Source organism: Sciurus vulgaris (assembly GCF_902686455.1).
Source record: "Sciurus vulgaris genome assembly, chromosome: 14".
Taxonomy (NCBI): domain Eukaryota; kingdom Metazoa; phylum Chordata; class Mammalia; order Rodentia; family Sciuridae; genus Sciurus; species Sciurus vulgaris.
The window spans coordinates 92,044,835-92,314,385 of NC_136475.1; the positions used below are offsets into that span (position 1 = coordinate 92,044,835).

At 53.2% G+C, this 269,551-nt stretch overlaps 2 protein-coding genes across 3 annotated transcripts; one reads left to right on the plus strand and one right to left on the minus strand.

Annotated features, from left to right (window-relative positions):
* Window positions 1–82,279: 82,279 nt before the first annotated feature.
* Window positions 82,280–89,406, plus strand: ODC1 (ornithine decarboxylase 1). Its single transcript, XM_079110593.1, has 12 exons — window positions 82,280–82,334; window positions 84,539–84,627; window positions 84,716–84,849; window positions 85,108–85,281; window positions 85,464–85,636; window positions 85,782–85,916; window positions 86,029–86,110; window positions 86,198–86,281; window positions 87,660–87,822; window positions 87,910–88,022; window positions 88,106–88,320; window positions 88,921–89,406. Exons 3-12 carry the CDS (start codon window positions 84,748–84,750, stop codon window positions 89,063–89,065), a joined length of 1,386 nt encoding a protein of 461 aa, XP_078966719.1. The 5' UTR covers window positions 82,280–82,334; window positions 84,539–84,627; window positions 84,716–84,747; the 3' UTR covers window positions 89,066–89,406.
* A 7,999-nt stretch (window positions 89,407–97,405) lies between these two features.
* Window positions 97,406–190,607, minus strand: HPCAL1 (hippocalcin like 1). Of its 2 annotated transcripts, none has more exons than XM_079111582.1 (5): window positions 190,317–190,607; window positions 116,384–116,472; window positions 101,966–102,360; window positions 100,903–101,008; window positions 97,406–98,264 (listed from the first exon to the last, which is right to left on the minus strand). In XM_079111582.1, the coding sequence occupies exons 3-5, from the start codon at window positions 102,341–102,343 to the stop codon at window positions 98,167–98,169; spliced, it is 582 nt and encodes a 193-aa protein (XP_078967708.1). In that variant the 5' UTR covers window positions 102,344–102,360; window positions 116,384–116,472; window positions 190,317–190,607; the 3' UTR covers window positions 97,406–98,166. The 2 variants fall into 2 exon arrangements, with proteins under 2 accessions (XP_078967708.1, XP_078967709.1); XM_079111583.1 differs by lacking the exon at window positions 190,317–190,607 and adding an exon at window positions 188,736–189,432.
* Window positions 190,608–269,551: the final 78,944 nt, after the last annotated feature.

Consider the following 269,551-nt stretch of genomic DNA (forward strand, 5'->3'; position numbering starts at 1 on the left):
AGATGTTGGTTAAATCAGGAAGCTTCATCCTCTGGGACAGTCCCTGAGGAGGAGCGATGGTCAGGTCTGAACACCTGGAGATTGGAAGGATTGCAGCAGACAGGAGGGCAGGAGGTCCCAAGAGCTGGGGGAGCGGGACACTTCTGCCCTGGGCTGGACCAGGCATGAGAAGCAGGGAGCTCACCACGACACCACCATGGCAACAGTAGCAGGTTGCAGCTGCGCCTATAGGAACGAGGAGCCACACAAGAAGACGTGAGAGGTGTGGGGCGGCGGCTAATTACAGTGGGAGTTTACAGGAAGGAAATGGCCGGCTCCAGGCACCGTCAGAACAGCACGCTCTCCTTGAGAGTCCCTGGGCTAGTGCAGCTGAGAACCAGAGGGGCTGCTTCAACACTGCTGCATTCCCTGCCTCTGCTGGAAAAGACCGGGAACCCTGGCAATCCCACTGGGGGCCCATGGAGGACTTCAGGGCCTGTTCACCCTGACATCCTGCAGCCCTCAGAGCTTCCCTTGCACGTGAAAGCAGCCACTCCATCCTATCTGAGGGGGTTGTAGACCCCGCACACAGCACCCTGCACTGCTGCCTGGGGACCTCTCTCCCCAGCCATGAAGCAGGAGAGAAGGACATGCACTCTTCCAGGAAAAGAATGGTGTGTCCCTGCTCCACAAAAAGAAAAAAATAATAATAATAATAAAAAGAAAGAAAAAGAAAACGATAGTTTCCAATTTATCGGGTCAAAACTGAGACTATATGTGAGAGAATTTGAGAATATTAGGATGGCAAAATACATAATTTTAGATTGGGCTGATTTTATTAATTAGCAAAACTACAGCAAAATTAGTGCAATATACAGTGCAATTTCAGCAACATTCTGGGTCCAGATTTAGCAAAATTCTGGGCAGTTTTAGCTCTGGAAGCTGCCTGTTGTTCACTTGGCCTAGAGGTTGACTAACCCTGGACTCAGAGTTGGCCTGTGGCAAAGGAAGTTAAGCTTCCAGAGTTTACTTCTGCTGACGTAGAGCAAGGAATTCAGATGCTTGGGGAGAATGAAAGATGGGGTGGTCCCGAGGACACAGAGGAGCCTCTTCACCTCTGTTGCTTGGAGGAGAGCTGTGTGACCACCAGGTGTTGGCCAGGCCAGCCGTGGGTTACTTCCACTGAGATGGGCTGATTCCAAAAGGAAGTGCGGGCTGTGCCTGAGGCGGGTAGCGGGCCCCCTGGGGTGATCAGAGAGAGCTGGCCTGGGAGGGCCTTTGGCACTGGCTGATGTCAGGTGAAGACCTGACTGGAAATATCATGATGGAGTCACAGACTGTGGAGCCGTTGGAATTACGGGGAAGAAGTTCCCCTCGAAAACACAGTGAGTGAACGCTAACCTTCCCGGTTTCCCCAGGGCCTGCGGCCAGGACAGCAGCAGCTGTGGGGTGGGGCAAGAGCAAAGACTTTGGGGGGGTGGTTATTGCATGCTGCTTCCTTGTTCTGACGACTCAGGACAAGACAGTGGGGATGGGTGACTAGATCCACCAGTCAGAACCCTGGCTTACGAGGGGTCAAGTGACAACACATTTTGACGCATGCCATCAGGCGGAGCCTTTGGACCCAGGAGCTTTCTATGGCTAATTTTCTGATGTGCGGTTGGAGTGGATCAGCCAGGCAGAACTCCTACGCTAGCTTCCCAGCTCAGCCCAGAGGCTGGTGCAGAGGGAGGGGCCCAGTGGGCACCTCCGAAGCTCCTTTCCGAAGGTGCCAAAGAACACCCTCCGCTGGGGAGTCGGAGAGATGTTTTCATCATCCCAGACGCAACACGTGGAGGTGAGTTTGCTTCTGTCCGAAGAAGCCCTGGCACCTGGAGGGCCACGATGGACCCGCAGGCTCAGCGGTGTTCAGGCGCAGCCCCTGCCGTGCTCCTCCACCACGGCCTCCTCTGGAGTGACCTTCCCCAGTGGCTGGTTCTTCTGGGGGGCAGTGGCGGGCCTGGGAGAGGCACCGCCCCATTCCCAACATGGAGGCCTCGAGGCAGCTGCTTCAGCCCTGGGGGTCTGCAGCTTTCCTTCCCCTCACGGCTGCCCCCTGGCTCCTAGCCATGATTGAGTCCACAGGCTGTGAGCACCTCACTGCGGGCACCACACTGACCACAGACTGACCTGGGGGCAGGAAGTACCAGCAACATGCAGATGCTTTGAGGAAACATTAGAGACAGAGGATGTGATAGATCCCAGAAGACCTCTGGGCTGAGCCGGTTCTGGAGCTCGTTGGGAAATCCCATCCAAAATGAGAGCTAAGTCACAGGACTTTGCATCCTACCCCGAAAAGGAGAGATAGAATGAATTGAGTCCTAATGGGCTCTGGAGACAGCAAATGCCCTATTTCCTTGTGGCTGCTCTATCCTGCTTACCGAACAGCTGTGCCCATGGGCCGGAGCAAGAAAAGGCTTCCTCACTGGGACAGGCCTCTGTGCAGGGAGCCCAGCGGAGCCACAGGTTCTCCATCTGCCTGCACCAATCCTGAAAGTGATGGAGGGCCTGCGGCAAGGCCCAAGAAGCACTCACAGCACAGGTGCCCAGAGGGACGGGGGGAGTCATGCTTCCATCGACAGGTAACTAGTCTCCATTTCAGAAACAGATCCTAGGCTGCACACCAGATATGGGAAAGCCAGGTGACCAAGAACATGAGCCAGGCATCTCCTACTGAGCGTCCTGGGAGCCGGGGAGCTGAGTTGCTGTTGGGTGTGCCCAGCAGCAGTCAGTCATCCAGGGAGGTGGTCCTGGAGTCCTGCACAGGTGGGTAGAATGGCTGGTGGCTCACACTAGTGCTGTACTGACCCCTGCAGCAAGGCCATCTCTTTACTAGGTCCAGCCCCGTGATCCAGTGAGAGTCCCTGTGACTAGCTGCACTAGTTCTCTAGGGCTGCTGTAACAAAATGTCACAAACCCAGTGGCTTAAACAACAGAAATACATCATCACACAGTTCTGGAGGCTGGAAGTTCGAGATCAAGGTGTTGGCAGGGCCATGCTCCCTCTGAAACAGGTAGGGGAAACCTTCCTTCCCTCTCCCAGCCTCTGGGGGTTGCCCCGTGTTCCTTGGCTTATAGCTCATCCCTCCGCCTCTGCCTGTCTTCACATGCCTTCTCCCTCTGAGTCTGCTTCTCTTCCCCTCTTCTTCTAAGGACATTGGTCATGCTGGGTAGGAGGCCCAGCCTATTCTGTGATGACCCTCTTTATATTCTGATGCACAGGGGTTAGGACTTCAGCATGTCCCTTTGGCTGGACACAATCCAGTCCATAGCACCGGTGTAGTGACCTGCGGAAGGAAAGCCTGGGCTTGGAGGTCAGCACTGCATGGCCACTACCCTGGGCTGGCCTCCTGCTGCTTGCAGATCCCAGGTCCAGCCTTGAGGGATGCTGGGCAAGGGGTGTCTTTGCAGTGGGCCAGCCGGTGGCACACTTGAAGGCTCTCAACAGCAAGGTGAGAGGAACACTCAGATTTGGTCCTGGTTGGTCCAGAAACCAGGCAGGCAGGCCAACACCCTGGAATACTGTTTTGTTTAAAGCCTGCAAAGCACCTGTCTAGCAACCACGAAGCCGGCCTTTTGTAATTAGTAAAAGATATGCCAGCAAAAGCTTGGGGGGGGGGGGGGTAGGGCAGGCCAGAGGGGAGGGGCACCTCTGAGTCCCAGATGGAGGATGTAAGGAGGAAGGGCTACGGAGCAGATTTGTGGGCTGATTGACACATTGGCCTAAACCCCCTATTTGGGGTTGGGGGAGAAAAGGAGAGAGGAGAGGAGCAGAAAGCACAGGCTTAGACTGGGCTTGGTGTCTGGCCTCTCAGAGCCTCGGGGTCTTAGCTGGGACCTGGGACCCTGAAATTGAGCTGGAATGCCAGCCGGGAACCGGTTCCAGGCTCTGCTTCATGACAGCCACACAGTTGTAGGAGACATAGAAGGAGCAAATTCAGGTTTTCTGGGACCTGGGGCTTATTCAATTTGGGGATCCCCGTTTTAAAAAAGAACACTCAATTCTGAGCACCAAACTGCCGGCTCTTTAGGTTCCCAGAACACCGGCGGGGACGGGTCGGGAGCCATTCGGAAAGAGGGCGTGACGCCAGAAGCCAGGGAGACGTGGGGCGGCGGGGAGCAGCCGGGGACCTGGGAGCAGGGAGCCGGGAAGGGCTGGAGCCGGCAGCCGTCGTGGGGAGGCAGCGTGTGATTACAGGAGAAAATGATGCTGGCAGGAACGTTCAGTAAATTAGAGGGAGAGCGGGCGGCCTTCTGCCGCGGGCATGATGAAAGGCGCAGGCAGGTAAAGAGCCGCCAGTGCAGGCCTGCGGCGGGCGGGGCGCGGGCCGCGGAGAGGGGAAGGGGCTCCGCCCGAGGGGAGGCGGGACTGCCGGCCGGGCTCTGCAGGGGACCTGTCCCGGAGACGCCGATGGTGTGGGGTGCGGGGAAGTGGGGAGATGGGGCGGGAGCCCGGCCGGACCCGGGTCTAACCAGCGCATCAGCCACGGCGGTAAGGACGGGCCAGCTACCTCCGTACTGCCCGAGGATCCGGGATCCAGGATGGAGGATCGGGGATGGGGATGGAGGATGGGGAACGAGGATCGGCGCAGCCCAAGAGTGGCCGGTGCGCGGTGCAAGGCTGCGCCCAGGGTCGCCCTCCCCGCGTCTCAAAGCAGGCGTGACCTTACTGTCCCCTTTGCAAATCTAGCTCAGAGTGTCCCAGGAGAGCCAAGGAGCCGTTCCAGGGGCTGGGGACAGGGCTTTCGAACTGCTCCCACATGCGTTGAACCCTGAGGAGAGGAGTCACCAGTTCCCAGGGATAGTGACCCTGCCGGCTGGCACTCAGGGCAGTCCTGATCTGTCCCCAGCGTCTTGCCCACCCCCCCTCTTCTCCACTGTCCCTCCACTCCCCTGCTGGGCCATTGCTGCGCCTGGGGGGGGAGGTGAGGAGAGTTGGAGGGGACTTGGAGAGGTGAGGATTTGCTATGGTGGCCCTAAGAGGGTGGGAAGGTTAGGACGGCAGGGGTTAACGGGAGGCCAGCGGTTGCCCCAGCGGAACCAGGCACAGCTCATCTGTGTGCTGAGCACAGACACCTGAGCCTCTGCAGTCCTGGCCAAAAGAGCCCTGGAGACAGTCTCCAGTGCACAAGTGAGTCCGAGTCCCAGGCCTGACCAGAACCCAGCCTTCTGAATCCCTCGCTCTGGGCTCTGCCCAGAGGCCTGGTGGGAAGAACGCAGGCAAGCCCCCCACCTGGGGCAGGGGAGCAGAGGCCTCCCAGGGAAACAGCGGCGTTCACCTTCCCCATGGCTCATTTAGAATGGGGCTGGCTCAGCCCCATGCCTGGGGCACTCCAAGAACCTGGCGCCACGTGCTCTCCCTTCCGATCCTGGCCTCCTGTGACCCACAGCACAGCCGCTGTGCTCATTTTCCAACTGGCAGGAGGCACCGTTGGCTCCCCAGGGGTTTGTCCCTAACCTGAAAATTAGCGCGGGGCAAAGGAGAGCAGGTCTCCTCCTCCTGCCCCTGCCTCCCAGGCCTCACCTGGCTGCTGCTCCCGGAGCACTAGTATATGCTCATAATTTACATCACTTTCAAGATATGAAAGTCCGCCATGCTCATGAGAAATCTGGAAACTCAAAAAGAGTAGGAAGAAGACAAAACTCACACAGGACCACACAGGGAGCAGTCCCAGCAGGCGGACTTCCAGATTCTCTGCAGATGTAAACGCAGAGTCACACTGCCTACCGTTTTGTGTATCTGGGTGGGTTGGTTGGTTGGTTTAAACTGATTATACCATGTTCTGGATTTTCCTACATTCATGAACATTATCCAAAAACAATTATTCAGGATATGAAATCAACCTACAAAAACCAATGGCTTTCCTATATACCAATAATGAATCTGCTGGGAAAGAAATCAGGAAGGCAATTCCATCCACAATAGCCTCAAAAAAAAAAAAATGGAATTAATCTAAATATAACCAACGTGAAAGGCATTTACAATGAAAATTACAGAAGGTGAAGAAAAAACATTGAAGAAAATACTAGAAAATGGGAAAACCTCTCATGGTCATGGATAGAATGGCCATAATATCAAAAGTGACCTACAGTTTCAATGCAGTCCCCATCAGTTCTTCACAGAACTAGAGAAAAAAAAAGTCTTAAAATTCATTTTGAAGAATAAAAGACCCAGAAGGGTCAAAGTAATTCTAAGGGGGACAAATGCTAAAGGCATGATATCACCCAGCCTTAGATGATACCACAGAGCTGTAGTAACGAAAGCTGGCTGGTACTAGCATAAAGTGGTACAGAATAGTGACACAGAGACAGACCCACACAGATACAGCATCTGGTCTTAGACAAAAGTGTCAAAACATAGTTGGAGAAAAGACAGCCTTTTAAACTAGTGATGCTGGGAAAACTGGTTATTCATCCACAGAAGAATGAAACTAGACCCTTATCTCTCAGCATACATAAAAGTCAATATGAAAATCAAAGACCTAGGAATTAGGCCAGAAAGTATGGAACTCCTAGAAGAAAATGTAGGGTCAACACTCCAACATATAGGCACAGGCAGCAACTTTCTCAACAGGACCCCTGAAACTTAAGAAACGATGCCAAGAGTTAATAACTGGGATGGCATCAAATTAAAAAGAGCTTCTGCACAGCAAAGGAAACAAAGTGAAGAGAGAATCTATGGAAGGTGAGAAAATCTTTGTGAGCTACTCTTCTGATAGAGGGTTACTATCCAGAATATATAAAGAACTCAAAAAAACCACAAAGAAACCCCCCAATACAAAACATAACAAATCTAATCAATAAGTGGGCAAATGAACTCAACAAATGCTTCTCTAAAGAAGAAATACAAATGTCTAACAAATATATGAAAAAATGTTGGGTTAGCAGTCAGTGAAATGCAAATCAAAACTACACTGAAATTTCTTCTTCAGTTAGAATGACAGTCATCAAGAATATAAATAATGAATGCTGGAGAGAATGTGGAGAAAAAGAAACACTCTTATACTGTTCTTGGGATTGTAAACTAGTACAACCACTATGGAAATCAGTATGGAGGTTTCTCAAAAGACAAGGCAGGGAGCCACCGTATGACCCAGCCATGCCACTCCTTGGTATTTATCCTGAAGAAAAGTCATCATACTACAGTGATGCAGCCATGCCCATGTTTACAGCAACACAATTCACCATGGCCAAACTATGCAACCAGCCTTGGTGTCTGTCAACTGATGATGGATAAAGAAAATGTGGTATATATGCACAAGCCAAAAAGAACAAAATTACGTCATTTGCAGAAAAATACAATGCAAGATACGCCAGACTCAGAAAGTCAGGGGTCATATGGGCTTTCTCATATGTGGAAGCTAGAGAGGAAAAAGGGAAGAACGTGAGGGGATCTCATGAAAATAGAGGTGACACCAGTGGAGTGAAGGAAAGGGACCAGGGGGAGGGAGGAGGGAAGGGAAAGAGGGAATCAGGGGAATGATATTGAGCAGGCTGTATTGTTATATCCTGTGCATGCATGAGTATACAACAAAGAATCCCACTGGAACGGGCAAGAACAATGGATAAAAATATGGAAAACAAAACAATTATCAGTTCATTTTTTTAAGTTTGTTTCGTTTGCTTGTTTTGAGGGTTTTTTGTACTGGGAATTGATCCGGGGTGCTTTACCATTGAGCTCTATCATTTCTTTATTTCGAGACAGGGTCTTGCTAAGTTGCTGAGGGTGGCCTTGAACTTGCAATCCTCCTGCCTCAGCCCCGAGTCCCTGGGATTACAATCACATGCTGCCTCGTCAAGTCGGAATTTTTAAAGAGGATAAGACATCCATGGTGCCTGGCACCCAACAAATACCTCCTGCCAGATAGCACCTCAGCGAAAGCCCTTTGCTTCTGCAGTCTGCACCGTCTGCCTGTCCCTGATGACTTGGGCCAAGCAAGTCAAGCAAAAGACTCAGAAGCACGGGTGCCTCATGGGGAAAAGACCCTTCTAGAAGGGTTGAGTGTGGCTGAACCCTTCTGTAGAGCCGACTTGCTCTGCCAGGGATTGCATGTGCACCGTCCCATTAGCCCCCATGACACCTGTCAAACGGGACAAGGCGGGCTCTTTCCTCCAGAGCTGCCCCACTCCTTCCTTGGTAACAGGGCCACACCTTTATCTAGAGTCCTGGCTGCAGGAACAGAGCTACCTTCCTAGAGTTCCTCCCTGCAGGTAGGCCCTGAGGCAACTTCCGCCCAAGGGTCTGTAAGTCAGTTGTGGGACAAGGTATGTGTCCCTTGGAGAGCAGGGAGCCCACCGTGCTCCTTACTGCTTCCCACTGACCGGAAATAGGAGACACTGTGGCTGGAGTTGGCAGTCCTGCCAGGGCCCAGGGGCCAGGGGCCAGAAGGTAACAGCTGAGGGTGGCAGAGCAGCAAGAAGGAAGGGGTTTGGTCCCTGCCGACTGGGGGCAGCCCTGGACTGTGGGAGAATGCCACATGAGAGAGAAATCAGTTCATATACCTCTTCAACGAAATCTAAAGTAATCCAGCTTCACTCGGTTTCCCCAACGACCCTGGTTTTGGTATCATTCTCCCTCTCCCGCATGAAGGACCCGGCTCGGGCCGAGGAGCTCGCCGGCTTCCAGTGGGTGGCGGCCAGCCTGGCTCCCTGTTCCTTCTGCCCACCACCCCTGCTGCCAGCCACCTGCTGCTCTTGGTTTTGCTCCTGTTCCCGCCCGAGGAGCCCTCACCCCAGCGTCTTTGTCTTCTTGCCAGCCTCACGGTGGAGACGAAGTCCCAGAAACGGAACCGTTTTCCAGGGCTTTGAAGGAAGACTCGAGTCATATTTTAATATCAGTATATTATTTTCTTTCTTCACTTATGGAAAAAAGTCTCTTGTCAATAGATTAAGACTCAATAGATCGACTCAATTGCCCTTATTACGTTGATTAATCTTCTTGCCATGCTAATTGGCCTCGCAGGCGTTTCGAGAAGAACCCGGATCTTCAAAGGTCTACACCGGAGCTGGACTTCAGCTTTAGCAGCCAAGCTGGGAGCCTGGGCACCAGAGCCGCTGCCCCAGGAGGAAGGCAGCCCTGCACATGGAGCTGGCCCCTGTGCCCCGGGCAGTGCTGCAGTCCTGTCAGGACAAGGGGCCACTTCTCTGCACCGTGTTGGGACAGGCCCTCTGCTTGCCAGTCGGTGGCCTGGCCCTGGCCTGACCCAACCTGGCTCCTGCAGGGAAGCTGGCAGCTCACCCTGCCAGTGGTCCCAGCCGGTGCCCCACGCGTGCTGGCCGTGGGGTGAGACAGAAGGCGGACGAGAATCCGGAGGCCCGAGTTAGAGTCCTTGCCCTCCCTTGCTCTTGGGTAAGGCGCTGGACATGTCTGTGCCTGAGTGTCCCCATCTTGAATTGGAGGACAGGGGTCACGAGGCCCCATGTGCTCCATCCTGGAGCGCCGGCACAGGAGGGTGCTGCTCAAAGCGAGGTTCGGCCGCAGCTCCCCATCAGCAGGGTCTCGGACAGGCTGCTTCCAGGCCTGCAGAGACACAAGCTCCAGTCAGGCTGGCAGGCTTGTGGTTGTCAATCGCAAGCCACTGTGAGCGCAGCATGCTCCCCAGGTGCCCCGCTAGTGGGGGCTGAGTGGCCCCTGCAGGACAGGGGGCGGGGCCTTCTGCTTTGAATCCTGATGCTCTTGTGACTCGCGTCAGCGCTGTGGCTTCTCTGAGCCCGGCTTCAGTGCATGGAATGCAGTAGTCATGGCACGAGGTTCCAGTCACCTGGGGCTTTCAGCAGAGCCACCCGTTCCTATAGCAACGGGCGACCTTGCCAAACTCAGAGACACTGGTGAACAGGGGCGGTAGCTGTGCAGTTGTGCCAGCCCATGATGGTCCCCCTCAGGGGAGGCCCCAGAATGGCTCTCTGGATACGGTGCCTTGCTCGAGGATACCTGTTCCCACCTTTGCCACCCCACCTGCGGCCTCCCTGCTGATTATCCCCAACCAGCATCAGGCATTGTCACTCCACTGCTGGGGCTGGCCTGGCTTGACCCGCCACAGTGCAGGGGAGGAAGTGGGGTGGCTCCTGCAGACACTTGGAAGCGCTCCTTCCCTACCAAGAAGCCCGCTGGGAAGCTGGGGACAGGGACTTTCAGTCTCCTGCTCCGCTTTTCCCCGTACCCCAGGGGCCCCTCTGTCTGCCTCTCTGGTTCTGAGACACGGCTACAAGCAGACCGTCAGTGTGAGGCACCAAGCGGAACCAGCTCCACATCTGTGCTCATTGGTGGAGCCGCTCCCGGGCCTCTGTCCTTTCACCAGCTAAATGGGATGTGGATGCCATACAGGCAGGGTCGGGGTCTGGTCCACACGAGGCTGTGCATGCAGGAGGCTGTACCATGCCGAGCACACAATAGGTGTCATAACGGGGCAAAAGCAACAACTCTGGAGCGTCCACCGACCTTGGTGACCACCTGGCCAGCCCATTGTTTAGCAGACCTGAGGTCCACAGGCGAGTTCTGGACTCAGTTCATTGCCTCGTGGCCCCATGCTCTCTGGCCTCTGGTGTCTTCCGGTTGGGCCTGCTCTGTCTTCTCCCTTAGAGCCTCGTCCTTCTCCAGCCCCTTCGCTGCCCCTGCTCACTCAGTGCCTGGCTCCAGGACCCCGAACCCTCTGTGGCATGTTCTCTTTGGACTCCGTGGTGCGATCTGTCCACCTGTCAGTAGGCCACTTCCTGGAGACACCCTCACCTCAAGCTCACAAGGCCAGGACTGAGCTCCCATCCCACACCCTCACTCAACAGGTACCTTCCCCTGAATGGGATCTGGGGTTTTCCTTGCCCCTGTCTTACACATACAAGACCCAAACTGCCACCCATTCCTTCCGATTTAGCCTCCTAAATCTGGGGAGGATCTTTCTCCTCCTCGGTCTGGCCTGCAGCTCCTCCTCCCATCTCCTGCCTCGCTCTGCGTCCCACTGCCCAGTCCACATAAAAACTCCATCAGTCTTGACCCCTGCTCAGACGCCCCAGGTGCCAGCACCAACTGGACAAAGCCTCAGCTCCTTAGTGGGCTGTGTGTGGCTTCCTGCACTGGCCTCCGCTTCTCCGCCTCTCTCTTGCCTCAGCTGGCCTCCCTCCCTCCAGTGGTGAGGACCCGGCCTGGGCCACCCTCCCCTCTGCATGGAGTGTCACACCCCTCAGAGCAACCCCTCTGCCTGCTGGCTCTGCCTCCTCACCTGCCAGGACAAAATCTACTGAGCTGTCAGGACTGGGATAGGGAGCATCCTCTGCCAGGGCCTGCCGCCCAGTGCCCTGCCCTGGTGCGCCAAGGTGTGTCCTTGTCAGGAAGCAGAGCCCAAGAGAGCTGGCTCTCCTCGGTCCCATGCAGGATCTCCTCGACCAGGAAGCGCAGGGCTGGGGTTCAGAATGTGCTGGATCAGTCCTGTGATCCTGAGGCTCCCTACTGGTCCCTTCCTTCTCTAGCCCTCCTCCCTGGCTCCCAGAGGGATCCTTCCAAAGTCGTTGGCACCACCTGACTCTGCTGTCCCTCTGCTTGGTGTTCAGGCTCCTCATGACCCAGCTCTGTCCTTATTCCAATCTTGTGCCTTCCCTGCTCCTCACCTGGCGATGCCCACATTATTTCTGGTAACAGAAATGCCCTGCCTCCCCGTTGTCCACCTGTAGAACTCCTGCATCTGGCCCTGGGGTCAGCAATGGGACAGCATGGCCATGCTGAGCAGAGTGGCTCACACCAGGACTGGGGCGCCTGGAAACCAAGCTGGTCCTTCTCAGCCTATAGCACCAGACCACAGCCCCATCCAATCACACTGCGCCAGACCACACACCCCCATCCAATCACACCCCCATCCAATCACATCCCCATCCAATCACACTGCGCCAGACCACACCCCCGTCAAATCACACTGCGCCAGACCACACCCCCACATCCCAGCACACCGCACCAGACCAATCACACTGCACCAGACCACAACCCCGTCCAATCACACTGTGTCAGATCTCACTCCTGTCCAATCACACTCCTCCAGACCACGCCCCCCGTCCACTCACACCGTGCCAGACCACACCCCTCGTCCAATCACACTGCTCACAGCTGTCTGTTCTCCACTGGGTCAAAGATAATTTAGATGGTTTACCTAGGCTTTGGGCCCTCAGGTTCTGAAGGTTCTCATGTCATCAAAACCATGATCAAACGAACATGCTGTGCATCTCTCGTTAACCTGCTTTCTCACAGGGCGTCAGCCGGGAGCTGTGTGGTGGGACCGCCCCTTTCTGCCCCTCTAGTTCCCAATGACGCACACCTGCTGTAGGGAAATGAAAGCCCAGAGAGGCCTGGGGGCGCCCCCACGGGGAGGCCCAGGGTTCTGAGCCCTGGACAGCAACTGCTGGGTCAGCTGGGTCTCTGGTCCCAGGGCCAGTGACCTTCGGACACTCCCGCGCCCTTCGCTGTGACTGTCACGTGAGCATCTCCTCTGCCGTCTTCCCTGGCTGGATGCCCTGCCCAGGGCACCTCTGGGGAGGAGAAGCTGCTTCCCGAGTTTGCTCAGAGTCCTCCTGTGTTCTGTCCACTTCTGCCTGTAGGAGGGGTCGCATATCTTTTTTATTTTCAGAACAAAAAAGAATATCATAGAGAATTTGGAAATTATAGGAAATTATAAAATATCTCTTGTCACATGTGGCTCACGTTTCGTGGTGTTTCTGTCCATTGTCCTGCCAGGCTTCCCCTGCGGGCGTTTTCTGGGGTCGGATCAGCCGTCCATCCCGTGGCTCGGGCCCACCCACTCGGCTGTTCTACCCTTGCCCCTCGTGCATCTTCGGAGGCAGAGAACTTCCTCCGCTCGTGGATGGACGGGTTTCTCTCCTTCACTGGACACGTGTGTCCAGAGACTGTGGTGGATGTGCCAGGCACTAAGGAGGCAGCAGCACGGTTCCAGCTGTGAGCAGATGCCAGCCTGATGGGAAAGCTGAGGCACAAAGAAGGGGTTTGAAGGGCGACAGCAAGATGAAGGACCAGAGCAGGTGGTGTGGGTGCAAATAGCAGGAGGACCTGGTGGGGAGATTCTTCAGAGAACTTGACACCAGACAGACCTGGAAGAGGACGTGTGAGCGTCTAGGCCAGGTTGTGATGGGGTTAATGTTTAGGCAGAGTTGTGTCATGTGCAAAGGCCCTGTGTCTGGGGAGTGCACACAAGAGAAATGCAAGGAAAACCATGTGAAATGCAAGGAAAACCATGAAAGGCCCCTCCTTCCTTCCTGGAACAGCCTGCAGGGTGATTCCTGCTGTCCATCCCAAATCGCCCACCCGGGGAATCCCTGACTGTCATTCAGCAGCCACTGTCATCCACTGTGGCCGCTTTGCCTGTGGTGGAAACATGGAATTGATGCTGTTTTGCCATCGCCCTGTGGGCCCAGGCATGAACCCTGTAGAAGACAGGCCACGTTTCACCTACCCAGAAGGGTAAGACAGGCGGGATGCCTATCAGAACTCAAAGTACGGCAGGTGTGCCCTCCTGGACCCTCGCCCAATCTGATGCTCATGCTAAGAGAGATGCTGTGGGCGTGATTCGCCCAAGGGGTCACAATTAGGGAGGAAGCACCTCCGATTCCAGGCACCGCAGGAGGAAAGCCTGATGGGTTTCACCACCTAGAGGCCTGGCCGGCAGGTGCCGGCTTTCTCTTCCTTGATGGCATTTGGGGGCCGCCTTCTCCTGCACCCCAGCAGAACTTTTATTAAGGGCAGTCTTCCCTCCCAGGCGGGGTGTGTGTAGGGGGGCTCCGTGAGGCAGGTGCTCAGCTAAGTGGACTGATGCCACCTCACTGGAAAGCCAGCTGGGGGTGTGACCAGCCCAGGTGAGAAGGCCCTGGACTGCAACCCTTGGTCAGGCTCCTGGTCTTCCTTCAGGAACTTGCTTTCTCAGGTCCCTCATTGCTGGGACACGTATCCACATCTTGGACGATGAGACGTGTGGGTGGGTTTGCTGCTGGGGGTCTTCTGGAGAAGCCTTAGCCTTCCTGATATAGGAGACAGATGTGATTGATGAGATCTCCTTCCTGTTTGTCCTGCCTTAAACCTGGACTTGACGTCTAGGATGAGCAATGACCATTTTGTAAGGATGAGATGGAAAGTGGGAGGAAAGGTCAGCACACCAGAGGGAACGTTTAGACAGCCGGAACCTGCCCCCAGGACATGGCCGAACATCACAAAGTGTTTGCCTCTAGATTTCTTGTGATATAAGAAAAATAAAGACAAACGAGCTATTTGTCAAGTTTTTACTACTTGTAGTTGAAAGCATTCCTATCCGACTTATCTTGTGCATCTAAAATTTCTAAAATGCTCTAAATTTTATTTTGAAGTTTTTATAGTTCTAGGGTATTTAATCTGAGCAAATATCAACCATAGCTGATCTATCAGGAAGCGTGACATGTTTCATTTCAAGGAGCCCCATCTCCTTCTACAATTTCCCAAGATTTAGCACACTCACAGTCCCAGGTGGGATGAAGAAAGTGAACAGAATTCAAAGCCCAGAACCCCGAGTGTCTACTAGACAACCTTACCACCATGATGCTAGAATGCCAATGGGTTACACACCCAGGATTAGCATGGACCAGAAGTAAGTCTTCCCAGTCTTCTTGGCACTGGAAGCAAGAGAAAAGATCATCCCCAGACAGTCACTACCACACACTGACCCTCATGCAGAGTGGTACCCAAACAACTTTAAGAAGCAAGTTTAGATTGATGTGCTCCTGCAATGGCGTGTTCCTGGGTGCATGGCAGAAACGAGTGCAAATGTTTTCTGATAGAAGTTGCATTCATCACCTAAGGCCTCAAAGAAATTCTAACTAAATAATTTTTACAAAGCAGTAAGCAGCACTTAGCCAAAAAAAAAAAAAAAAAAAAAAAAAAAGTAGAAAAGAAAATAAGGCAACAAGAGTAAAAATAAACAGAAAAAAGAGTAGAGGAAGGAGAATGGGAGAGGGGAGGGAGGACAGGAGGGAAAAGGGTAAAGGAAAAAAGGGAGGATCATGAACTGAAATTGATTTCTATGCAAGTATGAGTTTGCTGGGATGAATCCAATTACTATGGATAACTCTAAAGCTCTAATTTTAAAAAAATAAGCAGAAAAAGCAGAAAAAAACTAAACTGACCCTATATGGAATCATAGGAAATAAATTATGAAATTGTTAAGCTAAAAGAATAAAATATAAGCTTAAAATGTCTGTAGGAAGCAGAAGTCTATAAAAATGAATCTGACAGACTTCTCAAAAGAATCAAATAGACATTTCTTATAGGAATGAAAAATATAATAAATGACAATTTAAATTCAGTAGATGGGTTTAATAGGAGATTAGATATAGACAAAGAGAGAATCAGTGACCTGGAAGGTAGAGCAGAAGAAATTATCCAAACAACAGCAGAGAGGCAAAAAGAAGGAAATCCCAAAAAAAGAGGATCAGGGATAGGAAGGATAGAATGAAATGGTTCAAATACATTTAATTGGTGTTTTGGAAGAAGAAGCAAGAGAGAATGGACCAAAACACCAAGTGAAGAGACAATGTATGCAAATCTTTCCAAACTGATGAAAGATGTCATTCTGTAGATATAAGAAGACCAACAAATGCCAAGGACAAAAAACTAAAAAAGTGAAAAGCTCAAACAGACTCGGACTGCCCATTGCAAACTTGACTAACCAGGTAGGTGGTCCAAGGATGTGACAAAGGGACTGGGGTTGTTTGGCCATCCTTGGGACGTAGCACTCCTGCCAGGGATGAGGAGAGCAAGTGCATGTGCAGTGGATGGCTCTGTGAAGCCCACTCTGGGTCTGGCCAGGCCAGTGAGTGATCAGGTTGACAGTAGAGGTGCCAGTGCATTTTTGTTCCTTCTAAGAAGACATAGACATCCTCTTATCCTTTGAGCATAAGGGGGATTGAAGAGGTAATAGAAATCCCATTCCCCCAGGTTAGATGAATCTACTTTTAAGAAGTCTAGCATAAATCTGTTATTTTCCCTGCAGTTCACCCTATAACTTGGTCTCCACGTCTACTTTTTAATTGCCATAAACTGCTGTTTTGATAGAATATACTCTGGAACTTCTCTCTCACAAACAAAAATACTCATTGAAAAAGAAGTTAAGAAATACTGTAAATTCTTTGAAAGCTGAAGTTTAGGTTTGATGTAGGCGATATCTCATTTAAGATGGAGGAACTGAGAAGGTAAGGGCCAGGAAGGGCAGCTGCGACCAGCCCAGGCCTGGAGAGGGTCTCCTGGTTCAAGACCAGAGCTTGATCTACCATCTGGCTGCCCACTTCTTAGAAAACAAGGAGACAAGGAGACAGGTGGTACAGTCTCAGTAAAGGTCTATCATAGCAGGCACCAGGATGTGCAGGATATATAATCTTTGAAGAAGATTCTCCAAAGCTCCCCAGGGGTGACATAGAAATATAGATAGAAGACACCCCAACAGATCAAAACAGTCTCAGTTACATAACCGCGACAGCAAACAGTGAATCATCGCCGTGTAATGGGAAGATTCAGATCGGTCACTAGGAAAAGTAAAAGGATCACTACAGTGAGTCACTGGGCCCACCCTCCTGGGGAGTCTCTGAAACGCAGACACCTACCGGTTGATTCAGAGCCTGGCCTTTGTCTTCCTTTCTTCCACGCTGGTGTTTCGATATTTCACAATGGAGCTTCGCAAGGGATGTAAATTTCCAAAGAGGGCCAGGCTGAAGCCCCACACTCCATCTCCGGACCGTTCTGACTGGCGGGCTCTGCGCTGCTCCCAAGAAAGATGGTGGCTTAACATGTGAGAGTAACGACTCTCACATGTTAAACAATATTTTCACCATATTCCAGGAAGGCACTTCCACTTGCAAGATTCATGATGGGGGTATGAATCCTCCTCGCAACTCGGTGAGGGGAGGATTAGAACACGTGCCGAGTCTCATAGTCACTGGGGAGGATGGGAGGACTCATCCCAGCAAACCCGCGCTGAGGCCACACTGTGCACAGGTGGGGTTGACACACAGAAGAGCGGTGAGCACATGGAGAGCCCTCTGCTCTGCGGAGGGACCAGCCTCACGGAGCTTGCAACGGCTCTAGAGGAGGGAGTGAGGGGGGCAGAAAACCAAGCACAGTTTGGGGGCTGTTTCCTTCGCGGAGAGCAAGGCTGACACCGAGCTGGTGCCAACGTGGTGGACTGTTTCTAACAACCCATGACCCTGCAGGCAGTTCTGGGAGGCAGCCTTTCCCTGGTCACTGCTGGGAGCCTCCAGGGACCTCCTGGCAAGCCCCTGCTCTGGCCTGGACTTCGTAGTGGAAACTCGCGAAACAATATTTTTCAAAGCAGTGCGCTCACGCGGTGGCCTGGGTGGGGAGGCGACCCCTTCCTCAGGAAGTTCCCGCCCAGCCGCATGACAACCCTGCCCTGATGCTCTGCAGAGCCACTCACGTGTCTGTACGTTCCTGGAGGACCCGCTTCCCTGGCCGTGTCTCCTTTTAGGGTTAAGCATTCAAATTAGCCAAGAGAACATGCACATGCCCAGCTGCCCTGGCGCCCGGGAGAGCCAGACCCCTGCCTGGAGGTACCTAGCTCACCGTCTCCTCCTGCAGGCCGCATCGCAGGCGTGGAGGACGCTCCCAGCCCAGGCGCCCACGTGGTCCGGTTCTTCTCCCAGGCTCTGTGGCAGTGGTGCCCAGGCCTGGCCGCGGTGCCTCAGGCTGCGGGCAAGGAGCAGGGACTCTTCTCGCAGCAACTCCAGTTCCCAGGTCCGTGCCCAGCAGAAAATGTGTGCCTACGTGCCCTGCAGCACGTGCAGGGTGTTCCCAGGAGTCAAAAGGAAGAGTGCCCAGTGTCTGCCAGCAGAACAGGCGAGCAGCTGAGGCTCCTCACACAATGGAAAAGAGAGCAGCCAGGCCGAGTGGACAAGCCACTGCGCCTCATGACAGCGCATGCGAGTCCCGTGTCACCACTTTGAGTAAGAGGCAGGCCCAAAAGAGACCTACTGCACGCATTTATGCACGGTAAGTTAGACATAATCAGGAGATATCTTTGGTACTGGGGACTGAACCCAGGGGTGCTTTATGACTGAGCCACATTTCCAGCCCTTTTTATTATTTTTTTTATTTTGAGGCAGAGTCTCACTAAGTTGCTTAGGGTCTCTAAATTGCTGAGGCTGGCCTTGAACTGTCAATCCTCCTGCCTCAGCCTCCAGAGCCGCTGGGATTATAGGCCTGCACCACCACACCCAATTTCAAAAGGGATCTTTGGTGTAAGAAGTTGGAGGAGAGGTAAACCTTGGGGGAGTTTGTGCCTCGGGGAGTCCTGAGGTGGCTTTTGGGATGTTCTGTTTCTTGACCGGGGTGCTGGTTTCCTTGGGGAAACCCCCTGGGATGATGTTTGGGGGCTTTAGCCGGCTGGTCCTATTGCTTTGGCCTGTGCTGAGGCAGCACATCGTGGTGGGACTGCGTGCTGGACAAAGCACATCCTTGCAGCCAGTAAGTAGAGAAGAACAGCAGACCTGCATCCACAGTCACTGAGGGCACGCCCTTGACCCCAGCCTCTCGTGGCCCCCACTTTTAAAGTGGCCCCCACTTTTAAAGTGTCCACACTATGGGGAGGGAGCTCCCCATAGTGTCAAGTTGGGAACTAAGCCTTGGACACATAGGCCTTTGGGGGACATTCCAAATCCAACTACAGCTGGTCTGAGACCCACAGGCCCACTGTAGACCACCCAGAAACCAGGACAGGAACAAAGGAGCAGCTAGAACTCACCCGTGATCCTATCACCGGAAGACATGGACGCTTCATTTTGGCATGTTTTCTTTCAGTCTTTTTTTTTTTTTTTTAACACGTATGAACACACTTAACAGTTTCATGAGGTATAATTTACATATAATAAAATCTTCCTGTTTTAAGTGTATAATTTAATGACTTTCAGTCAACTTATAGAGCTATGCAACCATCACCACAATCCAGTTCTAGAACATTTCCATTGCCACAGGAGAGCCCTCAGGTCCATTTGCAGCCCATCCACGGCCTCAGGACACCTCTGATCTCTTATGGCCCATGGTGGCCTCTGGACTTACCTCTGAAGGAGCCCCACAGCACAGGGCCTTTGTGTCTGGCTTATTTCTTCCGCCGTAATGTTTTCCGAGGTCTGTCCATTCTGCCGCATGCCAGAACTTGGATCTGAAGTGTCCCCCAGCAGTCTATGTGGCAAAGGCTTGGTTCCCAGTGTGGCTATTGGGGGGAGGTGGAAACCTCAGAGGTGGGCTTTGTGGGAGGTCTGTAGGACACTGGGGGACGGCCTCGAAGGGCCTAGCAGGACCACGGCCCTTCCTTTTTCTCTCCTTTGCTTCTGGGCCACGAGGTGGGCAGTCTCGCCTTCGGCTCCACACAACAGGACCGATCCATCGTGGACCAACATGTGAGCCAGAATAGATCCCTCATCTCTGTAAGCTGACTCTCTCGGGTAGTGGTTATAGTGATGGAAAACTGACTAATGCAGACTGTGTATCAATGGTTCGTTCCTTTTCTACTTTTAAATGACTATCCCAATGTCCAATGACATAATTTATTTATCCATTTATCAGTTGATAACCATCCGGATTTTTTTCCTTTTTTTTTGGCTGTTATAAATAATGCTGCCATGGAAATATATGTACAACTTTGTGTATGGCCATATCTTTTCACTTGTCTTGAATAGGTTTCCCTGGGGAAATTCCTATATGGTAAAATTGCCTTTAACTTTTTAAGAAATGAAAACTGTCTTTTCAAGGTGCTGTCCATTTTACCTCACCCCAGCAGCGGGGACATAGAGGGATGGACAGACGAGCTACTCTGCACATTACAAAGCTCGCAGCCAGCACTGCTGGAACGAGGCAGGTCAACGAGAGAAACGCAGGACGTGCTTATCTCACTGGGCATGCTCAGAATGAAGATCCAAAGACCCAGGGAAAACTGTCCGTGCGCATGCTTAGATTCAGTGGAAATGGACACTGTGTAGAAATCTGATTGGAAGAAAAATGTTATTGTAATTGACTGAGAGGCAAGGCCCAGCAGGGCCTGTCTGTGCAGATTCTTCCTCCTGGGGTCGGGGGTGGGGTGCAGACCCTTCTGGAATGAGGATCTTCTGATCCACTACAAGACAAGGTAGGCCAGAGAATGTCTGTGTGGCCAACTCCCACACAGCAAGGCAGGTAAGGTCAGAGTCATAGTTCTCTGTTTTCTGGATGGCTCTGGGGAGAAGGATGCTGGCTTCTATGACTCACCTCGGGGAAAAGGGAATTCTAGTGTCCAAGGCCTGCTTTAGGCTGGAATGAGGCAGGAGAAACAGGAGGGCAGGGAAGGTCAGACAGATCTTGGTCTGAGGCTGCTTCTGAGAACTTCAGTGCCTTTGGTTCCAAGGACTCAGCAAGCCAAAGCATCATACTTTGGGGTAAACACTGAGCCTCAAGGTAGTATTGCACATGTTTTTAATTAGAGTTATCATAGTGTGAAGAGGGATCTCATTGTGGTTTTAATTTGCTTTTACCTAATGATTAATGGTGTTGAGCTTCTATTATATGTGTATTATGCATTTGTTTGTGTATGGTTGTACGTGTGTGTCTGTGGGCATGCATGTATATGTGCACACATGTGTACATGCATGTGAATTTATATTCAAATATTGCCTATTTTTATATTGGATTGTTTGTCTTTCTATTAAATTGTAAGGGTTCTTTGCAAATCCTGAGTACAAGTGCTTTACAAATTTTCTACCAGTCTGTGGTTTACCTTTTTGCTTTCCTAACTGTGTTTTTCAAAGTGCAAAAGGTTTCTATTTTGATGGGGTTCAATTTATCACTTTTTTTCTGACCTAAGGTCACAACAATTTTATCCTATGATTTTCCTTTAAGTTTTGTAATTTAAGCCTTTACAAATAGGATCTATTCTGAGTTAATTTTTGTGTGAGGTGTGAGGTAAGGGTCCAACTTACCTTTTAGCAGATAAATAGACAATTATTTGGGTTCTGTTTTTTAAAAACAGTTCTTACCAAAATTGAATTGCCTCTATGTGCCTTTGTTGAAAATCAGTTAACTGTAGATGTAAAAGTTTATTTCTGAACTTTCAACCCTATTCCAATCACACACACGTGTGCACGCACACACACATACAACTCATTTATGCATAGATGATGCTTTCTTGATTACCCATAGCTGTATTAAATTTTTTAAAAATCAGAAAGTGTGAATCCTGCAACCTTTTTCAAAATTGCTTTAACTATCCTGGGAGTTTTTTGCATTTCCATACATTTAAGGATCAGCTTGTCAATTTCCACAAAAAAAATCTGCTGGGATTTCAATGAGCATTGTGTCTATATTTGCTTTGAGGAGAACTGCTATCTTAGCAATACTGGGTTTTCCAATCCATGAACATGGAATGTCCTCCCATTTATTTAAATCCTTAGTTTCACTCAAGGATGTTCTGTAGTTTTGGTGTATACATCTTGTGTTTTAGTAAATTTGTTCCTGAATAAATTAATTGCACTGTGAATGGAATTGCTTTCTTATTTCATAGTTGACTTGTCCGTAGACTTTTCAAATATTGATCTGTAACCTGTGACCTTGCTAAGCCTGTTTACTACTTAGTAGTTTGAGCACGCACAGCATCATGTTGTCTCTAATAAAGACAACTTTGCTTCTTTCTCTCCTACCAGATGACTTTTTCTTTTTCTTACCTCTTTGCAATGACTAGACCCTCCAGTGGATGCTGAATAGAAGTGGTAAAAGTGAATATGTGCATCTTCTTATCAATCTTAGGAAGAAAGTGTTAGTCTTCTGCCATGAAAAATTGTGTTAACTATGAGTTTCTAGTATACACTTTTTTTTTTGTATTGGAATTGAACCCAAGGGTGCTTAACCGCTGAGCCCATCCCCAGCCCTTTTTAATTTTTATTTTGTGACAGGGTCTCACTAAGTTTCTTAGGGCCTTGCTAAGTTGCTGAGGCTGGCCTTGCACTTGTGATCCTCCTGCCTCAGCCTCCCAAGCTGCTGGGATTACAGGTGTGTGCCACCACACCCGGCTTCTAGTATGCACTTTCAATTAAGTTGAGGAAGTTTCCTTCTATTATTAATTTGTGACAGCTTCATGAATGTGTATTCAATTTTGTCAATGCATTTCTCTGTGTCCACTGAGACAACTGTGTGTTTTTTGTTCTTTTTTACTCTCAATGTGGTGTATTACATTAATCATTTTTTCTTGCACTCCTGGGACAAATCCCAATGAGTCATAATGTATCATTCTTTTACCTGCTGTTGGATTCCATTTGCAAGTGTTGGGCTGAGAAGTTTTGTATTCATATTTATAAGAAATATCATTCTGTAGTTTTGCTTTCTTTTTAAAATTTTTTCTCCTTCCACACTTTTGATTGGTGCATTATTGTTACACATAATGATGGGATTTGTTGTCAAATCTTTGTATTTGCACACAGTACAATATAATATCTCGTCCCAGGACTTCTCCCTCCCTCACCATCTCCCGCCCCCTGGCCCTGTTCCTCTACTGATCTCCCTTCCATCCTCATGAGATCCCCAAGCCCACCTTCTTTTCTTTTTTCCTCTCTAGCTTCCACATATAAGAGGAAACATACAGACCCTTGACCTTCTGAGTTGGGTTTATTTCACTTAACAGAATGGTATCAAGTTCCATCCATTTTCCTGCAAACGACTTTTCATTTTTCTTTATGGATGAATAAAACTCCATTGTGTATTTATATATATATATATATATATCTCGCATTTTCTCTATCCATTCATCTGTTGAGGGACTCCTAGACTGGTTCCTGTAGTTTTGCTTTCTTGTGGTGTCCTTGCTTTGTGATAGAGTGCGTGAGAATTACCAGCCACCATGCATATTGAGCCAAACTGAAAGGGAAAAGGGTTTTTTAATGAGCACTCCAGGCAAGCGGAGGCTGGGAGCAGGCTAACGCCTCAAAGAACTCCCAGCCCCTGGTTTTGGAAGTACAGAGTTTATAAAGGCAAAATCCACAAAACCCACAAGGACAATTGGGGCACATGCAGGTCAGAAAGGACCTTTTTGAGACAGACATTTTGATTCCATGAGAGAATAGTTTTGCTTACACATCTCAGAGTCATTTTTGTCATATATCAGGGCCATCGTCAGGAACGTGGGAAGGTCATTGTACTGTCAGCACAGACACAGCTTCAGGAGGCTGAAAGGAAAACATTACAAGCAGGCACACGTGGAGTCAGGTCAGAACAAAATGGCGTTACTTTGGTTCTTTTCCATTTCAGTCTGGTTCGGCAGCAGGGAAGTACTGACTTCCTAGAATGAGTTGTAAGTGTTCCTGCCTCCTCCACTTTCTGGAAGAGTTTGTAAAGGACTCATTTTCTTTTCCTTCTTTCCTCCTTCCTTCCTCCCTTCCTTTCTCTCTCTTTATTGTTCATAGGACTTACCAATGAAGCCACCTGGGCCTTATGAGAAGCTTTATAATTACTAATGAAAGTTTCTTTTACATATGACAAGTCTATTTAAATTGTCCTTCTTCCTGAGTCCTTTTTGGTCATTCGTGTTTCTAGAAATTCATCTTTTTCATCTTGGTTGTCTAATGCTGGCATAAATTTTCGCATGGCATTCCCATGTAATCTTTAGTTTGTGGAGAGACAGTTGTGATGTCTCCTCTTGCTTTCCTGGTTTTGGTAATGGTGACTTCTCTTTTCCCTTGGTTGGTCTAGCTAAATATTGATCAGTGTTGCTAATCTTTTCAAATAGCAACTATTGGTTTCATTGACAGCCTCTTCCTTTTTCCATTTCTATTTCATTGATTTCCTCTTCAATCTTCATTTGATGTGTATATTTTCTTTATATCTAGTTTGGGTAGGTGTTTAATATTGCATTATATTGGGAATCTGATTTACTTAGCCATTGCCCTGTTAAACATTTGAATGGTTTCCTAGTTTCTCATTATCATAAACAATGCCTCCTTGGACAGCTTTATCCTCAAATCTAAATCTGTTTCCTTAGGGTCGTTTCTCAAAAGGAGGATCAAGGGTCAAAGCATGTGAAACTAACTCCTTCCTAGAGGGACTTACCAGTTTCAGCTCTCACTGGTTGGAATGAGAACATTTATTTGACTGCATTTCCTGGATGGATTTTGAAATAGGAGTCCTGTCCCAGGCTTTCTGGGAACCAGCGATAATGGGGCTGCTGTAGTGTGGTGAAGCTGGAGGACAGACCCCATGAATTGCCTCTGGTTGGGGCAGGGGGTGAAGGTGTCAGGTGCCCTCTCCCAGGCGATCTTGGAGATCATGCTTACTGGCCTTGGGTGTCACCATGTTGAGGCTTCTGCTCAGGCCCTGCTTGTGGGAACCTCAGGCTGGTTCCTGGTCCCCTGAGATCCAGATGGTTTCCTCAGGGTCAGCCTGTGTCACTCATTCCATTCAGCACAGGTTTGTTGAGCACCACATTTCTGTCCTCCAGAGAGATTTTTCTAATGTGCCAATGAGTCTGACTTACCCTGTACTCAGGGAACTTTCTATTGTCTGCCAGGAATGAATGAGTTCAACTCTTTAGCTTGGTCTTCTGTGATTTTTCCAGAACTTGGCCCTGACTTACCTTTCTAGCTTTGTTTGTGCTTCTGTTTGTTGCAACAAATAGAAGTAATTATTATGCACTGGGCACTGTTCTACATTCTGGTGATGCAGCAATGGTGGTAACAGAAATTCCTGCCTCAATGGGTATCCCTGGCACCCAACTGGCTGACACACGCCTCTCTCATGCACACCTTGGGCTGGAACCAAGTCAGACTCTTGCTAACAGAAAAGCAGGAAGCATCTCTCTTTCTCTCTCCAGTTCTGCCTTGCTTTTTCTAAAACATCCAGACTCCATTGGCTGTGAAATGCTGCCCGGTCAACACAGCCAGGTCCTTCACAGACTGCTTTTTTTTTTTTTTTGGGGGGGGGGGTGCTGGGGATTGAACCCAGGCCTTGTGCTTACAAGGCAAGCACTCTACCGACTGAGCTATCTCCCCAGCCCCCACAGACTGCTTCTTGAAGAGAAGAATTCCTCAGCTCGTTTGGCCATAGGACAGGCCCTTGGCTTACAGTAGGTCCTCGGTCAGTGATTGAGGGACTTGGCTGTGCCGATCACCCCCATGTGCCCTACTCTGCTCTATCAAACAAAGGGCTTAATTAGACTGGGTGTCCTCAGAAGCCAGTGATCCAAACAGTACTCAACCAGGGATTTTGTTACAGGTTCCTGTTGTAGACCCAAGATTCTGACTCAGGGGCTTGTGGTGAGGCCCAGGGTCTATAATTTTAGACTGTCCCTTTCCTGCTTGGAATGTCCTGGACCCCTAAGGGTCTCACAGCCCTCAGTTGACTTGAACTCTTTGATCTGAATTCCATGATTCCAAAACGAAGCTCTATAGAAATGTCCCCGAACTTCACTTGTGGAATGTCCCTGAACTCCCTGCTCCTTGGAAATTCTGCCCATTTTCCTGCCTTTTAAAATGGGACCCAACAGCAGAGGCGAAGGCGATCTCTCTATCTCTGAACAGCTTGCCAACTGGGGAAGCTTGTGGAGTTACTTGCAGGCTGGCCGGAAGCTATGCAGGGCCTCTCGCTTCTGTGAGACTCAGTGGCTGTGTGAGGCTGTGCCACAGAGTCTGGCAAGATCCAGGGGCCCAGCCTGGAAGTCCTGCTCAGCAGTGGCCTCCCCTGGCCTCCCAGGAGACCCACTAGTCACAGGCATCCTGTAGGGAGGGATGGATGAGGATCAGCCAGACCTGACAGTGGAGGAAGGGCAAGTGAAGCTGGGGTCCCATGCAGGGGGCCAGGCAGGAGGCTAGAACCCCAAACTGCCACCAAGTAAAGGGTCAAGTTGGAGCCAGTACTGAGCAGTGGGTTCATGGGAACAGGGCCAGGGACAGCTCCTGTGAGGAGCTCAGGGCCCCTCCCTGGCAGCCTCCCTGTGTGACAGTGGTTCCATCTCACTGTTGGGGGCACAGTGACTTTCTCCTTCCTCTGCAGTGGGACCACGTGGGACCACCAAGTGCAAGAAACACTCAGAAAACCAATCCTGGTTGGAAAGGGAGGTCCAGGCCAGCCCAGGCTCTGGCCATCTTTGCCTGAGCTGGAGTTTTGATCAGACTACCATGAGGTCAGTCGACTGCAGGAACCTGAGCAGCACCTGATCCAAAGCACCCATTTCACAGAGAAGCAAACTGAGGCACTGAGTCCTGAGTGGGCCAACTGAACGTGGGACCCAGGGTTTCCAGGTTCCAGAATCAGGTAACTATTTCCCCTTCACTGTGTGTGAGGCTGAGGAATTTTGACTCTGTGCTGGTTTCGGAGTCTCTTCCATCGCTTCTTAGATGGGTCAGTGACTGGATCCTCTGGTGTTTTAATGGCGGGGTGAGGAGCTGCAAAGGGGCTCTTGGAGTCCCTCAGAGCCCTCAGCTTAGCCCAGCTGAGAGGACCTTGGATGAGGGAGGAGACACGTTTATTTATCCAGCTCATCCACCTGGGGCTTCGCAGTCCTTTGGGGACAGCAGGGCTCAGCGGGTAACCTCATCTCCATTTTATAAGCAGAGGAGAGGCCTGTGAAGCTGGGATTTGAAGCCTGCCTGGACTCTGGAATGGAAAGAGAGGACCCAAAACGGTGTCCAAGACTGAGGGACAAGCAAACTGGCCAGCACAGAGTGGACAGTTTCCATGAGCTTCTGCGTCTCTTAGCCTCAATATTCTGTGAGGGGGACGTTAGTGTCCCCTAGGGGGAGCATGTGTCCCGTTTGGGGTCATCTCACCAGCAAGGACAGAGGCAGAGTTGGAGGCAGGCCTGTCCAACACCTCTTCCTCCCACCACCTTCTGCTGCCTCTGTTCAGAAGCTTCAGGCAAGTCACTGGGGCCGGAGCGATGTAAAACCCGGAGCTGCAGCTGTCCCTCGAGGTCACATGCAGGAAAATCAGGCCGGAGGGGAGGTGACACACTGCCAAGGCTGCAAGCAGCAGCCTTCCTGGACCCTGCTCCTCTGGACCCTCCCCCTGCTCTTCCAGACCCCCAGCTGACGACACAGCCCAGTCACCTCCCAATCTGCCAGCTGCCTGTCTCTCTATCCATCCACCTGCGGGAAAGGGACATCTGGCAGAGGCAGGTGAGGCACGAGGAAGCAGAGCAGCCTCCTGGAGCCCCCCACAAATGCAGCTTTTAGTGCTTTCAGCTTTTTGCAAATCCTGAAATATCACCATTTAATTGCTTAATTTTCTGCATTCGTTCATTTTATTTAGACTAGCCCGGGGCTCTGTAACCTGGCATATTAGAGAACTTCTTACTTTTTAATAATAATACTTAATGTTTATATAGTGTGTTTCATGTTCAAAGTACTTTACAGAGTTCACTAATTAATCGAAATGCTAACTGCTGCCCTGGGCAGGTTTGACCACGTTCTTAGGCTCCTAATTGTGAGAGGCAGAATTCTTTCTACGGCCCGATCCCTCGTTCCCTCTCCAGACCCCCTTTCCATCCACAGCTCAGTCTCTGGGTCCCTAGTCACAGCTTCCCCTGTGTGCCAGGTCCAGGCCCAGGGCTGGGGGACACAGAGCTGGGGCAGACATGCTGCCACCCCTGGAAGCCAGGTGCCTGGGGGGAAGGAACAGGGGACGAACGGGGGAGCCAGAGGGGCTGGTGCACACTGGCCTGCGGAGCGAGGCTTCTGGAGTGAGGAGGAGCTGTCCAGGTGGTAGGCGAGGCGGGAGGACCTGCTGGACAGGTGGCTGAGCCTGAGCACAGTGGTGGGTTGAATGGCAGAAGCTCACTGTTTGAAACAGGAGAGGAGAGGTGGCTCAGAGGAGGCTGGGGCTGTGGGAGGAACAGCGTATGCAGGGCTGGGTCTTCCTGTAGGCAAGGGGGCTCCCAGGTGCCCCTACATGGTCAAGGTCATCCTTCAAGGAGTGAGGGGCTGAATCAAGCACAGGCACCAAGTGAAGAGCCTGAACTAGGGTGGATAGAGAGAAGGCTGGATCCATGGATGCTGGATCCAGTGACAGGGCCCATCAGCCAAGCAGACAAGCAGAGCTGGGGTGGCGTGGGGGAGCCCCGGGTGGCCGGCCCTGAGGGGGCTGGGGAGGGTGGTGCTGGCAGCCTCCTGTCAGGTGAGTGGCAGGTGAGCTGAGAGGTGCCCGCTGCATTACCGGGCATGGGTGGGTGGTTGAGAGCTGGGGTGGGGTTTGGAGAGATCTGGAAAGATCAAGACTTGGAGCTGCTGTGGTCCAGGAGGCAACTGGGACCCCGGGAGGACCTGGGCTTCTCTCTGGCAACACCAATTTTTAAGGGGGTAGGTCAAGGCGTGGGGCTGGCACAAGTGGGTGAGTGAGGTGGGCCGTGTGCGGCAGGGTTGGGGCCAGGTTGGCTGCAGTCCAGGGAGGAGAATTCAGCACAGGGGTGGCCCAGTGAGGCCAGGAGGCGACGTCTGCAGCCCTGGGGAGGCCAGGGAACCTGGACTAAAACAATGTTGGAGGGGGTCCTTGGGTGTCAGATGGCCCTGGGTGGACGGCAAGGATCAACTGACGTGTGCTGCCCAGTGTGCAGGGAGGAGGTGCCAGGCAGCAGGACCCACCAGCTGGCACTGGATGCCCTAGCCCTGCCGCAGACCTGCCTGGTGCTTCTCCTGAGGGCTGGGAGCCAGGATCCATCAGGGAAGGAAGGCAGGTTTGGGGTCTGGAAGTGACACTCGTCTACATCTTGGAGACTGTGCCCGTAGGGGGCCACTGTTTTCCCACCCCTCCTGGGGGTTCCCACCCCCTGGTAGTCCCGCTGGGCTCCCTGTCCTACAGGCACCCAGCCTCTGGCAGGTTCCCACCAGGGCGAGGGCACAGCTGTGTTGCAGAGCCAGGGGGCCCACAGCTGTCCCCTCCAGGCAAGTCTTCCACTGGGGCGGAGAACAGGGGCCGAGGGCCTGCCCTGATTCCTGATTACTGATTCCCCTGCCAACCTCCAGCCAGAGTCAGACGCCTGGAAACCTAAGCTGGTGGGCCTGACGAGAGCCACAGGGCACTGGGTCTCCCTTGCCCACTGGCCAAGATATGCCCCAAGGCTGGGCAGGCGCGACCCAGAGCCTCTGTCCCAGAAGGCTAAGAGCGCTGCGGAGGAGCAGGGGTGGGAAGAGACCAGGCACCGCTGGCCAGAGGCCACTTCCCGAGCTGCTGGCTCCGCCCTGCCTCATCTTCCCCGACAGCGAGGAGCCTCCAGGACTCTTGTCTTCCCTGGATCTGTCATCTGCAGGGACAAGCAGAAACGGGGCAAGGGAAGGGTGGGACCACAGGGAGGGGTGGGGAGGGAAGGAGGGCTGGTGGAGAAGGGGTGAGGGCCAGCTCGGCGCCCCTCCCGTCTGGGTGATTGTCCCAGACACAGCAGCGCGAGCTGGGGAGGAAGGAGGCGGCAGGGCTGGGCTGGCGCTGGGCCCGGTGTGTGGGGCCCCTGGACGTTGTTGCCCTGGAGGGAGGGAAGAGCCGGCCGGCTGTGTCTCCACTCAGGGCTTCTGACTAATGGCGTGCTCACTGTTCAGGTCCTGCAGCCGGCTCGTGAGTCCCCGGGCTGGGAAGGAGAAGAAAGTTAATTGAACATCTAATAGGGAGCAGGCTGCGTGCCAAGTCGTAATAATTAACTTTTATTGAGCGCGGTGCCTGGCACTCCCCTGAGCTCCTCACACGAATCATCTCACGGAAGGGTCCCCAAGCCCTCTGAGAGGTGCCGCCACCCTCCAGACGGGGAAGCTGAGGCACACTCCAGTTTAGCGCTGGCCTTGAGGCCACAACAGCCAGATCTGAGCTTGGCAGCTGATCACTCCCTTGCTAGCCCTGAGCTGGGAAAGCTGTTGTCCACCTGTGCACAAGCGACACTGACCCCAGGACACTAGGGGCTATTCCCAAGGTCACACTGTCGGTAAATGGAACAGAGTGATCAAGTCCTTCCGGAACTGCACCTGTGTCCTCTGCATCAGCCTGGCCAGGCAGAGGCTGGGTGACAGAAAGCAGGCCAGACCATCTGCACAAACCCTGCGCATCTGCGCAATGGGCTCTTCAGACCCTGCCAGGGGTTTCCATCTACAGGGAGAGGCAGCTGACGGAAGAGGACTGCCCGCTGGCCTGGTCCGAGGGCCCCTCTCTGGCCGCGCCCACAGGATGGGAGACAGCAGCTCTGGCAGCTGGTGCAGAGAGCGTCCCTGTTGCAGGGACAGGGCAGCAGCTGCTGCTCTACTTCTGCTCTGACTCTGCAGCCCACCGCCTGGAGCCAGCAGGTGCGGATGTAGTGAGGGGCTGGGCCCAGCCTGGCTGAGCTGCTGGTGACAGGACAGGAGTGGCTCTGGGAATGGTGGCTTCCTGCGGGCCCTCAGGCCTCACACCAGGCTGCACTTCCTCCTTTCAGATCCACCTGGCTCAGGACTCTTGGCCTGGTCCTGAGGCTGAAGTGGCAATTCCCGTTTGCATGCGAAGGGATCCCGTGTGGTGGCTTCCCACAGTGATGCAAATGGACTTGCAAGCACAGCAGGCCCTGAGCACCACCCTGGGAAGTCCCTGTAAGTCATGCAGCACCAACTGACCTGAGCAGGTGGGCGGCAGCCCATGCTTGAATGCCTCCCCCAAGGGGACCCTTGCCACCTCTCATCGGCTCCCTCCATGGGGCCCCTACCTCCTCAGGGAAGTCCAGGGCAACACCATCCTTCCCAAAGGACTGTTTGGGGGCCAGAACTGTCGACTGGCCAAAGCAGGTGCTTCCACCCTGGAGGCTGGGCCAGCCCTCCCCCGGTGTGGCACAGAAGCCTGTCCTCCAGGCCCATCCATCCCGCTGGACCAGGCCCTTGGCCCCAGTCTACATTCTCTGTACCACAAGAGCCCTGCCAGTCTCCTTTTAAGACTAAGAACTTCTATTTTAGTTTGTAGCATTTACCAAAGAGCCCGAGAAGGTGACGTCACCCATGAGACCTTTGCAAGTACAGGAAATTGAAATTAAACAGGGAGAGTATGTGGCTAGGATCCCGAGGGCACGGCTTGTCCCATCTGCTGACTGTGGGGTCAGAGGAGCAGAGCTGCAGGTGCCTGACCAAGGACACCCCACTTGCCAGCCTCACTCCCTGGAGGGAGGCTATGTCCTCCCAGATGCTGAATCCTGCCTGTAGGCTTCTGTAAGGGCTGGGTCCTGCCTTGCTTAGCGGGGACAGTGTCCCTGAACTCAGCTGCCTTATCTGTAAGCAGAGGTAACAGCAGGAGCTGTACCAAGGAGGCACTCAGAGGATTTGAATCAATGAACCAATGATGCCCTCTTCTTGGGCAGCTGTGAGGACTTCATGAAATAATGTAGGTGCAGCTAGCACACCTGGCACCCAGCAGGGTCTCGATAATTGACCACTTCCTTACCTGGCCTCCTCCCCTTTCTCAGGTCAGAAGAAGAGAGTGCTGTGCTTCCTCAGGCACCAGGAGCCAGCTCTCTGGTCTGTCTCATTGCTTTCTCTTTCCACACCGTGCTCTGTGCCAGGACTGTCTGGGTCAGTCCACCTTGTTCACGGTCAAGGTGAATGGCTGCACATGATGGTGGAGGTGTGGCATGGGGACCTTCCCTGCCTGGCTGCTGTCTGGCCCAGGCCTGGGGGAGGGGCCGTGTTGCCCTACCTGCCTTCTCCCCCAGAGGTGGCATCAGAAGATGCTGACAGAGGAGGAAAGTTTGGGGGTAGCCCTGCTGCTCAGCAGCTGCAGCAGCACCCCGGGCTGCCTGTCACCCACCCAACAACGCCCCCGGCCCCAGCCCAGCTCTAGCCTGGCCCCAGCCTGTGATACATCATGACGTAGCTCAGCTGGCTGCTGGCTGTCGCATGGAGCGTAGGGTTGGGTTCTTTGTCTCATGAATTTGAAGAATAAAATCCATGGACACAAGGGCGAGAGCAAAGTAACAGAATTTACTAGAGTAATAGAAAGCAGAGCAGCCAAAGAGGGAGAGGTCCAAAGAGAGGGTACGGAGGAGTGGCCACTGCCTAGGGGTTTACACAGATGGGTAGGTGTAGGAAGTCAGCCCCCGCCCAGTCCTGAGCAAGGCACTGGGTGTCGCGAGGTATTCATGCAGCTTTTAGTCCAGTCGAAATACCAGTCAGGCGTTTTTCCATCCTTGGAGAGGCATAGACCTATCTAGTCACGAGGTCCTGATTTAAAAATGGTCTTTTTGTAAGTGTCTTAGCAAGTTCTGTGGGTACAGTTTGTGCTCTGCTGCCTAGGAAGTTACCCAGGGCTCATCTCCCTATCCTCCTGGCCTTTCCTCCTCCTCCTGATGTCATCTTCCAAACAGCTGGTGGGTCCCAGGCTGCCTTGGCACCCTCAGCTTCTGTTCTTACCAAGACCATTACGGGAGTGTGGCATGTTCAGCCTCCCTGTCTCCAGAGGAAAGGCGGCTTGGCGGCTTGGGGACTTCCTCAGACCTGCACTTCCCTCGCATCTGGCCTCTGCCAACCAGCTACCAGAGGCCCAGGGGGCAGTTTCAAGTTATCATTGGTTTAAATGATACCTACATGCAGGGGATAGGTGTCAGGGAGGTAGATTGGCCACTGACTCAAGACTTTGGGCACATTTTCTAGAACCCCTGAACCTCAGTTTTAGCATCAGTAAGATGGGGATAATAATCGAAACTATTTCTAATGATTTTAAATTAAATGAGCTAATGCTTATGAAGTCATTATATGTTCTTGGTGCAGAATAAGAACTTAACAATAAAATGTCTATCATCCATTAATAATGTTTGACTATTCATCTACTAGGGATCAAAGAGTCAAACGCAAATGCTCTTAGTGTGGGTGTGTGGCATGGGGATTGAACCGAGGGCCTCAAACATGCTTGGCAAGTGCTCCACAACTGAGTGACTGAGTGACACCTTAACCGCAGTCTTTATTGAGGACTTATTCTATGCCAGGTGGGGGAACTGAGGCAGGGAGAAAGGGGTCTTGCCCCCAAAGAGCTCCTGGTTCAGTATAAGAAAGACACATAAATAGATCACTTACTGTAGATGAGTTCCAAGAGGGGATTCCTGGAGGGGAAGATACTGCTCTAGTTCTAAAGCCAAGTTCAAAGCAGGCAAGCGTAGGAGGTGAAGGGCATTTCAGTCACAGAATGGCCTGAGCAAATTGCGTGGCCCTACCAGTGCTGGACGTGGGACTGGAGGGTCCAGGAGGCTGTAGTTAAGGTCGACCTGGAAATCCACGCATTCCTCTGAAGATTGAGGAGGAGTCCTGGGGCTCCCGGAGGCAAAAAAAAAGAGCTTGCAGTCAGACTTGTGTTTCGAGAATCCCCTTCCCAGCTGAGGGAGGAGGTCCGAGAGTCAGAGGCCAATTGGGAAGCTGCACCCAGGGGGTGAGTCCTGAGCCAGGCCTGGGCTGGCTGGCTGGGGTGGCCAGCTGAGATTTGGGGAATAAAGTCAACAGAACTGGGTTTGTTAAATGGAGGTGGGACTCCGGACCTCACCCTCCATTCCTGGCTGGGGGGATTTGCAGAATCCAAATGTGGGGAGGAAGAGAGGTAGGGGATCTTCAAGGCTGAACTTGGCTAAAAGGAACACTCCCAAGGAGCGACAGGGAAGATCTGAGGTTGTCCTGGGTACTTGCCAGGGGCTGATGCCCAACAGGCAGCACCATGGCTGGAAATGGAGATTGGGCTTCTGAGAGGGGAAGCGGCAGCCAGGGAGCAGGGGGGTCACCCAAGAGAAGTGAGTCAGGGCCATCTGGACCGAAAGGGTGAGGGGGGGCAGGAGGGTGCAGAGGAGGGGGCTGAGGTAGCAGGAACCCAGAGAAAACAGGGAAACCCAGGCAGCAGAAAGGTGGCAGGGAGCAGCTGTTGTGGAGGAGAAAGGCGGGAGGGCCTGGTGTTTGCTCATCAGATGTGGCGACACAGCCTTCACTGTGGGCTCAGCCAGGGCGGAGCAGGCACTGCAGATGAAGCACTTTGGGTCAAGAGGCAAATGGGAGGTTGGGTCACTGCCACCGAGATGGAATAAATGTGGCAGATCCTGCAAAGAAGGGAGGAAGGAGGAGGGGACTGAGCCGTGTGGCCACAGAAGGGTTTGCTCAGGTGGGTGAGTCTGCAGGTGGAGGGGAAAGAGCCAGTGAGGGTAAAGATGGAGACAGGGACACGAGAAGCTGCTGGGCAGAGCAGGCCTGGAAGAGCACAGGGGCCAAGGGAAGCCCAGGGTCCCTGGGTGCCGGCAAAGCTGGGGCTCAGAACTCTCAGCTGCCGTGTGGGGAAGGCGCTCCTTCAGCTCAGCATGTTTGGGGCACAATTACAGAGGAGTGAGCTGGAGTTAAAGTTCTAGAAATGCACTCTAAGCTTTGGTGACAAAAGCAGATCTGCAGGTGTCTGGGGCTGGGAGCAGAGCGAGGGAGGGGACAAAAGAAGAATGCGGGGATCTGCAAGGGTGGTGGAGCGCTCCGTGTCTTCAGCAGGTGGAGCTTTGGGGTGTGCCCGCTGTCGGGCTCAAGAGGTCCACGGTATGCCTCTGCAGTGCGCCGCGCACAAAGAGTCCTCCCTCCGTGACGCAGGGAAAAGGCAAGACCCAGAAGCAGAGGCCTGGCGCCCGGCTCAGCGAGCCTGAGAACCTGCCCCTGGACGCACCGGGGAGACTCCCCTTGTCTACTGAGCGAGAGGGCTGGACCTCACACTGGTCGGGACAACCCCGGGGGCAGAGCTTCTGCTCCGTGGTTCTGCGGACCCAGCTATCACTTTCAGCATTCCACCATTACAAGCCGACACCAGTCACCTCCAGGAGTCCTCGGTCCATGCCTGACCTCCTGAACCGGAGCAGAGGCCCGCAGGGGATCCTGCTGCTCTTGGACTCCAGCTCTTGACCAGCCAGCTGGCAGCAAATGTTCCTCCGACAGGGTTGCTGCTGGCAGGATGCCCTGCTGCTGTCTGATCTGGCGAGGAGGACTGGGCGGCTCCTCAGGTCTCAGTGGACTGACAGAGCTGGCCTGTGGCAGGCGTTGGGGACCCTTGCTGAAACGTAGCAGCAGATGAGATGCGCGTGAGGGCAGGGACCCCAAGTGCTGCTGCCCCCAGAGGCCATGGTATCTCCATGCACCTCCTCTTGTGGCCACCCTCACCTGACCACTGCCCTGCCCACCGACCTGCCTGCAAGCCTCCATGGCCCTGGGCCTCCTCCCCAGAAACTAAGTGGGTGCCATCCTGGCTGGTCCTTGTGCAGGACCACTGTCCCGTGAGAACTGCCATTCAGTCTGAGGGATGGGCTGGACCCCACTGTCCGCAGCCCTGGTTGACTGTGGTGGCAGGCTTGACTCAGGATTTAGATCCAGCAGCTGACTCTGCTCTCCATCCCACATGTGCTGGTTTAGTGCCTGTGGCAAGCCTCAGTTTTTTTTATCAGTGAAATGGACACAAACACATTAGGTCCTTACTGAGGTCACTTGCATGGAAGTTCTTGGTAGGTGCATTAAGGGAGGGGGATTCTTATTAGACAGCATTGGTCTCAATACTCTGCCGTGTTTCCTCCCTGCAGGGAAATCTCCATGTGCCAAGGGTCAGTCTCCACGACTCTGACCATGACAACCTGAAATTGGTGAAACCATCTTGTTAGGGTCTCTGCTTCTCTCCAACTCGAGGGCCTTGTTTGCGACAGGCTGTGTCCCAGAGGTTGCTCAAGTCCATGCACAGCCTGGCTCACGGTCTATAAAAGCAAACACGGCTCAGCCTTGCTGGTAACCTGGATGGTTTCTGGGTGAATCAATGGGACAGTTTGTAAATGCTGTTAAGTCATCATCTTCTCTCTTGGGGTTTTCCCTCGTTCCAGGGTGTGACACGTAGAAAGCTGCCACCTCTGAGGAGCCCGGTCCCAGCGTCGTTGCCTGGGTTGCACAATTGCCAGCTGGTGAGGAGTGCAGAGGGCTGGGCTCGGAGACAGGTGCTTCCGGGAGGTGACGCAGGGCCAGCACAGGGAGGATGGAGGCTCATGAAACTGTGGCAGGTAGTTCCCACCCAAGGCTGGGTATGGAAGTGTCCACCAGGAGGGAGGCAGGCTTGTCCCCTAACCCACAGAGTCATTGCTTCCCTTGAAGGCGGCACAAGGCCCAGGCCGAGGAGCATAATCCACGATAGCTGGAGCTGAAAGCTCTCGACTGAGCACTGCCCACTTCTACTGCTCCTGGGAGGGTCTCTGCCCCATCCCCAGATTAGAGCACTTTAGCTTCAAGTACTGTTCTAGCTACTTGGTCCAAAACCTTCTATTCCCCACCAGTGAAAAATCTCTATATCAATCCTACCGGGCAGTGGCTCAAATCTGCTCCAGTGGTCTGGAGCCACTGTCCTGGGAAGTGTCAGTGCTGTCTTGTAGCAGCTCTCCCTGGAAGATTCCCTCACCGGAGGCTTGATTACCATCTGCAGAGCCCAGGGGCCTGTGTCTACCTACCAGCCCTCCAGGCACAATCCCCAGGCCCGCCACTTCCTCCTCTCCCTCCCACATACCCTAAGGAGTTCCTTCCTGAGCACAGTTCAGTGGTGTTTAGGATATTCCCAGGGCCGTGCAGTCCTCTCTACTGTCTGACCCCCAATACTCATCACCCCCAAAGAAGCTCCGTAGCCATTAACTGTCACTCCTCACCGGCCAACCACAGACCTTCTCCAGGCTCGGAATTCGCCTGGTCTGCACTCCCCCAGCAGGTGGCCTGTGGGTCTGGCTTCTCTTATCCGGCATATCTGCAAGGCCTATCGATTGTGCAGCAAGCACAGCTCCTCATTCCTTCTTAGTGAGAAACAGTACTCAGTTGTGTGGACATTCCAGTTTTTAATTAATTCATCAGCAGGCGGACATTTGGGTTGTTTTTACTCTCCGGCTATTATGAATAATGCTGCATAGATCTTTGTGTACGAGTTTTTGAGTGAATATAGATTTTCAGTTCTCTTGGGTATATAGCTACCAATGAAATTGCTGGGTCGTATGGTAACTCTGTGTTTTTATTTATTTAGTTAGTTAGTTAGTTCCAGGGATTGAACCCAGGGGCACTTAACCTCTGAGCCACATCCCCAGCTCTTTTTATAATTTATTTTGAGACAGGGTTCTGCTGAGTTGCTTAGGGCCTTAAGTTACTGAGGCTGGCTTTGAACTCATGATCCTCAGACTCCCGAGCCACTGGAATTACAGGCATGCACTACTATGCCTGACTTCTATGTTTGAAATTTTGAGGAACTACCAAGCTGTTTTCTAAAGTAGCTGAACCCTCTGATCTCCTCATCAGCAGTGTATGAAGGTTTCAAATCCCCCACCAGACTTGTTATGGGCCTTTGCTATCACGGTGCTTGATTGTGACCTTTCTAGGGGTATCTCACTGTAGTTTTGATTTGCATTTCCCTGCTGACTAATAATATTGAACATCTTTTCATGTGTTTATTTGCCATTTATGTGACTTTTTTGAGACACGTCTACTCAAATCCTTTGCTGATTTTAAACTTAGGGTTTTAAAAAATTGTTGGGTTGTTAACAGTTCTACATATATTCTAGATATTAGATCCTTATAAAATATATGATTTACAAATATTCTCTCCCACATTCTATAGGTTGTCTTCTCACTTTTTTGATAGTGCCCTTTGATAAGCAAAACTTTTAAATTTGATGAAGTTTAATATATCTATTTTTTCCTGTCATCTCTTGGGCTTTTGGTGTTACATTTAAGAAGCCATTGCCTAATTCAAGATCATGAAGGCTTATACCTAAGCATTTTATCTTAAGAGTTTTATAGTTTAGCTCTTACATTTAAAAATCCATTCTGAGCTGTCTTTGTGTGTGGTGTGAGGTAGGGGTCCCGGCCTTCACATGTGGGTATGCTTGTGTCCCAGCGCCATTTGTTAAAGACTCTTCTCTCCCCCACTGACTTACCTTGGAACTCTTAAAAATCAATTTTATGGCCTTATTTCTGGATTCTTGACTCCATTCCATTGGTCTGTATGTCTAGTCTTATGTGGGTACCATCCTGTCTTTATTACAGTTGCCTTGTGATCAGTTTTGAAATTGGAATATGCAGCTCCTCCACCTTTGCTCTTTCTTACCAACATTGCATTGGACATTCAGGATTCCTTCAATTTCTTAAAATTCATGTGGAACTTTTTCACAACTTGTCCATTTAAATAAAAAAAAAACAAAAAAGCCATCCTGCCCCTGATAGAGATCACCCTGCATTTGCAGATCCACTTGGGAAGCACCTCCATGTCAACAGCATAGGCTCTTTCAATCCCAGAGGCAAGAGGTGTCTTTCTGTCCATCCAGGTCTGCTTCAGTTTCATCCGTTCTCTCCCTGGGGTCAATCCCAGCCTTTTTCCTCCAGACAAAATAACCGCAGCCCTTCAAGGGTCACGTTTAGGACATGGACACAGCCCCGAGCCTCCACTGCTTCTCTGAATGTGTCCTGTTGGTGCATGTCTCCCTTACAGTGTGGCGCCGCGGGCCCCAGGCAAGGACGGCCTGGCTGGCAGGGAGGACTGCCTCTCCAGGACGGACCCCCACCCCCGCCTTGGCTCTAGCCTGGCGACACCTCCTCCTTATCTGCATCCCCCAACACGCTGAGAACTCAACAGAGGCTGCAGCCGGGGCAGCCAGGGCTGGCCCCAGGGCTTCCTTTGGGGTGGCTTGTCCATGACCTAGACCCCCATTAATCCCACTCGTGGGGGCACTTGCAGCTGTCCTAGGGCACGGCAGATCCAGTGACAGGTCCTGTGAATTTAAACCCCCCTCTCTTTGGAAACCACGCCTTCAGCATGATTGGCTTTTCTGTCTCCTTCTCCTTTGTCCTCAGCCCACTTCCAACTGCGCTGACTGAGGGCATTGAGCAGGAGGGTGGGTGTTTAAATGGGGCATTGTTCGCTTTATGAATACCTGGAGCCTCGGAGCTGGAACCCTTCGAGTGGGGGAAATGGTAACAGTAATGCTCTCTTCTCCTGGGGCAGAGCTTTCCACAAATGTCCAGTTGTGGGGGGCATGGCTTCCAAGGCCTGCAGGCAACCTGCTGACTTTCAGGTAGAAGATGTCCCAGTGGGAACCCCGACTCAGCCACAGGAGACAGGACACCACCGCGGGTGCAGATTCTGTATCCCAGGAGATGGAAGTATTTAGGTTTCTCAGTTGGGCAGGAACAAGAAGAGTTAGAGAAATCTAATTAGAGATTTCTAGTTAGAGAAACGCTGGGTAAGAGAAATCCAGAGCCCTGATGAAGGGAAGCTGCACCCGGCAGAGAGCTGGCTTCCTCTGACTTCCTGCCCCTCGAGCTGAGTTGCTCCTGGAGGCCAGGAAGCTCCCTTGGCAGCCAGCACACCCACTGCCTGCAGCTCATGCGGACACCATGGTGGTGGGTGGGGGTACTTCCTGGTGAATTGATGCAGAAGCAGGGCTGGGTCCGCACCTGAGCATTACCAGGTGATTTCACTCACCCCAGGACTGCAAGGCAGGTGCAGTTGGCCACACCGTGCTGCCCCGTGTTCTGGGCCTCTTCGGTCTTAGAGCAGGCACCAGAGGAATCTGATTTTATAAAATTGATTATGTTCCATGTGAATTTGCTCTCAAATGTTTATTAAAGACATTTGTGGGCAAGTTCTAAAATGGAAGAAGTTAGTGAAAAAAGAAACAAGCAAACAAAAACTTTATACCAAGTTACCGTTTGGAATCCCACCAAACCAAAAATTAAGACCTAAAGATTTGAACCTGGTGGAGGGTTCTCCATTTAAAAGGGGCCAGGAACTTGGCCTATAACCTCGCTCAGGCACTCAGGACGTCCCATTGTCATTTTGCACCACAGTAAAGCAAGGAGCAGACAGCCAGGGATGCAGAGGCCCAGATGAGGCACAGGTGAGGCAGAGGGAAGGCATCGTCGTATCGAAATCCGGAAAGGAGCATCAATTCCACCCATGAAACAAGAAGCAGTTGGTATGGAAAAGGAACATGGAGAAAACAAACACAGTGCTCGAAAAGTAAAATGTGATAGCAGAAATGAAACTCTGGACGGGGGGCAGGAACACGAAGCTGAACAACTCTCCCTGGAGAGGAGGCCAAAGGGAAAGTGGGGGGGGGGGGGAAGAAACCATGGAAAGACAACCCTCCCCCAAGAAAAAGAACTTTCCAGAAGGAAGAGACACCCTGAAGAAAACTGTCAACAAAATAATTCAAGAAAAACTTCTCATACCAAAGGGCACATGTGTCCAGAACGAAAGGACTTCTGAGATCCAGCCCTGTTCTTTGACATGTAGGAGGAGAGGCCTCTGAGAGATTTCCTAGTTCTGAGGTAGGATTAGAAGAAAATTAGGCAGAAGAAATAGAAATTAGGTAGAAAGGAAACAAAGTATGGACAGGAAATACAATTCCAAAGTTCCGCATGCCTCTCCAGGCCTGTCCCTCCCCAAGCCAGCCTCTCTCCCAGCCCGTCACTCCTAAATCCTTTGGTTACGGTAAATTCACCCACTTAAGAAAATGGTGACTTGTGCACTATTAATTAGACCACCAATAAATAGATTAAGTAAAAAAGATATAGCATTTTAAGAAACCTGTTTTAAGAAACTTTTAAGCCAGTTTGAAGTCAGCCACAACAATTTAGTGAGACCCTAAGCATCTTAGTCACCAAATTTCCTTTAAAAGAAGAGCCAGGGCCAGGCATGGTGGCACACGCCTGTAATCCCAGCAGCTCTGGAGGCTGAGGCAGGAGAATCTTTAGCTCAACACCAGCCTCAGCAACTTAGTGAGGTCCTGAGCAACTTGGCAAGACCCTGTCTCAAAATGAAATATAAAAAGGGCTGGGGATGTGGCGCAGTGGTTCAGGGTCCCTGGGTTCAATCCCCAGCACCAAAAAAAAAAAAAAAAAAAAACCAGCCAGGAACCAGGAAAACACCTCTCACTCCCCATGGCCGCCTGCTCCCCCAGCGTGTTCACCCCTGAGTTCCTAAGTAAATCTCCTAAGTAAATCTCTACGGGCACATGCTGAAGTTCCTTTTGGTCACATATGTCAAGGATCCCACTTGTCCTGAGTCAAGTTCCCCGTGGTCTGGGAATTCCCTGGTACCCTCTTCCAGGACCATCTCTTCTCCTGTGACAGCTCCAGCGGGAGGCTCTGCGTCTGAGCTCGAGTGGCTCGGGGAAGGTCCTGCCTCCAAGGGCTGTCGCATCCCGTCCCTGAAACAAGAGCATGTGCTGTGCATCCCTTATCCAACTGGAGGAGGCTCGCTGAGGGCCCGGGTCCTGGGAGTGGGCTCAGCCTGGGAGCTGGGGGCCTGGGCCCCAGGTGAGGCTCCCTGGGGAGCAGGAGGAGGGAACTGATTCTGGGGGTGTTGGGGACAGGAGAAGAGATTGGCCTGAGGGGATGTGGCAGGGGGGCCTCTGGTGGCCTCAGGAGGAATCTGAGCTGGCTTGGGTGGGGCGCTTTACCTGAACAGGTGACTCCGCAGCCCCTTGGCCTTCCGCAGTCCCCACCTGATGGCACATCTGTGTGGGGTGTCACAGGGTGCTGTGCTTCAAGACTGAGCAAAGGGTTCACATTTACTCTGAGGTTGGATGCGAAGAGACCAAGGCCAGGGCAAGCTCCCGATGCTGGCTTCCTCCCGAGCCCAGGACTGTGCTGATCCCTGAGTCACACGGGAGCTGGCAAACGGCAGAGAATTTCCGCTGGGGCGTGGGAGGGGAGCTCCGCTCGGGCGATGTCAGAAGCATGGTGAGCTGTCTGAGGTGGTTGCCTCGCTCACTGACCTACTCAGATGAATTCCATTAAGAAAGAGTTATTTTGCAATCAGGTTGTTCAGAGATGGATGAGCTCTGAGTGGTAAAGTCCCTTGGGTTGGTACTGCATTGGGGGTTTCTCAAGCAGCCCCACCTATACGGAACTCTTTAGATTTGGATACATGAAGCCAAGTATACGAAGAAGACTGACATGATTTCCTCCATTTTATGAGTCAGGTGTTTGAGGCCTAGTGACCTGTAAAAGGTCACACAGTAGGTCCCAGTCACTGCAGACCACTGACCAGGTTTCAGAGAACTTGTCAGGTGGTACTGGCCTGGGTTGGAGGAGTAGCTGGTGCTGGATTTAACAAATGCCACAATGCTGGTCTCCGTAATAGGACCTCCCTGGGTGGTAGCAAGGCCTGGATCCTGGTTCAGCTTGTGTGAAACCTGTGTGGCTCAACCCTGCATGGAGCCCCAGCCAGGCCAAGCAGGGGGAGGCCTGCCACTGTTCGCCCCTGGAAGGAGACATGATGGCTGCCATTGACGTTTAGAAATCTAAGTGTGGCTTCCCTCCTGAATATACTGGCATGGCGATTTATCATAGAAACTTTGCACATACAAAGAACTGTGACGGATAGTGTGAAACTGGTGCACATCCCATCACCAGTGTGAATTTCCTGTCCGAGGGTTTTATTTTAATGTATAGATGCTAGAGGAGTATTTCTTTTGTAGTATAGTTGAAGGTCTGGTATTGAGATACCCCCTGCTTCACTCTTCCTGCTAAGGATTGCTTTAGCTATTCTGGGTTTCTTATTCTTCCAGGTGAATTTCATGATTGCTTGCTCTATTTCTGTAATGTACATCATTGGGATTTTAATTGGAATTGCATTGAATCTGTATAGCACTTTTGGTACTATGGCCATTTTGACAATATTAATTCTGCCTATCCAAGAACATGGGAGATCTTCCTCAATTTCTTTCTTCAATGTTTTGTAGTTTTCATTGTAGAGATCTTTTACCTCTTTGGTTAGATTGATTCCCAAGTATTTTATTTATTTATTTATTTATTTTGAGGCTATTGCAAATGGAGTTGTTTTCCTCATTTCCCTTTAAGCTGTTTCGTCGCTTGCATATAAAAATGCTTTAGATTTATGCGTGTTCATTTTATAGCCTGCTATTTTGCTGAAATCATTGATGAGGTCTAGAAGTTTTCTGGAGGAGGTTTTTGGATCCTCTAAATATAGAATCATGTCATCAGCAAATACTGACAGCTTAAGTTCCTCTTTTCCTATTCGTATCCCTTTAATTTCTTTGGTCTGCCTAATTGCTCTGGCTAGAGTTTCGAGGACAATGTTGAATAGAAGTGGTGAGTGGTGAGAAAGGACATCCCTGTCTTGTTCCCGTTTTTAAAGGGAATGGTTTCAGTTTTTCTCCATTAAGAATGATGTTGGCCATGGGCTTAGCATAAATAGCCTTTACAATGTTCAGGTATGTTCCTACTATCCCTATTTTTTCTAGTGTTTTGAGCATGAAGGGGTGTTGTATTTTGCTAAATGCTTTTTCTGTGTCAATTGAAATAACCATATGATTCTTATCCTTAAATCTATTGACATGATGGATTACGTTTATTGATTTACGGATGTTAAACCATCCTTGAATTCCAGGGATGAACCTCACTTGATCGTGGTGCACAATTTTCTTAATATGTTTTTGAATCCGGTTTGCCAATATTTTGTTAAGGATCTTCGCATCTATATTCATCAAGAATATTGGTCTAAAATTTTCTTTCCTTGATGTGTCTTTTCCTGGTTTGGGTATGAGGGTGATATTAGCTTCATAGAATGAGTTTGGTAGGATACCCTCCTTTTCTATTTCCTGGAATACTTTAAGAAATATTGGAATGAGTTCTTCTTTGAAGGTCTTGTAGAACTCGGCTGAGAATCCATCTGGTCCTGGGCTTTTCTTGGATGGTAGATTTTTAACGGCTTCTTCTATTTCATTGCTTGATATTGATCTGTTTAAATTGTATATGTCCTCCTGGTTCAGTTTGGGAGGAGCATATGTCTCTAGAAATTTGTCAGTGTCTTCGGTAGTTTCTATTTTGTTGGAATACAGATTTTCAAAGTAGTTTCTCATTATGTTCTGTATCTCAGTGGTGTCTGTCGTGATATTTCCTTTTTCATCATGAATTTCAGTAATTTGAGTTTTTTCTCTCCTTCTCTTTGTTAGTGTGGCTAAGGGTTTGTCTATTTTGTTTTTTTTCTCAAAGAACCAACGTTTTGTTTTGTCAATTTTTTAAATTGTTTCTTTTGTTTCAATTTCATTGATTTCAGCTCTGAATTTAATTATTTCCTGTCTTCTACTACTTTTGCTGTTATTCTGTTCTTCTTTTCCTAGGGCTTTGAGCTGTAATGTTAGGTCATTTAGTTGTTGACTTTTCATTCTTTTCTGGAATGTGCTCCATGCAATGAATTGTCCTCTTAGTACCGCTTTCATAGTGTCCCAGAGATTTTGATATGTTCTATCATCAATCTCATTGACCTCTAAGAATTTTTTTATCTCCTCCCTGATGTTTTTTGTTATCCATGTTTCATTCAATAGCATATTATTTAGTCTCCAGGTGTTGGAGTAATTTCTGTTTTTTATTTTGTCATTGATTTCTATTCTCAGTCCATTATGATCTGATAGAACACAAGGCAGTATCTCTATATTTTTGCATTTCCTAAGGGCTGCTTTGTGGCATAACATATGGTCTATTTTCGAGAAGGTTCCATGTGCTACTGAGAAGAAAGTGAATCCGTTCGTTGATGGATGGAATATTCTATGTATGTCTATTAAGTCTAGGTTATTGATAGTGTTATTGAGTTCTATGGTTTCTCTGGTTGGTTTTTGTTTGGAAGACCTATCTAGTGGTGACAGCGGTGCATTAAAGTCGCCCAGAATTATTGTGTTGTGGTCTATGTGATTCCTGAAATTGAGAAGGATTTGTTTGTTGTACAGGGATGCACCATTGTTTGGGGCATAAATATTTACTGTTGTTATGTCTTCCTGATTTATGGTTCCCTTAAGCAGTATGAAATGTCCTTCTTTATCCCTTCTGACTAACTTTGGCTTGAAGTCCACTTTATCTGATATAAGGATGGAAACCCCCGCTTTTTTACCGAGTCCATGTGCATGGTAGGTTTTTTCCCATCCTCTCGCCTTTAGTCAGTGGATGTCTTTTTCTATGAGATGAGTCTCTTGCAGGCAGCCTATTGTTGGGTCTTTCTTTTTAATCCATTCTGCCAGTCTATGTCTTTTGATTGATGAGTTTAGGCCGTTAATATTCAGGGTTATATTATTGAGATATGATTTGTATTCCCAGTCATTTGACTTATTTTTGGTTTTCAAGTTGGCTTGGTTTCTCCTTTGAGTGGTTTTTCTCTAAGGTAGTTCCTCCCTTTGCTGACCTCCATTGTTGTTTTTCATTTCCTCCTCATGGAATATTTTGTTGAGAACATTCTGTAGTGCTGGCTTTCTATTTGTAAATTCTTTTAACTTTTGTTTATCATGGAAGGATTTTATTTCATCTTCAAATCTGAAGGTAAGTTTTGCTGGGTATAGGATTCTTGGTTGGCAACCATGTTCTTTCAGAGCTTGAAATATGTTGTTCCAGGCCCTTCTAGCTTTTAGAGTCGGAGTATTTCTTTTGAAAGGACTAGTTCATGCTCTATTGGACTTTACATCCTGGTTTTCTCCCCCTACTTTAACTTATTTCATGATTCTTTTCCCATGATATATGAGTCTTTGATATCTTAAATGACAATGATGTTCTATCATTTGCAAACAATTTTGCTTAATTTTTGTCTTTGAGAAACCATAGAAATGAATTAAGGTCAGAAAGAGTAAGGGGTGAACTATATGCATTTGTACATTCCCAAGCATAAAAATCTCTTTTTGAAAATAAAGCAGAAGCAATTTAAAGAAAAGTTACACAACACACACACACCCCCAACTGAGTCTAAAAATTTTTTGACAAGAATTTTATATTCTTTCTTGATACATTGCGAGCAATGTAGAAACTATTTATAAATAGAAATCACTTATGAAGAACCAACAGACAATATTTTTTAATGGATGGTTCTCTGAAATCATGTTCATTTAAAATAGGAACTAAACAAGGATGATAATATAGCCATTTTTTTTACTAAATATTGTCTTAGCAGTACTAGCAAATGCAGTAAGTTTCTTTTAAAACTATTGAACAGCCTCGAACCTTGGAAAACGAAACATAACTAGTCTACTTTTGTTGATGTCTGACTCTACACTTAGAAAACTCAAATGATTAGTAAAAGTCACCAGAATTAATGAAATTTGATGACACTTCTAGATCTAAGATGATGATCTAAGATGTACATAGTTTCTCTGCTAGTCACAAGTCAAAATGGAAAGAAAACATGTCTACAATTGCAACCAAAACCGTGAAATATTTAGGAATAAAATGTAAAAAAAAAAAAAAAAAACCTATAAAACAAACAAATGAACAAAAACAAACAAAAAATGTCTGATTTAAAGGCATCAAGTTAAACCTAAATGAAGGAAAAGCTCTATCCTATTCTTAGATGGCAACATATATATTTTATTGATGTCACCCCTCCTAGAATTAATGTATAAATTTGATGCCCTTTCAAATAGAATCTTGACAAAGTAATTTTTTTAAGACACAGAGATTGGATAAAATAATTATAAGACTTATTTGGAAAAATGAATTCCTAAGACTGACAACTTTCTGAAAGAGCAGTTAGGGAAATTTGCATTTCCAGATCAGGATACATCAGAAAGCCATTCTATTCAAATAAATGCGTTGACACCAGAATAGAAAACTAGATCTAGAAGCAAACAGAAAACAGAAACAGATCTCAGTGAGGTTAAGAATTGAATATGTGGGGTTGGGGTTGTGGCTCAGTGGCAGACACGCGTGGGGTACTGGATTTGATCCTCAGCACCACATAAATAAACAAAATAGATATTGTGTCTGTCTACAACTAAAAAGACTTTTCAAAAAAGAATCAATTACATGAAAATTTGGCCTTTTATGAACACGGAAAAATAGATTATTTGGTCCTCAACCTTAAAATTTATGCAGTGACAAATTCCAGATAAAAACTTAAATATCAACAGCAAGACAGTAAAAACCTTACAGTAAAGAGTTTTTCTTGCACGGAGCAACCTCATGACCAAGAATGATCTGGCTCCAAATGTCAGCAGTGCTGCTGCTGGAAAGCTTACCCTCTCGCCAGCCACACCTGGGTACCTGCCTTCTGCAGAGTGCAGTCCCTTCTTCAGCTCGCCTGAGTCCCCAGCCCTCAGAGATAGCCACCGTTTAGAACTTTTTTTCTGTTTCTTTCCATGGTTATTTCACGAATATTTAAGTGTATGCAAGCATTTCTTGTGTAAATATTGTGTTTTGTAAACACCCAAATGGTGGTTCACTGTATGTACTTTCTGTACCTTGCTTTATTCACTTAGCAATATATATTACATAATTTTAGGAAGTTTTTTTCTTTCTTTTTAAAGAGATGACTTAATTTAGAAGTAGGGAAAACCCTTTGCCCAAGAATGGAAACTCAAGCTATTTTTTTAAACGTAGATACGTTTGTCAACATAGAGCCATTTAAAATTGTTTATAGCAAAAAGGCACCTTAAGCAAGGTACCAGGAAGAGGCTCCTGATGGGGGTAGCTCCCTGCTTTCCTGAAGCCCCACAGTTAGTCCTTCCACTGCCCTTCCTGGGCGACCATCACCAGAGCTGAACAGCATGCTCCTACCCCTGGGACTCCAGTGCATGTCATGTTGCCACAAGCTAAGAAAGACCTCATGTTCCCAGGTGTCTTACAGTCATTTTCTTTAATCTCTATCAGATGGTATGACGCACTTCCACTTTCCAGAATTTAAAGATTCCACTCTGCTTCCCGGTTACCAGGTCCTGAGCTCTTTTCCTCCGCCATGCCCTTCCACCATGATGTTCTGCCTCAACTCAGGCCCAGAGCTATGGAGTTGGCTGGCCATGGACTGAATCTCTGAAACCATGAGCCAAAATAAACTTTTCTTTCTCTAGGTTGTTCTTGTGGGGTCTTTTGGTCATAGCAACACAAAGTGGCCTAAGATAGAAATGGTATGGAGAGTGGGTTCGTTGATCTGATGAGGACCTTATGGAGAAATTATGATGAACACTGCCTTCTTCTCAATACCACACCTTACAATGTCTTAGGGAACACAGCGTTTGTTATAGTATTACGGTGTGTGAAGTGTGATCATCCTTCTGACACCAATCATTCCGAGTTGAAAGAAAAAGGAATTGAATACCTTGAATGTAAATATGATGAGATCTTTAAAAGCGAAAAGTTATTACAGATTTTCAGAATCAAAAAGAACGATGAAGTGTTCTGCAAATTTTTATTTCTAAACAAATAAATACCAGTCTCCATAACCCACTGAAGCACTGGAGTCCCTTCTTGTTCTTATTATGAAAGTGGAAAAGGTCCTGGAGGCCCCAAAGTGAGATGACCCTGGGATTGTGTGCAGGTGTGACTGGGCCATCGCTTGCTCTGACCTCACAAGAAACCGTTGTGAGGGAATTTCAGACAGCAGCTGGAGAAGGCCCTGGCTGTGGCTGGGTTTTTGTATAAGTACAGGGAGCTCTGGGTGGTGAGGGACTCCGTGAAAGTCCTGCCAAAGGTAGAGCAGCAGAACTTCTCCCATCGTAGCTGAACTGGATGTAATGGAGACCCTGGAACACACAAATGTGATCCAGCAGTTTCAAGTCATGGAAACCATTGACAATATTGACCACATGCGGGTTAGAGACAGCTATGGAGCCACATCCTGGAGGCTGGTGGCACGTAGGAGGAGGAGGCCCTGAGAGTGTTCAGGTAGATCACATGCACTCTGTGCTGTTGCCTTGAGAAGGACAATCTGCACAGAGACCTGAAACCAGAGAACTTCCTGCTGGATGCCAGAGGAATCAGTAAACTTAGCCACTTTGACTTGAGAAGTAGATGAACTGTTGGCAGAAGACGGACAGGTTCTGGGACATTCTCCCATACTGAGCCCCATCTTTCAGCGGGAAGAATGAGCTCTGCCCCCAGCCTGGCGGACATAAGGAGCCTGGGAGTCATTCTCTACTTCATGGTCATGGGGTGCCGCCATTTAAGGGGACCACTGTTTGCAGCTGAAGGGCAGTACCACGTTCCCTGTCATGTTTCCATTGAAGCATGAAGCCTCCTCAATCACGTACCACAGTGGACCCCTGCAGAGGCCCACAGTAGACCAAATCTTGCAGCACCCCCGTGGCTGAGCCAGGGTGAGGAACATTCACCCGGTCATTCTAGTGAGCCACTCCCCAACCATTCAGACCCTGCGATAATGACAATCATATTTGACATGGGTTATAACACACGGTGCCTGGGTGTCTCTGGTAAGCAGAAAATTTCATGAGGAGATGGCTACATACCTGATACTCTAGCACCAGTTAACCAGGGGCCAGGCTGCATGTTGTAGGTGCATCTGGAGCGTGGGTCTTGCCCACGCCCAGAAGATCCTTCCACTTCCACTCTCCACCCAGGGACGAGTGCCAGTGAGCCTGCCCTTCACACGGGCCCCTTCTTGCCCTGTGAGTGTCCACTGCCCGAGGAGGCTGGGCAGTCAGGCCTGAAGGGCAGCAGAAGAGCCAGCCCGTCTGCCTTCCATACACTGCCTGTATTCAGGGACCCCACTACCAGCAGAGTCCTCCAGCCTGTCCCTGTGTCCCCTACATTTGGCTCCTGGATGATCATCAATGTGTGGGACACAGACAGCAGCAAGTCCTCCCAGGGTACATGGTGAGAAGAGAACTCCCTCTCTACAGGGCAACCCCACGGTGTGTCCTGCACCCAGGACAACAGCAAGGGCCGGAAGCGGGTGTCTGGGAGGGCCGCTGCCTCATCCAGCAACTCCGCTGCTGTGTGCCATGGGTCTGTGGGCTGGCCCCCGAGACAGGCCCACATTCAGAAAACAAAGTGACCCCAGAGAAAACGCAGAGCTGAGGCAGAAGCAGTAGACAGCCAGAAGGCCTGTGCTCCGCGTGGGCTTGGTCAGGGTGGCTCCAATGGCTCAGGAGAGAGGTGTGCAAGCTGGTTTCCCTGTGTGGATTCCAGCCAGGCGCACACCTGGCGCCACCTGAAGACCAGGGTCCCCTCTGCCCCCACCTGCGAGAGGCATCAGACACCTGGCACTCCCCTGCCCTGCTCTTCTCTGTCCTTTCTCCCACACTTCTGGGACAGCAGAGATGGCTCTTAATAAATTTCTGTTCTTGTAAGAAAACAAAAATAAAGAAGAAAGAAAAGGAAAGGGAAAAAAAACTCCTATTGGGCTTTCTTTGTGGAAAATTAACTATGATTCTCTGTTGGGAGGTACACAGGAAATAAATAGAAATAGCATCTCTTTTGATGAAATTGCCCCCAAACTACAAGAAGTAGTTCATATGGAGGAAGGAGATCAGTGAATTTGTTTGGATATGGTGACTTTGAATGCAATAATTGATTGATTTTTATTTACAATGCAAAGTCCTGTTATGTAATACGATATCAAATTTTTGTTGATGTTTTTTAAAAATAATTTTAAAATATGGTGGTGTTAAAAAACAAGGTACAGACTGCATACATTTATAATTCAGAGTTCACAGAGTGACTTAGTATTGATTGTATACAAGGAGGTCTTCTAACTGATGAGACAATCACCTGGTTTTAAAAAGCACCAAGGACATAGGCAGTTCACACAGGAGGCTATCCAAGTGACTAATAAAACTTTATAAAGGTTCTCAAACACTCCTGCGGTAAAGGAAAGGCAACTGTAAATAGCCGGAAGATGACTCTTTACAACTATAAATCTAGCAAAGTTTAGAAACAGTGATGACATATTTTGCTCTTGGGGAAATGAGTGCCCAGATCCTGGTCACAGCTTATTGGGAGGGAATCTGGCAACATCTATTAAAATAACACATGATTTCTTTTAGCCCAGCAATAATTCCTCCCCTGGACGCTAAAGCATAGAAGTAAAGCATCAGGATGGAAGACCTGCACCTTTAAGAACTGTGGCCCTGGGAAATTGTGGGAAAATGCAAATGCCTGTCAATCAGAGGGTGGCTAAGGTGTAGGATTTCCTAGATGACTGTGTAGTCATCAATTAGAATAAATTAGAGGAGTGACTATTGACTTCTTCGAGAAAACTGGGGTGCAAAAAACTGTATGGTCTGATCTTATTTTGTAAACAATATTATTTATTAAAACCTCACGCATGCTTGAATGGCATTATGTGAGCAGGGAGGCCTGGGAGGAGGTGATTAGCATAGATGTTCTTGGGATGCAGCCTGGAGGCATGGCAGGAAAAAAATTACTACCTGCTAAAGAAAAATAAGCCAAAGAGAAGAGTGGATCTGGGGTGTGCCTGGCCCAGGCCCAGGGGAGCCCAGTGAGATTTGCCACATTTGGTAATAAAGACACGGCATGAGCTTTTCCTCTAATATTTGCCAAGTGGGAACCAGGAGACACAAACGGATAAGCTTGTGTTTAACATGATTCAAGCTAGTAAATAGAATTGCTCTGTTTTCACTGTGCTGGGGATGGAACCCAGGGCCTCACACATGCTAGGCCAGAGCTCTACCACTGATCCACCATGTATCCCAGAGAGAAGACAAAAGAATAACTGCCACCCCCAAAGACCTCCCAGCACCCAGCCCCAGTTCCGTAGACTGAAATTTGTTTCTGTGAGCTTGCCATGTGTACCAATCATCTATTGCTGTGTAACAAACATCCCCCAAACACAGTGGTTTAAGATGGTCCTGTGATGCAGCTCATGATTCTGTGTGTGAGTGATTTGAGCTTGTTTCAGCAAGATGAGCCCTCTGGGCTGAGCTGAGAGTGGCTATTCAGACTCAGGGTCACTCACAAGTCTGAGGTTCTTTGTCCTCCAACAGACTAGCTCAGACTCTCCTTATGGTGGCAGAAGGGTTCCCAGCTCCAGAGCAGAAGCTATGAAGCCTCCTAATGCCTAGATGTAGAACACACAGCATCACATTCTTCACACGTTAATAGCCAAAGCTATTGAGGATGTCAGCCCAGTTTCAAGGACGGGGGAAGAGACCTCTTCCATGGAAGGAGCTCCAATCATGGACGTTATTTTTTTTCCACCTGTAGCTTTTAAGTGACTACTTCACTCCATTATTTGAACAGAATTCTGTCCCTAATAGATGTCGAGTCCTTCCCTCCTTTCTCCATTCCACGTACCCTACCTACTCACGACAGCTCCTGGCCATCGCCACCTGCTGCATGACAAGCACAAATCTCATTTAGCATGCGCAACATGGGGTGGTCACATTCTGATGGAGACTGTGAAGTACTCTCCACGGCGAGACAGCTGGTAGTGGCAAGGAGACTGGTGAGCTGGGCTTCAAGCTCAACCACTCCAGAAACCTGGGGTCTGGCCTAGGACTTGGAGTAAGATGAAGGCCCTACCTCTGACACTCTCAGGCCAACTGGAGGGGCAGGGGCTATTCAGCCACCCGAGACGGTCGAAAGTGGTAAAGGTCACCATGTGCTGGGGAATTGGGAGGGAGCAAGTGGACCCTGAGGAGCTTTGTAGTGACAGATCAGGGCCTGGAAGGACAGGCAGGAGCTTACCAGCCCAGATGAGGGGTCAGAGGGAGCATGAAGACAATTGTGTCACCAAGGACCAACAAATGGACAATAGCACCTCCCCGCTATGGTCAGGAGGACCAAGTGGGAGGAAAGCCATGTGTCCCTTGTCCTTGCCCTTTCTCCTACCTGATTCTGGGGACCTGGGGGTCAAAGGCCCAGTGCACCCCGTATTGGGACAGATTTCTTTTGGTGCTAAAGAAAATAGTGATAATAAGACAGACACTTCCTCAGAGCTGCCAAGGCAACCATGTTAGTCAGCGATCTGTCAATGTAACAAAATACCTGAGATCATCAACTTATAAAGAGTAAAGGTGGCTGGATGTGGTGACTCATGCGTATAATCCCAGTGACTCGGGAGACTGAAGTAGGAGAATTCTAAGTTTAAGACCAGCTTCTGCAACTTAGTAAGACTCTCTCAAAATAAAAATAAAGAAGTAAGGTTTGTTTTTTGCGGTGCAGAGGATTGAACCCAGGGCCTAGTGCTTGCGAGGCGAGCACTCTACCCACTGAGCTCTCTCCCCAGCCCTCAAAATAAAAATAAAAAGGACTTGGGATATAGCGAGGTGGTAAAGTGCCCCGGGTTCAATCCCTAGTATTGTATGATACAGGGTGAATTTGTGGGTCACTTGGTCATCTTGAAACAAAAGGGAAGCTCACAAATGTTTTCAGATGAGATTACGTATTGGGGTTCAAGGCCCAGAACTCCTGAGTTATGGTCATTCCTATTCAAAATTCAGAGAGCAACTTGAATCAGAGGGGGAGAAACCCCACAAAGGCCAAAGGGTGGTTATTGCTGTTACCTCCAAATCCTGCTCTCCCATGACCAGAGGAATTTATTTCTACTGCTTCAAGGAGAATCTCCATTGCTGTGTTCATAAAGATTTCAGTTGCTATTTAGACTGAAACTCACAGGAGAACATTCCACCGGCACAAAGTTTATGACCTTTAAATAGAAGCAGCTAGTGTTTCTTTTGCAGAGGGAGAGCCCATACCTGTGCTGCGTAAACATCGCCCTCTCCCTCTCTGCGCTCCCACCTCTTCATTTTTCCACCATTACAAAGCTACAGGGTCAGCAGGGGGTCAGCAGCCATGAGGAGAAAGGAAGGCTGCGCCCTCCCGGTGGCTGGTTACAGGAAGACACAGGCATCATGGTTTGGTGGGGTTGATGGGCAGGGCACACGCCCACACACTGCTGTGCAGACTCGCTCCCACGAAATGAGTCTTCCACGGTGGGAAAGGAATATTCACTTATTTGATGGAATGCCTTCAGCATGGCCCTGCAAGGAAAGAACACGGAACTGCACCCGAGACAGCCATCACAAGGCCTCCGCTGGAGGGGCTCCCGCGTCCACCACGGCCTTTCTTCTCCATTCCTACCCACTGGCCTGGCGCTTTCTTCCCAGATTTCATCTCTCCCTCATTCTTTCATCCCATGTATATGAAATAACTTCTGTGCAATGGGGATGTGCAGACAAAGAGACCAGGGTCCCACCTGAAGGAGCTCACACTGAGCGTCACAGAAAGGAGCAAGAAAAGCAGGCGCAGGACTGGGCTCAGAACCCTGGCAGCTCAGAGGGCAGACAGGACACCCAGGTCAGCCTCAGGCCAGGGATGAGTTGACACTGCCATTGAGTCTGGAAGGATGAGCAGATCTCGCTGAAGAAGAAATGTGTGCATATGTTCAGAAGAAGGAAGAGGGCAGTGGGTTCAGGGCCCCTCCAGCAGTGGGCAGACCCAGGCATGCAGGGCTTGGCCATCACCCACCACTGGCCATGCTGCACCGTAATTGTTTGTTGAGTTGCGTGTCCCACCCACCAGGCCGTCAAGCCCTATAGGACCAAGATGGTCTCTGCATTACCTGGTCATCCCTAGTCCCTAACAATGGTCAGGTCACTCAGAGAATGGCGAGTGACTCAAACAATGGCCATAACACAGTGGACCTTGCCATGGGTGCCATTTTGTCCTGAACCCTAAGGGCCTCAGCATCCTCATTCCTTGGTGGAACCTGAGACTTGGGACTGTCTTGGAATGCCTCCTGGATGTCAGGCTTCCCTTGAAGCCCTGAAACACTTCTTACCTCTGTACCAAGTCAGAGAAGTAGTGGACCCAGAACAGCCATTCTGAAAATGTTAGAAATGCAGGCTTTTAAGTTTGACTCTGAAACGCCTCTGCCTTCTGCCTAACAGGATGTGCTTCCCCTTTCTGATCCATAAAGTAATGTCAAAGGAACACATTCGGGGAGAACATCACACCCTTTGCAAAAAAAAAAAAAAAAAAATCTTTGATCAAAGAAGAATGTTTGGTAAACTTGCCCAGAGTTAAACTAATTGGTTTGGAAGCAGATATAATCTCCCTAAGATGCTCTCTGCTAAATTAGTATTGGTCAAGATGTTTGAAGTTCAGAGGAGAGTGGATTCCCAGAGGAGAAGCCTATTTGAATAATTGGCATCACGTGGTGTTCCCAGCACCGACTACCAACATCCACCCTCCTGGAGAGATGAAAGAGACACTTCTGGAACTGGTCTGGCTCCCCTGCAATGGAGACACACCGGGAAACCTCAAGAACAGCCGGCTCTTGACCCTGCCTTGGAAACTACGTGTGCTGGGGGAGCCTGTTTAAAGGGCAGCAAGTGGCTGGAGGTTGGAGGGGCCTCCTCCACGGCCTCTAGGTTTCTCAGACTCGCCACTTTGGCACTGTGGACATTCGGAGGCTGATAATTCCTTACTGGGGGACTGTCTTCACACTGTGAGATGAGTGGCAGCCTAGCTGGCTTCTACTCACTAGATGCCAGTTGTGACAACGGTTATGACAACGGAAAATGTCTTCAGACATTGCCCAATTGTCCTCTGGGAAGCCACCAAGTTAGGCCAGCAACATCTCTTTGGTTTAAGCAGAATTTGCTGCTTGTATCTTCCTGCATCATTTAGAAGTGCCTTTGTCAGAGAATGTTCTCCTCTAGCCAGTGGCTGTCTTCCCACCTGACATCATTAAAATGGACACTCAAGTGACGATTCTTCATGACTCATTTGTGGTATTGCAGCCTAATCCTCAGCTATGTCTCCCAGGCTTTGACTCTCAGCTCTGTCACTCATGTGACCTCATGCAAGCCATTCCATCTTTCAGAGACGCAGGGTTCCCCTGGGAAGTATGGAGAATGCCTGTCCCTTCTGTGTGGTAGAGCATCGGAGAGACACAGGAACTAATGAGGCTGAGTCTGCACTTTGGGACCACCACTGCAGGGCACAGGAACCCAGCCTGCTGTGAAGTCCTTTTGCTATTGGTGGAAGTCATTCAAACCCATCTCATACACTTAGGAAGTACCAGAAAGCCATTCTCCCCAGGACAGGTCCCATGGGGTTGGGCATGGGGCTTGGGACCTGCTGGGCCAGCCACTCTCCAGCCCACCAAGGCCCAGGGGGCCCAGGGCTGATCACCCGGCATCCTTCTTCCCTTGGTCCCACCACACGAGGTTGGAACATTTCATAGGTCTACAACAGTATGAAATAATTAACCCTGGCACAGTCAGTGGGACAAGTGCAAGGTCCAGAGGCAGGGTCAGAAGAGGACACACTCTGACTTCAGGAGATTTGGTGAACAGCTTCCCCTCTGCTCTGATTTGTGACATACAAAGCCAGGCAAAGCGGGACTCATGGGCTCCCTGAGTCCACACCTGTTTCCAGAACTGTGACCTGTCAGCCCTGAAGGGATAGGAAATGACACCTTCTCCAGGTATTCCAGATATAGGGCTGTTTCCACCTGAGAAAATGACCTTCCAAGCCAAACCACCTCCAGCTGCAAGGCCATAAACGGGCAGCAGAGGCGAAGAGTTAAGGGGCCTTGGGGAGTCCAGGAGAGCTCCTCTGGGCCTCCCCGCCAGGACCTTGCAGCTCCCTGAGCAAGCACTTCCTTCCCAGTGTCAGGCTCCGTGCTCAGTCTGCTCCTTCCTCGGACCTGACCTCCCTTGGCACCCTGTGCACCTCACTCCACCAGTTTCACGCACAACTCTGTCCCTGGAGCAGCCCCACCAGCTGCCCAGCAGGGCTACAGCTCCACACAGCTCTTCGTCCTCAGGATGTGTGGGGCCTGCACTTGGTGTCCAGTCACTGCTGGAAAGTCAGTCTTTTCTGGTGCTTACCATGCCCGTTTGAGGTACAAACATTTATGTTTTTACTTTTTCAAATTGCCTTCTTGCTCTTTTCTTCTCTTTGCTTTTTAAATTATGCCAAATATGGGCCCGGTTCCACGAAGTCCCCGTCAGCCAGGCACCTTCAGAAAGTTCTGACGTCCGCGCTTCGTCCCCCTGCCCGCCCTCCCTCGTCCTGCAGGCAGCAATCTTGACATTAATGTTTGCTTTTCCCTTCCGTTGTTTCCTCGTGATAGATGAGCAAATTTATCTTCTGAGCATATTCATATATTAAATGCATGAATTAGACATTGTATATTTATTCTAAATCCTAAAAGTAAAAGGCTCCACATGCACTGTGCTTCCTTGGCTTCCTGGGCTTAGGAGGGCACCTCCCCAGGAGCAGAATACAGAGGACATCCTTCATTGTGAAATGGAGCCCTGGCAACCCTTTTGCTGTGACAGGGGCGAACGCTGAGGCTGAGTCTCAGCTTGCTCACTGCGCATAGCCCTGGGGTCTGGGAGGCCACAGGGCCTGCCCAGGCCACTTTCCACTGAGCTCAAAAGGACTCATGCCTCCAGGCCCACCGATAGAGGTGCCCCTGGCCTGCCTCGAGAGAATGCCGTGCACCCTCTCCTCAGCCCAGGCAGAGGGCCAGAGTCTCCTGAAGACCCCATCCAGAGCCACAGCCCCCACAGGCCCGAGGATGGGAGCTACAAATGGCGGAAGCAGCTAAGTGCAGCAGTGCTCATCACAGGCAAGGGTCTGGAGTTGCGATGCTTCCCTTAGTCACCTCCCCGGTAGACAGCCACCAAATCTCCAGGCTCTGCCTTTGGGGGTCAGAGGCAGGGTTCTTCCCAGAGGACTGCAGAGTGTGTGCGAGGGGCCAGGGGCGGGGGCGGGAGACATGAGCATGGAGCCAGAGACCATCGTCTTGCCGTGTGGCCTTAGGCAAGCTACCTGGTGACCCCGAACCTCGGGGTCTTCCTCTGTGAGCCGTGGTCCGCGTTCTGCAGATCTCCTTGCAGGGCTGGGGATTGCCTGGGAACTGGGCAGGAGTATTTCCTGACACACAGTGGTTCTGTGTGAATGGCACTCACATTTTATCCAACATGGCACATTTAGGATGTAGCCGCACAAAACTTGGACATGGCTCGGGCAAGGGCCAGTGTGTGCCATAGAACAGTGGAGGTGCTGGTGGAGGGTTGGCCTTGGAAACCCTGGCAGTATCCTCATCCCTGTTCAGGTCCTCTTTGGGTTGAGCTCGGGGCTGGGCGCTGACTAGCTGACTGAGCCCAGGGAATGAGCTGACAGCCTCCAGTGGCAGGTGAAAAGTGACAGGTCTCTCCAGGAATTGCCCAGCCTCGACAGCCCTACCTCAGACATCTTCTCCTGAAGGAGGCCCAGAAGCAAGGGCCCCGAGGCCTCGGCCTGGCCCCTCCAGACCTTCGGCTGCCACTGGGGCCCCTCCCTGTGGCTTCATGCTTTCTGTGGAGCCCCAGCCCAGATTCCTACTCCTACCTCTGCCTGTGCCTCTTCACGAACGGGTTTTGCAGATGAGAATCCCGGGCTCAAGGAGGCCTGCAAACTCAGAATTTGAGGGAAATGCAAGAAGGGAACTTCGGCCTTCTGTATCGGGAAGCAGGCGTTTCCCTCCCTTGGTGCGATCTCGGGAAAGCCCAGCCTGAGCCCCAGGTTCCCCTCTGTAAGATCTCACCTTCTCTGAGCCCTTCTAGCCCCCAGGCGCAGCTTTTGCAACTCCTCATCTTCCAGCCTGGATGTCCCTCCTCTCCCACGTCTGGGTCAGTTCCTTCTGAGGACAGGGGCAGGGCACACGCTGCCTCCTCTGAGCACCCAAGTTTGGTGGGGGTTGTGGCCCCCAGGACTGGTCTCCGGACATCTCTTCGAGTCCGTCACCTGCCCACTCGGGGCCGAAGCAGAGGCTCTCAGGGGCTCCTCCTGTCGCCAGGTTTCTTGAACTTGCTTTTCGCTCAGATCCCTGCCAGAAGGTTGCCTGGTGCATTTTCAATACTAAGGGAATCATTTCATCTGTGTGTCTGATTCTGTTATGGATTCTCTCTCTCTCTCTCTCTCTCTCTCTCTCCTCTCTCTCTCTCTCTCTCCTCTCTCTCTCTCTCTCTCTCTCTCTCTCTCTCTCTCTCTCTCTCTCTCTCTCTCTCTCTCTCTCTCTCTCCCACAAAAGGGAGTTTGGCCCACAAAAGGGAGTTTGGTGGGAAGTAATTTCCCAAAAGCAGGTAAAATCACGCTGCTAACATCTCACTTACAGCTCTCTCACGGCATCAATGAAAGGCCCTGAGAAAGCACACGGCAGGTGCCAGCCCTGGGGGCCAGGCATACAGGCCCCCCAGGGAGGAACTTCCACACCTGGTTAGCTGGCCATGTCCTGACCCACTGAGTCTCACGACACTCTATTGTGGGTCCCTGTTTTCCAGGTAAGAAAACACCCAGAGCAGTTAGGACACTACAGAAATCACAGAGAGCAAGTGGCAAAGGTGAGGTTTGAAGCGCAGTCTTCCATGTGCAGAAAGTGACCAGAGATGGCTGGCTCTTCATCCACTTGAGGCCGCACGAGGCAGCTGCAGCAGGCTGTGACCCCGCATACGCTTCGGTGGCCAACTCTCTGAGGACCCTGACTTCAGGTGCACAGGTAGCAGGAACACTCCAGACGCACAGGACTCTGGAGCGAGCAGGACAAATAGCGCCTTTTCTCTCCTGATGCTGCCCATTTGCTCTGTGTTACAGTTTTCAAGGCTAAATGTATTTTAAAATTTTTGTTAGGCGAGTCGTGAAATCACACGCTGGCTCTGCCCTCCTCGGATGCCCCATTTCTCTGTGCATCGATTATACCAAAGGACCATGAAAACCACACCCCTGTCCCATGCCAGGCACTTCTGCATCACTCAAGAGCTTGGCTAGTATCTGCCAAATCTCACAGCACACAGGGAGGCGCTGGGGCCCAGCAGGCCTCCTTCAGTACCAAGGCCACGGTCCCCTCTGCCTCTCTGATCCTGGTAAAGAACCATCCTAAACACAGGGTTCGCGGTGCCTCTTCTCCTTCCAGGGCCCCTCACCTGAGACTTAATTAAACACATGCTACAGCTTCCAGTGAGATGAAAGCGACCAGCAATACCAAGCTTGTCTATATATAGGACTTCCCACCTTTAAAGCTCTATCTATCTATTTATCATCTATTAATTGTTTTTAAAAGAAAGTAATTGACGCTCTCAGCACAGTTCAGAGGCAGGTGCAGACCGTCTCTCCTTTCTTCTTATGAAGAAAGAAGCCCAGAGATGTAGGCTGGGAGGGTTGGTTGGAGAGACAGACGGGTGTTTGAACCTGAACTAGAACACAGAGGCCAGCAATTCCTTCAAACAGCATGACCTGTGCCTTTCCCTCAGGTGTGCCTTCTAGTTACATCTCACAGCTGCTTAAGGACACCCGTCCAGGGGAATTCGAATGTCACTGAGCCCTCCTCAGAATGCAAGGACTCCCGGCCTTGGGACTGACCTCTGTCCTCTGCATGCAGCTGGGGTGACTATACTCACCTCAGCATGGAAGGAGGTAACTCGTAGAGAGTCCCTAACCAGGGCCCAACACACAGAGCCACTTCTTTGCTGGCCGATGACTGCAATCTGTAATTACCATGCTGCATTGATTATTGGTAGGGAGAAGACATGTTATAATTTTTAAAAATTATATAAATTATCTTCTAGACTTTTTTTTTTAAACTTTCTATGACTATATCTGCCTTTGTTTCTGCTTGTATAGAAATTAAATTTTTGCCTTTTCCTGCAAAATTATCTTTTATAGTCTACTGGATTATGATAATAATACTTTGTACTTTTGCAGGGCCTTTTATCCGGGAATCTCAAAGCACTTCATAAACTTTAATTAATTCTTGCAACAAGCCCCGTGAGGTAGGTAAGTATTATTATCCCCATTTTACAGATAAGGAGAGCGAGACATTGAGAAGTTAAGTAATTTGCCGAAGGCCCCAAAGCAGTTAGTAGCTAAGTCTGAACAAGACCGCAAAACGCCTGTCTCAGGCCTCACTCGGCCCACTGGGGCTGCCCTGTTGGCCTCCCCAGCCCCCCGGCGTGATTGACGGGGAGCCCTCGATCAATTGCAGCGCCCGTGTTAAGTACATGTTGCTCGGCTTGCAGGCGTTATGGGGCATTACTTACGTGACTCATGGATCTCGCCCCTGGGTACTGGACTGTCTTCAGGCGAGCTGAGCAAAGCCTGCAAGCCCACTGCTCAGCTCCAAATGCTCCTGCAACACAGCCGTCTCCCCCCCCCCCCCCCCCGACTCCTTTTCCCCTCACGTTTGGGTACAACCAAGCATGGGTGGTGCACTAAGCCCAGCGATGGCTTTTGGGCCTGTGCCATCTCCTGGAAATGAATTCTTACGGCGACTCTCTGAGGGACTATCGTTACCCACTGAGGCTCAGAAGGTGAAGTGGCACATCCAAGGTTACACAGCAGAACCAGGAAGCCAAGCACGTTCTGAGTGCTCCTGCCTCCCATCCAGCTGATGCCTGGACCCCACTGTGTAGCAGAAAGGGTTACTGACCCTATGGTGGTGTTTCCAAAGGACACTGCTAGGAGAAAAAGAGCGTTCGTTGTTCCTGTGAGCTGGGCTGGGTCAGCAGCCTCTGTTGGCAGATGCGCAGAATCCTCGCATCCTCTCCGAAGAGGTCAGGTGGTGTGCGAGGCTCAGAGAGGGCCTCCAGAGGGGGCCTCCAGAGGGGGCCTCCAGAGACCCCTTGCAGGCTGCCCAGCAGATGCTGTCCTTCCCTGTCCCTGCTCAGTGGCTCCCACAGGACACTCTTTCCCTTGGGCTTGAGGCCCGGCATGGCCACATTGCTGCACCTTTTCTCCCAGCATAGCTGTGAGTCAGACGAGCCTGGGTCTAAATTCTAGTCTGGGCTTGCTTGCGGTTAATCCTGGGCAGGTCCCGGCCTCTCCCTGCCTCAGTTTCCTCGTGAGGAGAAGGAGCGGTCACAGGATGGAATGAGTCCTCAGCACAGAGCAGCATGGTCAGGGCCCTGCTCTCCTGCCCCAGGCGACCCCCAGCCCTCGGCCCAGCTCCAGCCAATTCTCCCCTCGGTTGCCTCTGCCAGAACCCTGGCTCAGACCCTCTGAGACACTGCCGTTCCCCACTCAGGTCCTTAAACACCCAGGAGGGCCCATGACAGCAGCTCCCAGTCCCAGGGGCCGCTCTCAGGACTGGGTCACCCACTGTGGGATGTCACACTGTCTCTCAGATGCAGTGACTTGGCTCCCTCCTCCTTAGCAGAGGATTGGATTTAATGTGTGACAGGCCCAGGGCCTGCAGGATCCTGCACCTGACAGTGTGGATCTACCAGGCCAGCCCTGGGAACAGAGGAGCTCCCCTCCTCGTCCTGCTGGGTGAGGGACAAGTGCTTGGAGTCCGTCACATGACCTGAACGGTGGGCTGCTGGGCATGACAAATCTGAGAGACTTGGGGTTGGATTATCTCCCTTGAAGAGAAACAATGGCTACAGGGGTGGAAGGTTCCCAGAAGTGCCACGGCCAGCCCCTCACCCTCCTCCATTCAGACCAAGTTTTCATTTATCGTGAGAGCCCCTGCCCGGGACACTTGAGGTCTGGGTCAAGACATTAAAGATCCCCCCAAGGGAGAAGGCACATGCAGTCACCTCTTCTGCTCCTGGGATGGCCGTGGGTTTCCCAGCATCTCTGACAGGTGGACCCAGCCCCCGGGAGTGATGAGCTGGCTGCAGGCTTGGTGCTCTGTGGCCTCCTCTGGCCTTCAGCTCCTCCCGGCCTCGCCTGGAGTGCCCCAGCTGGTTTCTCGGGCTGTGGCCAGCTGGAGTTTCTGGGTCTGGTCATGGCTGCCTCCACCTGACCCTGGCTGGGTGTCCATCCACCCTATCCCCTGGGCTGGCTACCTTTCTTATTCAAGCAGCAGCAGAATTGCGGGCGTGTTGTCACATACATGTGCCTAGACAGCCGCAGGGACCCCCATATTCAGGTCTGGTAATCCTTCCACTGGAGGGAATTAGACGTCTTCACTGCCATGACGATCAGAGAGTGCAAAAGGACTCTGCACGTGTGGCCGGGTGTCCCACGTGAAGCCTGGAATGCAAGTCCCATTATACAACTGACGCTGATCACCAGAGCAATCTGAGGACCTGTCAGCTTCCCTTCCCGGTGCTGGTGGCTCCTCCTCCACTGGCTTAGAAGCCAGGTCTGGGGGAGGTGGTGCAGCTCAGTGGTACATGTTCGAGGCCCTGGGTTCCATCCCAAGCACTGGGGAAAAAGAAAAGAAAAAGTAGGCAGAAGTGCAGACCCCAAAGCAAAGCTCCCTCCTCTCATTTTTAAAAGTCACATTTATTATTTATGATTTTAAGAGTTGGAACTTGCTTATTACAGAGAATTTGGAAAATATAGAGAAATACACTGTGAAAATTTTAGATTATCTGAAATGCCACCATCTGGGGCAATTTTAAGGGATAAGTAACATTTGCTGAGCTCTTGGGGGTGACAGGCCACACCCTCCCTGCAGCCTGGGGCCATGGTCAGGAGGTCAGGGCCAGTACTTCCAACCTGAACTTCACGCCCCCGCAGGAGGGCGGCAGCGGTCCCCTCAGAACTGCCCAGGTTTATGCCTGCCTTTCCGATGCCACATTCTCTCTCCCCCACTTCCTTTTGCAACAAAATTGGGCCCAAGCTGCATCCTCCTGTGCTCGGCTTTCCGTATTAAACCTTGTGCGTAAACTTCTGCCTTAGTCCTGAGCATTCTTTGAAGGCCATGCGCAGTTCCAGGCTGTGGTGGTCCTGTAACCCATAGAATCATCCTCTGACTGTTGGATTTCTCGGGGGGCCAAGTGGAATACAGAGGGCTCGGTCGCTTCTGAAAAGCTGGCCCTGTGCAGGCCCCCCTCTCCAGAGCTTCTGCCAGGTGCTGCGGCTCAGTCGGTCAGGCAGAGTGGTGAGTGTGTTTAACCTGGAGGTTGGGACGCCCATGTTTCTTTTTGTCAAAGAGATCCCCATTATTAAAACTGCCAGGCTGCTTAATGTTCTGAGTTTCCTTTCGGGGTGATTAAAAAAAGGGATGGAAGTAGAAACCGGTGCTGGTCGAGGGACTGGATGTAATCAATGCCACTCAGCTGTGCACTTTAAACTGATGGGCTTTATGCCGCCTGTGCCCATGTACATTCGAAACTGTCAAACTGGGACGGTCACACACTGTCCACTCTGCCACTCATCACATGCTGAGGGGACGCAGTGCTGGGGAAGGGCTGCTCCTCCTTGCAAAGAGGGCTCCTTCTGGCAGGATGTGTGGTATTTCCCACGTACAGTGGTCACTCCAGTAATGCAGTAAATGGGGAGGGTACCTCCATGACCGCTGGCTTGACACTGGTTGGAGGGAGATGCGTCTGTCTCCCCTGCCCTCAGGGGACAGACAGCTGGGTGTGGCCGTGGTAGTCTGACTACTACATTATTCTCCCATGGAGCGACTGAACACCCCACTTCTGGAACTAAGAAGGGTGGGCCGTATTCTAAGGTTTGATTTGGAAGCTGGTCATCTGGAACGTGGGGTGTAGTCTACTATGGAAACACTGCTACTCTAAGGAACTAGTTGCTCCCAATAGCCCCCAAACTCACCCCAGCTCATGTATTTGAAAGAATAAACAATACAATGGTCCTCGGGCACCAGGGAGACCCTGGTTTCCCCTGCCTTCCCCAGCCTCTGGGCACAGATGAGTCCATAGTGGCAGGGTGATCCAAGACCTCGCAAGCTCTTTTCCCACCTGCTCCTGCCGGGGCTCCCACCCCTGGGAATAGCTGTCTCTCTCTAGGAGGCTCTCCCCACCGAGGCCCAGAGTTCTCACCGATAACCTGGTGTGGGAGTTGAAGCCACCTGGGATCTAGGGCTGGTGACGAGGCCAGAAGGATGCTTTTGGGGGCCCTTGCCAGCCTCCCCTGACATCTTGGGCCTCCTGGCCTCTCCGCCTACCAGGCCATTCTCATCTTGGCCTTCAGGGGTGGGGTGGGGACAAGAGGAGAGTACAATGAAGCCCCTGTCCACTGCCCACAGCTGATGAGTCAGATTTGAAAGTTGGCCAGCATACTTTGAAAGGAGCCGAGCTGGGTGTCACTGGAGGTAGAAAAATGCCTCAGTGCCTGGTCATTTCTGCTGATGCCATTGCAAGGACTGTCTAGAACTCAGGGGCTGTGGAACTGGAGAGCAGCCTCTGCTTGCTCTTTATTCCCTTATTCAGTCTGTAGATTTTTATTGCGATCACCTGGGTGCTTGCTGGGCCGACTGGGGTCTAAGGAAGTGTGTTTGTTGCTACTGTCTAGACTCAGGCCTGGATTCATGGCTGGCTGTTCCATTGGGAGGTAAGATGTCCCTGAGCTTCAGCCCTGTCATCTTTGGGATAGCTCTTGCTTCACCAGGATGTGACAAAGGAGAAAGAAGGTCCGGCCGTGAACGCATTCGGTAAGCTGGAAGGCTCTAGGTGGAAGTGAATGACCACAGAAAGGCGAGAAGCGGAGCCCGTGGCTTTGGGCACAGGTTCTTCCAGGCCTTATTGTTGTCTTCTCTGTGACAAAAGAAGTACTAGATTGGATAATGCGTAAACCCACTACCACCTCAGAATAACCCCCCCCCAAACACAGTGGCAAACTCTCCAGGAAGTGTGAATAAGTGGAAATAAGACAAGCTTCTCATCGAAATGTGACGAGCAGAAAAGTGGGAGTGAGAATAGACATTCATCCCTCCTCTGTGAATATGACACAGAAATGATATCACAGCTCAGGTGTATTTTATGATCATATTACTACTAAATTACAAAGAATAGGATACGGAGTGATACTACAACTTTTTTTTTTTCATGTGAATGATAGACGATATTTTAAAAATACCAACACTTATAGCTCTGGAGTGAGGGCTTCGCCCATCATGTGGGGGCTACTAGAGATGGAAAAGCTCTAAAGCCAGTCATGCGACATTAATCATCATCTTCCCCCGGGAGCCCCCGCCTCCCAAACAGCGGAATGCTGCTCCGGGACACCTCTCTGGGACCTGACGCTCTGTTTCCACCCCCATGACGCTGCTGGACCCAAGACCTGAATTTGAACAGTAGTAGCGTTCTTCTTTAAAACAGAAGTTGGGCTTGCCTTGGGGAATTTGAGCCCAGTACCTGGACACCGTCTCCAAATGAAGTTTCTGTCGGGATGGTCTGGGCTGGAGTCTGGGCACTAGCGAATTTTAAAAAAAGTGCCCCAGGTAATTCGAATGTTAACTAGGACTGTCCATTTCAGGGCAGCAAACTGCCCCGGGTCGATCAAACAAATGGCATTTTCATGTTCTCTTTTTTATTAAAATAAAACGTGGGAATTAAATGTGATTTGTGGGAAGCAAGGGCGACAGCATGTGTCTGGGACATGGCCTCTGTGTTGGCTTCCCTTTGCTGTGACAAGAGACCTCAGATAAATCAAGTTAAAAGAATGAAAGGTTTATTTTGACTCATGGTTTCAGAAGTCTCAGCCATGGTTAGTAGATCCTATGGCTTTGGGCCTGTGACAAGGCAGAACATCATGGTAGAAGCACATGGTAGAACAAACCTATCATCTTGTGGCAGCCAGAAAGCAGAGAGAGGAAGGTCCCACTATCCCCCAGGACACACCCTCAATGACCTACCTTCCTGCCACCAGGCCCCACCACCTAAAGTTTCCTCACTTTCCTACAGTGTCCTGCGTTCAACCTCTGAGGCGTTGAGGGACACTCAGATCCAAACCGTAGCACCAACTCAGTAAGTGTCGCCCTTACTGATACCAAGAGTGAAATTAAAAAGTTAATAAATGTGTAACCAAAAAGTGGGTGCTAATATACATTATGAACTTTAGTCAACAAACATGTACAGCATTGGTACTTCAATACAGTTCTGTTGATTCTAACAGAGGTGCTGCCCGGATGCAAGATGTTAATAGTAGGGGAAACGGGTAGGAATGCTGTATGTGAACTTTCCAGATCAATTTTTCTGAAAACCTAAAATTTTTCTAAAAAATAAAGCCAATTGGTTAAAAAAAAAAAAAAAAAAAAAAAAAAAAACACAGATATGACAGACACTGGCCAATTAGATGGATGCCGAGTCCCACAGGTGCCCTGAGAAGCAGCGGGGCCGGCTTTTAGTTACTGAGTTGGAAGGGAGAGTGAGGAAGGGTCCCCTGGGGCAGAGCAGGGCACAGCCAGAGAGCTCAGGAATGCAGGATTCTTTAAATATTTGAGGAATTGGCATGGGCCTCACACTTAAATATCGCCTCTGATGGCTACCGCTCTAATTTTAAAATCACTCTGTGTGCTTTGAAAGCGGAGATGAAGGAAGCAAATGACCCATTAAGACAGGTATTGTCATCCCATTTTACATGTCCAGAAGCTGAGGCTCCTAGCTGTGATTTGTCCAAGGTCACACACTGTTCAAAGGAGAAGCCAAGCCCATCTGCCTCAAAATCCAAGCTCTTTTCAGAGAAGAGCCCTCTGGCCAGCGTGGCTGGTAGCTGGAACCTGCTCCTGGCTGCCTTCAAGAAGGTGGGTCCTGAGGCGGCATTTGCAAAGTGCCCGACACACAGCTCTGCTTGGGAGCTAGAAGCCTGATCTCCTGCCCGCTCCACCGCCCCTCCCTGGGCAAATGTCCTCGTCTCCCTTTGCTGATTCTTTAGATCTGAAGAAAGTCAGGCTTGAAAGAGCCCGAAAACTTAGCCAATCACTTGACACACCTTCCATCTGATGGATGGGAAAAGTGGGGCTTGAAATAGAAAAGACTCTAGCTAAGGGCACATGAGCAGCATGACAGGGCCAGGGCTGGGCCCAATGTCCTGCTCCCAGCACACTGCCTGCCGGCTCCCGGGACAGTGCAGGCTCGCATGCAGGCTGCTCTGACCCGGGTGTGGGTCAGGGCATGGCACCTTCACTTCCTGGGTGCACGTGTGCATTAAGCAGCACGGAGCCGTCTGCACCTGCGGGTCAGTGGGCTACAAGGCAGCTCTGTGTGAGCGGTGCTCAGTGATGTCACTGGGAGTTGTCCTTGGGTGACTTCACAGAGGCGTGATAGTGTCACACGTACCTCCCATGTGCCTCAAATCTGAGGCTCAGCATCTTCCAGACCCTTCGTCAGGTCAGCGTGTGCTTTACAAAGGCTAATGGGTAGATGAAGAGTTGATTTAGTATAATGAGGGGTTTGGTTTTATGAGCAAGAAGAATCGCCTTTGTCCAGCAGCATGAAAAAGCGGTTTTAAAGTTAAAATTATGTCATTGGGTGGCTCTCAGACTCTAGCAATGAATGGCACCTAACTGGGGAGTCACAGGGGTGCTTTCTTCCAAAGGCAGGGCCAAACCGGGGACACTCAGCCTGTGGCCTGGGGAGACGTTCTCACTTGCTCCTGAAGTGCTGAGTTAACAGGCTTTCCAAGGAATTTCCGGCCCCAGAATCTTGCCCTGGGAACACAGTCCTTGAAAGCCCAGGTTGAAAGGGGACTGTAATCCTGGTTAGCTCAGGGGGTCCCCCGGCAAGTGCCACTGGGTGTGTTGTTCTGTACTTTTGCTGTCACTATTACAGTGTTGGCCAAAGCTACGGTCTCCAGTGTAGGCGGCAGCAGCCAGGCACGGTTGTGTGGGTTTGAACTAGCTAAAATGAAGTATGATTAAAAGTTCTGTTTCTCAGTCATTCTAGACGTGCTCTGAATGCTCAAAAGCCTCAGGTGTTCGTTGGCTGCCATCTTGGACACTGAAGAGGGATGACATGTTCATCATTACAGAATCTGGGGTGTTAGCCTAGAGTGAGTGCTGCTGGCAGGATGAGTGAAAGAGATGAAATACAGACCCAGGGGGGCCAGTCAGCAGAACTGACCCCTGGGAGCATGTAACTGAGGCTCTGAATGATGTGGATTGAATGGAACTGCGCATTCCTTCATCTCTCTCCAGGGACCACGAGAGCCTGAGGAATAGAGAAGCCGCAGGAGCAAACGCCTTCTCTAGTGAGGTCAGGACCAGCGGGAGACGATTCGTTCTTTCACCTTACCTCCACATCGAGGTGGTTCTCCCAGTACAGGTTCTGGGATAGCCCCTGGTGAGGACCTGGAGACACAAAGGAATTGTAGGTACTCACTGTTTTTGCACTTTGCATGCGTTTTTGTTTTTGGGATTCTGACAAACAGACAATAAATCCAGTCATATTCCCCCAGAAAGATGTTCCTGTTATTTCATTTATTTTTTAAAGAGACAGGATCTCATCATGTTGCCCAGGCTGGTCCTGAACTCCTGGGTTTGAGCAGCCTGACTCTCTCAGCCTCCTAAAGAGCTGAAGTCTCATGGCCACCGCACCTGGCTCCTGTTCATTCTTGGGGTCGAACTGACCTGATTAAGTAAAGAGAGATTTATTCTTAGGAGTTGGGGATCTGCATGAAGCTTAAGGAAGACAGTTCTGCCCTGAAGGGCTGAAGCGGATCCTGGAGAACCAGAGGAGGCCTCTTGCCTGTCCAGTGCGCCCCTGTCTCTGCGTGTGCGGGTGCTGGTGTCATTCTTCTCTGTGGAACCAGGTGTGTGTCACCCTGAGTAGTGACACCAGTGCCTGGCTTTGACCCCAGTCTCCTGACCTCACGGCTCCAAGCCCTGAGCACTGGTGAGGGCATCTGACAGGTCAAGGATCTGCCCCTCAGCCAATCCCCTGAGCCAAAGGGCAGAGATATTCAAGTCTGTGGAAGGCACAGGTGCTCAGAAGAGAAGGAGGAGAAGAGAATAGCTCTCGGCCCGTACAACCTGGCGTGAGACCAGAGCATCCTCAGAAGTACTGGTCAGAAAAGAGAAAATAGCATCCCTGTGGATCTCTGATCATTCACAATGATCAAATGTGACCGAAGCCGGGTATGGCGGCCATACCTGTAATCCCAGTGACTCAGGAGGCTGCAGCAGGAGGATCACAAGCTCAAGGCCAGCCTCAGCAATAGAACCTAAGCAATTTAGTGAGAGCAGGTCTCAATTTAAAAAAAAATTTTTTAAAGTGCTGGGGATATGGCTTAGTAGTTAGCAACCCTGGGTTCAATTCCTAGTACCAAAAAATGTGACTGGAAAGTCAAGTGTGAACCTGAACTTACAGTGTCCCTAGGGTCAAGAATAGAGCCTGCTGCAGAAAGTGCCAGATGATCATTTGTACAATGAATAAACGAGAGAAGAGGCACACAGAGCTTCCAAAGACTGAGGGAGTGCAGGAATTTTAGAGCAGACATTTGATCAAAAGCAAAAATCCTTTCTGTACCTAAAATGGACATTGAATTGCCAATATCACTTTTTATTTTTTGGCAGTAGCAGGGATTCACTTTGGGGGTGCCCTACCTCTAAGCTACACTCTAGCCCTTTCAATTTTATCTTGAGACAGGGTCTTCCTAGGTGGGCCAGGCTGCCTCAGCCCGAGCAGCTGGGGTCTGCCCCTCACCTCAGCCAATCACCACAGGCAGCTCTGAGATCACTCTTCATCAGACTTCCATGAAGACCTCCCCTTGGCCCACGGGACCAGGGAGGTAGACACCCTGAAGCTGAGCACGAGGGCAAGTCTTGGGGAAGGCAGAGGCCAGCTGAACAGGTAACCACATCGAGCACATGCAAACATCCAGAAGAAGGTGACGGAAATCTGAACCACACTTCCTCACTCTTGACAAGCTTCGTGGCAGCAATACAGCCCCCAAAGCCACCCCAAAGTATTGTGGGAGGTTAAAATGTAACAGCAAATCCCCCCCTTGTGTACAACTAAAAGCACCAATTAAAAAAATGTGGAGGGAAGAATAAAAGAGAGTTGGAGGAGGAGCTTCATGACGGAACTCTGAAGATAAAGGTGCAGCTCCTCCCCCAACAGCATTTTAAGTGCTTTAAATGAGCCAAGTGTCCAGTGGCGCCGCTCTGCTCTGCTCTCCCAGCTGCTTGGGAGGCTGAGGCGGGAGGAGGACTGAGCACAGAAGCTCCCACCAGTGTAGGTGACCTCATAAGACCCCCCACTTAAAAAACCAAGGCTTAAGTTAATTTGCATGTCAACTAATAGAAATACAGAACAGCATTTTAGGGGTAAAAAATTCCACCTATTCACATGTAAGGTTGTACTATTCTGTTAGAGTTAATAAAAAAAAATTCTGGAAATAGTATTGATGGCTACAGTCCACTGTAAGCTACTCAATGCCACTGACTTCTACACTTGAAAATGATTAGAATGGTTAATTTTATATTTTATATGTATATTTTATCAAAATTAAAGTGTTAAAAAACTCATACTGGATATGTAACTTCATATATCTTTTTCATTTTTTCGTTTTATAATATATCACAATTCTTTATGTCATTGGCAGCAGGCATAGGCATCTGTATTTTTGAGGCAGGCTCTCTTTATGTTGCCCATGTTGCCCAGGCTGGCCTCCAACTCAATTACCCTGCATCTCAAAGAGCTGGGGCTACAGGTGTGTGCTACTGTGCCCCATAAATATAATTTTAAGGACTAAATAATATTTCTTCTTATGACTATAGCATATTTTATTCTCATTTCATACATGTCGGGTATTTGGAGCATGTTCTAACTTTTGATGATTAAATAACATTTTCATGAACACCCTGGTACATAAGACTTCGTATGCTTTCCAGAATGAAGCCTCAGAACTGAGTCCTAAAAGTAGTCTCACTAGCTTGAGGGTGTTTTAGTCAGCTTTTTCACTCCTGTGACTGAAGGGCCCGATAAGAACAATTTTAGGGAGAAAAGTCTACTTGGGGGCTCACGGTTTCAAAGGTCTCAGTCCACACACAGCTGGCTCCATTCTGTGGGGCCTGAGTGAGGCAGGACATCATGGCGGAAGAGTGTGGCTGAGGGAAGCAGCTCAGACATGGCTACCATGAAGTAGAGGAGAGCTTCCACTCACCAGAGGTGAAATATAAACTCCAAAGGCAGCCCAGCTCCTACCTCCTCCAGCCACACCCACCTGTCTTCATGACCACTCGGTTACCCCACTAGGGGATGAACGCGTGCACTGGGTTAAGGCTCTTGAGACCCAACCATTTCACCTCTAAAGCCACTCGCATGGTCTCACACATGAGCTTTTGGGGGACACCTCACATCAAACCATAACAGAGGGCCTGGCATTCTTAGACCTCTGAGTGAGTGTGCATCAGCGTCTACCTTCCTAACCATGCACATGAGAGAGCCTTTGTCACGGCCCCATGACCAGCATAAATACATTGTGAAGGCCCCAACCGGTGGTTTCTCCCCTTCCCGCAGCTCCGAGTCTGGCCATCCCGTCCCTGCAGCTCTTGTTGGAAGCACCCTAAAGGGACCAGAGCTACTCACTCGGGCTCATCCCAAAGCACACTGCCAGCAGGCCTCCAAGAGCGCAGAGGTAGGTGTGCGGCACAGGCCTGTGGGCAGGTATGCAAATGAAATAGTGAGGACCCATAGCTGTAAGAGGCAAGTGTCATCTGGAGGGAGGGGACCAGGAGACTTGGCCACTGAACCAGGACACTTTGGGAGTGAAAGAGGGTCACCATCAATCATTATACCAGAAATGACTGTAGCAGGCAAATCTGGGACCCCTCATCTACTCTAAGTCAGGCCCAGGAGTGCATAGAATGGTTTGTGAACTAAATGAGGGTCTCACTGGAGACTGTGGGTGTGTGGCCTCTGTGTATCTCCCCAAGAATTTGATCCCTACTTGGGTAGAGGGAAGAGAAAGCACCATCATGCAAGAACTGCATGACCTCACAGTGACAAGGCAGCATACACACCGAAATACTAAATTTCCACGCTGTCAAAGAAGCAAAGACCAGGCAAGACTGGGCGTGGCCAAGTGAAGCAGAGCCCAGGGAGGCCAGGAACAGACCGGGCTGTGGGAACGTGGCACTGGGCTCCATTCATTCGAGATAAGGCAAATTTCATTTGGCAAAGATCTAAGCGCAAGGTGTTCTAGGTGAGAGCAGAGGCGCCCTGTGGATGCAGAAGCAGGTGGGAGGGGCAGGCACTGAGCCCCTACCCACGCTGAGGCCTGACCTCGGCACTTTATGGTCTAGCTAATAGGCTATAACTCCTGACCCCACAAAGTCCTACATCCAGCAACCCTGCAAAACGGCAGACCCCACCCCAGAGAGGTGAAAAGAGTTACCCATGACCCCCAGGCTAGCTGTAGAGGGAGCTAATGCTTGTGCTTCCCAGGAGCCAGCACCAGGCACATGTGGTGGCTTAGATGGGGCGGCACAGAGCTGCCTGCCCAAGCTCCAGGCTGTAAGGACATACATTGCCCGTGGATCATTTAAAACCGACACTAAAACTGAGTCAAAGTTGCTCTGCTTGTTATCCTCGCACGCCTGCCAATCCTAAACAATGTCACTTTTCCCTGAAAACATGCCTTCGTCCTAATCAATCGCTGTGGTCACTGTGGAGTTTCAATCATGAGCATCTGGACTTCTCGCTTTTATAATCTGCCCTTTCATAAAAATCTCTGCACCCTCAATAATTCAGAGGAGTCTCAGTTCTGCAGTTGCCCCTGATTCACAGACTTGCCTCCGTGCGCTCACCCCGAGAGGACCGTGCTTTTGGTTTCCAGTCCTTCACAGGCTGCCTAGCTTGTCCCGTGTCACTGGACTGCTCTGGTTTAATGCAGACAGTCTCAAACTGTTGGCCCCCCACCTTTGAGCCCAGCTTAGGAACAACCCATGACTTTAGCTGTCACGACATTTGCATTAAACAGCGAGATTACAGGAGCTGTGAAAACAAACGGTTTGAGTTATTTCAATTCTGTCATTGCACGTGGAGTTTGGGTGCTGGAAATCTAAACAAAGGAAAGTGCTAACTGCAAGAGGTAATATTTTTATGTGATACATGCCAGCAAAATTTATACGTTTTTAGTTTACACATGAAACGTTTAACTTAATTTTAATATCTTTGAAATTAGTTTCTTCTTTTGAAACTATTTTGTTTTAAATCTGAACAACAAATCTAGAAAATAATGATCACCACGGATTTTCTCATAAGTTATTACAGAAAACAAGTTTGGTGTATCAAGGAGTGGGCATTAGAAAATGAACTGGGTAGGTGCGATCCGTGGGTGTAACACTGGCACTGTGCATGAACATCTCATGTGATCCCCAGGGTCATCCTGGTCACGTCCATTATTTTCCCCATTTAGGAAACTGAGCTTTGGGGAGTCCATTAACTTCCCAGCAAGGGACTGGGACAAACCCACATTCTGTGCCTCCAGGTCTCACCTCCTGATTACTCTGTGGGTACGTATTTACCAGATTTACCCAACTCCAGAGCCTGGCCGTTCCAGAGAGGACTTCTCCCTGGGCTCTGACGGTCTGGGTTAAGAATTTGTTTTATAAGAACACAGCAGCTGCTTCTTTCAGGTGCTTAGCTGAATAATGAGTTACCACCAAACTTAGGGGGGTAAACAACCATGTATAACATGCAGGATTCTGAGCATGAGGAACCGTGGGCCAGGTTTGTCTCTGCCCCAGGATGTCGGTGATCTCAGTTGAGAAGACTTGATGGTTTGGGGCTGGAGTTACCTGGGTGTATCCTCACTCACGTGTCAGGCGGTTGGTGCTGGTTCTCAGCTGCGACCTCAGCTCTGCTGTGAGCGGGACACCTGCAAGCAGCTCCGCTGACATCTCCAAGCAGCTCCCAAGCCTGACATCTTAGGAGGTGTCCTGGGGCTTCCAAGGCCAGGGTCCCAGTTAGCAAGGGAGAAGCTGCTTTGCCTTTTGTAATGTGGACCCAGATGACCTTTGCCACGTGCTCTAAGTGTACAGCAAGTCAAAAGCCTATGCAGACAGGAGAGAGACTCACTTCTTAATAGGATGACCAGATGAGCTGCTGTCGCCATCTTTGTTAAACCCAATTCATCCACCATGTCTCGTCTCCTTTGTTATCCAGCTGCTCCTACCTCTTCCAGTCTCAGCAATCACCTGGGCTCTTCCTAGAACTTCCAGCCTGCTTCAGGCCCTGGTCTATCAGGGCCCGTCAGGCAGTTCCAACCCTGGCAGATTTCAGGGTGCAGTCCCTGGGGAGGCAGCAGATAAGAGGAGATCTTTGGTATGCAGGCCGTATGCAGAATTTTGAAGACATGAGAGATAACAGCAGTAGCCACCTCCCTGGACTGTCAGGGGAAGCATTTATTCAGATGCCAAATTTCAGGCCCTCACATTTTCCAAGTACACCCATCTATCCACCCAATCCACCATTCGGTCTCATCCCCAGTCATCCTTTCCCCTCTTCCAGGAAAGACTTGGCTTTTCTGCTCCTACTTCCAGAGCCCTGCGCTCTGGCACAAGGAAAGCAGATGGAATGGAGAGGCCACCTGCCCCATGGACACCTGTTCCACATGAGGAGAGCAGGAGGGACGTACAGGAAGCATCTGCAGAAATGGTGACTCAGTGGGGAAAGGCCATTTCGGAGGAGTGGGGATTATTGCTGTAGAAGGAAGACAGGCTCTGTGGAGGGAGTGAGCAGTTCCCCTGACAAGAGGCCAAGGAGAGGGTCTTCCATGACACACTGAGGACCCCTCCTTCAACGTCTGACCTGAGAAGGGAGTGAGGGAAGTCTGAGTTTCTTTCTCTCCCTTTCTTTCTTTCTTTCCTTTCTTTGATATTAGGGATTGAACTCAGGGCCACTCTACCACCTGGTCTTTTTTTTTTTTTTTTTTAATTTTGAGACAAGATCTTGCTGAGGCTGGCCTCACACTTGAATCCTCCTGTCTCAGCCTCCTGAGTTGCTGGGATTGCAGGCCTGCAGCACCGCGTGGTGGTGTGTGCTTCCAGCTTGGCTCTTTAATGCAATGCACTTGGGGACTGAGCTCTCGGGCTCGAGGCTTCATAAACCCTATGTGTTACATTGAGCTCCTGCCGAGGGCCTTGCAGCAACATGACCTGCCCTTCAGGCCATCTTGGGCGTGCTGGAGGAAGCTCAGGTCAGCCAAGGCAGGCATCCCGCAGCTTCTCTTCTGTCTTCTAGGAGCCAACCCCTTATTTTGTTCAGACAGCACCCGCGTTTCCTCAGGCTATCGTAACAGAAAACCACGGACGGCAGCTCAAGCAGTAGAAATTGTTCTCTCACAGTTCTGGAGGCCCCAAGTCCAAAAGTGAAGTGTCAGCAGAGTTGCTTCCTGGGCTGAGAGGAGACTGTGCGCCGTCTCCTGGCTTCTGCTGGGCTGCTGGCAGGGTGCTGCCTGGAGGCATCTCGCCCATGGCTGCCCTCATCAGCCTCCGCACCTCCTGTGTCTCCCTGGTGATGAGGCACCAGTCACACTGGATTTGGACCCACTCTACTGACTTCATTTTGATCTGATTATCTCTGCAAGGACCCTATCTCCCATGAAAGCCCCATTCTGAGGTGGGGTGAGGACCTCAGTGCATGGCGGTGGGGCGGTGTGTAACTTGGTCACGAAAGAAGGCGTCTCCAGGTAGCAGTTCTCTTCATGGGATGCCTGCCCCCGTTTCCAGTGCTGGACGGGGGACCCCAGCCAGTTTGAATCAACCGCCTAGGGACGCGGAAGGTAAGGAGGATGGGGTACATTTCTTCTGTATCCTGGCAAAAAGTGGCTTGTTAGGTAAAAGGAGATGGAAAGAAATGCCCTTTCTTCTTTTCTCCGAGCCTTCATTTTACCTATAGGTGATACCTGGAGGTGGGACAGCCACCTTGGAGCCGGGAAGGGAGCTGAGCCCACACCCGGGCATGGCTGTGCAGAAAGACAAAGGAATGCAGATCAGTGGTGGTGTTCTCAGGCCCCAAGTCCCTTCCCAAGACTTCGTATGTGAGATGATGAACTCTCCTCATTGCTTAAGCCGACATGAAATATCAGCGGTGCTTATTGGACTTCTCGTTGGGAGGTGTCCTGGAAGAGGGCGGAAAGGCGGCTTTGATGGGCCTTTGGGAAGGGGACACCCTGACCTTGGCCTGCATGCTCTCAGACCCCTCCCCACCCGCGGTGGCCCTGCTGTTTCTTAGGCACAGGGATGGGGACTGAGTTCTGGAAACCACACTGCGTAGGCTTTGCCAAGGGACTTCAGACTGGGAAGCTTGGCAGGAGCTTGGACAACCAGAGGAGGGGGTGCGGCCCTTCTGCCCACGTCCCCTCTCCCCCACCTCCTGCGCTTCCCCTGGGTGGTCTCAGCTCCCTCTGGTTAGTGGCTCTCCCGCCGGCCCAGGTCTCATTAGCCAGCCTGCAGGGGGCTTCGTCCCCTCCTAGGGCAGGAGGGCTCCTGCAGTTCTCCTCAGTTCTCTCAGCTGAGCCACCTGCTGGGGCCCGGAGCCAACAGGGCTCAGATGCCAAAGGAGAATGACTTTGTCCCTGCACTTGCTGGCTCATCTGCCTCCTAAAATCGCCCTGGCCCTGCTGTTGGCACAGATTTGGCCAAGCCAAGAGGAACTGCAGGCTGGAACCACAATGGAGGAGGCCGCCAGGGGTGGGACACTGCTCCCTGGAGGACATGGCTTCTCCCTGAGGAAATGGGCACATGTGCAGGCGCCTCGGTTAACCGCACACAGGTCTTGTTCTCGTCCCAGGTGCCTGCAGCCACCCTCAATGCACCCCAGCCCCGGACAAGCCTGTCCACGCACTGGTACCGTCTGAGTTTTTCCTAATGCCTTTGCCTTTGGGCCCCCATGGTGGTGGCCTGTGTGACTGCTGTCCTGGTGGGTGAATGTATCAGAGGACAGGCCCCGGAACGTGGGCTCCTTGAGGATGGGGACCTCTCGAGTTCATTTTCCTCTCTCTGGGCCGGCAGTGTGCTGCCACGGGAATAAACTCACACGGGGGGATGGAGATTGTGCTCAGACGCCCCCAGGGTCCACGTGATTCAGTCCCTTAGCAGCCCCTGCCAAAGGCCCCACGGATGGTCTTGACTCGGGTGTGGCAGGGAGGTGGCAGAGCGCACACCTCCCAAAGGCCTAGGTTGCGCAAGGGCATCCACACACTGCTCCCTACCTCGGAAGGAAGAAATCTGGCCAGCTCTGGGGCTTCCCAGAGGTGAGGCCCCACGAGGGTGGGGCTCTGGCAAAATCCAGTAAAGGTGCTGTGACTTGTTGGGTCAGAAGGAGTCGCCAGGCGCTTGGGAGAAAATAAAAGCAAAGAGACTGGGTTATTTTTATTTTTTAGCACAGAGCAGAAGGTTAGGCATCTCTTGGCTCTGGCCAGATTCCTGCTGGTCCCCTGGAACTCAGACCTGGCAGTAGCCAAGGAGGGCATTCCTTGCATATGGGAGGCCCCTCGACTGAATGCATAAAGGGACACCTGAGCAAAGGAGGAACGCTCAGAACCTCTGTCCCTCCAGCTGTGCACAGCTCAGGGAGGCGCCCCGTGCGCCTGCCGATCCTGCAGCAGGAAGCAGGCTCCCGTCTCAGCCTAACACGGTCAGGTGTGCCGGGGCGGGCCAGCACCCTGACTATGGAAAAGTAGATCATGGTCCCAATTCGAAGAGGAAGAGAGGAGGGAAGGGAGGAGGGAGGAGGGCAAGGGCTCCCGTCCTATGTGACCAAGCTGGGATGGCAGGGTAGGGCCTTACAACAGTGCCTAGGAGACAAGACTAGGAGGGCCACGGAGTGGATCTTGAAGGGTACTGCTGGCAGGGAGGGGCATCTGACTGGATTCTGTGGACCGAGGGCCAACAGAGAGGGGTTTTAAATCAACGAGCACAGGGTCAGCTCTCAAGCCTCCGGTCCCTCTGTTGGCCGGGTGTTAGGTGGCTTTTCTGAATGCTGACACAGCTGGCACCCACTGCCAAGCTGACTTTAGTCAACTGAGGAGGCAAGGCTGTGGGAAGCACCAATGTGCTGGCAAAATGATCCTTGGGACAGAGAGGACTTCTCTGCCATGTCCATGTGGCTACTGAGCTGCCCCAGGACCCTGCTGAGCTCCAAGAGATTCTGGCCCGATTCCTGACATTTGCTGCTGGCCCAGCGCCTTCCGAGTGAGCCACTCCAGGGCTGGGGCAAGGTGGGGCCGTGATGCAAGGACACTCTTCATAAAGCAAACATCCGCAACGTCCCTGCACGCACGCTCTGGAGGAGTGCCACTTCTCTGATGACGCCACTGTTGCTCAGAGCAAGGAGGGCCTCCCTGGAAGCTGCTTTCCTGCCTCAGGCACATCATTCGGATTATCAGCACAGTGTCCTAAGTTATGGCACCCTTGCCAGGCCAGATGTCACAGGCATCAATTCGTAGTCAACTCCTCCATGCTTCTGGAAGAAATCTGGCGAGGCAATGTGATCATGGATGTGTGAGCAGGACACAAACTCACCTTCCAGAAAGCTCCACGTGTCAAATATTCCAATACGCATAAATGAATACATACATGGCTGCTGACTATTCTCTTACGTTATTTAATTCTTTCCAGTAAGGGTGACTCCCTAAATTTGTAGTCACCATCTACCTTTATGAGTCCTTTCACGTAAATAACAACTAAGAAACAAATATCACCTCCACCAGACAAGCCCTCATTTTTGGTTCAGATAACGTGGTCAGTAGATTTATACAGAGCTCTATTTGTAGAAGTCAGAGAGTCTTAGAACAGCAGAATGTCCTGAGGGCCTAAGTTTTTATTTAGCTCAACTACCCCATTTCCAGAAACAGAGCCTGCAATCCTGGGAGGGTGGTAAGGTCTTGGGCTTTGTCATCAGCCAGGTGCTAAGCATCCCTGAGAAATGCAGAAATGGTCCCAGGACATGGGTGGGATGACCAAGGACATGGATCTAAGTAGCATGTTCAAAGTGATCCTTTTTCTCTTTTTGTTTCACTAAAAAAGTTTACAGGTTGAACAATCACTCAAAAGTAATGAGTGCTTAGTATAAATACTTAAAAATTTACAGCTATCCAATGTGGTTCTTGATGCTTTCGTTCATTTCTTTTACTGCTTCTGCACCAAGTACAAAAATTTCATGTCCATATAAGGGGACTTCTAGGATTTGGCATCACCCATTTTATAAAGTTCTGTTGCTTCTTTTTCTCCCAGTGCTGGGGATGAAATCCAAGGCCTCACATTAGATAAATGCTCTACCTCTGCGCTGCAGTCCCAGCCCTGTGTTTCTCTTGAGAATAGGAAGGAAGAGAGTGAAGTCCACTGAAAATACGTTGTAAGACAAGAAAGTCACGTGTTTTAACTAAGGTCAGGCTTAGCTACCACTGACTGATCTCCTCGAATCCATGACTCAGCCCTGCTGCCTCTGGATCTGCTGCAGGGCCTCTCCAAGCCACAGCCTGCTTGCAGGGGGTAGGGCCTGCATCCAGGAAGCCCTTAGGCTCCTTCCCTTGCTTCTGTTCCCCACCTGGGTCCGACCGGAAACTGGCAAAGCCTGGCCTCCCCAGAGGACGCTGCAGCATGTAGGCAGTTTGGGGGTCTGGGTGGCATGGCACCAGAGGCCAGGGGTGTGGGTAACAGAAGGGAGTGGTCAATATGTGTAGTGGACAGGCAGGCCACCTGGTTCCCCAACTGACAGCTTGCCTCTATGTTCCAATTAGTGCTTCTAAATCTAAAGTAGAATCTCCATCTCACCACCATCCTTCCATGCCAGGCTGCCAATGGGATTCCACATCAGAGACCCCCAGGACCCCCTCTGGAAGGAGGCCTGAACCTGAGTAGTGTTAGAATGATTGGCTGAAGGCAGGGCAGACAGGGAAATCGGTGCTTCCCAGTGCCAAGAAAACTGTGTCCCTAGAACAAATGTTTCTTCACAGAGAGGGGGACATGTACCTCCTCATCACAAACCAATGATGCCCCTGCGGACTTTGAGCTGCAGGGCTCTCTGATGGGTTCTGGTGGTTAATCTCACTGCTTGGGGAAGAATTCAGCCTGCCCGGGGTGGAGACAATTCCTCTCTCACAGGCTTAGGTTCACAGGACTTGGCACCCAGTGTTTGCTCAAGGACTGTGTAAAAATAAAGTTGACCAGGGTGCCCAAGAGAAAAGATGTACTGCCCATTTTATCTTTCACATACAAAGCCTCCTGCTTCCAGCTGTTTTCCCTGTTCTTGTTTTCATTGGCTCTTGTCTGCTCCAGGAAGCAGTGGATCATTCATTCCTTCACTCATTAAACAAGTATTGACTGACTATGCCCCAGGCCTGTCCCTGGGTACCAAAGGTTTTTCAAAACCTTAAAGGATTTTGTTTCTGTAAAGACCCTTGGATTATCTGCCCAGAGAAGAGAGGTGATTTGTTTAAGACCACACAGCAAGTTGGAGGCAGAAATGGGCTGGATCCCTGAGCTCCTCTAGGGTTCCCTTGCACTAAAGTCCTGAAAAACCTTTAACTCTTTACCCACACCCTAGGGTGGGGCACACCCTGTCTGCTGGATTTTTGTCTTCAAAGGAATGAAGAGCAAAAATGAAGGAAACTAAGTGCCCCAAATTCCATCAAGTTCAGTCCCTGCCCGAGGTAAGTAGATGAGGGTGGTTAGGATGAGAGGCAGCTGCCAGGCACGCTTGGGGACTCTGAATTTGCTACGTGGCTTCTGCCCTTACGTATGCAGTGCGTACATTTTTGGTGTTCATGCTTACATTTTTGGCTTTCGGACTCCCATAACTTTCTCAGAGGGCCAGCTGGAGGTGCCCCTAAAACATTATAGTTACTGACCAGCCCCAACCAATAGGGTGAGGCACTGGACCACTTGGTGGCTCAGGATCCCCCAAACCTCCTGCTTTACCCCTAACGCCCTTCTCCGGCCTAAGAAGTAGAGCGCGCCTTCGCCTGCCATCTGGTAGGGCCAAACCTCCAGTTCTTCCTGCAGGGTGGCCCACCAGCACCTGGGTACCGCTAACAAGCTGGTACCCTGGGCACACCCTCCCATCCCTCCTGGTGGGAGTGGGAACTGCACCAGAATCACCTGCAGGTCCCTTCCACAGGCGCGGAAGCGCCGCGCAGCAGAGGCCGGCATCCGCCGGGCTGGGTCTACGTGGCCCGTGAGCAGCTGGCGGCCGGCCGACGCACTCGATCTCAGCTCGAGCCCGCGATCCCCTTTCTGCCTTAGAGCACGAAACATTAAACGAAAGTGGAAAAACTGTTTTGCATGGAACGGATGCTGAAATTCAGGGAGGCTCAGCCTCAGACCCCGCAACTCAGCGGCATTCCGGCGCCCAAGCGGCCGTAGGGCACGAGCCTGCGCGTGGTGCGCGTGCGCGGGCCGGCTCCGCGCCCAGGCCGGAAGGGCCTGCGGCGTGCGCGCGTGCGCTGGCCTGCCGCAGGGTGGGGCGGGGCGCGAGGCCGGGAGGGGAGGGGCGGGGTGCGGGCGGGCGGAGCGCGGGGCCGCGGGCGCGGGCGGGCGAGCACGCGCGGGGCCGGCGGCACTTCGAGGCACTGACGTTTAACCGCCCGCGCCCCCCGCCCCCGGCGCCCGGGCCCCGGTTGGCCGTCGCCAAGCCCCCGCCCCTCCCTCGGAGGCCTCCCGGCCGGAACCGATCGGGGCTGGTTTGAGCTGGTGCGTCTCCATGACGACGCGCGCGGTATAAGTAGCGGCGCGGCGCGCAGCCGGCTTTGTCAGTCCCTGCAGCCGCCGCCGCCGGCCGCCCTCAGCCAGCAGCTCGGCGCCACCTCGGGCCGGCGTCTCGGGCGGGCGGGAGCGAGGCGGCTGACGGGCGCGGCGGGGGCGGCGGGCGGCCGAGCGCTCCTCCGGCTCCGGCTCGGGCTCGGCGGCGGCATCTCCATGGGTCCGGCCCGCGGCGCCCGGGCGCTCTGAGGTGAGCGGGCGGCGGGAGGGAGGCTCGGCCACGTGTCCGGCGGCCCGCGCTGCCTGCCGGGGACACGTGGTGGCGGAGCCGGCCGCGGGCCGTGACCTTGGCGAGCCACGTCCCCCGGGCGCAGGTGTCTGCGCGGTGCCGGCCCCAGGGGCCCTAGCGGCCGGTCTCCGAGCGGGGCGCCGGCCGGAAGCCCCTGGGGAGGCCTTTGGTCCTCCGGCCGCCGCGCCGCTGCGCCGTCGGCGCCCAGGTGCGGTCCGCGGCAGGTGCAGGAGCTCGGCGCCCCGTGTCGGCGGGCCCGCGCCCGGCTGCCCTGCGGGTTCCCCCTCTTCCTCCCTCCCCCGCTTCAGAGCTTTTATTTTTGCTGAGTGTACAGAGCAGGTGACAGCGATGTGGAGACCCGCGGGAGCTGCCTGGGAGTAGCTGATGAATACCGCCCGTCCGTGACTTAGGATCGTTTATTTGAGGACTCTGAATGATTTAGTATTTAAGTTGAGCCTGGCTCAGGACCAGTAAACTCCTAGGTTTTCAAAAAAGGCTGATTGTGGGGAGCAGAGCCTTTCAGGAATGTCTGCGGAAGACTTTAAGGATGTGTTGGCTTGCTTTATTCAAACCTAAAAAAGTTTGCTATTCGCACATCTCTCCCAGCATTGCTCTCTTATGCTAATGGGGTCATCATTTAAAATGTCTTAGCTCTGCAGATGCCAAAAGGTGTTCTCAAGTGAAAATTTTCGGATGAATAATTCAAGTAAATCTTTAAAAGATGCAGGAAAGCAAAATAGTAGTGTTAATTCAAAGAAATAAAGCTTTCCAAGTGTAAGCCTGAGTCTTGCCTCAAAAGTCTTATTGCTTGAGCCCATTTAGTCCGTTGAAAACGTTATGTATACCGGCAAAATGAGTTTGCTGGCATTAGTCTCCTGCTTTCCCCTAGGGGTTATTTAGGCAACTTAGGAGGTTGACAGTGCCAAAAAGTCATGTTAGATTGAGGTTTAAAAGCAAGTTCCACCATGCATGGGTTTGGATTTATGGCAGGCCCGTCCCCCTGGGCCTCTCATAGTGTTCCATGCCAGAGCAAACTGCGCCCCGAACCATTGCCTGGCCTCTGCCTGTAGGCTGCTGGCACTGAAGTGGGTGGCACAGTGGAGAATAGAAAGCCCTCCCTGGCAGAAAATTTTAAAGGTTAAATAATTTCAAGATAACACATTTGCTAATTTCACGTTTTGTGAAAGGACAGTGACTTTTATTACTAACCTGATGTTATTGCTTTTTTTTTTAATTAAAAATTAGCCAGAAACTACACCCATGTGGTTATCATTCATAGCTAAGCAAACATTAGAGGGCCTGTGAAGACAGTTGGAGTTACTAGAATTGCTATTCTGGTAGGCATCAGTGGTTCAAGAATATTGATTTTTTTTTTTTATTACATTACTGCAACTATAATATGCTGATTTGAAGGTTAGTTTAAAAATTATTTTTCCCAGCTAATGTGGCATGAAAATTTTCATAAACAAATTTGTTTATGAGTACCCTTAAGTTGAGCATCCTGGATATTTCCATGATGTTTCTTGGTCACTAAAAATTATTGTACATAACTTGGTTAAGCTGGATGAGATGGCACATTCCCTGACACCGGGGCAAGAGGGTCACCAAGGTTGAGGCCAGTCTGATAATTTAGCTAGACCCTGCCTTAAAATGAAAATACCACTGCTGGCACAGCAGGTCAGTGGTGAAGCGCCATTGGATTCAGTGCTCAATACCAGCACCAAAGAAAAACTTCGAGAAAATAGGAAATGGCAGGATGTTTACTGGCTCTTTTAAGTTTTTAAAGAGTTGAAACAACTCTGAAATAAAGCAGACTGACATAGAACTTTAATCTGTATCAGTAGTGCAGACAAACTTCTGAAACCTGCATTCTGCAGTTTTGTTTTTTGGCACAAATGTTTGAAATGCTGCTTCTGAGATGTGCCATTAATATGTGTGGAATCTTGGTGTGCTGCTTTAAAAAAAAAAACAGTTTTAAATCAGGTGTTTTTTAGATACTGCAGAAGTTTATGGGATCATGTCACACCTAGGAATAAGTAAGGTTTGCACACCATTGAGTGGTGTACTTAAACTGGGCGCTTGATTCTGTGTCTTTGTATGCTGTCACAATGCCTAGCCCTTCAACTTGAGGAGATCCTAAGGTAGATTGCATGTGTTTGTTTCAGACTGTTTCCACTGCTGATCCGAGGACACAGGATTTGGATTGTGAGAAGCTGGAAATAATTTCTTTAAATTTCATCTCTTAGTTTTCCATGTAAGTATTCAACTTGTAATTTTGTTACAGATTCATCTTAAGATCATGTTGCTGTGGCTTCTGAGTTGATTTTTCATCCTGTTTGCAGCTCGTTGCATCTCTGAGGCACATCGAGAAGCCATGAACAGCTTCAGTAATGAAGAGTTCGACTGCCACTTCCTCGATGAAGGCTTCACTGCCAAGGACATTCTGGACCAAAAAATCAATGAAGTGTCGTCTTCTGTAAGTGTGGGAGGCCCATGACAGCAGCAGCTGAGAGTGCTGGGCCAGCAGGGAAAGTTGGGGTCTTGGAAAGGAAAGTAGTAGAGCATACACATCTTGTTAGGGATTCAGAATTTAATTGACTGGATTGTGCAGTGACAATGATGGTAGCATGTCAGTGACTATCAGAATTTGTCCAATGCAGGGAAAGAGGAGACTGCATATTAGTTGGGATATTGCAAGGCTGCTAATGAGTTTCTGAACCCACTTTCATTTCAGGATGATAAGGATGCCTTTTATGTCGCAGACCTTGGAGACATTCTAAAGAAACATCTAAGATGGTTAAAAGCTCTTCCTCGTGTCACCCCCTTTTATGCAGTCAAATGCAATGACAGCAGAGCCATAGTGAAGACCTTAGCTACCATTGGGACAGGGTTTGATTGTGCTAGCAAGGTAAGCAAAGGTAGCAGGGTTCTGAAATCATTCTGTAAAATTGTCCTACTGTTCCCCAAGGGCAGTTTCTCTTGGACAGTAAATGCCAATGAAGGGGGCTCACAGGACAACTTCCCATGCTGTTGTGTTTATTGTACTTATTAGCTATATATGTATAGCACGGCACAAATCTTCTTTTTCAGACTGAAATACAGTTGGTGCAGAGTCTCGGAGTGCCTCCAGAGAGGATTATCTATGCAAATCCTTGTAAACAAGTGTCTCAAATTAAATATGCTGCCAGTATTGGAGTCCAAATGATGACTTTTGACAGTGAAGTCGAGTTGATGAAAGTTGCCAGAGCTCATCCAAAGGCAAAGTGAGTTACCCTCCATTGAGGCATTTGAGAAGGGCAGGCATTGTAGTATAAAAGTATCAGTCAATATTTAGGGCAGGATTTTCTATAATTTGACCATAGCTCTAAGTGATCTGTCTTGAGATTTGATGTACGTTCCTTGTTCTAGGTTGGTTTTGCGGATTGCCACTGATGATTCCAAAGCAGTCTGTCGCCTCAGTGTTAAATTTGGTGCCACACTCAAAACCAGCAGACTTCTTCTGGAACGAGCTAAAGAATTAAATATTGATGTCATTGGTGTTAGGTGAGATCTTGGTGTCAGTCAGAAGCTGGGACATTAAGTAGTGTCAGTTTTACAGCTTTTACCTACTGTTGTTTGAGAAGTAGAAAGAGCATGTCACTTCTTTTAATCACAGCTTTCATGTGGGGAGCGGCTGCACTGATCCTGAGACCTTCGTGCAGGCCATCTCTGATGCCCGCTGTGTCTTTGACATGGGAGTGAGTATGCAGAGTCCTTTAGTGAAATGTGGGCAGGGTTGGTTAACAGATCTGGCTGTTTGACTTCTTACATTTTCTTGGCTCTAGGCTGAGGTTGGTTTCAGCATGTATCTACTTGATATTGGTGGTGGCTTTCCTGGATCTGAGGATGTGAAGCTTAAATTCGAAGAGGTAATTTTAGTTGTCAGTGGACCTTTATTTATTTATGTGTTGCTGAGAATCGAACCCAGTGCCTCACACATGCTAAGCAAGTGCTGTACCACTGAGCCACAACCCCAGCCCCCAGCAAGCTCCCTTTTGAAATAATTCAAAGCCTTAATGTTTTAACCAGCACCATAGGGACTAAACAAACATGAAAATCAGTATTTTGATTGTTAATATTTTAAGCGACTTGTGTTATTTAAAATTATACTAAATACATTGTTTTTAAACTAGAATGAGTCAGTTTTCCAGTAATTTGGGGGTATTATTGATCACTAATTAAGAAATGCTGTAGTGGCACATGTCTGGAAGCTCAGGGACTCAAGGAGGCTGAGGCAGGAAGATCACAAATTTGAGGCCAGCCTCTGCAATTTAGGAAGACCATGTCTCAACACAAAATTATTGAAAAGGGCTGGGATGTAGAAAGTGTCCCTGGGTTTAATTTCCGATACTTGGGTAGGGTATGGGGGAGAAAGAAAGAAATGCTACCGCAGCTGGTCAGAGTGGCACTTGCCTGCAGTCCCAATGACTTAGGTATCTGAGGCAGGAGAATCGCAAAGTCAAGGCCAGCTTGGAAAACTTGGACCCTTTTTCAAGTAAAAAAGGACTGAGGGCACACCTTGGAGTAGAGCACCCTTTCGTCAGTCGCCATCACAGCAAAGGAGCAGAAGTGCTGCTGTGCGGAGAGCAGGGAGCAGACCAGTCTCATGGCTCGCTTCTTCCCATAACAACTCTAAATGTTCAGTCCATTGGAAAGTTAAGCCCTAATGGCGCTTCAGTTTAGAAAATAAGTGTGCATTGCTGTTTGTAGAAGTTGGGTGGGGTAGGCCAGATGGAAGGATTTTGACCTTAGGCACATGTTTACTAAATCTATTTTGGCACTTTCCACACCTCACTACATAGTAATTCGTTTTGTACTATTTGGTAAAGTCATACCCATGATTTTTTTGGTTAGGGTCATCTAACTCAGGCTGTGCCTGCTCGGCTAGTGTTGTACCACTGAGCTACATCCCCAGTCTTTTTGAAACTGGGCCTTGCTGTGTTGCCAGGCTAGCCTTGAACTAATTTGGTGATCTTCCTACCTTAGCCCCAAGTTACTGGAGTTCTAGGTATGCGCCACTGTGTTTGTCCCTTAATGTCTTAAAAAGGGTAGAGGTGGTACCAGAGGGGAATCAAAGTGAAACAACAGGGATACATGGACGGATTTTCAGGGAGATGTTTTATGTTATTTATTTTTGCTTCTGCTCGTGCGTGCTCTTGCCATGTCCTGTTACTCACAAGGCACTGTGATCTTTCTCTTCCATGTGAATCCTCCATGATAAATGACTGCTCTGTGCTATTCTCTCAGATCACCAGTGTGATCAACCCAGCACTGGACAAATACTTTCCATCAGACTCTGGAGTGAGGATCATAGCTGAGCCAGGCAGATACTATGTTGCCTCAGCTTTCACGCTTGCAGTTAATATCATTGCCAAAAAAATCGTTTTAAAGGAACAGACAGGCTCTGATGGTATGTACGATGGTCAGGATGAATTATTGCATATACAACCGAAAGCTAATAGAAAAAGTAGTAATTAAGGCTCATCTGTTTTTCTAGATGAAGATGAGTCAAGTGAACAGACCTTTATGTATTACGTGAATGATGGAGTGTACGGATCATTTAATTGCATCCTTTATGATCATGCACACGTGAAGCCCCTGCTGCAGAAGGTAACTTGTGAACATACTGTCTGAACAGTGAGGATGACTGGTCAATAAGTATAATTAAGTAGTTATTTATTTCTTTATCATAGAGACCTAAACCAGATGAGAAGTACTATTCATCCAGCATATGGGGACCAACATGTGATGGCCTTGATCGGATTGTTGAGCGCTGTGACCTGCCTGAAATGCACGTAGGCGATTGGATGCTTTTTGAAAACATGGGTGCATACACTGTTGCCGCTGCTTCTACTTTCAATGGATTCCAGAGGCCAACTATCTATTACGTGATGTCAGGACCAACATGGTGAGTGGAAATTGTGCATGTTCTTTGTTTAACAAGACTAGGCGCCTGGGCTGGGTGTGTATCTCTTGGTGGTAAGAGTAGCACCTTGGATGTGTGCTTGCTCAAATTGAATACAATGTTACTTTTCCTTGAATTAAAGACAGACGGATAAAAAGAAAATCTCTCCAATATCACTGTATTTCTTGAGGTTTTTAGATAATTTTGAAAAAATGCTTGCTTTAGAAATACACTGTCTTAGCATAGTGGCTTACACCCTTTGGGAGGCTAAGACAGAAGGATCACAAATTTGAGGCTAGTCTCAGCAACTCAAACCCTGTCTCAAAATTAGAAGGGCTGAGCTGTAACTCGGTGGTCGGGTGCCCCTGAGTTCAAACCACAGTCCAGGAGATGGGGGTAGAGGGTGGAGGGGTGCTTCCCTGGCATTTGCAAGGCCCTGGGTTCCATCCCTGGTACTGAAATCAGTGACAGAGAAGAAACATTGAATTCAATTTCCTGATGGTGTAAGAACCCAAGGAAATGTTCTCAGTATGCACTGTTCTCTTGGGACTGCCCAGTTAGAAGTGACTGGGGTTTTGAATATGCCACTTCTTTGTCTCTCAGGCAATGTATGCAGCAAATCCAGAACCATGGCTTCCCACCCGAAGTGGGGGAGCAGGACGTCGGCACTCTGCCTGTGTCTTGTGCTCAGGAAAGCAGCATGAAACGTCCCTCAGCAGCGTGTGCCTCCACTAGTATCAATGTGTAGATGCCACTCTTAGCTGTTCACTGCAAGTTTAGCTTAAGTTAAGGAATCTGGGGGGACCATTTAACTTAATTACTGCTAGTTTTGAATGTCTTTGTAAGAGTAGGGTTGGCACAGATGCAGCAATATGGAAGACTAGAAGATGGGGTCACACTTATCTGTGTTCCTATGGAAACTATTTGAATATTTGTTTTATATGGATTTTTATTCACTTTTCAAACAAGCTACTAAAGAGTGCCCCCTTAGCTGCCCAGCAAGCATTTGTAGCTTGTACAATGGCAGAATGGGCCAAAAGCTTAATGTTGTGACCTGTTTTGAAAATAAAGTATCTTGAAATAATTAGGTATTGGGGAATTTGTGCATTGTGGACTTGGGTGCCCAGAACCCTTTGAGGGATGCCATATGTCTGCCTGCCCTTTAGCCAGTGCCCAGGAGAGGGACATGCAGTCCTTCAAACCTTGCCTACAGAAATTACAGGTGTTTCCCCTGCCACCTTGATTTCACACTTAACTACACATGACTTAGTTACGAGGCCTAGCACTGGCAGTCAACTTACCACACTAACTTCAACAGTAGTTACTTGGTGTAGTAGATCTTTACCTTCTTGTCTGACCTTGCTCACCGGCCTTTTGTGTTCTCAACACCCTTGCTCTCACAAGAAGCGTGGCAGGCTCACACTTAACCTTCACAATGGAAGTTGGCACTCCCTGCTCTAGCTGCAGGAGGGAAGACCATGGAAGTTGTTTCCCTCAAGGCCAGCAGGCAATTTAAGGCTCATTGAGGAACAGGATAACTGCAGCTCCTGCTCTCCTGGGGCGTGAATTACTAGCTGCCTCTGTGCAGAAACTCTTCAGCTGGTGCAGTGTTTACCTGGGTGAGGAGAGGGACCTCCTGCCATTAATGAGCCACCTTCCCGAAGACCTGATCAGCTAAACTAAAGCTTGGTTTGTCAGTAGCCCTCACCTCCCTTCTTGGACCCTGGATAATGGTTTTAATCCACCAAAGTACAAACCTCCTTGGAAGCCAATGAAGACCAATTGTGACTTGAGTTGCTGGTGGCAGAAGAAATACCTTAGTTCTAGTCTATCCTGCCTGCTAAGTCTTGGAAATAGTGTTCAGGGGTATGAGAGTAACAGCTCCCGACAAGGGCAGGTGCTCAGGATTGAAACTCGCTACCTTTTAAAAGGTACCATACTCCAGGGAATTGGAGCTAGATACCAAGTCTTAAGTCTTTCCATTTTAAAAGTTCAGACCTATAGGTCACCCTGGCAGCACTGAGCTTGCATTTCAAAGAAGGGAGAGATACATGTTTCACTTTTTAAAAATTGCATACTAAGTGTTTGGAAAGTACATGCAGCCATTTAGGTGAAATATTGTCAGGAGGTAAGGAACCCCAGATAATCCACCCCCTCATTCTACAATCTCTTCAACCCTGGTTTTGACTGTGCAGTCTGGCGCAGCCACTGACCTGCATGTCTCAAACCATGCCAAGGCCAGCCTTGATGGGGTCAGTCCTTCCCTGGCCCTCGAACATGGAAGTAGGTAAATGAACTGGCAAGAGAAAACGGAGGCTGTGGTAGCCATCCTGTGGCCTAGCATGAACACCAGGCACTGTTGTCCATGAAGCCCTTAGGTTAGTAGTTCTCTACCAAAACTTCATTATTGAAGATGGCATTGTCTGCTCATGGACATACTGGGCATCATAGACCCGAGGTTTGAAGCAAGCATAGCTCCACCCAAAGCCACTGGAGACCATTTCTACCCAGGGGTGCTGGAGTCAGATACCATGGGAGGGGAGCCAGCACCATAAACTGAAGCAGGATACTTGTGTCTTAAAAAGAGATTGATGCTGGGTATGTTGGTGCATGCCTGTAATCCCAGCAATTTTGGGAGGCTGAGGTAGGATGATTGCCAAATTCAAGGCCAGCCTAAGCAATTTGTAAGATCCTGTGTCAAAATAAAAAAAGGAACTGGGATTGTTGCTCATTGGGAAAGCATTCCCTGGGTTCAATCCCAAGTAGTAGAAAGAAAAAGTGGCACCAGGCCCCAGACGCTTGGGGATGAGTAGTGTTGGGGGAACGGGATAATCATTTGGGAAAAATAAAGTATCCCCAACTCATTATACCAAAATTATTTTCACCTTTATTGGTACTGTCAGGGACACTCAACCATTGAGCTATATCCCCAGCCATTTGTGTATGTGTGCTTGAGACAAGGATCTTGTGATCCTCCTGTCTCAGCCTCCCAAATTTCTGGGATTACAAGTATATTCCAAGGCCTGGCCCTTAATTATTGATAGACGAAAGTTTCAAATGTAACAAACTATAGGACTACTGGAAACATTTGAAGTCAAAAGGTAAGGGACAGACAGGGAAAATGGCAACATACAGGAAAAGGTCTAATTTTTATACTAAAAGAACTCCCAATAAATGCATAAAGGAACAGTCCAATGGAAAGGGGGCAAGTCATGAATATGGTTCTCAATACAACTTTCTGAACATGTTCACATATGAACATTTCATATGTGAGAACGAAATGCATATTTTTCCACCTGTCAGACTGGCAAAAATCCGAGTTCCTGAGCACATGGTGTGGACAAGCATGCTAACACGCCATAGCTGGAAAATTAAACAGGTTCCGAGGGAATGTGTCGGTATTGGTCATTCACGTTATCCTCGACTTGGCCTCCTAAGAATCTTTGTGTTGAAATGCTCTTACAAGATGACTCATTGTGGCGTTGTAACACAAGAGGGTGCTGATGAAATCACCCACGGACTGGGACACAGTGCTGCAGAGGAGCAAGGCAGGTCTGCAGGTGCTGATGTGGAGCAGTCACCAAGCTAGACTCCTTGTGACAACCTGGCAAGGAACACTAGCATGCCACTGTCTATGTAAAAACAAAACCAGAGATCAGAACCCACTAAACTCGTGTGTGTGTGTGTGTGTGTGGCTTCTTGGCAAAGTTGGAGGCCTGGGAGAAGAAGAGGCCTGACTCCAAACTGTCCTTTTGACAGGCGAATGTGCTGCTGACATCGCAGAGATTGCAAATTGGCTTCTCAGAGGAAGGACGGGACACTAGCTTGTGTCCGACTCCACTCCAGCTTCCAGCCAGCATCCTCCCACCCCCAAGTGTGCTGCTGAATAGCTAGAAACGGCCTTAGGGTGGCAGCCTGGCTTGGGGACTGGGTGGAGTTGGCCAAGACCCTGTCCTCTCCTTTCTAGAGCCCAGGGGCTTCCAGATCATGAAGCCAACAGAAGCAGCAGACCCTTGGGGGTCAAGGACAAGATGCTCAGCACACTGGGAGGGCTGCAGATGGGCAGCCCCGAGAGAGGGCTGTCTGCCCGTCAGAGGGTCTCAGCCTTCAATGCAGGTGCTCCTGGCTGAGGCCCCACCCTGAGGCCAGCCTGCAACTGCCAAGGGGCAGGCCACAGAGCCACTGCCTTCAGCAGCCCTCTAGTTCCTGGCTGACCACGGCTTTGTGCCTCCTTTTGGGGGACACATGGGGCGTCCTCGGTGGCTAGGTACTCCTCTCACCCCACGCGGTTACCACCTCTTCAGAGTCCACCCTTACAGGTTCCCTGAAGTTACTCTAGGTGGCCAACTGGCCGCTTCCTCCTCTGGGGCTTTTCTGACCCTCACCCTATACCTTTTTTGGCAAGGGCCTCCACCCACGCCGGGTCTGGGCATTTCTATGAACCATCTCTGAACCCAATTGGAGAACTGCCCCCTAGAGGGGAGTCAGTCCTTTCCAAACCCAGCTCTGCCAACCACTGGGTTCTGAGCAGCCTCAGTGCCTGGGTGTGAGTGGGGAGGACAAGCCGTGGCCTTCTTCTGCCTCACCCAGCTTGGCACACTGGGCTTCAAGGCAGGCACCTTCTCTTTTATAGATGGCTGATACCCAGAAGGCCAGCGAGTTAAGAGAAGGACCTGAAAGCAGACGGGTCCCTGAGTCCCTGGCCAGATAGCTCTTTCTGGCTTCCAGCTGCATTCCACACCCAGGTGGGGGCGGGCAGAGCACCCAGGCCCTGGAGCTCCCGAGGTCGACACCTGGAGCCATTCCTGTTCTGGACTGAGCTGGATGCTGGGCAGACCCATGGAACCTGGTCCCCACCCCTCATGAGCCACAGGGCCGCCCCGTCCCCGTCTCTCCCCCTCCCCCCACACGCTGAAGCCCACTGTTACAAGGGAGGATCGGTGAGTCCAGAATTGAGTGCACTGAAGGCAAACGTCTGAGAAATCCCTGCTGTTGGAGTAGGAAGATGTTATCTGCCCTCACTGCTGCCTTTAGGATGGGGAGGGCTGATGGCCAGATGTGCTTGGCCTCGGGCCAAAGGGGTTACTGAGGGCCAGGCCGGAGAGAAGACACAGGGAGTCAGGACCAAGCTGAGGTCAGAATCTCTGGGTAGGAGGGTGACCACCCCAGAAGGCTCATATGCCTGGCCTGGGGCAGCCCGTGCCATGGTCGGGCTAGGAAGGCTCAGCTCTATGTCTTGACAAGCTGGGTGGCCAGTTCCAGCAGATCAACATGATATGTTGTATGGAACATACATAAACTGAAGAAATTGTTTGCTGTTTTACCTAAAATTCACATCTAACTGGGTACTTAGATTTCTTGTCCTATCAACAAGGACTCTGAGTCCTGGGCACCAGGAGCCTGGCTCCAGCTTGTGTGCCATGAAGCCCACTGCAAGTCAGGTGTTCCTGTGGGGCCTCAGTATCCTCATCTGTCAAATGGGACAGGGGACAGAATGTTTCTACCCATTGGCTCTGAGACACGGGGAGGCCTTCAGAAGTAGGCCTTCTAACCTGGAGTGCCATCCCAGTCATGACCACCAGAGGGCAGCAGCACCTCACGTTTAAGGAGTGTTCCATGTTGGCCACCAGCAGGTTGCCGAAGCCGACAGTGTGTACAGCCTCACCACAACAGGAGGTCCCTTGTAGACCTAGGGCTGTGGAACTGTAGTGTGGCTCCAACCCATGGATCCCAGCTCCCCCTTGGATGAAGGGGCTCTAGGCAAACATGTCCCCTGACCAGGCCCCTTACCCCCTCCCTCACCCCTGCCTCAAGCTGTAAGATTAGTTGGCAGGTCTTCTTTAGCCTCTGTGCTTCTGTTCCTCTGTTTGTCCCTGTTGTAGGTAATGTCCTTAGCCATGGCTTCCTGGGGGGGTCCTCAGACCCTTCCCTGTGCCCATGCAGCACCCAATGGCCCTGTCTGGCCTCCCCCTACCACCCTGGGTGCATGTTCCTGATTGGCACCCACAGACCTGATTTACCTGCCCCCACCCCACCCAGAAGGCTTGAGGATGGGGCCCGGCGCCAGGTGTCTTAGAGCATCTGTCCCTGGTACCTGTCATTGGCCAGAGGCAGAGTCCACCTAAGCCTGCCCATGTGGGCCCCTTCCCATCTTTGAATGGTCCCCAATCCATGCTCTTCCCACTCCACACCTGCTGCTCACCGGGGCCCCATGCCTGGCTCACAGGGATCCGGTGGAGCTAGGCCAATCGCCCACCTGCTAGCCCTCAGCCCTGAGCCAAAGAGCCCACTATTAGGTCCTGCCCCTCAGGATCCTTACCTCCCCAGGGTGCTGAGGCCCACCCTCTGGTAGCCAGGATATAGGGTCATGGTCAGCATCCCAGCTCCTAGGACACACAGCTCACAGGCAAGGACAGAGGACTTGTCCAGGGTCGTGTGGCTCATTCACAGCCAAGCGGGGACTTGCACCTGGGTCTCATGGGCTCGGGCCAAGGCCAGCTTTCAACAGATGGTGCAGGGAGCCAGGGTGGGGGAAGGTGGACTCACATGAAGGAAGAAGGTTAAGTCAGCCTCCTGGTCACAAGCAGATCTTGTTTCCAGAGAAGGACCACGGGGTTCCTGGGGAAGTTGGTGACGAGCAGGCTAGACCCAGAGCCACGTTCCTGAGGTTTGTTGAGTCTACACCCCCGAAGCCTCACTTAGGCATGTACAGGCTTCCCGTGTGCAGGCGGAGGGATGCGTGCAACCAACTTGAGGTGCCTGCACAGAACAGTGGGGTCCCAGGAGCAAGGAGGAAGCAGGAGAGAGGCCTGCAGGAGGACAGGCATGAGGACCAGGCACCAGCCCAGGGCCAGCGTTGCATGTCACCAGGAAGGGGCGGGAGGAGGGACTCTGTGGCAGCCACCTGGCAGAGCCTCCTGCTGACAAGAGGAGCCTGTGGAGGATTTCTGCTGGGGAGTCAGTATGGGTGACAGTTTGGGGTTCATTCTGGGTCATCTCCCCCTCTAATGAGCTGGGTTTTTTTTTGTTTTTTGTTTTTTTTTTTTTTTGATACTGGGAACTTCATCACTTTTGATAGTAGACACTTTACCACTGAGCTATGTCCCCAGTTCTTTTCTCATTTTTTAAATTTGAGCTGGCCCCAAACTTGGGACCCTCCTGCCTCAGCCTCCTGAGTTGCTGGGTTTATAGGCATGGGCCACCAGGCCAGCTGAGCTGGGCTTCCTGACCTACGGCCACCATCTCTGTGGCCCCCTTTCCCAGGCTGCAGTAGACTCCCTGCGGAGCCACACTGACTTCAGTGAGCTCCTGCTGGGGCAGGGTCCACTGGGGACCCCCAGATCCACGTCGTCCACATTTGGAAACAATCACCTGTGACAGTCAATTTCATTTGTTGACTGACCGTTACAGGTGCCAGACTTCTGGTCAAGCTTTATTCTGGGTGTGTCTGTGAGGGTATTTCTGGATAAGATTAAAATTGAAATCTGTAGACCAAACGAAGTAGAGTACCTTCCCTGGTGTGGGTGGGCCTCTTCCAATCCATTGAAGGCCCAGAGAAGAGGCTGAACTTGACCTTTGTACAATAATCTTGAGCTTGACACCGATCTCCTGCCTTCAGACCATTAACTCCCCTGGGCTGCCCATCTGGGGACCCTCCAGCTTTCATGATTGCTTTCCCTATATCCAATACCTTATGATCCATCCCTCCAACCATGTGCATCCCTCCTGTGTCCCTCTGAAGAAACCTGGTCCACATAGCACTCTTTCCTACTGACATCCACCACTGTTCCCATGGTAACAGCCCTCCCCACAACAAGCCCTTCGGATTTGACCTTTGCCAGTCCTAGTTATATTTTGTAAAACTTCAGGCCCTCACTCAATTGGCCTGCAGAGTTGCCAAAGGCACCGTCTTGCTCTTTATAGCGAGTTGACCCTACCCAGGTTCCCTGGCCATGCCCTCTGTACCCTACCAGGTCACTAAAAAGGCTCACAGTCTTGGGTGAGTGGGAAACTTTACCATGAAATAGTCTCACAATCCCACTGGCTCAGAAGGCAGCTGGCAGGTGGACACACCCTTTCTGTTGAGAGGCATGGAGTCTTAAGAGGGATTAAAATGACTAAAATCAACAAGCTGCTCATGGGAGGCCTGCTGGGAGGCGGCCCCACACACACCTGCACTCCACACACAGGACCCTGAGCTGTCCTGTGCAGAGGGAGCCACTGAGGCGCAGGGACGCCGGGGCCCTGGGCGTGGGTAACACTGCAGGTGCCCTTCTTTGCAACAGAACCTCAGTTCTGTCTTTGGAGCTCCTGCCTCTTGAGAGAGCTGGGCGGCCCCTCAGCCAAGGGCTCTCCTGACTGGCCTAAGCCAGGCAAGGCCACGTCTGGCCTGGCACTGGCCTGGCGTGGACAGGCATGATGGTTTCAGCCAAGGAGATATAAAGCTGCAGGGAGAGTTCTGGAATGACTTCCTCCTCGGATGAAGAGCAGAGGGCTTCTGGATGCTCCAGGCCACAGCAGTCCTGGGGACCTCAAGGAGTCGAAAAGCTGGCTCTGAGGCTGGAGGTGGGGGAGGGGAGCACCCGGTGTCTTCTTGAATCTGCCAAGCCTGTGGCATGTGGCCTTTGGACTTCTGGGCACGAGAGATGAACACCCCATGGCTGTAGCACCTTCATGAAGGTGTGGGGACCTGACATTTGGACAGTGACAGCGGAGGCAGGAGGACAAACCGGGTCTGCCCAGCTTGCAACCCTGCCAATGCCCCTGGGCCGTGCCTCGCTCTTGATCGTGGCTTTCCTACCACCTTACTGATTAAGCCCGGGAGGGGATGGGTGGGGGGTGGGCAGAGCATGTCAGCCAGACCTGCCAAGAACAATCATATTTTATTTCCACAAATCTCTCTTGGCATTAGGCAGATGTTGAGAAACAGGCTGCACAAAATTTATAGACATGGTGACAGCCAGAGGGTAGGAGAGGGGCCAAATTCACCAACAACGGCTGGACCCCAGGATCCGCCTTTCCTGCAGAGTGGGGACTGGCACACCGAGATGGGGCTCCCCCAACAAACAACGAAACGCAGACATCTTCGCTGATTTGATCAGTTTAATACTGGAAATGCCAGACCAATCAACAGGGAGGACGAACCACACGATGCCTGCATTCACAAGAACGGCAGGTCTCCAGAGCCCGGGGCCCGCGTGCATTTCCGTTCGGATGGTACAGATGGAGAGTGCATAAATACCACAAGACAACCAGGCTCGGAGGGTCACAGGCCGCGAGGGGACCATGCTTCAAAGGCAATTGGAGGCATTAAATACGGGAGCTACACGTTACATTTCACTTCACCATACACATAATTTATACATTAAAAGAAAGGAGACCACAGTATATATACGTGCAAGCGGCTTTGGTCAGAGAAAATGAACGAGGGACATGGAGCCATGCACGGGAAGGGCTTGCCTGTTGCTCTCCATCAGTCTCTGTCCCCACCTAGCCCACAAAGTCACCTGGGATCACAAAATAAGTCAGCTGGCCTCAGCACGGTCCTGGGAAGTCCTGCCTAGTATCCTTGGTGTTGGCCTCCAGGCTCTCTGCAGGCACAGAGGTGCCCGGAGTCGAGAACACTCGAACCCTCCATGGAATCACATCCCTGGGTGTTGCCTGGGAAGGGCCCAGGCTGGGCGGGAGGGGAGGGATGTTGCACTGGTCAGGCAGAGGAGGGAGGTGCAGCCGGCTGGCCAGGCAGGTGCGGGACACAGGCCTGGTTGTGGAGGTGTTCACTTTTGCAAGCAAAGCTGAAAACGGCAAGACAAGCCTGTGCTTCTCTGTGACTGTCCCGTGGCCCGTGCCTCAGAACTGACTGGCGCTGCTGGGGTCACACTGCAGCAGCCGCACGATGGAAGGGTCGCTCTTGGCGCCTTTGATGAACTCCTCCAGGGACAGTTTGCCTGTGGACAGAGGCGGAGAAACTGGGTCAGACGCCTTCTCTGTACTTCCAAGGGGTTGGAACAACACTAGGTCAGGGAGACCTCCTTTGTGCCAAGTCGGGAGCCTTCTGGAAACTGGACAACATCCAGTCTCCATTCACTCACTTTCTAGGGCATTTCTGGAAATAAACTAAAAGCAAAAACGTTTTGCTTTCACTACTCGCTGCAAAGCATTTGCAACTCCACATTTGTGCCAGGGAGGGCAGCATGCCCTGGAGGTGAGGGCGGCCGAGGATTTCAAATCCTTGGTGAAATGGCCCCACGCTTCACTTATTAAGAAATGCGTGCCTCGGCCAGAAATCAGCCTCTGTTCCTAACCCGTGGATAATTCAGGCCACGAAGGCCATCCCACTGTGTGCTCCTGAGGCAGCCCTGACAATCCACTGCGCAGGGTGGCCGTGCCTGTCAGCCCCCTGCCCGCCGGCAGCCCACCTTTCCCATAATCATACCTAGCGAACCCGACTGCATCGTGACCCCACCTGTTCTGTGACTCCATAAGCAAGATGTGTCCATTCAGAGCTGGTCACCAGGGGAAGGAGCTAGGGCTCTGGAGGACAGGGGAAGGACCCCAGCTTGCAGTGGTCTGTGCTTGGGGATCTGTGGCTGTGCAATGGGACCATGAGCACACTCCACTGGACAGTGGCACAGGTGACAGGTGCCAGCAGCCCAGGCCAAGTGCATGGTGGAAGTGCCCTGGGGTTCTTGGCTCCATGCCAAAGGCCGGCCTGGACCACTTCATGTTTCAGGGTTTCCTCTCCAACTGGGGGTGAAGGCAACACCATCCCAAGGGCTAAGAGAAGGTACATTTAAGAGGCCGGTCCAGCACTGGGAGACTCAGTCAGTGGCCACTGTTATGCAGCCAGTAAACAGGGACCTTCCTCCTACCCACTGCTGAGAGGACGCTCTGGCTTCTCCCAGGGTGTGATTTTATGACTGGTGGCAGGCAGCAGGTGCATCTCCTCAGCTGTGTGTAAGAGTCTCTCGGGGGGCAACCAGGCCTCACCTACGTCTCCCAGTCAGAGGCTGAGGAGTGACTGGGTCAGCCCAGCTTGGACTCCAAATGGGAGGGCCCTGAGGGCTGGCAGAGGCCGGGACATCCCTGAAAGTTCCAGTCCTCCTGGCAGAGAACGGGGTGGCACAGCACTGGGGATCCTGAGCACCATGTGCTCGCCCATGTGCAGCCAGAACAAGTTAGCAGGAGAGAGCGAGGACCCTGCCCCAGGGTAAGCCCTCAGCCCAGGCCAGAGGTCGGGGCCACTGGGGAGGTGGGACGAACTGTGGGTGTCGCCAGTTCCTGAGAAGACCACTGGGAAGCCCCAGGGATGGGCGCTGCCTTGCCAGCCCTGTGCCCTGGCTGCACCCAGACTCTCCAGTATCCCGCCCTCCCGAGCTCCAGGGACCGAGGGGCCGGCTGCGGGCTCAGGGGGAGGCACTCCGTCAGTGGGTACGGGGCGGCACAGAGCTTCTAAGTTCATAGAGAAGCTGGGAGGGGACCCAGCACGGCCCAGCTAGCCTTCCAAAGAGGAGGGGCAAGGCTGGCAAGCAGGGCAGGGCAGCTGGGCTTGGGACACTTGCTGTGAAATCAAGAACAACGACCATGATTGGCAAAGTGGCCAACCCCATGCTAAGAGCTTTACAGGCATCATCCTACTGAGGCCTGGCAACCATGTGAGACTGGATTTATCTTTCCCATTTTATAGAGGAGTAAACCAAGGCTCAGGAAAGCCAAGAGCAAGCACAGGTCTGTAGGAACCCAAGCCCTGTGCCTCTTGCACACCAGGAAGTAGAGAACACATTTTAAATCAGCCCAAAGACAATGCTAGGCATCTTATTTTACTGCCCCTTGCTGACTGGAATGCTTTCCGCTGCCTGCAGTTACACAGAGGCCCTGTCTCCCTGCTGGGCTCAGTGCTTAACTCACCTGCTCGGTGCACTTATGGCTTCTCAAAGCACTTTTTTGTGCATTAACTTATTTTTAATCTCAGCACAACCCAGGGTGCATTTTCTTTTCTTAATGTTGCTTCTCTTTGTGGTCCAAGAGCAAAGCAGACCTGGCTCTGGGGCCATGCTGGACAAAGCCAGCACACGGGCAGGATAGACGATCTCAAGGCTGGAGCTGTGGCATGACCCCAGGGCCCCAGGCTCAGTGGGTGTAGGCAGACGAGGCCACATGCACATCCTGACAGAGCTCCCTGAGGCCCAGGGCATCTGGGGAGCCTCAGGTCTCACGGTGATAGCAAGCCAGGCTGGCCAGCTTCCCAGGGTCCCGTGAACCGGAACTGTTGGGCTTAATACCTCAGGCCCAGGAGCCTGTCTTCCTTTCCCAAACACACCCATGGGAACATGGTCACCTCCATTTTACAAGTAAGACTGTGGCTCTGAGGGACCAGGGACATGCCCAGAGTCATGATACCAAAGGAGGGAGCCAGAGCAAAGAAGGGCATCCTGACTGGACCTGTGTGTCCCTCAGCACAACTGTACAGGTGGCGGGAGGCAGGGGGCTACAGAGGCTGAGAAGCCACGGAGAGGAGGGGAGTGTCTCAGACACATCTGTGGCCCCAAGGGCACCATGTGGACACAGGGTCCCAGGCTGCCCTACCGTCATTGTTGGTGTCCATCTGCCTGAAGATCTTGTCCGTTCGCTTCTCTGGAGTGGACTCATCTTCCGGCATCTTCATCACAGAAGACACCATCTTATAGATGGCCTGCAAGAGCGTACAGGGATGCTCAGGGGACATCTCTGGGCATCTGGGGCAAGATGACAGCTTCCCAGGGGCCCTCAGTCAGCCAGGCACAGACTGGGTGCTCCCTGGCAGCCAGGACCTTCCCTGATGAGAAGGGTCCCTGCCACCAGTACAACTTGGACGGACCTCACAGACTGGATGTGGAGAGAAGTCAGACCCATCAGAGCAAAGTTCAAGTGTCCACAGAATCACCTTGCTGTGATGGGGGAAGGGAGACAGCAGCTCTGGCTGAGGGTCGGGTCAGGATAGTGCCAGGAAGGTGCTTGTGGGACCTTCTGGGGCTGGAATGCTGAGTGGGGGTGGTGGTCACAGTGGGCCCTCCATATCTGCAGGACCTGAATTCGTGACTCGACCAATTGCAGACAGAAAATATTGACAAGACAGTTGCATCTTTCTTGCATCTTGACAAGAAAGACCCACAGACTCTTTTGCCATTATTCCCTAAGCAAAGCAGTGTGACAACTATTTACACAGCACTTACATTGTATTAGGTATGGTAAGTAATGTAGAGCTGATCGAAAGCACAGGGGAGGAACCATGCAGGCTCTGCAAAACTACACCATCGTATCTGCTACTGGCCGTTCTGTGGGTGTCCTGAGACTAACCCCCGACAGATGCCCAGGGATGAAAGTGATTCCTAGCTCTGTCAACTCTTATGAAATCGCCTCTCTGAATCTTGGAACTTGGGTCATGTTGAAAACGACCCATTTCATAGGTCTGGAGGTAAAAACTGATCCCAGGGTGTGCCACGGGGCCTGATGTGTACAGCAGATGAATAAATGTGGCTTTTATCACGGCTCTTTGTAAGGACCTGCCCCGTCAGTGACAGCTGATCACTTTCAAACGGGCCGGGGAGGGACCTGCCAGAGTGACCGGGCCTGGGGGCGGACCCGAGTTAGGTGGGCTGGCGGGCGGTACCTGCACGATCTCTAGCATCTCGCTGCGGCTGATGTAGCCGTTGCCGTCCAGGTCGTACATGCTGAAGGCCCACTTGAGCTTCTGCTCCAGCTTGCCCCGCGAGGTCACGCTCAGCGCGATGATGAACTCCCGGAAGTCGATGGTGCCGTCGCCGTTGGTGTCGAAGGTGCGGAAGACGTGCTCGGCGAACTTGGAGGCGTCGCCGTAGGGGAAGAAGTTGGCGTAGATCTTCTTGAACTCGTCCACGGTCAGGTGGCCGGTGGGGCAGTCCTTGAGGAAGCCCTTGTACCACTCCTGCAGCTCGTGGTCGGTGAACTCCGTGTTCTCCCGCAGGTCCTGCAGCACCTCGGGCCGCAGCTTGCTGTTCTGCTTGCCCATGGCGGCCGCCGCTGCACCTGAGGACAGGGTGGGCTGCGACACTGGGGACGGGGCAGCACCCCGCCTGCCCGCTCAGCTGGCTGAGCACGTCCTCTGCCTCCCGAGCCATGGGCTGAGGGACCCGCACGGGACCACCGTCCCGCGAGCACAAGGGGAGCACTTCCCAGCTCACAGGCGCTCCCGGCTCGGTGTCCCGCGGAGAAAGCCAGCACGCTGTCCTCACGGGCAAGGCAGAGTCTGACCTTGGGAATGTGGGACCGGGAGGGGAAAAGGCAACCTGCAACCCACGGAAGGAGCACTGTCCCATGCCCCCGGCACCGTCCGAGCAAGGGGACTAAAATAATTCCTCGCTCTCATCATCCCTCCCCGGTTCAGGGCGACGTGGCCATGCGGGCCCGGGCCTGGCCCTTGGTTCTGCGCTGTTATTTTCTTTTTTACTATGATTATGTTTTATCCTTAGAAGAGGCGTCCAGAAAACTTTAGGGAGCCCCCTCCTCCTTATTTTGCCTTTGGGAAACCGCCCTGGTGGGAGAGGTTCTAGAATTAGCAGGAAGCAGGAAGTGCTGTTCTGAATGGTAATTGCAAAAAATGAGGCACCCATGGGGACCTGGGACCGTGCTGATCTTAAGAGCGCAGCCCGCGGTGGCTCTGCGCGAGGCCCCTGCCATGTTTCCAGGAGACACTGGTGCAGCCCTCCACGTGCCCGCCCCGTTCACACGTGAGCCTGGCTCAGTCATTTCTGAAGCACACGGAAGAGTGGGGGGAGGGGAGGAAATGACTCCACCCAAGTCTCAGAGGAAAGCGCTCTGAGCTGCTTGCACTTCACGAGTTCCAAACAGCAGGCACTGGATCCCTGGTCCGAAAGATAAGAAAGGCACTTCGCACACATTGTCAACACTTCCTCTTTCCTCTCTGCCTCTTCCCCAGGTTTTACTAGTCGACACAGACATGCTTTTGCTTTCATCTTTATGACTTTAACTGTGACACTTGACTTGACGTTCCTTTTCTAGCCCCTCATAGGCAGTTTGACATTATCTTTCAAAACCACACATGTGCATTCTCTGACCCAGCCGTCCGGTGCCGCGGCCGTACCGCTGTCTGTAATGACAAAGAGCCCGGGTGCCCCATTATGTCCTGACAAGAAACGATCTTCAAGATGGCTCTTGGCATGTAAAGAGATGGTGCACCATGATGTACAGAGCTTGTTGCCATTTGGGAAAAAGAAAGAAATATCTGCGCTCATGTGTTCACATCCCTGGGAAGACTGACTAGGAATGGCACCTGGGCCAGGGAAGGAAAGCTGGCTTGAAGGACAGGGGCCTCGGGGCCGTGAGCCCTTTTGCAATTTTAAAATGTTGAACTCTGTGCCCATATTTCCTATTCAAAGAACAAAGATACAAAAACACCAGTAGCCACGCAGCCAGACAGTCTCTCGATTCCCTCCCCGAGAAGGAATCTCTCTCCTTCCACATCTGTGCAACCTCTCGTTCATCAAGGTTGCAAACTACCTTCTGCTTTGCCTTCAGGCTGATCCTAAGTGTGAAGCCAGTCCCCCCACATAGCCCCTCCTCTCATTTCCTGGTCAGGGCCGCGTGTGCTTGGGGGGCAGCCTGGGTCTTGGGAGCGGGCCGCCAGCCAGGCCCAGCTCCGAACACGTAGCCCAGGAGCAACCTCCCCAGGTGCACTAAGTCTGCCCTCAAATGACACGTGTGGCTCCTGACGCATGGAGTCGAGGAGTCACATCGAACCCACGACAACGTGTGGAGGGGGATCACCTCCCCACTGGCCCCACTGCCCAGCGCTCCGACCCACCCTGGGGCCTGGCTGGAAAGTGTCCTGGTTTGTGGCATGGATAATTCTCTCTGGAAGCATTGTTTAGTGACAAAATAAGCAACACGGCCGAAGCCACACTGGGAACATGGGCGCCGAGGCTGGGCCTGGGAGCGGCCAGTCTATGAAAACCCCAAACTGGTAGAGCAGACGAGCTGTCTTAAGAGGGCTGTCCAAGGAGCTCTTGAATGAGGGCCAGGCAAGGGCTGTGCCTGGGGACAGTGGAGGCGAGCTGGCTGCCGCTGAGCAAGGAGGCCCCGCTGTGGGGATGGGACACCTGTGAAACAAGACCCCACAGAGTAGCCGGTGCAGGAGAGGGAGTGCTGTGCGCAGGCCTTCACGCCTGACCTGCCGCTACGGCTTCCACACAAGGGGTCCCGGAAAGCTCGTGTGTGAGGCAATACAGGAGCACTCAGAGGAAAAAGCTACAACCTGATTGGTGGATCCCTGTTACTGGATTGGTCATTTGAAGGGACTACTGTACCGGGTGGTAACTGGGCAGGCAGGATGTGGCTGGAGAAAGCAGGTCACTGGGCCATGCATTGGGGGTTTCTATTTTGTCCCTGGCACCTCCCCAACCCCTCTCTCCCTCTCTCTCTCTCTCTCTCTCTCTCTCTCTCTGTCTGTCTCTCCCCCTCGGCTGCCATGAGCTGAGCAGCTTTCCTCCTCCTCGACCTTCCACCATGATATGATGTTCTGCCTCATCGCAGGCCCAGAGGAATGGAGTTAGCCAGCCATGAACTAAATCTCTGAAACCATAAGCCCCAAACAAACTTTTCCTCTGGTTGTTCTGGTTAGGTGTCTTGGTGACAGCGACGAACATCCCAGCTCTCAGAGGGGACAATCAGAAGCATCACCCTGGACAATGGCACCTACTTGCCAGTCACTTCACTTATTAGTCACACTTTGCCAACAAGCAAATGAATCCTTGGAGAGCCCTGGAGCTGCTCAGAGGCGAGGCCAGGACTTGGGCCCTGGTCTTCCTGGCTGCCTGTGGCCAGGGCGGAGGATGGCCAGGGAGGGCAAGGCAGTATGGCCAGGTGGCCGCCACGGGCTGCCCTAGTTGGCTAAGGCTCGTCTCATCCCCTGGTTAGCATTCCTGCTCTCTCATCTTCAGAACAAGCCCTTCCATGACACCCTTGGAGCCGAGGGTCGCTGCATCAGGATCCACTCGCCTCACTGAAAACCAAATCCCTCTAGACTGAGACGCGGGTTTGCCTCAGAACGTGCCTGTGATTTGTGTTCCCACATGTGCCACTGAAGTGGCAAACGTGTGGCTCCCCTCTGCCTGCAGTGCAGATGTTTGTGGACAGCAAGGCTCCAGGTCACAGGGCTGGCCCAGCCGTAAGCACTAGAGGCAGCGGGCAGGGGGCTTGGTCTGCTGGCAACACTGCCTGCTTCCCCAGCTCCTTCCATGTGTGTCGCAGAGGCGACCGCATGACCCCAGGACCCTGCCTCCTACACCACTTTCTTTCTCCTGGCTTCCAGCTGGGCCTAGCACTGAGCAGGTGTGGTTGAGGGCATCCCTGCAGTTTTGTGTGCGTGTGCATGCACACACACACGTGCACACACACACACACACCAAGGCCTTCAGATTCGTTCCCTCAGGGCTAACATTCCAGTAGAGCCTGGACAACCCTCTTTGGGATGCAAGGCAGAGGGCTCAAGTGTCAGAGAGAAGAGGGAGAGGGAGACTGCCTGGGGACCTTCAGACTGCGTCCAAGCGCCCGGTGGCGGGGGCAGAGGTGTGGTCCATGGATCTGGGAGAGGGGAGAAAGCCTTTGGGCCTTGGGCGTCTGGACCCATCCTGACCAGAGCAGCGGCTTAAGTCTGCTTCTGCATCTGATCTCGTGCAGAGAAAGGGTTCTGCTGGCGACAAGACTGAGACAAAGACCCAGCTGCTGAAGGCATGGGACCATGGACACCCTGGAGGAGCGTAGGGCTCTGGATGATGGACTGGTTTTGCCCCTTTTTATGAAACCTCCCCCAACAAGGAGAACAAGAAACAGAACAGCAGCCATGCTGATGGCCTTGGCCACGTCCACGAGGCGGTGCCCACGCCCTGGCGGAGGGGGGCAGGGAAAGGCGGAGGCCAAGCAGAGCCAAGGCCGGCCTGGGTACCTGCAGGGAGGGATGGGGAGGAGGTGAAGGAGGCCGAGGCTGCTTCCGGAAGGCGGAGACTGGAGGCCCTCAGAGCCGCAGGGAGCGCGGGGCTGCCGCTGGCAAGTAAGATGACAGACACATCCCAAACGCCAGGGTTGGAAAGTCACCCAGTACTCCTAACCTGCCCACTCACCGCTTGGCACAGGCACTGGGAATCTCCGTGGGGCTCCCCTGGCTACTGCAGGGTGACTGGGAGCTGGGGCTGCCACCACTGCCTGGCCCCCCAAAAGAGGATCGCACTGCAGGGCTAAGCCCAGAAAAGGTCAAGATCTAGCCTCTGAAGTCCGGTGCCTTCTGCTGAGTACATTTACAGTAAATGAAAAAGATCTGTGTTAAGTCAGGGCCATGTGCGTAGGAAAGAGCCGGAGCCCAGGCATCCGCTCCTCTCGCTCTGGTCCTTCCCCCGGCCAGCTGCCAGGCCACAGTTCCCAGCCTCCTCTGCAGCCAGGTGGGCCTCCTGTGACTGCGACTGGCCGAGGGAGTGTGCAGGGCTGACGGCCACCGTCTGCGTCTGGCCCTAGACCTCCAGTGCAGCCCGCTCTCCACTCTCTCCTGCCCTGTGCAGGATGCAGGGTATCCTGGGAAGCACTTGGAGGCTCCAGGAGGAGCAGACCCCACAGGCTTTCTCAGCCAGGCTACCTCCTCTGAGGTGCAGCCCACAGAACGACTGGGGTGCCATCTCCTCAGTCCTCCTTCAGAGGGTGCGTGAGTGCCACGCTTTGGTGCTTGGGTATCATGGGTGCCTCAGGGACGAGGACTAACTCTTCCCTAACGCCCCGGTGGAGGAGGAAGATTACTAAGAGGAAGATGCCTGAGTCCTCCAGGGAGTGCATGGACGAGAGTCCTCTCCTCTCCCCAGTCATACCTGCTGTCATCAGGAAATATACCTGTGCCCTGCTATGTGCTGAGATTCAGGGTTGCCTCAGCCCTGACCAGTACCCAGCCCCCATCTCCAAAAGGAGGAATACCTTCTCGAAACTCAGGACGGGAACAGGGCCAGAGGGAACAGACCGAAGAACCAAGAGAAAAGGGAGAAGTCGAGGGAAAGTCTCCAACAGAGAGCCCCCAGCCCCCTTCCCCCTGCCCAGCAAGCGCAGGAGGGCCAGCCAGAATCACCACCAGACAAGGCCGGAAGGGCACTCTCCAGAGAAACCCGCTACGTGGTCAGAGCCAGGAGCTCAGCATTTTCTAGTTACTGGGGCTCTGGGAGTGCCGGGTCCTGGGCTGCGGCTGAGGTGCAGGGCCCTGCTCTCTGGATCCCCAGGCTGCATATGGCATATGTACAGACAGGATGAACCCTAAAAAGTGACATGAAGTGGGGCTCCTGGGGGGTTTCGTTCAGTCCTGGGTAGGGTGGGGGACTAGGTAGTTTGGCTAGGAAGATGGCAACTGGAATCAAAACTGAAGGACAAAGAGGATTTTAAAGGCTGCTGAAGGCTCAGTTCCCACAGGCCACATCCGGGGCAGACCTGGCAGAGATTCCGGGACTGGGAAGTGGGTCTTGCTTTGCTCAGCTGGCAGGGGCCCTGTCATCTCCATAGGGCGAGGCTCGAGGCTCAGGGAGGCTGTGCTGGTCTGCAGCAGGCAGCTGTGGGCCCAGGGGTGTCCAAGGCGAGGACGGGCCTCCTCCCGTGTCCTGTCTTCTCCCAGGGTCGTTCTCTGCCAAGATCCTCAGCAGCGATGGAGGCCCCAGCTGCTCTCAGCTGGCGTCCACTGCTGCTTCTTCCCTGGTAAACTTGCTGTCGGGACAGCTTCATTTTTATGAAGCCATTAAACGGAGCCCAGGAATGTCAAATAAAGCTGGCGGCTACACACGCCTCAGTCACTCGCTGGGGTGGCTCGTGTGGGCTCAACAAAGGCCCAGATGAAATATTTAATACAAAGGACCTCAATTTAGTTCTCCTGGAGGCTCCGGGGCGAGGAAGAGGGGTGCAGAGCAGCCCTGTGTGGGGTGACCCCTTCGTTATTGATTAAGCAAATGAGCCGGGCTCCTTGATGCTTGGTTGTCTAGGAAATGGCAGACAAAAAGCGAGACAGAAAGCCGCTGCTCACGTTTCCCAGCAGAAATGGCCACCGGCTCTGGTCGTTGGGCAAATCCAGCGTCACTCATCAGAAAGTGTCGCTTTCATGTCCACGGAAGGCGGTGGCAAGGAATGGGAGTCCCGGGGGAGAGCAACCTATCTGAGGGCACAGCCTCCTCCTGCTCCGCTTACAACACTTTATATTCAAGCAGGACTCAGAGCAGACAGGCAGCAGCCTTCTGAGCGCAGCGCGACGTCTGAATTCTCGGTAACGGAGCTGGAGGAGGGAGTTAATGCAGCATTCACACCCATCTCTCTGCGTCTCAGTTACTCTGTTATTGCTCTTAATGTGCTAAATTGTAAAGAAAAAAAAAAGAGTAAACATGTAGCTGGGGAGCCCCGTGGAGATATCTAGCCCAGAGCTGGCACTGCTGGCAAATGAAAGCCGCTTCAATGGCGAAGTTCATCAGCAGCGCAGCGAGGCCCGGGACCCGGCGCTCTAAAGGCCCACGGACCACAGCTCAGCACCGGCCACGGCACGGGTGACCTTTCACCCCATCACTCAAAAATGCTCCCGTCACTCCAGACTCCAAAGCTTGCTGGGTCAGCCAGACTTAGACACTTGGAGGGAAGACGATGGGGAGGTGGGGACACCAGGTCCCCATGAAGGGCCAAGGGCTCAGGAGGAGGCTGGAGAAGTTCTCAGTGAATTTGAACTTCAAGGGATTCCAAGGGCTGGGTTTGAGATGAGAGCTGGTTCTGTCTGGGGTGGAACAGAAGGTGGGAGGCAGAAACGGCCCCACTCCAGCTCCACTGCCCTGTGACCCCTGGATAAAAACTCCTCCTGGGGCTGAGCCACAGTCCTGGGGTCGATTGCAGTTTCCAAAACAATTCTGGCCTGTGCCCTTCTTTCCTTCAAATAAGCAGGTGAGAATCAAACCACCTGCAGTGTTGGCTTCCAACACAGTTCCCTGAGGAGGGGACAGTCCTGTCCGGAAGATTGTGTTGGCCAGGGACGCGGAGCAGGTGCAGTGCAGCAGGGCAGACACTAGAGGGCGGAGTCGGGCAGCCTCCCCAGACCTCTGCTTGGAGGCTGGGCCCCTGCCACGCCCCAGCTCACTGCTGCCACCTGCTGGGTGCCTCCGTTTCTCCATCTATAACCTGGGGTTGCTTTGTCCAGCACGGTAACCACGAGTCACAGGTGGCTACGGAGCAAAATTGGCCAGCCCAAACTGTCCTCAATCTAAAACACACTGGGTTGAGCCTTTAACATGGAAAAAAATTTACATACATTTTTAAATTGAATTTCTAGGGTGCCAGAATAGAGGGCTGCCCTCCACGCTGTGTTCTTCTCCACCTCCCAGGGTGGGGGTCTCCCTGCTACTCTCCAGCGATCACTGAGCCCCATCACAGCCTTCCGTGAAGGACTCTGGGCTGCCGCCCTGCGGGGACGGGGGCAGGTTAGCGAAGCCCACGCTCAAGCCTCTGGGAATAACGAGGAGGGAAAGAGGAAGTGCCCACGAGGTCGAAGCTTCCCTCACAGAGCCTGCTCCTGGGGCAGGGAAGGAGACTCAACAGTGAAAGCCCACGAGAATCCACCACCTGCAGGCCCTCTGCTCCCACAGACGCCAGGCCAGGAGAGGGCTGCGATCCCCTGGGGGAGGGCCAGGCCTGGGGGAGCCAGGCGAAAATCCAAGTGCAGAGTCCTGGGCAGAGCCTTGCTTTGCAGGTGAGTTTCGGGCTTTTGTTGGCAGAGCCCAGGAACCCCCATCTGCCCCTCACACCCAGCTGGTGCCAGGTAGGTGCTGGGTGAAGATGACCCAGAGCTCTTCCTGTGCCTGCTGTGCCCCCTCACCCTGGCACACCCACCAGACGGAGGTGCTGTTCCTAAAGAGACATCCCAGGGCCCAGAGTCTGGGTGCCAAGTGGAGCCAGCCTCTGCCTCCCATGTGGTCTGTTGTGATGTGACAGGTGAAGTCCAGCCTGGAGTTCCCCAGGGGGTCAGGCACGGGGAAGGGAGGCAGGAAGCTGGGTGCCCTGCAGCCCTTGGCAGTGCAGTCAGGAGGGCAAAGGCCAGCCCCGTTCACAGGGGTAGAGAAGAATGCCCAGCATGGTCGGGAGCAAGTGGCCAGGGCCAGCTTGGAAGACACTGGAGGCCAGGCCTCCCGTCTCCCCCAGCCCCTGGCCTCCCCACCCAGGGGCCACACTCCACAGAAACACTCGGAGGGAATTAACTAGTTGAGGGCTCGGGACCTTATTGCCGTGGTAAATGCTCAAAGGTGGACGTGGATAAACCCCTGACTCAGTCAACCTCTAATTCTCAGGACCTAAGCATGGCACCTCGGCCACCCTGGAAGGACGAGTAAGAGGCCAAGCAAGCTGGAGACTGTGGCCTGAGGCCTCCGTTGCCTCACACCGTAGATGGACTCTTGTGCCATTAGTCCTGGAGGGACAGAGCCAGTATGGCTGCTGGTCCCTGTCAGGCCCCCGCCCTGGCTCAGCTGTGCGGGCTGCGTGTGAGTGGGCACACCGACCCGAGCATTCCTCGGGGCTGAGGAATGACTCACGTGCTCAACCATGGCTGGGTGGGAAGATCAGCAGGTCGGAGTTAGATCTTGACTCCATCGCCATGTTCTGGGCCAGGATGTGAACAATGGCCCCACCCAGGGGACAAATATTGCAACTGCCCCTCCAGGGCTGGTTCTGCTCATCAGTGACTCAGCTCGTCTGGCTGGTGGCCAGCACCCAACACGCCCGAAGGACACAGCAGCTCTGCAGGGTGCTGAGCGGGGCCTGGAGTCAGGCAGGGCTGTGCCTGAGCCTCAGTGCTCCAGACCGCACCTTGGTGTTCTCCTCTGTAAAATGGGCTTGCAGTCAGGTGCTGGCTCTCTAGGAGGGAGTGCAGCTGGCAGGCCCATGGTGCCAGCAGGGTCTCCTCCACCCTCCCCTTGTCTGGCTGTATGCTCCCAGCTCTCTCTCAACCTCTCTGGGCTCCAGTTTCCTTGACTGCAAAATGGGAATAAGGATCCCTACCTGTTGATCCACGGTGCAGCTGTGAGGATAAAGGCACACAAAGCTGTAAAAGGCTCCGACAGACTGAAAGCATCAAACACATGGAGGTATTATCACAGCTTTTATGATAAAAGGAACGCCAGGCGCACTTAATGAGCTTAATCACAATATGACGGGAGCAGGCGGGAGCTGCAGGCAGCAGGCTGGGCTCCCTGGAGTTCCCTGCACTTCCTGGCAGACCCTTTCTGCTTGGCACGCCCCACACAGTGGCTTAACCTGGTCCTCAAGGCCTGGGGAGGGAGAGAGCTGGGCTCACAGTGGCCAGACACGTCCAGCTGGGGCGGGTCAGTGCAACTGTAACGCCCGTGCTTCAAAGAGACATGAGGAGGAAGCACAGAAGCAACAGTCAGGGACAGCGGCACAGAGCCTGCAGCTGCTCACGCTGCCGAGGCACCTGCCTGGCAAAGTGGCCCCAGCATCTGGGCCACGGGCACTGCTCTGTGCTTGCTGGACCGGGGGCAGGGGGCCTCAGAAGGGCGAAGGTCTCTCCTCTTGTGGCAGGATGTGTCTTGGGGGGTCTTGGACCCCTTTCAAAGGGAACCCAAAGGTCAGGGGACCATTTTGCACTTGTCCAGAGAACACCCAGCATCCTGAGGAGGGACGGGAAATCAGCGCTGTGCCTGGACGGGCTGGGGTGGGCCGGGGACACGTGTGCACCACACACCTCCACTCCCTGCCCGGACACCTTCGCACCACACCCGGCACACGTGCCCACATCCCGGCCACACACGCACACAGACGTGCACACGCTCGGCCCAGCCCTGGGCTGGAGAGGGCTGCAGTCAGCGCGGAAGGCCTCCTGATGGCAGGTCTGCACCGGGACTCCCCTCGGAGTTTCCCAGTCTCAGAACAGCGTGGGCCAGGCTTCTGATGGCTCACTCCACTGCTGTGTCCTCGCTGGGTTCACGCAGCTCAGGCACCGGGCCTGGCGGGAGAAGGGCCAGCGGAGGCCGGGACTGCTGGGAGGGCTGGCGCCTGAGCTCGGTGGGCCGTGAAGCTCTCCCTGGTGAAGAAAGGATGGGACGCACGCTCCAGGAGGGATCCTAGTGCTCAGAGGCAAGAGCGTCCAAAGGAGACGGCCTGCGGCGGGCAGTGGCTGAGAAGGGCAGGCCACAGGCTGTGGCTGGGGAGGGGCGGGGCTCCAGGGACTTGGGCACAGGCCCTTAGGGAGACTACCACCAGCAAGTCCCTTGTTCCTGCTACACAGCTCTGGGCCTGTTACCTCCACAGGCACCTTCGTGGGCCATGAACAGACTCAGAATATAGTCTAATATTAAAAATTATGGAATAATAAAGAACAAAGTAGAATAGTCTAGAACAACACGGAACAAAAGAACAGATCAACAAAGGTCAAGTGTGGGGAGGAGGCGCAGTTGGGGAAAAGGAGAAAGACACCTCTGAACTCCAGGAATTCAGGCTAATTACTTGCAGAGCAACTCAAATTTATAAAGATCAACTTAAAAAAATTAATAAAGGTAAGGGCGGGGATGAATGGGCCTTGTGGTGAACAGATGAGAACCCTACTGTCCTCAGCTTCAGATGGGCTGGAGGCCTGGCTGATGGGATGATCACATGCCCTGACACTTTCTTTCCTCCTCTGTTAAATATGGGTTTGGAACACACAGTCCCTGAAGCACAGCCCAGCTCCAAAACATGTCTCTGAGTCTATCCCCAGCGGGGCCTTTGAAGAACCCGAGGGCTGTGCCGACTTCACTAGGAATTTGTGTCCCCGCTCCAGGATCTTGGTTGGCAGCCGCTGCTCAGCTCTTTCCCCAGGCGATGGCAGAAAGATTAATTTCTGCCCGGTCCCTGCTTGAGTGATCACTAAATTCTCAGCTGCTGGGCCCCAGAGGAACTCATTCCAAATTTCGAATTCACGTGCCCCAGATAAACAAGGTTTGGTCATAGCCTCACGTGTCTGTGAGCAGAAGTGTCACCAAGCCAAGATCCGAGTGGTGTCCTTGAGACCTGCACGGCCTCTGGAGGTTTTGCGTGTTCCGACAGATGGCTCTGTCCTCGGGACAGAGTAGGGGTCCCCGCACATGCCTCCTGCTGTCCGCTTAAGCTCTCAGGCACCCGTCCAAAAACTTTGTGTTGTTTGAAACTTGGAAGGAAACCTCCAGGGGATCATCTCATGTGCTACCTGACTCATGTCTACCGTCTTTGGGAAGAAATAAAAACCGTCATTCTCATTAAAATGGCATTGGCCTAGGGAAATGCGAGGCACAAGAATGGGGACAGGCCAGCTGCCCCTCATGGCCCCAGCGGCCACGGTCTGGAGTTCCACTAGAGAATGTGCTGACAGTCAGGGGTGGACACAGCTCAGAAAGGCTGCCCAGGCCACCCTTATTCTTTAACTCACACGCCCGGAAGCCACGGGTTCTTCATGGGCGTGGGGGTGACACAGAGCTATACAGAAAGTGTCCATGGACATGTTTAACGGAACACCTACTGTGTGAAAGCACAGAGCTGAGTCGGGGGTGCCTTTAAAGTGTTCAGGCTCTGGTGCGGAGAGTGAGGCCCAGTCTCCTCCCTCCTCCTGCCCAATTCATGTCCTTCTCTGCCAGGCACTGTCTGGGTGCCGGGTGGCAGGAGTGAGAGAGGGAGGCGCCATTCCCAGACGGACTCACAGACTCGTGGGCCTCGGCCCTTCCCGGACAGTTTTCCCCAAGGACCAAGAGCTAGTTTCCATTCACTCAGGGCACAGCTGGAAATGGCCTCATACCCACTGAGCACAGGCCCCGAAACACAGCAAGTGCACAGTGATTGTTTGGAGCGAGGAAGGAAGGAAGCCAGGGAGGCAGGGAGGCAGGCAGGCAGGGAGGCAGGGAGGGAGAAGCCCAGCTGCGGGCATTCCTTCCAGAACCTCCAAATCCCGCAGATGCACCCCTCCCACGGGCCCGGTGGCCCACGAGCACTGTCCTGGGTCCTCTGGGGGACCGCCTTCCTTGCCCCGCCCACCTCTGACGTTTCCAGCAGAGCCTTCTGGCCCAGAGTCTAGCTGCAGTCCAAGAGCCAGTTTCTTGGAGCCCCTCGAGATTAACAGGTCAAATATTTGTTAAGTATCTCCTGTGTTCTCAGAGATTACTTCTAGAGATTACTTCTAGGTTAAAAATTCACACACGAGGTCTGATAAGGCTATTCATGCGGTCACAGAGAGAGAAAAATGAGAACCCTGGACTGTCCCAGGAACTCTGGGCCATGTGCCCAGGGAGGCTGGGCTCCTCTAGAAGGGAAGGGAGGACTGGCATGGACTCCACCTGGAGAGGCTGGGAAGTGGGAGGGACAGCATGGGAGTGTCTGGGGAGCGTTCATCTGAGCCTCCTGCCCGGCCCTGCCCAGGGCACCGAGGACAGCCTGCTGAGGCTAACCGCCCTTCTTCTCTCTGCCCTTCTCCTCCTCCCCAGCTCACGGGCGTCTGCCACGGCACTTCTCACCAAGGGCGACACAGAGCCGGGGCTCAGAGCGGCGGGCGGGCGGTAGGCCCCATGCCAGTGCCTGTGGCCCGGCAGAGGGGCCAGCAGGACGGCTCCCGTCCCCACTGACCACAGTGCATAAAAACGCCTGCAGCAGGGTGTGCTTGTGCCTTGCCCACAGCACCTGCCGGGCAGGGCGGACCCGGTCGAGGGTGGAGGATGCCCACAGGAAGTGATGCTGCAAAGTCACCCAAGGCAACCTAAAAAGAAGCCTCCACTTCCAACAGAGGAAGGATTTCCCCTCCCTGGTGCCCTGCCTGTGACCACAAGCGTCCATGCAGGAGGCTGTTAGGAAAGCCAGTGTGGTCGGCTGTCCAGGATGCTGCCGGGACCTGTGGCCTGTCAGCACTGTGGAGGCCTCAGCCGGAGGCTAGAGGAGGTGGGCCTGAGTCAAGCTCCGGCAGAGACCCAAACCTGCAGCCGCTGCGAGTCTAGCCTCTTCTAGAAGGATGCTGGCTAAGCGAAGCCTCCACGTGCAACAGCGACCGTCGGAACTCTGAGCAGAGCTGCCTGCATGAAGGAGCACCCACGGCGGAGTGCTGGGTGGCACCGCGCTGCGGGCACCTGTCTTCCGCACTGTGCTGAGTTTGCACCCCTGTCTGACCCTCCTCTTGTCCCCCCCTTGCTGGTCCTCGGGTCGTGCTGACCTTTGGCTGTCCCTCCACACCACAGGCAGTGCTTCTGCCACAGGCCCTGTGCACGGCTGCTGCTCAGACGCGAAGGCGTCGCTCCCGAGCCTTCCTCGGGTCTTCGCTCGACTTTTCTCTGTGAGGCCTTCCTCGAGGACTCTACCCGAACAGGAGTCCCAGCAGCATCCCTGACGCCTGTTCCTACCCTCGCTGTTTCCTCTACCTATGTTGAGTCCAGTGTCGCCTTCCCCTGCTTCACACAAGGTCCTGGGCAGCTTTGTTGTGTTCTCCACCATTGGAAGCCCAGAGCCCGCAGGCTTGTCTGGCACTCAGTACGTGCTCAATAAATATGCCTGAGTGAAGGCCATGTGACTGTGGGGGAGGCTGGGCCCCGGGCCTTAGCACGCAGGTGTGTACGGGGGGTGGGCAGTGAATCACCTGCTGTCCCACTGAGCATCGTTTGACCCCCGCCTCCCATGGCTAAGAATGCTCGTGTCAGAAAGCACCGACTGACCACCAGGCAGGCGCTCCTCTCGGGTGGTGGTGGGAGTCACTGAGTACTAGCTGTGTGTGCACTGAGGTGCCCACTGAGGTGCCCGGGGCCTCGGGATGGCAGGGACCCCACAGGCCTTCGATCTCTTCGCCTGTTCCAGCTTCCTGATGCCCACTACCCTTCCCAGCAGGACCCCACTAGACCCCTATGCACCCCCACCTTTGGCCTTCCCTGGTCTTTATGCTGAGCTGGGTCAAGTCGCTGCACGTGGGCAGGACCCACAGTTGGCAGGAGCCACCCTTTCCATCCTGGGCCCTACCCAGCCCCAGGGCAGTGGGGCTACAGAGGTGACTTACCTAAGGCCAAGTGGAGGCTGAGACGGAGTGGGGGTCAGAACCTCCAGGGGCTGGATCCGCGGGCTTCACCGGGCTGCTAGACCATGCCCCTGGGAGAGAGAACCGTCGGGTCAGGTAAAGGCAGGTGCCCCCGCCCGAGCCCACCACCTCTCCTTCCAGTTGGTTCTGTGGGACCACAGCTCCCGTGAGCCCTGCACCGACAGAGTGGCAGTTATGGCTGCCACGCAGCCGGCATGGGTGCCAAGCATCTGACTCTCTTGCTCTGGCCGCGTGCACACCTCTCGTACACGTGAAGCACATTTTTAATGGACTTCATTTTTAGGGTAGCCATAGGTTCACAGCAACACTGAGAGGAAGCTGCGGAGATACCCACGTACCCTGTCCCCTCACACAGCCTCTGTGGCTGTGGACACCCCACACAGAGCGGGACGTTTGTTACAACAGAGGACATCACTGCCACCCAAGCCCACGGCCGCAGTGGGGTTCACTCCTGGTGCTGCACATTCTGTGGGCTTTCTGGGGTGAACCCTGACCTGTATCCTCCACGAGTGTCACCTGAGCCAGAGACCCTGCCCTGAACGTCCCCTGTGCCCTGCCTTGTCCTGTTTGCTCTTGGTACTTTCAAGCCATGGGTTCCCTGAGCCAGGCTTTGACACTCAGGGAAATCAAGGCCAGGTCGGGCTGGGTCTCTGTGCCGCCCCCGAGGAAACAGCAAGGGAGCAGCTGAAGGCACGGGTGCTGTGTCTGTCACCACCGCACCTGCCTCCCCGCCTTGCGGGCAGTCGTCCTCACCCTCCTCGGTGACAGGGACAGGTCCCGTCACACTCCACTAAGCAGGACGTGGGACACCCCAGATGTGTCCCCCACTCCAGGTCCCACTCTCAGCGATTCTTGTTAATTAAACTGCTACCACGGGGCCAACGGGAAGCAGTGAGGAGCACCCCCTTTCGGGTCGGGGTCGGGGGCTCTCCGATTCCTGAGCTGGAGCAGGTGGACACTGTCTGCCACACTGCACCATTAACGCCAAGTGGCTTTGCCTGGTTGCATTCCCTCAGCTGTCTAGGTAGAAGACTCCACCACCACCCACCTTTGGGGACAGTCCTGAATGACAATATGCTCAGGGTTGCTGACCTCAGGCAGCCACTGCTAATCCTCAGAGGCGCTTCCTAGCATAGTCGCCCTGGCCCTCAGAAAGGACCAGTGGCTTCAGGGGGAAGCTCTAGGGTGGGAAGGTGCAAGGGGACATTCCACTTCTACACCTGCTCTGTTGCCAAGTGACCTTGGGCATGTCCTGTGACCTCTGCCACTGTCAGAATCCCCATCTACGACCAGGTAGGTGGGGCGGATCCTAGAGGAGGAGGCCAGGGCCAGCTCCAACCCCGGGCTTCCCAGCCGGAGAGTCTTGGTTCCAGGGACCTTGGAGGCACTGGCTCCCGGCTGCCTGGGAACACTCCATGGACGTGAATCACAAATTTCCTCCTGGTTCTATTGCTAAGCCACAGGGCTCCCTAGCCACTAGCATTCCAGTGACAGATTAAAGATTATAGCTCTGGCTGGAGATGGCATCAAGGAACAGAAGTCATTATGCAGAAATCATTATGTGGAGTTATGTCTGGTTGCTCCTGATTTCTGTCTAGTGATTGTCTTACAAATTGCCAGGCCTCTTCCTCTCTAGAAGAGGGAAATGCAGAGGCCTGGGTGACTCATACAGTATAACTGAGCGCGGCCGTGTGGCTCCAGACTCCTTCTGCACACTGTGCATCCACTCCCGTGAGCAGGGGCTCTGTTCCGGTGCCCTCTGGCTGAGCACCTGGGAGACAGATGTGTAGAAGAAGCCCCTAGGAGTGGAGTTCATCAGATTCACCCACTGGGCCCTGCACTTTCCACACCTCACTTCCTCTGCACGGCACCCAGAGCCCCAGCCCTTAGTTCCTGTAGGCCGAAGGCTCCTTCCTTCCTTAGGTTTGGGTTCTCTGGGAAACTATGTAGCATGTGACCAGCCGCACACGCCGCACACGCTGTGCACTCCCAGCGCTAGGCACAGGCTGCACAGCTGCAGGAGAGCTGAGGGAGAGGGCCATGCGGCCCCTGCCCGGCTCTGGTCCCTGGTTCCTTCTGTGTGACCTTGACCTGTTACCTCACTTCTCCCTGCTTCCCTTCCACATCTGAAATGCTATGGAGCTCATCAAGTTTTTGTAAAGATTAAACAGGTTAATGCACAAAAAAATGCTTGGCACCTAGGAAGCACTCAATGACATCAACTATGGAAGGGCACAGAGAGGCTTGGAAGAATCTAAGTCAACTAGAAAGACACCAGCTACCAAAACTGACTCAAGAAATAGAAAATTGGAAGACAAGTTATTAGAAAACTACCCACAAAGAAAAGCCCAGACCCAGATGGTTGCACTGCTGAATACTCTGTAACATTTAAGGAATACTAATTCCTCACAAAGTCCTCCAAAAAATAGAAAAGACGGGTACAACTCGTTAGGAGAGGTCAGTATTACTGGGATATAAAACCATGAAAAGCTGTCACAAGAGGACAAACTTACTTTCTAATATCCTTTGTGAATATAGATGTAAAATCCTTCATAAAATAGTAGCACACCAAGGGCGTCAATATGTAAAAAGGATCCTATACCATCTCCAAGTAGGATTTATTGCAGGAATGCAAGGTTGGTTTGCCATCCGAAAATATACAAAGTCAATTAATTAAGAAAACAAATGTCACACACTCATTTCAATAGGAGAAAAAGTGTTGACAATATCCAACACCCTTGCATGATAAAAACACTGAAAAAACTAGCAGAATGGAACTTCCTCAATCTGACAAAGAGTATAGTTAAAATCATATTTAACAGTGAAATAACTGGCTACATTCCTCCTAAGATTAGGAATTAGACAAGGATGCTTACTCCTGCCACTTCTATTCAAAATTATACCATATTTCTAGGCAGAGTAATTAAGCAAAGAAAAAAAAAAAAAAAAAAAGAAAGAAAGAAATTCAGGCCAAAAAGGAAGAAGTAAAATTATTTCCATTTTCTGATGACATGATTTTATGCATAGCAAATGTTCAGAAATTCACTAAAGAACATTACAATAATAAAAAAAGTTCAGCAAAGTTGCTGGATATAAGACAATTATAGAAAAAAAATCAGTTGAACTGGGTGTAGTGACATGACCCTGTGGTCCTAGTCACGCAAGAGGCCCAGACAGAGGATGGCTTGAATACAGGAGTTTGCGGCCAGCCTGGGCGACATAGCAAGTCCCGATGCTGTCCTAAAAACCTGTATTCCCACACACTTGTAATTCAAAAGTGAAATTAAGAAAATGATTCCAAAACAATAGCATTAAAAAAAAAAAAAAAAAACCTAAATATTTGGAAACAAATTTAACAAAGTAAGCGCAAAACTCCTACTCTGGAAACTATAAAACATTGTTGAAAGGAATTAAAGATCTAAATAACTATAAAAACATTCCATGTTTATGAATCGGAAGACTTAATATCATCAAGATGGCAGTACCCAAATTGCTCTACAGATTCGATGCCACTCCCACCAAGATCCTAGCTTACTTCTCCGCAGAAATTGAAAAATTCACATGGGGGTGCAGTGCAGGGGAGTGTTATTGGCCAAATTGTATTGTTACATTGTGTACATATATGAATATGTAACAACAAATCCCATGATTATGCACAACTATAATGCACCGATTAAAAAAAAGTGGAAAAAATAAAATTCATGTGGAACTGGAAAGGACCCCACATTGCCAAAACAACTCTGAAAAAGAAGAACCAAGGACTCACCTCCTCGTTTCAAAACTTACTACAAGGCAGGAATAATCCAGACAGTGTGGTACTGGCACAAGGACAGGCGAAATGAAAAACAGAAGAGAACCAGGAGTCCAGAAATAAACCCCACATCCATGGCCAACTGACTTTCAGCAAAGGTTGAAAGACCATCAGGTGGAAAGGAATATCTTTTCAACAAATAGCACTGGGACAACTGAATAGCCATCTGCCCCAAGAGTGAAGCTGGATCTTTGCCCCACATCATATACAAAAGTTAACTCAAAATGAATCTAAACGTAAGAATTTAAACTACAGGACATGTAAAAGAAAACAGGGTCTTGGGCTTGACAAAGGATTCTTAGACCAAACACCAAAGCCCAAACCACAAAAGAGAAGATAGATTCAATTCTGAGACAGGGTCTAAGTTGCTTAGGGCCTTGCTAAAGTTGCTGAGGCTGGCCTCGAACTTGTGATCCTTCTGCCTCAGCTTCTTGAGCTGCTGGGATTACAGGTGTGCACCACCAAGCCTGGTTCTGGGAGAAGATAGTTTTAGATCATTTATCTATAAAGGACTTTTACCTAGAAGATATGAAGAACTCTTACATAAGGCTGGGGATGTTGCTGGATGATGGTGCACCTGCCTAGCTTGCACAAGGCCATGGGTTCAATTCCCAGCGCGGGGGCAGTGGGAACTCTCACAACTCAATAAAGAAAGACAAATGCCTGATTAGAAAAGGCAAAAGGTTTGCTAGACATTTTTCAAAAGATCCACAAGGGGACAATAAGCACATGAAAAGATGCTCAACACCTTTAGTTATTAGACAAAGCACAGTGAAATACCACTACACAACTACTAAAATTTCTTAGATTATAAAGTCCAATCAATGCATGTGCTGGCAAGGATCTGGAAAAACCAGAGCCCCCGTATACTGTTGGTGGAAATGTAAAATTATGCATCCATTTGGAAAACAGTTTGGTTAAACATACAGTTATTATATAATCCAGAAATTCTCCACATAGGTATACACCCAAGAGAAATGAAACTTCAAGCCAACCCCAAAACTCATAAATAAATGTTTTTAGCAATACAATACATAATAGCCAAAAAGTGTGGAAACAGCCCAAATGTCCATCTGTGGATAAACGGATAAATAAAATTTGGTATAGCCATATAATGGAATATTACTCACCTACAAAAAGTAGAAAAATACTGATAAATGCTGCAACAGAGATGCTAAGTTAAGTAACCAGACACCAAAGGACAAATTCATGTATATAAAATGTTCAGGATAGGAAATCTATAGTGACAAAAAGTAAATCTGTAGTGTTTTAGGGCTGCAAGAAGAGGGGAGAGGGAAAGAGGGCATAGTTAAAGGGTATGAGGTTTCCTTTTGGGATGATGAAAACATTCTGAAATTGATCGTGGTGATGTTTCCAAGTAGTTGTGAAATACATCAAAAAACTGAGTCATATACACGACACTGACTTCACATTGTGTTCACTAGATAGGTAAATTGTAGGTGTGTGAATTACATTTCCATAAAGCCATTAAAAAGAAGGAATCTAAGTCATTGTCCAGCCTCTCTACACCAGAGGACAGAGGGTGAAGAATCACAGGACTGGGCTTTCCAGCCCTGCACCAAGGCACACACAGGTCTTGGCAGATGGGAAGGGCAGGTGCCGGCTCAGCTTGGCCACCTCACAACCTGGCGTGGCCCCAAGGAAGGAGCCTGGGGCAGAGCTACGGAGCTGCCGCAGAGCACCTGGCCCCAGCTCTGCGCCGCGCTGAGGGCTGCCCGTGGGACAGATGCGGAAAACACAGTCCCCTTGAGAAGCGCAGGGCCCAGTGAGCTCCCGAGGACGTGCGCCAGCGCTCGGTCGGGCTGCCAGACACAAGCTTTCTGGGAGATCCAGGACCCTGGGGGTGGTGCAGGAGCCCGGATCTCAGGATGTCCAGGGTCAGAAGGAGGCTCCACCAGAGGAAATCTCAGCTCTGTTCCTGAAACAGCCCAGACTGCCACCCCAGGCTCTGTGAAATTATGGTCCTAGGGCTCTCTGGGCCAGGTCCCCGGAGTGGGCCGGGCCCAGAGGCCTATGGTGCCCATCTTCCTGGCTGGCCAGCCCTTGGGGAAGGCAGCTAGCAAACTTCCTCAAAAGAGGAAGACGCTGACACCACCTTGCACGTGAAGCCCGTGCCACCTCCGAGACCCAGGAGAGGGCCTCTCCTGCCCTCTGGCGCTGAGCTGGATGTGTGCTCTGGAGATGACAAATAATTTTAATATATCCTGAAATCCAACTTAATTAGGGAGCAAAGTCCCTTAGGGAGAAAAAAAATCTATATAATGGAGTCTGAAGCCAAAGATGGACGGTTTTTGGATCATGACTGTTTCTGAGGTGACTGTGGTTTTTAAGAGACTGATTCTCTGCAGCCCTGGGCAGACGTTGTGTGTGATCGACTCTCAGAGGCATTTTCTTCATCGCTCAATGCAAGAAACTGAATTATAGGAGACATGCCGTGTCCCACAGATGCTACCGCAGCGGCTCCCCCAGCATATGGTGAAATCAAGATACCCAGATGAGGCCACCCAGGCTGCCTGCCTCCCGAAACGGAGAGGCTGGGAAGATGACCGGTGCAAGTGAGTGGACCCTGAACCAGACCTGGCCATGACCAGCGCCCTGCACCAGGCCTCCGGCACCCGGTACCTGCCCACCGAGGTACTGACTTCCGGACACTGTGTAGCGTGTCACTGTGGCTCCTCTTTCCACTCCCCTGCCAGTGCAGGTGAGCTCTTGTCACAAGCTAAAAGGAACCTACTGTCTGTGGCCACTTTGAAAACTGTTAGGCATATGCACTCGATGGGACCCCGCCTGCCGTGAACCAGGGACTCAGCTCCTCGATGTATGCCCAGCAGAAAGATGGACTCACGCCACCCAAAGGCACAGCTGCACGACCTGGGCCAGCGCTGACCTGGAGACTGTCCAAACGTCCATCTGCATTGGATAGGTAAATACACTGTAGCACATTCACACTGGAATGTCACAGAGCTACCAGAGGATCTTTAACGACAACGACAACATACAGGAGTCTCACAAGGAAGCCAGACACCAAATGCCTTAGATTGGCCTTCTACCATGGCTGCCCAATGCTGCCCATCCTGGACCGGGGGCCATAACAAGCCTGCCCTGGTGTTCTTCTCAGGCAGTGTCTGAGGCTCCTCCTGTTCCAGAAGGAGGAGGATAGAATGAAGCTTTGCCAACACCAGGACAATGAGGAAGCCACAGGAAGCACCGACGGGCCTGGGGAGGAGGACCCTGTCACCCCCCGCCGAATGACAGCACTTTTATTCTGAGCATGCTCTGCTCAGAAGCAGGCCTGCTGTCAGTGGCCTGTCTAGGCCAGAGAATAAGCTGGTTCGAAAGGCCCTCTCTGAACATGAAATGAATGAATTAATGAGCAAGCTGCCATGCAAGACGACTGGGGAGGAAGGACCACGCCATCCAACCGGAGCTTTGAACACTGGTGTTCAGATTGCCTTCCCCAGTAGGCAGCCATGGTGGGCTCTTGAGCTATGGCCTTAGAGAAGGACCAGCTTGGCAGCCTGGACAGGAAAGATGGCAGTGCCCATGGCAGGGAACCCCCAAGGGGCTTTCAGGCCGCACGAGTGATCATCAGATCTTCAAGGTCGACTGTAACCACGGGTAGCTTTCAGCAGGTCACACACTGAAACCAGAAACGAGGCCCACCTGTACCATTGGTGCCAAGGTTCTACTTGAGGGGACTTGGATCCCCTCAAGTCCAGGGCCACTGGTGCCCAGGGGCCATGCTTCCTGAACAGGTGAAGTGGGAGGGAAGAACAGTTCCTCTCGAAGAGACAGACAGGAAGGAAAGCACCCACAGCAGAGAAACTCAGGAGCCCCTTAAACCCAGCCTGCAAACCAGCAGCCTGGGCACCCCGGAGAGCAGGGCATTAAGCCAAGCCCAAGTTCCTCTGCCGAAGTCACTTAATCAGGAGCCTGCAGAACCGCAGGAGCTCGACGCAGCGTCTGCCATGAAGGATAAGCCATGCGAAAACAGAAATAAATTATTCATCCCCCACAAATGAGCAGCCTCTGGGCTCCCAGAACAGCCGCCGCACCACACACGCCTGAAAGGCGCCGACACTCCTATTAGCGACAGGGCTCCACAGGCGGACACTGGATCCCGCCATCGACCGCGCAGGCTCCGCAGCTCCCACCCTGCACCTGGGAGATCAGCCCCGCACACCCCGCACAGCCTGGTCTCCAAGACACTGAGCTGGGACCACCGGCAGGAAGTCACCAGGGGCGCAGCCCCAGCTGGCCAGCCTCACGCGACTGGGCAGCCCCAGGGCTTCTCCTGACCCAGGGGCTCCAGTGGGTGTTGGGAAGATGACAAGAAGAAACTCAGGAGCCCCTTAAACCCAGCCTGCAAACCAGCAGCCTGGGCATCCCGGAGAGCGGGGCATTAAGCCAAGCCCAAGTTCCTCTGCCGAAGTCACTTAATCAGGAGCCTGCAGAACCGCAGGAGCTCGGCGTCCACTCACTGCAGGGTCTCCCATTGCCTGTTTCCCCATCCTCGATTCCCATCTGCTCAGCTCCTTTTCTCCAGCTAGTGCCCCCTAACCCCCAGCAGACCACTCCCCTCAGATCCTGCTCAGGGCCTGCCCAGGGATGCCCCTGGCCTGCGGGCACAGCTCCACTCCCCTCCACCGTGATCCACCACAAGATCATTTCTCAGCTTTTCCGGGACTGGCTGGTGAGCATCTGTAGCCCGGCAGGGAGGCACTGCCGGAGGGGCCAGCCCTGCCTGGCGCCCAGCAAGCAAACACGGGAGTTCGTGGAGTGAAGAGGCTGCGGGTGCGAGGACCCCCTGCAGGGGACTCAGGCACTTCACTTCGCCCTGGCTGGGTGCTGATGCCTTTCTCCCTGCACCCTGGTTCTGTGTGAGTGTCTCTCTATCCCCGAGCTTCCACAAGGGGTCCATGTGGCACACTTGCAGTGACCAGCCTCCTGCCCACTCCACAGGCAGGAAGTGGCTTATCTGACATGACTGCAGAAGGGGTCCTCTATTCCCCCGACCCCCGGCAAACAGAGCCCTGTGGTTGTTCTGACCATGACCACACTATGGGGAACGTAGGTGAGAGGGTGCAGCAGATTTCAGGCTGGTTCTGGCCTTAGGGAAAGCACCAACCCAGAGGCACCACACAAAGGAACGTGTAAGTATGTGTGCACACACATGCACATGCACACACGTGCACATGCACACATGCACATAAACACACACACACTTTAGGGGCTCTCAACAGGAACGATTTTGCACCCTGGGAGACATTTGGTATTGTCTGGAGAGGTTTTTGTCCTTACAGCCGGTGTGGGGGTGTCCAGCAGCAGCCAACCGGGAGAGGCAAGCATGCTGTGAGCCACGTCACAGGACACAGCCCGCTGCCACGGCTGCCACGGAGAAGGACACGGCCCAAAGCATCAACAGTGCCGAGGCTGCCGACACACACACGGCCCACAGTTGGCTGCCTCTTGAACCATTTGCAGACGTTCAAGGCCAGGGGCACGTGTCAGCTCTCCACACGGTGATGAAACACCCGAGGTAAACGACTTGGAGGGAGGAAGGTTTGTCTTGGCTCAGGTTTCAGTTCACAGTCGCTCGGCGGGTGGCAGCACAGCGCATGAAGGCAGGAGCACGTGGCAGAGCAGGTGTGTTCACCTCGTGTTGCCCAGGAAGCAGAGAGAGAGAGAGGCCAGGGTCCCCAAGCCCCCGGCAAGGGCATAACTTCCTTCCTATAGGTCCCTCCTCCTAAAGGTCCCACCTCCTCCACAGGCTGGCCTTCGGGGGATGGTCAGATCCAGCCAACGGCAGGAAGGAGCCATTCCTGAGGAAGGGACAAAGCTCTGTGGGGTGCGCAGCGCCCCTGCAGCACCGGTGCTGTCCAGAGTCCTGCACAGGAAAGCCCAGCACTCCCAGACTTCTTCTGAACAGGAAATGGCCCTAGGAAACTGGGCTTCAAGTGCTCGGGAAGAATGCTAAGTGCCCGGTGACGCGGCCTGGCAGAAACAGGAAGATGCGCAGCCTCTGCGGCTGCTTTGCTGTGCAGTCACACTTGGCAGCTACAGTCAGGCCCAGGATGGCCTACACCAGCCCCATGCGGACACGGAGGGGCTTCACGTGTGGCTTCCTGGCAGAACCACAAAGCAGTTCTACCCCAGCCTCACTCCAGGTGCATGCTGGGGTCTGGCCCTCAGTGCAGCATTTGCCAGTAACTTTCATTTTTTAAATTAATAAACTTCTTATTTTTTAGAGCAGTTTAGGTTCACAGCAAAACCAAACAGAAAGTGCAGAGTTCCTACATACCCCGCCCCCCAAGCATCAATACTCAGCATCAGAGGGGCATGTGGCGGCTGAAGAACCCACACTGTCACATCGTCACCCAAGGCCACCTGCACCTTGGCTCCCTCCTCGTGCTGCACATGCTATGGGTTTGGTCAGGTCCACCAGTGCGACAGCTCACAGAGTCGATCCAGGGCACTGAAAACCTGCAGCGCTGCACCTGTTCTTCCACCCTCCCCCAAGCCCCTGGCAACCAGCAATCACAGCTGGGCCTTTCCCAGGCGCTGCATGGATGGACGCTGCAGCAGGGGCACTGAGGGCCCTGTCCTGCTCACTGCGCCCACGAGGACTTGGGGCCTGCCTCCGCCCTGTACCAGCAGGGACCCAGGGCACCCAGGCCAACCAAACACTGTGCTCCCACATTTGAACTTCCAGCAGGGTGGGGGCTGCTGTCTGGGCTGGCCTCAGTCCGATGCCAGCACTCTTCCACGCAGTCCAGACAGATCTGATTGGGCCCCTACTACGTGCCCGGCACCACCCCAAGTTCTAGGGATGCAACAGGGAACAACAGCAATTCCAGACTCCAAGCACCTCCCTGTGTGACAAGTGACCCCAGGAGATTGTGGGGCCAGGTAATGCGTGCCACAGGCAGGTGAATGAGGACACTAGGGGAGCCCGTGGAGGGGGCTCTAGCTCCAGCTGGAATCAGGGAGGACTTCCTGGAAGAGCTGACATTTAAATGAAGACCTGAAGAATGAATAAGAGCCATGCAGAGAACGGGGAGAGGCAGGGGTTGTGGGGAGCAGCCTGCGGAGACTTTCTAACAGCGCCTCCCCTCAGGCAGCAGGCAGCTCGCCTCCCGGGAGGTGGGCACTGTCTGGACAGTCAGGAGGTCAGTGGACAGCTGTGGGCAGCGTCCCGGCTCCATGGCCTGAGGAGATCAAGCCTGAGGCCTTTGCCTGGTGCCCGCAGTGTGCCTCCGGGAGCGCTGGGCGGGCTGGCGAAGCCCAGGGCGGGAAAATGAGAAGACAGCACACGCCACCGGCCCACCCGGGCCCGGCCAGCCCCGGTAGGTTTCCTCCGGGCCTCACAGGCCAGGTGAGTCCCTGGGAGACACAGGCGGCTTTTCCACCGCCCTCCCCACATCGCTTCTCCCAAGCAGAGAGCATGGGCTCTGGTGTCTCCATCAAGCCAGCGGGTGCCGGTCGAGTGACGGCCGGATCCTTGAGCTGCAGTCCACAGGGCACAGGGCGGAACACTGACGCCCACGTACTGCCGATCGCAGCCCTTTGGGCTGTGGGCACCTGTGCGGTCACGGTGCCCAAACTCACCGAGGTGGTCATCACTCCTTTCTGGCCCTCAGGTGGACTCGGCCAGGGAGTCCACCTCCCTCGGGGATGCGTGGTCCGCCACGGTCAGCTACTTGAGTCTGGCCAGGGGCTGTGGCACGACCACATGGATGAGCCGCGGAGGAGTGTGCCGCGAGCCGTCCCGGCCTGAGGCTCTGCCAAGACCCACATGAGTGACCGGGCCGTGCCCAAGCCCCGGGCGAGGCCTGCCTTCAGCCCGCGGAAGCTCGTTTCCGGCTGGTCTTCCGACCCCAGAGCCTCTGGCATCTCGACAGCTCTTCAGTGTCGCACCCTCCGCCAGCAGATGCACAGGCCACATCTTCCCAAGTGGCAGGTGAAACTGCTGACGTGGTCAAGGCAAAGCCACGTGGCAGGACCAAGAGACATCCAGTGGAGATGGTCACCCCACTCCTCAAGGCCTTCGGGGGGCCACTGGGTACCTGGGGGCCATCTAACTGCACCACTGCTCAGCCTCCTCCTGGTTTTGAACTTGGTCGTGATTTGAAGTTCTTGGTCCACAGCTCAAGGAGGGAGCCAGCTCTGGTACCCACGAGTTTGGTGGCCCTTGTAACCCACTACCTGGCACCATGGACAGTGAGCGGCCAACACCTGCCCTTCAAAGCAACTTCCACAAGTCCTGCTTGGGTCATTCAGTGCTAACCCATAACAAGGGGAGGGGGAGCTATAGGAGTTCATCGCCACAAGCAGAAGGACATCTTACCAACAGAACGAGGGAGGCATGGGCCGCGCTTCCCATCTCGTCTTCAGAAGCACACGCTGGACCCAGAGGACAATGGGGGGGCTGCATGCTGCGGACTCCGTGACACTTCTGGCCAAGGGAGGCAGGGAGGACTCACAGGGAGGACATAGGCTGGACAGAGTCCCAGCTCCCCACTCTGCCCTGATGTCTACAGGGAGGGTGCAGGGGGTGTAAGGGATGATATTCCATGGAATTCCAAGGCTGAGCTGCATCATAACCAAGTCCAAGAACTTCTGTGACTTGCCATTCAAAGTTATGTTTATAAATAATTCTTAATGACATAGAACTGGAATGATATGCACTAAATGAAAAAATCCAGACCTGAAATGAGTGTGTCCTGTGCATCAACTACAACACGCTCCTCTTCACGCTGCTTACACAAGTATGGTCGGCAAAAAGAAACAAGCTATCCACCGAGAGTGTCTGGGTCACAGGGTTACGGATTATATTTGATGCTTTCTGAATTTTCCATATTTTCTGTGATGAGCATTTAACCATCTATAACCACCACAGGTACTCAGGGGACTTCCCCCTGCCCCTGGCCTAGACCAGGCTGCAGTGTTAGGGACCGGATGGCTGTGTCCCCACCACAAATTTATAGGCTGAAGCCCTAAAGCCTAACACAGTAGTATTGGGGGGGGAGTTCGGGGAGAGTTGAGTCTAGGTGAGGTTATGAGGGTGGAGCTCACGGATGAAGTCAGTATCCTAAGACGCGGGGGCCAGCGGGGACAGCTCTCCATTCCCTGTGAGGATGCGGCAGGAAGATAGCCATCGGCAAACCAGCAAGTGCCCTCACCGGGACCCGACCATGCTGAAACGCGTCTTGGACTTCCAGCCTCCAGAACCGTGAGGACCGATGCCGGCTGCTCAAGCGTCCGTTCCGCCGTGTTTCACGACAGCCCAAGCAGCCTAGGACAAGCACCCTCCTTCCGGATGGGAAACGAAGGCTGCAACCAAGTCTCTGCCCCACAAGCCCTGGAAACGTCAACTCTGCCTGCGAAGAAGTCCCACCTCCCCTCAGAGCGGCCGTGCAGACCCTCCGAGGAAGGGAAGGCTTTCTCCTCTTGCCTCGGGCAGGGCGGCCGCAGCTATCCACACCAGAAAAGGCCAGAGAATGCCAAGAGCTCGCCAGCCGCAGGACCCTGCCCTGGATCTAAACAAGTCACCCCAGAAAGGCCAGAGTCATCCTGCCCTCCAACACCTGGCTGTCACAGGCCATGGCCTGGTGATTACCACCCTGCCGAGACAAGGCGCCAGCTGGGAGCTGCCCCTGGCCCCGCATCTTTGGGCTGCCCTTCCTCACCCGGCTCCCATGTCCTCCCTCGGCCACCTTTGGCAGCTCGCGGAGTCGTTCACACGTGTTCATGGGTTTATTTTTTACCTAGGCTGACAGATCCTCAGACAGAACACCCCAATGACCACTTCTGTGTCCTTTACATACGTCCCGTGTGGCCCTGGGGGTGCTCGGCCAAGACCCGGGGATGGGACAGGAGAGGCAGTAATCAGCCAGGATCATTGTCCGCAGGCTGATGCTCTGCCAGGGCCACACTGGCGTGTGAGGCGCAGGTAGCGGGTGGAAGCCACACAGTTGGCAGGGAAGGAGGAGGCCTCCAGGAGAGAAGGACAGCGGCAGTCCTCCAAGGGTGAGGGGTCCTCCTGGCAGAGACAGAAGAGCGACACTAGGCGAACAGCACATGAAAGGACGGCCAAAGCCTTTGGAGTCGGTGCTGAGGATGACTTCAGTGAAACCGACATGCCTACTGGTACCTTGCTGTCAAGCCGATTACCACGAGCTGTGTGGAACAACCGCAGGGACCAGCAACCTCGAGCCGAGGCCACATGGCCTGGCCAGGCCTCCTGTGGGAGCGCTGGTTGCCCCGCCCACGCTTGGTAATCACTGCCCCTCAGGCCACAGGCCCCTGCACCTGGGCCACTCTGGGGGAGGGTCCCCATGCTTGGCTCTGACGTGGCCCTCTCATCTCAAACTGCAAGGTCCTCCTCTGACACCCCAGGTCCCCACGTGCTGTGCTGCCCCCGGCTTCCCCGGCACCTTTCACCCCGCCTGTGGTGACATGGGCTGGGCTGTTACATCTAGCATCGGGCGTCCCCGCTAAGGTGAGCGCCAGGAGGGCAGGGGGCTATTTCTTTGTTTTCAGGTGTGCCCCCAGAGCCTAAAACAGGGTCTGGCACACAGCAGGCACTCAATAAATACCTGTAGAAGGGACAAAGTCATGTGTGTGACTTTCAACAATAAGGAAAAAATTAATAAAATATTTAAATGTCATCTTGTTCTACATCTAGGTCAGGCACATTTCTCTTTGGTATTAGACCTATTTATTGCCATGTGTTTTGTTGGCATTACGGGCATTAAGTTTGCAAAATATATATATATATATATATTTTTTTTTTTTTTGGCAAAGTCATGTTTACTAACACAAAATGTATATACAATAAAATTCGCCCCTTCTAGGTGTACAGTTCAGGGAGTCTTGACAAATATACACAGTTGTGTAATCACCAAAACAACAATTTCAGCACAAGAATGAAGTGCTTTAAAATTACATGTTGGTAAAGCAGTCATGGCTAATAGGAATGCTTGTCTCTCCTACTACTCCCCTGAATTATTTTATTAATTGCTAGTTTTCTGATTGGTCCTTTGTATGTTTGCAGATACACTTAAGGGCAGGGTGGGAGCCAGGCCTCAGAGCCCCTGTGTGCGGAAGAGCTTCTGGGGCTCTGGGGTGTTGTATTTGGTCCTTTTCTCCTCAGACTCTCCGAGGGGGGTTCTCCCGGTCCCATCCTGTAGTGAGGACACTGAAGTCTGCAACTGTAACTTGTGCGCGATCACGCAGCCGCCAAGGGGGGAACCCGGGGCTTCCGTCCAGGTCCATGCCGACTTTGAAGTTCACGTTCGTCCCAACAGCGACACCACACATGACATCTTTGTTATGACTGGTGTCCCCGGCCAGCTGCTGCACCCTCAGCTTCCTAAAAGGAGCGATGGCCATACCCAGGCCCTCTGGTTGCCTCGATGCTCTGACATGCAAAGTCTGAGAAAAGCCACTGAGCCTCCCCACGCCCCAGCCCCAGCCTCAGAGGGGGACACGGGTGTCCAGGAAGGGAGGACCTGGCCGACTCCTGCCTGTGAAGTCTCGGGAAGAGTGGAGTGTTGCTGGGTGATGAAAACAGGTTTGAAAGAAAAGAGAAGAAAGGGTCTCATCCACAGGCCTGTCTTTTCTCCCCTCCCACCTCTTTTCTCTTGTTTAATTTTCTAGTATTTCTTCCCCAAGCACAGCTTAGGCCCCACCAGGCCAGCGTCCCCACAGTGACTGACCTTCTGTGGCCAGCCATGGAACGCATCCCCCCTATGGCCACGTGCTGGTCTCTGGCCCTCCCAGGGTCCGTTGGGCATCAGCAGGCTGTTCTGTGTGGAGAAGGCCCTGAAGTCCCCGGCTGGTGGAGCTGAGTCTGGTGGAGGAGAAGGACCCTTCACCAACAGCAGCGAACAGACACAAAGACAGGAATCGGCCCAGGAGGAAGCAGCTGGGGCCCTGCCTCTCAGCCAGGGCCCATGCCTGCCCACCTCCTCTCTACACCCTTCCTGCCCTGACAGCCCGCTCAGGCCCCTTCCAAGACCACGCTGGGTCCCTTCCCATCCAACACTCTGCTTCCCCAATTTAACCCTCGCCATGTTTTGTATTTGAACAAAACACCCCTGGGTGTCTCTGCGTTCAGAGGGCGCAGTCTGGTTCAGGCCACCTTCACCCCGCACAAGGTCCTGCTGTCAGGATGCCGTTCCCTTCCCGAAAACCCTGCCCAAGGACTGTGCACGCCCTGAGGCGGGCTCTGGCTGCATCCTGAGACGCCACTGTCCGCAGACACAGCAGCCCGTGCTGCAGCGAGAAAGACCAAGGGGGCCCAAAGGCCGCAGGCAGAACACACAGCTGGGTCAGCAAGTGAACCAGTGAACTTCTTCTGCCCCATGTTTTGCCAACTTTCTAATATGTCGTTATGTAACTCTCATAATTAAAGTAAGTGCTCTATGTAGCCTGTTGATCTGGGGCTCTGGCACTCTGCCCACTGACCTCAAGGACTCGCTCAGGATGCAGGGGGAGGCTCTAGAATACTCTAAAGGAAGGAAGGGGCTGTGGCGTTTGAAGCCCAGCAGGTGAGCAGAGGACTGTGGCTGTCCTGGGGAGCGAGCCCCAAGCCAGGCTGCTCTGAGCTCCTGGGACGCGGGGACTGAGGACTCGGCCAGACAGGGCTTCCCTGGAGCCCAAGGGGAGGAACAGACCTGTGGCCACAAGGCGTCCCAGGTCAAGCCTGCAGCAGCCTGGGGAGGGTGGGTCTGGAGTAGACGTTCCCGAGTCCCAAGGTCAACAATGGACACAGGAAAGACCCCTGGAGACCAACAGCAAGGCCCCAGGTGAAGAGCCTGGGTTTCCCACTGCGTGAGGGTGGCATAAATCCCTGGGGCTAGTGGTGCTGGTGGGCTCTGTGAGGCCCTGCGGGGAGGCCTATCTGGGTCTAGAGGCTGAGGGGCAGCTGAGAGGAGGCTGCTTCCCAGGACTCTGGGTGAGGCCTGAGTGCCCCAGCAGCCCAGAGACAAAGGACCCTGACACTGACACGCTAACGGGCCCCTCCCGGGATTCTGTGTCGGACACCTACACCAAGAGCCGCTCAGCACCCAATCTCCGGTTCCCGGGAACACTTCTGTCACTCGTCATTTCAGATCACTTTAAATTTTAATTTTTCTATTATCGAGTCAGACGATCATGATGGCACCGTGGGGCCCTCTGTCCCCTCATGTCTTATTCATGGAGCTGCGGTGCAGCATCACGCGCAGAAAGCCACGGGGTCCCGAACCCTGTTCTACCACCCCCTCCCCTCCAGGCCTCAGAGTCCCCATCAACCTCTCACGCCAGGTGGGTCTCCACCCTCCCACCTGCCCGCACGTGGCCCCAGGACTTCTCCTTCCTCTCCCTCCTCCCAGCCCATCTGCCACAGGCATGGACACGAGCTCAGCCTGCTTGCTGCTCCAGGAAGCTCTGGGCCAGGTCACAGCACTGCGGCCTGCCCCTCACCTGTCCATCACTCGCTGCGGCTCTGAGCCTCACAACGCCACACGATGCAGGCCAGCTTGGGCCCCTGTGAGGAGGCTCCTTCCTTCGGACCCCTGCAAAGCTGGGCTGCTCCTTCTGGGGCACTGACTGAGGGGTCAGGGAGTTATGACAACTGATACCTTCACAGACTCCCCGTTCTATCCTTACGGCAGGAATTCAGAGGTAGTGATCACTGTGTCCACAGGTGGCAGCTGTGTGGCGGGCAGCACGGGGTGCTTGGGCTGTGGCTAACAGCAGAGGGAGGGACGGGCAGGGAGGGAGGAAGACAGCTGGGTGTAGGGCATGACCTGCCTGTGCCCTGCCCTGCTGACAGCACATGCCCTGCTGTCCTAACCTTATGCTTGCCTGTCTGCTCCCCGCCAGGGAGCTCCAGGGAGCCTGAAGCCCTACTCTGCTGTACCCATGGCCCTGGACACGGCAGCCAGGACGTACAGGTGCCTGGTGATTGACAGGAGGCACGGAGTGCAGGGGACTCTGCTGGACCGGCTCCCCACCTCAGCCCGCAGGGCGCGAAGCACCGCACAGCTTCACTGCTGAGCTTGAGGTCACAGAAGTGTGATTTTTCTGATCTCTAGTCCCAGATGAAGAAAGGCCAGACACAGAGAAAAAACTAAAATCAGGCCAGCTGGAAAAAGATCAAATGGATGATGCCCCGCTACACATCCGCCACTAAGCAACGCAGTTCCCAGACTGTGCCAGGCCGCTCTGTGTACTCCTCACATACAAAATCACCAGGGCAGAGGGAACCAAGGATTAAACCGCCTTCTGAGAAGGGGAGAAATGTGCAAAGGGCCCACCCACCCAGAAAGGTGGCCAGCCTGCAACCCGAGTCTCCTGAAGTCACAGAACCAAACCTGGACCCAGAGCCAGCACAGAGCAGGGAAAGCCAGACCCCCGAAGGCCAGGCCCTGCCCTGCCCAAGGACGTGCTACCTGAGGGCCAGCCTGTGTGCGGGCCAGCCTGTGCGTCTGAGGAAGAGGAGGCCCGGAGAGAAACAGAGTGAAGGCTGAGGGGACGCGGCACTGCAAAGGGGCTGTGGCCTGGGGGAGCGGTGGCTTCTCCAAGCAGGGCTCTCCCCAACTGGCACCTCACTGCAACAAGCCACACAGCATTGCAGGACTCCTGTGCCCCTGGGGTATCCCCCACAGGGCTACCCAGCCCGGAGACCACCCTTTCGTCTGCACCAGACTGAGTAAGCTTCCTGGGGCCTCAGAGTCCGGGTGGAACTGCTGTCCGAGGATGCGGAGAACCTCAGAGTCAAGGTTGACGACTGGCTAAGAAAAGCTCTTCTCAGGAGAAACATGAGACAGGTCAAGGACATGAGGCAGATGTGCACATAGCTGGCCTGTCCAGTCGGCTCCAAGGCTAAGGCATATTTGGACTGGCTTCCCCTCTAACCCCAGGGCTGGCCAGACTCACAAACCATGCACAAACGGCAGGCCCACAGCAACCACGGGCCACTCCCTAAGCCACCGCCCGTTCCCGAAGCTTTGCCTCTGCCACTCAGGGCCCTTGGGAACACCCCGTCCAGCCAGTGTCCTTCCTTGTGCCTCTGCTTGCCAGTCCCAGCTTGGCCCTATAGCCTGAGGTGACAGCTCTGCCTTGGACCCCAGGAGCAACGGCAGAAGAGGAAACTGAGGCCAAAGATGAAGGCCAGCCAGAAGCTAGTTCCACTCAACCACTGAAGGCAGCCCTGGGTGTTTTCCAAGTGGAGGGGCTCAGAGCACCTTTTCAGGGTGTCCCTGAATGTGTCACCAGGCAGGTTCCTGTGTCCTGTGTCCTGTAAGAGGCCCTCCTAGTGGTCACCTGTCTGAAGTCCAGGCATCGTGGGGCAGCCTTGCCTGAGGCCCGCTCGCAGGTCCCATGTGCTGGGGGTGCAGCCCACCCCACGGCAGCCCCTCCGCTCTGCACAGTTCCTTCTCCTCCTGCATCCAACTAAGATTTCTTGCAGAGGCAGGCAGTTCTGACAAGGATCAAGGGCTCCTGTGGAGGGGAACAAATTCACGAAACAGACCTGGGTCAAGCCACACTGGACACCTAAGCCCAGAGTCTCTCGCCACCATGTTATGTGCACGCCCCTTTAGGCACCTGTAGGCACAGGTAAGTAAACACAGGAGGTGCTTCTCTGCCCTCAACCCCAAGAAATGCATGCCCACCAACTCCAGGACTGAGAGGAATCCAATCAGAAGACAATAAAGCCAGAGAGACTCGGGAGCAGGAAGCAGCTGCTCACCACTGAAGGGAAGTGGGGTTCAGGAATGGAAGCAGAAGAAGGGCTCCTGGACTAAGGTATCCCCAGTGGCCACATCTGAGCCCCCATCCAGGCCTAACCCCGTGCAGTCCTGGAAGGCGAGAGGACCAGGTAGGCGCCTGCATGCTGAGATAAGGCTGCGTACAAAAGGGAAGGCTGTGTTTCCAGGATGTCAAGAGGCACATTCCAAGGAGGGAGGAGGTTTCAAGGACGCACTGGCCTAATGAGGCCAGAGCTGTTTCCTTTTTCAAAATTATCAGTTGAACTTCTTGAAGGATAACCAGTTCTGGTCTGATCTACGCCTCCTTTTAGCTCACTTGCCGCTTCCTCTAGAGAATCCAAACAGCATATTCATTACCTCATTTGATTAATAGGGAATCGGCGACAGTTTCCAAAGGACAAAGGTGAATAGCTGAAGAAGGCCTCAGGGACCCCTCCCAGATCTCCCATGGCACCTGGGCCACCAGCCCGGGCAGGCAGAGCCCCCGTAGGCAGTGGTGTGCTGCTGCTCTTGGCAGGTGGGCCTGAGCTATGAGCAGCCAGGAAGCCAGGGCGCCTGCTCAGCAGTACCGGGGGTCTGATGCCTTGCCCTGCCTCCGGTCCCGACGACTACTCTGGGCTTCAGAGGCTGACGCCCTGCAGGACCTGAAGGAGCACCCGAGGCCCCTGCAGATTCGACAGAAACCATCAGGCCAGTGAAAATCCAGAGAGGTTTCCTCGAAGGCACAGCCACAAGGGCTGCCGAGGCTCTGCCGGATGTGCGAGTCCCAAGGTCCACAACCCCTCGAAAGCAAGCCGGGCACAGAAACCCGGCACAGGCCTGCGAGACTTCCAGGCAGAACCAACAGCTTCATCTGCCCCAGCACCCGGCGCTGGAGGGAGGAGCCCTGGACGGTTGCAGCCACTGCTGGCATAATGGCACTTCCAGACTGAGGAGTCCACATGCCATGGGCACCGGCAGGGCCATGCTGCGCCCGGCAGGAGGCAGTGCCAGTCTGGGCCCCGCCAGGAGCTGTGGAGAGCCCGGGGCTTCCCCCGTCCAGGAAGAGCACGGCTGCCACCAGCTTGGGAGATGGGCTGGGAAACAAGTCATTACGGCACTCCCCTGCTGTCTCCCCACTCGGCTTAGCTCTTGGCTGAGAAAACCTTGCCAGTTGTGGTGATGACTTCCAACGATATAATCAAATAATCTATTCCTGGATTCCGCAAGTCCTGAAATGTCGGTAATTCAATTCCTGAAATGTCATTTCGAAGCTGCCGGTACAGGCAGCGGAGAGCTCAGTAAACACACTCACCCGACTCGGCTCACACGCACGCACTGACCTTGAGCCCGGCCGGCTGCCCGTGGACGACCAGGGCAGGCAGGCCCCCAGCAACCAGTGGCCAGGAGGGAGACAGACAGGAGGGACCTCGGGAAGCATGCTGCTGGAACTCTGGGCAGACCTGAGCAAGGCCGGCAGGTTTGGGAGGCAGGGGCTTTGTCAAAGCTTGGCTTGCCGCTCCACTCAGAGCCACTGGGTGCGGGGGACACGTGGGAAGTGCCTGTCCTCAGGGAGCCCAGTCTGTGAACACCACCCCTGCCTGGAGAGCACACACACTCGTGCACAAGCATGCATGCACACGCACAGGAGTTATGCACCCCGGCACCAGGCACAGACAGGGAGGGTAAAGATCTCAGGAGGAATGGGGACACCATACCAGCCCTTCCCTGAGGCTTCACAGGCCCCTCCCATTCAGCCCAGGGCTTGCTGTGACATCAGTTCCAAGGTTTTCTTAGGAGCATGAGTCAGGGCACCATGGTATGGCAGAAGGGCATTTCCTGCACTTGTGATCAAGTTTTGTAGGAAGCCTAAAATTTACATCTAGTCCAACACACAGGATTATGGCCATTGTTACTATGATGTCACTTTACAGGTTACTTTCTTTGATAGTTATAAATTATGCATATGAATATTTAAATTTTAGTTTTAAAAATGTCAACAAAGCTGGACGCCATGGCACACACCTGTAATCCCAGCTACTTGGGAGGCGGAGGCAGGAGGATCACAAGTTTGAGGCCAGGCTCAGCAACTTAGCGAGAACTTGTCTCAAAATAAAGCGGGCTGGGGGTGTAGCTCCGAGGTAGGGCACTAGCATGCACAAAGCCCTGGGCTCCATCCCAGTACCACACACACACAAAATGTCAACAACTCCACCCTTAAAGATCACCACCATCTGCTCACCATCCACATATTAAACATCTGTCAGAAATACCAGCGTGTTCAGAGGCAGTTATCCTCAGATGACAACAAGCTGGAAAAACAATTGGAAATATCCTGTGAAAAGATCTTCAGACTCCACAGAGGGCCTCGGGGCCACGCCCAGGGTCCTCCTCGGGGTCCCTTCCGGCATGTCATCCTCATGGCGTCAGTTACTGCACAACTCCCAGGTGCCCTCCTGACCCACAGGATGTCCTTGTCCTCACATTCTGAGGGAGCTGCCACCCACCCGGCAGCTGGCTGTCCCCAAACCCCAGGCCTACGCAGCCCCCCAAGAAGGATGTGGTACGAGGCAACCTCGGGGCTGCCCAGCCCAACATCCCCAGCAGCCCAGTCATGAGAGTTTCCTCCTGGGCTTGTGGCTGGAGGCTCAGGGATGGACACGGCAGAAAGTCACCTCATTTCAGCCTGGTGGAGAGGCCAGGAGAGGGTGCTGCGGCTGCACAGCCCTAGGGTTGCAGGGGCCTGAGGGCAGCCCCTGAGGCTTCCAGGACAAGCCTGGGCTGCTGAGAGCAGGGCTGGGACACTCGATGCGCTGGGAGGGGGCGGGGTTGATCCCCAGGGTCAGGGGCTTTGAGCTCAGGTGGAGGGGGTTCTCCTGATGCAGGCAGAGGGCCACTCGGACGGCCCCCTGTGAGCCAGGTCCTGGGAAACCAGATCTTCCTTTCAAGTGACTTATGAGACTTTGCTCTTTCTGGGACCCCAGGAGTGAGTGTCTGTCACATGACACATTCAGCCCTGATCTACATGCAGATCTGGCTTGAGCTTGAAGGGAGGCCAGGAGGACACAAGGTGTAGCCGTGGTGCCCAGAGGTGAGGACACGCACAGGAAGATGGCCAGGGACCTGGCTCCAGGATGCCAGGCTGGACGGGGCTGATTGGCACTCACGGCCCGCCTTCCCCGCCTGTGTGAAGAGAGCCCAGCTGAGCACGGCGGAGCTGCTGCTGGCACCGTCAGCGGTCCTCAGGTTTCTGCTTTGCAGCAGCTGAGGCGGACGTGGCGAGCAGCGCGGGCGGGGCTGGGCGGGGCCTCCCGACGCAGAGGAGGGAGCCCTCCTGGGTCCCACGGAACAGCGGACGGCGCCTGGCTGCAACAGCCAGAAGGAGCCCCCACAAGCCCCACTGCCGGCTTCACTTTCACCTCCCAGGAAGACGCTGGGCAGACACCCTGCCCACCACCTGCCACACAGACCCCGGCCCACCACCTGCCACACAGACCCCGGCCCACCACCTGCCACACAGACCCCGGCCCACCACCTCTGCCACAGGGGGTGCATTCGTTTTCAAGAACTGCCCAGAGGAGGGGCTCAGTTCCCTGCAGGCACCCCTCTGCAGGCAGGTGCACGGGGGGCCCCGCTGAGATGACCGGGAGCCCCACCCAGAGGAGCAGATCAGGACCAGGGACCTAGATCTCACCATCTTCTCCCACAAACAAAGAGGGTGACAGAATTCCAGAACTCAGGGTGGGGGGGCAGGTGTGCAGGGCTGGGGTTCACCAGTCCCCCCACCCGGATTCTGGGTCATCTTCAGCCTGTGGGTAGAGGGATCAGGACCTGTGCATTGCACATCGGGTGTGCCACTACCTGGGTGTGTCACAAAGACAAAGGAGCCAGGGCAGGGCTTGGCGGGACAGCTGGTCCCTCAGAGGGAGAACAGGGTATGGAGGAAGAAGGGGACACAGGGGCAAGGCAGAAGTCAGGGAAGTGAGGGCAGGGGCCGGGGGCACCGTGGGACTTATCAGATGGGTCTCCTGGAGCAGCCCACACGCCCTGCAGCCGCTGTCCCCTGGCCACCGCATTCCAGGCCACTGGCCCACACTGGCTCCTCCCTTTCCCAGCACCTGGGGTTGCACCCAGGGAGCAGAAGGGTGTCACCCTTGTCCCCATGCTCCCCATGCTCAGGGCCCAGGGCCACTCCTTTCTACTCCTGTGGGGAGCCCCGCCTGGAGGGTGAGCCGTGGGCTTCAGGCCCACCTCCCACACCAGCGCCCCACGCGGGGCGCCCATTCTGGGGCCCTCGGGCCTCCTCCGATGGGAGCCTGTGCTACCCTACAGGGCAGGAGGTCACCATCTGGGGCCACCATGAGCTCCTCCCAAACAGAGGCCTGAGTTCCTAACAGCCTCATCCCCACTGCAGGGTCAACCCCTGCCCCAGGAAGCCTGCCCCGTGGTCCCAGCCAGGCTTCCTTTCCAGCAGGGCTGCCTACACCCCGGCACCTGAAAGGCCCCTGCGGGTCACGGGCAGGTCCAGAGACGACCCTGAGAACGCGCTGGAGCCAGGCCGAAGGCACCAGACAGCCCGCGGTCCCGTCACCCCGACTGCCTGCACACCAGAGGGCGGCAGCTCTGCCTGCAGACCAGGACTCGGGACAAGCTGAAGGGCCGGCGGAGGCCTGCGACACAGCCTTTCCCTTCCCCCCCGCCCGAGGGGCCCCAGCTGTGGCTGCGCAGAGCTGACCACGGAGCTGGTTCCAGTGGACCCCCAGCCCCTCCTTGGAGGCTTCACGCACTGGGTGTGGGGAGGCCCGGGAATCAGACCTGAGCCCACCAGCTCTCTGGAGGAGGCCATGGCCCGGTCCGTCAGGAGTCAGTCCAGCCCCACCTGCGGCCCTGCAATGCCACAGGGAGGGGCGGTAGGCGGAAAAGCGCTAGGCGCGTCCAGAGCGACTCACTCTAGAGGCTCCACAAACAGCCAATAGAGGCATCGGGGCGGCAGAAGCAGGGTGAGCTCCCCTCACCACCCAGCGACCCCGCCTGGCCTCTGCAGAGCTCTCTGGAGTCCCAGACACTTCCCTTGCCATGGTACCACAGTGACCTCAGAAGAAGGGTTCCAGGAGAACCGCTCCACGGCTCTATCCTCCGCTGTATTTACAGAAACAAAATGCTCCCATCTCAAAGCACTTTTCAGAAACAAAACAAAAAACTCAGACACAGTACGGATTAGAGCAAGGATATGTCATAAAACCGCCAGGGTACCTGTGTGACTCGGGGAAAACCACTTTCCCTCTCTGGGCCTGAGATGTCCCAGTCACACCAGCATGAAGTGTATTAGAGTCAATCTAGCCTCATTGACTCTGATAATACAGATGACAGTGTGCTGAAGGCCCACTCACACTATCAGCACCGCCATGATGCAGGCAGGTCCCTCCTCAAGAGTCCAGGCTACGGACGGGGCCAGGTGCGCTCCTCCGTACAGACTCAGGCCCTGGCCTCCCCGCCTCCCTTCTCTCCTGGGGTAGCAGGAAAGGGATCCCCTGTCTGGGACTGATAGGTCCCCAGAGGGGCTGCCAACAGGCAGAAGCGGACGTCGGAACACATGAGGCCTCCACAGCTCACCTTCCCCAGGTGTGAAAGAGGAAGATGCGTCTACATACAGACGCCCAGGGCAAGGCAGAGAACGCCCCCCTCTCCCCTCACGCGCAGGGCCCGTTCCCTGGCGCTCTCTGGGACGTGTGTCCACAGAAGCAGGATGCTGAGGAACTCGGGCTGGCCTCACTGGGACTGGAAGCACTCAGCGTCCTGCTTGCTGCCACATTCCAGTCCCTTCCACGGGGGCACTTGCCACCCGTCTCCCCAGGCTGACACTGGAGCACGGACTCTGGGAAGCCGTCACCTCCAGTCCCCAAACATGACTGGCTTCACCCCAGACAGCCCGGAGTCTTCCGATGCTTCACTGAGATTTCTCCCTCCCACTAACACGAAGGCAATTAGGACAACTGGTTGAAAAGAGAGACCGAGCCAAATGGGGCTTGTTCCTCCATTTTCCTCGTTAGAAGGTGTCCCAGTGAAAACCAGCATGTGCAGGGCCTGGGGTCCGCCTCCCCCCGACTCGCCCATGAGCGGCCTCCTGAGGAGCTGCCCTGGCACGAACAGCCATGCCACGCCACTGTGCAGGGCCTGGGGTAGCCACGCAGGCAGGGTCTCCAGGGCAGCTCACCAGTCCTGACTGGTTGACAGAAGTGAAGTGACGGCTAGATGAACTGTGAGAGCAGGGTCGGCCCGTGTCCTTCCCACACATCCCAACACCCACCAACGCATCCAGCAGGCGCCCAACAGGGATCTACTGACCGGATGCCCCTGATGGGAAAGCAAAAGGCAATGACTTAAGTCCAGGGTGTGTGGGGAAAGAGGGAGGGCGAGAGGAGGCCAGGAGGCCAGCCTTGGGCACCTTCCCCTGGAACAGCACATCTCGATTCAACTTCTCAAACTCTGCTTTGGAATCGCTCACCTGCAGGGACTACAGGGGCAAAGAGGTGTCAGGAATCAGGTGACCAGGAACCCTCTGACTCCTGCCGGCCTTGTATCCAGAGGACCTTGAGGCAGCTCCGCCTCTCCTGGCCCCCTTTCCTGGACACCTGCACACCGGCCTCTATCACGGTCACCAGGAATTTCTCAGGATTTCAAGGCAATGCTTCTGGGCCTGTTTCACTATTGATTATTCCTGCTTCCCTCGAGCGCTCTACCAAGTAACAGGCTTGGCCCGGGCACCTCAGCAACCTGACGGAAGTGCACCTGCCCTCGGTGTAGTACAGGTGACCTCACTCACAGGTAGCCAGGCCACGTTGTTAGCCATCAGCCAGGGCTGCACGTCCCCCTGCAGCCACTCAGGGGCACGAGGGAGGCTCCTCCCCCTCCTGCAGGTGACTTCCACGCCCTTCACCTGAGCGAGGAGGCGAGGAGGCGCCAGGCTCGGGCGGCCCTGGGGGAGGGCACCCCACAGCTCCCCAATACTCCTCCCTGTGGCGACACAGTCTTTTCTGCCTGAAGAAGGCACTGCTATTTCATAGCAAGAAGGCCGATCTGCGGCTGTCACTGCTGGGATAGGGCGAGGAGGCTGGGAAAAGTCCATCTCTATTCCCTGCCTCGGCCTGGATCTCAATTTAGGGTGATCTGACGAAGGCACGGGAAGCGCCCCTGCTCGAGACTCCTGGGGGGAGGCGGCAGGGCTTGGTCTGGCCTGAACCCCAGCAAGAGCAGGGTGGGATTCAGCCAGCCTAGTGCTCAGGGTGCACCCCCTCGGTCTCCGTCTGGGGGTTTATCTGCACCTGCCGGCTTCCCCGTCCAGGTGCGGGCTGCACGTCACAGCCCACACTGAGACAGTCAGGGAAACACGTGTGTGGGGAAAACAAACCCTGAAACAGCTGATGCCTAGGGGGGCCAGGGCGTGTGAACTCTGCCATGTAGCTGCCACCTGCAGCTGCCGGCCTGGCGGTGCGTGTCCTATACCCGTTCTGCCTCCGCTCTTGACCTTCAGCCATTCTCTAAACAAATGGAGGCTCTTGGTAGGGGCAGGGGCTCCTCAGCTGTACGTGGGGAGCAATGCTGTTGTAAAATGCTTTACAGATGCAGACATGCAGCCAGGGTGTGGGGGACCATGAAGGTTCCAACCTCCCATGGGGTCCAACAGGGAGGAGTCTGCCAGAGGTGGCCAGGAGTCCAGGACAGAGAGGTTGGAGGTCGGTGGGCAGCAGAGGCTGGGGGCAGAGGCCAGCAACACCAGGGGAGGCCACTCAGCACTCTGCCCCATGGCTTCGTCGCACTTAGGTGGTGTGGTGGCGTGTGTGGGGCAAGGGGTGTGGCTGGGCAGTCAGCCAGACCTGGTTCCCACCCTCTCTCCTGAGCTGGGTCCTCAGCTGCAATTCAGGGAAAGAGCAGCTCACAGAGTGGCTGTGAAAAGCAAGGGGACGGTGTGGCATCTGGCTCAGAGCAGCCCTCCCAGGGACACCTGGACCCACGCTGTCCCCCCTCAAGCTGTCCCTGTTGCTACTGCCTCAGCCTGGCCTTCAAGGTCCTGTTCAGAGCCATCTCTCTGTCCCTGAAGCACACAGGTCCTCCCCCAAGGACACCTTGGGCATCGAGACGCAGGTCTCCATGGGGCCTTGGCACTCCCACGTAGGGATCGTGAGTCACCATAGACAGGTCCTTTCTCCCCTTCCAGGTGTGCATAAGGTTTAGGAGCTGGGTCCTTAATGAAGTTAGTTGCTTAATCTTGCTGGGCATAAGTTTATGAATGAAACTGAAAACACCTGTTTTGGGGTTGGTGCTGGAATCAAAGAGCTAATGGATGAGTATGTGAATCGGGGAATGAATGAATGAATAGACGGGCCTGGCCCAGAGGGAGCGTTTTATAGGTGTCGGTCATCATTACCACTGAACCTGTTGCCAGCTGGTTGGCAGAGCACGGCCAGGTGCGCAGTGGGTGGGAGCTCAAGGAGTCTTTTCTCCCACAGAGGAAGGAGAGAGGGAAGCAGGGAAGGAACTACCTCTTCTCTGCCAGAGTCGAAGGGACCTTAATGAGGTCGTCCTTTACCTACGCAGGAGACAGGTCCGTGTCTGAGAAGGCCGATCTTCAAATGCCTGTGCGAGGCAGCTGCCCCACCTCCCTGAGTCCCGGCAGTTCCTGACCTTCCCAGCCATTCCTGAGCGTCACTGTGGTCAGCCTCACTGGGGTTCCTGAACCCCAGTTCCCTCATTTCTTTTTAATGATCTGTTAATTCTGTGGCTGACCGGCACACTCTCCTGCTCCCTTCCAAGCCTAGCCCCGATGTCCTCTTTCCTGCCCCAGCAAGCGCCCACCATTGTCCCTCAAGCCTCGAGGGGTGTAGGGCACATTCTGTGCTCTCCATCCTTGGCTGGCCCTCGAGCTCTGGGAGCAGGGCCCTGTCTTCCTGGTCTTAGCCTTCAGCCCCTCGTGCTCATGGGCTTGTTGAACTGAGTGTCCGTGAGGTGACCATTGGCTGCAAAGCAGAAGAGGCACCATAAGGTCCAACACGGGTTGGCCCAGGGGGTGCATATTTAGGATGAGGAGCTCTCGGAAAAACTGCAGCCCCTGAACTCCAAGTCCCCATCCGTACCCCCCAGCCTTGAAGCCTAGGAATAAACCCGGAAAGAAGCAAAAGTGGTTTTTGAGGAGCTAACACTCCCGTCCCTGTCCCAGAGTGTGGGACAAGAACTTGAAACTTGTAGCAAAGAGAACTGGCTTTGAGGCCTCAACTGTGCCAAGAGCTGGGAACCTCGTTTGCTGAGAGACCTCCAGGTCTCTCTGGCAAGTGAACTTGGAAGGTAGCTGACCCTGACCCTGGCCCTTGCGAGAAGTTGGCCAGGGTGGCCTCGGTGGCAGAATCTCCCAGAAGAGACAGGAAAGGCAACAGTGAAGTGTCTCCTTACAGACGGGAGAACCCAGGAGGCCTCTTAAACTGCCGGACACAGAGGAGCCCTCAGACAGTATCTGTGGGACGGAGAGGAGAGGAATGGGTGACCGTGGGGTGAAGGGCGGTGCTGGAGAAGGTCGGAAAGGAAGGTCTGCGAGTTGCAGCCTGAGAAGGGTAAGCTCCGAGGTTAGGCAACAGGACCACCCGGCGTCAGAATGCAGTGCGGCTGGAGGACTGCAGGCCCAGAGGAGGCCAGAGGCCACTTCACAAACTGCAGTAAAGGGATGGAGAGTGGGCACTTAGCATAAACACCCTCAGAAAGTCACTCTGCCTAGGGATTCAGCCTTTTGCTTTCTGGACCAGGAATCAGCAGAACTTCCAGAAAGGACAGGCAGTAAGCACCTTGAGCTTACGGCGGTAGGGTCTCTGTCCCAACAACTCAACTCTGCCTGTGCAAACAGCAGCCAGACAATGGTGTAAATAGTGAATGAGTACATCTGTGCCAATAAAACTTTATTTGCAAGAGTCAGCGGGAGGGGCCACGGAGATGGCGTGGGTGCACAGATTTGGCCCTGGAGCCTACAGTTCAGAGCTGTGGTCTGACTGGAGGGAAGCAGTGGGTCACCCGCTAGTCCACTGGGGTTTCCAGCAGCGCCTTCTCCTTCAGGCCTCGTTTCAACGGCCCCAGACAACCCCTTGGTTTCTTTCACTTCTTCCACCGTTGGTTTCACGGTTCCTGCTACATCTGTGTACATTTGAAACTTTTCTCAATTAACAGTTGAGAAAAGAAATCCCTGAATCTGGTCTGCTTGGAAAGGTGATAATTTCAGCCCTGGCTTCCCTAACAGGGCCTGAGCATCCTGGGGTTCCCAACTCAGGCTGCAGACGGTGCACTGGCCCTGGACCACAGCTAGAAGAGCAGATGAAGGACAGTGTGGGGGCTTTTCCACCAAGAAGCACCTCTTTGGAGGAGCGTCCTTCTGAGATGACACCGTCTCTTGTTACTGTTGGTGTTAAGATGTCCTAGATATCAGGAACACTGGTAGTAGGCCCCACATAACCCGCTTGCACAGACGCTTGGTTCTCTTTGAGGCCAGCAGGGCAGACATACTTCCCACTCGATAGATGAGGAAACCCAGGTGCAGAGGGTGAGGCAGCCTTCCCAAGTCCTCCCACCGACCGTAGTGAGATTCCTCACTGTTCACCTACCAGCCTGGGCCCTGGGGCCTAACTTGGCCCTCAGCTTCGCCTGGCCAACAAAAACTCCAAGCACCCTTTCCAGAAGAAATGTTAGCATGGAACGTTCCCAAAGTTCCTGGGTGAGTGCTGCCTGCCTGTGATCCCTAGCCACTCGTAAGTCCCAGGCAGGAGGATCGTAAATTTGAGGTCAGACTGGGAGACTTAGCAATACCCTATCTCAAAGTAAAAATACTAAAAGGGTTGGGATATAGCTCAGTGGTAGAGCATTTGCTTAGCATGTCTGTGGTCCTGGAATTCAGTCCTCAGTACTAAATCTTAAAAAAAAGAAAAAAAATTCCCAACTTGGTAGTTGCCCAGAAAGCCTTTTCATTCTACAGCAGAGGGTACAGAGGGTTGGACTGATCAGAACTCTGGGGCAAAACTGAGAGAGACCCCAAAGTTGCCCCTGCTGGGGGAGCAAGCTCTGATCTCCCTCCCTGCTCCCTGGAGGGCCTGAGCCGGGGCCAGGGCTCTCCTGACCCCCTGGAGTTAAGGCTCCACAGGGGCAGAGGTAAGTGCGGCCAACCAACGCGCAGATTATACCTTTACACTTCATTTGTTAGATTGATTCCTAAGCACCTTATTCTTTCTGATGTCAGCATAAATGGAATTGTTTCTTTCTAAAATCCTTTCAGATTATTCATGGCAATCCATTTTTCTATATTGGTTATATCTGACAACCTCACTGAATTCATTTATTACAGTGGGTGCACGCATTTCTTCTCTCTATATATACCTATATATGTATGTGTATATATATATATAGCTGTATGTATTTCATATTTATTACATATATAGTTATCACATTTATGTACATAGATAGAACAATAGAGATAGTTTTGCTAATAGATGCTGACACTTCCACCACCCAGTTTTCGTTTTTGTTTTTAACCACCACCCCGGCTTGGAGCACGTTCTTTCTTTTTCTCCAGCTAGAACCCCCAGAGCAATGTGGAACAGGCGTGGCCACAGTGGACATCCAGATCTCCTTCTGACCCTAGGGACAAAGCGTTCAGTCTTCAACCACTAAGTCTGGCATTAGCTTTTGTGTGTCTAAGTGGAAAAGCTTCAGCTGGGACAGGACTTCCTCAGGGAGTGGGGCGGGGCACAAGGAATGCTGTGCATAGAGAAACGGGTGGAGAGGAGAGAGGAAAGCACTCATGAACTGCCTCCTGGTCTGCCTCAGGACTCGGGGACACGGCTCACCCCTTCTGAGAGATCCAGAGCAGGTGGGGCCTTCAGGCTGGGGGCTCTCAAGACTCAGCTGGTTTTTTTTTTTTTTTATGAAACAGAATTGAAAGTTCATGGAGGATGGCTGTTGAATTAGACATAATAATAATATCAGAGGCGTATGAAAATCTACAAGTATTTGATGTTAGTTCCTACTTCACTTGATAGAAATAGACACTGAGGATCTCAGAAAATGCATTAAAGATAATGCTAAAACAACAGCATAGCACATCCAGTAGGCTGGGACCGAGAAAGGTCTGACCCTCAGTGAAGAGATGGGTGAAGGACGCATTTTACATCGAAGTGTTTCATGTTACAAATACTCATAACGTCTGCAGGACTTCAGTGACCCTGCTTAATAAGATGTTTCAACCACCAACTTTCTGCCAGGGTTCAGGTACCAGGAAAGGGGTGTTCCTCTGAACACTCAAATGTAACGGAGGCCCCTTGGGCAACTGTGACAAAATATCTTTGTGTTTCTGTCTCCTCCTTACCGTTTAGTATTTGGGAGACATTCTAATGAGCATGGATTATTTTTGTAGTAGAAAAAAATATAAAATTTCTTTTTTAAGAATTCACATTCCATTCCCGCCTAGTCATAATGGGAAGAAATTCAGAAATACTCCGCTGTCGCGGTCAGCAGTGGTAGTGCAGCCAGGATGGCGACCCAATGTGACAAATCTAAATCAGAAGGAAATGTGCAAGAAGACAAGAGGAAACAGAAAATGACCAGGAGTCCAGTGTGTGTCAGCCGGAGCTAATCAACACGGAAGCAGGGTTCTTTGATGGGGTGGAATTCGGACAGGCACCTCGAGGGCCTCTGTGGACCAGCGGCGGGTGCCACTAGCCATGCCCAGGAAGGGAAGCTGGCTGCTGGGCCGCAGGGTCCCTGCAACGCCAAGCTGTGCGTGTGCTGGGACGTGCTGGGAGCAGGCCACAGTCCAAGTGCTCAGAGAAGCTCGACGTTGCTGCCCTGAGTGTACAAAATCTGTGGATTCAGACCTGCCCTTCCTGTCCCCAGCCCAGGCCCGGCCTCCAGGAGGTGTCCACCCACTGAACACAAGCATGACTAGGAGCCAGCTTGTAACTGGCCTATCAGGACACTGGTCCTTCTTCTTCCTCTTTATTTTTTTCTTTTCTTCACAATACCTTTATTTTATTTGTTTCTTTCTATGTGGTGCTGAGGATCCAACCCAGTCCTCCGGTGGGCTAGACAAGCGCTCTGCCCGAGCCACAACCCCAGGCCAGCCCTGGTCCTTTACGCAGGGCTCTGAACTGGTCCTGCTGCCACACCCGCCCCGCCTCTTCTCAGGACCACTTCCTTTCAAGTGTGAAACACGGCTGGCCAATCCTGATCCCGTCTGAATCCACAGGGATAGAGATGAAGGACTGGGCAAGCCGAATGGCTCCATCGACTCGGCCCAGGCTCTGTGCCAGGCACCACTGGGAGCTTAGAGACCTAAAAGAGGACTCGGGAAATTCCCAGCCTCCCCAGGGAAAGTCAGAGTGTCAAGGAAGGGGATGGCAGTCGAGGTGCTCTGCACACCTTTGGAGGGGGGCCAAGCGGGTGGCGAACGCCTGTGACGCCAACAACCTGGGAGGCTGAGGCGCGAGGACTGCCAGATCAAGGACAGCCTCAGCCAGACTCTGACTCTAAATCAAACAGAATTGAAAAGGGGTGGGGTTGTGGCTCAGTGGTGGAGTGTCCCTGGATTTAACCCCCAGTACCACAAAAATGAACAAATACACATGGAGGGGACGGGCCGGTAGAAGACCCAGAGACCGTTAAGGGCCTGAAGGAAGAACAGCAGGCAGCCGCTGGACACCGACCCCAGGTCAGATCCTGGAGCCCCGAGGTGGCAGGAGGCACTTTCAACAAGGTGAGCAGGTGTAGCCATTTCAAACCTGCTTTCTTCCCACCCTTGGTCCACACCTGGGGCTGCAGCTTGGGGCTGATGACTGTCAATAGGCTTCGGAAGGCACATTTTGTACCCTAGTGACATCCCTGTGACCCACATCAGCCACCAGCTCCAGAGCAAGCTTCCCCACGCACCCCAACCTTGTGGTTCCCTGAGCGGGCTCTGCCCGGCCTGCGGAGGTGCTCAGAGGGGCGCAGGGTGGCCGGATGGCCGAGCCAGTGGACAGACAAGCAAAATGTTCCTAAGAGTGGCGTCCGTCACACTGATCCCCAGAGCCCAGGGAGCTGGACACATTACCTGAGGCTGACCCCACACCAGGCTGAAATCAAGTGACAGCATCAACCACCACCAGCACCTGGGGTGGGTGTGGTGTGTTCTGGAGACTTCTGGAATCCAGTAACACAACCCGGGCTTATCTGTGAGCACTCTGTTCCTCTGGGGGTGAAAACAGTGCGCACCACTCTGCAGGCAAAGATTCCTTCAGAAACCAGTCTGGGAGGGCTGGCAGAGGGAGGGAACAGATGTTTAAACTCTCGGGTCTCAAGGAGGGGAGCGAGGGAGGGAGATGGGGAAGGAGCGAGAAGCATCCTGCCTTCATTTCACGCTCTCAGGGGAGACAGTACGTGGGCCCGGAGCTCTAACAGAACACCCCCTACCCACAGAAATCAACGCCAGCCCAGGTCTGTGGGCCTCAGCCTGGTTGACCAGTGATCCCTGCTGGATGCTGGGTGATCACACTCTCCCTGAATCCCACTTCACCCGCCAGGAGCTTCCGTTTATCAGAAGGGCTGTTGAGTTAAATGGCCCAAGAAGTCAGGCCTGCCTCCACAAGGCGGGTGAGCTGGGGCCAGGCAAAGTTAACAAGCGAGCAGAGAGATGCCTCCCTGGGACTCCACGCCCAGCCCTGGACAAGCAGGTGGGCTCTGGGGACCAGGGGCAGGTTGATCTGTTCCCATCCATTCTTCTCATTTCTGGGACAGGGATTTCTCTCACCATATGCCCAGAGCCTCCTGGCCTGGTGTCTATGGTGGTCACTTTGTCTGGTGCACTGCTGAGAAACATCCCTCGGGAAGCTCCCGTGGCCCCCAGTGGCCCCAGCACTAGGCACTGCTCCAGTGTCCTCCCACTGACCACCTCCAGAGAAGGGCACGGACGCAGCCAGGCCAGTGCCGACCCAGGAAGCCGCTGGCTCTGCTCTGAACCAAGGGGCTCTGAGGACCTCAAGGCACCACACGAACACACATAGACACCCCCACCCAGCACGCACACATTCAGACATGCCCACGAGCCCAAACCGCCATCTATTTCCATGATTCTTCCTGGTGGTTTGGAGACGCAGACCATCTGTGCACTCGGGCTACTTAGGAAATCTTCCAAATGTGGCGAATGTTCTCAGTGGTAGCCCCTCTGGTGGAGGGGAAATGTTATGAATTATTCATTGGTTTTCCAGTTTCTTTGTAGTTTCTAAATACTCTGTGATGAACACACGCATGTAACATTTACATCCAGGAAAGCAAAAGTCACGATTTTTTTATTTTTTAAATTTATTTTTATTGTAAACAAATGGGATACGTGTTGTTTCTGTTTGTACATGGAGTAACAGCATGCCATTTGTGTGATCATACATTTACACAGGGTAATGATGTTTGATTCATTCTGTTATTTTTTCCTTCCCCCCCACCCCTCCCACCTCTCTTTCCCTCTATACAGCCCCTCCTTCCTCCATTCTTGCCCCCCTCCCACCCCCCATTATGTGTCATCATCCGCTTATCAGTGAGATCATTCTTCCTTTGAATTCTTGAGACTGGCTTATCTCACTTAGCATGATATTCTCCAATTTCATCCATTTGCCTGCAAATGCCATAATTTTATTATTCTTTATAGCTGAGTAATAGTCCATTGTGTGTGTGTGTGTATATATATATATATATATATATATATATATATATATATATATCACAGTTTCTTTATCCATTCATCAACTGAAGGACATCTAGGTTGGTTCCACAATCTGGCTATTGTGAATTGAGCAGCTATGAACATTGATGTGGCTGTACCTCTGTAGTATGCTGATTTTAAGTCCTTTGGGTATAGGCTGAGGAGTGGGATAGCTGGGTCAAATGGTGGGTCCATTCCAAGTTTTCTAAGGAATCTCCACACTGCTTTCCAGAGTGGCTGCACTAATTTGCAGCCCCACCAGCAATGTATGAGTGTACCTTTTCCCCCACATCCTCTCCAACACCTATTGTTGCTTGTATTCTTGATAATCGCCATTCTAATTGGGGTGAGATGGAATCTTGGTGTAGTTTTGATTTACATTTCTCTTATTACTAAAGATAGTGAACATTTTTTCATATGTTTGTTGATTGCTTGTAGATCTTCTTCTGTGAAGCGTCTGTTCATATCCTTAGCCCATTTGTTGATTGGGTTATTTGTATTCTTGGTGTAGAGTTTTTTTTGTTTTTTTTTTTTTTTTTGAGATCTTTATATATTCTGGAAATTAGTGCTCTATCTGAAGTATGAGTGACAAAGATATTCTCCCACTCTGTAGGCTCACTCAAAAGTCACAATTTTCAAGTCTTTCTAAGACAGATAATAAATGGTACCCCAGAGGACACAACTGGACGTTAGTCTCACTTGCGCCCACCCCCAGCAGCACAGCGAGGCAGCACCCCATCTCACAAGGAACCAACCAGCCCAGGCGGATCGAGAGAGCTGCCAAGGACTGAGAGGCTGATGTCTTCACCCCTGGGGAAAAGGCTTCCCTGGTGCCTCAGAGAAAGGGAGGGGAGGGGGGGCGGGTGTGTGGCGTGAGACGCTGTCTTACTCATTTGATTATAAAATATTTCTGAGCCACCAGATGGTATAATAGCAGCTGCAGAGCCCCGATCGCTTTTCTAATTTCTTTGCGTGGGGTTCCATTTCAGGACCCGGGGAGTGATATCCAAGCAGCCACTCTGCCACTCCATGAAGACAATGTACAGCTTCAGGAACTGCCTGCTGCATCGCTCGGCACATGTGGCTCTTCCCGCTTCCCGGATAAACAGGCCTCGTGCTAATCCCAAGGTACCTGGTGCACCGCAGGCTCCCCTTGCTGGCTCCCGGCCCAACCCGGCAAGGTCTGGGGTCTGGCTCAGTCACATAACGAATCCTTGGCTCAGGGCCAGCACGCACCCTCACAGACGGCTGGACGGGTCCCACGACAGCCAAGTGAGAGTGAACATCAAAGCCCGTGTCCCCTCGTCCTCGGAGCGGGAGATCAAAGCTGCAGGGTTGAGGAGTTTGCCGAGGCACTGCCCCTCTGAGGACCGGCCCTTCAGCGTTCTTGACCAGAGCAGTGAGGGTCTCTGAGTCACCGCCACAGAAGTAGCCCTGTTCTGGAATCGCTTGCCTGGGAAGAGCGCGCCCATCCTGTGATCGGCCCTGCAGACTGATCCCTCTTCTCTTCTGCTCCCATCTCCCCCCTCCTCCCCCAGGCCTCCCCCACCACAGAGAACAGCAGAAAGACTTTAGAGGCCACTGGCTGCCCTCCCAAAAGCCTCTTTGCTCACAGACAGATTTTTGTCTCTGGTCTGAAGCTCAGTTCCGACTGGTCCCAATGCACTCACTCTGACCAAATATCGGCCTGTGCAACTGGGCAGGTCAAAGGCAGCTCAAAAAGCCTCACACCAGAGGTCCCCCCTGAAGCCACGTCCATCCTGAAAATGCTTCAGACTTTGAGAAACCTTCAAGTTCAGGAAAACAAAGACCATGGGAACAGCAGCAGAGTTGTGCATGGAAGTTGGCCGGCAGATGCCTAGGCTTGCTCTGGGCCACCTGCTGTCCCACTACGTGAACACCCAGCTTCCACACAGGAGTCTGCAGCACAGACCCTCACACCCTGGCATGAATTGCCACCAGGCTGTCCTCACCTTGTCCTGGACGAGGGCCACTACAAGCAGGGGCCTTCTCAGCGGAGGGGCAGGAAATGTCGGGGGACAACTTGAATGTGGTTTGTGGCAGGGATGGGGCAGCCCCCTGTGGGTGCTGGGGGGGGTCTTAGGGGAAAACAAAGTACATGGCAGGATGGGCCATGGGTAGATGGACAAAGAATGGAAAGGGACAGGTGTTTACTTCTCTTAAAACTCTGCCACCCATAGCCAAGCCTTAATTGAGCGAAAGGAAACCCTCCCTACCCATTCCTCCCTCATCCAGCACAGTGGCTGCTCTGACAGGAGGCAGGCCTCACATAAGCAGTGCAGTGATGCGGACTGTCTGTGGTCCAGCGCCCCTGGAAGTCGGTCAGCTCCCCAGCTTCAACTGACTGTAGCCCAAGTCCCTGTTCTCACCTTCTGGAACCCGTTTATAAATTGGGGGCTCTCAACACGACCATATGAACCCGCAGCAGCCTGTCCACTCACAGATAGGCAAGACTCTGTAACCGCAGGGGAAAAAGCAGGAGTCCCTCTGTGCCTGTCCCAGTAGCACAGGGGGCGGTGCAGACACATGTGGCTGGGTGGGACATTGAACCCAGGACCGACAACCCACAGGCTCCTTCTGAATTACCTCAGTCACAGAGAGGTCTGGGGTCCCCAGGGAGGGAGCACGGGCAGCATGGCAGTTTATCAGCAACGTGGCAGTTATTTGGATATTGTGACAATGTAGCCATGCCCACCACACCAGCTAGACTTCAGTGCTGCCGGCCCTCCTTGGACATATGACCACAGAGGCCTCTACAGTGGAGAGGAGGGCTGATGGCCTGGAGCACAGGGAGGAAGCAGAGGTGAACACACAGGTCCACACAAGTCGGGAGCCATCCTGGTGACCGCAGGCCAGGCTGCAAACTCAGGACAGTCCATCTCCAAAGCCTATGGCACAGCCTATCCACAAGAGGGCAGGGGACCCCGGGAGAGAGGCACACAGCCACTCAGAGGCCACAGCTTTGGATTCCAGCCACCAGACAGACAGAGAATCCTCAGGCGGGAGGAACGTCTGGGCCAGCTTCTGGAGGGCAGCTGGCCCTGCCCAGGAACAGACTGTCCTTCCTGAACCGGAGTCAGGCAGAGGGCAAAAGGACCAGGACCAGAGAGGAGGTGCGCTGCCCAGGGCTCAGCGTGACACCCAGGAGTCCAGCGCGGGCGCCTACACACACGCTGCTCCTTACGCCTGGGATACACCCTTGCCCACCCTGCCCAGCCGGAGCTCTGGCATCCCAGAGGCCCAGCGCCAGCTCCCCTCCAGGGAGGCTCCTCCCAGCCTCCCGGCAGCGCCCCTCAGTCCTGGAGCTACGTACGCATCCTGCCCGCCCTCCCCTATTGGGCTGTGCTGCAGCCCAAGAACTGCGTCTTGTCATGGCTGTGTCCCAGAAGCCAGGGCAGCTGGCCCGGGCTGAGGCAGAGCTGGGCATTCCCAGGGCCCCCTCTTGTGTCCCTGAAGGTGTGTGGCGCAGGGCACCCATGCCACCCTTCAGCGTCACGTTGACAGTCATTCTTCAGGAGTGAAAAATCCGTCTTATTTTATAAACTCCCCACCCTCACGAAGCAGGCAGTGGAACTTGAAGGCCCCCTTCACTTCCAGACGTGCGGACCTTCTCCAAACACTAGAATTTGCCCAGGTAACCAGGAAGGTCCTGCCCCCATGCCGGTCACGTTCTTCAGGAAGCACTGGGCCAGCCCACGGCGGCCTCCCTGCTCTCTCCCCACCGTGGCGCAACCCAACCCAGCAGAGGTGGAATCCTTCTCCGCTTCAGACCAGCAGACAGCTCTCACTTGGGTTTCTTTGACTGCTGCCACGTGTCACATAGTCAGGCTTGACCCCAGGGAAGTCTCCACGGTGCCACCGGGGGCAGCTGACCTCGGCTCTCAGGGACACTGCCAGGGACAGCCAGTTTAAAGCATGACTCCACTGGAAACCAGCCCCTGCTGATGACACGGCGCGTGGCTCAGTGGGCCATCTCACGTCCCGTGTCCAGATCTAGTACACTCCCACTGCCGAGGTGTGGCAGATGTTCTGTGAGAGAAAAAAGTGGAATGACTTAACCCAGAAAAGGGAAGTCTGGGAACTCACTTAATGCAATCAGCCGGGTCAGAAGAGCTCCTTGTCCCTGAGGGCAGGGGGCACAGGGGCTCCCGGAGAAAGGACCCACAGCCTGGAGAGTCATTGCTCAGAGATGAAACTGAACCTGAGAGATGCTGTCCCAGCATCTGAAGGGAGAGCACTAGGAGGCTTGCAGGGCCCCTGCTGGGGTCTGGGCCCTGCTTTGCCCCTTACAGTGTGCCCCTGCCAACTCAGGCCCTTCTGACCCTCATGTCTCAGGTGCCGACGGGGATGCTGCACTCCTCCTAGGGCCCGCCTGTGCCCTGCTGCAAGTGGCCTCCACAGCCACCTCTTCCACATGGTAAGGATATTCTGAGTCACCCAGCAGTAAAGGCACATTAATAACTAGAACATTCCTCTGCCAATCCCTGGAAAACATGCTTATCAAGATTGTGGTGCAGTTTTTAGCAACAGAATCTACAACATCATGGCCACGCCTTACATGGGCAGAGAGTCCCCTCAAGGAGTGACATCAGTGAAGGAAGTACTAATCCTTCCTCTTCGAGTGAGAGGCCTTGGCTCAGAGGGGTGAAGCCAGTTCTCCAAAGCCACACAACTGATAAGGGACTCAATTGCACCCTCAGTTCTGTCTTATTTCTGTTCTCCTGGGGGAGCAGATGGAGAAGGAGGGGAAGAGGGAGGTACAGGCACCACCTTCCCATTTGACCCGCAAGTTTTTGAAGGGTCTCAGCATCTCAGTATGAGAAATGATTTTACCAGATCAACAATATCAAGTGAAGGAACACAATCCCAGTGTCACAAAGCCCAGACTAACCAAGAATGCCCTCATCTAAGGACAAAGGAAAACATGTCCCTCATGCACCCAGCTGGGAAGCCCAGCCCTAGCATGAGGGAGGGGGCATCAGGCACCGGGTGCAGGGAGAGCCCCATGCCCCCCGCAGTTCTGGCAGTAGAAAGAACCCGCAGGGGAGTAACCCCAAGAGGCCTGGGACCTGCTCCCACAGCCCTGTGGCCAAGCCGCACAGTGCAGGAGGGCAGCTGTGTCCAAACCCTCCTGGGTCACCTTGCTGGCTGGACCTCCATATAAACCTTATAAAGTCTCCCCTTTATAAGCTGCTGATAACAGCACCCAGCAGGTTGTTGGGTGTAAGCTTTTTATTATAAATGAATTTCAAATACAATGAATGCCAGTCCTCTCATTCAGCTTCCCGCCTCAGGCCCCATGCTCCTTGTCCCCTCTGTGTCCTCCCTCACTGCTCCCTCCCCAGAGCTTCTGCCCTCGCCCAAGCCCCAGACATCACACCCCCCCACCCTGGCTCTGTCAGTGCCTCATGGCTCCGAGGATGATGGAGAGCAGCAAAGCCCTGAGACTCCAGGCACGGGGGACAGTGGGCAAGCCACAGCGCGGGCCCCACACTGTCATCGAGCAGGCAAGCAAGCACCATGGCTGTCCTGCTGTCTCTGTGCTTCTGGCAGCCTCGGCCTCCGTCACTGCTTCCTCCTCCATGGAGTGGCCACTTCGCCACCTCGGCTGCTGCAAGCTTGAGGCTGCATGGAACGCGTGGTGGGCGCTACGACCAGACCCCCCAGCACACTGCAGCAAGGGCTCCTGCCAAGACCACTGTGGTGGAAATGGGGTCTGCCCCACAGGTCAGCACCAGGCCGGCCCTCTTCACATGCACGTGGCCCCTGGCCCAGTGCCTCTCGGTGAACTGTCAGAACTGTGCCGTCCGTGTTTGCTGTGTGTGTTTCAAGGTGCACGATTCTGTGGGTTTCGTTGATTGACAAGGTGTCAAGTCATCACAGGGTGTCATCCCAAAACATTTCATCACTCCCCAAAGGCACCCCAGGCCTTCCGACAGCCGCTCCCACCCTCCCTTTTCGGTCTCTGTAGACTTGCCTATTCTAGAAAGTTCATGCAGATGGTGCAGCATGTGCCTCCTGGGTCTGGCTCCTTCCCCTCAGTGGATGTCACAGATCCGTCCTGGGAACACAGGTCGGGCTGCGCTCTCCTCTGAAGTTGAGTGAAATCACTGCGTGGCTGCACGGTACTTTATTCGTCCTCTCCTCCGTGGGTTCTTCCTGCTATAAACATTCATGCCCAAGTTTCAGCATGAACAGAGGTGCCATAGTTTGGATCTAGAATGACCCCAAAGACTCACGTGCTGAAGGCTTGGCCCCCACCTGGTAGTGCTACTGGGAGGTGGTGGAAACGGCAGGAGGCGGGCCGGGCCGGAAGCACTGGTTCCCCAGGGGTGTGCCCTGAAGACCAGGCTTTGTCCCTAGACCCTTGCCCACCCCAATCCTCCCTTCTCCTCCCTGGTTGCCAGGAGGTGGGCAGCCCCCTCCAGCATCCTGCCTGACGTCCTGCCTCCTCAGCCCAGAAACAATGGCGCCAGTCAACTGTGGACTAAAACCTCCGAAACCTTGATCTAAAAATAAACCTTTCCTCCTCTAAGCTGATTTTCTCAGGTGTTTTGTCACAAAGATGGAAGGCTGACTAACACAGTATGTTTCTATTCTTTGGGGCACATCCCTGGCAGCCCTGCTGGGTCGCTTGGCAACACTGGAATCATCTGAGGACCTGCCACCTGCGCCCAAAACAGCGACCAGCAATGCCCGAAGGTCCTCCTCGCCTGCTCCTTCACCCTCACCATCACAAGTCCTGTGGGCCTGACTGTCCTGAGGTGTGTCCACTTCCACCTAAGAAGTGAGCTTGCACTGGTCTCAGAGTCTGCAAGTTCCCATGGCAACCAGAGGAGGAAGACGGACAGCTTCAGGGATGAGACAGAGCGCAAACGACCTCCTTGGGAAAGAAAAAGCCCAAGGTTCCATTATTCCTGCCTCAGTGTCTCCTCCGGTACAGATCAGACTCTCGAAGTCCGACAGGGGCCTGAGGAAGGAATCACGTCATTTCATTTGACCTGGATGTGAGCTTTACATAGATTTCTGCACTGGGACAAATGTCACTCAAACCTTTGATTTTTTTCTACCGTGGACACTTATAAGTGGAGTGATCCAATATGGGGTCTTTTAAATGCGCCATGACTAAAAAAGTCACTCTCCTTAATAAACACGCCATCACTTTGGTCCTATCAACAAACAGGATTTATGACGCCCCTCTGACTTTTGCTAAAAATAGTAAATCCCCACCATCCAATGATGGTCAGCGATACCTTAATACAGATTAAGCCGGCCAGCCGAGAGCGACTCATCCTGGAAGGGCAGGTCTGAGGTGCTGCAGGGACACAGATGAGGGTCTTCCGCAGGCCAGCCTGTGCTCAGGCTTCTTGGGCCACAGAACAAATCACTGAACACTTTTAAAGGAAGGGGCCTGGGAAGAGTCTATTCACCACCTCCCAAGGCTGGAGGAGAGGAGAGAGGCCCCAGGGCTGAGCAGGGATCAAGACTTCTCGCCACCAGCTGTGCGGCCCAGAGCCCACAGCTCACCCTGTCTGAGCCTCAGGAATCTTGCCTGTGGACAGCAATGAAACGCCAGCAACTACAAACCTCACAGGGTGGCAGGGAGAAGTAAACAAAATGTGAGAGTAATTTTTAAACCATCAAGCTAGATAAACCATTGTAGTCAGGGCCCGGAGGCAATATTTTCAGAGAACAGCATTTTTTTTCCTTTAAAAATGGTCACCGGAACTAATAATCATTTAAAGTCACAGCAGACAGGCAGGACAGTTAAAACCAAGCTGACGAAATCAATACCAAAAACTTCAGAGGTGCACATATCCCTCACCTGGCAATTCAACTGCTAAGAATTCATGGGATACAGTCACAACAAGGGGAACGTAAGGGACAGTTCATGCCATGTGGTAAGTTATTTGCTCAAAACACTCCCTGTCCCTCCTTGTGGAAGGACTATGCTCCCAGCCCCAAGGAATCTGGGCCGGGCCCTCAGTTTGCCTAGTCAGAGGGATGTGAGGGACCTGACAGGTGGCACGTGTCAACTTCCCCTCTGAGTTGACCTTAAGAACCATCGTGTCCACTGTGAGCAGCGATGACTCAGGTGGGGTTGCTGGGTCAGCCCAGCTCCCAGAGGGGCAAGAGGATAGCTCATCAGTCAACAGGTAAAGGCCATGTCATCTGAGCGAGAAAGAAACGACTGTTAAGCCATTAAGACCTGCAGGGCCACTGGCCGCCAGAGCATCCCTGAGCTAGTGGACACACGGCCACATTCCCACTAATACAGAGCTGCAGACGAGCCAGACGTCCAGCTGAAGAAACTCCATATCCACCCAAATGCCATTAAAATGACGTCCGCGCTGGCATAGAAAAACATCCTCAATATGTTGTTAATTGAACAAAGCTGAGTATGAAATAGGATTTAGTGACAAAGAATGAGTCTCTAGAATAAAAAATAATCTACAAATCAATAAAAAAGATAATCCAGCCCAAAGAAGACTGGGCAAAGGACATGAATATGCAATTAATTTACAACAGATCCAAAGGGACAATACACATAGTCACGGTGACCGACACCTGGAACTCAGGAGAGGACACGTTCAGACAGCACGAGACACTGCTTGACTCCATCAGCGTTCAGCCCTCCGGGCCTGTGAGTGCCGGGGGCGTGAGGGGGCACGTTCGCCCTTGAAGAGGCGTGAAAGGTGCCACAGGCGCCTCAGGTCACTGGTGAGAAGGGTGTTGGTGTGAGCACGCCCCAGGGCAGCTCCCCGCCACCCGCTCCAGGAGTCCAGGGCTCCCAGCGTGCCCGTGCCAGCCGCCTGCCCAGTGTAGCCGCTCAAAATCGCCCGCCACCTCCCACTGCGCCTGCAGGCTGGGACCCGAGGTGCAGGGTGTTTCTGGCCGGGTCTCCCACAGGGTTCCAGCTGGGCCGCTGTTGGGCTCTCACCTCCTCTGCAGGCGTGGCAGGGGTGCAGGGGCAGGAAGTGGAGAGGCGCTTCCAAGCTCACCCGCACGGCCGTGGGCAGGCCCCAGCCCCTTGCACCTGCCCTTTCCGTGGCGCTGCCTGGGTCCCTGGCGTCTGTCTTCCTCCAGAGCAAGCGATCCAAGAGAGGCCAAGAGAAATGGGTGGGACTCGACGGTGGGGCATTCCATCCCAGCACCACAAAAACAAAACCAGTGGCCACAAAACGCAAGAGAGAACACCCAGCGTGCAAGCCACTGCGGGCAGCCCCGCGTCTGCCCTGGGGCCGGCCCTGGCTGAGTTCTACCCACCCTGGCCCGGGAAGGAAGCCACACCCGCTAGGAACACGCTGCAGAGGCGGCTTCTGGCCACCTGAAGAGCCAGAAGCGACCGGACGGCAGGTGAGCAGGGCGATGGGGAAGAGTGCTGCTGAGGGGGCAGAGGAAGGAGGAAAAGGACTGAACTGCCATCAGCAAGGCTTCAGTGTGCCAGGTCACAGGTGCTGTGTGCGGTCAGCGCACCCTGCGGGGCCCTTCTAACACATGAGCACTCAGGTCTCACTCAAGGCTGCGCAGGGACATGACCCCGCTCTTGCCAGGGGCCGCCGGGGAAGCCGAGCCCCAGGAGAGCAGGTGGCTCTGGCCGGCCGGGGACGGTTCCTGGGTCTCTTTGGTAAGAGCCGTCACAGTGAACAACACCAGAGATGACTTTACTCCCTCACAGGCTGAGGACGTGCGACACCGCGTCTGTCACTGATCCCAGACTTTAGGACACCTCCTGGGACAGAGGTGAAGTTGGGGAGGGGGCGAGGCTACTTTTTAAATTTATTTATGTTTTGCTTTTCTCATTTTCAGTCCTACCAAGGCAGCACAGAATTTTTGTGTAAAAAATAAAATTTCTTCAAAAATCAAGTCAAGCTCAAAACCAAGAGAGCAATGGCTAACCATGAGAGCACATCAGCTCCAACAGTATGAGGGAGTCCAGCCTGGAAGGGAGGACGGCAGAGGAAGAAGCCCAGTCCTGCCGGCCACCTGGTGACGGCACCTCCATCAGGGCCACAGAGCGCCCCTCCCTGCCGCCTGAGCTGAGGGAGGAGGCCATGGACCAGGAGCTGCCTCCCTGAGCCTCCAGCAGCCCGAGGTCCCCCAGGGGGCGCACAGAGCAGGGTCAGAGGACCTCAGCCGCGCCCCAGCATGGGCACCAGCCTCCACTGTCAGTTATACCGCCTGATTTCTGGTCTGAGGCTCTAGAGTGAAGACATGTCAATTCTGTCACTGGGGAATCAATAAATTTCAAAATGAGAAGTCTCCTTGTGTACAAAGCACAGTGCCAAGGGGCTGACAGAAGACCCAGCTTAGCGCCGGTCAGCAGGACGGGCCTCAAGGGCAGGACAGGCAGCGAGGCCCAGGTGAGGCCCCCCCAGGTGGGGTCTGAGCCCCCATGGCCGGTGAGCACAGCCGTGTCCTCGCCCCACTTCAGGCAGGCTGTTCTGGGCCCTCCTGTAGGCCAGGCCTCAGCCGGGCCTTCTGGTCTTGGACCCGCCTACCTGGGTCCTGGCAAGAATCCCGGTCACTTTAGCAAGCCTCCCCCCTCTTCATATCCCATCACGTTCTGAGGTCAAGGACCTGACCTGCCTTTAGCCAGAACCCCCACCAGGGACCCTCCTCCTGGCCTTTCCCCGGCCACGCCCCACACTGGCTCTGCTCCTGGCTTAGTCCTCACTGCTCCTTGTTTTGGGAGCTGAGCTGGCTCCCCTCGGTTCTGACGGCTCTCTCCCTACTGCCAGGCTACCTTACCCAAGTGTGGGCTTCGCCCCTTCACTGCCTGGCTACTCCCAACCTCTCCCACCCTGGGCAGAAACAGACCCGCAGAAAGGGTGGGGACAGGGACTTGCTGGCTTGGGTCATGGCTGGAGCAGAAGGACAGTTTCCCAGGAGAGAAACCTTAGGGTAAATGGCCCTTAACGAACAAGCCAGAGAACATGATTCCACCCTGGTAAGTTCAGTGGAGGGAAAGGCCCTGCCCCGGGGAGCAAAGGGAGGCTGGGCGAGGGCGGGGAGTGCAGAGGAGGTTGCGGTGCCCGTTCTGCCCCTGCCTCCACGCCCTTGGCCAAGTCACTTCCCCTCAGAAGCACTGTCTTGTCATCTTACCCAGAAGTGGGAAGGGAGGGAGGGAGCAGAGGCAGGCACAGCAGCATGGCAGAACTGCGGCTCCTGACGGCCCACAGGACAGTTCATCTGCACCTGACCCAGAGCATCCCTGTCTGATGCCAACTGCATGACAAGACAGATCCACAAAACGGGGGCCAGTCTCCCCAGACAGGTGACTCCGCCCTCGAAGTTACAGGCAGCCTTTTCAGGACTCACTGCGATGCGGCTCCAGGGCAGCCTGTGGCTTCTCTGGTTTCACCAGCAGGACCAGTGGCATCAGGCATCTCCCACCAGCTCCCTCGCTGATGACCACAGTGCGTGGCACTGTCCCAGCTTCCGGCACCCGCTGGGGAGTGGACCCCGGCGGGTCACTCCACCCCAGGCTGTGATGATGCCTCTATGGGGGCCTTACCACCAGGCTGCAGGGAGGGGCGGTTCCAGCCCAAGGCTCAGCTGTGACCTGGAGCAGGGGGCGGAACCCCTCCCTCGTGGAACAACCTGTGGGAGGTGCTTGGTGGCCAATGCCAGGAACAAACATCATTTCTCCCCGTCACAGACTTGGGGCCAGCCTGCCACCCCTGGTGCCTCCCTCTCCATCGGCTCACATAGCCTCTTGGGCTTCCATGACAGCCCTTCAGGACACCCAGGACCTGCCCGGCCTGACTCAACGAGCTCTAGATTACCCTACAGCTGTGAAAGGAGGTGTTTCAGGAACAAGAGAAGGTCGGAGCTGGAAGGTGCTTTCAGACATTCGAGCTGAGGATTTTAAAACTGCAATAAAATGCAAGCTCAGGAGATGGCAGGAGGGACAGGGCCACTTCACTACTCCAGTCCCCTGCACCCCAAGGTGGCTCCCCTGCAGAGCAGTTTAAAAACAGCAGCTCAGTCCAAGTCCCTTACAAGCCTAGTGCAAACTAAGACTCGGGGCCCTGCAGGTCAGATGTGCATACAGCCAGAAGTCTAAGAGCATGAAGGCAGCAGGGGACACAGGCTCCCTTGCCAAGCCCCGCCCAGGGCAGTCCACCAGCAGGGTGGCAAGCTTAGCCAGGGGCCACACAGGTGCCACGATGTGACAGAGCAGTCGATGGTGGCCTATTCTTGTCTGCATCCTCTGAAGACTAGAAACCGGTCCCCAGAGTTGGGGGCAGAGCTTCAAGACACAGCAAGAGCCCTGCCAGGGAGGTGGCGAGCGAACTCCAGTCTGGGACACTCAGAAAGTCAAAGTGTCACCCTGCTCCCCATGCCAGTACACCCAGCCTGACCACACTGGGTGGGCTGACTTTCACCTCAGCTGTGCAGGGGCCAGCCTGCCACCACTGCCACCAGGGAAAGCTCCTGAGAGTGCGTGCCCCACCCCAGAGAACCAGCTCACTTCGCTCACCAGCAAGGACTTCCCAGCGTCTCCAGGTTCAGAAGGAAGGCGACAGGCCATGAAGGAGGAACCCAGCCCTGCGCTTGGAAGATTCAGGTTCCCTTTGGAGATGGAGAAAATGCAGGAGCAGAGGTGACACGTGGGAAGACGAGGAGGGAGAGCACTCAGGCTGGACGACCACAGGGCACGTGCAAGGCTCTGGGACAGAGTCTGTGTGTGCACAGATGGCAGGTGGCCAAGGGCACCCGGGAGTGTGGCGGCCATGTAGCCAGGAGCCCAGGAGCCCAGCAGAGCACCAGGCGGTCCCTGAGCCAGACTGTGCTCTGCAGCCTGCGGGCAAGTCCCAGGAAGAGGCAAGGACAGTGCTGCCGCACATGGGACTAGAGAAATGGCTCTGGAGCCAAGAACGGGGACAAGCCATCCCCAGGAGAAGGGAAGTGGGATGAGCCAAGCAGGCAAGAGGGCAGTGGAGGGGAGGGGCTGGGAGCAGGCCTTGGGCTCCGGAGGGGCGCAGCCCAGGATGCTCAGGATACTGGGCAAGACGCAAACTCCCGGGGCACCGAGGCCCACTCACCAGGCCTGGGGCAGGGCTGGGAATCGCATCCTCACGCAGATGGACAGGGTCCCCACCGGGAGGAACACTGGCTTAGAGGGGATGGGCAGGCGCCACGCTGTGTGTAGAAAAGCACCTCAGGGAACATCACTTTCCCTCCAGCAGCTCTGGCTGCTGCCTCTTGGATGCGCTAAGCACCCACACACCACCGCTGGCACTGATCCTCTTACAACCTGCTTAGGCGAAGGCTGTCATTCTCACGTGTTATGCGCTGAATTGTGGCCCCCCAAATCCACATGCTGAAGCCCTTAGCCCTAGTATCACTGAGTGTGGCTGTTTTTGGACATGATTTCCTTAAAGAGGTAGTTACGGCAAAACTGGGTCATCAGCTGGGTCCTAATCTGGAGTCCTTACGCAAAGAGGAGATTAGAACAGAGAGGTGACCACGTGAGGACACAGGAGTAAGACAGCACCACCAGACCCGCTGAGCACGCACAAGTAAAACCAGCCCTGAGACTGACCCCTGGATCTCAGACTGAGATGAAAAGGCAATGGCAAAGTGGCCTGAGAGAACCAGGAAGAGGAGCTCACCAGAGACACTGCAACCAGAGCTGAACCCGCGGGCTGGGGATATAGCTCAGTTGGTAGAGTGCTTGCCTCATAAGCCTCAAGGCCCTGGGTTCAAGTCCCCAGCACCACAAAAGTTAAAAAAAAAAAAAAAAAGAGCTGAACCCCCACCCAAGCTTTGGGTCTTATGCAATTGCCTGGCCCTGCCCCTTAGCAAGCCCCGCTCCCAGCGGGAGACTAGGTTATGTCTCCTATCTAGCAGGAGGGCACTTTGGGGAGCTGGCCTTATTTCTCTTGTCCTGTCCTACTGGGAGGAGTATTAAATAGATAGAAACTGACCTGGATCACTCCTGTCTGAACTCAGAGCACACAGGACCTTAATCGTTTAACAAACAGGCCACTAATAGCAGTTACCCCATTAGGAAGTCCTGACCCAATGCTGAGGTCGCAAACCCTAGCGTCGATATGAACTCTAGAATAGGATTGGTGCTCCCAGGGCAACGTGTCCCGAAGGTCAATTGTTTGAGTCAATTAATGATTTGGCGACTTTGACTTGCTTCGTCTAGGTAGACATCATTCAGAGATTATTTTATACTCCAAGGTCACCCAACAGAAAATTCTATTCAATAGATAGGCTGCTATCTCTAGCAGAGGTTTAATATGTTATTTGTGTGAACTAATTAATCTAAGATGCATAGTATCTTCTCGTCTTATTATTTTATTCCTATCTTGCCGTGGGAAGGTCAGTTTCACTGACTGCAAGTGAGACCGTTAAACTCTCATTTAGCCACTCACACAAGTCCCTACCCAAGGAACAAATGACTGTGCTACTTCGCACAGTCAGGATACTGACAGCTGAACACTTCACCAGGCAGACAATGCCTCAGATGCTAGCCTGCGGTGTTTTTGGTAAGCAGGCGGGGTTCTTGTTTGCTGAGTTCCTCTTTCCTTAAGCGCATTCCTGTATTGAGCTAACAATTTTATTAACAAAAATTTCATTAATTAGTCTACTTTAGGGCTGGGGATAGCTCAGTTGGCAGCGTGCTTGCCTCTCAAGCACAAGGCCCTGAGTTCAATCCCCAGCACTGCAAAAAAAAAAAAAAAAAAAAGAAGAAAAAAACAAAACTACTTTATTAAATTGCTACTCTCAGTGATCATTTGATTTGGTAGAACCTGAAGCAAGGAAAGAACCATTTCTTGTCACTTATATTAATGGTATGCTCCTATTGATAAATCGTGGGTGACTGGGAGGCAAGGTTCGCGAACTTGAGCTTGGACGCTTTCTCAACTGACGGTGGCTTTTCAGTCGACTTTGTCAATTTCAGCTTTTACTCTCTACTTCAGGTTATTTCCTTTTTCTAAAGGGCTGTTCTTCAGATGAACACTGACTTTTACCTTGAGATCCTGGGGTCATTTGGGCCGTTGGTTTTTGTTTTGGGATGGTTGGTCTTTTGCTTTGCTTTGTTTTGGGATTACGGCTTCTTTAGGTAAATCTGAAGTCGAGCTAGGGTTCCAATCTGGACAACCGGTTTCTCACCTCTACTTTCAGGTCTGTGAACACGTTTCTGTCGTGAAGGCCCACACTTTGTCATGGCGGCCTGAGCAACGACTGCCCGAGCCTGGGGTCAGGCACGCTCCCAGGCAGGAGGAGCATCCCTCACACCTCCTCCACACCTGGTGCTCCTCGCCAAGGTCTCCTAACAGAGGCCCTGAAGGTACCCGGCAGGAATAAGCATTCAATAAACGGCCGTCAGTTCCCTCGTCACCAAAAGGATCCCAGCTGGCACACCCAGGCAGAGCTCGCAGCCAAGCCCATGAGTGGTGTCCATGCAGGACCCCTCGACACGTTCAGAGATCACGTGGCCACACTGAGAAAGAAACCCCTACCTTGCCACAAACATCGCAGTCTACAGGGGCATCAAAGGGACCAGATTTAAATAACAGGAAGTGTTTTGAAGGCCAGAGCCCATAGGTGCGGGTGCACTCACAGCAGGGCTCTCTGCTCAGCTCCTGGGGCCTAAGCAGAGACTCCAGGACCCTCACGCAGCTCTTCGGGGCTGCGGCCTGGGCCCGAGGCCCTGATTAGCAGAGGCCGGCTGCCATCACTCCACCTGGGGAAACGCAAATCCAAAGCCAGGGCACTGTGAGCAGCATCGTCCAAGAACACGTCCAGGGGGACTTTAACACGGTCTTCCTGCAGCCAGGAACCAGGGACCCACCTGGAGCCCAAGAATCTGGGCTTCAGTGAAGTGAGATGCACAGACTAGAGGGAGGGAAGCCGGGAAGCCCCGGCTCTGAGGAAGACACCGGTCTGGGTCTGCCAGCGCTGCTGTATCGAGGCACCACTGCTTAGTGTCCACACACTAGACTTCACTGTCATACGGCTCTGCTCGTCAGGACTTCTGCAGTCTCATGGGAGGGACGTGTCAGCAGGGCTGTGCGCTCATTCTGGATGCTCTAAAGGAAAATCCGTCTCCTGGCCTTTTCCAGCTTCTGTAGGCCGCCTGCTTTCCTTGGCTTGTGGCCCCTTCCTCCATCCACAAAGCCAGCAGGACTGTGCCTCCGGGCACATCTTCCACAGCTGCATCTCCTTCAGGGCGCTGACAGCGGGGACAGGTTCTCTATGTGTGTGGGGGGGGGGGGGGGGCGCACTGGGGACTGAACCCAGGATCTGCATGTGCCAGGCAAGTATTTCCCCAGCCCTTTAACTTAATTTTGAGACAGGGTCTCACTACGTTTCCCAGACTGGCCTTGAACTTGTGATCCTCCTGCCTCAGTCTCCTCAGTCACTGGGTTTACAGGGCTGCACCATGTGCCCACCTGGGTTTTCTACTTCTAAATGTCATAATCAATGTAATGATATAACCAAGGACACTGTCCCCACTTCAGGATCCTTGATCTGCATCACCTCACAAAGCCTTTACCATGTAAGCCACATATCCACAGGGTCCAGGGTTAGGACAAGGACACCTTCAGATGGAGATGGGGGATCCTGCTCAGGATACAAGACTGCCGCAGGAGACGGAGTCACCAAGTGGAGCAGTGGGTCACTAATTTCTGGGTACATAAGACCACCAGGGCGGTTTAAGGGTATTCTGAGGTCCCCTCTAGGGACTCTGATGCCAGAAGGTACAGGAAGGACAGGACTCTGCATAATAAATAAATTCCCCAACGACTCCCCACAGAGCCAAGCATCTGCAGCAGAGACTGTTGGGTGGGGAGTAACTCAGAGCTTGTCAGTGGTGGTCGGGGTTCTCCAGAGAAACAGAGCCAGCAAGACATACAGAGATAAACAGAGACTTCTTATGAGGAACTGGCTCGCACAATCATACCGGCTGAGGAGAAATCCCGCCATCTGATGTCGCGAGCTGGAGATGCGGGACAGCCAGTGGTAAAGATTCTAGTCCAAACCAAAAGGCCTGGGAGCCAGGAGCTCAGCATCCAGAGGCAGGAGAGAAGAGAGAACAAGTTCACCCTCCCTCCATCTCTGTGCCTCCCCAGGCCCTCAAGGGACGGGATGACGCCTGCCCAGCTCCGTGCGCCTGTTCATTCAAATGCTCAGTCCACTGACCCCAAGGCGAACTTCTCAAAACACCCACCCAGAAAGGATCCTGCACCACCTTCCTGGGTGTCCCTTAGCACAGCGCAGCTGGCACACACGGAGCACAGACCTGCTCTGCTCTGGCACTGCCAGGCTGAGGGGCAGACACACCAAGTTCCAAAGCAGATTCTGTCACCGAGAACTGCCAGTCCTTGGACAAGTCACAACCTCTCTGGGTCTCAGTATCCTCCTCTTTAAACCGGATCCTAGCCATCGTGTGCCTACTGGGGAGACAAATGAGACACACAGAGACATACAGGGGTGCTGTTCCAGAGCTGCCCCTCCACATCCCACAGGGCCAGGCTCTTCCTACTGCTGTCCTGCTCCCGAGCTCTATCAAGAGCTCAAGGACCGAAACAACCTCGACTTAAGTCCTTCACACTTACTAAATCTAATAGGCCATTATAAATGAAGATTCTGGAAATGGAAAGCTATGGGTCTGGTGTGAGCCATAAATCACCCACTTCTGGATACACATATAGTAAGTCATTAGCACTAACACCATCTGCAGAAAACGCTTCCCAGAGAATTAAGCCCCCTACAATTTGGCTCTAAATAACTCCATTCTCTACTGGAATTTGCCAAGGCTCTTGGCCAAAATTAAGTCCTGGCTGAAGGAAAAAGTACTTACACCCACAGATGACTATGGTAAGTGGCTCCTGTCCTAGTCTTAAAATAAAAATCAAATCAGGAAAAAAAATCAATTGTTCCTCAGTATTAATGAAATAAAGGAACTAACGTGAATATAGCACTTTGACAGTAATAGTTCACATAATCCTCATGCAGCCTTGCAGATCAGTGGGTTTACATGTTAAGAAACCGAGACTCAACAAAGTTAAGTGACTTGCTTGACGTTCACAGAGCCAGGGAGCAAAGAACCTCAACCCCACCGGGCCCACCACCGTGTAGGACGGGAGAGAAGTAACTGGCATGTCCTTCCTGTAGGTAGCCCCTAAGAGGACCTGAGGACTTAGTGTAGCACATTCTGGGGTAACAGAACTCTCTCTCTGTGAAATCTTGTTTAACGTGGAATACAAAATACTCTCCCACTCAGCCATGGCTGCACGCTCAGGAGGGTGGGGAAGGTGAAGTGGGATTTCAGGTGGACCAGGTGACAGAGTCCTTCCAAGGTCTGCAGAAGCCACTGGGAGGAGACTCGGCTGGGCGCCCACAGTGAGAGGACAGGGCCATCCCACCAGTAAACCCCTGCCCAGCAGAATCGCTGGCTGGGCTTGGTGAAGAGGGCTGCCCAGGGGAGCGAGGCCTGGGGCTGAGTGGACAGCCAGCAAAGACCAAGAGCTGGAGGACAGAAGGAAAGGGCAGCGCGTCTGGGTAATGGCAGCGGCCCAGCTCACTGGGATGCAGGGAGGATACAGGACGGGAGGCTGCGATGGCCAGCGGCCCAGGCTGGGAGCCTCGAGCATCTGCTAGCAAGCACTGGCCAATTTTAAATGCACAGGGAGGTGGGAGGGGGACACTCCAAATTCCACCCAAAGGGAGAACCCACACGTATCCTTCACTTACTAATGTGTGAGGAGAGCAAGCGCAGAGAGGCCGGGCAAACCCTCCCCGCGCGGGCTCGGTAGGCCGCAGGCCAGCTTCGCTGCGTCCTCTCCCTTGATCTCAGCCTCACGGGGCGCACGGGCCACAGGCAGGGGCGAGGGGCAGCCTTGCCTACCTCACAGGTGAGGAGGCACAGCTCAGCGCACAGAGGTGGGCAGGCAGGCAGCCAGCAGCACACGCCCAACCTCCAGAGAGGGCTTGGTGAAGGTTTTGAAAACAGGACCAACCAACAGGGCTCCCGCCATCTGCCGTAACAACGGATGGCCGCCAACTCCCTCGACTCACTCCAAACCACCCCCCGCCCATCGGCTCGCTGGGGCAGGCGGGAAGGTGTCCACCCACGGCCCCTTGGCCAGGGGCCCGGGACGGGGAGCCCCACCCCGCGCTGCGCGCACTTGGAGAAGGAACTCCACGGAAACTCGGCCAAGCTAATTAACTTTTACACCCCCCGCATGCGACTGGAAGGAAGTGCGTCCTCCCAGAGCCTGCTGCCTCCTGGGTGTGCTCCATCTGGGACCTGAGCACCCGCAAGGCACCGACGCCTGAGATGGAGTCTAGGCTCCTCAGGAGAGGACAAAGGACAGGCCCTGTGGGGAGCGCCATCCTTCAGTCTCCTGACCCTCTGCTTCCTCAGGGCCACACGTCCAGGCAAGCGCTCGGAGACGATCTGCAGCAGGTTAGATGTCAGTAAGACAACGAATTTCCTAAGCAGTTTTAAAAGTCCCGACTGTTTTCATTTCCCAACTGCTCCCCAGAGTCGGGCAAGGCCAGTCAGACTCCTGCTCACGGAAGCACCAATTAGCCCCAAGTGAGCCTGGGAAAGCAGGGCCCCGTGGACAGGAGGAAGCCAGGAGGCACCTGAGGCAGACGTTTAATATGCACTTGCAGCACACATGTGGCATCTTAAAATCACGGCTGCGTCAGGAGGCCACTCTGCAGGGACGCCCCACAGAAACACTGAGGCAGCCCTGGCCCGCGGCGTTCCCTGCAAGGCTGGGTCAGCGGGATGCTGGGAAGGGAGGTCAGCCACCCAGACCCGCTCTGAGCAAGGCTCTGCAGAAGCAGGAGCTGGGAAAGGCCGAGTGCACAGGAGAGCAGCAGCCCCACCCAAATCGCGGGCCCCTACACCCACCTGGCACTGCCACCTTGGCCCAGAGGCCATGGAAAGGTCACCCTATGTATGACATTCCTGCCTCACGGACTTAGGGCCTCAGAGCTGGAGCTGAAGCACAGGCACATTTAAGTGAAGATGGGGAAGAGCCTGTCTGCACTGCAAACCCTGAGGTGGAGAGGGAGCACGAGGTAAAGGGCACAGGCAGCCAGAGTTCAAACCCCAGCAACCCCGCCAGGACCAGCTGCCTCCAGGGCAAGAGGATGGAAGGACTGCCACTGTCACCAAACACCACTGGTCAGGCAGGGCAGGCCCGGGGCAGTTTCTGCACCTGCCCTCATCCTTACAGCTCACGCTTCTCCAAAAGGAGGGCCGGAAACCAGCAGGCAAGAACAGCCGAATTAATGCTGCAGTAAGCGCCCAACAGACGCGTGCCACTCAAGCCGGTGAGCGCTGTCCCGAGAGCAAGGAACCCAGGCAGAAAGGAAATGGCTTCCCTCCCCGGGTCACCCCCTGTAGTTCGGGGTGAATCAGGTCCAGAACCCCAGACCTGTCTGCAGGGCACGGTGCCCCTGCAGGGCTATTATGACAGAGCTGGCCCAGGAGGACTGCACAACAGGCCACTGACAGGATAGGGCGGCTGCCATGGTAACCAGAGTCCTAACAACTTTGGCATTTCCACAACCTCTGATTGATCCAGGGCTCAAAATTAACATTACAATGAATCAGTTATTTGCATTTAATTTATTTTAATTGGCTTTTACATAACAGCACGTCTGGATTCCTCACCCTTAATAACCACAGGGCCAACAAGTTCTCAACCGGAAGACCCTGAAAACAGCTGGATGCAGCTCTGGTTCCTAAGTGTCCCCGAGTGCCAAGAACCTCACCTGAGTATCTTTTGCTTAATTCTCCTCTTCCTAGAGAGGATGATCCTGGGTCACACTTAAAAGTGGAAGACGGGGACATCCAGGGTCTCTGTGAAGTAGCCGCCATGCAAGTGACTGACCCAGTGCCTGAAAGAACCCTGGCACGTGCGGGCACCCCAAAAGTCACTGGTGGAATGGACGGATGACTCCATTGCTCCAGTCAGGGTGCCCCAGGACAGGGCAGGCTGCGTCATGAAGGAGGAGGGGCGGCCAAGGTGGGACACAGCCTGTGGAAGAGGAGCCAGCTCAGGGAAGGGTGAAGGGGGAGCAGCTCATGTGGTGCCAACCCCTTAGCTCCCAGCACTCACCAGCCTGGCTTCCTCTTAGCTCCCAAGTACCAGGCAGAAACCAAGGCAAGAGCCCAAGTGGAAGGGAGGGACAGACAGGCCAGGTCTGGTCCCTGCTCTCCAGGAGACTGTTCACTGTCAAGTATAAAGTGCACAGGGGACACCGGGAACAGGATCTGCGGCCACTGGAGATGTCCAGCGCGCTTCCTGAAGGATGTGTGGGTGCTGGCCAGGTGCAGGTGGGAGACAGGGAACCAGGGATCCCCAGCAGCAGAAGCAGCAGGTGCAGAAGCCCAGAGCGACAGGGAAACAGAGGCTGCCAATAAACAGAGTCCGAGTCATCGGCCCCAGGAGGTGGTAACCCTGGTGGCCATCTTAGAGGCCAGCTTGCTGGGATGCAGGGAGTAAGGCAGAGAAGGGGCTAGAATGTCTCCCAGGCCTGCAGATGGTGTCCTAGCGGACAGTGATCAAGCTGGGGACTTGGAATGACAGATTCTGAGTGAACGCTGCATCCATGAGGAATGCATTTGGCTGCAAAGAATATAAAATCTGATAGACAGTGGTTTAGACAAGAAAGGGTTTTCTTTGTGTCACAAAATAAAACAACAGGGGCAGGGGTTCAGGGTTCAGGCACAGTTCAAGAGGCCATCAAGCCGTTTTCTTCTGCTTCGTTGTCCTGAGCACATGGATTTCTGCCTCATGGTCACAAGAGGGCTGCCCTACTTCCAGAAATCACATCAGTTTTCCGGGCAGGAAAATAGATATTCTGAAGACATTCCGAAATGAAGCCCTTTCAATTGGCCTTGAACTTAACTTCTCATCACCTAAACTTTCCAGGTGCCCCTGGCTGGGAAGTCAAGGCTTTCATTTGCCAGCCTCTTGGAAGAGAGGCCCTTGCACTTACTGTTCCTGTGCCTGCCAGTCCCTCCCAGTCAGAATCCTTGTGTCTTTCAAGACTTTGCTGCAGGTCACCTTCCCTTGGCCTTCTCTGACCACACTAGGTAGAACTGTCTCTCTACATACCTAAAAGAAATGAAAACGTGTGTCCACACAGAAACTCGTGCACAAAAGTTCCAGCAGCATCATTCATAATAACCCAGAGTGAAAACAACCCAAATGTCTGTCAACCGGTACGTGAGCCAGACACAGTGGCAGAGCCCTATGGCGGGATATTTTTCCTCCTATCAAGGCATGAAGTAAGAATAATGCCGCCACGGGAAGAACCACAAAAACATTACACTCAATAAAGGAGCCAGACACAAAGGCCACATATTTTATGACCCATTTATCTGCAACATCCACAATAGGCAAATCCATAGAGATAAAACATAAATTATTGGCTTCAAGGGCCTGGGGCAAGAGAGACTGAGGAGTGACGGCTGCTGGCTGTGGGATTTCTTTCCGGAATGATAAAAAGATTCTTGAACCAGTAGCAATGGACACCCACCTTTGTGATATGCTAAAAACAAGTGAATTGTGCACTCATTTTTAAATGGTGGCTTTTGTGATATGTGAACTCTATCTCAATTTTAAACTTTTCCCTTCACAAAAAAAGAGTCCCCCTCTTACCCACCCGCCCCCGAGGATCCCTCCTGCATTCACACCTCAACCCTTCAGTGTTACTACCTTGTACTACATAATCTGCGTGCTTAGTTTACTATCTGTTGCTCTCAACTAGAACGTAAGCCTGAGAGGGCGGGGTTCCTGCTGGATCCTCCTTGTTACAGGGTCTGGCAGGCAGCATGTGAGTCACTCAGTGAGCGGGTGACAGCTCAGTCAAGGGACCAGAGCGGCGCTCACTGCTGAAAGGGTATCTTTCCTCACCTGGAGATTCTCTCTCCAGGTCCAGTTTTTGCACAGAGACTACTGAACATGGGCCCTGCCCTCGGGAGGTCCCCAGCCAGGTGGGAAGATGATGGCCCTGGTTTGGAAGTGAACGGTCAGCCCCAGAGTCTTGCAGATGGCCAGGCCAAGGGAGCGTGAGCAGCAGGGTCTCAGGAAAAACCCAGGAGAACTTGAAGGTGCAAGTGCCCGCACGCCCCAGCCTCAGCTCCTTGTTCCTGACACCAGGGACTCCAGAGGTGGCCGTCCCCCGGGAACAGGGTTAAGGGGAGCTGCTTGCTAAGTCCTTGCTCTGATGCGAGTCGGCCTGGCTGGCCGCTGTTGAACACATTTCAACCCGCATGCTCGGTTCCCAGGACACGGCAGCATGTTACTCCTGGCCCGGCAGATGGCGGTGGGTCCTGGAGGTGGGCGAGCGAGGCTCAGGCCTCCCATCGTGCAAGAGGGAAATGAAGGCCCAGGCTGGCCAGAGTGGGGAAGGAAGAGGGCTGAGGCTCAGAGCCCGCATTTCCACAGGGAGCCACGAAGACCCCGCAAGGCAACCAGTGATGTGTGACAGTCACATGTGGGGGCGCAGGCCTGAGGGCAGAGCGACGGCAGGCCAGCGTGGCACCCTGCGGTCCACGAGAGGTTCAAGGACAGTGATCGTAACCGTCCTGGGAGGCAAGTGGCATCATTCCCATTTCTCAGCTGAGAAAATGGATGCTACCAGGCAGTGCTCGTCAAAAGGAGACCAGGGGATGGGGTGCAACTCAGTGGCACAGCGCCCGCCTAGCCCACGAGGGGCCCTGGAAAAAACAACAAGGGTGGGTCCTGCAGACTCCAGGGCTGCAGGACTGCAGCCGGCACGAGGGCGGGTGCTGTGTGAGCTCAGGGAGGCCGAGGGCAGGGACAGAGCCCTCAGGGAGCAGCCTTCCCGTTACAAAGAAGGGTCCAGTCACTACCCCCTCGGCCGTAAGAGTCGATCAGACTCAAGAAAGAAACCCGGCCTTCCGAACTGAATTCCAAAGCCAAAGGCTGGGGCCCTCAAGGCCGAGGCCTGTTTTCATCCTTGAGGCGAGGAGCCTAGGCCAGGCCACGCCAGAGGCGGGTCTCCCCCGTCACCCACGCCCAGCTCTGCCACCAACTTCCTTTTGCACCACGAGCAACCTTCTCAGGCAGCTGCAAGGCCCCCTGGCCCCACGAGTTTCCCACATGTGCCAAGCAGGCCATCTGCAGGAGGCTCCCGGAGTCCCCTGCTTGCCACGAACACACGATGAAGGGACCCACAGCAGGAGCAGAGGGCAGGACGCCAGCCCGGGACTCCGACTGCTGATGGGCAGGATGCTGTTCCGGGGCTGGAGGGTGCGAGAGCCCAGCCAGACGGCAGGAGAAAGGGCACCAGCAGCATTCAGCAGGCCCGAGCAGCGCCAGGGGCTTTCCACAGCCAGCACCAGCATCCCCTTAGGAACCACGGAACGGGAGGGTCCTGAGAAGAGGCACGACAGGGCTGTTTCAGGGAACACAATGACCAGAGGCAGACTGGAAAATGGCTACGCACAACAACAGATGGAACAAGTAGGTGTCACCGACCCTACAGGCACGTACCACTCAACCGGGTCAGCGCGAGATTCTCCCCAGGGTTCTCACCCCTGGGCTGGCACCGAGTCCAGAGCAGGTCAGCTCAGGTCCCCCTCGTCTTCCCAGAGTCTGTGACTGTCATGGCTCGGATCTTAAATGTCTCCCAAATGCTAAAAGCTTGGTCATCAGCCTGGGGCGCTACATGGAGGTAGCAGAACGTTTAGGAAATGGGCCCGAGTGGAAGGAGGTTAGGTCATGGGGTACGCCCTTGAAGGGACCCTGGCACCCTAGCCCCAGTATTCTATTTCCTGGCCTTCGTGAGGTGCCATGTGCTCCTGCCATGATGCGCTATACCACCTCAGACCCAAAGCAACAGGGCCAAGCAAACGTGGACTGACAACTCCGAAACCATGAGCTAAAATAAACCTTTCCTCCTTTTAAGTTGATGTCTCAGATATTTTGACACAGCAACGGAAAGCTGACTAACACAGGGATCATGCCGTAACAAGCTCACCGGGCAGGGCTCCAGCAGTCTAGCTTCGGTGGTGCCACAGGGCCCAGATCTGGGTTGGCATACAACACATAATTGTTGAACTATGCTATGGTTTAGATATGAGATGTCCCCCGAAAGTTCATGTTGAGACAATGCAAGAAAGTTTAGAGATGAAATGATTGGGTTATGAGAGTCCTAATGCCCTGAGAGGGATTAACCAGGTAGTAACTAATTAGGCAGACTACTTCAAATGGAAAATTCTTGTAATTCCATTCTCTGGTATGAGTTTTTCTAGGGCTCTGGGAAATGTTATAGATAGTGTGATGTGCACAATGCCTCAGGGAAAAATCTTTTTCTCCTCTGCATCAAGTCTCTATTTAGCTTCAACCAGAATCTTCAAGAGTCTGTGGGTATGAGCATTGATCAAAATCCATAGGTACTGGAGAAGTACCAAGACTATGGGCTTGGTCTGCGACCTTATGACTGGTGGTATCAATTAGCCCTTAGGCTGAACTTCCATTTGGGCCTGCCTCCACTTTCCATTTTCCAGCTGCTCCAGGACAAAGGAGTTGGCTGCAATGGTGGGAATGTTTCTACAGGTTAACTTCATGGATTGGCCTTTACACTTGAAAAAGAAACTTAATTGAGGCCCATTACCCTGATTGCCTGACCATTAACTATTCTTATTCATTATCAGAATAAATCACCACATGCAAATCTTTTACACAAAAATCTAAAGTCGAGTTGCACATGATACTACTAACATTAAACACATCAATTCAATAAGTAAAACAAGTTTTAAAAAAAACAGTTGGATTTCTACTTCATTTCCACATAGCATTCATGACAGTTTTATAAATGAATATATTTACAAAGTGCTTGAATCTAAAACTCTAGCAGAATACATTTAGAGGGGGCCTATATCTATATAAAGTATGAAGATTATATTGGTTCATTAGTAAAATAAGTTTTTAGGTTTCATAGAAGAGATCATAAATAAACATATGGATATGTTTACATACAGGTAGAAAAGGCATTTGCTCAGACAGAAAGTCTTATATCTACAAAGTAACTTGGACTTGAACTTTCTCAAAACAGTAATCTGAGTTATATAGTTTAATATAAATATTTTGCTCAAATTGTTGAGACACCTGTGACTCTATAAATCTAATCAGAGAAAGGCTAATTATTTATCCCTCTAGTTAAACCAGAGCGCAGCAAGAAGACTGATAATATGTTATGGCAGGCAGGGTGTGGCTGGAGAGGCACAGGGGCATGGCTTTGGGGCACACATTTTGCCCGGGGTGAGTGGAACTCTCTCTGCTTCCTGGGGATGTCCTGGGCTGCTTTCCTCTGCCACACCCTTCCACCAGGATGTTCTTCCTCACCTCTGACCTACAGCAATGCCGTTGGCCACCTATGGACGGAGACCTCTGAAACTATGAGTGCCAAGTAAACTTCTCCTCCTTCAAAATTGTTCTTATCAGGCCTTTTGGTCAAAGAAGTGAAAAAGTGCACTAAAACAAACTAATCTGTTGAATTCTAAAGGATAATCATCAATCCCACTAAAGAAGCATCCCTAGTTTTATGAAAAGACTTTGTTGTTGTTTTGGATCATGGTCTTGATGAATTTAAGCATTACTGGCAGGAAAAGGAAGGGTACAGCATAAACAATTAAGCAAAACAGGATGGAGGGCAACGATGTCAGACATTTCAACTAAAATGTCTGACCTTTGTTTTAGAAAAACTTAATTCACACACATTCTTTCAGAAATCTCACCTACAGTGAGGCTTATTCCTCTTTCAGGACAACTGGTATACCCAGGAAACCACAATGACATACCTGGTCTCCATGGCAACCTACCTGTCTCCAGTGATGGGTGAGCATGCTTTCTGCCTCGGTGTTGGATCCTAGAAAAACCTGAGGATCCAGCATTTGAAAGAACAATTTCTGAACATGGCATCCACATTCATTTTTTTTAATTTGGCTTCCTTATGGTGAAGATCATGAAATTATGAGCCAGATATGATGGAATTTTGCTGATGATTGCAATTTTCTTTTTCCAGCTCATAAATACAGATAGTGGACTATAAAGAGGTGATTTATTAAATCTCTAATCCAAGAAACTATACACAGACGCCGAGCTCACAGCAAATGCAACCTCGGGTTTCCCACATTTTATAGCACTGTTATTTGCCTGGAGGTGGCCCAGTCCGCCGCATCTCTCTCCCTCACTCACCCTGAAATTAATCTTTCATATTAGGCAATTTCCCTGATGGCTGGCCTCTTCTTCATAACTTTCCACTGCTGACTCAATATCCTGGACTCAGATTAAACCTCTAAAAAATGATGGGGAATGAACAGTCTTTGGAGGGACGCCACCGAAGTCAGGCATGGCCCTAATGAGGGCTGAGATGGCCCTGCTTCCCAGCCAGCAAATAAATGCAGTCAAGCCAACGTCAACTGATGTCTGTGTCACAGGGAGAGGAGGAAGGATCCCCTCCAGGAGCCCTCCAATCCCCAGGGCTGGAGACCAGCAGGTCTGTCCCCTAGGGGTCATGAAGGAGGGGCAGCGACAGGTATAGAAAAGGTTATTTTCAAAAAGGGAGCTGGAACCCATTAGCCAGCTAGAGAGCTAGGAAGGAGATGCTTCCCGGGGAAGCAGGGGCTGCTGGTACCAGGACACAAGCACCCAAGGTGAAAACAGCAGGAGTCGAAAGCCTCCTTCCAGGTCAAATGGACGTCCAAATTCAAGAAAGACGCTGGGTCATGAACTACTACACCCTGCCACACTCCAATGGCGAATTTCTCAGAAGACTCAGAACGCTTTTCTTTACATCCAGTTAATGCACTTGCTCAGTATTGAATTTAGATTCAGTTAACAAATTCTAATGGTGCATTATGACAAATTTCCATTAATTCAAATAATCACAAGTATGGGAGTTATGGGTTCCAGCCAGTCTGAGGACAAAGAGGAAGTCTGCTAGGCAAATTAAGAGGATAAGTCAGATACATGTGCAAACAAGGAATGGCACTTGGGTTCCTTTTAAAACCATTTTTCTTTCTAATTTCAAAAGTAACACATGCCCAGTGGGAAACTGAGAATGCATGGAAATATGAAAAAGCAGGAGGGAGATCACCCGTGATCCCATCAGTCGACCACCATGACCATTTAGTATACTTCCTTCCCATCTGTTTTCTCTGATTTTTTTCTCTTGCAAACATAAGTGAAACAAAGCTGCATGTACAATTCTATATCACGCTTCTCAACCCCAACTTAGGAGAAATGCTTTGGTGCTGATTTTCAACCCCTTTAGCTAATTCCACTAGCATGCTAGTATCAAAGGATTCTTAAGAACTCACTAGAAACCTCAATTGGAGGCAAAATCCGATCAGCAGTCCAGTCTATTAAAAATATTTTTGTCTGAAAATGATATTACTTGACCTGTACAATACTTCTTAATATGGACTCTTCTTTAATTTGCAATTAGTCAAAACAAGAAGTTCAGTTGACCAGTCTCTCAGGTGATCAGTGGGGTAACTTTCCAGGAGGAATGCAAGGCACTGCCATAAGAAGGAGGGCAATCTCCTCCGCAGCGGCTTTTCTTGCTGGAGCATCCTCTTAGGGAATAGGAGACAGCATCTAAATAAGGCACTGGGTCTAGAGCCTAAGGACCAAGCTCATCTGCCGACCTCCACTTCGCTCCCACCAGGACTAACCCACTGCAATCACTCACTCCAGGTCTCTCCTTTAACCGCCGTAATCTCAGATCCCTTAGTTCCGGGGGTTAAAAGAAAAGGTTGACTGGTGAGACAGGCAACACAGAGCCCTGACCCTAACTTCAGCCCCTTCCACCCCCAGGTCTCCCTTCTACCTATGCTCCCCAAATTTATTCCCCAATAGCACCAGTTCCTTCTGAATTGCAACACCACCTCTTCACGCATTTTCTAAGAGTTCATTTTTTTGGAGTCGGTTTAGCTACGCAGATTCTCTCTATGCTCCACATTGGGTATACCCTACCTGCAAGTTTACATTTTTAAACATCTTTCCTGAATTGTAGAGCTGACAGCGGATTTAGGGGTTACCTAGCCCTAAGCCCCATTTGACAAATGAGGAAGCTGAAATCTGGAAAGAAAGCATTCCTTAAGCCAGGTCAAAAGCAGACATTAATAATGGAATGGGGGTCACTCTGCCAACCATAAGACTCGATGGCTTCCAGACCACTGCGCAGGAGTTTTAGCAAATGCATAGAACAAACATGCACCAATCAACGATGTGCACAGAAAACACCACTAGTGCACTGACCACTCAGGCCTGCAAAGCAAGCCCTTCAGGCAAACTGTCAAGATCTTAAATAATTCAATGTACTCACCATCCTACAAGCTGAAAAGTGGGGGTGGTTCAACCAGACATCTGGGCATTCACTGCGTTTCAGGCTCTGTACCAGCAATGGAGGGTCATCAAGGAGAAATCCACAGGGTCCTAACTAAAGAGGCCCACTGCCCTGGGAGAGGTAGACAAATACGATGCCCACGGAACGAGGCCAGGCTCCATCCAGAATAGTTTGTTGTCCCCGGAGGGGCAAAGGAGAGCACCACAGAGCAGGTAACCTGGCTCACTGCTGGGCCTAAAGAGTAGATAAGATTTCCCAGCCCAGCATCTTCCAGATCAGTAATTCTCACGGAGCCACTTTCAAAAGAATCACATTCCACCATTCATCCTTGAGTTCTCTGTATCTACCATCATCCTGTCCAAACTCCCCTCACTCCCCTCGAACAGCAAGAGAACTATAAAGAGCTGGGATGGGCCCAGACACAAGCCCCAAAGTCTGAGCATCAAGCCTGAGACCATGTGATGTCGGCGATGGTGGCATTCACGGAGGTGATGGTGACGGCAATCATGCTGGTGATGACATGGTGATCACGCTGGTGATGGTGATGTCAGTGACGGTGATGGTGATGTGGTGATCACGCTGGTGACGGTGATGTCAGTGACGGTGATGGTGATGTGGTGATTACACTGGTGATGGTGATGTCAGTGACGGTGATGGTGATGTGGTGATCACGCTGGTGACGGTGATGTCAGCGATGGTGATGGTGATGGTAACAATGGTGATTAGGCTGGTGACGGTGATGTCAGCGATGGTGATGGTGATGTGGTGATTACACTGGTGACGGTGATGGTGATGTCGGTGATGGTGATGTCAGTGACGGTGATGTGGTGATTACACTGGTGACGGTGATGGTGATGTCAGTGACGGTGATGGTGATGTGGTGATTACACTGGTGATGGTGATGGTGATGTGGTGATGATGGTGATCACGCTGGTGACGGTGATGTCAGTGATGGTGATGGTGATGGTAACAATGGTGATTAGGCTGGTAACGGTGATGGCCGTCCTGATGGTGGTCACGACAGTGATGGTGATAGTAGTGATACTAATGACGGTAATGATAGTGATCACAGTGGCGATGATGGTGATCAAGGTGGCATAGTGACTGATGACGTGGTTGTCCTGGGGAGCCAGCAACTGGCCCACCACAAGCCACGGGGGAAGGCATGATGAGTCATAAGGAGCCCTCTGCATTACTTGGAGGACCCTACACGAGGAACCCGGAGTTCCGTTCCTGTGCTACAGTTCCCTCTCTTCAGTCTCACTAACGCTGGTGGAAGCAACTCCAAAATGCATAAGCACCCACCTGACAGCAAACGCTAAGGACCCCTGGGCAGGCCGTTTCGTTTTTATATCCAGCAACAGCTTATGTCCAAGACCATATATCAGCAAAAGTAGCAATTCCTCACTCCCATTTCAGAAAAAAGGAGAAAAGAGCCCCCAGGAAGCCCAAGACTGTTGTCCCTGGCGTCCACCAGAGGCCCGTATCTACCTGGGCTGCCTGGGGAAAAGATCCCCAAAGCGGCACGGGGGTGTTACATTCCACTGCCAGAAGCCAAAGCCCGCCACACTGTCTAGGTCATGCCAGGAAGCAGGGACCCATGTGGCACAGCTGAAAGGATTTTTTTTTTTTTTGGTACCAGGGATTGAATTCAGGGGTGCTTAACCACTGAGTCACTTCCCCAGCCCTTTTTTGTAGTTCATTTACAGACAGGGTCTCCCTGAGTTGCTTAGGACCTCACCAAGTTGCTGAGGCTGGCTTTGAATTTGTGATCCTCCTGCCTCAGCCTCCCAAACTGCTGGGATTAGAGGCATGCACCACTGTGCCTTGCTGATGGGATTTCAAGAAAGCACATCCCTGCCACTGCAGCCCCACCCTCCAGTGAAGCCTGGGAGGTTGGGGAGCCTACCATCCTGCTGCCCATGGCCCTGCCTCGGCCGCAGTCTGGGCTGCTTCCTAGACATCCCATAGTCCCTCGGCCAGAACTTTCTCCCCAGCCACACACAGTGAATTCAGAGCACTGCACAGTGTGGGAATATTTTTTTACACACAGGTGATTGATTTAAAGAGGTTCTCACTTCTTTCCAGAAATGGATCAGAGGGCAGCAAATGGAAAGGACAGGAGTGACAGGGAAAGGTGGGGACTAGCGTCAATTCTGTTTTCAGGAAACATCTGTTAAATGCACAGACAGAAAGCAGAGTTGAACATCTTGCTGCCGGAGGGGAAGGTGCTGCCGTCCACACACACTCAGAATGGCGGCCGGGAGCGTTCGCAGCAGTCCTTCAGTCTGCCAGCTCCCTCGCACCCAAACTCAGCAGATGCCTTTGAAGCACTCCTGGGGGAGGGATCAAGCAATCCAGGCCTCATTATGACTGGGGAATAACCTGCAGATCTCTGTGCAGCCCCCAGGTGTACGGTTACCGTGCGTGTGCGGACCTGAGAGATGCTTCTCAGAAGATGTGAAGCTGTAAAGATCCAAAATGGGAGTCCCCAAACTCCAAACAGACTGTCATCAGCTTCCCTCTGGAAGCCTGCACATGCACATCTGCTCAGGAAGACTGAAGACTCCAACATTAAAGGTCGTAAACCCGAATTTGAAAAGGAATATTTAGTGGCAGAGGAGATACTTACAACCATGAAGACTTGAACAGGGACAGAGGCTACCACCATTAATACACACAAACAGCCAGCCAAAGACTCACTGGTGCCCGCAGCCGTGTTTCCTTTGATGACCTAGGTGGGCCTAGAACCCCATCTGTACATGAGCAAGTGGACTCAGACACATAGCACAGACTGTGATTCAAACCCAGGACTGCCTGAGCCCAACACCCAGAGAGCTCCCGACCCCCACCAGGAGAGCTCCCTGACTGAGATATTTTGAAATGAGGGTCTAACAGCCCTGATCCAAGCTCAAAGAAGCAAGATGTTCTTCCTGAGCACTGTGGGAGCTTGCTACCTCAGTGAGAGCAAGAGGTCAGCTTTCTTTGCCTCAGATTATACATCTGTCAAACTGGGTCTCCTTTGCTGGTCACCTCAAAACCCAATAAGCAAGGCGAGGACCACTTCTGAAATACGAGAGTGTCTAACCACATGGTCCACTGCTCTCCCGGTCCCTCTCCAAGGCCCCCCACATAGTTACTAGAATTCTACCTATTTATTGAGCCAGTCTGACTGTTCCCTTGTGGGCCAGATCCAAGGGCAAACAAAGATGGCTGTGGTGCACTCATGCCCTGAAGGCATTCCCACTGCTTGGGACAGGATGACAAGACTTGTACAGGAAAAAGCGAGCACCAGCTCAGGCCAGGCCATAGGAAGACATGTAATTATGACCCAAATAGGGCAGAAGAGAAAGCGACCTGATTTACTTCTTGGTTCTAGTACTTTCTGCTGATGGGTAGCCTTGGGCTATTCATTTTTCTCTGGGACTCCTTAGTTTTTTTCACTTAAAAAATGAGTCCTACGCCCTTTGCCTCACATGTTCTTGGAGAAACAAGGTAACGAAGACAGCAGGGCCCCGCACCACCTAGCACCTTGCAAACCCTCTATCCCAAACTTCAACACTCTAAGAGACTCAAGACTTAGACAAAAGAAATAAGGGAAAAGCAGTTCCAGCTGGCCCGTCAAGGTGCCTTGGGGGAAGCTGCAGACACCAGCGCTGGGCCAGCTGCAGACAGGGGAGGCCAGGAAGAGAGCTCGCCACCATGCTGGGAGATGAGCGAGCACCCAGCCCCACTGGCTGGCACTGGGCCAGGGTCACTCCTAACTGGAAGGCCTCAGGAAGGCATCCCAGAAGAGGCCCTGGAGCCAAACCTATGAGACAGGATGAAGAAAAGGCAAATGCAGAGAATCCCAAAGTTGATCCACGGGTGGCTGCCTGGGGCTGGGACCTGGGGTTAGGAAGCAAGTGCAAATAGGGACCAGCCATCTCTGGATGATGAAAATGTCCTAATCGGGATTCTGGTGACAATCATACAGCTCTGTAAATTGACCAAATATCATTTAATTGTACATTTAAAATGGGTTATGTTTTATATGAATTACTATGTATCTTAATATTACTGTTAATTTGAAAAAACAAAAGGATGAGCTGAAGTCTTGCAGATAAAGAAATCTGGGTGGGAGAGAAAACAGAGGCACTGAACATCCAGCCCCACTCCCAGACCCTGCACTGCCCACCCCTCTTCCAGGTGCCAGCTCCAAGATGCTTCTGCAGAAGTCCCTTTGGCCCTAGCAGGGGGGCAGGAGCTGCTCTGCTGGCACCAGAGAGCCAAGGCTTGTTGATGATCTCCCCAGACCCCAACCCTCAACCTTAACCCCAGGCCGGCAGCAGTGGGAATGAGCGAGTGAGAGAATGACTAGGAGCAGGGAGGCAGGAGAGAGCGGATGATGAAATCTGTGTTCCGAGCAGCAAACGGCGGCCAGCAATGGAGGAACCAGCCGCTGGACTCCAGGGTTTGCTGCTTGGGAAGGGAAACTCGGGTTGGGGAGGAGAGGCCACGGCCACAGGGAGCAGGGACCGACCTGGTCAGGCAGGTGCAGTGAGAGAGGGAACAGAGCCCCTAAACTCTCCTGAGACGGCCAGCTCTGACAGACAAGGAGAGGAGGTAGAAGACGCAGTGTCCATGGGAGAGGCGAGTCCCGTGAGTCCCACTCTGCTGTGATGGGCACCATCCTGGGGGACAGGGCTGGGGCTGCAGCTCACACACAGCATAGGCAGTGTTGCCTGCCAGTGCGACCTGAGCACAGTAGCTCAGCTGGGGGACCCAGGCACGTGAAGGAGACTGCTCTAGAGACACGCTTGGTATAATGCCTGCCCCAGGGGACTCCTCGCCAGCTGAAGGAGAAAAGGAGCAAGGAAAGATACTGAGGATGCAAGGGCACTGGGGCAAAATCAGGGAAGCCCTCGAGAGGGGGACCACGCACCTCCGAAATTCTCCCTCCTTCCTCAGGATCCTCCACCTCAACCACGCAGCATTTAACAATCTCGAGTTTTCTTAGTCAAAGGCTGGAGGCCCATCACTGGCTGCTCAGAGAAAGTGCTCCTCTTGCCAGGCAGGTAGAGCTGCGCGGGCACCTCGCCCCCGGGCTCCTGGCTTCCTGCCACGTCGGGTTGTACTTCAAGCACCAAAGAAACAAATACAGTCCCCAGAAAACACAGTCGCTGGATTAGCAAGCGCGGGGGCGTAGTAGGCTTATTAAGGTAAAGGAAAACAGCCCCAAGAAGACCTCCTCCCCAGGCTGGAGGGGAGGGCAGCGCCCCCGGCCTCCCGAAGGGAGTCTCGAGTTAGTCATGCCTCATCAGTGCAGAGATGTGAAGCTTTGCCTCTGAAATTCAATCTTACTTGAAACAACATGGCCAAGGTAGGGCTCTCTAAAGGATTTACTGTGCTTTTCAGATGATTCAAAAAAAAAAAAAATTCTTCAGCCTTATACCTTGCTCATCAGCACGGAAGAAGTGGCCCACCTGTCAAACTGTTGATTACCTAGAGTTCTATTACATCCTGCACCTCCAGAGCCCAACCAATTTGGGGGGAGGGTTGAAAGTGATTTGAAAGAAACATTTCCCCTGTAGGACAAGTGGTACTAAGAAAGCCCATAAGCCCATCTCAGTAAATCTCCATAAGCAATTACCCTCTGGCAACCCCAGATTAGAAACTCAACCCAAAGGGAACAGAACAAGAGCTACGTGAGATTCTCAGCTGCACAGCCTTAGGTAGCATGACAACAACAAAGAAACCAAACAAGACAGTGAGAGAAGGGGAACCCCAAACTATAGCATGATTAGAGTCTACAAACATCTGCTCATCTTAATCCAAACGTCCCCTCCCTCCCAGAGCACAATGACATTAGACGCTGACGAACTAGCAAAACACACCTAGTCCCCCAGCAAGTCTGGCGGACGCTCATCAATTGAATGCACCCTCCCACAACACACAAGGCAGTTTAGGTCCAAATCCTAATACAAACCTGATCCCAATGGAGATAAAAGTTGAGCTGCCAAGTAGCTTAATCTTTGGTACCAAATAAACCCTACAGCTGCCTCTTAGCACCCTGGATTATCACTGGCTCATGAGTGAGTCTGGTACGCCATCATTTATGAGTGGCAATATGAGGTTCTAGAAAAAGTCTGGGGGAAGACACACTGAGTAACGGGGAGAGAACTGCATTTTGCAGGCACTCAGACAGAACTGCCCCGAGGCAGTCAGTGTGGTACTGACTGGGAATGGCAGCCCCTGGAAATGTGCATGCAGGGCTCTGAAGGCAGGTGTTGGGACCACCTGGCCACATGAAACTCCTAAAGTTCCAGGTAGGGATGGAGCTAGGTGAGCCCACTCCTCTTACGATGGCTTAGATTTCTAATTCTGCACAGTCCTGTGGCCAGAAAAGAGGACTGAGACAAACTCTGAAGCAATTTGCTCCAGTTACTCTATTTCTCTTCAAATCTCTCTCTAAGAGAGCTCTTTGGAACTGAATGGGTCCTTGGCTGGAGTCAGGGCAAACCTCTTTTATTCTGGGTTTTTCACTCGTTCAGGTTTCTCCTCAGGTCCAAACACCTTCCAGAAATCGGATTCCAAAAACCATGACTCCCAAACTGCTGTGGCACATTGACAGTTATGTTACATCTTTAAATAGCATTCAAGTGGCACCCAAAGAGAGCAGGAAGACTAGGAGGTGATGCCGAGTCCCAAGACCAAGGAGAGACAGGGCCCCTGGGCCTCCCTTTGGCACATTATCCAATGAAACCTCAAGAGCTCGGCAATTACAGGCGCTTTCAAAAGTGAAACAGAAATAGATCTAGTGCCAAAACACCGGATTGCTGGAGACAAAGGGCTGGCTTTAACTAGGAAAACAAAACAAAACAGAACAGCCTTTTGGTCTGTCTTCTGGGCTGAGAAAGCCAGATTGATTTTTTAAAAAATCATTATTGAATCTGATTATGGGGAAAAGAGTAGGATTCAGATCAAAAGCCCTTTTCTCTTCTAGGATATTATAAAGTCATTTGATGAAACAGAAAAAGGGTAGCATTTGAAGTGAACCCCTGACACCAAATCAGGATGAAAAATCAGCTTACAGCCATCAGGCCCAAGACCTCCACAATCCAGCCTTGGCCGGAGACAAATCCAATAACCCAAACCAGAGGCTTCTGCTCTGGTGTCATAGAAGCTAGCAAAGGATGCGAGGAGAGCACTAACTAGCAACACCTGGGACTCAGGAAACAACTCACACCGAAGAAAGCCAGGCCCAGGGTCCCTTCCCCAGCCCACTCCTCTCCAGGGTTCCATTTTGAGAGCTGGGGCACCAACAAGGTCTGTTTTCACACTGGGAAGAGTCCTGAGAGGAAGAAACCAAGGCTATGAAGGAAAGAACCACTGGCCGGGCAGAAGGGGGCAGGCACTGCAGCCCACAGATGCCTCCCTGGCTCTGAGCAGGTGCTCAGGTGAGGTTAGCAGGGCACTTGCCCAGGACTGAACACAGTAAGAGCAATGTGCACAGGCAGCACAGTTCAATGTCACAAGTAGTAGATTTCAAAACTAAATATTTTTGAAATTAAGATGTGAAACTAGAAGAAAAGATCTCATACCCACCTGGGCCTCAGGCTAGGGAGCCAGGGCTGAAGGAGTTAGGGGTGGGACTGGAAGGTGTCCAATGCAGAGGCCCTCGGCAAGACCCTCCTGGCAAACACCTTCCCCAGGGTGGAATCGGTATTGGCCGTTAAAATCTGGGGGTGGCCAGTCGGGCGCCTTGGCACACGCCTATATTCCAGCAGCTCTGGAGGCTGAGTTCAAAGCCGGCCTCTGCAAAAGCGAGGCGCTAAGCAACTCGGTGAGACCCTGTCTCTAAATAAAATACAAAATAGGACTGGGGATGTGGTTCTGTGGCCGAGTGCCCCTGAGTTCAATCCCCGGGACCGCCCCCAAAAAGCGGGTGGGGGGCTCCTTCGGTGTGACCAGGTCAAACGCAATGCCCTGAGAGCCCGAGAACTGCGTGTGAGGGGAGCGACACTTCCACACCACGACTCTCAGATTCCACGAGCTGCATCCCCCAGAAATTAGGCACTTGTTGAACAAAACGTTTCCCGACTCCGCAGTCGCTGCCTCTGGCCTGGAAGAGGGACCCCAGCACTGGCGCGGGAGCCTGCAGGGCTGGAGAAGAGCCCGCGCCAGTCGCTGCGCGCTCCCGCACACCCCGAGGTGGCGCCGAACCGCCCCGGAGGTGCCGCGAGAAGGCAGCGCACCCAGCAGCCCAAACTTTCTCGAATCTCCATGCTTCGTGATTAAGTTGGGGCGGGGAGAGAGGCACAACCAGGGCAGGAGGAAAAATGTAAGCGCCCCGCCCACAATAAAGCAAAATCAAAAATTAAAAAACGAAAGCTGCTAATCCAATGAACACAGCACCTACTACGTGCCAGGCGCTGGGCCGAGAGCTATCTTTAGTGCGTTCCCATTCTAACTGTCACGACAGCCCCTGAGGGGGAGCTGTCCCCACTCAAGAGAAGCAAACGGCGACCCAGGGAGGTGGCGTGTCTGGATGAGGTCGCAGTGCGGGTCACGACAAGGCCAGCCCTCGCTTCTCTCCCCCACGCCCCGCTCACGGTCCTGGGGGGAGGGAAGTGATCGCAGCCGCTCGGGCCCCCACCCTTGGTCGCAGCGCCCAGGCTACCCACGTGGGCCGCTCGGACCAGCCTCGGGGCGGGGCTCGTCCCCGCTGCCTGCGAGGCCAGAGCTCGCCCCGTCGGGTCCCAGACTTCCCCCCAGGCTTCTGAGCTCCGCAGTGCGCCGACCGGCGGGGACCCGGGGCTCAGCTCTCCGGGTCAGACCGCCCACGCCCACCCCGCCACCCCCGCTCTGCGCACAGTGGCTCACACACGACACCCGCCAGGCACCAGTCCTCACTAGCAACTGCGCCCCGACACACAATTCCACAAACGCAATTCAAAATGTTCATCGCCAAGAACACACCCGGATCCCCACGAGGACACGCCATTCCAGAGACACGCCACGGTCCGCGGTCACCCACAACTCCACCCCGCAGAGAAGCACCGGCACCCCAACACACGCACACACACGCACACACACACACGCACGCAGAGACCGATCGCAGAGCACGCCAGTGCACACGACTGCCCTCCCGCAGTCCCGCAGCCCCGCAGCCCGCCCCTTCCCTACCGGCTCCGGTGCAGGACGCGGTCCTTTGGCTTCCCGAGCCCAAGTTGCGCCGGTGGCGGCTGCGGCGGGCGCGGGCCGGACCGGCACGGAGACCCGAGGGGTAGTTAAGCGCGCGGGCTTCCGTGAGCCCGCAGCCGCCGCGCGGGCCCTGCGCTCATCGCCGCCTAGAAAGACAAAAGGAAGCCGGCGGCCAAGGGAGGGAGCGAGGTGTTGGCGCCCGCCGGTCCGCCGGTCATCCGCCTGCTGCCGCCGCGGCCCGCCTGCCAGCCCGGGAAGGAAGGGACGCGAAGGCGGGACCCGGAGGCGGGGGTCGGGGCGGGGCGCGCGGCCGGGGGCGGGCACTCAAGTTTCCTGCGAACCCGCCCCCGCCTCGACCACGCCCCCGAGCAAGCTCCGCCCACCTGCCCGCGGCCCGACCACGCCCCGTCCGTGGCCACGCCCCCTGGTGTACCCTGGGCTGCGGGCCTGGGCCCTGACCACCAGCACTCTCTCGAAGCAACCGAGGTGCTGCCAGGTCCCAGCCTCGCGTGGAATTTGGGGCAGGGACGCAGCCGAGCACCAGCCCCGCCTCCCTAACCTTTGGCCTCTGGCCTGCGGGTGTGGGAGAAACCGAGAGGCGGCGTCCGGGAGGAGCCGGCCCGAGCCCGCTCCCCCCCCCTCCCCCCCCCCCCCCCCCCCCCCCCCCCCCCCCCCGGCCTCTGCAGTCCTCTGCAGGAAGTGCGGCCCGGGTGCCTGGGAAGGGGAAGAGGCCTGAGTCGCCCCAGGCACCCTAGCACTCGATTGGACCGCCGGCCAGGCTTCTCTTCCCCTCCACCCCTAGGCCCGTTTGCAGCTACCGCCCACCTTCCTGGGCCTTGTTCCGGGACAGCCTGGCCAGGAGGCTGGAGACCTGGATTTGAGTTCTAGTTACCTCTGCCAACTCATTTGGCCATATTAGCAAGTCCCATAGACCCCCTCTGCCTCGGTTTTCCCACCCGTAAGATGGGCAGCGGGAGGGGTTTTTTCGGGTCCTTCCTTTCCTGTCTTTTCGTGGGTCTTCAGATGTCTCGTGACATCTTTTGTCAGGAAAGAGTGGACCCCTGGATCTCGGAGAGAGGCAGACTGCTCTTCCCTGCAGACTTCCTACATACCCCTGCCGATTGCACCTGCCATGACCACCCACCCCAAACATCCCAGAAGACAGGTAACCACAGAAACAGTCATAAATGTGGAGCTGGGCGATCCTGTTATGCTGAGACAAAACTGTCTCTCTGGCGTCTCTAGGGAAAAACTCAAATCCCTCCTTCAAATCCTCCTCCACAAAAAACACCCGAGTGAACTCCTACTACAGGGGAAGCTGCTGATGGAAAGGGTGGCAGAGCTGTTTTGAGGTGGGGGTTGGCCCCCCCCAGGGGCTTCCACTCTTTCTTCCTTGTCTCTGGGCAGAATGGCAAAACCAAACCCAGTGGCAGTTAGTCTCCAAGTCAGCCCTCCTGGGAGGAGTAGAAGAAATAATGACTGTGGGGTTAGCAGTAGCCAGCTGGGGGGTGATATGGAGCCAGCCTAGTTCCTGGGGTGCTCGGCCTTCCTTAGCCAAGGTCATTCTGTAGCTTCCTATTGCATGTCCATACAGAGGGTAGGTAGGGTTACAGGGGAGAGGCCTTCAGTCAGACACCCTGCCCGCTCAGCAGGTGTCGGCAGCAGGGGGTGTTTGGGTATTGTGTCACTTAGGTTATGTTGGGCTGTCATCCCCAGTTCTCACCCAGAGCACAGTGCAGCCCATGGGGGAAGGCTCCACACAGGCATTCAGGAACCAGACATCTGTCTAGTGACGCCAGCGTCCTCCCGCAGGGCTTCAAAGGCCACCATTCATTCCTCTACTTCCAATAAGAGAAGGAGGAGCACCAGGAGTGTCCAGAGGGATTGTTAGGAGCCAGGCCCGGAAGCAGCGCACAGCATTTGCACCTGCATTCATTGACCGTTCATGGTCCCACCTAGAAGCAGGGAGCCCTGGGAGTTATGATCTCCCTCAGTATCCAGGAGGAAATAAACATTTGGTGAATATGAAGCAATATCCTGCCAGAGAAACTGAGCACACTTCTCCCGAGTACAGGGCAACACATGACTGTGTGTGCATAAGTATCGTCCTCAATAATTGTCCTCAGTGCTGTGACCACCAGCAAAATCAGCATCCTGGGGGAGGGCCACAGAGGCTCAGGGAAGCAGTGATTAAAGCCAGACTCTGTGCTGGGCCCAAGGAGGCACCAGAAGAAATACTATTTAAAAAAATTACTTGTGGAGTTTTAATGAACCTGAATGCTTGTCCTACCAAGGAGAATCTTTCAAAGCAGTGTGGCTCCCGCTCATACATCCTGCTCCAGAATGTCTGAGGAAGTAGAAGCCCAGCTTTTACTCCCAGGTCCTCTTTGGATTCCACTACCTGGTTTCGTTTGAGTGGAGGTTTAATTAGAGTGGAGGAATGTGGCCGCTGAGATTAGTGCGTGCACCACTCGCTCCTGCCCACCTTCCCCGACCCCAGGACTCACAGGTAGAAGAAATAGCCAGAGAAATTCCCAGCAGTATCTGCAGTGAAAAACCAAGAGGTGCCTGAAAGTGAGGAAGTTGGGGTTATCATGATCTGCCAGCCAGCAGAATCGCGAGATCCTACCTCGAATCATTAGCTGCATCAGGGAAATTGGATCATTAGGTCAATTTGTTCATCCCTGGGGCACGCCATATGTGACTGCTCCTGGTATAGATGCTGTGGCCTGTGGCTTATCCAGGCAGTATGACTCAGAGGCAGGTTCTGATGTGCCCTCTGATCCACTTTTTTTCCCCCACAGTACTAGTAACAGAACCCAGGGTCACTCTACCACTGAGCTACATCCCAAGCTCTTTTAATCTTTTTTTTTTTTTTTTTTTTTTTTTTAAAGACGGGGTCTCAATAAGGCTGATCTCAAATTTGCAATCACTCTGCTTCAACCACCCAAGTACCTGGACCTCGGGTTCCCTATATACTTGCAAGCTCCGGAGGGTCAATATCAACCAAAGCTATGAACTAAATTGTGCCCCCATCTTCATGTGCTGAGGTACTAACCCCTAACCCAACTGTATCTGGAGACAGGACTTTTAGGAGGCTCATTAGTCAGCTTTGTGTTGCTAAAACAAATGACCTGAGATAATCAACTTATAAAGGGAAAAGGTTTACTTTGACTCACAGTTTAAGAGGTTCCAGTCTGTGATCAGTTGGCTGTTTGCTTTGGGTCTTTAGTGAAGCAGCACATCATGACAGGAGACCATGACAGAGCAAGACTGCTCACCTCATGGCCAGAAAGCAGAAAAGAGTAGAGAGAGGACTAGGGTTCTGCAATCCCCTTCAAAGGCACACTCCCAATTACCTGAAGACCTGTGAAAAGGCCCCACATCTTTAAAGACTCCACCAACTTTCACTGGCACCACTTGGGATGGAGCCTTTAACACGTGGGTCTTTGGAGAACAATCAAGATCCAAGCAGCTGGGCACAGTGGCTCAGGCCTATAATTCGAGGAGCCTGAGGGAGGAGGAAAGCAAGTTTAAGGCCAGCCTCAGCAGTTTAACAAGGCCCTAAACAATAAAAAGGACTGCCTCAAAAAATAAAAAGGACTGGGGATGTGGCTCAGTGGTTAAGTGCCCCTCAGTTCAATCCCTGTTAAAAAAAAAAAAAAAAAAATCCAAGCAAATAATAGCAGGAGGTAATTAAGGTTAAATGAGTAATAAGGGTAGGGTCCTAGCCCAGTGGAATTGGTGGTCTTTGAAGAGAAGAAAGAAATCTCTCCCTGTCTATCCTGGGTACGGAGGACAGGTTGTGTAAGGACACAGCAAGAAGGTGGCAAACCAGAGACCAAACCAGACAGCACCACCATCTTGGACGTCCAGCTCCATAACCGTGGGAAAAACATTTTGCTTATTGAAGCCTCTCAGTCTGTGGTAATGACATGAGATATTTTCTTCTACTTCCCACTCTGTCTGTCCGACCACCCCTCCCTCATGACAGGATGGGCCCGGGACCCTGCCCTCAGGACCAGCTTGCAGTGCTGGCTTTGCCCCTGGGCAGCTCTTTGCCCTCTCGTCCCTGCACTCCTGCTCCCTCCGCCCCTGGGGTCATGGTGTGGGAGGAAGCAGCACCGCACTGTCCAGGTCCCTGTCGCTGGGCTCTTCTCTCATTGCCATTAGCAGAGACTCATTGTGAGGAGTGACACTGGAGGTGCTGGAGGTGCTGGAGAAAGTGAGCAGGTTTCCAAGTGGGACAGACCTGGGCTCCCAGACTCTTCTGTCAAGTGGAGACCTGACCAGCCTTCCCAGGTGGTTGAGAGACTTAAGTGACCATGGACACTATTTTAAAAAAAAAATTCTTCCTCCCTCCTTCACTTTTTCTTCTTCCCTCCCTTCCCTTTAGAAAGCCTGGAATATTCTCTCCGGTAACCCTGAGTCATAATTCAGCATTTCCTCTTTCCTAATGTGTAAGACGTGAATATTAATGGCTCTTTTCTCTTCCTCCTCCCCATCACCATTAGAAGCTGGATGACCACTCAACTCAGATGAAGAAAGTCATCCCAGCAGGTCAGTCAGGAGGCCTGGGTGCTGGTTGCAGGTCCACCATGTTTTAGCAGTGTCACCTAAATAAGATACCACACCTCTCTGAGCTCATTCCTCGGGAGTGCTCTGCCATCAGATGACTGAAAGAGGGAGGTCAGGTACACTAAAGAATGGAAAATGGCTTTGTAAACTGTGAAGTGCACTTGAGTGACTGCAAATGTTGATCTTGAAGCAGTCACTCCAGAGAGCTGCCCAGTTGGGATGAATGTCTGTGCTCTTGCCAGTTCACACAGCTGGGTGGGCGAGGGTGTATAAGTCCACAGCTGTTGGTTGGGTGAGGGTGTACAAGTCTAAGTCAGCAGCCTGCCAGGCCCCCCATGCGTAAGGGGGAAAGAAGCCCCCCACCTGGAACTCTGCCCAACCCTCTGACCGCTTTCCCACATCAGTGAAAAATAAGAAGTGCAATCCAGGGTCTGTTTGACTGCAAATCACTCATGCTAAAGCATAAAACCCAAAGCCAAACACCAGCAGCAGCTTTGACCGCTGTTTCAAACCAGTTTGAACTGGAAAAGGCTGCTTGCCTTTCCAGCCCTGCTCCAGATGGCTTCTCCTCTGAGAAATAGAGCTCCTAGTGCCTGAGAAATCAGCACATGCCCTGCAGAGGATTCAGGGAATTCCTTCACAAAACCCAGGTCCACTAGCACTGTGGGGTGGATGTGACCACACTGCAGCTCTGTGTGTCTCATGGAAACTTCTAGCTCAGTGTTGCCCAAATCCCAAAAGAAAGAAAATGCAACCCACATATGGGATTCCAAATTTTCTTAGAGGCACACTTTTTAAAAGTTAAAAAAATTAATTTTAATAATGTTTTATTTAATCCTATATGTATGATTATTCTTTAACATGTAATCAATATAAAAATTATGAATGAGACATTTTGCATTCTTTTTCTATATTAACTCTTCGAAATTTGTAGTTTATACTTACAGCACATCTCAGTTTAGACCAACTGCAATTCCAGTGTCCCAGAGCCTAATGGTTATCAAAATGAACAGTGCAGATATAGTAAAGTGAATCCCAAACTTTCATGCCCACCATAATCCCCTGAAGATTTTAGTGCTTAAACATTGATGGCTAGGCCCCAGTGCCAGAGTTTCTGGTGGAGCAAGTCTGGGGTATTGCCTGAAAATCTGCATGTCTGTTTTAGGTGTTGTTGATGCTGCTGGTCCAGGGACAGCACTCTGGCCTAGACAGTCATGTAAGGCAAATAAGAAATGTACTTTCCAATGTATATCTGAGGAAACTATTTATTACTACAAAGCTACAGTAATCAAGACAGTTTGGTATCTGAATGGATGGAATAAAATTGAAAATTCAGAAATAAACCCTCATACAGTATCAATTGAAGGATACAAAAAGTATTCACTGACATAAAGAATAGCCTTTTCAACAAATGCTGCTGGATAAGTAGCTGGATGAACAGATATAAAAGAATTCATTTGGGCCCCTACCTCACACCATATACAAAGATTAACCCAAAATGGATCAAATACCTAAATATAAGATTTAGAACTATAAAGCTCCCAAAAGAAAATTCATCAGTAAATCTTCACAACCTTGTTTTAGACAATAGTTCCTTAGATGTGACACAAAGTTTATATGCAACCAAAGGGAAAAAAAATGGTGAGTTGGACTTCATCAAATGAAGAACTTGTGGGCTTCAAGAAAGTGAGAATAAAATACAAAACAGGGGAGAAAATTTTGCAAATCATAGATCTGATAAGGGACTTGCATGTAGAATATATGCAGAACTATTACAACCCCAAAATAAAAAGATAAACAATCCAATTAAAAAATGGGAAAGGACTTAAGTAGACATTTCTCCAAGGAAGATGTATACATAGCCAGCCAGTACATGTTAAGAAGTTCAACATCATTAGTCATCTGAGAAGTAAGAATCCAAACCTCATAAGATACCTCTAGGATGACTGGACTCAGAAAGAACTGGGCACAGTGACACACACCATTAATCCCAGCTACTCAGGAGGTTGAAGCACCAGGATTGTGATTTCAAGGCCAGCCCCAGGGAACCAGCAAAAACCCCATCTCTCCCTCCCCACATCAAGAAGGAGGAGAAAGAGGAGGAGGAAGAGGAGGAGGAGGATGAAACAACTGGTGTTGGTAATGCTGAGAGAACTGGAATCTACATTCCTCGCTGGTGAGACATAAAATGGTGTAGTGGTTGTGGAAAACAGTTTGGCAGTTCTTCAAAAAATTAAAAATATAGTATTACCATATTACCCAGCAATTCTGTTCCTAGGTACATACCCAAGAAAATTGAAAATCTATGCCCTCACAAAAACTTAAATAGGAATATTAAAACAGGACTTATAATGCCTACAAGGTAGGAAACAACCCCAAAGTCCATGGATTAGCAAAATGCAGTACGTCCATATAATGGAACATTGCTCAGCCAGGAAAAGAGAAAAAATACTTCCATATGTCACCCGATGCTGAGCCTTGAAAACATCTTGCCAAGTCAAGGAAACCCAATGCAGAAAACCAGGCTCCTTCTGTGTGTATGGCATGACCCCATCTGTGTGGAATGGTGAGTAGCGCAATCCAAGGAAACACAAGGGTTTGCCAGGAGGAGAGAGGAGAGTGACTGCTGGTGGGACAGGGTTCCTCCTTTGGAATTAGAGGTGATGGTTATACAGCCTTGTGCATATACTAAAACCTACTGGATTGCACTTAATAAATAAATAAATTGAAAAAAATCAGAAGGGAAGACACTTACCTGAAATCATAAATAATAAACGTCGAGGGCTGGGGAGGTAGCTCAGTTGGTAGAGTGCTTGCCTTGCAAGCACAAGGCCCTGGGTTCGATCCCCAGCACCGCAAAAAACAATAAATAAATAATAAATAAATAAATAAATAAATAAATAAATAAACATCGAGTGGGAGCCAGACCCCGGATACAGATGCCTAAGTAAATTCCCTGCCCTCCCCCACGCCTCGCTGGGTCTGTAAAGCTACATCATTGTCTTAAGTGCTGCAGGAATATGGCAAAAAAAAAGAAAAAAGTGAAGGGCAAAATCCTTTTATAAAATGAAAAAGGAATTTTACAGATGAAAAAAAAAATCCAGATGGCCAATAAAAGTATGTAAGATGCTCAACCCCTTGCGGGGCCAACAGAGGCCAAGAGCAGCCGCAGTGAGAGGTGTGGCCCACTCAGTACAGGTGTTGGGGAAGCGTGGTGCAGGGGCACCCTTCGCACGCGCGGGGAGGAGTGTGGACTGAGGCAATCACTTTGGAGGGCCATTTGGTCAAGTGGAAGAGCGCTTTGGCACAGCAGTGACCCTTTCTCATTACGTGCCCCAAGAGAGGTAAAGAAGCCAGAAGTCCCGAGCAACATGGAGGCTGGAGGCTGGAATGGTGCGTGCGGCTTCATTGCCGCAGACAGCTATGCACTGCAGTTAAAACCACTCGCACCTCAGAGAGAGCACCAATCTCTCCAATATATGAAGAACTCGAAAAATTTAACACCAAAAAAGCAAATAGCCCAATCAATAGGTGGGGTAAGGAACTGTACAGACACTTCACAGAAGGTATATAATTGATCAGCAAAGATATGAAAAAATGTTCAACATCTCTAGCACTTAGAGAAGTGCAAATCAAAACTGGTTGCAACCAGTGCAAATGAACTTTTGGGTCCCACAAGGGGCCAAAGGAGTTTGGAAAATAAAGATTTACAAACACGTATTTGGAAGATTAGGCTGGGATCAGGTAGAGCTCTGCTCTCTGATGGAGATGCGGATCTAAAGAGTTACACCAATAATCTATATTTACATATGTTTTTTTATCAGGTTAAAGACTATGTAACTTATTTTTTGCACTTAGGAAAGTTACAGAAATTAGGACATTTATGTAAATTTTTTGTACTCTACAGTTGTAAAGTGCAATGTTAAGAGCTTTGTGTAGTTTTTAAGAAAGTCTATTATTAAAAGTGACTGTAGGGTGGGCAGGAACCAGAGAAGCAGAGCTGGTGAAACACTGTGGTTGTCTAGCATAAGAATTCCTTCCTTCCCAGGAGCTGTGTGCCTGAGATCAAGGTCAGAGCTGATAGGACTCTTGCGCAGAGCCTCCTCATGCAGGGCACTGCCACAGCAGCTAAGCATCCTGTGCCTTTGCACAGGAACATTCCCAGGCACTGGGTATGCCACAGCCATGAGGGCATCAGAGACCCCCAATCCCAGTCACTGCTCTCCCATCCTCTGTCACCACTCTCTACAAAAACTACTCTAAGATTCCTTCTCACCCCAATCAGAATGGCAATTATCAAGAATATAAGCAACAATAAATATTGGCAAGGATGTGGGGAAAAAGATAACGCTCATACATTGCTGGTGAGAACACAAATTGGTGCAGTCACTCTGGAAAGCAGTATGGAGATTCCTCAGAAAACTTGGAATGGAACCACCATTTGACCCAGTTATCCCACTCCTTGGTTTATACCCAAATCAGCATACTACAGTGACGCAGTCACATCAATGTTTATAGCAGCTCAATGCACAATAGCTAAACTATGGAACCAACCTCGATACCCTTCAACAGATGAATGGATAAAGAAAATGTGAGGGCTGGGGATGTAGCTCAGTTGGTAGAGTGCTTGCCTTCCATGCACAAGGCCCTGGGTTCAATCCCCAGCAGCACACACACACACAAAAATGTGATATATATATATACACACACACACACACACATATATATAAATGTAATATTACTCAGCTTTAAAGAAGAATGAAATTCTGGCATTCTGGCATTTGCTGGTAAATGGATGAAGTTAGAGAATATCATGCTAAGTGAAATAAGCCAAACTCCAAAAAACAAAGGCTGAATTTTTTTCTGATATGTATAAACTAACTCACAATGGGAGGTGGGGAGAGGGAAGAATAGAGTTACTTTATATTAGGTAGAGGGTGGTGAAAGGAGGGGAAGGGATATGGGGTAGGAATGATAGTAGAGTAAAACAGACGTTATTACCTCATGTACATGTTTGACTGCATGACCGATGTGATCCTGCAATACGTATAATCAGAAAAATGGGAGATTACATTCTATTTATGTATGGTCTAGCAAAATGCATAAATGCATCCTACTGTCATATATAAGTAATTAGAACAAATAAATTTTTAAAAATTAAAAAAAAATCAATTGACTAGACACAGGAATCATTACAGATAGATCTCAAAAACAGCGAACAAAAGGCAAGGATGGAAACAAAGAGTCCATTGCTCTTGATGGTCACACAGGCAATAGGACACATGCTCATATAGATACAATGTAGCAAGCATCTCAAAACAGAGTGCTACACGTTCAGGTTAGGGACTGGTCCCAGACAGGGCGTGGTTGGAAAGCAACTGGAGTGATATGAAGAACAGCCACTGCTTCTGACATGCGTTATTTATTTATTTTTTAATCACTGAAGCATTTTGGGTTTTTTTCCCATTTATAACTGACATGTATTATTTCTAAAAATGAAAAGCAAACATGTCCAAATATTAAGTCTTTTGTGGATATATCTGATGCATTATTCTCTGTACTTCCATTTTTAAAGTAGCATGAATAATCTTCCTTGTGCCTTCTTTTCTCTGTCAAGTCTGGATTCCAGCTTATGGTAATAGCCAGCTTATATAGAAGTCAAAGTTCCAGGGACTGTTCCCACCTGGAAGATAACCCTCAAACCAAGAAGAAGGAAGAGCTCTCATTTGGAGATGGTTCCTGAAAAGCCAGTGTCTGAGAGCCACAGATCCTGGGGTAGGGTGGGTAAAGTGAGGAGAGTCTTGGAGAGTGGGTGTTCCTAGGGCAGAAGCATGAAGGGACTTGGAAGTGAAATGCCATGTCTCTCAAGTAGGGTCAGTGATGTCACCATGAAGCTTAAAATAAGAAAGGACCAGGACAGGGGAGGCATGAGCAACAAAGTCACTCACATGGGAGGATGTCAGAGCCATCGCTGGAGTCACGACAGAGAAAGTTGCTGAAACGCAGGTGCCCAGGGGAGGGGTGCTGTCAGGGGGTGGAGGTGGGGGAGAGAACAGAGGCTCAGAGGAGGCCTCAGGAAGCCTCAGAGGGGCACAGCTGCTTTAGATAACTCATGGCCCTGTTCCCAGGAAAGACCTCTGCTGCTCTTAGAGCTTCAGAACACAGACACTTGGCACACAGAGCAGAGCTGTGACGAGGCAGATCCCTGGAGACTACCGAGATGCCTGGTGCCAGGGGCTTGGTTGGGGGAGGATGGACGAGAGTGCTGGGTGTAGGCAGCTCCCACACACTTGAGAGGCCCTGGATACTCCCCAGCACACATGCTGCCGTGGTGCCACGATGCACCTCTTGGGTTCCCATCAGAGCCCAGACACCCCTCAGCTGCTGGCATGGTGGCTGCTGATGGCCACAGCTAAGTCCCTCCCTGGAGTTGCCCTTGACTGGAAAGAGCTGCCTTGCCTGCTTCCCCCGTCCGCAAGAATAGCCCACATAGGACAACTGGTCGATCTGGGGGTACAAAGACCCAGGCCCCTGCCCAGGACATCTCTGCAGGTCACTCTAGCCTCAGAGCCCCTTGCAGGGCTGACTGAGGCTCCGTCCCAGCTGCCCCATGCTGTGCCCCTTACTTAACACTTAGCTGTGTCCCTAATAAACCTCCTGACTGCAAATCTCATGACCAAATCTGTTTCCCAGGAAACTGATCTAAAGCGTGGGATCCCTAAAAATGGTCTGGAGTTTTCAAGAAAATCTTACGCTCTGTTTCAGAGCCGAGCTGTGTGTAATCGTCTACACACAGTTCTACGTGAGATTCGGCTGCAAACACAAAGGCCTGAAAAATATTGGCTTCAGCAGGATAGACAGTGGGTTCTGTCTCACATAAAAGTAGCTCAGGGCAAAATAAATCTGTAGGCCAGAAAGCAGATGGGTAGTTACCTAAGCAGGTGTATGTGTTGGGGGAGGGCAAGGGAAATTGACAGCAAAGGGGTACAAGAAACTTAAAGGAGTGGTGGGAACGTTCTGTGTCTTGATTGATATGCTGGTTGCAAGGGTGTATACATTTGTCAAACTTGGACAAACTGTACAATTAAAATGGGTGCATTCTATTTTCTGTAAATTTTAACTCAAGAAAGTTGATTTAAATGTTAACGACAACAAAGTAGTCCAGGAGCAGGAAGTCTGGGGTTAAAATGGCAGCTCCAGTTGACAGGGACCCACTCTTCTTCTCTCTTGTTTCTCCGGCTGACATGATCTTTATTCGCAAAGTCACATCATGGCCCAGAATGGATGCAAAGATGCCAGCATTTACACCTTTATTCCAGGTGGGAGGAAAGAGAAAGGGAAAGCACCATCCTCGTCCCTTCCAAAAAGATGGTAAGTGCCGTAGCACATCTGTTCACATCTCAGTCACCAGGAATCAGTCACCTGTCTCCACCTTCCTATGAGAAAGGCTGAAACATGTGCTGAACAGATTCAGGATTCTGTTATTAAGCAACAGGAGGCTAGTGGGGGCAATTTGGACAGTATCTTAGAAAAACTTCCATGGAAAAGTGGTTGGAATAAGACAGAGGGTGAGCATTCCCAACCAAAAAAATAAATCCAAATACTCCACAATCCAGAACTTCCTGAACACTGACAGGACACACGTGGAAGTTTCTATGCCTGGGCTCAGGTGCCGCATGGCAGTCAAAATGTAGGTCACTAACAATAGTGTGCAAGATTCCCTCCGGGCTGTGTGTGTTAGGTATGTTTGATTATAAATGAATTTCCCATTTAAACTCTAGTCCCGACCTCGGATATCTCATTATGTATATGCAAATATTCCAAAATCTGAAAAACACAATCCCAAATCTGAGATGCATCTGGTCTCAAGCATGTAGATGAGGGAGACTCAATCTAGACAGTGTGTACAGGGAAAGAAGCCAGCAGAGACCCTGAGGCCTTCCAGCTTCTCCAGTGGGGCCTGGGGTCCAAACCTGGGCACCATCCTGTTGAGACAGGTCTAGGATCTGCAGAGATCCAACATCCAACGTAAAAGTTGTTTTATTTTCTAAGTGGAAGAGGTTTCCTAGGGGTGGGACTAGGGAGGGGACAGGCTGGATTTGGAGGGATGCACAGGTTTCTTTCTGGCGTGCTTTAGTCAGCTTTTTCGCTGCTGTGACTAAATGACCTGACCAGCACAATTATGGAGGAGGAAAGGTTTATTAGAGGGCTCAGGGTTTCAGAGGTCTTAGTCCATAGAAGGCAAGCTCCATTCCTCAGGGTTCAAGGTGAGGCTGAACATCATGGCGGGAGAGTGTGGCAGAGGGAAGCAGCTCACATCATCAGGAAGCAGAGAGAGACTCCACTCTCCAGATATAAAATATACACCCCAGAGCCAGGCCCTGATTCCCACCTCCTCCAGCCACATCCTACCACTTCAATTAATCCCATCAGGGACTAGTTTACTGGTTGGGTTAAGACTCTTACCACCCAGTCACTTCTCCTCTGAACCTTCCTGCATCATTTCACATGCGAGCTTTTGGGGGACACCTCACATCCAAACCACAACACGGGATGATGAAAATGTTCTACAGTTTATTAGGTGGTGGCTGCATAATACTGGGACATAAGGAAAGCCACTGAAATGCACACGTCTACGGGGTGAATTGCGGAGCATGTGAATTACCTCGAGAAAGCGATTACATCATTTTCCTGGTCATTGTTGTCATTTGGTGCAGGAAAATCATACCCGGGCCTCACACATGCTAAGCTGTCTCTCTACCACTGGGCTGCGTCCCAACCTCTTCCGGTGTCCTTGGCAGGCCCATTGAATGGTGTTCCTGCCCATCCGCCTCTGGCCTGAGTGTCCTTTGCAGATGGCCCCCTCCTCTGCCTCACCTACAATCCCTTTAGCTCCTCTGCTGCAGCCAGTGCCATGCTGAGCAGCTGGGCAGAGCCTCAGGCTGCAGGAAAGTTGGGTGCCCGTGGGACACTTACCAAAAGGTAAGTGTATTTGAATCAAATGAAAAAAGTGAGTAGAAGCTCCACAGTCTAAAGCCACGACTGAGTGAAAGTCCTGGGTTTCCGATCTGCTCATGTGCCACAGTCAAGCCGTATGTCAGCACCGACCCTGTCCGGGGGCCTGAGGCCACATAGCCTGCTCCCACAGCTGACGAGAAACACTTGTGCCCTACACAGAACACAGGGTCACAAAACAAGCAAAAAGCCTGATCTCTGTTTGCCATCTTGAGAGTTTGCTCATCACAAATCTTTACATTAATATTGAGTTTTAAAACATTACCTTAAGACGGCCTTTCTCTTAAGGACTGCGTTTTGGCACGTTTTGCATTTTGTGTGGAGGTGAGAGTCTTACCTTACTCTGATCCTGGCCCTGCTGAAGCCTGGCCTCTCCCGCTCGTTCTGTGCTAGTCTGTGCCTCCGGAATAGTCTGATCCAACTGTTGAGTTCTAAGTTCGATATTTACCTGTCTCCGCCACCCAAATGTGAGCTCCCCGGGGCCAGGGACTTGACTTGTATTTATTTATCTCTGTACACAAAGCTTGGACAGGCTGTGACCCAAAGCGCGCTCAACAAACACTTGCTGGATGTGTGAGCTGGTTCCACCCAGAATTCTTAGGTTTTTCTCCCTTCTACAGTAAAAGAACAGAGCCCCAAAATCCAGGGTTCCTGCCTGTCCGTCCCACAAAACTCCTAGAGAATAAAGCGGAGACATAATCTAAGCTATGTTTTCTCTCTGTAAAGCTGTTTGGTGCCTGACAGGCTCAGTGGGCCAGCCTGGTAGGCTCAGGGCCAGCCTGGGCTGTCTGGGCAACGTTGTGTTCCGACTTGACATGGGGATAAATGGTCCCTCTATGCACACTGTCCTTGGAGTTCAGATGAGTGGTCAACAGTTTTGAGGTATTGCCCCCAACATGCAAGGTGCCTGGGTCTAGAGGGTCACAAGAGGCTCCAGGGAACTGGGAACTGAATATCCCATCCCAGGCAGGTACAGGCAAAGGAAAGAGAGAAGGTTCCCGGGTGTGCTGTGAGGCCAGGGGTGGCCCTGGAACAGAATGGAGAATCCAGCCTCCCAGCCCCACCCAGTCATCCATCTGCCGCTCGATACACCAACACAAGTCTCCTTCCCTCCTTCCCTCCCACAACCCGGAAGCCTCCCGGGCAGAGTTGACCCCACTGGGGATTTCACGTGGGGGCATCAGGCCATCAGCAAGAAAAGGAGCCTGGGAGCATTCTGTGGGCAGCAAACTCCCTCCCTCCCTTTCTCCTTCACTGCAGACAAGCATGTCCAGGGAGCTGGCCCCCATCTCTGATTGTTTGGGTGTAGGGCTGCTGCCACTGTACCTTCCCTAGGGGCCCTGACTGCCATTCCTGAGGCCCCAGAGAGGATCAGCTCGCAGGGAGCTGGCATTGTGCCCAGGAGTCGCTGGGAGTAACTGGATCAGAGCCGTGGCCTCCTGGAATGTTCCGCAGAGTCCCCACCCATAGCACAGTGTTCACCTCGTCCTGCCCTGTCTCTGTCCTCTCAGGGCCACTGCTCCAGCCATAGTGCAAGAGAGCGTGCACTGAGGCCAGGCTGCCTGAGGGCAGTGGGGCCCAGTGGCCCTGGCTGCGGGTGGAGGCAGGTGAGGGCCCTAGTGGAGGATAGGCCTAGCCCAGGGTGCTGGGTGAGCTGCCCCAGTCCACCCACCCGGGGCCTAGCTCCTCCTCTGCTCAGCTCCCAGCCTCTCTCCTTCCCTCAGGGAACCCCTCTCGGGGCTGCACACCATGGTGAGAGGTCAGAGGCGGACACCTCAGGGTTTGCATCCAGGATCCCTGGATGAAGTCACCCGGGGCCTTTCAGCCCATCAACCAGGCTCTTCTGCCGTGGGCCACACGAGGCAGGACACATGCCCCAGCTTCCTCTGCCCAGACCTTCTCAGAGGCAGACCCATGGGTAATCAGGACTTGGCACTGTGAGGCGGGCCTCCACCAGCTGGAAAATCAGCAGAGAACAGGAGCAGGCGAAGCCATGGGCAATAGCCCCGGGGCCGGCTGCCAGACACCCACCCACCTGCCCCTACTGACCCAAGCTCTTCCTCCTGCTGGGAAGACCCTGCCCACCTGGACACCTTTCTTCTGTCCTCTGAGCCCTGTTCTTCATCCGGCACCAGTTCTACCCACAAATCCTGCCACTCTGCACTTCCTGTTCTTATACCGCTGCCCGCTCTTGTCACTGGGTCTCAAGGTGGTTGGTTATGTGCCCACACCCCGTCATCCTGAGGGCACATGTGTGGCAGAGGCTCAGTCAGGGCCATCGGGGAGCCCCGGCCCAAGAAGCATGCAGTAGGGAGGAAGGGTGGGACCTTGTGTTGGCCGGTGTGCTGAATGCAGCCGGACAGTACCCATGGGCCACTGGGGGTCCTGGGAGCAAAGGGCTGAGCTGTCACTGAAGCCTGGATAGCCACCTTGGTGACTCAGGCTGGAGCTGAGTAGCTCTCCTCCACCCACCAGCTTGTGGGCCTTCTCTGGGCCTGGGACCTATGGTTCTGAGATGTCATCCCTGGGCAGTGGTCAAGATCCTCAGACTTGAGCTCCCAGTGAGCTGTGCAGCCTGAGGCATGTAGTACAAGCTCTCTGAGTCTAGGTTTCCTGTCTCTGTGAAGTAGGGATCAGGACTCAGCATTCCTCACAAAGTTGAGACCCCCTTCGCTTGAGCGTCTGGTCCTTGTCCACAGGCTCCAGGCTTTCTCACATCTCTGCAGAGCTGCGCCTGCTGTTGCTCTTCCAGGCAGCCCTCCTCCTCCAGCCCTGGAGCAGGCCTGTCCGCTGGTGAGCCTTCTGGTGAGGCTTCCCATCGCAGGCTCAGCTGTAGCGCTTCATCCACGCCAGCCTGAGGTGGAGTGAATGAGTCCCCATGTTGTGGTGCTTCAAAGGGAAAGATGAAAACTTAGGGCAGTTGGGGTGCAGAGGTCTTGAAGGTGACAGGAACCTGTTCCCTGCAGACATCTTGGGGTACAAACTGGCATTTGGTGTGTGGCCTTATTTCCCAAACCTGTTGCACCTGACCTTGGGAGAGAGTTTTTGAACTTGGATTTTTCCTGGGGAAGCTGGGTCCCAAGGCTGCCCTGTGTGTGTCTCCCTGAGATGCAGGCAGGGCGGGGATCTCCAGGGCTGTGCCGCCGAGACCTCTCCTGGGTGCAGGTCCTCTTAGAGCTGAGCTGGTTTTCAGCCAGCTGCATGGATCCGTTATCGCCTGCCGGAGAACACAATGTGGCTTTGTGCTCTGCCTGGCGTCCTCACCAACCTCTGACAAAGCAAACCTGTCACAGGCCTCAGCTGCCCTCAGCCCAGTGGCCCAGGGGCCTGGAGCATGGGGGAAGGTCCTCGATTTGATCCAGAGGTGTGGGAGTCCTGAAGGGAGGCTTCGGTGGCCTCTCTCTCTCTCTCTCTCCTTGTTGACCCCTCCCTGGTGAGGTTGAAGCTGCCTGATTTCTGTGCTCCAGCCTAAGTCACCGAGCTGGTCCTGGGAGCCACCCGTTCACTTGAGCCAGATGGCGTCACCTTAAACCCTGAGCAGCCTTTCGGCTGGTGCTCACCTCTGATCCATGATCTCTGTCTTTATTCAGATTCTGCCAAGTACAGTCGGAAACAGAAATGGGGTCTTCTTCACCTGTGCATCCTGGCTGATTGTTGGGGCCCAGAGATAAATGATGTGAGACAGGAAATAAGTGCACAGTCTGCTTTGATATAGAAGCTCCTTTTTCTCTCTCTTCACTTCCTTTCAGGGTAAGAGGTATCCAAGCCAGTCGAAGGTGAGCATACCTGCAGGGGAAAATGAAAATCCTTGCCCTTTTCTCCAGGCTGCTGTGCAGGTTAAGCTGCCTGGTCTTTGCAGCAGGTAGGGGACCTGGACCCTCAGGTCTATTGTTAAAGGAACAGAAGAGAAGAGGCTTTCTAGAGTGGAAGAAAAGAGCAGGAGGGCACCCAGACCCCAGGTCTGGAAGCTGAACCTGCAAAGGGGTTCCTCTCTGGAGGGGTGAGTGGGAATGATGAGCTGCTTCTGGGGTCCAAAGGGCCTTGGGAAGGACCTTGCCGGAAGACAAAACTGGAGGGTCCATGGTATTGGCCTTCACTGAGCAAAACTTGGCCCACAGGCCAGGCCAATGAACTCCCCAACAATGCCCAGGTCACCAGCAGACTTTGTTGGGCCAGCAGTGTGGCCCACCCAGAAGCCTGAGAGCTGGGCAGTGCTGTGACTTCCCTCGGAAAGTGAGTCAAGGTAGGAGCAGCTCTCAGAGGGCAGCCTGGGGCTTTATCAGCTGCAGGACAGTGGCCCTGACACCTGTCTCCTCCCATGCTCTTGTGCCCGCTTCTTTGCCAGACCCACTGCAGGCCTCTGAGGATCTCAGAGAACCTGGGAGGACAGAGGACACCAGGGCTGAGCTTCACAGAGCCCCACTGCCTCCTCACTGGCACCCACTCCTGCAGGAGTCAGCAAAGGCCCACACTCCCTCATCCCCACATCCTATCTGTGAGCTGACAGGTCAAGGTGTACAGGAAGCAGAGGTGAAGTTTGCTTACTGCCTTCAGCGCAGAGCAGAAACCTGGGTCCTTCTCAGTCCCCCAGGACCTGCAGCTGCTCTGAGGTTGACCCCACTCAGTCCTGAGTGAGGTCCAAGTGGAATGCTCACCAAGGAATGCTCTCAAAGGAATGCTTCCCAAAGGAATGCTCACTGAGGATATTGGACATTCATGGAGGGTATTAGATGCTCATGGGGAATAGACCTGTCCTCCAGAAGGACCTGGGAGGCCTCTGGCGGACTGGGGGCATGAAATGAATTGGGACAAGGCTGGGAGACACAGAGTAACTGGGTCTGTCCCATGTGAATCCAGGAGTGGGGCAAGGCTGGGCTACATTAAGACATGGCTGTGAGAGTAAGAAAGGAGGGCCAGTCCTGGGGAGACCAGCCTAACAGCTTGCCAATCAATGGTGCTGGGTACTGAGAGGAGAGAAGACAGAAGTGTGTGGTGGTTTCCAAGGTGAGGACTAGGACACCTGAGCGAGATGCAAGGTCAGGAGAAGGCTGGTGTGCAGGAGGGCATGCCGTGACCACAGCCGCTGGCACAGCCCTGGGTCCCCACTTGTCAGCTTGCTCAGGTCCACCACTGCACCACTGCCGCTCTCTCCTGGGTTTTCTCTTGAACGCCCCTGGCACCCCCACACCCTTCTCTGTTCTACTACTCACTTTTCCCTTTTCTTTCACAGTGCTTACAGTCTTCTCCGTTCTGTGAAATCCTCTGACCTCTTTTGCACACCTCATTTCACAGCAGATGAACTCCTCACCCTCTTGGCAACACAGAAACCATCAGGCACCTTCACTTCCTGCTGCCTGTGTCTGCCCTGAGCCACCCTCCCCAGCCCCAGGAGGAGCCCACGGGCCTTTCAGTCCTTCTGCTTGGCTGGGCCTCTACCTGTGCTTTGGGAGGCCTCTCGCCCTGCACTGTAGATTCTCAGATTCTCTATATTCTGTCTTCCTTTCCCTGAAACATTGGCACTTCTCGTCAACATTTCAGCATGATGTGGCCGAAGCTGCCAGGGGCTGCAGGCATCTGTTCTCTTCCTTGTTAGCCACAGAAGCCTGGGCAGCAGGAGAGGCCAGGTGATGCAGAACTGACCAATGAGGAGAAGCAGTGTTGCCAGCATGGCAGGTGGGAAGGAAGAAGCTTGGCCACTGGTGAGAGCGGTGCTGCTGTTGCTGTGGCCGCTACCACACCCCTGTGCCTGGTCTCACAACCAAACCCTAAGAGACCCAGGCACACTGCTCTCCCAGAAGGAAGGACGACTGGTCCTCCAAACCCCAGGCCCCTTTGCAGGTCCTGCCTTTTTCTTTTCTTAATATCTTATTGCATGAAGGGCCTCATGGTCTCTCCCAGCACCTTCCACTGGCTCCTGGTCCAGGCTGGGGTTCACCTCCATCATGTTTTCAGAACTGCTTTCCCCAAACCACTTGCTAGCTCCTCGTTGCCAAGTCCGGTGGCCCCTCCCTGGCCTTCCTCCTATGTGCTCCCACCGCGTGCTCCCTCCTACAGGCCAGGCCCCTGACATGTTTGGGTGGAGGTGTCAGGTCCACAGTGAGAAGCAGGGTCAAGACCAGAGACACAGTGAGGAAGTGCTTGCCCTCAGATGTCATTGGCACACTGGCAGTGTGTTGGCAGACCTGGGTGGGAAGAGCCCAACCTCTGGAAGGAAAGCCAGGACCTCTATCTTTACCAGCTGGCCTGTCAACCCCATGAACAGTTCTAACTCCTGCCCAGCTGGAGAAGCAACAGCCTAGGCAGTGGTGTTGAATGAGAGGAGGCTGAACTACACCCTCGGCTCCAGTGTGGGCATGGATGGAGAAGCCAGCAGCGGGGTGAGCAAGAGGGTCTGGAAGGCAAAGGGGCAGAGAAAGGCTCTGTCTGAACCACGTAGCCCAAGGAGGGGAGCACTTCAGCAGAGAGCAGGGGGTAGCCAGAGGAGGAAGTAGGAGGGAGCACCTGGGAGGGAGCATCTAGGGGAAATAGTTAGGAGGGAGCACTGAGGAGGGAGCATCTAGGAGGGAACATTCAGGAGGGAGCACCAAGAAGGGAGCACCTAGGAGGAAATACTTAGGAGGAAATACCTAGGAGAGAGCACCTGGAAGGGAATACTTAGGAGGGAGCACTGAGGAGGGAACACTCAGGGAGCACTAAGGAACACTGAGGAGGGAGCATGTAACAGGGAGCACCTGGGCTAGTGGAGCTTCCAGGCCCTTTCTCAACCCCCTTCAGTTGAAAACTTAAAGATAAAAACACAGTTCTCTTCACACACAAAACTGCACCCCAGGGACAGGCAGGGACAGCTTCAACGGCAGAAAACACCTCCTTCAAGGACTCGCATGTTCTGGTCTAGTCCTCAGAGCTGGACGTGCACCCTTGGAAGCATCCTCTTCTTTGTAACCTGACTAGGTAAAAGGACTTGCCACGGCCTCTCGTGTGTGCTGACTGCGTGATGCAACCTCCTGGGCAGCTTCATGTTTTTAGGTCTGATTGACACAATGACTTCCGGGCAGTGCACAAAGGGACAGCCACTGGTATTTGAGAGCCCCACAGACGCACTCCTCCCCAGCTTTTAGCCTGGTGCTAGTTTCTTTTAGCAAAACATTGATCGAAGTGAGTTTGTTTTTTTTGTTTTTTTTTTTAATTTTCAAACATACCTTTAACATTTTATTTGTAGACTGAAACATACACAAGTCTAATCATCTGTCCAGTTTTGATGTAGAAACAAAGCCCTCTCTGAACTCAGGGCGTGTGCTGACAGCAGCAGCAGCACCCACAACTTCTGGTTTCCATTTCTTTTAAGAACAGCAAGAACTTAAAACGGTTGTGAAACAACTTGGGTGCAGCATCGCCAGAATCATCTGCAGCTCTTTGCTGTGTGTAATAGTTAGAGTTACTTGGGTACTCTGAGCCCCCCAGCAGCGGTCACCATTGATTCCCTCTGTCTGTCAGGAATTTGGGAGCAACTGGACCCAACTGATCTGCTTAGGATTTCTCAGGAGCCTGCAATCAGACATCAGCAAGGGCTGCCCTCCTCACTCACAAGGCTGGTGACAGCTGCTGATGGGAAGCCTAGCTCTTCCCCCTGGGGGCTCCTCTGAAGAGCTGTCCTCATGTTAGGATGGCTTCCTCCAGACCAAGTGGCCAAGAGGATCAGGCAGAAGCTGCCAATGCTTTTATGACTTAAACCTGGAAGACACACAGTGAGGCTTTACCTTGTATTCTTCAGTCTCACAGACCAATGTGAGTCCAGTGTGGGAGAGAATTACACAGTAGCAAGAAGTGAGGATCACTGGGCGCCATCTTGGAGACAGGTTATCACACCAGGCTTAACTCAACAGCAAGCAATTCACCCTTAATGAATCTTTTTCAAAGTGTTTAATTGAGTGTTCATAGAAATAGCTATTTTTGCATTCATATTTTGTGTAATAGACATCTTTTTATGTATTATGAGAACAAGCACAGCTAACATAAATGGATTTGGGAACACAACCAACTGACAAGTGAAGAGAAATCACCAAATGTGGCAGACCAAGGACACGGGCACACCAGGGAGAAGGCTTCAGCCTGGAGCGGGGAGCACTTGGGCTTTGTCAAGGGCTATGAAGCCTCACTCAGTGGAGCCCAGTATACCATTAAGTGTACCTGGAGCCCATTAGGGCTCTGAGGAGTCAGTACCAACAGGTCACCTGTTTATTTCTTTGGTGAGCCTAGGAGCTGCCTAAATTATGTGTGTTTGGGCCAAGAAAAGTTTGGTTTGCTCCCATCAGCATTTCCTAAACACCCACAGAACCAGACACTGAAAATGCTGAGACGAATTCTTCTCCAGGGTGGTCAACATCCAGTGAAAAAGACATCGAAGTAGAGGAAGCATTCACCATAGTGCTCACTGGGTGGAGGGAAGCCCAGGAGGCGTGGGGCGTGGAGGAGTATGAGTCAGCTGGGCAACCAGGACAAAGCACCCAAGGACACTGGCTTAAGCAATGGACAATGCTATCTCAGGGTTCTGAAGGCTGGAAGTCTGTGATCAAGCTGTCTGTCACTTTGTTCCTTCTGAGGTCTCTCTTCTTGATCTGTACATGACCACCATCTTGCTGTGTCCTCACTCGGTCTTCCTTCTGTGGGTGTCTTGATCTAATTTCTTCTTATAAGGACACCACTGGTGATATTGGGGTAGGGCCTACCCACAGGACCTCATTTGACCCTAATTATCTCCTTAAAAGCCCTATCTCAGAATGTGTCACATTCTGAGGTAGAAAGAGTTAGGACTTCAACACTTGAGTTTGAGAGACATTGAACCCATAACAGGGAGGGGAAAGTGTCTGCTCCAACCAGGTGCAGGCGCTGCTGACCAGAGTGCTAGGGATCAGCAGGAGTTTTCTCGGCAAAGCAGGGTGGGGGTGAGCTCTGTGTGACCCGTAGGCAGGAGGGAGGGATTGCAGTCCTTCAGCTTTGGGGACGTAGGCTAAGGCAGGGCACACCTTCCCATCCTGGAAGCAGTGCACCTGCCCCTCCCGCCCAGGGCCTGAAGCCGGGGCCACCGCCTGGGCTGCACTGAGGCCAGGACGCTCACCACCGTGAGCTGGGGGAGTGACTTCTGTGTAACTTGGCCTCCAGCATGGAAAGTGAAATCAGCTGGAAAGAGTAAAAGGAAGTTGGAAGAAAAAGTGAACCCAACCACCAGCTCAGGAGTGATAAAGGGACGGTGAGGCCATGAAGGCTGTCGGAAAAAACGAATCTCACAGCAAGTCTGAAGGAAAGCTAGCGGAGGCCTGCTCCCTCTGGTGGGGCGGGCCTGGGGGCGTGTTGGGGCTCTCTCCTGAGCCAGCCCTGCTGCTACAGGAGGGTCTGGCCTGTGTGACAGCGACCCTGAGCCATCTAAAAGAGCCTTCGGCTTGGGGCACTTGTCTTCTCATGCCAGCCTTGCTTCAGTGAGGACTCCATGAGCCAGAAGACAAAGACGGGTGATCCTTGTGGTCCTGCCCTGGGAGGTAGCCAGCATGCTGGGGGTACCAGCTCCCAACCGGCAGCACAGAGAAAGGGACAGAGCCCTCCGACCCGCCCCAGGCCTCCCCTTCTGCGGATTTATGTCTCCTCGGCCTCCCTCCTCTGAAGTAGGATCGAGGCGTGACCATCACAGAGAACCCAGTGGCAGAGCCCCTGGGCAGACGCAGACCTCAGGAAGAGCCAGGCGCTCGCTAACAACAGTAGACTTGGCTCAGGGTCCTAGACAGATGAGGCCCTCAAAAGGACTCTCTTCTCCTGGGGGGTATGGACCCCCTCGTAGGGGGTGGTAATGAGAGGGGTCAACCCCGTGGGAGAAAATCTCGCAGTCCTTATGACTTGACCTCACCCTTCCAAGCTTTAGCTGGGGCTGTTCCACGGTTTGCCAGGCACCCTAGCCCAGCTCTGTGTGGTGCATGGACAGGGGATGCATGCAAGTCGAGGCCCACACCTGACCTCTTTTCCGACAGGAGCGTGGCCAGACCCTGGAAGCCCCCTGGCCTCAGAACACCACCCTCCGCGATGTGGGGCCTGGCGTTGGGGCTCTCCCACAACTTTTCAGGCTCTGAGGGCTCCTCCCCCCGCCCCGCCCTGTCCTGCAGGATTCCAGGACAAGCTCTCCCGGGAGCAGGCACTGGCCAGCTGTCGAAAGCCTTTGACTCTGCCCTTGTCCTGGGGTCAAGGAGGGGTCCTTCTTGACAAAGAAAGGCAAACAGAGTCAGGGCTTGTGCACACATTCTTGCACATGTAAACACATATGCACACACATACACACCCCATCCTGCCTGAGATGCCAGGTTTGCAAGATCCGGCCTGGGTGTCTTGGGCAGGGCTGACCTGATAAGAAGCCCTGTGCTGGCCTGAGGAAAGGGGTTGGTACCACAAGGAGCCAGCTGGCATGGCTGCCTAATACCCTTGGCTCATCTGCCAGGTGGAGGTAGTGGCCCTCTTGGGTCCAGTCCCTGGACACCTTCCTGTTGAGAAGCCCTCAGAAACCTGGGTCAGGCCTCCACAGGAGGCTCCAGATCCTGGATCAGAGACCAAGCCTCTGCTTTCCATTGGGGCAGACGGAGGCTCAGGAGGAAGAAAGGACATGCTCAAGGTCAACTGTTCAGGCAACTGCAGAGGCTCCAAGCTGCCCTCTGTGCCTGTTTGTCCAGACAGGTCCCCAAAGACACTGTGGGTCCAGAGGGGTGGCTAGCATGGGCTGGGACCACCCAAAGCCAGAGCTGGCTGGAGAGGAGTCTCCTCTCTGCGGTCTCCTAGGCTTGTCCCAGCTCCACGGGCTGGAAACACGGCAGGACTGGGGAGCAGTGCGGGGGATGCTCTGGGCTGCCGCCAGCCTTTCCCCTGCCCAGGTCAGGGTTTGGGAGCAGACACAGGCCAGAGAAGCCTGTGGTGGGAGCTGGCCCAGGTCACAGAGGGGAGAAGAGGACACTTCCTGTCTGCTGCTTGCATGGAGCTTCCATCATCATTTTGACTTCCTTTGGGGACAACTCCTGATACCCGGAATCACTTGGAGCCACAGGGAAGGTGATGGAGAAATGATCTGCACAGAGCTGCCACTCAGAAGTGACACTCCACCCCTTCTCACTCTTCCTGTCTCGGGTCTTCTCTGTGGCCCTGAAGTGAGTCTGGGCCACCATCCCTCAGACGGAGGAGGAGATGGAGACTCAAAGATTAAGTCACACTTGTGTCTTGCTCCAAGTGCCCATGGCATCTCAGCAGTCCTATGCTCAGTGGCCTTGGCTTAGACATGACATGTCAGACCACCTTCTCAAGACTTCTGGTCTCAGGACTCTCACTGATCTCCAAATTATGGAGGAGCCTAGAGGCATTTTGAGTATGTGGGTTACACCTACCCATATTTACTGTTGGAAACTAACACTGAAATTTTTCAGAAATATTTTAATTTACTTAAATATATCTATCACATTTTCGATAAAAATTATACTTTTTCAAAACAAAGATGTTTGGTGAGAAGGATGGCATGATTTTGTGTTTTTGCAAATACCTTTAATGCCCAGCTTGATAGAGGATCCCTGTATCTGTACATTTAGGCTATTACCACAGTGCACAGGTCTGGCAAACTCCACTGTATACGCGTGAGAGGGTGAGAAGAAAAAAGCAAGGACTGGCTTAGTATGGCTATAGAAATGATTTTGACTTTCAGAGTTCCTGAAAGGGTCTCTGGGACTTCCAGGGGTGCCCTTGGGCCAATACTGAGAACAAATGCATGACACTCTATGGATGTGATTTGTGTCATTTGTAAAGCAAATCCCTACACCTTCTTGACTCTAAGGAGCCACATCATAGTATTTGTGGAATCATAATGTCTCTTGCAAGTGCCCATTCCACCATGCACTGTCCACTTGGTGGTCCATCTTTCTGTTCTTTGCGTCTTAGAATCAGACACCATATTATAATAATTGCAAGAGTGAATATCTGGATGGGGCCTTCCCTCTTGGATGGGAAACTCTTTGGGCTGCTCTCTGGCACATCTTCCAGGGACCTGCACAGCACTAAGCTGGTGCCTAAATGCAGCTGGGCATGGGGTGCAGATGCTGGGCTGGGCCGGCCCTGCTAGGCCGGCACATGGGGTTCAGGAGGAGCCCCAAGGATCCGTTGTGCATCATTCCTCTGTGCAGAATGACCCCCAGAGCAGTCTACCTGGGGGTCTCCATTCACCCTTCTAGGACAGTGAGCGATTCAGGAACCAGCTGTTGCCGTGGGCATCTGGAGGGAGGGAGAGGGTGAGGTCCATCCTCATAGCCCAGGGCCTCACACCAAGCCAGCCCTGAGATGCAGGCAGGAGGAGGCAGGTGGGCTCTCCCCATTAGGAAACCTGAGTTTCCAAAGACCATTCACTGCAGCAGATGGAGGGCTGAGCCCGGAGGAGGGCCTGCCACGCAGGGCAGCTGTCGCTGGCAAAGCCAAGGGTGTAACTCGACACAGAGGAAGCTGTGCCTGGCAGCTCCTCCTGCTTCACAAGATAAGTAGTAGAGCCTCGCGCCAGAGGCTGCAAGAGCGGCTGCCTGGAATACCTGGGAGCGGGGCGCACTGGGGAAAGTCGTGCTTTGGGGAAGCACCGGGTGTCCTTGCCTCTTAGCGGGCACCAAGCCTGCCTCTCCCTCTCCTGGACAAGCTCCCGTGCTTCTCACAGCTATTGAGGAGTGTTACTTGTCCCTGTTGTCTCTGGGATCCCCAGCCCAGTACCCAGCGCCACGTTCAGCACCTGATAAGGGTTGATGGAAATGACAGGGTCTTGCTATGTTGCCCAGGCTGGCTTTGAACTCCTGGACTTAATTGATCCTCCTGCCTTGGCCTTCTGAATAGCTGGGATGACAGGCATGTGTCATGGCACCCTGTGGGAAATATGTATATCTCAAGCAGACCCCCGGGACACACTAAGCTGCTCCCACCCACCATCAGCCACAAACCTCTGCTCCCAGGAGCCCTGGGTAAAATGTGAGAAAGTGCTTCATTAACCATTCAAGGCAAAGCACTCAAGGTGCCTGGTGCTGGGTCAAGTTCAGAGCTGGCCAGTCCCAGGGCGCCCAGTAGGGGTTTAGAGTCTAGCCTAGCAATGTCCATAACACAAGCCCCAAGAGAAGTGGCCACCTGCCCCAGGAAGCTCAGCTTGCCCTAGGTCAGCTGAATCCATGAACCCTTCCTTGTCAGTGGACAAAGGGAGAAGGGCCAGGGCTGCACTGGGCCATCCTGGGAGTTCTCACTTAGAACGGCAGGAGTCCCAGAAGCTGCCTACCCTGCACGGAAGACTGGGTAGGAGGCGGAGGGTCATGGGGCTGGGTGTTTTGGGGAAAAACCTCGCACTTGGACTTGGAGAGGCAGGTTTTGGCGGCGTGCCAAGCCAAGCCTCCAGCTGGGTGCAGGGGTCCTGGCTCAGGACCAACCTGTTGCTGAGAGGCTGAAGCTTCTGAGCAAGCCCTGCCCCCATGAGTGTCCTGGTGTCCCCTATGGTCACAGAGGAACCATCCTTAAGGTCCCTCCTGCCTTCAGTTCTGCTGCCAGACTGATCTACCAGAACTCAGAGACCTGAGTTTGGCCATGATCTGACCCCCGGTTAGGACAGGGGTGGGACAGGGCGGGATGTTCTTGCCACTGGGAGGGACTCTGGACTCCCCACTGCTCTCAGGTCTTTGTGCAGCCCAGGCCTGTGTGTCTTCCTGTGGAGACTGAATAATGGCCCCCAGAGACACATGGGTCCTAGTCCCTGGAAACTGTGACCGTCGTCTGTTGCACAGAAGGGGCCTGGCAGGTAGGATCAGATCAAGGATCGTGCAATGGGAGTCTATCCCGGATTATCAAGGAGCCCCTGACACAGCCGCAGGAGTCCTCCTAAGATGGAGACAAAGGGAGCTTTGACCCAGAGGCGAAGGCCACGTGAAGACGCACGAGGGGAAAGGTGAAGAGCCCGCACTGGCCTTGGAGCCACAGAGGGCAGGGCCACAAGCCAAGGCACACAGCGGGCAGTGCCCGAGGCTGAAGAAGGCCAGAACCTGGTTCTCCCCATAGCCCTGCGCTGCCCTGGTGCTGGGCCCAGGAAACAGATTTCAGATTTCTGACCCCCAAAGTGTAAGAGAATAAATGTGTTATTTTAAGCCACCAAATCTGTGGTTAGAGTAGCCATAGAATACGATACACCATTCATGGAAGAAATGGCCCTCATACCCAACAAGCCATGGTTAAGCACATCCCAAAGTTCCCACTTGGGTCACTTTGCCAAGCTTGAGAATGTACTGACAGTGTGACAGGTGGGTGAGGAGGAGGTAAGACCAGGCGAGGGGGATGCCCGGGGGTCCTGCCCCAGGGCCAGCATGCCCGCCTGCCAGCCCTCGGAGCTAGGGCTCCTGTTCAACCAGAGGGCAGGACCGCCCCAACCCCTCACAAGGCACCTGAGAATTGTTCTGTCTTCTGAGTCAGGTTGCAGTGGAGAGTGCAGATGTCCCAACCCTAGAGGTCCCAAAAGGCAGATTTGCAGGGTGCAAGTCTCCCCCAGCTGACTATGGAAAGTCCGTGACGTCTGGGAGTCCGGGTCTTCTTTCCCAAGAGTCCTTCAGCACGCAGGGCCAGCAGAGCCTTGGTTCCACGTGGGTCCATGATCCCACAGTGCTGTTGACCGTGGCCGGGGCCGGGGCTCACCTGAGCTCAGAAGTTGCCGGAGGGCCTTGCTGGACATGTTCGTCTTGGGCCCTCAGCTGACTTTCAGCCAGACCTCCTCCACGCCAACCTTTCCCCGGTCTCCTGGGTCCGTGGTGGCCTGGGAGAAGTCCAAACAAGGCCAAACAAGAGAGAACATGAAGCCCAAATTTAGGAATGGGGAACCTGTCTTTGGGGAGGGTTTGTAAAGTACAAACAAGAGAATACAAAAATAGAAGAAAGGAGGTATATGATAAATAATGGGAAAAAGTGAAGGGAAAAACAGGTTAGACCTCCATTAGAAAGAAAACTCATTTCCTGACGTTTCCTGCCCCCTCACCATGGACTGCAACATCAATGGTCACCGGCATCACAGAAAACAGAACCTTTAGCTGGGGTCCAGACCAACCCTCCTCTCCCTGAGTCTAATGCTAGAAACTTCACTTAACAATGACCTTCTAGTGGATTTGGCTTTAATCAAGAAGAAAAAATAGCTTCAGGAAAAGGAAAAAGCTTCCACACAAGATTTGAAAAACCAGAAGAACACCATCCTGCTCAGAGAACATTCCTTCCACCCGGCCCAGGTCTCCAGGTCTCTGTCATTCCATCCCCACAGTGACCCCAGAAAGGAGGTCTTTTTTTCAAAGGTCTTCCTGACCTTTTCTGCTTAGGTTACTTCTCTGCTCAAAAGCCTGTGAGGCTCCCCCCTGTGCCAGGAATAAGCTCATGTTTCCTGGGCCTGAATTCGCAGGCTGCAGTGTGAGCTCTTCCCTGTTTGAGGCTCCAGTGGTCTTCTTTCCACAGATCCGTGATCTCTGCTCTGGCACCTCCATTGCGTCTGCTGTGTCCCAGTGCATTCATTGAGATACTCACTCAGGCATCCCTGGGACCCCCAGACTCATGGAACGCATCACCTCCACAAGTCTCACCTTTCTTCAGTCCCCGCTTTGGTTCTCCAAAGGCAAAAACCTGGCGTGACCCAGGCTGTGAACTGACCACAGAGTCTATTTCCTCTTCCTGAACACACAATGTGGACTACATTTCCCAGGACCCCTTGCAATTAGACACGGCCATGTGACTAAGATGGATCCCGGGAACTTGGGCAGAAGTGATTTACTGTTCTCCTAAATCTAGCTTGTGAAATTCTTCTCTTCTAATAGGTAGGTTGGAAGAGAGAGAACTTTGAGGATGACCTTGATGAGCCATATGTTGAACAAGGTGGTTCCACCAGATGCAAGAAGCCTGGGAAGATGGCTACCTAGGAGACTGCCCCACCAGGGACACCCAAATCGACTACTGCTTGAACAAGTTATCAAGATACAAGATATTATATACAAGATACTATACAAGATACAAGATATACAAGATATTATAGATACAAGATGGACTTAGCCCATCTGTTGCAGCAGCTGACATTGCCTTACCTAGTGTAGCTGGCATCATTTCAACTCTCCCCCACCCCATACCCCGTACTCAAACCAAGTCTTGTCCATTTCAAGTGCCAGGTAGCCCTTGATTTACTCCCTCTGTATCCCATCACTATTCTGGCCTCACCACCCCTAAGACCTAACTGGTCTATACCCACCCTCCCCCAGATAGCCACCTCCCCTCAGTCTGAGTTCCCAAGTGCTCATGTAGGAAGCCGCCTGAACCCCAGCCTCAAGGGAGATGCAAGGGTGGGAGAGATGAACCAGGTGAGCAGCCTCCATCAGCTGCGTGCATCTCATCCTAAGACACTGGATTTCATAGAGGTTTGTTTAGGAGCAAGAGTTAACTGGTAAAATAATTATTTTCTGAGATTTCACACATGCCTGCCAGAAGAGAACCTGGTTTTCCTCTTTGTTTTGTCTTGTCCCTTCATCAAAGTTCAGACCATGTCAAAAGCAGGAGAGAGTGAAGCTGATGCACCAGGAGTGGCAGACACGCAGAGTCAAGGAATGGAGGGGGACAGATGGAACCCAGACACGATGGTTTGAGCCCTGGATGCCCAATCTTGGGAGCCCAAGAGAATCTTTCCTTTTTGCTCCACATTTCTTCTCTGAGCAATGGGTTCTTGAAGTGTTTCTTCTTTCCCTACATCCTGAGCTCCTCAAGGGCAACAACTTGGTTCAATTCGTCAGTGTATCCTCCAACACATCACAGTAGCCGGCACAGGGCACGAGCTTGATAGATGTAAATTGTCCCCAATATGAGTTCAATCAGAAAGAATTGCCCAGTATTGTCCCAGAAAGTCCCAAGATTCCAACATTGTTAATTGAGGAACACTTTTCCAGAAAACTCCAGAACACAGTAGGAGGGAGGAGGCCTCAGGCCCATCCAATCCAGCTTGTTCCCACTGGAGCCAGTTTGCTTTCTGGGACTCTACAGGTTTTAATTCATAAACCCCAGCTTGCGTCTTCAGCAGAGTGCAGTTTGTAGAGATTCTGCTATGAAATCAACAAGAAGGTCTCCAGGCAGTTGGAGGGTGATGAAAAATGACAGAAGGAACAACAGAAAGAGGAGACCAGGGGCCCTGGAAATGGAAGTGAGGCGGGTGTGGTTTACCAACAGGGAAGGCATTATGCAGGGTTTGTAGAAACGGGTCCTGTTTAAAAGGCGATAATTTGTTTAGCTGTAATTGCAGGTCTCACCAGCTGATGGAAATTCTCTGTGTCCCTAGAGAAATTTAATAGAGCAATAACAGTTTTAATGACACCCCTCCCAATACTCTACCCCAGCCCTGGGTGCCAGACGGTCAAAGTCTCTAAGAAATGGGGATTAATCATCCTTCCAGAGAGTGGCCGTGACCAGCAGCTCTGAAGGCTTACTTCCTTTGTCCCCTTTGTCCCCTTCAGCAGGTGTCCCCGGGATGGGTGAACTGAGAAAGGGAGGGACCACAGCACCCCGTGGGGAAGGGAACGACTCTGGGAGGCCCTGTGTCTTCCATCACCCTCTTGGTATCACTCCAGCAAGGTCCAGCTCCAAGATTTAGGGACCGCCTCAGGCAAGAAGGTCCTTTGGGTTCAGAAACAGCTGGTTCCAATCCTGGCTTCCTCCCACTGGATCTGTCACCATGAGCAAAGCGTCTAAACACCTGAGTGTCTCCGTTTCATCCATCAAAGGGTCTGACAATGCCTCCTTCATGGGGTGCTGCTGAGAGGGGCCCGGGAACAGTGTTGTGAACCTACATTCACCTCCACAGAGGCCCGCAGCACTCAGTGTGGCCACGCTGCCCCCTAGAAAGTCCCAGAGCGTGAACCACACACACTCCTGAGTCCTGGCAGCAGGTCAACTGCTGCAGAAGGAGCCCTTAAGACACCCCCCACCCTGCCTTCTGGTCTCCCTGCTGCCTGCCTGTCCTGGGGCTGAGGTGGGGACCCAGCAAGCAAGGTCAACTTGAGGGCAGTGAGGGAACTGAGGCAGGGACCAAAGCAGAATTACGGTGCTTCCTCAAGGTCGCGGGGCAGCGAGAAGCCAGCAACTGGGTTCACGTGGGGCTTCCCCAATTCTGGCTCCCAGATGCCTGCACCCAGACCTGGACTGCAGGTGACTCAGTGTCTCTTCAGTCAGGACGATTCCAGAGCGGCAGGTACGTGCAGAAGCCTCGCTCAGCATGAAGCGCGCGCCACTGGGGCTGGGCTCTGATCTCACCAGGCAGTTGCCAGGCGCATCACTGGGGACAGGTTAACCTGTGGGTTTGCTCTGGGTCTCAGGCTGGCATGCCTTTGCAGAGCTCTGGGCACAAGTGACAACTGAGAAGTTTGCTTGTTATGATGATTTAAGAAATAGGACTTTCTGACCTGCCTGAGTTGAAGTTCTGTTTCCCTCCTGAGCCAACACAGTGGGGTGGGCACAGTGACACCCCACCCCCACCCAGGCAGTGCACTGGCCAAGGCCAGAGGACAGGTGGGGTGACTTCCTCTCAGCCTCACATTTAAGAGGGCATGTGGGGAGCTGACAGAGGGGTCTCCTAGTGGGTGCAGGTGTAGTTCTTCCTCCCACATAAATTCCACTGGAGAGGGGGCCTCATCGAGGGTCACTGGGATGTTGTCAATTAAAGTCAACATCCGGGTTGTCATCCGGGATGTTGGCATTAGGTCTGGCATCCCAGGTGATCCCTTCATCCTGGGATGCCAGTTACTTTACTGAGCTCCAGGACACATGCGTAGTAACTGAACAAATATTTACCGCATGAATAAATAAATTCGATTTAGTTCATTGTAACGCCATCTGATCTCACAGACTTGGATTAGGGGGATGACAACACAGCCTGTTTCCTGTGCACCATGCAGTTTGCATTCTGCCTTGAGGGTCCTCCCACTCCTGAAGGTGTTGGGTGGAGAAGTTCATATTCCTTCTCATAAGCAAGCCTAAGTCATCCCTGCCTGTCTCTTGGCTCAGGGAAGACATGGGTCAACAGTCACTCCTGGATTGGAGCACCCAGCAAGGGGGAGGCCAGCATGGAGGTGAGGCCCCAGAGGGGACAGAGAGACTCAAGGCCCAGTGCCCTCCTGGCCCTGGCATGGAGCCTGGAGCCCCCCACTTCCAGGGCCTGCCGGGTCTGCATGTTTTTATAGCAAAAAAGAACAAGTCCTGCATTTCCTTCCAGACTTTTCTCAAAAGCATCTTGGCAGAGGGTAAGTTGGAAGTGGTCCCAGAAAAAACGGCTGCTCCATGCCCAGGCAGGAGGGAAAATCCCCAGTAGTTCAGAGGTGCCTGAAGAGGGACGCAGAGATGCTGCACCAGCCACAAGGCCCTGGCAACAGCCAAAAGCTTCTGGTTTGAAGCCAAGAGAGTTCCCAGTGTGGTCCAGCTGCCAGCAGACCAACTGTATCCCTCCAGACCATGACCTCACTGCAGGTAATGGGAGGCTGTGGGAGTCAACAGCTGCAGGCCCCATTTGAGGTGAGTCTCACTCTCTTCCTGAAGAACAGATTAACCTGCCCCGCCAGCTGTGTCATGTCGTGGTGGTAGTTGAGAAGTCAGCCTCAGTAGCAAGAGGGTTACCGTCTTCATGGACACAAGGCAGTTAGGATTCATCTCTAAACTCTGGAGAGAATATTCTGGAATCCTCTGTGGGCTGTCAAGGCTTGGTGAGTCTGTCTCACACTCAGTGCTGGGCACAGGCCCCTGAGAAGCTGCACTTGCTAGGTGTCAGGGCCCTGGCTGGGTGGGAGACTCTGAGGAGACACAGGTAATCAATGAGCAGCTAGGCTGAGAGACGGCACCTGGCTGGTCACTGGAAGGACCTGCAGCAGAAGTCCACCTTCTGCCCCCTCCCCACCTTGCTACCTTCAGGCGTCAGGTAAGCAGGTTCATTTCTCCTTCTTCCTTCCCTCGCTGCAAAGCCATCCCATGACGTTCTTAAGCAGGGCACTAACAAGGCTTGGTCCCTACATGTGTCTTTGGATGTGCAGGGTCCACTGTGAACTGGGCACTTTGTCTGGGCCACACCAACACAATATGGTACAACACAGTGTCAGGGAGGTGCATGGCCATATACAGGACATCACCATGGATGATGGCAGAGGCCTGGGGCCACCTGGTGATGGCGAATGTGGCATTGCAGGGAGTAGGTGAGCCTTCTGGCTCCTGGCCTGCAGGGTGAGTCAGACAGAGGGCTGCTCTTGGCCTGACCTGCAGGGACTAGCCACGGAAGACCCTAGCATGTTTACGTACCCCAGCTGTGGAGTCTAAGTCACTGCCTGAGCCCTGTATGGCTTGGTCCCTCCCTGTTCTAGGTTGTGCCTGATTACAAAGAAATGGCAAAAAGTAGTTTCAGGGAGTGCCGAGCCCTGGTGCTGGTGGCCAGTGGACAAGCAGGAGGCCAGGCACAGGCAGCCTTCTCCTCCAGAGGCCTGGGAGTGACAACTCTACTTTTCCAACGTTACCAAGCTGTCCCCACGTTTATTTTCTGGTGACAGCCTCTCTGGAAGTGTCTGTGCCTTGGACGGCGGAGCTCAGGTGGCCAGTGGAGCTCAGGTGGCCGGTGCAGGGCTGTGTTTGGGGTGAACTGACTGAGCACTGAGCAGATATGGATGTGTTTCTGAGGAAGGGTCCCAGATGCGATCAGGCCAGCCAGGCCTGACGTTGCAGCATGGGCCCCCTGTGGTCACAGACCACATGCCAGAGAACTGCCCCTTGATTCCAGGCCAGGTGTGGAGAAGCAGGGAAACCCTGTGGGGAGAGGAGCAGCAGCCCCCTGGGAAGTGGGCAGAGAGGGTCATGAGAAATTGGGCTGGGCCACCAGTGCTATTCTCCCCAGCTGCTTCCTCAGTCTCCAGGTGCCTGTCCAGGGGGATCTGAAAATGCCTGAGGCTACCGCAGGCACCCTTGTCCATCTGCAAATCTCATCCACACCCTGGACTACTGAACTCCGGTCTACCTGAGAGCTCATCTCGATCCCTGCTTTCCACCGGAACCTGGGTTCTCAGATTGACATTGCAGGACCAGACTCCTGTTCTGGCACCCTGGCCGTGGCTCTGGCTCTGCCCTTAGCTTCGGGCAGTATGAAGAGATAGTCACCCCATCCTTGTCCTGCAGATGGAGTCAGCTTCTCTGCCAAGCTCTTCCCTTATTGGCAGAGTCCTTCTGAGGAGCAGACTGGAGCTCTTGTCATTGTTCCTACCGTTCCTGCTCCCTCATGGGCAGGTGAAGAGCCCACAGACACCGGAGAGGGCCATCCTACGTGCCCTCCTCCAGCACGCCTTCCCCAGCCTCCTTTGTGTCCCCCACACCTGGCTCTTGACACTCTCCCTTGGGGTCTTCCACGCCTCTGCCTAGTGGAGGCAGCTAAGTCTGGCTGCTGTGGAGCAAGGAGTGGGTCCTCCCAGTTTGGGCTGGTTTGCAGAAGGAAATGGGTTCTGGCCTGAGAATGTGGGTACTGGGGGTGCTTTCAGACTCCGGTGTCACCTGCCTACTATGTCACTGATTGTCATGGGAAGTTCACCTGGCTAAGGCCATTGTTCCTTTCCCTCCTCGGAGCAAAACAGTGTAGAGTTCAAGAAGCACCTATTCCTCTTGGCCACACAACTTTGACCCTGCTCCCTGCATCCCTGAAGCAGTGGCCTCCATGTATGAGGGGACCCCACTCCTTCCAGAGCCCAACTTGTCACCCTAAGGGGGGACCTGCAGAAAGCTGGCTCTAGATGGTCCACCATCCTGCTCCACCATGGAACAGGGCCCAACCTTTGCTGCCGCCAGGTCACCTGTATAGAAGACTGGTAAGAATTGGACCTAGGGTCACACAGCTCTGAACCTGAATCCTGATGCTTGTGCGTCTCAGCCCAGGACCCTGAAGCAGGTCAGACTCTATTTTCCTCATCAGTCAGGAGCCACCATCATGGGCACAGGTGACGGCCCCCAAGTCAGGGTCTGGACACTACAGGGCGAGCAGAGCGGAGGGCCAGTCTGCAGCACTCTCCCCATCGGGCGCCCCCTGAGCCTCAGCTAATGAAGGTCCCAACACTGGTGTGCACTCCTAGGGGTCTGCAAGGGCTGCCGGACACAGCAGAACACTCAGGGTGCTGCTCTCACCATTAATATTCAGTTTGTGGCGCATTCTGGAAGGTCTGCCATGTTTGCCAAACAAACCTGTTTTTTCCCTGTGGATGTGGCCAACCAGTCTATATTCACTTGGGCTTCAGACAAGAGGCCCTGGAGGTGACTCCTGAACCTGTGACTCGGGAGCCTGCAGCCACCTCAGTGCTTAGACTCATTTCCCTGCCTGGGGGAGCGGGGGCAGGAGCAAAATTCCCATGCAGAGTAGAAATCCCTGCAAGAGCCATCTCAGGACAGTGCCCCTCCTGGGAGTATGACTTGGTGTCACCTGTCAGGGTGACTGTGAGCAGAGAGGGTAGGACCTGGGCACAGGGCTTGCAGGCTCCAGAGAGAGTCCTTTGCTCTACCAGCACTACCCCTCACTTGACCTGGGGCAGAAACTGAGAGGGGTTAGCATGCTCCTGGTCCCCACGGACAGAGCCACCCACCAGCAGCTGGCATGCACACATGCTCACACCATACACACCATACCACACATACCACTACCAGGCACACACAGACAACACACATGCACTCTACACAGACAAACCTTGCTCATGCTAATCCAGCTGCACAGCTCAGCCAACAACCTCTCGTGGCTCCAAGGGAGATGGAACAATTGCTCTCCCTCCCGTCCTCCATTCCCTGGCCCTCAGTCTGTCCCTCTGGCTCTTGGGGCTGTTGGGGTGGCTCCCCTGCCTCAGTACAGCTGGCCCTGGCCTGTGACTGGCTCAAGGGACTGCAGTTAGAGTCCTGCCAATTTAGGGAGAGGAGGGCCACCCAGAGGGTGGGGGAGCCCAGCCTGCTCCTCCCTAGGACAGCAGCTCTCTGGTCAGAGCAGCAGCTTAGGGGGGCAGCACGGGGGGGGGGGGGACACCAGGTGGCCAGCCAAGCCCTCAGGGCTTAGCTCGCATCCTGCTGAGCTGCAAGAGCAGAAGCTGCCAGATCCAGATCCGCTCAGAAGCCAGGCTGGCTCTGGGGTCAGAGCAGGCAGGGCACCCTCAGGGGAAGGGACCTGAGAGCTGCTCAGGATACCTGATCTCCATGGCACCAGACAACGCTGGGATTGGAGGGACGCAGGCAGGGAAGGGACTTGGCCCCAAGCAAGAGGGAGCTGGGGGGCTGGACTTGGCTGGTTACTACAGATAATTCTGCCTCCAGGAAACAGGTTCAAGACACCAGGTGCTCACTGATGTCTCCTAGGACCACAGAGATCCTAATGTCCCCTCCACCCTAACCTTGCGTCTTCAAAATGAAACAAGGCTCAGGGGAGTCCTCTCCATAGTCTGTCCCCATGCTGCCTTATTGACTGAGCCCTGGGCCTTCCTACCTGACCCCCATCTGCTGTTCCTACTCCTGTTTATTGCCTCCCAGTTACCTGGAATGTATAATTTATCTTGTTGACTTGGGCGTGCCACCTAGCAGGACTGGCACATCACAGGCCCTTGGGAAACATCTGTGGGGGGAAACCCAGCAGGAAAACAAAGGAAGACAACAGGGAAGCTGCAGAGGCCCTGGAAGCTGCCTGGGACCATTGCAGGTCGGAATGTGGGGCAAGTGCTGGCCCTGCCCCGTCCTGTCTGCACCCCCAGGTGGGGTGGGACGGGTGCAGGGCCCTGTCGTGAGTGCCATTGCAAGGACGGGCATGAGGGCTGCCCTGCGCCTAGCACTGAGTGGGCAGTGTCCTCACCCGGAGCAAGCAGCTTCCAGACAGACTCCCCCCACTGCTGACGGCACTGCCCGTACGTCCCCATTGGGTTCTGGAGCTCGACAAGGAGGGGGACAGGCAGGGCATTCTTCAAACACATTTTGGGGACAACTAAACACCATTTGCTGCCTGTAAAGTGCAGACAGGGCTTCTTGAGGTGGAGGGATTAAGAGAGCCAGCATGAACCTTCCTGTGCTGAGACGCTCCAAGCTCCCATCTTGCCCCCAGCCAAACCCTCTGCTGCTACCTCTTAGGTCTGCCACCGTCTGGCCTCCGCCCTGAACCCATTCCCCGCTAGGCAGTCCCTGCTCACAGGATCCAGCCCCCTGTGCCTCCCATCTTCACAGCAGGGACCTCACCAGTGCTTTCAGGGGCTGTTCCTGTGGCCTGGGTTGGTCCCCAAGGTGAGCTCAGGGCACTTACCTTCTGCCCACCTCTCATTCCACACTTCTTTCCACCCCTCCTGGGGTAACGGCCTTACCCCTTTGCCTGATGAGTTTCTACTTAGCACTTTTACCACCTGACATTACTAGTATGACTATTTTGGTCCTGGGGATTGAACCCAGGGATGCCTTACCACTGAGCTACATCCCCAACCTTTCTTAGTTTTTGAGACAGGGAATCGCCAGATTGCCAAGGTTGGCCTGGAACGTGCGAACCTCCTGCCTCTGCCTCCTGAGTCACTGAGATCACAGGTGTGGGCCACTGTGCTTGGCTCTGGTATATTATATTTTTACCTTTCCTGTCTCTCGTCCTCTTCCCCTTCCCCTCTTGAAAATAAGTGACAGCCTTGTGTCTGTTTTGCTCACTGCCGGACCCCGTCTCCCCAGAGCAGTCCTGCCCGTAGCTGGTGCCCCAGCAACAGTCATTAACTGAACGAAGAGAGCAGTAGAAAGCGTCTACTCAGCAAAGTGCTGCATATACAAGGCACTCAGTCGATGGCTGGAGTCCTGTGCCTAGGCTTGGCAAATAAAAAGACAGGATGTCCCTCGGCTGGTGGGACGAGCATTAGGAACCACCTGGCATTTCTCTAAACTCGAATTTAACGCCGCGTCCTCTCCTTACGGGGCCTTCCCCTAACCCTCCTTGCACCTTTCTCTCCCTGTCCTCAGAGACCCTGCTGTGCTGTGACCAGCTGACCTGGCCCAAGGCAGGCTTGCGGGGAAGGCAGTGTCCCTGGAGGAGGGCTGGGAGCGCCACGTCCAGCAGCTCACTCCTGCCTTCCCCAGGGGAAGCACCGCCTCCCACCCTGTTGCCCTGGAGTGTGGCTCCTGCCCCGTGGTCATCCCCAGCACTGCCACTCTGTACCACGATGTGCCTGGTTAAAGGCTGTGAGAATCTGAGGACGTCGTGGAGGGAAAGTGCTGGAAGCCGGAAGCGACCCACACCCACCCTACCGCCAGCCTTGAGCCTCCCCAGTCATCAGCACGGGCGGGCATGTGGGAGCCAAGTCCTCTTCAGGAATACTCTCAGTGTCCTCTGCCACCCTGCTCTCCCCCGGTCTCTAGGTGGTCCAGGGAAAAGCAGAAGGCGGGAGAGCCAGACCGCAGCTGGCCCCCCGAGGCCTCCCTTCCACCTTGCTCACTCAGGCTGCACTCTCCCCTCAATGCTTGGGTTCAGGCGCCGCCCCTCTGCAACCAGCCCTAGACTGGGCGGGAAGGCCAGAAAGACCAAGAGCAGGACCACTGCCCCAGAATCCCTGGGGACTCAATGGAGCCCACAGACCCCGGAGCCCCGTGAGGACCTCCCAGGTCAGAATTCCTGGGCTGGGGCCTGGGAATGGGCCAAGTATGGTCACAAGCCCAAGAACCTCCAGGTCAGGGGAGGCCAATAGGACAGAAGAGGGCAAGTCTGCCAAAGAAGCCAAGCCTGTGAGACTTGCAGGCTCCTCACTCCAGGCCCAGGCCTTGGCCTCTTAGCTCCCTCCAGTTCTGCCCAACCAGCAAGGCTCTGCTGGGCTCCTCCATACAGAAGGAATCTGGGTGCCCGGGAGGGGAAACCCTTGGGTCCTCCAGATGAGATGCCACCTCCATGTGGTCTTAAGCTGGAAGGGTGTTTTGGCCAGGGGAACAGCATGGGCAAAGGATGAGATTGGAAAAGTGAGCCCATGCCTCTGGGAAGCTCAGAGGATGGAAGGGCAGGCTGCTGCCCAAGGGTCGCCCTGGAACGTTGACTTCATGCTGCAGGTTGGGGCACCCTAACTTTGAAACAGACACCCAGGGAATGTCTAATTCAACGTGACCGCTGACTTCTGCCTCCAGTGAGCACTATTAAAGTGATGATGGAGTTCAAAGGTCCATCTTGGAGGCCCCAGGGCCCACTTAAGGCAGCAGCAAGGCTGAGGGGGAAAACTGGGAGGGGAGATTGGACGGAAATTAGAATATAGGATGTTAGACCCCCTGGCCAGCCCCGCCCACCGAAGGCCCCCACCCCCTGCTCCCCAACTACTGTTACCCCACAGAAGCTTTTGAAGAAGTTCTGTCTAGAACTGGTGCTTCCAGGCACAGTGGAAAGGCAAGGGTGACGTGTGAGAGGTCAGGCGAAGTGTCACCATGGCTGTGGGTGCACTGCCTGCTGCCCAGGCCTGTTTCACCTGCCCTGGCAGCAGGGCACATACCCTGAGGGCAGGAGATTAGAGGAAGCTTTACTGGAGAGAGGGAGCCACCCCAAAAGAAATGTCTGCAGATAACACATTAGGAAGGATCTTTCATGGAAAAAAAGTCACATGATCACCTAATTACACTCTGTGACACAGATCAGTCTATGAGGAGGGGAACTTTGCAAGGAGTAGAAGAAAGAAAAACTAATCAACTGCCAAAGAGAGATTCGAGGAGATGCTGCATTCAAGAAATGAACAGGGCACTCGTTTTTAAAAACTCACAGGCAGGAAAGAGTGTTCCTGCAAATTAGAAACAGACAAAAGGAAAAGCTGAATAGGAGAGTCGGAAGCTGACATCTCCTTAAAAGATGAGCCATAAGATGCAGAGAGGAGAGAAAAGTGATTATTCTAGGAGGCCCAGCTTGAAATCGGGAATTTCCTAAGGTTAAAAGACCAATCAACCAGACAAGATGTAACAAAGTGGGCTTTCAGCGTGGTCGCTGTTGTTTTATTTTAAGTCACAGTCACATTTGCAGAACTGAAAGGCACAGCTCTTCAGGCTGAAGGGCCCTCCGAGGCCTGGCACGGGGTTGCAGAGCCGTGTGGTCCCTGGACAGCAGCAGCAGCCCTCCCTCCAGGGCTTGGGGCGCGGCACAGCCCGAGAAGCACAGTCCCAGAACACGAAAGCACACCACGGAGGACGTCCAAAGCCCCTGGGGTGGGTGAGTTCTTAAACCGCTTCCAGAAAACATACAGAAAGGCCACGTCCAAGGGAATAAGAAGGAAAGGCTCACTGAGCTCAACGGCAGCCCTGGACGGGGATGTTTTCCAAACTAGAATGAGCCGAGCGCCAAGGGAGAACAGGCGCACGGTTCGGGCCCGCACGGAAGGTCTATGCCTCACCTACCACACCTGACCCTTCTTCTGGCTTTCGTTTTTGTTTTTCTGTACTGAGGATTGAAGCCAGGGGCATGCTGCCTCTGAGCTGTGCCGTAGCCCTGTTCACTTTTTAACTTTGAAACAGGGTCTCACTAAGTTACCCAAGCTGGCCTTGAACTTGAGGGCCTCCTGCCTCCTTCTCCTCAGTTGCTGGAATGTCGGGTGTGTGCCACCATGCCTGGGCTCACGTGCCTCCTTTCCTAAGACTGCCGCTAGAGGTGTACCTTGAAATGAGGGAGCAAATTAGTAAACTAAGAAACAGGAGCATGTGGGATCCAGGAAATGGAGGGGCGAGGAGACTAAATTTAAAAGGGAAGCAAAGGGAATTCCTAAGAAGATGGCCTACATCTTCAATTACATTCTGCAAGTATTTATGGAGCCCTACTAGTGCCAGATGCTGGGCAAACATGGTGAGCAAGCCGAGATGGATAACTGAACACCGGGTTTCAGTGCAATCTGACAAATGCTTTCATAGGAGAAGCAGCGAGGAGGGACTCAACCCAGACTTAGAGACCAGAAAGTCATCATGGAGCATTACGGACAAGACCCGAAGACTGAGTAGGACAGTGCCAAGCCGAGGAGGGAGGTGAGTGGTCCGGCCTGCCGTTGCCAATCACCACACCTCATCTGCAACCTTGGCAGCAAGACTCTGTCCTCTGGCTAAAGGTAATTTCTAGCTCTCTCCCTCCAGTAACTCATACTATGTGCAGCCAGGTGTGGTGGGGCACACCTGCAATCCCAGCGACTGGGGAGGCTGAAGGAGAGGATCACAAGTTCAAGGCCAGCCTGACCAACTTAGTGAGACCAGTCTCAAAATAAAAAATAAATAAAAGCTGGGGATGTAGCTCAGTGGAAGAGCAGCCCGGGGTTCAGTCCCCAGTACCAGAGGCAGGGGTGGGGAAGTACTATGTGTAGCTTATCAAAACTGACTTAAGATGAAAGAGAAAATCGGACTAGACTTATAAATAATAGTTGAATTAGTAATTTTAAAACTTCTGACAAAGACAATTTCAGACCCAGGTACCTTCATTGGTGAATGCCACCAAAGAAAAATTAAAGGAATGATTGTTAATCCTTCAAAAATTCTTCCAAAAAACAGAAAAAGAAGGATGTTATGGTTTGGATCTGGGATGTACCCCTAAAAACTCATTTTTGAAAGCATGTTTTAAGCAACACAGCAATGCTCAGAGATGAGATGATTGGATTGTAAGAGCTATAATCCAATCACTGGCTTAATCCATTTGATGGATTAGTAATTTGAATGGGCTACTGGGTGGTAACTATAGGCAGGCAGGGGCATGGCTGAAGGAAGTAGGTCACTGGGGGTGTGGACCTGGGGACTCTTTCTGTCCCTGGCCCCTTCCCCACCCTACCCCTCTCTCTTCTGCTCTCTCTGTTTCCTGGCTGCCGTGCAGTGAGCAGATTTCCTCCAACACGCCCTTCCTTCTGCCTCACCTCAGGCCCGGAGCAATGGAGTTAGCAGACCGTGGACTGAGACCTCTGATGCCGTGAGCCAAAACAAGCTCCTCCTGTAAGTTGTTCTTGCCTGGCAATTTGGCTATAGTGACACAAACCTAACTAAGACAAAGGAGTCTTGCCCGATTCATCCTCTGAGACCACTATGATTATTACCCTAAGGCCAAAACCAGACAAAGATCTCACGAGAGAAGTAAACTACACACTAATATCTCTAATGAATGACAACGCACAAGTCCCTGACGAAATGCCACACGGAATCCAGGAACAGGTGAAAAACATGCACACACCATGACCAAGCGGTATCTGTCTTAGGAATCCAAGGTCATCTCAACATCTGAAAGTCACTCAGTGTAAGGCACCAGAATAATAGAACACAGGACAAGAGCACCACTGGAATAGACATTACCCCAATAGACACAGAAGAAACATTGGGCAGAATTGAACACTTTCATGATGGAAAACACTCAACAAAATAGGAACAGAAGGGAGCTCTCTCGCCTGATAGAGGCCTCCGTGAAAAACTCGCAGCCAACACCACATCCGATGATGAAACACTAGACGCAAGCCCCTGAGATCATCGGGAGCAAGAGAGCTCACTCTGGCCCCTCCGTTTAGCACCGTGCTGTGGGGCTGACCACGGAAGTCAAGCAAAAGTAAATACATAAGCAAGTGGAATCCACTGGAAAAGAACTAAAACCATCTCTATTCACAGATAACATGATCTGGCATATAGAGAATTCTAAGGAATCCACCAAGGACAAAAAGCAATAAAAGCTATATGACTAGAATATTTTTTTAAAAAAAGCTATAAGATGAATAAACAAATTTATCACTGTTTCAGGACACAAGATCAATGTACAAAAATAAATTATGCTTTTCATACACTAGCAATGAACCATCCAAAATGAAATTAAGAACATGATTCCAATTTATAATATTGTCCAAATAAAGTACTTAGGAATAAATTTTACAAAAGAAATGCAAGACTGGTGCTCTGAAAAACTATAAAATATGGTCACAAGAAATGAATGGAAAGTTCTCCCATAGTCACAGGTCAGAGCCTTAAAATTAAGGCTGTTACGGTGACTGTTCCTGAAGTCGAACCAGAGGCGCAGTGTGACCCCATCAAAATCCCATCTTCTTTTTGTGCAGAAACAGTTAAACCCATCCTAAAATTCCTGTGGAAATACAGGGGACTTGTAACGGGCAAAATAATCTTGATAAAGAACAAAGCTGGAGGAACCATGCTCCTAGATTCTAAGTCTTCCTACAAAGCCACAGTAACCAAGACAATGTGGAGCTGACACAGGGCTCAGCATATAGATCAATGGAACAGAATCAAGAGTCCAGAACTAACGACATTTAGATCCGATCGATCTTTGACAATGGAGCCAAGATAATTCACTGGAGTAAGAATTGGTATTTCAATAAATGGTCCTGAAACAACTGGACACACACATTCAAAAGAAATTAATTTAAACACCTGCCTCACACCAAATACAAAAATTAATTCAAAATGAGTCAAAGATTTGAATTAAAGAGTGACAACTATAAAACTCATATTAAAAAACAGGGGTAGGATGGGGTTGTGGCTCAGTGGTAGAGCGCTTGCCTGGCATGTGTGAGGCACTGGGTTCGATCCTCAGCACCACACATAAATAAATAAAATAAAATAAAAGGTATTGTGTCCATCTACACCTAAAAATATTTTTAAATGGGTATAAATCTTCATGATGCCTGAATAGATGATAAATTCATAGATATGACACAAAAACCACAAATTATAATCCATTGAAATTAATCAAAATTTATTTATATACATATATATATTTATTTACAGTGCAAGGGATTGAAACTTGGGCTTTATGATGCTAGGCAAGTGCTCTACAACCAGGTCACATTCCCAGCTTTGAAATTCATCAAAATTTATAAAAGACACCATCAAGGAAATGAAAAGACACCCTGAAGAAGGGGAGGAAATGTTTGTAAATCTTCTATCTCATAAGGGACTTGTACACAGAATACACAAAAGAGGTTTGCAATTCAATAATACAAGACAAATAACTCAATTAAAAATGGGCAAATAATATGAATAGACACTTCTCCAAAGAAGATGAACAAATGTCCAGTACAAGAAATAGCTGAAGAGATGCTCAGCGTCATGAGCTAGTAGGGAAACACAAATCAAAACCATAGTGGGTAGCGCTTCCCATTCGCGGGGAGGACTGTAATCCACAGGGGGCTGATAAGGGGTATTGGGAGGGAGAGGAGGAACTGGAACTCTCCTGCTCGCTCCAGAACTGAACAGCGTGAGCTGCTTTGGGAAATAGTCTCACAGTTCCTCCGACGTTGAACATGGAGGACCATGTGATCCAGTGTTCCCACTCCTAAATACACACCCCAAAGAGAAGGAAACATTCAATTAGAAAGCAGAAAACATTTAAAAGAAAAAACTCGAATGTGAATGTTCACAGCACTGTTATTTACTATAGCCCCGACGTGGAGTAACGCAGATGGCTGTCAACCTGAGACCGACCTCAGGGACAGGCCCAAGCAAGACAGACCTGGAAAGATGAACGCACAAAGATTCACAGCCCAAGAGGGGCAGAGTAGGGGACAACTGGTCTTCAGGGGTCCAGAGGGCGGCCACTCTGGGATTGTAGTTTGGGTGATGTGGAGCCCGGAGAGGCAAACCCCCATCCTCTGTTTACCTCCTCTTCTCTCTTCGGGGAGATCTCTTGTGGGCTCAGAGCCCACTCCAGACTGGGAGAATCCTGGGCTTCTCTTGCAGCTGGGAGGCATGAGGACATTGCCCAGCTGGCGTATGTCACAAGGAAACAGGTCCAGTGGGGACGTCTCCAGGGTCCTTGACCCCAGCCTCGCTCCTGGAGCTAGGTGCACCCAGCAGGGGTACCACTCCCCAAACTCCAGGAAGGGGCTTCCAAGGGGAGCGTTTGTGCCAAAGCAGGAGGTGAAAGTCTGAAGTCCACACGGCCCCCTGGGTGGAGCCCCCGTCTGCAGGGTCCAGGTCTATGGAGGGGAGCACTCGATCACAGGATCGCAGCCACAGGAGCAAGGTCGGCAGGGGGGCAGACAGCACAGGCTCAGGACGGGGCCACGGGAGGGAAGGCAGGAGGGAGAAAGGTGGAGCAGCGCAAGCTAGACATGATGGCAGGACTGGGACCGTGACACAGAGGGACAGCCAGGCTCTGAGCCCCACTGGACAGAGTGGCTGGAACCAGAGGCCCTCGCCCCCATTCCTCAGCTGTGTTCCGGCACCTAGTAGGCGCGCAAGAAAGGGCTCTGCAGTGCTGCCGCTGCCCTGGCTTCAAGTGCAAAGCAGCTCCCACTCCCTCCCTCCTTCCTCTGCATGGCCTCGGCCTCCCTGGTCACCCACCTTGCCCACACGGGGAGCCTCCCCTGGCTGGACCAGCCTTTCCCTTCCCACTCAGTTGCCAGGGGAGAATTCATTTCCTGCAAACCTGTTCTCACATCACTCCGCTCCGCTGATCAATATTAATGGAAACAATAACCGAGGTTTACGGGGCAGATATCGCGGCCAGACGCTGTGATGTGCACTTCTAGCCATCACCTTTCCGAAGCTCATGGCAGCTCATAAAGGGCTGAGCCATCCCCAAGGAGCCCAGTTCCTTCAGCAGGAGGGGCTCCCAGGGGACTTCCTGGACCCGAGGCAGCTCCTGGAGCGGGCAGTGGGCCCTCAAATAGTCTGGCTCTGGAGCTGTGCTGGGCTGGCCTTGGACCTCACGCCCTCCATGGGCTCAGCCTTCCTGTCTGCAGGAAAAGGGGACTGGGGGAGCCAGGTGCTCCCGGAGTCCCTTCTCCCCTGCGCTCTGTGATTCTGCCTTAGGTGGCAGTCTCCAGAGCGCTTCCCGTGCTTAGGGAGCCCTCATCCCATCGCTTCCATTAGTACAGACGCGTATTTTTAACATCCCCCAGTGGCCTCAATTTGCTTTCTCATTTTCATCCTCATTTCAATTACCCCTTGGGACTTGGAACCTAATTTTAGCGAAGGTCAAATGCAGTTTCTTGGGGCAGCCTCCTTTCCGCACACTCACCTTGGCAGAGACAAGAACAGCAGCATGCTCCGAACCATTTCCATCCCTGGCATCTGGGTTTAGCTTGGGGGCTGAGGGTGGGGGCCCCAGACTTGGCAAGGAAAATGCTCACCTGACCGCCTGGAATCCAGCTGGTGGACACTGGCCTGGGTGCCTATTAGACCCCAAGTCACCTGACAGAGGCCCAGAGCTGCCCGAGCCCTGTGGTATCTGCTGCAACCTCTCATTTGTATATGTGGAAGCTGAGACACTGAGGGGTCTCCTATGAGGAGGCCAAGATTCAGCTAAATTTTGAGCCTCAGTTCTGTGACTTAGTCCCAAGAATGCCAAAAGGAGAGGGGGTCACCCCCAGCACACGCGGGCTTCAGGCTGCATCCACAGCAAGGCAGCCGCTGTCTGGTAGGCAGGAGACAGCACCTCCTTTGCTCAGGATGGGCCTGGCATGGAGATAGGTAGAAACCAGTGGTTCATGCATCTCACAGCAAGGTGTGGGTTCAACCTGCCATTGTAGAGCTGTAGATGAACTTGAGTATTATTAGGAACACCAGGTTGGATAGCAAGTGCCCTGTTTGAGTGGTTCCCAAGAATCTGCTGTGCCAAGAAAAAGAGGTCACTTGTCAGGAAGCAGAGACTTGGAAAGCGCAGGGGTGGGTGGAAGGGGTGCAGGTGACTGGCCAAGGCAGAGCTTCAAGAGCACTGGTTTCCTGAAGTGGCCCATGTGGGCTTGATGTGGACTGTGAGGATGACGTCTCGAAGCACCAAACTCCAGACTGCTCTGTCCTTGAACTGTCCTCACCCTCATCCCAGCCAGGCACCTTCAGTGGCCTTGGGCAGGCTATGGGGACCTGCAGTTCAGCTCTCCCCCATCCTCTCCCCCATGCGGCCTTTGCCACAGCCACAGGCCAGGACTCTTTCCCTCCTGATTGCAGGGCCAGGGGCTCCCGCCGCCTCGTGTGTGTGAGGAGGCAGGGCTTGTGGCTGTAGGTCGGGGCTCCGGACACCGTAGCCACCAGACTGCGGCTCTTAAGTATTGGAGCCCCTGGAGAAGAGTGGAGGCTCAGCCCCCCCACCGAGGTTCCTAGCACCCTCGGCCTGTGGGAGTGCGGGGCTGTAAGCCAGGTCTTCCAGGGAAGGGTGCTCTTGGAGTAGGGAGCAGGGCGTGACCTCGGAGGGAAGAGGCCAGCTCATGGGCCTAGAGACCTCGCTCGCGGGGGAGCTGGGTCCACCAGTGCCTGCGTGTCAGCCCATCTCAAACCCCGCCTCAGGGGGACCACCCCTCTCGCTCAGATGGTAGTCTCCTGGACACATAGGTGGGTGGACACTCCAAACAGCAAGCGGAAAGGGGCCAGGAAGGAGCCTGTGGCAGCAGAGCTTCAACCTCAGCTTCTCTGCTGGGGAGGGTCTCGAAGCCCCTCTCCAGGCCCCTGCCCCTCCCGTCCTCGGCCAGGCTCCACCACTCCTTTCCACCTGGAGATGCTGCCTCAGGTCCCCGTGTGCTAGCCTCCCTGTCCTCTCTCCCAAGACTTCCCTGTACACCTTGACTGTCTCTGCCTCTGCCCTCTACTTCCCTGGTATGGATTTTTTAACGTGTGTGTGTGCGTGTGTGCGTGCCCATAGGTAAGGGCCTGTGGGTGGGTATGCTCACGCACATGGGTGCGTATGGGTTTGCACGTGCTGTGGTGTGAGGCCTTCTGAGAGCCAGGGCGCCCCTGGATGCACACACCTGCGTTAATGGGACTTCACAGGGAGGCCAAGGTTACCAGCCTCATTTGACCCCTGAGGACACTGAGCTCAGACACTTGCTGAAGGCCTCAGGCCCCTCCGCCCTGGGGATGCTTGGTGTACTGGCTACCTCTTCCACAGTGAAGTGGGGTCTGTGCTGGCGGGTGTGACCACGGTGTGTGCTGGTGGACATCCACCGGGCCGTGAAACCTGGTGCCGTGAAACCACGGGGGAGGGACAGAGGAAGTCGGGGTCCTCGAGGGCAAGCCACGCTCGCCCCTCTGCAGTGCCTCTTGCTAACCTGGCACGTCGCACACGGTAGGCTCTCAGTGGCTTCAGGCCGGGCCTCAGGCGTGTGGGTACAGGTCCCCTTGCACCAGCACTGTGGGTGGGACCTGTCTATTCACAGCAGGGGGCCTCAGGTAGGGGGCCAGCCCCTCCCAGAAGGGACAGGGCACAAGAGACATCACCTTCAGCCCTGGGACATCTTCAGGAGAGTCAGCATGAACCCGCCTCAAGGGGCACCCCTCCCATGGACACACATTGGGTGGGCAGGCGTCATGGAAATTTCCTCCTGTGACTCCGCTTCCCAGAACAACCTGCCTCACTGCTCCTGCCACTTGCCACAGCTCAGCCTCCTAATTGCACGGAGCCCATGAAAGCTTTTCAGAGCCTCTGGGATCTTTTTGCTATTTTTGCCCTTCCATTTGGAAGAGAAGTAAGTGGGTATGGAAGTGTGACCTGAGCACCCTGGAGCCGGTGGGGTGGAAGCCCGAGGAGGCAGGAGGCCCCACCCCCGCCCCGCAGGGAGGCCACCCCCTGAAGCCTGGGCTGCCCGAAGACCCTGCAAAGAGCTGGGTCTGTGGAGGAAGGGGACATTGTGAGACTATGAGAACCCACCAAAGAGGAAAGTTCATCTGGGGAATCAAGTCCTACACCCAGTGAATCGTCCAACCGTAGGTGGTCGAGAAACGCCCAGTCCCAAAACCCTGCTGGTAACCTATGCTCCTTCCTGCCTCCCCAGCTTGAGGCCTCTGAGGACCCAGGGCCTTGGTTCCTTGACCTTCCTCTACCACAGTGGGATGGTAAGGGCCTGCTGCAGCATGGGCAGGGGCCCCAGAGGGTCTACCAAGTGGAGTGTAGGGGGGAGCATCCCGACCAGAGAGACAGCCACGACGTGCATGTGGATAGCAGAGTCCCAGAACTTCAGGATGGCTCTGCCCCCAACTGTGCAAGTCCCTGGACAAGTCACAAACCCCCTGTGAGCCTCAGTGTTCTTACCAGTAAAGAGAGGGTGGAATCAAGGACCTTGGCTGCACTACATTCGTTCGAAGACAGGAGAAAAGTGGTCTCATCTCTGGGGGAGGGGACTGTAGGCATGGCCCTTGTTCTGGCCTTCATTGCCTTGTGGTCTTGTAGGTGTGGCTGGACCTCCTATCAGGCTCAGCGGGCACGGTAAGGACCGGCCCATGAGCAGTGTGTGTGGATGGGCTTTGTCTACCCACAGTGCTGTCCCTATGCACTGAGTGCGTCTGCTGCTGTTAGTTAGCGGCAGTTCTGAAAGACCTGTCTCCTTCCAGAGGACTGGCCTCCAGGCCTTTCTAGCAGGTTAGAAGGCCTGCAGCCGCCAGAGACACCAGAGGGACCTGGAGATCGCCTCAACCTCTCCACACCCTTCCTTTAGAGGAAGAAGAGGGACTTCCCAAGTCAGTAGTGAGGCCCCGTCTCCCACCTATTTCCTGCACCCGGAGATTCTGCCAGGGGCTCCCTCAGTGTGTCCTGGGAGGCAGGGTCAGTGCTGGGGGAAGCCCAAGCTGGGGGGCAGCCCCTGTGTACACAGAGGAAGCACAGGTGGAATGACGTCAAGGTCGAGTGCAGGGGTAGCTCTCTCTGACGCCAGATGGGTGACCTTGGACAAGGACACGTTTTGTATCCTTCCTTGGAAATAGGAGGAGAACAAAACCAATTCTGGGAGTAAGAGGGCAGCCCCGGAAAGCCTCGCCCCCCCAGGAGGAACGCAGAGCCAGCCTGCGGCGACGCTGTTGGGAGCACGTCCCTGGCACAGAGGCCAGCGCACTCACTCTGGCCAACTCTTCCTCAGACAGGCAGTAAGAAGGAACGTACATTCCGCCTCTGGCTGGCCACAGGGGCGTCCTGTCCACCACAAAGGCTGGACAGCAGGATATGTCCAGGGCAGCTGCTGGCCACCTATTCTGACTCCTGCCAGCTGAGGCTGAGCCATGGTGCCTCGGGCACAGGAATAGGCTACAGAGAGGCGAGAGGTGACCTGGGTGTTTCCGTAGCATCTGTGCACAAGACCACCACAGCCAGGGTGGTGGCCTGCCCCCTCTACTGCCACCTGGGAAAGGAGGAAGGGGGTCCGGGTGATGGCGTTTGCTTCATGCCATGCAAATTCCCTCCTCACCCTTCCCTTTTCGGGTAGGAGACGTCACACTCCTCCAATCAGACCGCTCAGCTGCACACACCCAGGCGGGCTGGCAATATTATCTACAAAGAGAATTGTCTATGGATTTGGGGACTAAAACTAGAAAGCATTCGGCTTGATAAATGTCACCTACCTAAGGCATTTTCAGAAACATATGCAGCAGCAGCCCAACCAACAAACAATGTCAAAGGAAGCCAGCTTCAGGCTGCCCTGTAAGTAATGGCTTTGTACTTTTCCAGGATGCTCCGGAAATGGCCCCCCAGGGACCCATTGCAGAGCCCCGGCATGACTCACCGCACTGCTGCAGCCCATTACCTGAGCTCAGCCACGACACTCAGCTCACAAGACTGGATTTTTCTGGACATTATTCTCCTTGGGGTTGGGACCTGCCTGCCACGACAAGGGGACACCACACTCTAGCTCATTCCCAACAGGTCTGAACTGCAGATGGAGGGGCTGCCTCCTGTTGCCAACACTCCCCTGCCTCTGACATCCATCCCACAGTCCCTAGGTGCTCTGGGTACCATGAGGTAGTTGGAGGTGACTGAAGAGGAGCGGGAGGGCACCTAGCAATGTCTGGCTAAGCTGTTTGGGGGTCCAGCTCTGCATATGGATGAACAGAGTCCAGACCTCCCAGTCAGTTGGTGAGGGAGGGGGCTAGACGAAGACATGTCCTCCGGTGGGAGCGGGCAGGTCAGGACCCAGTGCTCTCTCTATCTTTAGGCTGGGCTGTTCCCAAAGAAGGTCCAGTGGGAGGGCCATATCCTAAGCTGGCTGCCCGTAGAATCCTGGGCAGCTGTGGGGGGCAGGTGATCAGAGATGCAGGGAGGCCTGGGCAGGACAGAGGGACAGACAGAAGGTGCCAGGGGCAGAAGGTGTGAGGACAGTGCTGTTTGTGCTGGGAAAAGCCAGAGTGGAGGACTCTGCCTTAGGCAGAGGGCAAGGGGCAGCTGACCACCTGGGAGTAGCCCTGTCACCAAGACTACTGGGTGCTTGTGACCCTTCATTTAGGCAGAACCGCTTTGAAGCAGCTGGGGTATAATAGAAACCATGGTGGACTTTGTTTTAGGCCCTGGAATTAAGCATCCAAACAGGGTCCCTTTTTTGTTTTTTGTTTGTTTGTTTTTGTTTTTAGTACTAGGGATTGAACTCAGGGGCACTGGACCACTGAGCCACATCCCCAGCCCTATCTTGTATTTTATTTAGAGACAGATCTCACTGAGTTGTTTAGTGCCTTGCTTTTGCTGAGGCTGGCTGAGATCCTCCTGCCTCAGACTCCTGAGCCACTGGGATTACGGGAATGAGCCATCTCACCTGGCCAGAGTCCTTTTGAGGAGGCAAGAGGGTACTTTCTATTGTTGACCTGGGTAATAGACATGAACCAGAACCTACTAAGACTCGTGGTCATGTGCTAGAAGACCAGTCCTAACAGTGGTTCAGCTCTTGCCCGCCACTGCCACCAAGCACACACCTGACTCTCTGTGTCTCAAACTTCTCGTGGGTGAAATAGGTGCAGTAACACAGAGTGCAGGGACCAAGGGCTGGGATGGGAAAACAGGTGAGGCTCCATTTTCTAAGTGTGAAGCACTAGCCAGAAGTCACAGTTCACTCCCTGTCCGTGACCAGATTGCACCAGGATGGGAAGCACAGGAGGTAGAGGGGATGCACCTGCTTCAGGGATGGTCCTGAGATGATGGGGAGGACGTCTCTGTGGGCAGCGAGCTAGCGAGGAGCCTTCGGAGAATTCCACCTGGCAACCCAGGGCGGAGATGTCAGTCTTGCCCAGTGTCCCAGGATCACCACCTAGGACGTTCCCAACAATGTAGTCAGATGGAAGAGGCTTGGCATCTCCCAGTTGTGGATGAGGAAACTCAGTCCCCAAGAAGCTGAAGGACTTGCCCACTGTCCTGCAGCATCACCAAAACCAGAACTGGACCTCTGGAGCCCAGTCCAAGACTAACGCCCCCAGACATTAGGAACTACTGGCCGACGGCCCTACTCCCTGACCCACTGGACCCTGGTCCCAAGAGGGAATGAAGACCCCGAAGTTGAATCAGCAGCTCCAGGGCCAAGAAGGGATTAGGACCCTCCTCTGCCCAACTTCAGTCACAGCCTCCCTGAAGGATGTCCCCAGAAACTAGGGAGGGTCTGACCAGGAGCCCAGCAGAGGCGGAGCAGCGGAGGCCCACCTTGAGAGTTTGGTGATGTGAGGTCAGAAGACCCCACTGGCTGGGTTGGGGAATCTGCCTCTCCCTTAAGTGACCCTGAGGGACTTTGCTCCTAACTAGAGGGTGTGGCCCACTGACCCCCTGTAGGGATCACTGTTCCTGGAACCTCGGATCACTGTGGTCTCCCTCTGGTTCCCTGCAGTGAGGCCTCTCACAGTCCACTGGCTTGGGGGAAGGCATAGCTTCTTTCCAGTCCAAAAGGTGACGGTGGATGAGTCCCACACCTTCCCCAGAGGCAGAGCTGTGAGGGCCACAAGAGAAGCTCTTTCCCAAAGGACCCAGGGAGGCAGGACCACGCTCCGCCTTCCCGTGCAGCCCAAGAGAGGCCCTGCTGACCTGGTCACTGTGCCCCTCACGCCCTCAGGCCTGTCCCACACCTGGCCCCTCAGCCTAGCCCCTCGTTCCTCAGGAGCCCCCTCCCACCATGGCCACCCTCCACGTGAGGCTTCTCCAGGTCTCTGCCACCTGTGCTCCCTGGGGCTCCCAATCAGGGCATACAAGGTCAAGGTCAAGATCTGAAGCCATCTATGCCTGACAGTTCCGGGGGCCACAGGCAAGATATCTTTCCTCTTGGCACAGCCAGGGCCAGGAGCAAAGATATGGCAGGATCACCTCCCATCACCACCCTCCCTCCTGCCTAGAGCCCGGCTGGCATCAGAGGAGGGACCGGAGCACCAGCAGGGCCTCCAGGGCACCTTCCAGGTGGCCCTCCAGGTGCCTTCTTCCAGGGTGTCTGGGCTGCTCCCATGAGGAGCTCTGATCCCAGCCTTCTCCTTCCCAGCCTCACCTCCCCGCGGGAATCACAGTGTCTCCTTGAGGCTGCAGGCATTTAATACTGCAGCTCCACACAAGCACACACGTTCATACACATACACACTCACACATGTTCACACACATACACACATGCACACACGCATGTGCACACACTCCCACCCACACACATGTTCATGCACATACATGTTCACATATGCATACACATGTTCACACATACATACATGTGCTCACACACGCGTTCATACACACACACATTCACACATGCATATACACTCACACACGTGTGCACACACATGCATGTACACACACTCATACGATCACAGATATTCATACACATAGCACACTCTCGCACACGCACACACATATATTCCATGCACAACTCACCCACTCACAAATACACACCCTCACACTTAGCACTCACTCATGTGTAGAATGCTTACACACTCACGAACACACACACACACTCAAACACACATACACACAACACACACTCAACCCTCGCACATGCCTACAAAATTCACCTACCCTCCCTCGAAGGCACAGCACTCCTGCTCACACCTGCTCACTCATTCGCACACTCACTCTCAGCCTCGTCCACCCTGCTTTCCTGTCCCCAGCACTAGTCCTCCCTGCCGGCCTAGCCCGCTCTGCCTGGGTCAGACCCTGCCCTCCCCTGGCAGGGAGCTCTCTCAGGGCAACAGCCCATCCAGCCCGGGTGCTTTGAGGTGCCAGGGAGCTCCAATGCAGAGCCCCCTCAGCCCCTGCCTGGCCTCAGCCTGGCCTCACCCCTCAGCCCCCAGCTCTGGCCAACCTCCGCCCTGGGCTCCCCGGCTGAGCGTGAGAATATTTGTTCAGAGCGTTGCTGTTTGCAGAGCACCGGCCCAGCTACGCTTCGTCCACCTCCCCACGAGGAGGGCGGGATTATCCTCCTGCACAGGTGGACACCCATGCAGGGAGCCACCAGGCCTGCCGGCCCCTGCTGCACCCCACGTTCCCAGTGCTCCTCACAGCTGCCAGCTGCCTGCATATGTGCTCAGCACCTCCCGAGGCAGCCCTTCCAGTGCGGGGAGCCCTGACTTCCAAAAGTGCTTCCTCAATTTCAGCCTCAGGAGCTTCCTTGGTAGTCCCAGGGCCTGCCGGGAGCGCGTGCACAGAGGTGGGAGCGGCTCGCGGCCTCCTGCAGCCTGAACAGCCAGTTCCCTTAGCTTGTCCCCTGCAACCTGCTTTCCACCTGACTGGCCTTAGGGCAGGAATAAGTAGCATTTCTGGTTTGAGGTTTTGGGAAGGAGGCCTGAAAACTTTGGTAATTCCGACTTCTGATGAAAATAAGAGTGTCAGTCTCTGCAGCACTATGTTCGAAGATTAAATATATTTATGAAATACAAGCAGGGATGGGGAGGGAGAGCAAGCTCTGAGGGGCGCTTGAGGAGGGGCTGAGCCTGCTGAGCGCCATCCTGCTGGGCCTTCTTCCCTTCCTTCCATCTTCCCTCCAAGGCCAAGAACTGTGCAAACAGACCCACGCTGTCTCGTGACTTGGATCAACAGAGCGTTGCTTCTCACTCTGACCTGGCCACAGCCGACCCTCCGAGGTAGCAGGAGCCCTGCTGGGAAGCAGGGATTCAGGGACCCTGCTCTTTCCACCCTGGGACGGGCCAGCCCCTGCTCACAAGGCAAGCAGCCAGCAGGAGGCACTCAGAGGAGGCCGGCCTACTTCCTAACTACTCCCCTGGCCTCCCCTGGCCTTCAGTTGGCTGGAACTCACCCACAGGACCACCCAGAACTGGGGAGGCTGAAAAGCCAACCAGGGACGATGAAGAGGGATTGGGGACAGTGGGCAGCCCTCCCTACAGGGAGGTGGCATCTGCTCTGAAGATGAGTGACGAGGCTCAGGCTGGCTGCCACTGAACCAGGATGGGACCCGGGGCTCTCAGAGCCCACGCCCCGCTCCCTCACGCCTCTCCAGGCTGCCTGGATTGGTGACCGGGACAGTTCCTAGGGCCTTCTTCTTGTGGAGATCACAGTCCCAAAGAGAACACTGCAAACCCGGGGGAACAGTTCCAAACAGGACAGAAGACATGGGTGCCAGGGCCTGGGGCATGTGGAAGTCCCCGCACTGTCCCAGCACTGTCCCAGCACTGACCTCAGGGCCTGAACTTAGGAACGACGGTGGGCGGTGCTGCTGCTGCTGGTGCAGCCGCTCCCCCCGGAGCAAAGCCGTAGGAGCACCACGCGTGCGTGACAGTGGCTGGGCCTCAATCTCCCCAGCAAGGCCCCTACCCCAATTAGGTCATCTCAAAAAGGAAGATGCAGTGGGCCCCACCCAATTGTTGGGGCTGCTGCCGAGGAGCCGAGTGCAAACATCCTGCCGGGTGGGCTCCGGGATCGCTCACCCCAAACCTCCAGCCCCCAGAGCACCCAAAGGCCCCACCCTCTCCTCCCACCCACACGCTTCAGTCCATCGAATGCCAGATTCAGGTTTTCCTTGCTGAGCAGCCAGAGACAGGGACCCCAGAACCACAGCTCAGAGGCACACAGAGTCCAGAGGAGGTCCAGTTCCCACCTCCTCTGTCCAGGCCTTTCTGCTGATCTCCTCCCCTCTCTGAGCCCTTCTGTTTAAAAGAAAAAAGACTGAGCTCAAAGCCCTAGTGCACACCTGGGACAGAAGCTCAGGTGGGGAAGGGACTCACCCAAGGTCGCCAAGCACCTTAATAAATCAGGTGTATTTGTGCTGCCCAGGGAAAGTGTGCTTGGCCACCATCCCTGATGTCTGCGTTTCCATGGTGCCTTTTATTAACCAGGGAGATAAAGAGCCAGTTAAGTCTTGGGTAAATAACCAGGCTTGGACTCAGATGCTGGTTACACCAGCTTTCCTCCATGACCCAGAGGTCTCTTCCAGCTGGGCCAAGAGCAGCAGGGCCTGGGTGGGAGCTGGCCCACCCATCCTGTCCATCAGGAGTGAATATCCATACAGGTATCTCTGCACTCAGTCTCAAGACTCGGCTGTGCAAAAAATCACCCAGAGAATTAAACCCACCAATGTGTGCACTCCACCTTGAGGGACAGGTTTAATTGGTTTGTGATGGGCCCAGGCAATTGACTTGAATGCCCTCTGGTGACCCCAGTGGAAGCTGGGCCGAAGCCCATGGAGCTAAATGGGGTCCCACATGGTACGTGCCATGTTTTCCAATTTCATTGTGGGGAAAGCTCCAAGCTGCCTCACTTCAGCAAGCAGCTCACAGCTAAATGCCAGCCTCTCAGGAGCCTGCAGAGCTGGCTCCTGCCACACCGTCTCATTACCCACAAGGCTCTTGTACCACGGCCTCTCCTGGTTGGAGTAGAACAGAACAAGAAGGCATCTTCCAGGTTGTCGAAACAAAAAGTCGCAAAGCCTGTGTCCTTTAGTTGAGATCCAATTAAAATTGACGCTTTGGCAAGGGAGACGGGAAGTGAAGCTTCCCCGATAGTGGAGGCTGAGGGGAACAGTCCGCAGTACAGAATCACTTCAACACAGGCGAAAACACCGGCCCCAGCGGAAGGGCTTAGAGCAGCCGGGGTGCCGGGGTGCAAGGGGTAGTTAAGCAGGCAAGTGTCAGGGAAAGGATCTTGGGAGGTAAGAGTAAATTCTGGAAGATACCATGTCACCTCTGACCTCTCAGACCAGCAGAGACGTATAAAGACCAGCACGTAAGCGCTGGGCCTGTGCATCTTCCCAGCCCAGAGCCAGGAAAACAGGTCTCGGTTCCTCTGTTGAAGACAGTGGCCTGGTTGGATTTCACAGCCTAGCCGGAGCAGATGGCCTGGGGGCAGAGGGGCCTTGACAGGCCCAGGTCTCCACCCTGCAGCTGAACCTTGCTGGGCAGCCTGCCTTAGGAACATTGACCTTGGAGTTCTGCCCTGACCCTGGGAAAGGGAGTCCAGGGCCAGGGATATGCAGCTGGAACCAAGGTTTTGGTGTCTGAGAGCAAAATGAGAGCAATGTCTGTGGGGTAAGTTTTTCCTAAGAGTGTCCATCTTGAAGGACTGGACTTTGTGCAGAGAGGTGTAACCAGGGCCATTCTTTCACGAAGTGATGTGGTGAATAGATGGTGGTTGCCTGTTTTAAAAATGTCCTCCTTTGGTAGAAAAATGAAATTGGAGACCCTCTGTGGGTTCTCTTCTGGCTGGAGGGAGGGACCCCATTCTGGAACTGAAGAATCTGGTGACGGTGGATGTGGTTCGACTTGTTCATTTATAGGTAGGGAGGGGACGGTGGCTTGCCCCAGGTCCCGGGGAGACTCCTCACAGACTGAAACTCGGTCGGGACACCCAAGAAAGGATCCTGGTGTCACCAACTTTGTATGACTCTCCTGTTGCTGCTGTGACAAATTTCCACAAACTGGGTAGCTTGGAAAAACTCAAACTTGTTGGTAGAGCCCTAGGGGCAGAGAGTGCGAGGCCCTGTCCCTTCTGGAGACTCAGGGGAAATCAGCCTTCACCAGCTTCTGGGGTTTGCTTCTGGGCCTGCGCCACCCTAGACCTCTCTGCCATCATCACATCCCCTTCCCTGCCTCCTCCTGTCCACCTCTTATTCATAAGGACCCTCGTGATTGTATTAGACCCACCTGGACATTGCAGGCTCCTCTGCCCAGCTCAAGACCCTTGATTTAATCACACCTACCAGGTAACATGACGTGTTCACAGGCTGCAAGGATTTTGACATGGGTGTCTTTGGAGGGTATTAGCTTGAATTGTGCCCCCACAAAAGAAAAGAAGTCCCTGATTTATGACAACTTTCACTTATAATTCTTTGGCTTCACAATTGTGTGAAGCAACTTGCCTTCAGTAAAAATCATACTTTTTGAACTTTGATCTTTTCCTGAGTCAGTGATGTGCTTGCTGTATGATCCTCTGGTGCCAAGCAGGGTCAGCACACAGCAATCCCAGTCAGCCCCGAGATCCCCAGGGAAAACCACCGGCACTCTGCAGTGCACTGTGGCTGAGCTGTGGCATTCAGTAAGCTAGGCATTAAATGCATCTTTTCCTTGCAGTATTTTCAAATTGCAATGTGTCTGTGGGGGTGTATGCCCATCATAAGCCAAAGAGCCACTGTGTGTTCTAGTCCCAAACCTTAGCACCTGTACCCGGGAGCTTACTTGGAGGTAGAATCTTTGCAGCTGTCATTAAGTTCAGACGGGCTCACACTGAAGAAGGATGGGCCCCCTGTTCCGACAAGACTGGTATCTTCCTAAAAGATGGAGAAGAGACACTGACCCACAGGGAACAAGACATGTGACAACCACACAAGTATCCAAATCAGGTACGCCAAGGGCCGCAGGCAGCAGGGAGCCACAAGAAGCTTGGAACAGACTCATCCTTGACCCTGAGAGAGAACATGGCTGGCTGGTGGCTGGACCTCAGATCTGCAGCCTCCAAAACCAAAGTACAGATTTCCGTCCTTGAAGCTCTACCATCTTCAGTACTCTGTTCTAACCCCAGGAAGCGACACGGGCGCCATCGCACCTACCACAGACCCAAAGGCATTTCCCACAGCCAGTTCACCTGTGGATATTTGAGTAGAAGAATATCAGAATCACAAAACAGACTCCAGGGACCTGGGGACCTGGTGACCTTTGAGCCTGACCCACAACACAGGCTGGAGGCCTCCCTCAGGGGAGCTCCTGAGCAGGAGGCAGCAGAGAGCCAGGAAAGAGTGTGAAGTGCAGTCCTTGGGCAGGCCATGAAGCCTGTCCAACCTCAGCATCCACATCTGTGAAGTGGGGACAATTCCTAGCCCTCAGAATGGAACACCTAGCGCCCTGCTGGTGCTTGGCTGTTCCAGTTGCTCGTCCCAGGGGCTCTCCCAGCCAGGGTGCTGCCACAGCTTCTGGGAGCACCAGCTCTGCTGCTAGGCAGCAGCATGGGCCCAGCCTAAGGTCCAACTCCTTCCCACCCACTAGTCCTGGGGACTTCAAGCTCCAGGCTCAGACGTGCAGAAAACAGCCTTCCAGCAGCAGTCTAGTCAGCTCCCATGACTGCACATGCCCTAGGACAGCGTTCTTACATGCACAGCACATGCACATAGGTGCACGCACCGTCTACACCCCCACACACCACGTGAGCACACTGCTTACATTCCTGCTGCATGCGTCCTGCACACCCCGACATGCGCGTGTCCTGCCTGCCCCCACGCCCCACACGTGCACATTCTGCTCTCCTGATGGACTCTCACGCACCTGGGATCTTTGACAAAGTCCAAGCACACCAGTGAATGCCAACCTTTGGAGTGGCCACAGGTGTGAGGCTCTTTGAAGCTCCCCAGGGGATTCCAATGTGCAGACAAGCTTGGGACCAGGGCTCCTCTAGAGAGACCCAGCCGCAGCCCCAGAGCCATCCAGGAGCTGGGATGGAGCCCAGGAAGGGCTTCCCACACTGCAAGGTCACACAGTGGCCACCAGCAGACACCAAGCCACTGGCATCAGGCTTCTGTTTTCATTGTTACCTGGTAGTTCCATTATTGGCCTGGGGAGAAGGAAGAAGGGTCTAGACGACATCGCTCAGCTCCAGAAATATTGAGTCAATTAGTAGGAAAATAGATAGAAAAATACTTATTATTTCAAAATATTTGGTCTTTGAAATCCCTGAAGATGAGCAGAACTTTTTTGGTTTTTTTTTTGGATTGTTTGCGGTGCTGGGGATCAAACCCAGGGCTCATGCTCGCAAGGCAAGCTCTCTACCAACTGAGCTATCTCCCCAGCCCCATGAGCAGAACTTTTAAAGGAGAAGAGGCAGAAGTGAGACCAAAGGCAGGACATGCACATATGCAGACTTGGTCAGCGGTGCTGGACGGGCCAGGCAGGGGTGAGCTCCTCGTTCAGCTTCTGTGGCGCCCGTCAGCCTCTGTTCTCAGCAAAAGGGCATCGTTCCCAATTCAGAAGCAGGACCCCAACTTCGGTCTACTTCGATCATGGTTAAGTATTATCTCCTATCAAAATTGTCACCCCCAGCTCCTTGGAAGTCACCTTACCACAGACAGGTGGTGAGCACCAAGCCCTGTGTGCCCAGAGGCCGCCTGGCCCTGGGATAGAGCAGCGGGGCTCCTGGTACGGCTTTCGGGGGAGAGGAGGGAGTTTCTGGGGCCTGACCCAGGCTGCTGCTCTGCTTGCTCTCCCAGCACCAGGGCCCCCACGGTAGCCCAGCAGTATGGCAGTCATCCTCCAGGGTGCTGCCAGAGCCTTCGGAAGTGTGTGCTCCTACCTGGCAAGCTCCTGTTTGCATCCAACAGAAATGTGTGTGTGTGTGTGTGTATGTGTCTCAAAATTGTGCTCCGGAACGTTCTTAGTAGCACTATGTATAGTGGCCAGAGGCCCACCAGCAAGGGGACAGAAGAATGGTAACAGGAGAGAGGTGGAGTCACACAACAGAACGCTGCCCAGGGTGAGAGAAAACAGGGAACCCCGGGCACATGATGGTGTGGATGACGCCCACGGACAGTAGGAGGACCGTCGCCAGACAGCAGAGGTGCCCTCGGAAAGAGCGCCACGCAAATCCCTGTAGGTGTAAAAACGGCCAGACCAGCGCCATGCACCAGGAGCAGGGCAGAAGCTCGGACTCACAAGCTGCTCTGGAAGAATTTCATACTTCAACCAAAGTTAAAAAAACAACATGGTGAAAGAGTGTGAAGAGTGTTCCAGAGGCCTGGGAGTAAGAGAGACACAAAGACAGAGAGAGAAGGGGGTAGGGGAGGTACCACACAGAGCCAGGGCAAGATGCACTCCAAGGTCTCTGGTTCATTCCAGACTCATCATCTCTGTTGACCTGGCACCCACCCCATGTGCACCCCACAGGATCCCGTGGAGTCTCTAAGAACTCCTCTGTGAGGAAACCCGAGGACTTTGGGATTGTCCTTCCCCAGCAGAGGTGCCAACAATGGTTTCCCAGGAGTGGCCTAGAGTCTGGGGTCTGGGTGGCTGCCTAGGAGGGTCCTCACACACTCAAACTTGCCCTGCACAGAGGTAGCCTACCTTACCTGGATCTCTCCAATGGTTCCTTATCCTCCTCTGCTCTGCTCTTTGGAATATTTGCTCTTGAAGCCACCATGAGGCAGCCATGCTAGAAGGAAGCCCAAGGTAGCCAACCTATCAGAGAGACTGCACAGAGAGGCCCTGGCTACAGGAAACGAGGCTGCGACTCTGGATGGTCCAACACTGGGCACATCTGACCAGCCACATGGGTGCCCACAGAAACCACCGGGGAGAACAACGTAACTGGTTATGTCTTAAGTCACTGTTTGGGGGAGTTTCTTACATAGCAACAGGTCACTGGAACACCCCACTTGCTATGACTTGTGGAATCAGACAGAAATCCAGCTCAGAGGGCTCTGGGCAAAGGTGGGCCCTGGAGACCCCTACCTGGCCTGCATCCCACTAATGACGGTTGGAGGTCAGAGCCCTGCCTGCCTTGGAGGTCGCTCTTGCTGCAGGGATCTCTCCAGGCGCCTTGGTTGGGTGAGCGTCAGGGGGGTCAGGAGAACCTGTGCGTCCTCACTGAGCAGCAGGCCCAGGGTTAAGCGCCCCCTCCCGCCAGCCTCGGTCCTCTACCAGGGGGGCGACCAGCCGTGGCGGTCAGGTGGATGCCACACCCGGAGGAGCTCTGGGAGCCAACGAGGCTTTAATACTCCTGAAGCTTCTGGGCCACCCCGAAATGCTGTCCTGGGGCTTGCCGAGGGACGGCTGCAGCCAGCTCTGCTCCCTGTGCCTTCTGGAGGTTCGGGATTCAGGTTTGCTGCAGTCCCCCGCTCCTTGACCTTCATGTGTCAGGGATGCCTGTTGGGTGGCACAGTCAGGCCACCCCGGGGTGGGCTACATGGGGCAGAGTGGTAGCTCAGGGACACCCAGGGCTCCTGATAGGAGCAAAAGACATAAGCAGGTTCGCAGGGCACTGGGGGCAGGGAGATCATGGCCTTAGCTCAAGGGCTCCTGGCCAGCCACTGTGAGGGGTGGTAGGGAGGAGAGGGAGTCAGAGAGGCCACCCTGTCACTGGCCCAGAGGTCCAGGGCCAGATGGCAAGTTTAGAAAAACAGACCCTCCCAGAATTTGTGTGTCCCAACCCTCACACTTCAAAACCAGCAAATCGACTTTTTACAAACTTAATACACGGCCGTGAGAGGGAGAAGGAGATGCAAGGAAATCAAACCGGACGGCCCCAGGCCCCGCCGAGGACGGAGGATCTCAAACCTCCTCTTCACACTCATGCCTCTGATTGAAGACGGTCACCGTGGCAGGTGACCTAAGGGGGCCCCAAAGTGGGGGATACCTGGAGGCACCGAGCTTTGAGTCAGGCCTGGGCTCACATCTGAAATCGAATCATTTAAAACTCATTCAATTCTGTTCATCTTAAACTGACCCAAGTTACTTACCCTCTCTGGGTCCAGGTCCCTGGTTTATGACTTGGGGGTGAGGGTGGCACCCACCTAGGTGGTGAGAACTGAGTGGAGCCCTGTTCAGACTTGGCGCTCAGTGGGCATGGCATCCCCCTGGAAATTGAAGGCTAAGGAAAATCAAGTTTTAATTCAGACCATCATCTGGTCGTTAAATACTGCTGGTCCAGCAATTGGAAATGTTCTTCCCTCTCCCAATCTGGGGGCAGACAGAGTCCAGTCGGACCTATGATACCTGGGACTGTTTGACGGCTCTGCCCCTCTCGGGTGCCAGGTGCCTCAGTTCTCCCCCGAAGACACCCTCCAGCCTGAACCTGCCATGGGGGGTGCTGTCGGCACTCCTGGGGCCTCTGGCGGGGTCTGAGGTCAGTCGTCCTGTGCATTCAGGGTGTTTGGAACACAGCTGGACAAAGGAAATGCAGAGAAAATATTTGTAACAGGAAGTGGAGAGAGGAGAGGAGGAGGAGGGGAAGGAAGGAAGGAGGAAGGGTGGAGGGAGGAGGGGCGCGGACCTCGAGGTGGCTTCCAGCTTCTGCCCCACTGAGAGGCCCTCAAAGCCTGGCGTGGCCCGCCCTGCCGAGGCTGCTTGCTCTGGCCCTTCCCCTCAGGCCGGGCCGACTCTCAAGGCAGTCCATCAGGCAGGGTCTGGAGAAGGAAGCCCCCAAGAGGTGCTGCCCTGCCCAGGGTGTTCCTCCCAGGGAGACGGACTGGGCTTAGGAATAAGAAGGGCCTGGGTTTGGACCTCGCACGGCCGCTTACCAGGGGCCAAGTCCTTCCACCCCTCAACCTGGCTCCTCGCCTATCAAATGGGAAGTGGCCATCACCCCTCACCTGGTGGTGTCCAGGAGAAGCCAGCTCATGGGCATAGGCCCACAGGGCCCTGAGGGGCCGCGGACACTCTTCACATAGAGCGGGGACCACCGAGCGGCCCAGGTGGGAACCCAAAGGGCCCAGTGCTGCCACTCCGGGGGCGGGATGTGGGCACTCATCCATTCTGAACCTCATCCGTAAAGTGAAGATTCTGGCTCAGGACAACTGCGTGGACAGGGCCTGGGGCCAGGACAGCTCCAGGGGCCTGCAGAGCATCACCTCCGCCCCACTTTGCAGGAGAGGGCTGTCTCCCAGCCATGCCTGGGCCCCGGTTTGCTGTCTGGCAGTTCCTGGGGGAGGGGATCCCAGCCCAGGGGCCTGGGAGCAAGATGTCTGCTTAATGACAGCCGAGGGGGTCAGGGCCTCCCCTCTGAAAGCATTCCTGCAGTGCGCTGGGAACCGCTTCTCCCCTTCAAAGGGAAGATGTCATTAGCGCCCCGTGAGCTCAGCTCACAGCCTTCCTTAATGGGCTGAGCGAGGAGGAGGCCTGTGGGGCCTGCAGCAAGGCCTCCCGCCCACCTGCCCCAGCACCGCCCCCCTGTGCTCCCGGTGCCGGGCCTGTGAGTTCCCTGGGCTGCCTTAATAAAGTGCCCCCCACCTTGTCTCACGGTTCTGGAAGCTGGAACGCTCCCTCCAGAGCTTCTGGGGAGGGCTGTCCTACCTCTTCCTGCTCTGGTAGCCCCAGGTGCCCTTGGCAGCGGCTGCCTCATTTCAGTCTCTGTCTCTGCATGGTGTCCTCCCTGCGTGGGGTCTGTTCTCTCCTCTCCCCTGAGGACACCAAGCCCAGGGGACCAGGGCCCGCCCTAATCTCCATCACATCTGCGAAAACCCTGCTTTCAAATGTGGTCTCGGGAGCGGGGCAGGATTTCAACCCACAGCAGGCGGGCGGTTGAAGGGACTCAGGTCCTGGGCATATCCAGAGCCCCTGGACAAAGCACCCAGCCCCGTCTACACGTTTGCCCATCTGTAGGCTGAGGACAGCAAGTTCTCCCCCTTCTTGGGAGGCCGTGACGATTAGAGGGGGCGACAATGTCTTTTAACGTCCCTGGGGAGGCGAAAGGATCCCAGGAGTGGAGCTGGAGAGGCCTGAGTGTCAGCAGCAAGATGGGCTCCCTGCTGCTGACCTGAGATCCCAAGGGGCCCAGCTCGGTGCTGCTGCCAGAGAGGTGGCTGTGCCCTCCGCTTCCACCAGGCCCGACTACTGCCCAGGGCCCTGTCCCCACAGGGCTGGACTCACTCGGGGGCTCCAGTCACCGTCCCAGCCTGCGAGGTCAGCTGCCCCAGCACAGCTCTGACGGAAGCGCCCCGTCTATAAACCAGGCCTTCCCGAGGTGTGTGGGACCAAGGTGGCCTTTCTTAAATGCCTCTCCACTCAATATGGCTTTTCTATGAAATAGAACGTTTGATTAAAAGACCCGAGGATAAATTATTACCAACTACTAATGATTATATTTAAAAAGAGCAATACATAATTTAGAACAAGGTTTAAAGAAGTTAAAATACCTAGTGAGGTTTTCTTCTTTTTTTTTATTAGGTTGAAACATTTGGGGTGGCTAATGATGGAAACCCAGCTCCAGCTAGCTCAAGCAGAAGAGGGAATTGACTGATTCATGACACTAGGAAGTAGGGGCCATGGGATTCAGACACGGCTGGATCCAGGGGCTCAAGGCCAGGTGCTGTCGCGTGCATGCTCAGGCGGGGAATCCTGGTGGTGGGGGAGGTCTCACTGTTTCTCTAGCCTCTTAGTCCATCATCCTAACACCCTCGGGGAAAGCCCCTGCCTGCCCCCAACAGCCCAGGCTGAGGAGAGGGCTGCCTGGCCCTTGTCCCCTCTGTCCTGGATCCAGGGGATGTGGGCCACACCATGGTGCATGCCCACCTCTGAAACTGAAGGGCTTCTCAGGGCCATAGGGCGAGGGGGCCACCCAGGACAGAACGCATGGGCTGCCAGTGGACCCCAAGAGAGGGCCAGGTGTTCTGGGAGCCTTGACCCAGGTGCATTGCTAGTCCTTGGCACCCTCCTTGGCCACCTGCCCGCTGGCCTCATCTCAGCCTCCATCTCGGCGCAGCTCTCTTAGTCATACCCAGCTCAGTTCTGGAAACCAGAGGGACTTGTGAAGCCACACCAGGTCACTGTGGACCCTGCCAGCGAGGTCATCGACTCTGCTGACCCCAGCCTGGGAGGCGGGCGCGGGCCAGGCGGGCGCCACTGTGGACTGGTGAGCACTCGCAGCACCGAGCCTCTTCCCTCCACAGCCTCTGTCAGTGTTTCTCACCCTGACCTCCGCTGGGCTGCCTCCGTGACACTGGCTTCTATCTAAACCTGCAGGACGACACCCCAGAGGGGGCTTGCCTCCCACCCCTCGTTACTGAGGGGAATCGACACAGGCCCATGCTCGAGGTTCAGAGCGTGACTCGTGGCTCCGAGTTTGACCTGAGGCAGAGACAGGAATGGACCAGGGTGAGTCCAAGCCATGCCAACCCTGAGCCCCTGTCAGGTGCAGACAGCCCTCCTGTGCCTCCCCTGGGGGCCTCAAAGGGGCCACTGCCAGCCTCCTCCTCCTAGCTAACCTCCTCTTCTTGAGGGGAGGCCCCTGCCCAGGTGGTGCCCAGCCTCTGCCTGGATGGGTCAAGCAGGTGATGGGGGCAGAGCTGCCACAGGGACCTGGTCACCCAGCCGCCCGACAACTGAATTCCTGTGGCCGGGAGTACGGTCCCTGCAAGAGGAGCTCACACAGGCGGGCCTGCGGCTGCTCCAGAGTTCAAGCACACACACGCTTCAGGCGTCTCGCGGCGAGTGAAACACAGTCATTATGGGAAATGACAGACGCTCGCTGATTGAGCACATTCTTCTCAGCCAAACCTGAAATTACTTGCGCTATTGATGGGGGCCTAATGGGAGAGACACAGTCCCCCACGGGGAGCCCCCACTGCGTCCCTGATGGCGGCAGAGCCTCTGGCCTCCAGCCTGGGGACACCTCCTCCCCAAGCCTCCATCCTGGCTCATGTGCACTGAACCAGCTTCCCAGGACCTGGGGTCGCAAAAGGGGTCGTGTCCCGGGTTCCCCAGAGAGCAGGTGCCTAATTAGGTGCAGTCAGCTTTGCTGGTCGTGCAGGAATTAACTGGTCCTCACCACAAACATCACTACTACGAACCTTGGTCCCCCACCTGCCCCAGGAGGACCTGACCGCTGCCTCCCTGCTGAGTTTCCGCAGCCCGTCCTCGACGCCCGGTCCCTCGCTAAGCCCTGTTTTGCTTGGTAATTGGTAAGACAGACACAATGCAAGTTGGTATTTTAACCGTCTTTTGGAGTGCGGTTCAGCTCCCATAAGCACGTTGCTGGCCTACAGCCACCCAGCTGCCGTCTCCAGAGGAACCGCAAGTCCCCTTGGACAAGCCCTGGCTCCTCCCACCCTCGGCCCGGCACCCTCCTACTCTGCACCTCTAGGAACCAGACTGCTCTGGCGGCCCAGGCAGGTGGGGTCACACGGGCCTTGTCATTTGTGATTCATTTATTCACTGAGCGTGACGTCCTCAAGGCTCATCCACGTAGTAGCCTGCGGCAATGTCCTCCCCTTTTACAGCTGAATGATGCTCTGTTGTCTGCACAGACAACATTTGGTTTACCCAGTCATCCGCCGAGGCACATGTGAGTTGTGCTTCACTTGATTGTGTGAGAGAGGCTGCCGTGAACACAGGGGCGCACAAATCTGGTCAAGTTCCTGCTTCCGGCCCTTTGGGGAGGTCTAAGGGACCCGACTAACTTGCTGAGGACCCACCACCCTTTCCCAGGCAGCTACACCGTCGCACATTTCCGCTGAGCGCACCAGGCTTCCGACCTGTCCACATCCTCCCAGAGGTTGTCAATTTCTGTCTGTGGCGCGGTCGTCCCTACTGGCGTGACCTTGCACGGTGCCCATGCTACTGTATCGTAAGGGGCAGTGTAAACGCCTATCTCCCCCTGGACCTGTCCCAGGGCGACACCTCTCAGCACCCACCCGCCGCTGCCGTGGGGCTGGAGTCCTGGAAGTGGCAGTGGGTACGTACCGGCCCCCCTCCTTCTGCCTCGCCACCCTCCCCCGGCCCCTGGCCTCCCCCATGCACGAGGGCCTCCTTCCAACCTTTCGGGAGGAGGGACCTGGCACTCTCCCTGTCCTCGTGCAGGCTACAATTTGCTCTTCAAATTGCCAAACTGTTTAGCAACAGCACATCTCCTTTATACTCTACTGATCTGCAAAACCAGTCATTACCCGGGCCTGCCGCCTCCCCGCACGCTAACAATGCTTAATAGGAAAATCAGCACCAAAGGCCCAGAGGCCTTCATTACTCTTCTCTGTTGAACCCCACATCCTGCTGAAGTCCAGTCTGAGCCCTGCCGTGGGGAGGTGGGAGGCAGCAGCAAGTGTGGCCAGAGTTCCATGCAAACAGGCAGAATCAGTTCCATCCCTGTCACTTCCTAGCTGTGTGACCTTAAATGAGTGGTTTAACCTCTCTGCTCTGTAATAGCCTCACCTGTGAAATGGAGACAGCAATAGCATCTTAGACCATTTTGTGCCTCTATGATAGAATACATTAGACTTGATCATTTTTAATAAACACATTTATTTTCTCATAGCTCTGGAGGCTGAGAAATTCAAAACCCAGGCATTGGTATTTGCTGTGTCATCCAGGGCAGAAGGTAGGAGGGTAGAGGCCAAGGGGACTGACTCACCTTTTTGTAGCAGCATTAATCCCACCCGTGAGGCCAGAACCCTCATTCCCTAATCACCTCAAGGTCTGGTTCAGAAAGCACCAGCGTTTAAACCAGAGCAGACGGTGTCTCTCTCCAAGGTTTTGTGAGATCTCATGATGGAGATGATCCACCCAGCCTCTGCCTGAGTCTGACGTGGCACACTTCATAAAGGCTGGGCTCCAATCCCAGCTCTGCCACTTGCCACTGTGGGACACTGGAACGGGCCACTAGCTTCCCCGTTTCCTGGTCTGTAGATAGGAGGTCATGCCCCATCGTCCGGGCTGCTCCTACTTCCTCTTACAAGGTCATAAATGGCGGGCCATTCAGGGGATGTCCCAGCGCCCCACATAGAGGGTGGGTGGTGCCTGCATGGGAGCCCAGAGTGACAGAGGTGCACCCGGGAGGGTCCCAGGACCTGGGCAGCAGAGGCATTCTGTCCCAGGCAGGAGGGACATCCAGGAGCAGGAGTCCCAGGCCATGGCACGCCTATGCTTCTCAGCGTGCAGGAGCCTTCTACACCACTGGAGGAGGCTGGGGTCTGGGAAGAGGTGCCCCCAGGGAAGGGGACTCCTGTGCATTCACAGCAGGAACCGGGCTCCTGCCCAGAGGGGCCAGGGTGGCAGGAGCAGAGAGGTTAGATAGCGAGGGCCACCCTTTTCCATCAGTGCAGACTCTGGCTCTGGCTGGACGTGGTGTAGAGGGGCTGGGCCCTCCCAGGAGGGGACGCCATGCTGTGGGGCGGGCTTCAGCCCTGGGAAGACCCTGGGCTCACTCCCTAGATCCTATAAGGCCCAGACGACACAGCCCCATGAGGACATGGCACTCCGGTCCAACAAGAAGGCAGTCTGGACCGACAGCCATGGTGTCTGAAAGGAGAGAAGCAGAGCAGGCAGCCAGGAGGACGGAGAAGCTTCCCGGTCAGGGTGGGGGTGCGTGATAGGAAGGGAAAATCAGAGACGGGTGCTAAACCAGAAGAGGGTGGCATGGGCTGGGGCCTCACTGCCTGGCTGGGGCACAGCACTCCATGAGCTGTACTCAGACCTGGCCACCTGGATGCCCAGGCCCGGGGAGGGGTCACCAGGCTGCCAGTCACCAGACAAGCGAGCCTCGAGGTCTGGTGAGGACCAGTTCCACGTGACCTGGCCCTGGCCTACCTCCAGTGTGGGCTACACCAGACCCAAACCTCACCAGCCAGAGGCAGCCCAGCACCCAGCATGGGGGCAGGAGCCTAGGGTCTGGCCTGGAAGGGAACAGTGAGATCTTCCAGAAGAGGGGCGGCCTGTCCAGCCCCAGACTGGAACAGAGGGCCCCAGGCCAGGCGTGGGGCAGGGGACAGAGCTGATCTCTGCTCACCCAGCTCCCTCAGCCCCAGGCTCCACGGGGACCAGGGCAGCAAGCTGATCTCCTCCGCCAGCTGCCATGGAGACCTGGCCAGGGCTGCTCTTCTCCTTCCTGCCTCGTGAAACATCCTGCATTTGTCGGCCCTGGAGACTCCAGAACATCCCTCATGTCTGCATTCCCACCACTCAAAGGGCTCCAGGTGGGCCCCAGGCTCAGGGTCGGGCTTCAAAGACATGTGAGGAGTGGAGGGAGGACCCCCCGGGAGGCAGTGGCTCAGAAACCACGCCGTGATTCATCACGCCCGAACACGCCATCATCAATAATGGAACAAACTCGGACCTGGTGATTCAGTGTGTCAAAATATAGAAAGGCCATTTAGTATTGGTGACAGAACTAGATGAGAGGCTTCCCTCCCTCACACGAAGAAGAGACCAACTGGTGCCGAGAGAGATCCGAGGCCCTCACCCCCGCAGGCACTCACTGAAATCCAGGTCCCCACACACCCGTCTACTGTACTGCGTGACCTGGGCACCGGCGGACCTGAGCGTTCTCATGCCATTGAAATGCACGCAGGGAAACAGCCTGGTCTCAGAAATGAGTTAAGACCGAGAGTGCTTCAGACCCGCAGGAAGGCATGCTCTTCCTTGCAGGAAGTTAAATAATGAAACCACTTTTTGCAAAAAGACTTTTAAATTGCATTCTAGAAAAAGTAAAGCAATTGGTCAAAGCTCATCGAAATAAAAAACAAAAACTCAGCCAAACCTACGCTTGTTTGCAGTGTTCAAGCTCCATGCTGAGGACCCCGTCATTCCCAACCTCCATGCCACAGTCCTTCTCCAAGCTCTGTTCACACTGCTGTCACCCAAAAGAAGCCCCTCCCACCACCAGCCCACCAGCCACCACAAGTCCTTTGAGCAAAAGAATCCTCAGAGCTGCCGAGTGTCTTGGGCTTTGCAAACCGCAACCTCCCCTCCCCATGTTTATGAACCCCAGCAGTCCAGTAATGTCTGAGCGGAGCCAGTGATATTCCCAGTTTAATCCGTCTTACTAGGTTCAGCTTGCACTGTGAAGTCGGCTTTGTACAAGAAAGACCTGTGTCCTCCCCAGAACACGTTCTTCATTTCTGTTGGAATTCACCACTGGATTCCTTGGAACTGATCCCATGAGATGCAACACACATTACATGTCTCTCTCTCTCTCACACACACAAACACACACACACACACACACACACACCCCTCTGGATAAATATGTCCAAGACATGCCACATAAATACCCATATCCTGACAATCTGTAACACATCTTAACATTCTGAGAAGTTCTGCTTAACCTGCTAATCAAGGGATTTAATCAAGTTGTTAAGATGAACTAATATGTGGAGACACACAGGCCACACAACATACAGGGTCATGCTCCCGTGCAGATGGTGGAAGTCCCCAGCGCTTTCCTTGTTATTTTCTCCAGAGGACTCTCCCAGTGGCCTGGATGGAGACGACAAGGTTTCACGACCCTGACAGAGGTGGAAAGGGAAGCTCAGGAAGACATGGCCCCAGGGTGGCACAGACATGCTTGGAGAATTGAGCCGGTCCCAGTCACGGGCAACTACCAGTAGCGTGTGCTAGCACAGATAGCAGGACGACAGGCAGAGAGCCCTGTCAGACCCTGTAGAAGGCCTGGACTAGACCATCGGCCCCAGCTGAGGGTGCTCGCCAGCTGTCTAAACAGGAGCCACCTCATGCCCGAGCCTGGCACACCTGCTCCCACATGCCCGGCCCCCTGCCTGAGCACTCCGCTCGGAATTCCCTAAGGGGTGTGGCTCCTGGCCTAGTCCTCCTCTCCATAACACCACCCTGCAGGTAACGGACTGGTGCCTGTGATGTTCCAGGTCCCCAGCCTTTGGCAGCCCTGTGTACTGCCCCTAGACCTGGGAAACCAGGGTCTCCACTGTCCTGGGCCCCCAATTTTAGAAGACTCCAGGTCTCTTCCAGGGACTCTACCCACTTGAAGTCCCTGCCCCCCGGGCACTCAGGCCTGGCCCCCCCACCACCTCCTTTGGATGCCTTTGCAGGAGGGCAGGGAGGGGGCCTGGAAGTGTGCTGGGATTTCCACACAGCTGTCAGGCCTCCTGACGTGGGCACTTCACGAGGTACTTCAGCTCTGTCACTCTGTGATCACCAGGAGTTTGATTTGTGTGTAAAATGTAAAAGCATTTAACAGAGTACAAACCACAAGGTCTGATATTTTTGTTTGAAAAATATAAAATTTAAGGCTATGGTGTAGCTCGGTGGTAGAATGCTTGCCTAGGATGCATGAGGAGGCCCTGAGTTCAGACCTCAGCGCCATTGAAAAAACATACAAAAATACAAAATGCAGTTGTGCTCAATGAATTTTCCCAAAGTCAGCACACTTGAGAAACACTTCCAAGGTCAAAAAAACAAACAGAAACTCCAATAAATCCCTGCTGGAACCCTCGCTAAGCCTGATGGTTTGGATGTCAGGTGAACCCCCAAAGCTCCTGCAATTGCAGAGGTGTAGTGGCTGCACCGCTCTGGAGGCCTAGTCAGTTCATCCTCGTTTGAATGGACTGACTGGGTGGTAACTGTAGGCGGGCGGGTGGGGCTGGAGGGGGGGCTCACCGGGGGCGTGTCCTGGAAGGGTGCGTCTTCCCTGTGGCCCCTTCCTCTCTGTCTTCTGTGCTTTCTGGTCATCGTGAGCAGCTTTCCTCCACCACGACTTTTCGCCATGATGCTCCCACTTCCCTTAGGCCTGAAGCAATGGAGTAGCTGACATGGGCTGAACCTCTGAAGCTACTGAGCCCAAATTAAAATGTCCCTCCCTGCTAAGTGTCATCAGGTATCTTGGCCACAGTGATGAAAATCTGACTAAAACACTAGGGGTCTCCTTCCCCAGGGTAAACATCCTTATTTCTAGTATGACTGGCTATTGTTCCCTGTTTTGACCTTGACCCGGATCAGCCATGTGCTTGCGTGTATATTGTAGCTTGCCCTCATCGCCGTGGGGCACCCTACACACGCGTGGACGTACCTCCGGGTGGTGAACCTCTGGGTAGCCCCAGGTCTGGGTTAGCGAGCAAGGCGAGCGTGGTGGCCTCGTGCTGTTGCCTGGTGAGCTCGCGCCTGCATTCATCGGCTCCCCACCCCCGGGGCACTTACATGGTCTTCACAGCCCCTGCAGAAGCCCCGCCAGCACTGGACCTCAGCTGCAGCTGTTCACGACCCACCAGGCCCCCTACTGCTGGCTTTATTTCAGCCGTGGTTCTGGCGGGTGCGTTATCTCGCTGTGGCTCTTTTTCATTCCCCACTGACCAGCCGTGGGCTCTCATGTTCCCTGGCCATGGGGACGTCCTCTTGTTCAAGTCCTGTGCCGACCTTTCTGCCCGGCCCTCTCTCCTGCTGCTGACGGGAGGGGGATCTTCCTGTGTTCTGGTTCTGAGTCCACGTGTGTCAAATGCACCCACAGCCAGTCACTCCTCCCCCTGGGGTTTGCCTTTCACTGTCTCATTGTCTTCCTTTGAACGTCTTCTTAACTTTAACTTAGTTTGATTTGTCATTGTTTCTCTGATGGTGATGCTTTTTAGAAATCCTAAGATCTTAAGGGGTATTTGCCTTCCTGAAGGTAATAAAGATATTCTTTTTCTTTCTGAAATTTGATTGTTTTGCTCTGGAAATGCATACCTTGGGTCCATCTGGATTGGCTTTTGTGTACCACACGAAGCAGAGACTGAACTTCACATTCCATCTGAACATCCGTCTTGGGCAGCCTGGGCTACCATGACAAAATGCCGGGCTGCTGAAACAACAGAAGTTTATTTCTCACAGTTCTGGAGCCCAGACGTCCAAGACCGAGGTGCTGTGCTGGACTTGGTTCCTGGCGATGGCTCCTGGTGTGCAGACAGCTCAGTTCTCATCCTCTCCTGTGAGGTCACTAGTGCCCCCAGGGCCACCCTCGAGACCTCATCACCTCCCAGAGGCCCCTCCTCCCCAGACCACCACCAGGCATTAGGGCTTCCAGGTATGAATTCAGAGGGACACAGGAACTTCACCACAGCCTCTGCGCTGAGGGGTCTCGCCACCCTGGCTTCCCCTCCTCCGTGTCCCTGGGGGCCTTGTGGGTTATTTCCTCCACTCAGGCAGCAAGGGCACTGTGTCGGGGAGTGCTGGCCAGCGGCAGGCACGGGACTTAACCTCTCTGAAAACCACCTGCTTGGCAGGTCGTGCAGGGTTCAGTGAGTTTGGAGCCTAGCTCGGCCTCCCGGAGCGCTTGGTGAGCTCTCGGCTGCATCCTTCACACCTTCACAGTAGCTCCTGGGTGTCCTGTGTCTGCTCAGAGAGGACTCGGGGTGCCTTGGCATCAGCACGGCATAGGTCTCCCTGAGAAGCGACCCTCCACACAGAGAGCTGCGCGCATCAAACCTCTGCAGCGAGAAAACCAGTTGAGGCCCTTGAAACCTGATGGGAAAATCAAAAAAGTTTGCCCAACACACACTGGTCCTTCGAGGGCCGGGCGGGCCAAGGGCTGGCCCCCGCCACAGGGCTTGGAGGATGCCATGGGAAGGACTCCCCCACAGCAAGGCGGGCTGGGTGCTGGGGTGCCGGGAGGGCACCTTGCTTGCTCCGGGGGCACTGTGTGGGTCTCAGGGTGGAGGGAGAAGAGCCAAGAAGTGCTTTCCAAGCAGCAGGGCAGCAGGAGCAGCCAGGACGGCACATGGCTGGGTGGCTGTGCTCGATGGCAGAGCCCGGGGGATTCCAGCCTGCTCCTGGTAAGCATGACAATGGTGGCGGCGTGTCCCCCACGGAGACTCTGTGCCCTTTGCACTGCTCTGGGAACAAGCTTTCAGCTACTCCGGGAGCCACAGAAGCACCCAGTGACGGAGCCCAGACTACGTCAGCTCCTGGCTGAGCAAGGAGGGGCGGGCCAAGGGCCTATGCAGCCTGTTGGGCCTTTGGGGACAGCCTCCCCTGAAGGGTGCATAATGATCGTCCCCAGTGGGAGGAGATTTGGGAGCCAATGCCAACTCTCTCTCTCTCTCCAGTTACCAAAGAAGGCCAAGACAGTCACCAAAAGGAGAGCGTTTCCCAGAAGAATATTCCAGAAGCAAATTCTGGAATATATATATATGAGGGGGGTTAGACACACAAAGTGTCCACTACATGGAAAGCAACAGGAAGCCACTGAGTGTACTGTGGGGAAGTGACGTCATGAGCTTAGCACTTCAGAGATTCACTCTGATGTGGTCGAAGAGGCTGAGGGGACAAGACAGGAAATGAAGAGACCGGTGTGGAAACCAAGCAGGAGATGGGACAGGCCAGCACTGGCCAGGTTCAGTGGTGGGAGAGGAAGGGAGCTTGGGTCGGAAGGTGCTGGGGAGTTTGAATGCACAGGATTTGGACACTTGTTGGATGGGGCGGGGCTGGAGAAGCACCAGGGATGTCACATAAGTGTCCAGCTCGGCCTTGGGTGGGGACGGTGCTGGGTCCTTCGATGGGGCCCAGTGGAAGGGGCTGCTGAGTCCATCCATTAGGCAGTCAGAGAAAAGCTGTGCAGCTTGGGAGATCAAAGGGCGCAAGTGAGCCCACACACGTCTTCATAAAAATAACTTGTGTTCACCAGAAATAAATAGGAAAGCAGCTCACGCAACTTGAGTGAATCAATGCTGTCTTCCCATCTGGAATCAGGAGGTGCGTGCCAGCCACTGAAGCCCACCTTAGCCTTCCTCTGGGCAGGGCTTCTCCCATTCTGTTTTCTCCTTCTGGAACTCGGAGCACACCCCGGACCTCCCGCCCTGGCCCGTCTTTTTACCTCTTTTCTATTTTCCGTGCCTTCGCCCCTGAACTGCATTTCGCTATCTTTCTCTGATTGCTGAGTAATATTCCAGGCCACATGGTCCATGTTTGCTCTTTCACATCTTATACACACTTGGGTTTTTACAGTCTCCAGTCGTGGTGAATAAAGCTGTTAGGGAAACTTCTGAGCCTCTTGGGCAACGTTGCATTTTCGTTTCTCGGGGACTAGCTGCGTATCAACTGTATGACGCCCCCAGACTGCTGTTTGTGTCGCAGCCTCCTTTTCCGCCTGAGCCTTCCTGCAGATATTCAACTGCCTGTGGCTGAAAACAGAGAGTATAAGTGGTCCCTTCCCACAGCTCCCTGCCTGCAGCATTGCCTGAGAAGTTAGAACCAGAAAGCGAAGGAGCCAGACCTGAGCCCGCCGAGACCCTCGTGCTGAAGTCCAAGGGGAAGGAGGGGGTCGGTGCTAGTTATTAGAGTCAACATGAGCTTGAAGGTTTGTGGTCCCTCTGTGAGCCGGGCCTTGGTACCTGAGAACCGTGAGAAAACTCTAGTTCTGCCCAAAATGTTGTTCCGCGCTGGGAAAGGAAGATTGGCAGGCCATCCTGAGGACTGCGACCGGAGACACCAGGCAGGCCATTTCACACTCACTGCCGTACCCCCCCTCCCCCGTCCCGTGGACTGCACCTTGGTCACTGACTCGGAGCCCCTGCCCAGGGCTCGGGCTCAGCCCTGCTCCGCATGTAGTCCATGCACTGCCCACTTCTCACCGCCTCTGACCCTCTGGCTCACAGCCTGGACCTGTCAGGACAACTGCCAAAACTTAGGGTGTGGCCGACTCAGAAGAGCAGGTGAGGACAAGGAAGGCCCAGAGCAGGGTGGGATCAGGAAGTTCCCTGCCTCTCCAGGGGCTGCCAGGGCTGCCTCGACCCCTGATCTGACTGCACGCATGCTGCCTTGTCCAGGGACCGCGCCCAGCAGAGGCCCCACCGGAGTCTACCAAAGGCCCTAGCGATGCCGTTGAACGTTAGTGGCACGTGGTGGCATGTTTATCAGCAGGGGCCGTGGCCTCGGTTTCCAGGGCCACCGCCAGGAAGGAGGGAAGAGGACCCTGAGGCCTGGCTTCCGGCCACAGGCTGAGCGTCTGTCCAGGACAGCTCAGTGCCAGTGCGGCAACGGGTAATTAAACACATTAGTCAGTGCGGGCATGTTCACAAAGCCAGGCGGAATCAATGGGAGCCATCCATTAGCATCCTGCCCCTAATGGCCTCTGCTGCTCCCGGGCTGGTGGCTCCTCCCAGAGGGAGCCAGCGGAGACTGCTCCTCAGAGCCGCTGGGCACGTGCTCACAGACCGTGTGGGCGCTCCGCCTGCTTCTCAGGAGCTCCCTCCACCGCCGCCTTTCCCCTGTAACACTCCAGGCGTCACCTCCTCCTGGAAGCACCCCTGATCTCACAGGCTCTCTTCATCCCAGAGCCCGAGAGTCGGGGCTCTGTTGCCAGAGGAGGAGGCCAGGCCTCAGGAGACAGCAGTCCACCTTCTGCATGGGAGAGCACAGGGGTCTGCTTTAACTGGGATTCTTGGGATCAAACAACAGCACCCCACTGTGGCTAGTTTCACGGGGAAAGAGGACTGTATTGGAAGGCTAAAGATGCTCAGAGACTCACAAGAAGAGAGTAGCCTCAGCTGGATCAGGGCCCAGAGTTCTCCAGGTACCTCCAGGGGTCCCAGATGGAGGGCAAGGGACCCATCTCTTGGGACACACCAGGGAGGGAGGCTCACCACCACTCAGTCTCTGTGTCAGCAGCCGAGGCCCAGGACTCAGACTCCCTGGAGAAAAAGTCTGTTGTTCTGACATGGCCACCTGCCCACCCCTTGGCTGAGGTGGCTAGGACTCCATGCCAGGCAGACCCTCCAGCTGTTCATCCACCAACCCCAGGCCAGCTGCGAGCAGATACTGTTGCCATTCCTCACCTTACCTTGGAGGAAATGGAGGCTGGGGGCAGGGGTTGAACAGATAGCGCCTGGGGGTAGTCAGGAAAAGAGAGCACCCCGGCTGCCCCCCACCTAGCCAGACGGCGGGAGTCACTAACGAACAGGTCCTGCCGAATGAGTGAGGGCATGAATTACAACCACTCCGCAGGGCCGGTGTCCCCGGAGCCAGCCTGCTTCCTGGGCATTTGGCTGCCCGTGACAGGTGTGGGTGGGAGCGTGGTCCTTCTTGATGGATGGGTGATATTTTCTGGGGCGAGGAAAGGACAGCACACCTGTCAAGGCCGAGGCAATTACTTCCCCCACACTGGCCTTTTGGACCAGCTCCAGTCTGAGGAGTCACGGTTCTTTCTCCAGCCTCTGCTGCGGGAACCAACCGGAAGCTAGCAAAGGATGAGGTGGGAAATCCAGGTTGCCTGGATGGTCGAGGAGGAAGACCGCCGCTCTAGAAAAGGAGCGGAAGAGAGGGCAGGAGCCAGCAGGCAGCGTCCCCCTCTGGTGAGCTCAGTCCACGGGGCTGGCGCCGGGTGCTCTCTGGACCAGAGCACGGATGTCACCGCCAACTTGCAGAGCTCTGGAGAAGTCTTGGTCCTGGACTGCAGCTCTGGGCAGGACTCGGTGCCCGGCGGCCCGAGGTCTGCCTCCATTCCCATGTGGGGATGCAAGGCCTACGTGTGGCCAGAGTCAAGGCTGGAGACAGCGAGGGGCCCGGGGGAGGGATGGAGCCACCTACTCCTTTGGGCGGTGGGAGGTCTGCACCTGCGACCGAGCAGAGGCGCTGAGCCTGCCCCAGAGGAGGCAGTCAGACAGGAGGACCAGAGGACGGTCCTGAGGGGGCACTGGAAGTCTCCACATAACCCCAGCCTTCAGGAAGGGTGGCCAGGCTGGGAGCCCAGGAGAGCGAGTGGAAGGCGAGGCCATAGGGCGCCCAACATCAGTCCCAGCCAGGAGCAGACCTTAGAAGCGACTGGCGTTTAGCACTACAGCTGTGACATCAGTGTGGACAAAGCCTGAAAAAACGAGGCCCACTTGGGCAGTGCTTGGCGAGGGCCCAGCCAGCGCTGGTGCCACCATCACTGTCACGCCTGTTGGTGGCTGTGTCCTCGCCCTCTCCCATGCCTGCACTTGGCCCCCAGGCCCGCTCTTTCTGTCTTTGCCCAACACCCCCCACACCTCCTTGGAGTCACTCTGCCCTCCTGGCCTCCTGGTGCTGTGGGGGTCTGTCCCCTAGGGTGGTCAGAGCAGCCTCTGTGTCCCCCAGACTGGCTGGGC

What these genes read in the sequence shown, in the direction of transcription:
- ODC1 (XM_079110593.1), top strand. Translation starts at nt 84,748, where the DNA reads ATGAACAGCTTCAGTAATGAAGAGTTCGACTGCCACTTCCTCGATGAA. An exon ending in AGAGCTCATCCAAAGGCAAA is followed by an intron (nt 85,637 to 85,781) that starts GTGAGTTACCCT and finishes TCCTTGTTCTAG; the next exon opens with GTTGGTTTTGCGGATTGCCA. An exon ending in GCTGTGTCTTTGACATGGGA is followed by an intron (nt 86,111 to 86,197) that starts GTGAGTATGCAG and finishes TCTTGGCTCTAG; the next exon opens with GCTGAGGTTGGTTTCAGCAT.
- HPCAL1 (XM_079111582.1), bottom strand. Translation starts at nt 102,343, where the DNA reads ATGGGCAAGCAGAACAGCAAGCTGCGGCCCGAGGTGCTGCAGGACCTG. An exon ending in AGATGCTAGAGATCGTGCAG is followed by an intron (nt 101,009 to 101,965) that starts GTACCGCCCGCC and finishes ACGCTCTTGCAG; the next exon opens with GCCATCTATAAGATGGTGTC. An exon ending in GATGGACACCAACAATGACG is followed by an intron (nt 98,265 to 100,902) that starts GTAGGGCAGCCT and finishes CTCTGTCCACAG; the next exon opens with GCAAACTGTCCCTGGAGGAG.